The sequence below is a fragment of the Leptopilina heterotoma genome, unplaced genomic scaffold (genome assembly GCF_015476425.1).
Source record: "Leptopilina heterotoma isolate Lh14 unplaced genomic scaffold, ASM1547642v1 Lhet_369, whole genome shotgun sequence".
In the NCBI taxonomy this organism is placed as follows: domain Eukaryota; kingdom Metazoa; phylum Arthropoda; class Insecta; order Hymenoptera; family Figitidae; genus Leptopilina; species Leptopilina heterotoma.
The window spans coordinates 400,343-688,700 of record NW_025111048.1 but is presented as its reverse complement, the minus strand read 5'-3'; the positions used below and the strand labels follow the sequence as shown (position 1 = coordinate 688,700).

The following is a 288,358-nucleotide window of genomic DNA, read 5'->3' as shown; positions in this document are numbered from 1 at the left end:
AAGGAAAACAAAAATTTATTTTATTCAAATTTATTTAATTTAATCATCTGAAAATTATCAGAGTTCTAGTAGGGACTGAACCCTACACAATCCTGAAGAATAGAGATTTTTATTTCCATTTTTTAGTAGTAGCACCCTCACCCGAACGCCATCAGACAATCATAATTTGATAAAAAGATACACAAAAATTTATTTCTTTCAAATTTATTTAATTTAATCATCTGAAACTTACCAGAGTTCTAGTAGGGACTGAACCCTATACAATCCTGAAGAATAGAGAATTTTATTTCAATTTTTTAGTATTAGCAGGTCCACCCGTACGCCATCAGACAATCATAATTTGATAAAAAGGAAAACAAAAATTTATTTTATTCAAATTTATTTAATCTAATCATCTGAAAATTACTAGAGTTCTAGTAGGGACTGAACCCTACACAATCCTGAAGAATAAAGAATTTTCTTTCCATTTTTCAGTAGTAGCAGGTCCACCCGTACGCCATCAGACAATCATAATTTGGTAAAAACGAAAATAAAAATTTATTTCTTTCAAATTTATTTAATTTAATCATCTGAAACTTACCAGAGTTCTAGTAGGGACTGAACCCTACACAATTCTGAAGAATAGAGATTTTTATTTCCATTTTTTAGTAGTAGCACCCTCACCCGAACGCCATCAGACAATCATAATTTGATAAAAAGATACACAAAAATTTATTTCTTCCAAATTTATTTAATTTAATCATCTGAAAATTACCAGAGTTCTAGTAGGGACTGAACCCTACACAATCCTGAAGAATAGAGAATTTTATTTCCATTTTTTAGTAGTAGCAGGTCCACCCGTACGCCATCAGACAATCAAAATTTGGTAAAAACGAAAATAAAAATTTATTTCTTCCAAATTTATTTAATTTAATCATCTGAAACTTACCAGAGTTCTAGTAGGGACTGAACCCTACACAATCCTGAAGAATAGAGAATTTTATTTCAATTTTTTAGTAGTAGCAGGTCCACCCGTACGCCATCAGACAGTCATAATTTGATAAAAAGGAAAACAAAAATTTATTTTATCCAAACTTATTTAATCTAATCATCTGAAAATTACCAGAGTTCTAGTAGGGACTGAACCCTACAAAATCCTAAAGAATAGAGAATTTTATTTTTATTTTTTAGTAGTAGCAGGTCCACCCGTACGCCATCAGACAATCAAAATTTGGTAAAAACGAAAATAAAAATTTATTTCTTCCAAATTTATTTAATCTAATCATCTGAAAATTACCAGAGTTCTAGTAGGGACTGAACCCTACACAATCCTGAAGAATAGAGATTTTTATTTCCATTTTTTAGTAGTAGCAGGTTTACCCGAACGCCATCAGACAATCAAAATTGGTAAAAAGGAAAATAAAAATTTATTTCTTCCAAATTTAACAAATCTAATCATCTGAAAATTACCAGAGTTCTAGTAGGGACTGAACCCTACACAATCCTGGAGAATAGAGAATTTTATTTCAATTTTTTTGTAGTAGCAGGTCCACCCGTACGCCATCAGACAGTCATAATTTGATAAAAAGGAAAACAAAAATTTATTTTATCCAAACTTATTTAATCTAATCATCTGAAAATTACCAGAGTTCTAGTAGGGACTGAACCCTACACAATCCTGAAGAATAGAGATTTTTATTTCCATTTTTTAGTAGTAGCAGGTCCACCCGTACGCCATCAGACAATCATTATTTGATAAAAAGGAAAACAAAAATTTATTCTATTCAAATTTATTTAATTTAATCATCTGAAAATTACCAGAGTTCTAGTAGGGACTGAACCCTACACAATCCTGAAGAATAGAGAATTTTATTTCAATTTTTTAGTAGTAGCAGGTCCACCCGTACGCCATCAGACAATCATAATTTGATAAAAAGGAAAACAAAAATTTATTTTATTCAAATTTATTTAATCTAATCATCTGAAAATTACTAGAGTTCTAGTAGGGACTGAACCCTACACAATCCTGAAGAATAAAGAATTTTATTTCCATTTTTCAGTAGTAGCAGGTCCACCCGTACGCCATCAGACAATCATAATTTGGTAAAAACGAAAATAAAAATTTATTTCTTTCAAATTTATTTAATTTAATCATCTGAAACTTACCAGAGTTCTAGTAGGGACTGAACCCTACACAATTCTGAAGAATAGAGATTTTTATTTCCATTTTTTAGTAGTAGCACCCTCACCCGAACGCCATCAGACAATCATAATTTGATAAAAAGATACACAAAAATTTATTTCTTCCAAATTTATTTAATTTAATCATCTGAAAATTACTAGAGTTCTAGTAGGGACTGAACCCTACACAAACCTGAAGAATAGAGAATTTTATTTCCATTTTTTAGTAGTAGCACCCTCACCCGAACGCCATCAGACAATCAAAATTGGTAAAAACGAAAATAAAAATTTATTTCTTCCAAATTTATTTAATTTAATCATCTGAAAATTACCAGAGTTCTAGTAGGGACTGAACCCTACACAATCCTGAAGAATAGAGAATTTTATTTCCATTTTTTAGTAGTAGCAGGTCCACCCGTACGCCATCAGACAATCAAAATTTGGTAAAAACGAAAATAAAAATTTATTTCTTCCAAATTTATTTAATTTAATCATCTGAAACTTACCAGAGTTCTAGTAGGGACTAAACCCTACACAATCCTGAAGAATAGAGAATTTTATTTCAATTTTTTAGTAGTAGCAGGTCAACCCGTACGCCATCAGACAGTCATAATTTGATAAAAAGGAAAACAAAAATTTATTTTATCCAAACTTATTTAATCTAATCATCTGAAAATTACCAGAGTTCTAGTAGGGACTGAACCCTACAAAATCCTAAAGAATAGAGAATTTTATTTTTATTTTTTAGTAGTAGCAGGTCCACCCGTACGCCATCAGACAATCAAAATTTGGTAAAAACGAAAATAAAAATTTATTTCTTCCAAATTTATTTAATCTAATCATCTGAAAATTACCAGAGTTCTAGTAGGGACTGAACCCTACACAATCCTGAAGAATAGAGATTTTTATTTCCATTTTTTAGTAGTAGCAGGTTTACCCGAACGCCATCAGACAATCAAAATTGGTAAAAAGGAAAATAAAAATTTATTTCTTCCAAATTTAACAAATCTAATCATCTGAAAATTACCAGAGTTCTAGTAGGGACTGAACCCTACACAATCCTGAAGAATAGAGAATTTTATTTCAATTTTTTAGTAGTAGCAGGTCCACCCGTACGCCATCAGACAATCATAATTTGATAAAAAGGAAAACAAAAATTTATTTTATTCAAATTTATCTAATCTAATCATCTGAAAATTACTAGAGTTCTAGTAGGGACTGAACCCTACACAATCCTGAAGAATAGAGAATTTTATTTCTATTTTTTAGTAGTAGCACCCTCACCCGTACGCCATCAGACAATCAAAATTTGGTAAAAACGAAAATAAAAATTTATTTCTTTCAAATTTATTTAATTTAATCATCTGAAACTTACTAGAGTTCTAGTAGGGACTGAACCCTACACAATCCTGAAGAATAGAGAATTTTATTTCAATTTTTTAGTAGTAGCAGGTCCACCCGTACGCCATCAGACAATCATAATTTGATAAAAAAGAAAACAAAAATTTATTTTATTCAAATTTATCTAATCTAATCATCTGAAAATTACCAGAGTTCTAGTAGGGACTGAACCCTACACAATCCTGAAGAATAGAGATTTTTATTTCCATTTTTTAGTAGTAGCAGGTCCACTCGTACGCCATCAGACAATCAAAATTTGGTAACAACGAAAATAAAAATTTATTTCTTCCAAATTTATTTAATCTAATCATCTGAAAATTACCAGAGTTCTAGTAGGGACTGAACCCTACACAATCCTGAAGAATAAAGAATTTTATTTCCATTTTTTAGTAGTAGCAGGTCCACCGTACGCCATCAGACAATCATAATTTGGTAAAAACGAAAATAAAAATTTATTTCTTTCAAATTTATTTAATTTAATCATCTGAAACTTACCAGAGTTCTAGTAGGGACTGAACCCTACACAATCCTGAAGAATAGAGAATTTTATTTCAATTTTTTAGTAGTAGCAGGTCCACCCGTACGCCATCAGACAATCATAATTTGATAAAAAGGAAAACAAAAATTTATTTTATTCAAATTTATTTAATTTAATCATCTGAAAATTATCAGAGTTCTAGTAGGGACTGAACCCTACACAATCCTGAAGAATAGAGATTTTTATTTCCATTTTTTAGTAGTAGCACCCTCACCCGAACGCCATCAGACAATCATAATTTGATAAAAAGATACACAAAAATTTATTTCTTCCAAATTTATTTAATTTAATCATCTGAAAATTACCAGAGTTCTAGTAGGGACTGAACCCTACACAATCCTGAAGAATAGAGAATTTTATTTCCATTTTTTAGTAGTAGCAGGTCCACCCGTACGCCATCAGACAATCAAAATTTGGTAAAAACGAAAATAAAAATTTATTTCTTCCAAATTTATTTAATTTAATCATCTGAAACTTACCAGAGTTCTAGTAGGGACTGAACCCTACACAATCCTGAAGAATAGAGAATTTTATTTCAATTTTTTAGTAGTAGCAGGTCCACCCGTACGCCATCAGACAGTCATAATTTGATAAAAAGGAAAACAAAAATTTAATTTATCCAAACTTATTTAATCTAATCATCTGAAAATTACCAGAGTTCTAGTAGGGACTGAACCCTACAAAATCCTAAAGAATAGAGAATTTTATTTTTATTTTTTAGTAGTAGCAGGTCCACCCGTACGCCATCAGACAATCAAAATTTGGTAAAAACGAAAATAAAAATTTATTTCTTCCAAATTTATTTAATCTAATCATCTGAAAATTACCAGAGTTCTAGTAGGGACTGAACCCTACACAATCCTGAAGAATAGAGATTTTTATTTCCATTTTTTAGTAGTAGCAGGTTTACCCGAACGCCATCAGACAATCATTATTTGATAAAAAGGAAAACAAAAATTTATTCTATTCAAATTTATTTAATGTAATCATCTGAAAATTACCAGAGTTCTAGTAGGGACTGAACCCTACACAATCCTGAAGAATAGAGAATTTTATTTGAATTTTTTGGTAGTAGCACCCTCACCCGAACGCCATCAGACAATCAAATTTGGTAAAAACGAAAATAAAAATTTATTTCTTCCAAATTTATTTAATCTAATCATCTGAAAATTACCAGAGTTCTAGTAGGGACTGAACCCTACACAATCCTGAAGAATAGAGAATTTTATTTAAATTTTTTAGTAGTAGCAGGTCCACCCGTACGCGATAAGACAATCAAAATTTGGTAAAAACGATAATAAAAATTTATTTCTTCCAAATTTATTTAATCTAATCATCTGAAAATTACCAGAGTTCTAGTAGGGACTGAACCCTACACAATCCTGAAGAATAACGAATTTTATTTTAATTTTTTAGTAGTAGCACCCTCACCCGAACGCCATCAGACAATCAAATTTGGTAAAAACGAAAATAAAAATTTATTTCTTCCAAATTTATTTAATCTAATCATCTGAAAATTACCAGAGTTCTAGTAGGGACTGAACCCTACACAATCCTGAGCAATAGAGAATTTTATTTGAATTTTTTAGTAGTAGCACCCTCACCCGAACGCCATCAGACAATCAAATTTGGTAAAAACGAAAATAAAAATTTATTTCTTCCAAATTTATTTAATCTAATCATCTGAAACTTACCAGAGTTCTAGTAGGGACTGAACCCTACACAATCCTGAAGAATAACGAATTTTATTTTAATTTTTTAGTAGTAGCACCCTCACCCGAACGCCATCAGACAATCAAATTTGGTAAAAACGAAAATAAAAATTTATTTCTTCCAAATTTATTTAATCTAATCATCTGAAAATTACCAGAGTTCTAGTAGGGACTGAACCCTACACAATCCTGAAGAATAGAGAATTTTATTTGAATTTTTTAGTAGTAGCACCCTCACCCGAACGCCATCAGACAATCAAATTTGGTAAAAACGAAAATAAAAATTTATTTCTTCCAAATTTATTTAATCTAATCATCTGAAAATTACCAGAGTTCTAGTAGGGACTGAACCCTACACAATCCTGAAGAATAACGAATTTTATTTTAATTTTTTAGTAGTAGCACCCTCACCCGAACGCCATCAGACAGTCATAATTTGATAAAAAGGAAAACAAAAATTTATTTTATCCAAACTTATTTAATCTAATCATCTGAAAATTACCAGAGTTCTAGTAGGGACTGAACCCTACACAATCGTGAAGAATAACGAATTTTATTTCAATTTTTTAGTAGTAGCAGGTCCACCCGTACGCCATCAGACAATCATAATTTGGTAAAAACAAAAATAAAAATTTATTTCTTCCAAATTTATTTAATTTAATCATCTGAAACTTACCAGAGTTCTAGTAGGGACTGAACCCTACACAATCCTGAAGAATAACGAATTTTATTTTAATTTTTTAGTAGTAGCACCCTCACCCGAACGCCATCAGACAATCAAATTTGGTAAAAACGAAAATAAAAATTTATTTCTTCCAAATTTATTTAATCTAATCATCTGAAAATTACCAGAGTTCTAGTAGGGACTGAACCCTACACAATCCTGAGCAATAGAGAATTTTATTTGAATTTTTTAGTAGTAGCACCCTCACCCGAACGCCATCAGACAATCAAATTTGGTAAAAACGAAAATAAAAATTTATTTCTTCCAAATTTATTTAATCTAATCATCTGAAAATTACCAGAGTTCTAGTAGGGACTGAACCCTACACAATCCTGAAGAATAACGAATTTTATTTTAATTTTTTAGTAGTAGCACCCTCACCCGGACGCCATCAGACAATCATAATTTGGTAAAAACGAAAATAAAAATTTATTTCTTCCAAATTTATTTAATTTAATCATCTGAAACTTACCAGAGTTCTAGTAGGGACTAAACCCTACACAATCCTGAAGAATAGAGAATTTTATTTGAATTTTTTAGTAGTAGCACCCTCACCCGAACGCCATCAGACAATCATAATTTGATAAAAAGATACACAAAAATTTATTTCATCTAAATTTATTTAATGTAATCATCTGAAAATTACCAGAGTTCTAGTAGGGACTGAACCCTACACAATCCTGAAGAATAGAGAATTTTTTTCCATTTTTTAGTAGTAGCACCCTCACCCGAACGCTATCAGACAATCAAAATTGGTAAAAACGAAAATAAAAATTTATTTCTTCCAAATTTAACAAATCTAATCATCTGAAAATTACCAGAGTTCTAGTAGGGACTGAACCCTACACAATCCTGAAGAATAACGAATTTTATTTTAATTTTTTAGTAGTAGCAGGTCCACCCGTACTCCATCAGACAGTCATAATTTGATAAAAAGGAAAACAAAAATTTATTTTATCCAAACTTATTTAATCTAATCATCTGAAAATTACCAGAGTTCTAGTAGGGACTGAACCCTACACAATCGTGAAGAATAACGAATTTTATTTCAATTTTTTAGTAGTAGCAGGTCCACCCGTACGCCATCAGACAATCATAATTTGGTAAAAACAAAAATAAAAATTTATTTCTTCCAAATTTATTTAATTTAATCATCTGAAACTTACCAGAGTTCTAGTAGGGACTGAACCCTACACAATCCTGGAGAATAGAGAATTTTATTTCAATTTTTTAGTAGTAGCAGGTCCACCAGTACGCCATCAGACAATCATAGTTTGGTAAAAACGAAAATAAAAATTTATTTCTTCTAAATTTATTTAATTTAATCATCTGAAACTTACCAGAGTTCTAGTAGGGACTGAACCCTACACAATCCTGAAGAATAGAGAATTTTATTTGAATTTTTTAGTAGTAGCACCCTCACCCGAACGCCATCAGAATATCATAATTTGATAAAAAGATACACAAAAATTTATTTCTTCCAAATTTATTTAATTTAATCATCTGAAAATTACCAGAGTTCTAGTAGGGACTAAACTCTACACAATCCTGAAGAATAACGAATTTTATTTCAATTTTTTAGTAGTAGCAGGTTCACCCGAACGCCATCAGACAATCAAAATTGGTAAAAAGGAAAATAAAAATTTATTTCTTCCAAATTTAACAAATCTAATCATCTGAAACTTACCAGAGTTCTAGTAGGGACTGAACCCTACACAATCCTGGAGAATAGAGAATTTTATTTCAATTTTTTAGTAGTAGCAGGTCCACCAGTACGCCATCAGACAATCATAATTTGGTAAAAACGAAAATAAAAATTTATTTCTTCCAAATTTATTTAATTTAATCATCTGAAACTTACCAGAGTTCTAGTAGGGACTGAACCCTACACAATCCTGAAGAATAGAGAATTTTATTTGAATTTTTTAGTAGTAGCACCCTCACCCGAACGCCATCAGACAATCATAATTTGATAAAAAGATACACAAAAATTTATTTCTTCCAAATTAATTTAATTTAATCATCTGAAAATTACCAGAGTTCTAGTAGGGACTGAACCCTACACAATCCAGAAGAATAACTAATTTTATTTCAATTTTTTAGTAGTAGCAGGTCCACCCGTACGCCATCAGACAGTCATAATTTGATAAAAAGGAAAACAAAAATTTATTTTATCCAAACTTATTTAATCTAATCATCTGAAAATTACCAGAGTTCTAGTAGGGACTGAACCCTACACAATCCTGGAGAATAGAGAATTTTATTTCAATTTTTTAGTAGTAGCAGGTCCACCCGTACGCCATCAGACAATCATAATTTGGTAAAAACGAAAATAAAAATTTCTTTCTTTCAAATTTATTTAATTTAATCATCTGAAACTTACCAGAGTTCTAGTAGGGACTGAACCCTACACAATCCTGAAGAATAGAGATTTTTATTTCCATTTTTTAGTAGTAGCACCCTCACCCGAACGCCATCAGACAATCATAATTTGATAAAAAGATACACAAAAATTTATTTCTTCCAAATTTATTTAATTTAATCATCTGAAAATTACCAGAGTTCTAGTAGGGACTGAACCCTACACAATCCTGAAGAATAACGAATTTTATTTGAATTTTTTAGTAGTAGCACCCTCACCCGAACGCCATCAGACAATCATTATTTGATAAAAAGATACACAAATATTTATTTTTTCCAAATTTATTTAATTTAATCATCTGAAAATTACCAGAGTTCTAGTAGGGACTGAACCCTACACAATCCTGAAGAATAGAGAATTTTATTTCCATTTTTTAGTAGTAGCAGGTCCACCCGTACGCCATCAGACAATCAAAATTTGGTAAAAACGAAAATAAAAATTTATTTCTTCCAAATTTATTTAATTTAATCATCTAAAACTTACCAGAGTTCTAGTAGGGACTGAACCCAAAACAATCCTGAAGAATAGAGAATTTTATTTCAATTTTTTAGTAGTAGCAGGTTCACCCGAACGCCATCAGACAATCAAAATTGGTAAAAAGGAAAATAAAAATTTATTTCTTCCAAATTTAACAAATCTAATCATCTGAAAATTACCAGAGTTCTAGTAGGGACTGAACCCTACACAATCCTGGAGAATAGAGAATTTTATTTCAATTTTTTAGTAGTAGCAGGTCCACCAGTACGCCATCAGACAATCATAATTTGGAAAAAACGAAAATAAAAATTTATTTCTTCCAATTTTATTTAATTTAATTATCTGAAACTTACTAGAGTTCTAGTAGGGACTAAACCCTACACAATCCTGAAGAATAGAGAATTTTATTTCAATTTTTTAGTAGTAGCAGGTCCACCCGGACGCCATCAGACAATCATAATTTGGTAAAAACGAAAATAAAAATTTATTTCTTCCAAATTTATTTAATTTAATCATCTGAAACTTACCAGAGTTCTAGTAGGGACTAAACCCTACACAATCCTGAAGAATAGAGAATTTTATTTGAATTTTTTAGTAGTAGCACCCTCACCCGAACGCCATCAGACAATCATAATTTGATAAAAAGATACACAAAAATTTATTTCATCTAAATTTATTTAATGTAATCATCTGAAAATTACCAGAGTTCTAGTAGGGACTAAACCCTACACAATCCTGAAGAATAGAGAATTTTTTTCCATTTTTTAGTAGTAGCACCCTCACCCGAACGCTATCAGACAATCAAAATTGGTAAAAACGAAAATAAAAATTTATTTCTTCCAAATTTAACAAATCTAATCATCTAAAAATTACCAGAGTTCTAGGAGGGACTGAACCCTACACAATCCTAAAGAATAGAGAATTTTATTTCAATTTTTTAGTAGTAGCAGGTCCACCCGTACGCCATCAGACAATCAAAATTTGGTAAAAATGATAATAAAAATTTATTTCTTCCAAATTTATTTAATTTAATCAACTGAAAATTACCAAAGTTCTAGTCGGGACTGAACCCTACACAATCCTGAAGAATAGAGCATTTTATTTCAATTTTTTAGTAGTAGCAGGTTCACCCGTACGCCATCAGACAATCAAAATTTGGTAAAAACGAAAATAAAAATTTATTTCTTCCAAATTTATTTAATTTAATCATCTGAAACTTACCAGAGTTCTAGTAGGGACTGAACCCTACACAATCCTGAAGAATAGAGAATTTTATTTCAATTTTTTAGTAGTAGCAGGTCCACCCGTACGCCATCAGACAATCATAATTTGATAAAAAGGAAAACAAAAATTTATTTTATTCAAATTTATTTAATCTAATCATCTGAAAATTACTAGAGTTCTAGTAGGGACTGAACCCTACACAATCCTGAAGAATAGAGAATTTTATTTAAATTTTTTAGTAGTAGCAGGTCCACCCGTACGCCATCAGACAATCAAAATTTGGTAAAAATGATAATAAAAATTTATTTCTTCCAAATTTATTTAATTTAATCAACTGAAAATTACCAAAGTTCTAGTCGGGACTGAACCCTACACAATCCTGAAGAATAGAGCATTTTATTTCAATTTTTTAGTAGTAGCAGGTTCACCCGTACGCCATCAGACAATCAAAATTTGGTAAAAACGAAAATAAAAATTTATTTCTTCCAAATTTATTTAATTTAATCATCTGAAACTTACCAGAGTTCTAGTAGGGACTGAACCCTACACAATCCTGAAGAATAGAGATTTTTATTTCCATTTTTTAGTAGTAGCACCCTCACCCGAACGCCATCAGACAATCATAATTTGATAAAAAGATACACAAAAATTTATTTCTTTTAAATTTATTTAATTTAATCATCTGAAACTTACCAGAGTTCTAGTAGGGACTGAACCCTATACAATCCTGAAGAATAGAGAATTTTATTTCAATTTTTTAGTAGTAGCAGGTCCACCCGTACGCCATCAGACAATCATAATTTGATAAAAAGGAAAACAAAAATTTATTTTATTCAAATTTATTTAATCTAATCATCTGAAAATTACTAGAGTTCTAGTAGGGACTGAACCCTACACAATCCTGAAGAATAGAGATTTTTATTTCCATTTTTTAGTAGTAGCACCCTCACCCGAACGCCATCAGACAATCATAATTTGATAAAAAGATACACAAAAATTTATTTCTTTTAAATTTATTTAATTTAATCATCTGAAACTTACCAGAGTTCTAGTAGGGACTGAACCCTACACAATCCTGAAGAATAGAGATTTTTATTTCCATTTTTTAGTAGTAGCACCCTCACCCGAACGCCATCAGACAATCATAATTTGATAAAAAGATACACAAAAATTTATTTCTTCCAAATTTATTTAATTTAATCATCTGAAAATTACCAGAGTTCTAGTAGGGACTGAACCCTACACAATCCTGAAGAATAACCAATTTTATTTCAATTTTTTAGTAGTAGCAGGTCCACCCGTACGCCATCAGACAGTCATAATTTGATAAAAAGGAAAACAAAAATTTATTTTATCTAAACTTATTTAATCTAATCATCTGAAAATTACTAGAGTTTTAGTAGAGACTGAACCCTACACAATCCTGAAGAATAGAGATTTTTATTTCCATTTTTTAGTAGTAGCACCCTCACCCGAACGCCTTCAGACAATCATAATTTGATAAAAAGATACACAAAAATTTATTTCATCTAAATTTATTTAATGTAATCATCTGAAAATTACCAGAGTTCTAGTAGGGACTGAACCCTACACAATCCTGAAGAATAGAGAATTTTTTTCCATTTTTTAGTAGTAGCACCCTCACCCGAACGCTATCAGACAATCAAAATTGGTAAAAACGAAAATAAAAATTTATTTCTTCCAAATTTATTTAATCTAATCATCTGAAAATTACTAGAGTTCTAGTAGGGACTGAACCCTACACAATCAAGAAGAATAGAGAATTTTATTTCCATTTTTTAGTAGTAGCACCCTCACCCGAACGCTATCAGACAATCAAAATTGGTAAAAACGAAAATAAAAATTTATTTCTTCCAAATTTATTTAATTTAATCATCTGAAAATTATTAGAGTTCTAGTAGGGACTGAACCCTACACAATCTTGAAGAATAGAGAATTTTATTTCCATTTTTTAGTAGTAGCAGGTCCACCCGTACGCCATCAGACAATCAAAATTTGGTAAAAACGATAATAAAAATTTATTTCATCCAAATTTATTTAATGTAATCATCTGAAAATTACCAGAGTTCTAGTAAAGATTGAATACTACACAATCCTGAAGAATAGAAAATTTTATTTGAATTTTTTAGTAGTAGCACCCTCACCCGAACGCCATCAGACAATCAAAATTGGTAAAAACGAAAATAAAAATTCATTTCTTCCAAATTTATTTAATTTAATCATCTGAAACTTACCAGAGTTCTAGTAGGGACTGAACCCTACACAATCCTTAAGAATAGAGAATTTTATTTCCATTTTTTAGTTGTAGCACCCTCACCCGAACGTCATCAGACAATCATAATTTGATAAAAAGATACACAAAAATTTATTTTATCCAAATTTATTTAATCTAATCATCTGAAAATTACCAGAGTTCTAGTAGGGACTGAATCCTACACAATCCTGAAGAATAGAGAATTTTATTTTAATTTTTTAGTAGTAGCAGGTTCACCCGTACGCCATCAGACAATCAAAATTTGGTAAAAACGAAAATTAAAATTTATATCATCCAAATTTATTCAATCTAATCATCTGAAAATTACCAGAGTTCTAGTAGGGACTGAACCCGACTGAACACTAGCATGTGTATCTTAACACTTGTAAATAATTATTCTAAAATAAAAAAGTATACAATAGGTATATATTGTATTGAGGAAGCTAAATGATCATGAAATGATCAACTTGTTAATAATTGTTGTACTATTATTGGCTACTAAGGATAAATAATGTATTTTATTATTATTACAATGAACTTTTCATTTGTTTAAACAATTTATTATTGCTAATTTATAACAATTCCAAAAACAAAGTAGAGAAAAGGAAATTTCTATAAATTTGTCAGCTGATATTGATATTATTTAATGATAAATTAATAAATTAAATGAAATATTAAATTTAATTTGCTATAGTTATTATTTAACATTGTTTAAACAATTAATTGTTGTTATTTATTAACTATTTTTCAATGACACCTAGAAAGATGCAGTTTTTTTCTAATTTTGCAATTTTCGCAGCTACTTATAATATAACCGATAAATGTTAAATGTCAAATCGCTATTTTAGAAATTGTTTAAATAACTAATTGTTGTTATTTATTAACTTTTTTCCTATTGCCCCCAAAAAAATGCAGTTTTTTTCTAATTTTGCAATTTTTGGACCTTTGTATAAAAACCGATAAATGTTAAGTGTCAAATTATTTCGATATTTTAGAAATTGTTTAAACAAATAATTGTTGTTATTTTATTTTTATAAAAGGAAAATTTTAATTAAACATTTTTACGATCTATTATTTTTAAAATTATTGATAATTTCATTTACAAAAGTCAGTGAGAGGTTAGCCGCGCGCGAATTGTTGCTAGCTATATTATTAAATTTTATCACTTTCTTGATGGATAAAAATTTCAATAAATTGTCACAATTAGTAAAATTTACATTTTAGAGCAAAAGCTGCTGGGTCCATACAATGTGAACACAATACGCACGTGCTTAACTTGTACTCTATTTTTGTAACCAAGAGAATCAGACGTGTCGGCGTTGGCGAATTTTAAAAACACTCAGTAGCTCGTTATAGTAACACAGTGAAACCTAAACAAATTTGCTTTATTTATTTATTTACCAAAATTTACGCCAGAATATTGATTATTTCGAAATTTTCGTTTATAATTTTCTTTATTCTCATTAAATTCAAAAGTGGAGGATAAAAAAATTTTATTCAAATTCCCTCATCATCAATTGACGAGTGATTGATATCAACAAACAAGTGTCTCTTTATAATCAAACTCAACAAATTTTTTATCCTCAACATTTGGTAAGTTTCAGTAAATTTTTTTTTTTTTTTTTGGGAAATTCTATTTATCACTGATGAAAACTATTTTAGTACGTGTCAAGGTCGTGTAAATCTGAACCTGGTTTATTTTCGGGTGTGAAAATAATTTCTACTTGGACAATAGAAAAAAATCGTGTTCGAAACTATTCTTTTTTCTTTATTGCAAAATTTCTCAGTAACATTTTGTCTATAATTAATTCTTCGGTTGACTTGCATAATATTGGCCTAAAATATACATATACATTTTTAAAAGTGGAAAAAATTAATCTTTCTGCAAAAGTAATATCAAAAATTTATTTATTTATTTATTTGATGGGGGAAAAAATTCACAACTTTTATAGAAATTAAAAATTTTTTTTTCCAGCCAATAGAAGAATATTTTAATAACAAATATGGCAGTACCAACAGTGGGTATAAGAATGGCAGATATGCTAACAACACCAGTGACATCAATTCTTCTACCAAATATCTCCTATACACCGAGTGCAGAATTTTTTGAAACTGAAGTCTGCATTTCAAATGGTTTTGATTTATTGAATTTTTTGGATATTCAAGGTTCAAATAATTTATCATCGAATAATCAAGAGCATGGGAAAAAATTTGGTTTAACTGATTCAGAAAAAGAGGAAATAATACGTGTATTATGGAAAATAGAATCATCATTCACTGGATCATCGTCAATTGAAGATAGAGATATGTTTATGGTGGCAATTAATAATGCCGTGGCAATGACAAAGAAATATTTTTCAAAAATGACACCAAACGATAGAGAAGAGATATTCGATAAAATAACAGGCATTAAAAATATTTGCTCACATCGAATGAAACTGAGAATTGCTCAAACTGAAGCTCAAATTATTTCAATAAGAAATGAAATTGAATCGAAATCAACGCGCTTTGCAAATATTTGCTCGAGATCGTTGAAAATTTGTCAAATGGTAAAATTATATTTCAACTTTATTATTATTATTTAAATAATTAATATTAATTTATTCAATTAGTTAATTAAAATTATAAATTATATTTTTAATAATATTGTTGATAATGTGGATCATGAAAAATATTTTTAATTTAAATATTATTTAATTTTAATATTATTAGTGGAAGGTTTTTAATGTTGAGCGCTGTGCGGCTTTGTGCGACGAGTGGGGGCAACGAGAGCGAGAGAGACATTTTCATACTTCTCTCTCGCTCTCATTGCCCCCACTCCGTTGCGTAAAGACGCGCGCCTCTCACTCGCCTCTTCTTTAACTCCCCAACATTGTCGATGATAATTTTGATTTAATTTTCAGATTTTTAGCATTTTTGGTTTCTTTTTCCTCAAGCTCTCAACTGAGCCTTCAGATTATGAAACTACAACTTTTTACAATATAACCAGTATGCTTGGATTTGCTCTATCCGCATGTTTCTTAATGATTTCAATACCGAGCAATATTAATGAACTTGATCCCACTGTCTGCTCAATTGTAAGTTATGCAAAAATTAATTGTTAATTAATTTTTGATAATTTAAAAATTTTTTCTTTTTTTTTTATCTAAAATTATAATGAATGATGAAATATATTCCTTATATTTCATTCATTATTTTCAAAAATATGTAAAAGAAGGGTTGACATTAAATTTTTCTTTTCAATTTTAGGATACCATTTTTTGTATATTATGGACAATTTTAACATGCATCTCCACTTCTTTATTACTATGGCACATGGAAGTGAAAAAAAATGGCCCCTCTATTGCTGTGGTAATTTATAATTTTCAGAAAAAAATATAACAAGAATATTTTGAAAAGAAATTTAATATTAAAAATTCAATTTTTTCATTTAATAGAAAATTTTTCATTTCAATTAAAAAAAAAATCTAAAAAACATTAAAATTTCCTTTCTTTAATTTCAGATTTTTGGATTTATTGCAATGGGATGTTATGTAGGAAATGCGCTTGTTTTAATTCGAACGTGTTATAAGAGATGATAAATAAAAAAAAAATGAAAAAACTTTTTTTTTTTAAATTTCAAATAAATAAAAATTTCTAACATAAAATAGTTTCTTAATCGTTAAAATACCTATATTCAAAATCCATTTTTCTTTTTTTTTATAAGAAAAAAATTATTTACAGGAAAAAGTAAAAAATAAATTATTAATACATTTTTAATAATATTCCATATGTATATATATAACAAAAAGTAAAATAAGTTTAAAAATAATTCAGTTGCTTTGAATACATATAGATATTTAGTTTCATAATCAAAATCCCCCCACTCATAACGCAAAAGACATTGAGAGAAGTTTATGCGTATTTTTAGAGAAGTAAAAAAACCTTGTAGTTTTAGTTATGAACCGTTGTTGATACTTTCGAGAAGAAAAAATTTTTTAATACAATAAAAAAGAGGAATTAAATGACAAAGGTAGATTTTTTTAATTCTAAAGAAAATTGGTTCCATTTTCACTAATTATTTATACAAACATCAGCAATCATTAAACAATATGTCGAACTTTTAATTTGTTTACTAACAAAACATTTTTTTTATTTGTAATTTTAAATTCATTTTTTTTTTATTCATTTTTTATTTTTTTTATTCATTTTTTTTTTATTTTTTATTTTTATTTTTTTTTTTTAATTTTCTTTCACAAAAAGAATAATTATTTTTCACGATTTTATATATTTAATTAATAATTAATATAATGGTATTTTTTATTATTTTTAGTGAAAATGAATAATTCACGAAGGAAATGAAATAGAGAAGAAAAATTTTTTTAATTAAACTTAAAGACTTATTTTTTTTAAAAAAAATCTCATTTTCATTAATTTTTTGAATTGCAATGGATAATTCATTAGTACTGCCTTATAATGAAGAGCAACAATCATCAGTCGCAATCTTTAAGAATAAAAAACAAGAACAAAAAAATTTGTCACTCTTCAATGACAATGAATTATCGGAAATAATTATTATTATTGACAATAATTTAGAAAATAATAAATTTGCTACCGACATTTCTCCGCACGCTGACGAATCAAAAATTAAATTTCATTTCTTAAAAAAAATATTATTGAATAAAATTATTCAGTCGATAAAAATTTTCAATAGTACATTAAAAAAGGTAAAATTAATGATTGTTATTATGAAAATTAATGAAAATATGACAAATGAAATAATGAACATTAAAGCAATCTGTTGGAAAAAAAACATTGAGGGAAATAATTTTCCGGTACAATCGGAAAATAATAAAGAGAGTGAAAAAATTTCTTTTCACGAAAACAATGTTGTTAATTTTCAAAGTAATACCATTTGGAGTAAGACGATCATCAAATTTTCAGAAATGGTAAGATTCATAATAAATAATTTATGATAAATTATAGTCACAATAATTTTAATGTTTAATTTTAATGTTTAATTGTTTAACAATAATTATTTAAACAAAATAATAAAAATTTATCAATTCTTAAAAACTGTTAACGCCAATCGATTTTGAGTGAAAACTAACGTGCAAAATCGGAAGAAAAACAATAACTTGTTTTGTAAATAAATATTTAATTATTAATATTTTTCCACAGAAATGAAGATTTTCGAAAATTTTAAATTGAAACATTTTTTAAATTAAAAAAAAAATTTAATTATTTTAAAAAATCCTATTTAAATCCTTTGTTACAATTCAATTATTTTTACAAGTAGTAAAATTTCTCAAAAGAATTGAATTATTTAAAGAAAATATAACAAAATTCGTTGCAAGAATCTCAATATTTTAATAAATAATAAATCAATTATTCGGAAATTCATTTTTAAATAAATTTTTATTAGAAAATTTTACGAGAATTCAATTATTTAAATTCAAAAATAAATACTTAGATTTTTATTAAAATTAAATTCTCATAAAGAATTTCATCAACAAATAAAAAAAATAATTGAATTCGTTTGACGAATATTAATAACATTTTTAAAAATAATCACATTTTTCACGAAATTCGATTAAAATTGTATAAAAAATAATTAAAATTCTGCAATGAGTTTTATTATTTATGAAAATAAAATTAAATTTCAGCGAAAATTTTTGCTATATTTATATAAAGATAATTGAAATTATGACGAGAATTTTTTTTTTAATTTTTGAAAATAATTAAATTTCTTGAATAGAATTTTCTAAATTTTGAAAATAATTTTATTCTCGTGATTAATATTGTTATTTATGAAAATAGTTGAATTTTGCAAAGAATTTTATTAAAACTCTTGAAAACAATTGAATTTCTGGGAACAATTTTGATATTTATCTATAATAATAATAATTGATTTATATTTATTTATAATTATAATAATTGATAAATAATTGATTTCTTTCTAAGAATTGAGTTAAAATTTTGGAAATAATATTAAATACAATATTAGAAAATTCAACTAATTTTAACAGAATTGAAATGAAAATTGTATTAAAAATAATTATTGAAATTCTGCGATGAGTTTAATTATTTATGAAAATAATTGAATCCATGTAAAAAAATTTATTTGTGAAAATAATTGAATTATTGAGAAGAAATTTATAAAAAATTGTAAATATAATTGAATTAGTGTGAAATTTTAATTATTTATGTACCTAAATAATAAAAAGATTTGCTTAACATTTTTTTTAGATTTTTTTTAAATAATTGAATTCATTTGGAAAATTTTATTAAAATAGTAGATATTTTAAATCATTGAATTGAGGAAAATTTTTTTGAAAATAATTGAATTTTGGAGAAGAATTTTATTATTTATAAAGAATACTTGAAATTTTGACAAGAATTTTTAATAATTTTCTAACATAATAAAATTTCTGTGAAGAATTTTATTACTTTTGAAAATAATTATTGAATTTCTGCAATTATATTTGTAACTTCTTCAAAATTCATTTTTTTTAAAGTGTTTTTAACTAAAATTCTTTTATAAATTCATAATTTTTAATAATTAATTAAATAGTTATTAAAAATTAATTTTGTTTTTTTGTTTTTAATTTTCACTTGTTTAACAATAATTGTTTAAACAAATTCATAAAAATGTAGAAAATCGTTTATATAATTTATTATATAATTTGTTTATAACAATTTTATAAACAAATTACGACTTGGAGAAAAGTGACCCATACAAAAATTGCTTAATATTCCACACAGAATCGATTGCCGTTAACAACTTTTAAGGAATGCTAAATTTTTATTAATTTGTTTAAATAATTATTGTTAAACAATTGAAAATTAAAAACAAAAAAACGTATATTTTTTTCTTTAATTTGCCTATGAATCCAATTGTTAATTTTACTTAAAATTAGATTGTTTATGCTTGGGATGAAACACTCTTTATCGAGCATAATTTGTTTATAACAATTTTATAAACAAATTATAAAGAATTCTTGGAGAATAATATGACCTATACAAAACATTTTTATTTTTTCGCATAGAATTGATTAGCCTTAATAGTTTTTGAAAATTGTTAAATTTTTATTAATTTGTTTAAATAATTATTGTTAAACAATTGGAAATTAAAAAAAAAAAAAAAAGGTATATATTTTTTAATTTGCCTATGAATACAATTATAATTTTTTTTAAATATAATTAATTAATTAATTAATTAATTTTTGTATCCAAATGATTGCAATATTAAATTTTTTTATTGTTCATTTCAGTTTCTTAGTGCAATGTTCATATTTGTTTTGGAACTACAACCAACAAGAATGTCTTACATTTTTGATTTCTATTCCCGTTTTATATGCATTTTTGGTTTCTGTGGAACATTAATTTTATTAGGCAATTATATTAATGTGACAAATAATAGTGAATCAAATAGGAAACTATTTAATTGGGTGAGTTATATTCAAATAAAAATAATTATATAACTAAAAAAGGACTAATTATACTTTTCATTTTTTTTAGGATATAATATTTTGCATATTTATGTTGCTCTCATATTGTTGGCTCACTTTTGCAATTATTTTCATGTATCAATTTTATATTACGTTCCCTCTTTCATCATTAATGGTGAGTATATTTGTTTTTAAAAAGAAAACAATTTTCCAACTCTTTTGACATATTTTCAATAATATAAAGTTTTTCGAAGTTTGTTTCATTATAGAAAATAAATTGTAGAGAATCGAGTCGCTTTGCGCATTGGAGTGGGGGTAATGGGAGTGAGAAAGAAGACTGGAAATATCTCTCTCGCTCCCATTGCCCCCACTCCTATATTTCCATGAAGCGTACAGAAAATAAAAATCAGTGATTTATAATTTAAAATCATTTTTTTTAATCATTTTTTAATTTCTTATTAAAAATTATATTAAATTTCAGGTGTTCGGCTTTCTAATGCAATTCATCTTCTACTTAGATATAAAACTTAATTTGATCTGCAAAAGAAATTGTAATTAAAGTAAGTGATTTTATAAATATTTTTCTTTTATTATATAAAAAATTACCTTTTCCTTATTCAAAAAAAAAAAAAAATTGTTTGATTTCTTTCTTAAAATTTACTGCTATTTCCAAATATTTTTCTTTTAAAGAAAATGATGAAAAGAAAATGATGAAAATGAAAAGTGGGGACAAATACCATAAATAGTTGAAGTTCCTTTTGTTTAGTATCATTTGGAAATAAGGACTTATTGAAATTAATAACAGTGTTTGTGTACATATTATTTGAAAAGTGTTAAAATGTTGTCGTCCAAAACTTGTCAAGTTAATTTATTTTCCCAACAAATTACAGTTCCAAGAAAACCTTATTGGTACTTGATGACAATTTCTGGACAGTTAAAATTCACTGAATACGTAAGTTTGTTATAAAATAAAATTATTTCTGGAAAATTAATAAAAAAATATAATAAATAATTTTTTTTTTAGATAACTGCTTTGCTTGCTTTAGTTGCATATTATAATTTTTATTATACAACCTATGATCATGTTATTAGTGGCACTCGAAAAGATTATAAAATTGATGAAACAAAAAGAATTTTAATAACTGGATTTTATTGCTATAAATTTTCGACTTTTGCTATTGTTTTTTTTACAAATATAGCAACTGTATTTGACGTATTTGAATTAAGGGAGAAGATTAATAAATTTTTTTACTATATTGTAAGTAATAATTTATTTTAATGTGGAAATTTATAATTATTTCATCTCCTTTTTATTTTAAGTATACCTACAAAATTGCGAAATTAACTAAAAAAAAATTCATTCCAGGAATGTTGTTTTTACACAATTTCATGTTTTTTAAGTATATTTTGTGGCTATTTAGCAGTATACACTCTTATATTACTTGATCAATATAAAATTATCATAGACTCCACTTTACTTATAGCATTGGTAAGTTTTATTTCAATTTAAATATTTTTACTTTTTTTTTTTTTTGGTATTTTATGAAAATGGAAAATTATGAAAAAATTGCATTTACACAGAAATTTTTATTTATACAAAAAAAATATCAATGAAATTAATTTGTTAATTATTTTTTTCAGGTGTGTTCATTTGTAGGAGCTGCCTTATTTTTTTGTGATTTCTGCCGAGTTTTTTCAAAGGAAATAAAAAGAAATGAACTACTAAATTAATTGAAAGCAGAATATAAAAAGAAATTTGCATTTTATCTTTTTGGACCGATTTAAAATTAATATTATTATAAAAAAAGTATTTTTGACGTATAAATTTTTGCTGTAATGTATAAGAATTAACATTGGAGAATTTTTTTTTAAATTATTGAATATAAAAATGTTATTCATTGACACAATTTTTTTACATATGTATTCTTGTAATAAATATTTTACAATGTAATTACACACCATAATATTTATTATTACTCTTGTAGTTTAATATTATTATTATTGTTAATTTTTATTATTCTTATATTTTTATTATTATTATTATTATTTTTTATTATTATTTAGTAATTAATTAATTAACTAATTATTACTATAACTAATTATTTATTTTTCCTACATTATTAACTCATTTTTATTTGATATCGTGAATGTAATGTCTCCTTGAAATTTTATTTATATTTTTCAATTTAACTTTAATTAAACGGAAAATTTTTAGACACACCTTCCAGAATCTGTAATTAAATTAAAATTAAATTTTTTCTACTTTATATTATTGTAACAAAAAAATTTTTAAAAACTAAATTCAAATACTAAAATTATTCGTTTAAATACAATTGGCTTTAAATAAAAATTATTTAATTCAAGTAAATATTTATTTAACATTTATTTTATTATATTTATTTGATGAAATAAATGTTTTTCCAATGTAATAAATAAATTAATAAATAAATTTTATGTAAAAATGAAGTTACTCAAAAATTAGAATTTTACGAAAATGATAAGAAAATCTCACATTGTATACATCGTCGACTGCAACAATCCAAATTAAATACACAGGGTTTTGTTCTGCCTTGACATTGTTCACTGACTTGAATTCTGAAGGCAATTAAGCAGAAAAGTGTAAAAATTATTTTTTTGAGATACATTTTTCTTTTCTTTGCTCTTACATGTATATTGAAAATTTAACAATGTTTATATATTAAAACCCCCAGAAATTTTATTTCTTTCTCTTTTGAATAAATTGATGAAAATATATAAAAATAGAATTTTCCCTGTTCATATCGTTTACACATAAAAAAATAATAATAACATTATACAAATTGCATTATCGTGTTTTATTTTTCATGTAGAAGGAAATATTTTTTATTCTCCTTTTTTTTGTCTACATTGACAATTGAGGGTAAAATAAAATCATGTAATATAAATGTCATTTGACATTAAATTTATTTGACATAAATTTCATTTGACGCAAAATTTATTTAACTTAAAATTAATTAACATCATATTAATTAGAAAAAATATTATGACATAAAATTTATTTGTCATAAATTACATATTTGACATAAATTTCAATTGGCAAAAATAAATTGACTTAAAAATTAAATAAAATAAATTTCATTTGACATAAATTTCAATACGCAAAATTAATTTAACCTAAAAATTAATTGTAATAAATTTCAGTTATCATAAAATACATTTGACACAAATTTCATTTAACATTAATTGCATTTGACATAATATTTATTTGACGTAAAATTCAGTTGACATAAATTTTATTTAACATGATTGTATTAAGACAAAAATAAATTGGCATAAAATTTACATTTTATAAATAATATTTGACCTTAAAATTTCCTTTGACATAAATTTCATTTGTCATAATATTCATTGGTCGTAAAATTCATTTGACATAGATTTCATTTGACATGAAATTCATTTGACGTAAAATTCAGTTGACATAAAGTTTATTTAACATGTTAGTGATTAGACAAAAATAATTTATGACAAAAAATCTAGTTGTCGTAATTAATATTTGACCTTGAAATTTCCTTTGACATAAATTTCATTTGTCATAAAATGCATTGGTCGTAAAATTCATTTGACATAAATTTATTTTGTCATAAAATTCATTTGACGTAAAAATCACATGACAAATGACATTTGACATAAATTTCAATACGCAAAAATAATTTGACACAATCATTAATTGTAATAAATTTCAATGAACATAAAATTCATTAGACGTTAAATTCATTTGACATAAATTTCATTTAACATATAAAATACATTTGACATAAAATTCATTCGCAGTGACATAAAATTCATTTGACATAAATTTCATTGGTCAAAACTAACTTGACACAAAAATTAATAAAAGTTAATTTCATTTAGCATAAAATTTATTGGTCGTAAAAATCATTTGACATAAATTTCATTTGACATAAATACATTTGACGTAAAATTCAGTTTTTACATAAAGTTTAATTAACACGATACTGATTAGACAAAAATAAATTGATATAAATTTCATTTGTCATAAAATTTATTGGTCGTAAAATTCATTTGACATAAATTTCATTTGACATAAAATACATTTGACGTAAAATTCAGTTGACATAAATTTCATTTCACATAAAATTCATTTGACGTATAAATCACATGACATTTGACATAAAATTCATTCGCGGTAACATTTATTTAACATGAAAATTATTAGATAAAAATAACTTGACATCAAATTCACTTGTCATTAATAATATTTGACTTATAATATTCATTTGACATAAATTTCATTTGACGTAAAAATCAGTTGACATAAAGTTTATTTAACATGATAGTGATTACACAAAAATAAATTGACATAAAATTTACTTGTCATAAATAATATTTGACCTTAAAAATTTTCTTTGACATAAATTTCATTTGTCATAAAATTCATTTGACGTATAATTCATTTGACATAAAATTTATTTAACATGAAATTCTTCAGACATAAATAACTTAAAATAATATTGTATTTATCATAAATTTTAATATTTTACATAATATTTTCCGTACGTTTTCTCTCCTCAATATGATGCGATAATTTTTGGTACTTTCTACTGAAACTTTATTCATTGAAGTATTATTAGATAAATTACCGACTATGCCGACTGTAGATTACAATAGGGAAACTAATACCTGACTGCAACTGGCTACAACAGCAAGACCAGAGATGACAACACAAGTTCAGACTTGCCTAAACAAGCTGAATACATTCTCTATACTATACCTGGATTTAATGATTTTTTACATAGAAAATTTTTCAGTATAATATGCATCTACAGTATAACTCAGAAATGAAATTTTCATAGAAGAAAACTAGATTTATAAACAAATTTCTTTCTAATTATTATTTTCAATTAAAGTAACAATTTCTTCATTTCTTCTTCTTCTTCTTCTTCTTGCAAATAATATAAAAAATCTAATTTGAAAGAAATGAAATTATTCCATATTTCTTAAAAATTAATATAAAGTAACATAAATATAGATTTATGGCAATTTTTTAATTTAACGAACATAAATTTTTATCAAATGCAGTTAGTAATTATTGATAATTTTTAATAGAGAGAATATATTTTGGAAGGTTAGGTTGTATCTTTATACGGTAGTATATACATGTTTTAGCTCGTTGTGGTTTTAAGATTCAGGTCAAAGTTGGTATTGAATTGAGGTGCTTTAAAGTTAATACCTTTATTACATATCAGAATAAAAAAAGAAGAAGAAGAAGAAGAAAAAAAAATTATGGATTGGGAATCAGTTTCATTATCAAATTTACAACTTACAGAAACTGAGCACAGATATTATGGTGATATTTTCATCTATTGTTGTGAAAATTCTGACACCGATACTACTGTGCCGATGGTCAAGGTCGCTGATTTGCTTCGATCTGCCAATTTACCTCGTAATATTACACTAAAGGTATATATAATCTTATAACATTACTTATTTTCCTTCTGACAACGATTTTCTTTTTTGCGCCGTATGCGTCATTTAATTAGATAAAGCTGTAGATTAAAATTAATTTCTCCTATAAGCTGATATGAAGAACATCATTTTTTTTTCTCACTAATTTTCAAATAAATCGATTTTCAAATTCATCGGATTTTACTGCAATATTTATAATTATTATTCTATCTCGTTCGTACAATTGTCACCTTTTTTGTATTTTAAAATAAAGAACCAATCCTTAGAATTACTTTAAAGGTTATGTTGCTTTATACTTTACTTGAGAGAAATCTATCAAATTTTTGATTGTCCTAACGAAGAATTGAATTTTTTATTAGTGGAAAAATTTATAGTTTTTATTATTTGGATGAGTTTTATTGTTGTATGAAGAAATGTTAGGATAATGAAAGGTTGATTATGAAAGGTTTTAGGATTACTAAGGTAATCAAAGGTAGCTGAAAATATCTGAAAATTATGATACTATTAGGATAATCTTGTATTCTTTAACAACCTTTAATTTTCCTAACGAGGACATAGTTTGTCTTTAGGATCCTAAATATCCTGAAAAAGCTTCTTTCGGATATTTTTTAAACAGAAATATTCTATGGATTCTAATTCTAAGGATGTCCTGAATATAACCCATGATCCTTAGTCTACTGATAGGTAAAAGAAAAATAATCAAAAATTCATCTGATAAGTTCTTTTAATTGTAGATATTCGAAATTTGTGGAGGTTCAAAAAACAGTAATCTTGGCCGGAAGCAATTTTATGCAATACTGAAATTAGTGGCTGCTCATCAGGCAGGACTTGAGATAAATATTGATTCAGTAACGTCAGTTCTCGACGAAATAGCACTTCCAAGATTTACATGGTCCAATGAGGAAGAAGAAAAGCGAACAACAATGAAAAATAAATCGGCAAATCGTGTGCCAGAAAGTACAACTGAAAGTGAGAGTGAACAAGAATCACCACGTGAAACAGGCGGTAGTACAGATTCGCCAACACCAACAAATAGCGTCACTCAAGAACGAAATGAAAATATTCTTGGTAGTGAGGCAATTCACAATACTGTCACAAGTGGTTGGCAAGGTCTTTTAGTTTCTGAGGAGCAACGTCAACTTTTAGGTACCGAAGAGGAATCCTCCGAACGTCACAGTAGTGATGATGGTGATGCTGATAATTTCCCACCTGAAGAAGTTTGGACAATTAATGACGAGCAAAGAGATTATTATGCCACTCAATTCACACTATTACAACCAGATCCTGAAGGTCTTCTTGCTGGACCCGTGGCTCGGACATTTTTCGAGAAATCACGTCTTCCAGTTGCGGAATTAAGACGTATTTGGCAATTGGCGGACGTGACCCGTGATGGAGCATTAAGCCTACAGGAATTTTATGTTGCAATGCATTTAGTTGTTTTGAGAAGAAATCACATTCCCCTGCCGGATGTATTGCCCACAACATTGTCCTCTTCTTTAATTCAAAAAACAAATAAAGTTCCTTTAGTTGCAACAAATTCAGGCAATAGTAGTAGTAGTAAAGAAAAAAGTAAAGAGTGGACGAAATTTGTTGACTCGCCAACGGGAACTGGATCATTAACAAGTCCAGGACCAAAACCAGTGAATTTTGATTTTCAAAAAGCAGCTGTTGAAAGGGATCCGAAAATTCTTCATCCCGTACCATTGAGACTGACGCCAGATGCGGCGATTTTAGCGTCCAGTGCAAATGGCAGTAATGGCACTGGATCGAATTTAGGAGATGAAGAATTACAAATTCCCTCTACAACATTAGTGCAAAGACCCCTTGCTAAGAAACCACCACCACCTCCTGAAGAGAGTGTCATTGCGACGCCAAAAAAGGAGCCACCACCACCACCACCTCCTAGACCGTACAGAACGCACACCAGAAGTTCTAGTCTTGATCTTAATAAATTAGGTAAGTTACACTACCAGGAAATTATTGTATAAAAACATTCATCTAACTGTTAAGAATTACTTGCCCTATACAGCATCTAAAATTGCAGCAAAAATATTGGTAAAAATTTATTCAGATTGTTTTAATTCTCTTATTTTAAAAAATTTAAAGTAGTGTATAGCGAACTTTTATTTTAAAAATGTAAATCTTATTTTTATCTTAAAAATCAAAATAAGTAAAAACTAACTTATTAACTTGAATTGTTGATAAATTAAAAAATTCACTTTTAATTCACTTTTAGGAAAAAATGGCCAGAGCTTCTTGGGTGCTCCTCCTCTTGTACCACCAAGAGTATCACCTGGAATTGTAAGTTTTCAATTTTTTACAAAAGTTTTATAGTTTAATTTATCATTTGTGATGAAAGGGACCTAACGCTTCAATAACATTAGACCTAATGTTTCTGTCGCGTTAGGTTCCTTTCACCCTGAAACTTTTACATTTTAATTTTGATCAATGATTTGATCTTCCTTAAAAAATCATCATTTCCCTTGATGTGTTATCTAAAACTAGGGAGTATTGCCAACAATGAACACAGAAAATGTTTCAAGTTATAAATTCATTTTTAAAATCAGATAAATTCTTTATAAATATTAAGTAAACGAATAAATTTTTCAAATGCAAAATATGATAAAAGCATAAACACTACGAAAAATTAACTAAAACAAACTAAAATCCAAAGGAGGAGGGTCTCTAAGGAGGATCACATGGGATTTTAATTTAAATAATTGAAATGTACAATTTTACAAATAAGAATTATATTTTTGTCAATTTTAGGCGAAACGAGGGGGTTTTGGTCATATTAACCCGTTCAAACTAAGGGTTTTTTTCAAAAAAAGAGAGTAGAAAAGGCACAAAAAAAAATTTCTTAAATTGTAATGCAATTGACTTCAAACTTGTTACTCGGGGTTTTTTGGGGTCACTGATTACGAACCTAAAGTCAGATTTTAAAAATTCAAAATGGCGGATCCAATATGGCGGACGAATTTGGTAAAACTCATTGAAATCAGTTGAAACTCGTTACTCGGGAGTTTTTGGGAACGCTGATTACGAATCTGAAGTCGGATTTCAAAAATTCAAAATGGCGAAATCCGAGTAACGAGTTTAAACTGAATTCCATGAGTTTTTTACAAAACTCGTCAGCCATATTGGATCCGCCATCTTGAATTTTTGAAATCCGACTTAAAATTCGTAATCAACAACCTCAAAAAAAACCCAAGTAACAAGGAAGTCAATTGCATTAAAATTAAAATTTTTTTTGTGCCTTTTTTACTCCCTTTTTTTGAAAAAAAAACCCTTAGTATGAAAGGGTTATTATGATCAAAACACTCTCGCTTCGCCTAAAATCGACAAAAATATAATTCTTATTTGTAAAAATATAAATTTCAATCATTTAAATAAAAATCCCAAAAATAGAAATTAAATTTGTTTAAACAATTCATAAATTTGGTCTATTCGTAAAATTTGCATGATAAAATTTGTCACTGAAATAACACTTGTTGTTAATTAAGTGAAAATTATTACTTACCTATCAGCAAAGATAGGCATAATTCTAATTTTTTTTATAAAATTGTTTTAAAAAATACCAATTGTTGTTAAAAAGTATTTCAATTCTATTCAAATATAATTATTTTCTTATGTTCTTTTATAAACAAAAGTAAAATATTTTATTATTAATCCTTTCGTGCCTCCGGGACATAAATGTCCCAATTAGAAAATTTTATTTTATTCTTATAAAAGTCAAACAATTAATTTGCGTTAAATTTGTTCATCAAATTCGTAATTATCAACCCTGAAAACTTCACATAGCAATTTTCAAGCAAATTGAAGCAATTTTTTAAATATAGTCAGCCATATTGGTTCCGCCATTTTGGATTTTGAAAATTTTTGTTTATAATTTAATTTGAATTATATAATTTAAGCAATTTTTAAAACTGACATCGGATTCGTAATCAGCTACCCTAAAAAGCCCCAAGTACTAATTTTAAAGCAAATCGAAGCAATTTTTGAAAATTTTGTCCGCCATATTGAATCCGACATTTTGAATTTTCAAAGTTTTAAAAATCTAACATCTGATTCGTAATTAGCGATTCCAAAAACTATCGAGTACAAATTTTCAACAAAATCCAACCGCTGGATTGCCCAGGGGCACGAAAGGGTCAAAAATAATAAAAATACTTCTAATGTTCAATTTATTTGTTTATAACATTTAAAAAAAAATTTGTTATTAAACTGTAGGTTTATTATATATAATTTCTTCACGATTATTTCTGCATTCAAAATGGCAATATTTAATCAATCAATCAAACAAATCAGTGAAGAATAAAAAAAAAGTTTTACACTTCTTATTGTTTATTTATAATTATTGTTAATATATGTACGCTGACTATAAAACACACTAAGAGTATTGTTTTTTGTATAATGTGAAAAAATGTTGGAATCATGGATGTACTTCACTATTATTTATGGTTAATAAGGATAAATAATGTATTTTACTATTATTACAATGAACTTTTCATTTGTTTAAACAATATATTATTGCTAATTTATAACAATTCCAAAAACAAAATAGAGAAAAGCAAATTTCTATAAATTTGGCAGCTGATATTGGTATTATTTAATGCTAAGTTAATAAATTAAATGAAATATTAAATTAAATTTGCTACAGTTATTATTTAACATTGTTTAAACAATTAATTGTTGTTATTTATTAACTATTTTTCTATGACACCTAGAAAGATGCAGTTTTTTTCTAATTTTGCAATTTTCGAAGCTACTTATGTATAATAACCGATTAATGTTAAATGTCAAATCGCTATTTTAGAAATTGTTTAAATAACTAATTATTGTTATTTATTAACTTTTTTCCTATTGCACCTAGAAAGATGCAGCTTTTTTCTAATTTTGCAATTTTTGGACCTACTTATAAAAACCGATGAATGTTAAACATTAAATTGTTTCGATATTTTAGAAATTGTTTAAACAATTAATTTTTGTTATTTACTAACTTTTTTTCTATTGCACCTAGAAAGATGCAGTTTTTTTACTACTTATGCAATTCTTGAACCCACTTATAACAGATAAATATAAAATGTCAAATCGATATTTTAGCAATTGTTTAAACAAAGAATTGTTGTTATTTATTAACTTATTTTCTATTACACCATAGAAAGATGCAAAAAATTTTATTTTTATTTTTTTAATTAAATATTAAATACTTGTTCTAATTTTTTAAAAAATTTCTTTTTTAATTGTAAATAATTAAACGTACTGGTATGCTTGTTTATTAGATCACTTTTGATAAATTGCAAAATTAGAACAAAAATTGCGTCTTTTTAGGTGTAATAGAAAAAACGTTAATAAATAAAAACAAATAATTTGTTTAAACAATTGCTTATATATTGATTTGACATTTTATATTTATCTGTTATAAGTGGGTGCAAAAATTGCAAAATTGGAAAAAAAACTGCATCTTTCTAGGTGCAATAGAAAAAAATGAGTAAATAACAACAATTAATTGTTTAAATATTGTTAAATAATAACTATAGTAAATTTAATTTAATATTTTATTGAATTTATTAATTTAGCATTAAATAATACCAATATAAGCTGAAAAATTTATAGAAATTTCCTTTTCTCTATTTTGTTTTTGGAATTGTTATAAATTAACAATAATAAATTGTTTAAACAAATGAAAAATTTATCGTAACATTAATAAATTAGATTACTAGACAATATCGATGAGAAATTTTACTACCTTTAATTTAAATAAACTTTAAAATATTTTTTTTCCCATGAAACAAAAATTCGTGAATAATTATTATTAATATAATTTTTTTTTTTTTTTTGAAAAAAAAATTTAATAGACTTCACCACGAAAATTGGTTGGTCAAAGAAGTGAGGGCGAAACACAACAACGTACTTCAAGTGAATGTCAAGGATTCGTCGCTGATTTCTCGCAATTCACATCAACAAGGCCAGAAATTGTTGATTCTCAAACAATTGAAAATATTGCTTCACAGCAATTCACCGGTGTTTGTGGTGCGTTTCATATCTACAGAAAACCTAGTCCAAGTAAGTCCAATCGATGAAAAAGAAAAATTAAAATTAATCGTTTGAATTGATTTCAATTTAGGTTTGGTCGTTTCAGAGCGTGAGGCCGGTCAGCATGATGCGGCAATTGAAGATCCTGAAGATAGTAAAAATTTAACTTTACAGGAATTACGAGAGAGAAATGCCGAATTGAGGCAAGTTTGTGAAGAATTAACAAAAGAATTAGCTGGTGCTCTTCAAGAACGAATTAATTTGCGTGCGAAACTCTTATTATTGACATGATCCCTTCGTCAATCTTCCCTTTATTTTTAAGTTAAACATTAGACTTTAATTTATTTTGAACTAAGTTTTTTTTTTTTTGCCCTCATATAATTGGTAATTTTATACCTTTTTTTTGCATTTACATGAAAAAAAAAGAAACATGATTTTTTAAATTATTTATCAAGACTTAATTTCCGCTTTTTTAATTGTTTTTCCAAATATTAGATTTTAATATATGTAGGTCTTAATTTTTTTTTTTTAACAACTATGACCAGCACCTAATTCTCAATATTTGTATACAATTGCCGCACGTTAATCGATGTTAATTTCTTGATTAAGTTTTACAATATTGTTATAAATTAATTTTACGAGATTTTTTAAAGATTCTGAGACTAATAGGACACAATTTTGTTTATCCGAAGTTTCATTGGTATTTGAATTGTTATTTTTTCGTTTTCACATTTAATTTCTACACATCACAATTTTCTTTTTTTCAATTATTATTATTATTTTTCTTATTATTATTAAAAACAAATTTAATGATTAAAATAACTATTGAAATTTCGGAAATTATATAGATAATTTTATAGAAATATTATAATTTTTTCTCATTGAAAATCAAAGTTCTAACGAATATAAAAAAGTTAATTATGAACAACGGGAAATAAAAAAATCTACAAAATCTTAGCGACTAAAACTAAAAAAAAATTCTCTGTAATTAGATTCAATTTTCATAGATTAAATTAATTTTCAATATCCATCAAACTTTTTTCAAAGGCACTAAAAGATTTTGTAAATCGGTTAATTTATAGTAAAAGATAATTTGAATTTATGATATAGGACATTTTAATAATAAATGAAAATGTACAGAATTGTAAATTATTAAATGGCAGATTTATAAAAGAAATTATGAATTTTAAAATATGTAAATTTTTATCAATTTTAATAATTAAATTTTCTTGATTATTGACAAGCAGATTGTTCGTTATATATATAAATATTATACAAATATTTTTATTTAATAATATAAAAAGAAATTTTCATTTTTAGTGCGTTTAAATAATTATTAAACGTTTCTGTGCCATATATAATGCGATGTGATATTTTGTTAAAATGTATAATCTTCGACATCGCTTATTTTTTTATTTTTTGACACACGAATTTTGTGTCCTTAAAAAAATTTTTGCATATATATATATTTAATCCCAGGATCATTAAAATATAATACTTAAAAATACGCTCACAATTTAATTATTAAATAGGGTTTCAAAATTACGTGTACTATAATTTTTTGTAATTTTTACCCTATAGCATTGCATAAAAAACATTTACATTATGTAATTACGTGTAAAATATATATATATATAAATTATCAATGGTTTCTAATCTAATGAAAGGTAAAAAACTAAGAAAAATAGACATTAATGTTAAATGATATTAAATTGGACTTATTTTTTTTAACAATATAAATTATTTATAATTTAAAAACCTTTTAGTTTAAATTATGACAAAACAACATTTTCAATACTGTAAATTTATTTAATATGAATTTTTTTTTCTTCATCGGGTTCTAAAAATAAATAACACAACTTTTTTGCACTATTAAAAAATATTTTTTTTTTTAAATAAAAATAATTTCTGTTTTTCTTTTATGGAAACACAATTTTTGTTTAAAATTCTTAAAATTTCTTTTCATTTTTTGTTCAAGAGATAGTTTTTTTTAAATTTATTTATTTTTTACATTTTTCTTTGTAGAATTTTATTTTTTCTAATTAGTTAAAATTAAAAAAATGGAGAATATATTTAATATAGAAGTTTATAAATTAAATTCGTTTTAGAATTTTATTTCCAGCCACTGAGCCTGGTCGGCTTTGAAACATTTCTCCAGACAACATTCCACACCAATCGCCGGTTATGACGTGGCTGAGAGTAGAGGGGACTTTAGAGAACTTTAACAAATTGAAACCTGAAACTTCAGTCTATCTGGAAACTAAATTCGAATTGGAGAGAATCCTGACGTTTTTAAATAAGAAAAATAAATTTCAATATTCTACCGGATTTTTAAGGTGATTTTTGAAGAATTCTAAAAACTTTATTTATATTTTAAATATATTGCGATAATATTTATTCATTTAAATGTTAAGAAGTATTTAGTAATTTAAATTAAATGTAGAAATTTTAATACAAAGTAAATGAAAGATTAAAAAGAAACAAAAATTTAAAAATTATATTAAAATTAAAATTTTCAGTAAAATTTAAATTCTGAATTTAAATTATTTTATTAATGTACAAAAAAAATATTTTATTGGATTTGTAAAATATTTTTAAAATAAATTAAAATTTTCTTTTTCCACAAAGCATACTAAACATCAAGAATATTTTTCCACATTCATTTAATTTAATTCAAGGTCAAAGTGTAGTGAATAAATCAAAGCTTTTTATAATTTTAATGAATAAGATATTTAAAATAAAAGAAAAATGTTTTAAATTTGTTGCTAAACATTTTCAAAGTTCCCAAAATATTTATAATTTAAAATAGTTTTTTTTATTTATTTATTTAAATTTCGAAAAGTTAACATTGTAGACCGAACAGTGCAAAAATAATTAACTATTAATCAATTTGCAAAAAAAAAATTTTTTGTCTACTAATTTTCAATTTTTTTTTCCTAAAAATATTTATACAAAAAAATATATTTACTATATAATTTGATTCAAAAATTATATCTAGGGCTCCTAAAAGATTTTCGCCGAAAGAATAAAAAAAAAATTGATAAAAATTACATGATTATGATAAGATTGTAGATAAATGATAAAATTAATCTTTAAAACAAATATTTATTATTTAAATTCTTTTATCAAAAAATAATTTAATCGAATTTTACATTTTTTGAAGTAAAAAAAAATTCTTTTATTTCATATATAAATAAATTTAATATTTCTTGTAGGATCATCATGTCTGTAGAAATAAAAAGTGTCCTCGTAAGTGATCCTGTGGACGAATCATGTATTAAACTTTTAACTAGTCATGGAATTCAAGTGACTGCAAAATATAAATTACCAAAGGACGAATTAATTAAAGAATTACAGGTAATTTATTTGTAAAAATATTTTTAGCGATTTTCTCTTTATTTACCTAATTTTTCACATATCAGATAAATTTGCAAAATCTTCCAAGCGAATCCATTTGATACTTAAATTTTTTTTCGACGCCATATTGGATCCACCATTTTGAAATTTAAAAATTTGATATCAGGTTACTAATCAGCAATCTAATCAAAACTTTAGTTCAACTATTAGTGACCAACTTTAAAAATTAAAAATTAAAATTATAAAAAATACCTTTAAAAACTTTTTTTGGAATAATGTTTTCCTAGAAAATTGAATTATTTAATATTTTTAATTAATTAAATTGTTTATTGTTTTTTTTATTCATAAATTATTTATTTTAATAATGAAAAAATTTTTAATAATTATAATTTATTAATTTTCTGATAAAGAGTAAATGATAAAAAAGTATTAAGATAATTTATTAAAAACTTTTAATTTTAAAAAAGTAGCGAAACTTAGCTTAAAGACAAAAAAAAAAGTGGTAAAAAAGTATCCATCGAAAAATTAAATAATTTATTGAATAATTGAATATTTTCTGAATTTGAATTTTTATAAAAAACTTTATTAACATTTTTTCCAATAATTAAATTTTTACGAAGAATTGCAATACAATTTTTGATAATAATTAAATTCATTCAAGAAATGTAATTAAAAATTAATCGAAAATAATTATTACACTTTAAGAAACAAATTATATCAAATTTTTTTTTAATAATTGAGTTTCATCGAAAAATTTTAATCAAATTTTTAAGAATAATTGCGTTTTTAGGGAAATTAATTAAAAATTATATTAAAAATAATTAAAATCCTACGATGAGTTTTATTATTTATGAAAATTATATTGAATTTTCGTCACCGAACTTCAATAAAGTTTTTAAAATAATTGAATTCTTGAGAAGAATTTCAAAAAAATCTTTTTAAAGAAATGATTTTTTTCAATAAAACATTTTATGAAAATTGTTTTTTAAATAAAATTGCAATCAGTTTTAATATTTTTAAAAATATAATTTAATTCTTAAAACGATTATTATTAAAATTTTAAAAAATAAATGAATTCCTGAGAAGAATTTTATTAAAATTTTTAAAAATAATTGAAATCCTGTGATGAGTTTTATTATTTATGAAAATTATATTGAATTATCGTCACCGAACTTCAATAAAGTTTTTAAAATAATTGAATTCTTGAGAAGAATTTCAAAAAAATCTTTTTAAAGAAATGATTTTTTTCAATAAAACATTTTATGAAAATTGTTTTTTAAATAAAATTGCAATCAGTTTTAATATTTTTAAAAATATAATTTAATTCTTAAAACGATTATTATTAAAATTTTAAAAAATAAATGAATTCCTGAGAAGAATTTTATTAAAATTTTTAAAAATAATTGAAATCCTGCGATGAGTTTTATTATTTATGAAAATTATTTAATTTTTTGTTACCGAACTTAAATAAAGTTTTGAAAATAATTAAATTCTTGAGAAGAATTTAAAAAAAATCTTTTTAAAGAAATGATTTTTTTAAACTTTATGAAAATTGTTTTTTTAAATAAAACTGCGATCAGTTTTAATATTTATAAAAGTAATTGAATTCTTGATACGATTATTATTAAAATTTAAAAAAATAATTGAATTCCTGAGAATAATTTTATTAAAATTTTTAAAAATAATTGAATTGATGAAAATATTTTTATTATTTATGAAAATACTTGAATTGATGAAAATATTTTTATTATTTATGAAAATAAATGAATTTTTGTCACCGAACTTCAATAAAGTTTTTAAAATAATTAAATTCTTGAGAAGAATTTCAAAAAAATCTTTCTAAAGAAATGTTTTTTAAATAAAACTGCGATCAATTTTAATATTTATAAAAGTAATTAAATTCTCGCAACAATTATTATTAAAATTTTTAAAAATAATTGAATTCATGAAAATATTTTTATTATATTTATAAAAGTAATTGAATTCTTGGGATGAATTTTCTAAAAATCTATTTAAATAATTTAATTTTTTTTTTAATAATATTGGGAAAATTCTATTTTAAATAATTGAATTCTTAAAAATTTCATTATTTATGAAAATAATTGAATGTTTGCTAAGAATTGTATAAACATTTTTTTTATACTTAATTCAATTTTTTTGGGAAATTATTTTTTTAAATAGTAGATATTAAAAATCATAGAATTAAGTAAAATTTGTGAAAATAATTAGTAGATGAGTGCGAGGCCTGCAATTGTGGAAATTTTTTTGAAAATGTACGAAGGGGTGGGTGGGGGGTTTGAAAATTTTAATTCAGTTTGATCAGTAGATTTTTCAAAAAATCATATCTATTACATAATAATGTGAAAAAATTTTATCCTATATGCTTTCGGTAGATTTTTTTTCTGTTCTTTTAAATGTGGAAAAAAATTTTTGAAAAAATTCTAAAATTTGACCCTTTTTTTGAAAAATAAAAAGTTTTTCGGAAATGGACCCTTTTTTATTTTTTTAGCTTTAAAATATAGAATTCATATTCTTTTAAAAATTGAAATGAAATAAGACTTTTTTTTCGTTTTCAAGATATTAATTATTTGATTTAAATTGTATTTAATAATTAAGTTAATTACTTCGTTTATTAATTATACGTTTTAAGATTTATTTTAAGACTGGAAAAAACGGTTCTTTTAAAAAAAGGTCAAAATTATTTTTGATTTTTAAAAAAAGGGTCTAATTGAACCCCTTGATGCAAGAACCAGACATAGACCATAGAAATTAAATGGGCTACGTCTGGTTCTTGCATCAAGGGGTTCAATTTTGAATTAATTCAAAAAATTCCTACACTATTGAAAAGAGTGAAAAAAAGCCTTTCGGAAATATAGAGATCAAAAAATTTGTTTCAAGCTGTTGTATAATAGAAACTGTCAAAAATCTACTGTTCCGACAACCTCTTGAGATTGCGTTACACTTGAGAAATTTCTCCTCATATACATTAGCAGTAAAATTATTAAGTTGAATTTTCATTTACTTTTAGAATCATCAAGCTTTGATTGTAAGATCAGAGACAAAAGTTACGGCCGATGTTCTAGATGCTGTATCAAATTTAAAAGTTGTTGGTAGAGCCGGAACGGGAGTTGATAATATTGATGTTCCAGCCGCAACGAAAAATGGAGTTATTGTTTTAAAGTATAAATACATTTTTCTTTACTAAACATTTTTGTTTCTTTTGTAAATTTTTGTTTCTTCAAATAAGAAAATTTCTTCTTTTAACAGTACACCAGCTGCTAATAGTATCAGTGCTTGTGAATTGACATGTGCATTAATATCATCATTGGCACGAAATGTCGTTCAAGCAAGTCAATCCTTAAAGGAAGGGCGATGGGATCGTAAATTATATTCCGGTTTTGAATTGTATGGAAAAACTCTTGGTGTTGTTGGAATGGGTCGTATTGGTCGTGAGGTAGCAATTCGTATGAAATCATTTGGAATGAAAATTATTGCCTTCGATCCATTACTTAAGGATCAAGATGCTGAGGAATTAAAAATTCAAAAGGCTGAATTAGATGAAATCTGGCCTGTAGCTGATTATATCACTGTACATACGCCTCTTATTCCTCAAACAAAAAGTAAATTTTAAAAAGTTTACATTTTTTTTTTTTTTTATTAAAAACTTTATGAGCCTTTGGGAACAAAAATTTTATTTAATTTCAGATTTAGTTAACGCGACAACATTGGCAAAATGTAAGCAAGGCGTTTATGTAATTAATGTTGCAAGAGGTGGAATAATTAATGAGGAAGATTTATTAAATTCAATAAAAAGTGGTCATTGCGGAGGAGCTGCTTTAGATGTTTATATTGAGGAGCCACCAAAGAATCCAATTACTTTGGAACTTATTAAACATCCAAAAGTTGTTGCCACTCCTCATCTTGGTAATTAAATAATATAAAAGATTCTTCTTTTTTTTATGGATTAATTTTTAAAATTAATAAAAAATATTTTTTTATTCTAGGTGCGAGTACAGCAGAGGCACAACAAAGAGTTGCTCTTGAAGTAGCTGAACAATTTTTAGCATTATCGGAAAAATCGAAGGAATACAGTGTCACTGGTGTTGTGAATCCACAGGTTCTAAAATCTGCCTAATTTTTGTTTTACATTTTTTTATATGCTCCTAGTCTATATGTATTTTCTAATTAAGGTCCATTTTTCATGTAAAAGAAATATAGAACATTAGAAAAATTTCTTGTTGATTGTTGTATTATTTATACTTTTGAATGATCTCATAGTTTTAACTCTCTCAGAACTAATGGAAGATTTAACAGAAGCATTAATTATCAATTCATGGACCATATAATAATTCTTCCGCAGATGCTGCTGTAGACATGGCTCAAAATTTTTGAAGCGTGCAACTAATTTTTCGATAGAGATATTTTTATATTGCATATCAATAATTTTATATTATTTTTCTACCAAAATATGACTTCAAAGTGGATTTTGCAAAATTTTAATTTTCTTAAGAGTTATTGTTTAAACAATTTTTATGCATTACATTATTGAAAAATTTTTTCCTACCGTTCTAAATTTCTAATTGATGAATTTTAGTAAAATTTGGTATGAGTAATATGCAATAGTCATACTTTCAAATAAAAATATTCAGAAATTTTTAGCCAGGTCTATAAATTTTCTTTTTTCTTTTGGTATTATTATTGAATATTTTCGGTATAGAAGAAATTAAAATTTTAGAACTAGGTACTGTTAAAAACCGTAGTAAGTAAATGTATTTATTTTTATTGTTAAATTAATTTTTGCTTTGCATAAATTTTATGAGATCAAGCATTCGTACCGAGTAACCATACTCGTTATCATACCAGGCTACAAGTTTGACGAATTTTTCATTCAATGCAATACTGGCTTTGGCATCAAAAACACTGGAATAGGAGCTGGTCATAAAATCAGATGAAACAACATCCTCATTAGTGTAACTGAGAATTCCATGAAGCGGACTTCCGGCACATGTTGATTCCATAATTTTATTTTTAATCTCATCAAGATTTGTTGCCTTGCAGAGTCGCACCGTTAAGTCAATCACCGAAATATTTGCCACTGGAACACGAAATGCCATTCCCGTCAATTTTCCATTTAATGATGGAATTATTTTTCCCACAGCTTTTGCCGCTCCAGTTGAGGCTGGAATTATATTTTGCAAAGCACCGCGTCCTGATCGCCAGTCCTAAAATTTCTTCAAATTAATATATCCATATAAAAAAATATAGTTTTGAAGAAACAATAATTTAGGGATAAAGTATACTTTGCCCGAGAGTGTGTCTACAGTTTTTTGTGTCGAAGTAACTGCGTGAATAGTTGTCATCAGTCCTTCGGCAATTTGAAAATTATCATCTATTACTTTAGCTAGGGGAGCAAGACAATTGGTTGTGCATGAAGCATTGGAAACGATATTTAGGCTAGGATCATAGGAATTATGATTGACGCCAACAACAAACATTGGCGCATCTTCGGATGGTGCTGAAATTATCACCTTTCTCGCTCCTCCTGTCAAATGATCCTATAAATGTAAACAAAATTATTTCTTCTACAATGTTTTAAAAATTTTGGAAATATACAATGAATATATCATTTACCGAAGCTTTTTTAATGCTAGTAAATCCACCTGATGATTCAATTACATATTCCGCTTGAGCATTTTTCCAGGGAATATTTTTCGGTTCTGTCTCTTTAAAGATATGAATTTTATTACCATTTATGAAAAGACAATTATTTTCGGTTTTAATTTCACCATTAAATTTATTGTGCGAAGAATCGTATTTAAATAAATAGGCCATGTAATCCACATTTGCAAATGGATCATTAATTGCAACTATCTGTTAATAAAGAGAATTAATCAAAACAATACAGAATTTGATTACTTAAAAAGAAATTTAGAAAAGTACTTAAAAGAAATGTTACTTTAACATTTTTATCAAACGAAGCTCTAAGAACCATTCGACTAATTCGACCAAAACCATTGAGACCAACATTGCACATTTTTGAAGAATAATTTTAATTAGCAATGAAAGAAATGTTGTATTTTTTTGGTTAAGCGTACAATATTTAATAAAGTGAAGTTGGTATTTTTTGTCTAGCATAAAAACTTAAGGAAGGTATAAAGAAGACAATTTTGACGTTGTAATTAACGTTTATTGAAGTCAATGATCAAATGAAAAAAAAAAAGATTTAATCTTACTGGCAACACATAAATGATACATTAAACATTACAAAATGAAGAAACAAGAAATTGTCGCAGAACATTTCACAGCATGACAAATCAGAAAAAATACATCAAGGATTATATCACTAATCGGTTCAAACAGCAAAAAATTCTAGATTTTACATTTTAAAGATTATTTTTATCGTGATGATAAGAATTTTTAAATCGTCCTTGCAGATTACCTAATATTTTATTGTTTTTTTCAAAATTGAAAGAACAAACTTTTGTTATTGATTTTGACAAAAAAAAAAGTTCATCAAAGAAACACTGTTTATTGATCTTTGGTTTGCATAAATTTGATGAGATCAATAACACGACTGGAATAGCCAAATTCATTGTCATACCATGAAATAAGTTTGACAAATTGATTATTCAATGGAATTCCAGCTTTCGCGTCAAAAATACTGGAATGAGTGTCGCCAATAAAATCAGATGAAACAACTTCGTCATCAGTGTAGCCAAGAATTCCATGAAGTGGACCACCAACGGCAGCTGCCTCCTTTACTTTAGCCTTAATTTCATCATATGTCGCTGGTTTTGCAAGACGTACGGTCAAATCAACAACCGATACATTAGCAACTGGAACACGGAATGCCATTCCCGTTAATTTTCCATTTAAAGCTGGAATTACTTTGCCAACGGCTTTTGCTGCGCCAGTTGCGGCTGGAATGATGTTTTGTGCGGCACCACGTCCATCGCGCCACAACTGAATGAAATTAATTTTATCATTGATAAAGAATAAAGAAGAAATAGAGAAATATTTTTTCGAAGCAAAAAAAAAAAAAAACAACGAACCTTTCCAGATGGTCCATCAACGGTCTTTTGGGTGGCAGTTGTTGCGTGAACGGTGGTCATGAGTCCCTCGACAATTTCAAAATTATCGTTAATCACTTTGGCAAGAGGAGCCAAACAATTGGTTGTGCATGAAGCGTTAGAAACGACTTTAGCACTTGGATCATAGGCATCAAGATTAACACCGACAACGTACATTGGTGCATCGGCTGATGGAGCTGAGATGATCACCTTCTTTGCTCCTCCTTCCAAATGAGCCTAAAATTATCCAAAATAGACGAAGAAAAATTATTAGTAATTTCAAATTAATCTTCAATTCTGAAAAGTGAAAGTTTGCCTAAAGATTAATTGTTTTTCAATTTGCTGCAAAAAATAAAAAAATTCATTCTTACTAACCGAAGCTTTATCAATTGTGGTGAAGACACCAGTGGATTCCACTACATATTCAGCACCAGCTGATGCCCAGGGAATTGTTTTTGGGTCACGTTCACTGAATACCTTAATTTTATTACCGTTCACAACCAAACAACCGTCCTCGTGTTTAATGTCTCCCTTAAATTTGCCATGAGTGGAATCGTACTTGAAAAGATAGACCATATAGTCAACTGTAATGAATGGATCATTGACGGCAACAACCTGTGAAGAGAATTTTTTTTTTATTAATAATTAATGAATTCATTAAATTAAAGTAAAATTTCTAAATAGAAACAAAGAAAAAAATGAAAACATAAAGAATAAATATTTAGCTTCATAAAAATTATAATAATTACCTGTGCGCCTTTTTCAATGGAAGCTCTTAACACCAAACGACCAATACGGCCGAATCCGTTGATTCCGATTTTGCTCATTTTGTTATTGGGAAAACTGTAATAAAATTTTATTTTTTATTTTCTTTAAATAATAATTAATAAATAATTGTGACACGTTTCTTACAAATGATATACTTATGAATAGCAAAATTAACATTATGTTCGTGTTATTTTTTCCATAATTAAAACTTTCTTATTTCGCAAGACTAAAATAAGTTTTTATTAATTATTTCAAGTGCAATAAACATTGACAATATATTCAGACTTGATTCACTTTGAATTATTATTCCTAAAATTTGAAATACAACTTTTCTTCTTTAGATACCTTTCTTCTGTGTCACAATTGCATTAAGAATTCTAAATTCCAATTTTAATTATTAACAAACAAAAATGCTCGCAAAAATGTTTAACTGTTACTAATTGACAAATATATTTAATTATTAAAAACAAACAAATGTTTAATAATTAAAAATTAAAAAATTAAAAAAAATGTTTTACTATAAATTTTCATTATAAGTTTCATAATAATAATAAATATTAAAAAAAAAAATTAATAACTGTTCGAGTATTTATAATTAATAAATAAAATAATTAATTAATAAAAAAATAATATTAAAAAAATTATAGAAATAAAATCAAAAATATAATTGGTTTTGTCCAAAAATTCCGTTAATTTTAAAGGTCACTCAAGGTTACAGTTGTTAGATCCCTCCCTCACTTTGACCTTGAAATTTAGTTGCCCTTAATATCGATCTATTCTTCCTTAAAAAAAATTTCTTTTCGGTTTATTAATATTGTTAATATTAGTGCTAATTTTATTTTTTATGATATAATTAGCCTAAGATATACAAGTGTCAAATAATTCAACGAAGCGAAAAATTACATCATCTGAAGTACAGAAAATTTTCAAAATACATCATTAAATTTAAATAATTTTTATTTTCATAAACAAATTAAATTTTTAATAAACAATTTATTTCAGCTTCTAATTACTAACAACTATTATATAAGCTGAAAACATTTTTTTTCTACATTTTACAAAAATTACTGCATACAGAAGATTATTTTTAAAAATTATTTTTATACAAAAAATTGTTTATTAAAAGCAATTACTAAAGTAAAATAAAAATAATTTCTATATTGGTATATGAGAAGAAATATTTCAGGCCACCATTTTCAATTTTCCCTAAAGACCTTCAATAATTATTATAATTGGTCTCTAAAAATAAAACAATTTACAAATTTTTTCTTTTTATATTTAATTTTACTTAATTTATTATTGTATAAAATTTATAATGTTGAAATCTTTTGCCGGTAGTTTTTATATGTTATAAAAAAAACTCCATGGTCGAATACGGTTAAAATCGTCTGCTAGATGATAGAAAATGTCGTCATTACGTCAAAGAAGTTAAGTGAAATTTTTTTTTCCAAAAGATATATATATTAAATTAAAAATAATTTTTTTTCTTACAAATTATTATTCATTATTAATATTATGAAAGGAAATAGTTTATTATGAACGAATTTAAAAATCGATAATTCAAAAATGGAAACTTTTATAAGGAGCACGTAACACTGACAAATAATTTTAACGCAGTCCAGGGGGTCATATTCTTGATTTAAAAAAAGAAATATTTTTTTCAGATTCAAAAAATTTAAGAAATCTAATTTAATTATCATGAGATGAGTCATAAACAACCGGTTATTTAATAAATCAAGTTAAAGAAAAAATTACGTTATACTTCAGAGAATAAGAAAAACGAATCACGCCCGTATAGATATTCTAAATTGATAGTCATTTTATTAACAGAAATTTCATAATTTTCAGTTATTGAGAAATATTTTTTCTTGAAGATTAAAAAAAAATATCAAATTTAAAGAAAAAAAAATTTTTTTTTCTAAACACTTTTTCGGTAAATTTTTGAAGAATTTAAGGTAAAGAAAATTGTTCCTTTTTACTTACAGAGTTGTACAGAACCACACACTATGATAATCACAGGAACAGTGTCATTTGAAGGGCAGGAAACGTTAATATAACCGATGTGAAATTAGTGCGAATGCGCTGAACGTGTTCTTCTTCATTGGTTCAGAAGAAGTTCACGTGTCAAAAAATTATATTGACCATGTTCAAGCGGTTTATTTGAAAAATTTTATATCAAAAACCTAAAGTTTAAGTTAAAAAAATGGAAAATATAATAAATAAATAAGAATAACAATAAATAGTGTTATTTTTAATTTATTAATAATACATTGTTTACAATAATTATAGTTTTTAAATTATTATTTGTATCTTAATAAAATTATTATTATAATTATCATTATTATTATCATTATTATCATTATAATTATTTATATTATTTTTATTATTCTTATAGTACTTTTTTTAAACGCAATTATTAATTAATATTAATACTATTAATTTATTAATATTAATTTATAGTTAAAAAATTTAATTGTTAATACTTAATTAATAACAATAATTTCGATAATAATTGTAAGCTTGTAATTAATTAATTAATTGTAAATTTTACAAGATTTAAATTAAAGTTAACAAATAGTGATAAATAAATTTTTAGTTCTCAAAAAATTCAATAGTGAGAATGATCCATAAAAAGGAAAGTCTACAATCCAGCAGTCAGTCAGCAATACCTTCAGTTAATGTGGATTCTTCTATACCTGACCAAGTTAACTACTGGGACACAATTTTCTGAAGGAGATTTCTATTATTCAACTTTCTACTACAAAACAATATCCATTCGTTTTTTTTTTTTTTTTTTTTTTTTTTTTTTTTTTTTTTTTTTAATATTAATATTAATTTTGTTACTTCACTCATATCAGACTTCGCACTCGATCATTAATTTTAAAAAAAAGTATCAAAAAGAAGCTTTCAATCTAAAAAAAAGTAGTAAAAAAGAAGTTATGGAAAAATTAAACTTGATAACAAAAAAACTCGTTTTTGAAAAGAATTGAATTCTTACGAAGATTTTGACAAAAATTTTGTTTAAATAATTGAATTCTGATTGGAAATTTTATGAAAATAGTAGATATTGAAAATCATTGAATTGCTAAAAGTCTTTAAAAATAATTAAATTTTATAAAGAAATCTGATAAAATTTTTGACAATAATTAAATGTCTGTGTGATATTTTATTAAATTTTTTTTGAAAATAATTGAATTCCTTAAAAAGCATTTTACTATTTACGAAAATAATTGAGGGCCTGGAACGGATAACTGCCTGCAACGCATGGTTTAAAAGGACTATACCAGTCAGACAGCAGTGAGAGGCCTAGAGACGCTCACTGTTGTCTGACTCGTATAGTCCCTTTCAACCATTCGTTGCAGGCAGTTATCCCTTCCAGGCCCTCAATTGAATTCTTGTGAACTATTTTATTAGAATTTTTTAAAATAATTGAATTTCCAAGAAAAAATTTTTTAATTTTTAAAAATAATTGAATTCTTGTGATGATTATTGTTATTTATGAAAATAATTAAATTTTGCAAAGAATTATATTAAAATGCCTTAAAATAATTGAATTTTCGAGAAAAATTTTGTAATTTATCAACATAATTGAATTCTTTCGAAGAATTATTTATGTAAATAATTGAATTCTTAGAATTCAATTCAGTTCAATTTATTCTTGTTATGCAAATTACAAAATTTTTTATTTGCAAATATTTAAATAATTTCATAATCAAAATTTAAAAAATTCATTTATTAAGTACACAATTAATTATTACCTACAGTTCATATTTTCTAAAATTTTAATAAATCCTTCGAAATAATTATTTTTATAAATAGTAAAATTCTTCGTGAGAATTCAATTAATTTAATTAAAAAGTAAAATTCTTTGGAGGAATTCAATTATTTTCAAAACAAGTTTAATTGAATTCCTCTGATGAATTCAAATATTTTAAAATATTTCCATAAATTTCAATTATTTCCTAAAATTTTAATAAATTCTTCAAAACATTTTAACTATATTTTTGTAATACAAAAAATTCTTTGCAAGAATTAAATTATTTTTAATCAAATTTAAATTAAATTACATGAAAGAATTTAATTATTTTCAAAAATTTCCATAAAATTCAATTTCAACAAGAATTTAAAATTCTCTAAAAATAATTCAATTATTCTTAAAATATTTTTAAAAAATTCTATATAAAAATTAAATTTCTACTTTCAATGCAATTTTTAAATATATTCGTCAAAAAAAAAAAAAAAAAAATTGAAAGAATTCAATTATTTTCAAAAAATAATAAAATTCTTGTGATGAATTCAATTATTTTAAATATACTTAATTTTAATAAAATTCTTTAAAGAAATTCCATTATTTTCGAAACATCTTTATAATTGAATTTCTCGAAAAAATTTCATTATTTTCAAATATTTCTATAAAATTCTTTATAACAATTTAATTATTTCTTAAAATTTTAATAAATTCTTGGAAACATTTTAATTATTTTTATAAATAGTTAAATTTTTCGCAATAATTCAATTATTATTATAAATAGTAAAATCTTTTGAAGAAATTCAATTAGTTTTAAAACATAATTTTAATTGAATTCCTCGGATGAATTCAAATATTTTTAAATATTTCCATAAATTTCAATTATATCCTAAAATTTTAATTAATTCTTCGAAACAATTCAACTATTTTTATAAATAGTAAAATTCTTAGCAAGAATTCAATTATTTTCAATTTACTTTTAATAAAATTATTCTTCATAAAATACAATTGCTTTTAAAATTTTCAATTAATATTATTAAAGAAATTCCATTAGTTTAATAAAAAATTCAAAGAAATTCTTCAAAAGAATTTAATTTTAAAAATATTAATAAAATTCTTTTTCGAGAATTCAGTTCTTTTCCTGAATAATAAAATTCTTTGAAGGAATTCTATTATCATCAAATTTTTTGATAAAATTCTTTGCAACAATTCGATGATATTCAATACATTAATTTTAAAATTGAAAATATTTGAAAAGAAAAATTATAAAAAAGTTAAGAAACAAAAAGCAAACAACAACTAACTTCAAACTGCGAACAGATTACCGAAACATGTATTTTATTATTATCAACTAATAATTAATTAATTAATGTTATAATTATTTTTATTTTATAATTAATTCAAAATTGTAATGACGAATAGAAAAGACTAAAATTTTGTTGAATATTAATTGTTTTGTCAAATTAAAATTAGGCAGTTTTTTGTTCTTTACTTCTAAACAAAATTAGAAAATTGTTAAACAACTGTGATTAAGAAATAGAAAATTTATTTATTTTGGTTTATTTTTGTTTATGAATCACAATTTTTTTAACAAAATTATTATATAAAATAGGACAACATTTTTTTTGACATTATGAAAATATAATTGTAACTTTATCAAAATTATTTTTATCATTTCAATTTAATTATTATTTTCTAGAATTTTTAACTAAAATTCTTCTTTAAATCAATTATTTACAATAATTTAAAAAAAAAATTCTGAGAATTTTCAAATGTATTTGTTTACAATAATTCAATTTTACGAAATTTCATCGATCATTCAGAAATTCTTCAATTACATATATATTTGACAATATATATTTATTTGAAAATAAAAACTATAAATAATTTCAATTAAATTTTTTGAAAAAAATTAATTCTACAGAATTGTTTGTAAAAAATATGAAAAATTCAGATTTTCAATAAGATTTCAATTTGGAACTTTTTCAAAATTCAATTATTTCTAAAAATTCACGCTGTTAGAAAATTCTACGAGAATTTAATTATTTAAATAATACAAAAATTAATAATTATTAAATATTGAATAATTTAATGTTTCTTAAATATTGAATCCTCATAAAGAATTTTATCAACAAAATTTTAAATAATTAAATTCTTTTGACGAATTTTAATAAAATTTTTAGAAATAATTACATTTTTCGAGGTATTTGATTAAAATTGTACGAAAAATAATTGAATTCCTGTAAAATTTTTATTATTTATGAAAATAATTAAACTTCTGCGTAGAATTTTAATAACATTTTTTTTTTTTTAATTGAATTCTTTTGCAAAATATTATTAAAATAGTACCTATATTGAAAATCATTGAATTTAGAACAATTTTTGCAAATAATATTGAAATTCTGCCAAGAATTTTATTAAAATGTTTGAAAATAATTGAATTTTGAAGAAGAATTTTATTATTTATAAAGAGAATTGAAATTTTTGACGAGAATTTCTTTAAATTCTAGAATATAATTTTATTTTTGCAAAAATTTATGTTCTTTAGAATGCACCGAATTCTAAAACTTTGAATCTAGATTTTATAATTACACTTTGAAAAAGATTTCAAAAAAAAGAAAAACTTGTTTATTATTTTTGATTAGAGAAAGGTGGAAAAGGGAACAAATCACGAAAAGTAGGAGAAATAGGTGATAAAATTGAAATAAGGGGACAAAAGTGAACCAACACTGTGATGCCTGCAGTAATATCAATTTTTGAAAAATTGCTTCTTAAATTTAGATTATCCAGAATGATTGTGATTTAATAAACATTAGTTGAATTGAATAAATAACCTGATTATTTATTTATTATTACTGGAAATTAATAAAAATTATTCTGTATTCTATTCCTATAATAAAAATATTTAGAAAATAAAATTTTCATTATAAAACTAACCTTGAATTTGTTGTTTACATTTAATTTTCGGCGCATTTTCATAATAAAGAATTTTGAAGCATATTAATAAAAACATGTATAATTAAAAAATTAATTAACAATTATAAACTAAAAAGAATAGAGCTTAAAGCTTTTTTCACAATTTCCCTGAAATTACAATTCAACCGTCTATTATTTTTCCGTGGATAAAAATTTCTATGAATTTTTTTGTATTTATGACTTTTTATTTATGTTAATATTACTGTCTAGAATTAAAACCCTTTTTTTCACAATTTTATTATATCGCGTGAAAGTAATAGGTCTATGTTTTCCATCCTCGAATCCCCTATTTAAATAATTGATATAGCAATTTAAAAACTAGTAAAACAAGCAACTTTACACTTTTAACTTATTACTAACTGACTGTTAATTTGCAATATTGATGTGCGAAATAAATTCTGCTTTTGCACATGAAATAAAAAGTTTTTTTTTTAAATTTCATACGAAAGTGTGCTATTGTTTCTTTAAGGGGTTTCATGTAAATTTCATTTAAGAATAAGAAGTTTAAGGTTTTAGTTATATAAGTATTTTTTTTTCTGTTGTTAACAACTTTGAAATATTAAAAAAAAATTATATTGTTCTCCAGGAACAATGTTTTCTCAACTAATGCTAAACGATATGTACATTGTAAAATATTACTGTGTGGTCTGTGGTTTTTGGCCTTTTACTAATAAACATATTAGTTTGTTTCAACAATCCGTATATTTTTTTGCTTTACTCTCAATAACTATACCATGTGTACGTGTTTGATTAACACTTAAAGTACACACACACACACACACACATATGAGCGATTTGTACAATGAAAATTTTATACAAAAACTTTGAAACCTTATATCTTTGTCTCAAATTGATAAAATTCAGTCGATTTTTCTTAATTGATATAGGAAATGTTCTAAGGGATATGACGAAAAATCTATTTTTGTTGATATAAAATTAATTTGTTAAAAAATATTTAACAATAAACAATTACATGTTTTTAAAAATGGAACACATTTGACAGAAATACCTGATGGGCGATCTGTACTCAGTGTGTACTTTAAGGGTTAATGAATTAAATTCTTTCTTTTCACTTGTGTATTTTATTATTAATTTTTTGGCATAGTAACTAAAAGTATTTTATATACTTTGCATTCAAATTAAAAAAAAATTAAATTTAGTTTATTCTCTTTTCTGCGTTTCATTTTTCCAATTGTGAATTTATTAACCCTATATAGAAGGAGTACGTTAATTTACTCACCCTCTAAGGAGTAGCTGGGGTGTCCCGACACCCCAAAGATGGATTATCTATAATTTGATAATACATCTGACCTTGAATTTTTAAAACAATAAGGTCCAGGACAGCACGTAATGTTCCAGTAACATTGAGGCAATATTGACAATGTTAAGACAGTGTTTTCAATATCGCTGTAATATTATGTGCTACTGGGGTAGGTGCCAACACTATAATGTTTTCCAACAATGCCCTTCCATTAGATATAACAATATCACGTCATTTAAAAGGTGATATCAATCTGAAAAGAAACTTTTCGTCTGATACAACAATTTAATTGTTAAACACAACTTCACCGGTTGATATAATGCTTATTGAAAAATGAATGCAATTAAGATCATTTTCATTCAATTTTTAGTGCAAGATAATTTTTAGTATATTTTCCATGCAATAAAAGTCTTATTTAAAATTGTGTCCAAAACAACTGTCATTAACAGAACTATAAATGTAACCTAAATGTTCCTTCTAATATTAAATTACAACACCAATCTTTAACTGTCAGAATTTTGTGTTTTTTAGGTAAAATTAACTTAAAAAAATCTAACAGTTTTTTTGTGTCTCCTGTAAAATTTTGAAAAACCGAGTTGAACACTCCAATAAAAAATTGTCTCGCAATAAAGGTTGAATAAGAATGATCTCACGAACTTATTTTTCTATAAGCATTATACAAACGTGAGGCGTCAAGAATTTGAATTGTTATAAACAATGGTCGTCACCAATCTTTAACTGACAGAATTTTATGTTTTTAGGTAAAATTTAACTTTAAAAAATCTATAAGGGGGTAGAAAACTTCAGAATTTGTGCAGAATATTTATAAAATATATCTAATAAAATTCTAAAAGTTAAATAATTGAATTGTTATAAATGTTGGCAAGCACCAATCATTAACTTTTTAAAAAAAATGTTTCTTAAAACTTTTTATTTATTTTATTTATAAACATAAAATATTCTTGATCAACCCCTTTTCTACCCCTTTAGATTTTTTAAAATTAAAGTTCACCTACCTAAAAAAACAAAATTCTGGCTGTTGAAGTTAAATTTTTGTATTTTTGGAAATTGTTTATTGTTTTTCAGACGTAAAGTTTATTTTATATTATGCTATATATTTAATGTCCTCAATTTATTTAGAACTAAAATTCATAAAAAACCACGAAACTATAATATTGTCATAAATACTCATATAGAAAATCACAAAACTCATTAATGTCCTCAATTAGTATACCTTAATAAAAATTCATAATTATTGATCAATAATTAAATATCAAAGGACGTTAGAGATTATTAATATTTATGAAAAATCATGAAATTCAAATCAAAAAAATAACTCATAGTCATAAATAATCATAAAAAAATACTTCAACTTTTAGTGCTGTAAAAACACTATATTACATTTCCACGCTAATTTAAATGGAAATGCTGTCAAAAGCGCAATTTTCATTCAAAGCAGTATGAGCTTACGAGTATTTTCATCTATAATAAGTTGATTTTCATTGGAAAACATTTTGGGCAGAGCTTTGGTCCGTTTGACGTGGAACGTCCCGTATATATATATATATATATATATATATATATATAAGTACTTTTAGTGGTCAAAAAATAAATATGTAATTAAAAAAAACTATTTCTGTTGAATAAGAGTAAAATTAATTAAAGGAATATTAATAATTATTCAACATTCCAGGGAATACATCTATACCGTCATCGATCGGATATAGATAAAGTTTGTGAAAGTCTATCAATGGGATCTCTTCTTCCTTTGTCGATTATATGCTTTAAATCTTTAGTGAGAAGCCGGAAATTTGTAAATTGGATTATTCATTATTTATTTACATAATATTAACCCTTTGAGATACAGTGCTTTTAATTACTTTTATATATTATTGTATGCCTCTGCAATTAACAAATATATATTAAACTCAGAACATGTTTCTTTCAGAAATTTTGCTTAACTTTTTAAAACTTTTGTTATCAAACATATAAGATCTATCATTTTGAATTTAAAAGAACTAGGGCCATCGGAAAAAAAGACATTTAAATGTTAACGAATCTGGCTAAAAATCCTTACTCGGGGGTTTTCGGGGTCGCTGAATCCAAATCCGTTGTCGAAAGTTCAAAATTCAAAATGGCGGCTTCAAAATGGCGCCCAAAAAAATTTTTAAGTTTACGAATCTTTCTGAAAATGCCTTAAAATGCCTACTCGGGGGTTTTCGAGGTCGCTGATTCCAAATCCGTGGTCAAAAATTCAAAATTGCAGCTTTAAAAAGGCGACAAACAAAAATTTTTAAATTAACGAATTCGTTAACTTTTCAATTTTTTTGGTCGATATTTTGAAGCCGCCATTTTGAATTTTGACTTTTCGACCACGGATTTTGAATCAGTGACCTCAAAAACATAAAATATGACAATATCATGATTTTAAAAAAAAAATTTTTTTTGAACACTTATGGCACAAAAACTTTATTTTCACTCGACTGTGAAGGGGTTAATTAATCTTAATTGGTGGCATTAATTTAATAATCATCTTAAATTGCAGTTAAAGAGAATGTTTAATCTCATATCCGAAGATTATACCTTAATTTCAAAAAACAAACATGAGTTAAAAGTTTTTCTAAATATTTCAAGAAGATCAAAACTTTTTATTACAGTATACGTAGGTATGTTTCAACCTCCATAAATAAATTCATATGTAAAAATGACTAATAGTAAAATGAAATATCAAAATATACTTATCTTACACAAATTAAATATTAATATAATCACTAGCGATTATATTAAAAAAAGGACTCAGTTAATTTTTCTTGCAAAATGGTCCTAAAATAGTCTTTTAACATTTCCAAATTAAAAAGTGTGCAGTTTAGTGAAATGACATATTTGGGGAATGATCATGCGACTCGATAATTAAAGAAACAAATGTCTAACGTGTTGAATTCACTTCAAATATCTTATATGGTAATAGTAAAACTCACAGAGAACATTTTAAATCTAAAAATCATGTATTCTTTTTTGTAACTCTTATTGAATCTTTAATTTTCATTCGCCATACTGGATCTGCCACTTTGTAATTTGTACTACTACGCATGCGTAACATTGACAGAACACTACTGCGCATGCATAACTAGAATACTACTGTGCATGCGTAACATTGATAGATCACTACTGCGCATGCGTATATGTACGATGAATAAATGATAAAAGTCAAACGATCAAACGATGAAGTACGGAATTACACGAACGACGGACGACAAAACGACAACGAATATCTTAATATTATAAAAAATAATAAGGAGAAAATTATAGGAGATTATGATCATTATTAATTCTTACCGATGTTTCACTAAAATTTTAGGGTATACAAGTATTACGTGTGTAATCTTTCTGATTGTGTCATTCTTACCACCACTTATATATAAGAGATTGAATATTAATAAGACATATGAAGCAAATTTACCACTCAAAATGGATTATTATTATTTCGACAAAAATGATTATTATGTGTTGACAACTATTCACCAATTTACTGCAGGATTATATGGTGTAGCAACAGTTGTGTGCGTCGATGTACTGCTTTTTACTTTTTGTCTACATGTTTATGGATTGTTTACCGTTTTAAGGTAAAACTATTATTTTTAAACTAGCTAAAAAAACGCGCAAGTGTAGTTTCTCGTTCTGCTTACAATATAGATAATTAATAATGATTATTATAGTTAATAATTTCTTTTCTTTATAAATGCTTTTAAGCTCGATTCACATCAAAATTACACTATATAATTAATATAATTTTCAGATTCAAGTTAAACCACATTATGATCAATGAAGAAACATTAGAATATCTTACTGATACCAAAAAAATGTATAGAAGAGCTAGTGATTGTGTTGTGGCTTATATGAAAATACTTAAGTTTGTATACTATTATTTTATTTTTATTTAATAAAAGGAGTAAGGTTATTAGTTTCTTGTCAAGTCAATTATAGACAAGAAACTATAACCTTACACTTTTAATTAAATATATTCAGCGAATATTCCAAACTACATCTATAACAATTATAATAATATTTATTAGCTATAATTATTATTATGTTGCACGATTTAGCATTCAAAATCATTCATGCATATGTATACTATAGAAGAATTGCGCGCTAAAGCGCGCCTAAATTTTCTAATTTTTTTGTGTTATTTAAATTATTTGGCATCACAGTAAAAAATAATGACTATACTCAAATGCACTGCCATTTGGATTTTAGACTATATCAAAAATATTAATTCATTCTCCATCGTAAAAAGTACAAATCCAATGACCAAAATTATGATAACCACTAAAAAGTATATTTAAATATGCTTTCCATTTATTTGCAAAACAAATAAGTTTTTTATATTAAAAAAATGAAATTTTTTTCAATGATTTCTCTTTTTAGTGGCACCTTATTAACAACATTCCAAGATTTCATTAATTTTCTGAATTTCTGTTTTATATAAGTGCGCATGGTATAATTTGTAACTCTAACGAAAATCGTCAATGAAAGCAATTAATATTATTTAGAGAGTAATAAAGATTTTTTTGAATTAAATAAAAAATGAAAATACAATATAAATAAATTTAAAAATTAAAAGTAGTATAATATTTTCAATCAAAACGTATCAAAAAACAGAAGCATAAACATGACTAACTTCAGGCGTAGACAGACTGGACAGAATGAAAGAATGAATACGACGATTATTGTATAATTAATAACCTAATATTTATTGTAATAACAAGCCTAAATAATAAGTATCACAGCAAATAAAGTTTTGAAAAATAATATTTTTTTTCGTTTTCGATTAATTTTAATTCTTAATAATAATAATTTAATATTTAATTAATTTTAATATAATTTTTAAAGTTAAATTAATAATTGGATTAAAAATTTGAACCGAATTAGTTTTGTTTGCTTTATTAAGTAGACATTCATCTTTCAATCGTCAAAAAAAAAAAAATTGAACGCAGTATTATAAAATTTTGTTTTCTGTTGAATAGATTGATTGAGGAGATCAATAATGTTTTTTCATATTGCTTGTTATTATCAATTGCAATTATTATACTATTAGTCAGTTTCCATGGGACTGTGGTAAGTTTTTTTCATAATATTCATAATAATTATGTTACTTGGTAAATTATAAAATAAACCTTAGGTTCGAAAAACATTATTTTTCACTTTTTTGTGATTTTTCTGATTTTCTATATATTCAACAATCGCTGATCCAATGTAGCGAACAAAATTGGATCCGCCATTTTGAATTTAATTCACAAAAATAATTAATATATTTATTTGGAATAATTTTTAACATAAATTTTTTTCTGCAGATACTCTATAAACTAACAGAAATTAGATTTGTTTGTGAGGAATTACTGCTTGCAGTGGGTCAATTGTTGCACTTATTTTTCAATTGTTTCACAGGACAATTGGTTAACACTCAGAATGCAATTTTACCCTCAGTTATGTGAGTTAAAATCGAGGGGGAATTTACTCAGGAGTCAAGTGTACACTCTCCTGGTAATACTCGGTAATACTTGGTAATACTTGGTAATACTTAATAATACTTGATTATTGGTAACTGGATAATTGTTAATGTAATTATTGTTAATAACAATGGTAATTACTAAAATAAAAATAATTTTTTAGCAAAATAGACATAAATTACTTAAATAAACATTTTGTTTGCAAAAAAAAAAAAAAACAATTGTTTTATGAACAGAGTTACCTATTTGTTAATTAACATTTTCAACAAATTAAATAAATTGCATTATCCATTATTATTTATCTAGTACACATACTAGACTAATTTAAATTAATTTCGATCCTGTGCAATGGAAAAATAAAAAAATAAACATGATTTTTTCTAAAAAATATTGTAAATTGTTAACTTTGAGTAACAAAAAAATATAAACAAATAAAAATTCAAAAATCGGTTTAGAGGAATATCTGTTATAAATTTTATCTCCTTTAATTTAAGTTTCATACTCGGAGACGTTTAAGGAATAAAATACAATTTTAATTTTTTTGTTAGGAAGTGAAGAACATATTTCTTTATTAACATTTTATAAACAAATAATATAAAAAATTATAAAAAATTTTTAAAAAATATTCAAATAGTACAATTTAAAACGAAAAAACACATATTTTGATTTTTAAATCTGTTAACTGGGAACTCGAGAAAAAAATTTTTTAATTTAGCAGTACTAAAAAACTCAATTGTTAATAAGTTTTACAAAAAAAAATTTTTTGTCTTAATATTTTCAGGGATTATTCTTAGCCACATTAAGAGTAAAACAAATATATTTTGGTTCAAAATGAAAATTTTTAAGATTTAGGTGATCCGTTTGGGAAATTCTGACCCTTAAAAGAAAATTCAAACCAATTGAAATGATATTTTTTTATTTACGTTTTAAAAAAGAGAAAATTCTCAATTAAATTATTATTGTCTTTTGTATGTACAAAATATTTAATTATTTATTTCTCTGCGTTTCATTGTAGTTTTTATCTTAAATAAGATTTTTAAATAATTTTGTTGTAAATTTTACGTACACCCAGAGAAATGGTATATTTGTCTCAGAACCAACTAGACTTTTTATTTGTTTGAAATAAACTTTATTTGGTTTAAATAAAATTTTATTTATCTCAAATATATGTTTTATTTGTGTCGAATAAAATTTTTATTTAAAAGAAATAAAAAGTCTAGTTGGTTCTGAGACAAATATACGTTTATTTAACTCAAATAAAATATATTTGGTTTAAATAATATTTTTCTCTGGGTGTATAAGAAAGTGAAATTCAACGTATTATATTTTTGCGAATAAAGCTTAATACTTAATAATATGTATTTAATAAATAATAATTCAGCAAAGATATTAATATTTGAATGCGGGAATATTTTGGAAATAATAGGTAATACTTAGTAATAAGTGGTAATAATTGGTAATACTTGGTAATACTTAGTAATAATGATAATAAGTGGAACAGGGAGTCAAGTGTACACTATTTTTACTAGTAAATTCCCCCTCGGTTAAAATCATTAGAGTAACGATTATAATATTTAATTTCTCATCCTGAATGAAATTATATTATATCCTAAATTAATATATTATTATTTAAACATTAGATACGATGTTGAATGGTACAATGCATCACCAGAAATAAAAACCTTAATACAGATAATATTGTATCAAAGTCAGAAAGAATGTAATATATATGTTGGTAAAACGTTAGTTTTATCTAACGATTTTTTTGCTACAGTAAGCTATTTACTTAATTTTTTCTCTCAAAAAGCACTTAAAATTACAATCTCTTTAGAACTCTGCAATCTTAATAGAAAATTTATATTTTCTAAGAAGTTGCAAACTATGTATAAATAATTTATTTTCAAAAATGTGCATAATTTCGTGTGTTTTTATTGCAGATTATAAAAACAATATTTTCTTACTTAAATCTTCTCAATTCGCAACGTTAAATAAGAATAATTGAGAAAAAAAAATACAATTTTTTGTCTAGTGCATAGAAACCTAATACTTACTTACTTACTTTTATTGTAAAGGTATAATTTTGGCTTCATCTATGTCCCTTCATATCAATGTTTTGAATATTATACGTGAAAATAAAATTATCTATGAAGATGGTCTTTATTATGTATATTATTAAGTATTGTAATATCAAAATTAAAAAACTACAGTTTATTCAACAGTAGAAGCGGAGTTACTATCATTTTTGTTATCAAATTCAATTTGATACATGTAATTCAACAGATCAATGACACGACGAGAGTAGCCATATTCATTGTCATACCTGAAATTTTTTCCTTAATTAAAAAGTTTTCTTCATACTTTGAAAAATGCTGTCCAAAATATAAAAGTAATCTATTAATATGTCTTCAGGGTTGCCATATAAGTTAGGGAATATAAGTCAGGGAAATCAGGAAAAATTCAGGAATTTTTATTATAAGTACTGGAAAAAATTAAATTTTTGAAATTTATAAAAAAATTATAAATTTCTTTAATCAGTTGTTTTTAAAATTTCTTTTTAAATTTATTAAAAATTGATATTGTCAAAATTTTTAAATTAAATATAATGATAGAAAATTGCATTTATTCTTAAATTTTTTTTTTTAAATTCTCACCGAAAGAATTCAATTATTTTTAAAAATTTTGATAAAATTCTTTATAAAAATTCAATTTTAAGAAATATTCATAATTATTGAATAAATTATTTATTTTTGTATGTAAATAATTGAATTCTAGAAAAATTTCCTAATAAAAATTTATTAAAAAATGAATTTTAGGTAAAATTTTAGATAATAATTGAATATTAGAAGAGATTGTGTGAATTTTTATAGAAATAATTGAATTTTTAATAGGGTTCAAATTAAAATCTTTTGAAAATTTAAATTTATTGTTACAATATTCTTATGAAATAAAATAATGACTTTATCACTCTGTCATCTTAAATTTATTATATAAGTTATTGAATTTGAGATTCTTAATTCCTATATAGAAAAATAATAATGATTAAATATTTTTTTTAAAAAGAAGTTATTCAGTGTCAGTGAAAAAGTGAAAATTTTGTCTGGAAATCAGGGAAAAACAAAATTAAAGTTTTATGGTGTAAACATAAAAAAAACAACCCTGGTGCAACCCTGGTGTTCTTAGTAATATTTGAAAGAATGTATATAAATAATTGTAATTACCATGCGACAATTTTCATAAAATTATTTGTTTGTGGAATGCCAGCTTTTGCATCAAATATACAAGAATATGGGGAATTATTGAAATCTGACGAAACACAATCATCTTCAACATAAGCAATAATATTTTTCATTTCACCTTCAGATGCAGTTTTCATACATTTTTTAACATCCTCGTAAGTTGTTTCTTCATTTAATCTATAAAAATTAATTTTTTTGTTATAATATTCAACTTATATTATTATACTATCATTTTTTGTTTCTTACTTGAATGTTATGTCACAAACTGAAACATTGGGAACTGGCACTCTAAATGCCAATGCCGTTATTTTATCTCTCAATTCTGGAATAACTTTTGTCACACATTTAGCTGCTCCTGTTGACGTTGGAATAATATTCTGTAGACATCCACGTCCATCTCTCCATTTCTTTATATTAAAATATTTTGCAGTTTACAAACAAATTATAATTTTGGTTACAATTATTTTGCGCATTAAAAACTTTCAATTTTCAAAATTAAATAAATAAATAAAATAAAATTTAAAACTAATTATTAACTTATAATAATCTGATAAAATTCTGTCTTTTATTCATACTGTCTGCAGTTTGATGTTAGTTTTTGTTAAAAAATTTTGTTAAGAAATTATCTAAAATTTTATTTTATTTATTTAATTAAAGTTTCTAGGGCTAATGAGCCCTTCAAGGAACAGTACAATATAAAATATCTATAAAATTAATGATATGAAATATAAAAATATCTCCATCGAAAAATTAGTGGCACACTTCAGAATTTTTGAGCCAGTTATGTTATAATTTCAATAATTAAAAAATGAAAACTAACTTTTCCACTTGGACCATCGAGTGTTTTTTGTGTAGGTGTAATGGCGTGAATTGTTGTAACCATTGCCTGATCGACTTTAAATTTATCGTTCATCACTTTAATTAGAGGAGCACAACAATTTGTTGTACAGGAAGTTGCTGACACTACTCGTCCTCCTTTCTCTGCTGTATAACATTTATGATTCACTCCGTAAACATACATTGGAGCATCAATGGATGGTGCTGTGATAATTACACGTTTTGCTCCAGCATCCAAGTGACGCTATAATTATTACATTTTAGTTTATTATCATAATGTTTAGAAACTAGAAAATAAATTTTCATTTTTAAGCACAAGTTCTATGAAAACTTAAAATAACCCCCATTAATGATTCTAAAAAATTGAATCAAACTCCCCAACTATATATAAAAAAGGTATAAAAAAAACTTTAAATCTACGTTAATAAAAAAAAAATGAGCATAAAATTAAATTTCAGGTCAATAATAAACTTACCGCGGCTTTTTCTATAGTAGTAAAAATTCCCGTTGCTTCTATCACAAAATTAACATCAACAGTGGACCATTTTAATTTACAAGGATCTTTCTCGCGTGATGTTTTTATTCGCCTCTCTCAGTCAATAAAACAAATTTTAATTAATTTTCTCATTTAATAATAATAAAAATTTTATATAAATAATTATAATAAATAATGTAATTATAAATAATTCTGAAATTATTAAAAATTTTTTTTTTAAAATTACTTCTTTTTATTTCCCACTGTTTTCTATATTAACTTGAAAAATTATATTTTCAAATCTGTTTCAAATTTTTGGACAATTAATCTTCATACAATGCTTTTCAGTAATAATCGAAGAAACATTTCTTTTTTTTAAACAAAAGTTATAAAATTAATTTTTTTTAAAAATAAAATTACCACTTTGTGGAGAAAAGCATCTAAATATAAAATTTTTTTGAAACTTTCTTTTCAATACTTTTCGAATCTTTTTAATTTAAATGTATTAGTCTCTTTAATTCCTTTCTTTATTGTGTATATTTTAAATTTAATAATTTCAAATTTATCATTGAATTAATAAAATAAGTTATTAATTTTTTGAAAAATAAATTAATTTTTAAATAAGAATCGAATAAATAATTACCACCAATAATTATTGTTTCAGAATCAAATTCAATTGGTTCTGTGAAGGTTCCATGAGTTGAATCATATTTAAATAAATATATCATATATTCAGTGTCAATAAACGGATCATTGATATGTTTAACCTGTAAAATTGAATTTTCCTTATAAAATGAAAATAATTTTTCATTAAAAAAAAATTTTTTTTTTAATTTATACCTAAAAATAATAAAAAAATGAAACATTTGACAATTTTATAAAATTGCCATTCCTTTTTACCTCCAAATTTTTTTCTAAACAAATTCTCAAACACATTCTTCCTATTCTTCCAAAACCATTAATTCCTATTTTTGCCATTTTTGGCGATTATTTATAAAATAAAATTTTGTACCTCGTAAAAAAATTTCAATAGAAAAAAAAAAATCGAATTTTTATTGTGTCAAGATAGTATTATTATAACTGAACTTAGATGGAAATAAATAAAATTCATTTGTTTCTATTGTACGAAAAAAAAATATTTTATAAATTAATATATATCTTTAATATCTATATATTAGTAATGATTGTAAAGTTCCCTAACTTTTTAAATAGGTTTTCAAATATTTTCAGTTTTAAAATTAATGTATTAAAAACCATTGTATTCTTGCAAAGAATTTTGTCAAAAAATTTGAGAATAATATTGAATTCCTTATCGCAGAATTTTATTATGATCATAAAAATAAACGATTTTTCGAGAAAAATTTTATTAAAATTTTCAAAAATCCTAATTAAATTCTTTTGCACAATTTCTTTGAACTTTTTTTTAAATAATAGAGTTTCTTTAATAATTTTAATTGAAAATTTTTAAAGTAATTTCATTTAATAATTGAAAATTTATAATTGAAATTTAACGTTTAATTATTGAATTTTATTAAAATTTTTAAAAATTAATTGAATTTAACAAAGAATTATTTCAACTTTTTAAAATAATTTTCAAAATAATTTTTGCGATGAATTTTACTTCGAAAGGATTTCTTAACAAGAATTTATTTCAAATTATTGAAAATAATTGAAATTCACCGAAGAATCTTATTATTAATAAAAATAATTGAAATCTTCTAAAGAATTTTATTATTTATGATAATAATTGAATTCTTGAGAAGAATTTCATTATTTAAGAAAATAATTAAAATCTTCAAAAGAATTTTACTTTTTATGAAGATAATTGAATTATTTAGAAAGAATTTTATTAAAATTTTAGAAAATAATTGAATTCTTTTGAAAAATTCTATGTAAGGGTTTATCAACAAAAATTTATTTCAAATTTTTTAAAATAATTGAAATTCTGTAAAGAATTCAATTATTTTTGAAAAAGAATTGAATTCTTGACAAAAATTTGTTTCAAATTTTTAAAAATAATTGAAAATTATTTATGAAAAAGAATTGAATTCCTGACAAGAATTTGTTTCCAATTTTTGAAAATAATTGAAATTCTATATAAAGAATTCAATTATTTATGAAAAAGAATTTAATTGTTGACAAGAATTTTTGTTTCAATTTTTTGAAAATAATTGAAATCCACCGAAGAATCTTATTATTAATGAAAATAATTGAAATCTTCGAAAGAATTTTATTTTTTATGATGATAATTGAATTATTGCGAAGTATTTTAATATTTAAGAAAATAATTGAAATCTTCAAAAGAATTTTACTCTTTATGGAGATATAATTGAATTTTTAGGAAGAATTTTATTAAAATTTTTGAACATAATTGAAATCCTTTGAAAATTTTTATTATTTATAATGAAAATAATTGAATTCTTTAGAAGAATTATTGTATTCAAATTTTTCAAAATATAAACATTAATATTTAATTATGTACCTACTTAATAAGTTAATTTTTTTGATTTTGAATATTGAATTATTCAAAACTTTATATTTGAAAATAATAAAATTTTATAATTTGCATAATAATAATAAGTTAAATGCGACGTTCCGCGCGCCTAACGTTTGCTAGTTATTATAATAAAATAAAATTATAAAACAAAAAAAAAAGAATTTTATTCCGTTATTAAATTATTTTCTTCAATTTTAATCGAAATAATATTATTTAGGTACAAATTTTCTATTATAAAATAAACACTATAAATAAAAGACAACACAAAATGTAAATAATAAACTATTCTGATTCATACTTTTCTCTATTGATAATAAGGTAAACTCGAAAATTCTAATCATCAGAAAATTTAAAATAATTTGAAAATGTTAGTCAGTCTAAAAGAAATCGTGACAAAGTAATCATGTATAAATCAAAGATAGTGAATACAATCCAAGCGATCATTTCTAATTTTCCGGATGGTCTACAAATCGAAAAATTAGATGGTAATTTTTTTCGTATTAAAAAAAATGTTTTTTAGAATTTTACTATATGTAATAGTAATAATTAAACAAATTTAATTAATTTTCAGATGAATATGAAATGTGGACACAAAAATCAATTCCATATCTCAAAATGGGTTTTCACAGTTTATACGATTTAATAAGGGCATGTCCTGAAATAAAAACCACTAAAAATAAGCAGAACGAGACTGTTTATACTATAGTACCGATTAATAATTCATCATCTAAAGATGAATTTTCTAGATTCGAGAAAAAGGTATTTGAAATGGTGTATTTTTTCAAAATTATTAAAAGTAAAAAAAAAATAATAATCGATTGATAAATATTTGATTTATTTAATATTATAATTAATTATTATTAATATTCAATAATTCATTGTCATAAAGTCTAAAAATATTAATTAATTAAATAATTTTTAGTTCTGTAAAACAATCATAATTTTCTAATTCAAGATACAAGTTTTTTATTAATTTTATTTAAAAAATATCGTTTTCATTTAAAGAATTTAAAAAAAAAATTTTTTTTTAGAATACCAGAAGCGAAAGAAGATTTATGCCTTATAGAAGACCGCGAACATCTGTGCCTCGTAGATCAGGGACTCCAGTGAATTTCGATTCCTCTGCGAAAGGTAAAATTACAATTAAAGCTATTTATTATTATTTTTTATTTTACTTATTATTCTTGACTTTAATAAATAAATGTGGATTCAATTTTAAAACATTTAATTCATTTAAATAAATATTATTTGATATAATTAAATTATTATTTGCTAATAGACAAATAATCGATTTATTTGAGTCAAATAAATTTTTTTTTCGTTGTTTTTTTTTAATATATAATAAAAATTAGTGACAAAATTATAATTAAATTTTGTGATACATCACTGAGAAAAAAATTTTTTTAATCAAAAAATAAGTTCCCAAACAAAAATATGTATGTTTGATATTTTATAATTGAACCAAAATTTTTATTGAATCAAATTTATCATGTTTTTAATCAAAATTATTGTTTAATTCAAAAATAATTTTTATTTGACTGTATAATAAAGATAACAATGTTTGAATCAAATATATCGTTTTCTCAGTGATTGTTTATACTTTATACATTATCATATTTATATTTATTAAAAAGAAAAATTTTTTTTTAGATTCTTCTCGATCGAATTCTTCTTTTCGTCCAAGTTCAGCTTCATCGATACGCACCACGTCATCTTACAAAAGTAAAAATTCGAGAGGTCCTCAAATTACAATTAATCCACAGAAAAAAATGGTAAAATTATAATTATTATTTAAGAAAATTAAAAATTTAGATTAAAAATTATTTTCCTTATTTGTTATATATACATATATACAGAAAAGAAAAGAAAATTTAATCATTTATTTTTAAAAATTAATTTTAAGTTAAATTTTTTTCTAGGACAATGTTAATGAACCAATTTTGAATGGTCAACAATTGATTGGCGACGATTTTTTCCTTCAAATTGCAATCAAAACATTGGATTCAAAACTTTATAGAAAGTCAGGTAAAAGTCTTTTTTTATTTCTATTTACTTATTTTTTAACATATTTATATTTATAATTTTTGTTTAATTTTTCTTAAATTATTTATCTAAGATATGTTAATGGTAATTTTTTTTATTTTCCATAATTAGTTATATATATAGATTATTTTTGTTTTTCTTTCTGATATTCTTTTAATAACTTAATAATTGTTAAAGTTTTTTAATTATTATTAATAACAGGAATATAAATAACCAATAAAATTAAAAAAACCAATAAAATAATAAGGTAATAATAATAAGGTAATAATAATAATAATAATAATAATAATAATAATAATAATAATAATAATAATAATAATAATAATAATAATAATAATAATAATAATAATAATAATAATAATAATAATAATAATAATATAATAATAATAATAATAATAATAATACCTAATAATAAATAGTAAATAAACAGTGTTATCTTTATTTTTCATTAATTGATAGTTTTTAAATTAATTATCTAAGAATTTACTTATTTGTTATTAAATAATTAAATTATTATTACTTTTTTAAATTTATTTATTATTTTATATTTAACAATGCAATTAATTGATTTCTTAGAAGATTTCTAAAGAATATATTTTATGTTTATAAAATAAAATAAAATAAAAAAAAAAGTAAAAAATGTAAATGTAAAAGAATAAATTATAAAATTATAAAATTATTAATAAATTTTTTTTTAGAAAATGCTCCATTATATAGCGGTTTATGCGTCTCTGGACAATCAATTAGAGCTTGTACAAGAAGACTTAAAACCATAGAGACAATTTCGAATAAAGTGACAATAATGTTAGGATCTGTCGATATTTACGAGGTATGTATATTAATTCTTGCTTTCTACTATTTTCTACTTAAATTAAATACAAATTATTTTTATTTTCATTTTACAAGTTACATGAACAAAAAATAGAATGAAAAAAAATTTATTTTTAATATCTATTTATGTTATATTATTTATGAATATTTAAAAAAAATATTATTATTAATAATTAATTATAAAATATTAAAATATTAATAATATAATAATAAAAAATAATAATATACATATAATATAATTATAATAATAATAATATATAATATAATAAAGTATAATAATATATTATTTTGGAATAGCTTGTAATTTATTTATTATTTATTTATTATGTAGGATTTATTATTATTTTTATTTACTTATTGTTTGTTTAATATTATTGTTTGTTAATTAAATATTTATTATTTATAAAATCATTATTATTCATCATTATTAAATTAATATTGTTAAGATCAATTTTTTTTAAAGTTATTTATTGTTGAATTTATTATTATCAAAATTAATAAATTTAATTAATAAATATATTTAATTAATAAATCTAATGAGAGAAATTTAAATTTCATCGGAGAATTAAATTTTTATGTAGACATTTAATTAAATTATTTATAAATTTGTATTTATTTACAATTATGAGAGGAAATGAATTACTAAATTTTAATAATGAAACATGTTTTTGATAAATTTATAAATTTAATTATTTAGTTAATTAATGAAAATTTTTTTTAACGTTACAATTTAGGGAAGAGATTTAAAACAAATGAAAGAGGATTATTTGTTACTTCTCGATACATTGGAGGAGAAGTTTAATCTACCAAAATCGTCAATAACAATTGGAACAATAGCACCATTGGCCAATGTAAATTTTAGGACACAATATGATGAATACAGTACTCTAGTTTGCTTTAATAATTGGTTACGACAATTAGTTGACAATAGATGTGACGAATTAGGACAAAGAAAATTTTACTACAAGATCATTGATTTTCACAAGGAATTATCAACCGACATTGAGGGAGTTAATTATGATTATTTTCAAAAGTACGTTTTTTTCTTAGATTATTTAAAAAAAAAAAAAAAATTACATCAGTTTTGAATAGAAATTTGATAATTTTTTCAGTTATAATTAAAATAAAAAATTTATTACTTCTAACTATTTAAATTTGTTTTCAGTGACGGAAGAAATGTTTCTGGTACGCGACACGCTTACGTTCTGCTAAATCAAGTGGGACGATCGAAAATTGTCAGTCTTTTTTTTATCAAAGCATTAGAAAATAAAAATTATTTTTCAACAAAAAAAAGTAAAATTTATGATGAGTTTTCAGAGGAATTAAACTGGTTGTAATTGACAAAAAACAAATCATATTTTCCTCTTCTTTTTTTTCTTCAAAAATCTTTTAATTTTCTTTTGTATCTTAAATATAGTTAATCCCCTCGTATATTTCAAGATACTAAAAACAAAATTCAAAAGATTTTATGAATTAAAAAAGTGAGAAAATGTATTTGAAATCTGTAATTAGAATTTTAATTCGAAATTCATATATGTATAATTATTTTCTGTGCGTGGATTGTTTTTTTTTTTGTGAAAGCAAATTGAAAAAGTTTTAAACTTTTTTTTCAATAGTTGCAAAACTGTGATATGAATATTTTTAATAGTAGACAATTTTATTTACTTTGTATTTTATATTTATATATTAATATTGTTATTTGACAATAATTGGCATTCGAACACTATTTACAATATGTTGTACTTTGTAGATATATATTTAATATTACAATAAAAGGATATTGAAAAAAAATTTTTTTCTTTTAATAACAATTTCAACAAAGTTTTTAATTGTAACAAGTTTAAAGAAAGGCTATAAAAATAAATGATTTATTTACATTTTGTCTGATAAATGCGCTATCTGAGTTTTATATTAAAATATTTTTAAAAATTGAAAAATATTTTAGTAGATTTGGAACGAATTTTCAAAAAGTTGGGCAAGATCCTCTTCACTCTGTTCTCGAGGTGCTAGTTTTGTGATGCGATGCTGAAATTTAATTCATTATTGTTAATTATAATTATGTTTATATATTAAAAAAAAAAAAAAAATCTACCTGAGGCAAAGTTCCTTGAACAAGATTTGGAATGTCCTCCTTCTTAAAGCCAAGTTCTCCCAATCCGTTTTCAACTTTCATTATTCTCATATAATCCCTAACAGTGTCGGCTAAAATTTTACCAGCGTCCTCACGTTTTGCTTGACTAACATCAGCGCCAAGCAGTTGTGCTGCTTCCAAATGTCTCTCTGGACATGCATTTCCGGTAAAGGAAAATACAGCTGGTGCTGAAATCACAACTGAAAGTCCATGCGGCACAATTGGATGATTATCACTGTAGCCCTATTAGAAGGATTAGAATTAAAGAAATTTTTATTTTTTATCAAATAATTAATTAATTTTTACATATGTCACGCTCTATTATGCTTAAAAATATTGTTGTCTTTGTTATAAACAAATAAATGAACAAAAGCTGTTGTTTTAATATTATTTTTTGTCTCACTGTGTTTTGGAGCGTCACATATATAGTTAAAGAAATTATACTGTAATAATATTATAACTAACATTTATTGTAATATCATTTACAATAAAAAAAATATTCAAAATACCTTTGGCTGAAAATTACGAACATTCCCACTAATGGGATAGGAAAGACCGTGACATAAATGAACACCAGCATTTCCAAAACCTACACCAGCCATTGTACTAGCCAAATGCATATTACTTCTTGCTTCCAGATCATCAGAATTGTAAACTGCTCGTTCAAAGTATCTGCCAATAGAATTAAGACATTTTTTTTTCGTTGGTAAAATTAACTCCTTATTTGTTTAGGGAAAAATAAAATTTGTATATTTAATATTTAGTCCTGAGTTTTTAATTAAAAATTACTGAAATTAAAAGTTAATTGAAAAAAGTATTTCTAAAGATTGAGAGCACATGCGCGCGCAGTATGTAAAGAGTGGAGGGAGTACGTGGGTACCAATCACAGTACACTTCCCACTCCTTCCGCCCGGCGTTCTTAACAAAACCGTCGTCAGAGAAATGACATAGTCATGCAATAGAATTGACATTTGAAACAATTGAAAAGTAACAAAATTAGCATTTAACACAATTGTTATGCAACAAAATTGACATTTAGCATAATTGAAAAGTAACAAAAATTGACATTTAACACAATTGAAAAGAAACGAAATTGACACTTAACACAATTGAAAAGAAACAAAATTCACATTTAACATAATTTGTCACGCAACAAAAGTAACATTTAACACAATTGTCCTGCAAAAAAATTAACATTTAACACAATTTAAAAGTAACAAATTTGACATTTAACACAATTGAAAACAAACAAAATTGTTATGCAACAGAATTGACATTTAACACAATTGTCCTGCAACAGAATTAACATTTAACACAATTGGCATGCAACAAAATTGACATTTAACACAATTATTGAAAAGAAACAAAATTGTCATGCAACAGAATTGACATTTGAAACAATTGAAAAGTAACAAAATTAGCATTTAACACAATTGTTATGCAACAAAATTGACATTTAGCATAATTGAAAAGTAACAAAAATTGACATTTAACACAATTGAAAAGAAACGAAATTGACACTTAACACAATTGAAAAGAAACAAAATTCACATTTAACATAATTTGTCACGCAACAAAAGTAACATTTAACACAATTGTCCTGCAAAAAAATTAACATTTAACACAATTTAAAAGAAACAAATTTGACATTTAACACAATTATTGAAAAGAAACAAAATTGTCATGCAACAGAATTGACATTTAACACAATTGTCGTGCAACAGAATTAATATTTAACACAATTGGCATGCAACAAAATTGACATCTATCACAATTGTCATGCAACAGAATTGACATTTAACATAATTGTCATGCAACAGGATTGACATTTAAGATTTAACATAATTATTTTAGTGCTAATTTAAAAATTAATCATTTTTATTTTTTTTTATTAGTCAATTTAAAAATTCACGCTAATATAATTATGTTAAATGTTAATTCTGTTGCATAACAATTGTGTTAACTGTCAATTCTATTGCATGACAATTGTGTTAACTGTCAATTCTATTGCATGACAATTGTGTTAAATGCTAATTAGTAAATTTGATACTTTTTAATTGTGTTAAATGTCAAGTTTGTTGGATGACAATTATGTTAAATGTCAATTTTGTTGCATGCCAATTGTGTTAAATCTCAATTCTGTTGCATGACAATTGTGATAAATTTCAATTCTGTTGCATGACAATTGTGATAAATTTCAATTCTGTTGCATGACAATTATGTTAAGTGTCAATTTTGTTGCATTACAATTATGTTAAATGTCAATTCTGTTATTGCATGACAATTTTGATAAATTTTAATTCAATTCATTCAAATGTCAATTGAGTTAATTGTCAATTCTTATGCATGAAAATTATGTTAAATGTCAATTTTGTTGCAGGACAATTGTGTTAAATGTCAATTCTGTTGTATGCCAATTGCGTTAAATGTCAATTCTATTGCATGACAATTGTGATAAATTTCAATTCTGTTGCATGTCAATTGAGTTAAATGTCAATTGTATTGCATGACAATTGTGTTAAATGTCAATTCTGTTGCATTACAATTAAGTTAAATGGCAATTTCGTAGAAGGACAATTGTGTTAAATGTCAATTCTGTATTATGAGAATTGAGTTAAATGTCAATTTTGATGCAGGACAATTATTTTAAATATCAAATCTGTTGCATGTCAATTGTGATTAATTTCAATTCTGTTGCATGTCAATAGTGTTAAATGTCAATTCTGTTGCATTACAATTATGTTAAATGTCAATTCTGTTGCATTACAATTATTGTGTTAAACCTCAATTCTGTTACATGACAATTATTTTAAATATCAAATTTGTTGCATGTCAATTTTGATGAATTTCAATTCTGTTGCATGTCAATTGTGATGAATTTCAATTTTGTTGCTTGTCAATTGTGTTGCATTAGAATTATGTTAAATGTCAATTTTGTAGCAGGACAATTGTGTTAAATGTCAATCTTGTTGCAAGTCAATTATGTTATATTCCAATTATTTTAAATATTTTTCTGTTAAATGACTTTTTGGTTGTTTGTCAGTTGTTGAATATTCATGCGTCACTTAAACTATTAGACTTTTGAGAATGGTTCTGTACTAAGGGGTATTGAGATTCGCTCTTTCAAAATCCGGTGTTAAAAAAGCATTCTGATAACAATGAAATCCAATATACTTTTAACACCAGATTCTGAAAGAGTGGATATGCAATACCATTTAAGTAGTACGAAACCATTCTCAAAAGTCTAATCGTTTAGAATAAATATTCTCACCTTGAATTTTAATAAAAAATTTTGGACATTTGATCGTTAATGGGTTAATTAAAATCTAAAATTTTGAATTACTTTCTCATGACTTGAAGTGCAAATCTTGCCCAAACATCACTAACAGGATTGCTTCCTTGATAGGCAGGTCTTAAAATTGGATTCGTTGGGCAAGGTGTTCTCTCGGTGTATGGAATGGCAGTAAAGGATTCAAGAGCATGACAAAGTACATCGAATCCAGAATAGGCACAAACCTTTTCTGGTAGTGTTAATGTATGCTCTGGGTCTATTATTCCTAAGGTTGGTCGCAATGCTCTGAAATATTGAATAATTAATTAAAATAAATATTAATTTTTTTGTAAATAATAGCAGAAGTTAAAATTTAGAACCAAAAGAAAAAAATCGAATTGCAAACATTTTTAAAGCTAACCTATTGGCAATACCAGTTTTTGCCTTCAGTGGTCTGTAGTCAAAAATGGAAACACCAGTTGTTTCTGAGCCAGTACCGGAAGTTGTTGGCACTGCAATCAACGGTTTCAATGCAACTAATATTGGCTTACCCTTTCCAATTGGCGCATTAACGTAATCTAGAAAATCAGCATTTGGATCCGATGCATAGAGATTTGCAGCTTTGCATGTGTCCATAACAGAACCACCTCCCACCTGTTGATAACAAATATTTAATCCATCAAAAACTAGATTATTTTCAATATACGATCGGAATTTTCAGAGTTGATGGGAAGACCTTTTGAAAAATCCAAAAAATGTAGCAGTTCGTTTTTGAAAAATAGTAAAGAACTTACAGCAATGTAAGCGTCGAATTTTCCACTCTTAGCGAATTTAATTGCATCTTGAAGACTCGCTTCCGTTGGTTCAACTCGAACTTTATCGTAAATTTCAACGCTGACTCCGTGCTTTGTCAAACTGTCAAGAGCCTTTTTTACTGGCGATAGATTCACTAAATTTGAATCTGTCATTAGGCAAATTTTCTTCGCCCCTAAGTTTTGAGCGTCCATACCCAATTCCCTAGTTACTCCAATTCCATACCTAACGGTCGAACAAGCCATCTGCAATATACATCAAATTTAGAATATTTAGAAAATCAAAAGATTTCACTACAAAAACAAATTTTTTTCATAAAATGAATTCTAATCTTAAGAATTTTTAAAATAGATGACATCATTACAAATAGTTCGCATTATCTGATTGATTATCTGATTGATTATCTGATTTGATATATGTTTTCTAAAAAAGTTCTAACGAACAAAAAAAATAGGTTATTAAACGAAAAATTTAATTCTTTACCTCGAAAGCATAATCTTTCGTCGGAGCTGTAGTGGCAGCAGTGCTACGCGTTTTTCCATGATTTATTATTCCATTTCCGCCTGGATTTCCATGTGCTGGACATTTACATCTATAAAATTGCATTAATTACCAAAAATTATTTCATTAAATAATATAGAAATAAAATTTCATTTATTCTGTTTACATTCTAAAGAAGATCTAAATAATGGAACAAGCATTAATATAAAAATTATTGAGTTACTAATGGAACCTTGTATAAGCATACTCTGATTGTACTGATTAAAAAATTGACAAACATATTCTTTATAATCAAAGATTTCATCCAAGATTCCATCCAACATTCCATTCACGATTCCATCCAAGATTAAAGTATTTAAAAAAAAAGAATCTTAATCATAAGATTCAAAGAAAATTATTAATTTCTAAAATAATTCAAATAAATTATTTAAATACTTTAAATAATTTTTTATATACGTAAATAAACAAATATTCAAATTATTAAATAAAGGCAATTTTTAACATCTGCTGTTAAATATATACGTATACAATAACTAAATTTATAAAAACCTAAGGAATTAAAAATTAAAGTTCTTATTAAAATCTGTATCTTAAAAAAATTCAGAAACATAACATATGATGCTAGAATTTGTTGACCTCATTAAATTTGTCAATCATTTCATTTAGAAATATTGGAAAAGAATTGACGCAGAAAGAAATAAAAAAATCTTACGATTGTGATGATATTATTTGAAGTAGATCAACGGCACGTCTTCTTGGTAACATGATTGTGAGGGAAAAAGGAAAATTATTTTTTCTTTAAAGAAAATTTTTTGATTAATCGCTATTAAAATAAATTCTCACAGTTATCACTTTTACAAACACTGTGGCGTGGACTTGGGACTAACAAATTGACTTCTCATATAGTCTGTTGAATCTTGAAACCGGTAGTACGCCCCACCATATGAAGATATATATTTCCCTCCTACATTGACTTAAATCTTCTAGACAAACATATGTACATATATATAGGAGTATTAATGCATATTGAGAGTTACGAAAGAAGAACGTCGTTGTTTATTTCATTTTATAATTAAAAAATTAATAACTATGATTTTGAAGAGATTTTTTTGAAAATTTGGTAATAAATTTAATGATGAGCATTAGAAATAGCAGTTTCAATTTTTAGAAATTTTATTTTATGCCACAAATAGTAGATTATTTGAGAAATTTTTGGCTATTATTTAAAATTAAGTATATACCATTTTTGAGGACTATTCTATTTTTTCTTTTCCCGACTTTTTTCTAAATTTCATCAAAAATATTTCCTTCTTTATTATCCTGCTAATAAATTGAATTGACCTGCAACGTATTTTAATATTCATGAAATAATTTAAATATTTATAAAAATAATTTAATTCTAGTGTAGAATTTTATAAAAAATTTTTAATATTTCTTTCGACTAATTTTATGCAAATTCTAATTAAATCCCGAGTCGAACTTTTAGACCTGCTTACCTCCTGGTAAGTATAATTTAACCCTAACCTGCACCTAACAAACCCTTGGTGTTTTTTTCCTCCTGCGTAAGTTCTATTTAACTCTGACAACTCCTTTTTAAGTCCTAATTGAACCTTAAACCCTGTATTGCTTCTACCACATTCTTACGCAATAGGAAATGTTACGCGCGGTACAAGATATTCAACTTATTATTGTTTTGCAAATTACAAAATTTTTTATTTTGAAAATTTCACGAAAGAATTCAATTATTTTCTAAAATTTTAATAAATCCTTCGAAACAATTCAATTATTTTTATAAATAGTAAAATTCTTCCGAAGAATTAAATTAATTTTATAAATAGTAAAATTCTTTGCAGGAATTCAATTATTTTCAAAACAATTTTAATTGAATTCCTTAGATGAATTCAAATATTTAAAAATATTTTCATAAATTGCAATTATTTTCTTAAACTTTAATAAATTCTTCGAAATAATTCAACTATTTTTATAAATACTAAAACTCTTTGCAAGAATTAAATAATTATTAACCCAATTAAAATAAAATTAAACGAAAGAATTTAATTATTTTCAAAAATTCCCATAAAATTTAGTTTCAACAAGAATTTAAAATTTTTGAAAAACAATTTAATTATTCTCAAAATACTTAAAAAAAATTCTATATAAGAATTAAATTACTAGCTCAATACAATTTTTGAATATATTTGTCAAAAGAATTGAAATAATTCTATTATTTTCGAAAAGTAATTAAAATTCTTATGATGAATTCAATTATTTTGAATATAGGTACAAATTTTTTGAAAATAATTGAATTTCTAAAAAGCATTTTATTATTTGTGAAAATAATTGAATTCTTACGAATGATTTAAATAGAATTTTTTTAAATAATTGTAGTTTAGGAAATAATTTTGTTATTTATCGACATAATTGAATTCTTGGGAAGAAATTTATTAAAATCTAAAAGAATAATTTAATTGCAATTTTAAAAAAAATTTAATTAAAATTGTATTGAAATAATTAATTTCTTTCGAACAATTTCATTAAAATATTTAAAACTAATTGAATTCTTGTAAAAAATTATAATATTTTTGTAAATAATTTAATTCTTTCAAAGAATTTAAAAAAACATATTTTTAAATAATTGATTTTTTCGAGGAATTGAAATTTAATTTTTTTAGGAATAATTACATTTCTCGAGCAATTCCTATAAAATTGTATTAAAAATAATTGAAATCCTGTGTTGAATTTTATTATTTATGAAAATAATTAAATAGTTGCTAAGAATTTTATTAAAATTTTCAAAAATAATTGAATTCCTGAGAAGAATTTTATTATTTATGAAAATAATTGAATTATTGAGAAAAATTTTATTAAAATGTTTAAAAAGAATTGAATTTCATTGAAAAATTTTGATATTTTTGTAAATAATTGAATTCTTTATACGAATTTTATAAACAATTGTTTTAAATAATTAATTTTTTCGAAATATAATAAATATTATGAAAATTTTATTTTAAATAATTGAATTTTTGTGCATTATTTGTGAAAATAATTGAATTATTCTATTAATTAATTTAAAATAGTTTAAAAAATAATTTTAATGCTTCGATGAGTTTTATTATTTATGAAAATAATTGAATTCTTGTTTACAATTTTATTAAAATTTTTTTTTAAATAATTGAATTTCCATGAAAAATGTTATTATTAGTGAAAGTAATTGAATTATTATGAAGAATTGTATAAAAATTTTTGATAAATAATTGATTTTTTTGAAATTATTTTGCAAAATGATATTCTAAATAAATTGAATTTCTGTGGAAATTTTATTATTTATAAAAATAATTGAATTTTGCATAAATTCTTTCAAAAGAATTTAAAAAAACATATTTTTAAAATAATTGATTGTTTCCAAGAATTGAAATTAAATTTTTAAGAATAATTACATTATTCTCGAGCAATTCCTGTAAAATTTTTATTAAAAATAATTGAAATTATGTGATGAATTTTGTTATTTTTAAAAATAATTGAATTGTTGCAAAGAATTTTATTATTTATGAAAATAATTGAATTCATGCTAAGATTTTTACAAAAAATTTTTGAAATAATTGTATTCTGTTTGGAAATTTTATGAAAATAGTATGTATATAAATTGAAAATCATTGACATGCGAAAGGTTTTAATAAATAATTAAATTTTACAAAGAATTCTAATAAAATTTTTGAAAATAATTGAATGTCTTTGTGGTATTTTATAAAATTTTGTTGAAAATAATTTAATTCCTAAGAAGTATTTTATTATTTGTGAAAATAATTGAATTCTTGAAAAGGATTTTTTATTAGAATTTTTAAAAATAATTGAATTAGCAAAATTATATTTATTACTTTTAAAAACAATTGTATTCTTGTAATGAATATTGTCATTTATGAAAATAATTGAATTTTGGAAAGAATTTTATTAAAATGACTTAAAATAATTGAATTTCTGAAAATAATTATGTTATTCATCAACATAATTGAATTCTTGGGAAGAATTTTATTAAAATCTAAAAGAATAATTTAATTATTTGAAAAAAATTTGTTTAAAATTGTATTTTTGTAATTGTATTTTGTAAATAATAATAATAATAATAATAATAATAATAATAATAATAATAATAATAATAATAATAATAATAATAATAATAATAATAATAATAATAATAATAATAATAATAATAATAATAATAATAAAATTAAAAAAACATATTTTTAAATAATTCTTTTTTTCGAGGAATTGAAATTAAATTTTTAAGAATAATTACATTTCTCTAGCAATTCGTGTAAAATTATATTAAAAATAATTGTAATTTGTAATCCCGTGGTGAATTTTTTTATTTTTGAAAATAATTGAATTCTTCATAAGAATTTTATAAACATTGTTGTAAATAATGAATTTTTTCGAAATATAATAAATATTATGAAATTTTTATTTTAAATAATTGAATTCTTGTGGATTATTTGTAAAGATAATTGGATTTTTCTATTAGATAATTAATTGAAAATAGTATTAAAAATAATTTAAATGCTTCGATGAGTTTTATTATTTATGAAAATAATTGAATTCTTGCTTACAATTTTATTAAAATTTTTTTTCTAAATAATTGAATTTCCATGAAAAATGTTATTATTAGTGAAAGAAATTGGATTATTGTAAGAATTAAATAATCCACTTCAATAAATGTTTAGCGTGAAACTTTTCTGAACTGATTTAAATTACATTTTCACCTAAATTTTAAATACATTTTTTGAACAAAATTTTTTTCAGGTAAAACGAAAAATAATCTGAATTTAACGTTAATCAATTTTTTGCATTCAAGAAAGTTGAATCCGCACCTGAGTTTACGATGACGTTGGAAAAAAAAAGATAAAAAAAAGAGGACCAAGAAGCTTGACCACTTTTGATGCAGTCATTTTTATTCTTTCAGTATGCAAACTTTTTTGACGCTCACAAGCTTTTCTAAAAGTTGTTGCTTATTCTAATCGTCTTTTTATATCAAGTGAATAAAGACAATGTCTTTTATCATCAATTGTTAAATATTTTAGTATATAGTGATAATAAAAAAATATTTTCAATACTAGAAGAGATCAAATGTTATTGATGATAAGATAAAATTATTTAAAAGAAAATCTGCTACTGAATCTATATTTAAAATTGTAAGTAGAAATATCAGAAGTAACTAACATCTCAAGATTATTCCATTTTTCCACCAAGAATAATGGAATTAACACCAGAAAATTACAGTATTGTGTACTTTGGTGTCGCAACATCAGGATTTTATAAAAAGGACGAAATCCTGCAAATTGGGGCAAAGTGTGATAAAGCATCATTTAGTGTGTATTTAAAACCAACCGTTCGTGTCGATTATCATTCAAATGAATTAAATAATCTTCAAAATATAAATGGAGAATTATTTCTTAATGACAAGAAACTGATGTCACTTGAAGCAAAATTTGCTTTAAAATCATTCGAACAATTTTTGAATAAATTCAAAACACCATGTGTTCTACTTTCTTATAGTCATTTTCATTACAATCGTCTGATAACTCTCATTCACAATAATAATATGATTGATAATTTCAACATTATCGCTGGATTCTATGATGCCACAAATTTATTTAAAAAATGTCCAAATGTAAAGGTTTCTAATTATAAATTAGAAACATTGTCACAAGTTCATCTTAAGAAAGAAAAAAATTTCGAAGCATTGCATGATGTTCGTTTGGTTGAAGAATTGAGTGAAAAATTAATTTCAAAGAATGATTTTTACAAATGTTTGTTGGGTTATAAACATTATAAACAATGCGTTGAAAAGATTGTTTCCAAACCATCAGGAAAATCAAAATTACAAAATGACAACTTATCGAAAATTGATCTAATAATGGAATCATACAAAGGGGACATTGCCAGTGGAGGAATGAAAATAAATTCAAGAAATTCTCTCGTGCAAGGGACAAATAAAAAAGGAAATGGAATGTTAGACTTTTTCAAAGAACATAAAAAATCACAAAGAAATCCTGTCGTGCAAGGGACATATAAAAAAGGAAGTGGAATTTCAGACTATTTCAAAGAACATAAAAAATCACAAATAAATAGAAAAAAAGTAATTCAAATTTTTGAATGATAAAAAAATTTCTATTTTCGAAACTTAATTATTGTTGGTTTATGAAAAATGAAAAATATTTTTAATTTAAAAATGAAATATTATGATTTATTTTTTTCATTGTCTGTTTTAAATATACTCTCATTGTTATTAATATAATCATTTTATTAAAATATTATTTACAGCTTATTGCGTGGCATACACGTTGATAACATATCTCAGCGCTCTAAGCTAACATTTGTTAACAATAATTTTTATTAATAAAAAGGCACTTAACAATTAGAAAAAAAATTTTTTTTTTTTGTAAATCATATAACTAAAATATCCCTTAAAATTTATCCTCACTTTCTTTCCTATCTAAAAGTACATTTTATATAGTCTAAAAGATTTTTTTTTCCGTCTTCTATTATATATAGATATAATAATACGATTATTTAAAAATCTTATCAATAGACATTTTTAATATAAATAGTTTAATAATTTTCAACATTATTCTATTTATAATTTCAACGAATTTTTTTAAGACAAACATTTTTTAAATGAATCTTTAAATTCCTTATTTTTTTGTACTTAGTGATGTAAGAAAAAAAATTGCAAATATATTTTTGAAAAGAAAAGTGAATATTCTTATAATTAGCTTTCATATATTACTATGACTGGGCAATTCTCATTTTGTAAAGCAGTCCAGAACTCTCATTTTTTCTTTGAACATTTTTTTTTTTTGTGAAAAAAATTGATTTTTCGAATTAATACCACCCAGAATTATGACCAAGTCTTAAAAAATTTTTTTGTTTCAATATACTCGCTATCAACTTATAAAGCTATATAAGTTATTATAAGTATTTTATGCCACGAATTTATTATGTATATCTCTTCATGTATACATCATGAATCTTACTGGAAGAAACCACTGGATTTTACCAAAAAAAAACCAATTATTAAAAATTTAATTTTTTCAGATTTCAAATAAATTTTTTTAGTTGTTTTTTTACATTGCAAGGAACTATGAAAGTCGATTAAAAAAAAAAATTGTAAAATTCAAAAAACTTTGGATTGAATATTTATAATAATAAAAAATGTAATATTCATGATCACTTTGTTCGTATAATTAACCAAAACTCTTTTGACAAAGAGAAGGGATTATAATTTTACCGCATGAGAGAATGATTTTCGAGGTAAAAATTAAAAATATCATGCAAGACATTTTTATTATTATAATTTTGATGAAGTTTATTTTTCTCTTTAAATAAAAAATTTCTTTGTTTCTTTAAGAATATCAAAAAAAAAAAAAAATCACAAAAATAGTTTCTCAATATGACATTCTCTCAGGACAGTACGAAAATTTCTAATTCGTAATTCTCAGTCTCAGGAGTCTATATCTTTTTTTTTGCATTCTCTTATACTTACAAACAATAGAAAAATTTAAACACTTTCTGGTACAATTTTGTCATAGTGGAATGTACTGCTTGAATAGAAAGCGCCACGTTTTGGTAAATGTGGTGTTGGTATTTCTTCTTGAAGTGGTTTATAAACAAGACCACAATTTTTATTATCGATCAATCCTTGACGAAGAATCATTGGTGGCCTAATAACTGGACCGCGACCTCTTCGTTTTGCCAAATAGAGAGCAAAATGAACAATTGACATTAAAAGAACAACAGTGACGACAATAACAGTCAATACAGGCCAAAGTGATCGTCGATAAAATGGATGATAACTAACAGTTGCTTCAGGAATATCATCATTATAATCATCATCATCATTTTCCTCGGTAAACATGTCACTGAATTCGTCTAAATTATTCTGACCATGATCGAACTGTAAAAAGAATAAAAGTTTGGTTTTGTTTAGTTTAGTATTAAGGATGTCCTCTTGGACGTCCAGAACCCACTGCGGAATATATAGAAAAAAAATTAGAGAACTTACCGCAATGTCGTCAGATAAGTCATTCTTTAGAATATCCTCGAGTTTTGGTCTTTGTGGCACTGGTCGTGGTGGTGGGCCAAGATCAATGCTGTCACAAACAACTTTAGCTAAATCAGACCATTGTGTTATTCTTTCAGTTTCAATGTAATCGTCAGCAATGCTCATTGATTTTGTATTATCAACAGTCTTCACTCTATGACCCGTCAGCCATTGAATTGCATCATTGAATTCTTGATCGCACTTTAAGGGATTGTGCATTATATCCAAACCAGTGAGTTTTGGAGTTGCTTTTAACTCCTCCAATGTTATTCGCTGAAGACGATTATCATGAACCGCAAGAAATCTACAATTAATTGTAATAGTTAATTTATTTATTCGAAAGAACTTCCTACAATGTTTAGGATGTGTGATCTTCCATATCATCATAGCAGTGCTTTGCAACTGTCTACTTTTGCCTGATAGGTCGTTTGCTAGATTCTGTAAACCTAGATCATTGTCGCCTATTAAATTCATAATCTTTAGACTTCTGTTAATTTGGATAGTATTTTGAGAGCAATTACGGATTACCCCACCACATAGATTAAAAATAATACAAACAAACTATTACACCCATTCAATCATTAAACCTGCAATTCTTTACCAACATAGATAGAAACATAACTAAAAACTTTTTAATTATTGCTAAATTGGAGAATGACATAATTTCTAACCAACGTTCGTTCGAATCAGTATATGCATTACCAGGGAAACAAGACTCATGAACCGAGTACCATGCCGGACAATCTTCTACAATATGGTGCGGACTTTCAAAATCCTCATGACAATAATTACAAAGCCTTTCCGGGTCGAATACATGCTTCTCTGATCCTCTGATTATTCTAGCAAAATTAGACAAACGAAGTTGCGCAAAGATCTGCTTATAGAACAAATTTATCCGTGACAATAGATATCATTGCGTTTCCGGTTTTAATGAAAGAGATGGATAAATTAACAGACTTTTAGACAATATTAAGCGGTCGTAGTCTATCCTTCTCAAAAATGCTTCATATAAATTAAGAATGTTCTTACAATCATAAGCACCAAATTCGAGGGTAAACTCGTCTAGATAAGATTCCAGTAAACTATCAGTAGAAAATATGCGAATTTGGTTAACCCAGTTAAAATGATTAGTTGGATCCTTATGGGACAAAGACTTAAGTCTTTCGAGGCAAAGTTTAGGGAAGCGTGAATTGTCCATTTTGGAGACCTTTGTCAACTACGATAAAATATTTTTTAAAACCATAAACGACAGATGCAAAGATCCAGTTTCAATCCTTAAGGCGTAGCCCAGTGTATTAGAAGGGAGTAGGAGTAATTTCTTGAAAAAAGAGAGTTGTGTTCGTTCAATAAAGTCTAAAAAGTTCAGGGCTCATAACAAGGAACAGTACATCAAAATGTCTTAATGTCTGTTGTGAACTTTAACAATGCTGTACATGTGCTGTGTTTATCACCAAAACCCAGATTGTAGGGGTTCTAGTAAATCATTATTCGTTAAGAAATCAGTCATATTTGCTTGCATACGATCTGCAATTATCTGTCAATTTTAAAAGAGATATTTTCTTTAATTCATCATTACAGAAGTTCCCTTCTAATGTTCAACGTAACTATAATAGATTTAGGAGATTACTCTGATGCTTTTATGCTGTCCTTTGGGTTTGACGGCGTTTTAAAAAGGCGGGACATGTCTATCAAAAATTTTGATTACTTGTTCCGTCAACTAAATTAAATGAAAACTAACAACGGATTCGTAATCAGCGGTCCTGCAAACCTCCAAGTAACAAGTTTCAAGCGAATCCTAATAGTTTTTAAAAATTCTTTGTTGTGGTGTCGGGGCTTTTCACTAAAGGACATCCAAACAGCAAGAACGTAATCAAAGAATTCAGAAATTGTCCCCATGTAAGCAGGTCATTCGGGGCTCACCGATTGTGGAGGTGGTATACCAGTAATCGTAGAAAGAAGTGCTGCAGCAGCAGTTGCAAGAAGTTCTCGAAAAGCAAATAAGTCACAGTCTTAGGACCCAACCAGCGAGGTATGATGTTTGCTGTTATGGTAATCAACTAAAAATAAGTTGATTAGCTGATAAAACAAAGAAACATAAGAATTTGCTTATGTTGTGCTTAATCAGGAAGAGTACCATATAATGGTCAATAGGTGTCATTTATGTCTGGATTATGAATTATGAATTACACTTTATTTTTGGGAATCTAACTCTCATTTCTGATTGTGCTGCCTAACTATCTGTCAAGCAGCCGCTAACTCAACGCCATGGGTAGTCAAGTAATTCTAAAGATTGAAGAGCAGTCTAGTAAAAGATGAGAATGGTTTTTAGTGGGTCGACCAGAACAATAAGAATTACCCCCAAAACCTTGGATTTTAATTTATCTCGATTAAATTTTTTCCCTTTTGACCAAAGGAAAAGAATCAAGAACAAAGGGTCAACAGAAGACAGCATCATTTCCAGACAGTTGCACAAATATCATCATAGGACCAGCCCCTAAAAATGTATAATTATCCATTTATTGTGTATTTACTTACTTAAGATTTTTAAGCGGTACTCTGGCTTCACTCCAAACACGTTCAAGAACATTCCAACTGACATTCAATTTAGAGAGATTTGGCGTCGCAAGGAATGGAGTGACTTGCAGGGAAATTAAAAGATTTCCAGCAAGATTCAATTTTATCAATGATGTGGCGCCTTGGAACATATTATTATCAAGTGTTTTAATTTGATTCTTCGACAAATCAAATTCAATCAATGATGAATGGAATTTGAGTAAATTTCTTGGAAGTCCGGTCAAATGATTTTTGGCAAGTTTCAATGTTGTTAGTGCTGGCATTGCGTCAAATGTTCCTTCCTGAATGGAGTAGAGACCACAATTGGAGCATTCGAATCGATAAACGCTATAGAGGGGGAAAAAAATTAACAATTTTGAATATTTTGCCTAAATTTGAAATTATTAAAAAAGGATTATTAAACATACCTGAATGTGTTGTACTCCTGATCGTTGGTTCGAAAAACGGGAAGTGTTTCTAATCCAGGATTGTCGTTCATCACGATTGTTTGCAATCTGGAATTCGTTCGGAAATGATGATCCGTAAGTGAAGTGAGTTTATTGTCACTGATATCAAGATGGACTAATTCATCATTCTCACTGAATGAATGCTGATGAATTCTTTTGAGACCATTCGATTTAACGTAAAGTTGTTCGAGAATTGGCAATCCAATCAAATCGTCTTTGTGAATAATTTTGATTCTATTACTTGAAACATCTAATATTGTCATTTTTGTCGCAATCACAGTACTTAGGGTTGATAAATTATTACCTAAAAGTGAAAGAAAAAAATTAATAATTAATCAATTTTAAGAATTCAATTTCGAAGTAGTACAGAATTATTTCTTACCAACAGCTCTCAAGATCTGAACATTTTTTGCATTTCCCTCAAAGAGATCGATTGGTATTTCTTGTAATTCATTATAGGAAATATCCAATTCGGTGAGTGATTCCAATGAATTAATGTGAGCTTTGTCGATTGTTTTTAGACGATTCGTTTTTAAATCGATGAATACGAGATTTGGCATTTTCACGAATGCTGAATGTGGTAATCTTGATAGGGAATTATCGGAGAAAACAAGTTCGGATACACTTGGAGCATTGAGAAGATAATTTCTTGTTTTTGCCTTAAAAGCTGTCTGTAAACGTTTCATTGGATTTCCAGAGATTGTTATTAAATTTAATTGACTGTTATTTTGGAATATATCAACTGGAATATCGTCTAAACTATTTCTGGTGAAATTCACAGCGAAAAGATAGGGATTATCCTCGAAGGCTGTTTTATCCAATTCCAAAATTGGAGTATCTATGAAGGTTATCGATTCCAGTTGTTGAAGACCCCGCGATTTGAAAGCCTTTGGACCTAGACGAATTGGATCAGCATTCTCAATCATCAGATGAACAATTCCAGGACCGAAGGTTTGATTCTCATCCAATCTGGTGCATCTGAAATTATTTTTTGGTTTGTTTAATTAGTCATTTAGAAACAAATGGAGAAAAGAAAAATTAAAGGAACAATAAAAATCATCTAAAGTTGTGAGTTTATTTTGATTTTTGTTGTTCTTTTGATTTCGTTAAAAATTACTTGGCAGTTGTAGCAGAAGCAAATTGTCCAACACATTTGCAACTCGAGGGGCACTGGGTCATAATTTCATCTTCATTGAGATGATCAGGATCATCTTCATCATCATCTTCATCATCATCATCATCATCTTCATAATCATCATCATCATCATTCTCATCCTCTTCGTCCTCATCATCATCATCCTCATAGTTCGCATCATCAGATTCAGTGAATTCTTTAGGAGTAGTTTTCACCGTCGTACTTGTAATCGTCTTAACAGTTGGATTTTTCCTCACTAACGGTACTTTAACAATTGGCTTTATTTTCTGAGCCTCCGCTTTAATTACTTTCGCAACTTCCTCTTCTGGAAACTTATCATTATCATTTGAAATTTCTTCATCTAATGTTTGAATTTCCTTCAAAAGCGTTTCCTTTGGATCTAAAAGTTTCTTGTAATCGACATTTTTCATCGAGAACACTTCTTCAGTTGTTGCTTTAATCTCTTTAGCATTTGATGTCGAGGTTGTTTTAATTTTTTCATGTAAATTTTCTTCAGTCGTTGAATAAGCAGAAACCGCTGCTGTTCCGATTAATAAAATCAGCAGCAGAGCTGCTCTTCGCTCCATTTTTTCACTAATCTGCGAACAATATAAAAGGAGAAAAAAATTATTTCAATAAACAAAATTCTTTAAATTTATTTTAAAAACACTTCTTTTATGAATATTAAAGTTTAATTAATTAATTCAATTATTAATTAAATATTAAAACGAGGAAATTTTGGATTAAATTGTAAAAAAAAAATCTTTTTTGAAAATACAAGAAAAAAATAAGAATTTTGACATACGCAATAAATTATAGCACCGAACAATAAAATGATGATAACTACAATAGAGATGATAAAATTACAATCATTTAATATTAATTCGCAGAAGTCTTCAGCTGATAAAAAATTTTTTTTGTTTTCTCAATCAAACACATTATCATGAAAAGTGAGTCTATTTTTCACAGTTCAATAAGCACATTTTAATTAATATGAAAATTAAATTTTTTTACCATATTTTACAAATAATAATTAATAATTTAAAATTTCTTCAAAACCGGAAATTAAAATTTTAATTGATCACAGAATTTCATTTTGATCGTTATGTCGATATTGACAATATAAAACTGAATTACAGGCACGAGATTCTACGCTTCGGAACGCATGTTTACAACTACACCCTTCTAATAACACCCACTTTTTTTATTGAATTATATATATATATATATAAACGCATACACAGATGTCTGATATTATACAAAACGAATAACAGTTGTTGATTGTTTCATTCATTTTCATTTATCTCATTAAACTTTTTTCTCAAATTACTTTTCAATTATAATTATTCTTCATTTTTTAAATAAAAAATTTCTATTTGAAAATTTTGATTTTGTCTTCTTTATCTGAAAAAATATTTTCTAATTTTTTAAACTGATGTTTCGAAAAAATGCATAAATAAAAGTAAATAATAACATAATAATTAATAATAATAATAATAATAACAATAATTAAAAATAATTTTTGAAAAATTTTTTTTTGAAATATATTTATTGTTGAATTGGAAAAAAATGAATTACATAAAAAATATTTTCAATATTCACATTGTATGTGGACGTTTAAAACTTATATGGTATTATAGAGAATAACTATACTATTCTTAACACGGCAAGGAGTTGAGGTTGAAAAAGATACCTTTATATGTTTTTTATCTATACATTCAATGCTTATCTAAAGAATGACTCAGGTTTTTGATGGAGCTAATAATCAATATGACGAAATGCTTGTCGACCCTTCTTGTTTCGAGAAAAAAAGAAAATCACACTAATAATAATAATAAAAAAAAAATTAAATGTTGAATGAAATTTTTTTTCTTTTATTTGCTATGAACTATTTTTGGAAAAAATATTTTTTCAAAAAAAAGAGAGAAAAATTGAGTCGTTTCTATTTTTTGGACTTTTTTTCAACTTTTTCAATTATTTATTTTTAGAAATTAAAAAATATCTGTAAAAGATGTTCACATTTTTTTTTATATCTGTGATAATTTATACGACTGACACGTCAAGCAAGTTTCACGCAGTAGTCACCTGAGCTTTGCTGATAACAATGGAGGATATCTTATACTTTTAGTTTAGGCTTTGCAGTTTTACTAGACAGGAAATTCAAAGATATATTTTTAAACTTATAATCAAATTTTTTTTTGTTAAACTTGCAAATTTTATTTTAATGATTTTTAATTTTTATTTTTAACAATTTACATGTAATTAATAATAGCCGCCAATTTTCTCAACTACACGATTAACATTTTCCTTTGGAAAAATTTTTATTAATTTATTGCAATCAATGGACAATTTCTTTGTGACAATTGGTACTTAATTTTTTTAAACAGTAATTACCGCAATAAATAATATTAATAATAATCGTAAATCTTGAAAAAAAATTAAACGAAAAATGTTTGTAAAAAAAAAAAAATTTATTCAATAACAGATTAATGTTTAAGCGATGTGAGATTTTGTATTGAAATTTTATGGAAGAAGAATTTTTATCAAATTGAAAGGATGAGTGACTAATTATTATGATATATTAATAGAGAATAAAAATTCTTCCAGCCTCAATCATAATAAGATTTCATCATCATAACTTGAACCTTCTACTTCTGAAATAAGAATAGTTTGTTTGCACAAAAGTATTAGCGTATTATTTTGAGCCGAATAACCTTGATGGGATTGGCGGAATAAATTTTTTATACACCTTGAGTCAATTCATTTCAAATCGACATTTGCTTTGTGCCATCAAGAAAAAAAGTGTAGGTATAATTGTGAAAAATTTTTAATTACTTTTTAAAAAAATTTTTGTCAAAATAAAGTAGTGAGTTATGGTACTATTGAATCTATAATGCTCTAAATCTGAAATACATTTTTTCCAGGCTATTAATCTTGATCCTGTGTAACAAAAAAAAAGAACCCTTCCTTAACGCTTCTAAGAGACTTTCTCTCCTAATTGAAAAAATTAGAAAAAAAAATTAAAATATCAGTTTTTTGAAATTTTCAAAAGCAATTGTAGTTTATTCTTTAAATTATTATAATTTTCTTAAAATATTTTAAAAAATGCTTCGATTGAACTATATTTGAACCAATTTTAACAATGAACTGCAAAATTCTAATCAGTTGAAAAAATGAGAAAAAAATTAAAATATCAGTTTTTTGAAATTTTCAAAAGCAATTTCAGTTTACCCTTTAAACTATAATAATTTTTTTTATACAAATTCAAAAATGCAAAAATTGACTTATTTTTTAACCTTTTTTGACAATGTACTGCGAAATTTTAGTGAATTGAAAAAATGAGAAAAAATAAAAATATTAGTTTTTTGAAATTATTTAATGCAATTTCAGTTTATCTTTTAAAATATTTAAATTACATAAAAGTACAATAAAAAACGCATCGATTGATCTATTTGCGCATCTTTTTCAACGATACGTAGAAAAACAATTTAAAAAATTTTAAAAATCAGAAAAAATAAAAATATCAGTTTCTTGAAATTATTAAATCAATTTCAGTTTATCTTTTAAAATATTATAATTTCCTTAAAATACATCGATTGACCTATTTTTGAACATTTTTTGATACTTTTTTGACATTGTACTGCAAAATTCTAATCGATTAAAAAAATGAAAAAAAAAAAAATATCAGTTTCTGGAAATTATCAAAAGCAATTGTAATTTATCATTTAAACTATTATAATATCCTTAAAATGTATTCAAAAATGCTTCGATTGATCTATTTTTAAACTTATTTTGACAAAGTACTGCAAAATTCTAATCAATTGAAAAAATGAGAAAAAAATTAAAATATTAGTTTCTTGGAATTATCAAAAGCAAATGTTGTTTATCTTTTCATTTATTTTAATTTCCTTAAAATATACTAAAAAATGCTTCGATTGATCTATTTTTAAATTTATTTTGACAAAGTACTGCGAAATTCTAGTCAATTGAAAAATTCTGAAAAAATAAAAATATTAGTTTTTTGTAATTATCAAAAGCAATTATACTTTATCTTTTGAACTACTATAATTTGCGTAAAGTACATTTAAAAACGCATCGATTGATCTATTTTTGAACTTACTTTGACAAAGTACTGCGAAATTCTAGTCAATTGTAAAAATAATCAAAAATAAAAATATCAGTTTCTGGAAATTATCAAAAGCAAATGTTGTTTATCTTTTCATTTATTTTAATTTCCTTAAAATATACTAAAAAATGCTTCGATTGATCTATTTTTAAATTTATTTTGACAAAGTACTGCGAAATTCTAGTCAATTGAAAAATTCTGAAAAAATAAAAATATTAGTTTTTTGTAATTATCAAAAGCAATTATACTTTATCTTTTGAACTACTATAATTTGCGTAAAGTACATTTAAAAACGCATCGATTGATCTATTTTTAAACTTACTTCGACAAAGTACTGCGAAATTATAGTCAATTGTAAAAATAATCAAAAATAAAAATATCAGTTTCTGGAAATTATCAAAAGCAAATGTTGTTTATCTTTTCATTTATTTTAATTTCCTTAAAATATACTAAAAAATGCTTCGATTGATCTATTTTTGAACTTATTTTGACAAAGTACTGCGAAATTCTAGTCAATTGAGAAAATGAGAAAAAAATAAAAATATCAGTTTCTGGAAATTATCAAAAGCAAATGTTGTTTATCTTTTCATTTATTATAATTACCTTAAAATATATTCAAAAATGCATCGTTTGATTTATTTTTGAACCTTTTTTGAGAAAGTACCCTGAAATTTCAGTCGATTGAAAAAATGAGAAAAAAATAAAAATATCAGTTTCTTGAAATTATCAAAAGCAATTGTAATTTATCTTTTCATTTATTATAATTTCCTTAAAAAATTTTTGTCGAAAGAAAGTAATATTAATTTTTTAATAGAAGAAATATAGTATAATACTATTGTGAGTTATGGTACTATTGAATCTATAATGCTCTAAATCTGAAATAGATTTTTCCAGGCTATTTATCTTGATCCTGTGTAACAAAAAAAAGAACCCTTCCTTAACTCTCCTAAGCAGACGCTTAGGAGTATTCTTTTGAGAAAGAGGAGGAATTTCGTTACTTCTCGAGTTTCATTTTGCGTTGAAGCGAAAGTTTCCTTCTTGAATTTATGGAAGAAGAGGGGAATCCCATAGTGGAGTGTATTGGGTGTAGAATGGCATTTCTGATTTCGAGTATAGTTCGTCGAGATGTAAGAAAAGTGTGCACCAGATGGGGCACGACTGCAGAGGCACGGCGGTCCGCTTCTTTGTTCACTGTGTTAAACATGGTCCGAACGGTCAGGTAAAGTTACCTGAGCAATACTAAGCAGGTGGTCCCATTCCCATTCGTCTGATCCTGATGGACTCGGGTAAAGAAAGAGCCTCGTTTTACTTACTGGGCTTCACTAAATCTTTTCACTGTCCAATGAATGATTGCGGTTTTAAATTAAGAAAAACGATATTCAGCCTACCTACATATGTGCACAATTTCCTCAAAGTGATTTCACGTAATATTAGGATATCGTGATGTTAAATCGTTATTCAATTCGATGTCAAATACAGTTACTCCAGAACACATGACAAACTATTTTAAAATATGTGAACTCTGAGATTCGAATATTATACAAAAATTATTATCCCAAAATTACCATATAAAAAAACATAACCATGTAACCAAAACCATAAAAAATTTTCAATTTTAAAATTAAGTTAAAAAAATGTAAGTGCAATTATGGAGGGAAATTTTGTCTGTTTTTTTTAAAATAATTACAAATATCTAAAAGAATATTCAAAAACCTATCGATTGACTTATTATTGATCCTTTTCCGAAAAAATATAGCAAAAATATGGTAAATTAAAAGAATCCGAAAAAGTTCAATCATCAGTCTTTATAAATTATTAAGAACCATTATAATTTATTATTTAAACTATAATAATTATTGAAAAGCATAGTCAGAAACCCAGCCATTGACCTATTTTTGATCCATTTATAACAAAATATTGCAAAAATATAGTCGATTGAAAAAATCAGGAAAAAGTTAAATCAGCAGTTTTTATAAATTATTAAGAACAATTATGATTTATTTTTTGAACTATCATAATTATTGAAAAGCATATTCAGAAACCCATCGATTTGCCTATTTTTTAACCTTTTACGACAAAATATAGGAAAATTATTTTATATTTTAAAAAACAGGAAAAAGAAAGAACTTCAGTTTTCTGAAATTTTTTAAAGTTATTTTTGTTAATTATTTTAAAAATCATATTTTTTAGAAAGAATAACTAAAAGCGTATCGACTGGTCTCTTTTTGAACCTTCTTTAACAATTTACTGCCTAATTTTAGTCAATTGAAAAAATGAGAATAAAATAAAAATATCAGTTTCTTGTAATTTTTGAAAGCAATTTTAGTTTATCTTCAAAATTATTATAATTTCCTTAAAATATATTCAAAAATGCATCGATTGACTTATTTTTGAACGTCTTTTGACAATATACTGCGAAATTTTAGTCAATTGAAAAAAGGAGAAAAAATAAAAATATTAGTTTTTTAAAATTTTCAAAAACAATTTTAGTTTATCTTCAAAATTATTATAATTTCCTTAAAATATATTCAAAAATGCATCGATTGACTTATTTTTGAACGTTTTTTGACAATATACTGCGAAATTTTAGTCAATTGAAAAAAGGAGAAAAAATAAAAATATTAGTTTTTGGAAATTTTTAAAAACAATTTTAGTTTATCTTCGAAACTATTATAATTTCCTTAAAATATATTAAAAAATGCATCGATTGATTTATTTTTGAACCTTTTTGGACAAAGTACGCCGAAATTTCAGTCGATTAAAAAAATGAGAAAAAATAAAAATATTAGTTTTTGGAAATTTTTAAAAACAATTTTAGTTTATCTTTTTAACTATTATAATTTACTTAAAATGTATTTAAAAATGCTTCGATTGATTTATTTTTTAACCTTTTTTGACAAAGTACGCCAAATTTCTAAAGAATTGAAAAATCAGAGAAAATAAAAATATCAGTTTATTGAAATTATCAAAAGCAATTGTACTTTATCTTTTGAATTATTATAATTTACTTAAAGTATATTTTAAAGCGCATCGACTGATCTACTTGCAAACTTTTTTCGTCGATGTACTGCAAAATTATAGTGAATGTAAAAAATCAGATATGTAAGAAGTAAAAGCATCAGTTTCTTGGAGTTATTAAAAGAAACTTTTGTCTATATTTTTAACTATCATATTTATTTTATTTTTTATCAACATTTTTAAAGTTAGGAATAGTCTTTTTTTTGCTATTTTATATATTCTTATCTAACTTTTCATTACTTCTCATTATATATTCAACATTTTTTCTTACCTACTTTATTATAAAGTTATTTTGCGTTCATTATTTTACAAAATTATTAAAATTTTATGCCTCTCGTAAATTTTATGTCAAACTGTTTACGTACTTTTTAATTAAAATATGTGAGAATTTATAAATATTTTGTGACGTAATTAAGGATTTCACTGTGAGGAAAATTTTTTTCTTCTTCAGACAAAAAAAAATTTTACAACACATTGTAAATTTTAATGATGAACTTCCTTTGAGCCAAAAAATTTTTTTATTTAAGTACTATTAAAGTTAAAATTAAAAAAAATAAATAAAATAGGCTGTTATCTCTTTATCGTCACAGGAATATTATGACATTTTTCAAGGTCCTAAAACTCGAGTCCTTGAGTAAATTTAGTGTATCGAAAAAGGGTCCTACTAAAAATTTTTTCCACTCATTGAAAAAAAGGTCTAAATGGACCTCTGTAGAAGGACACACACAAAACTTGACAACAAACCTGTAATCGTATTTTTCGCAAGAGCATAACATCTTTTAAAACTTCCTGTCCATTGAAAATATTTTGACTAACTTTACAAGCGTTTGACAAAAAAAAGAGAAAAGAAAATGCCGAACGAAAAGAAATTCTTTGTCAACAATAAATACACAATAAGAGGCAGCAAATTGCTTCAAGAGAGTTCCTTTTTTTCTCCTCAAAACTAAAAATTCTTCGAACTAAAATTATCTAATAGTAATATAACTTGTTTTTCCTAGAATTTGTACACAATTTTTTTCTAATTAAATACACTTATTATTCACTTAATACTTATTCTAATTCATGAATAAGTAAATAATTTATTGACGCAGAAAAATTTCTTATTCCCTTCGAGAATTTTCAACAAAAAATTAAAAATTTCCTCTCGCGTACAAAAGAACTAAATTATTTTTAAAATTCCTCATTTATTAAATTATTATTATAAAATTAAAAACCTCTAAGTGTATTTCGAAAAATTCGTATTTTACAAACTATATAATTTTCCTTTTTCATCAAAAAAAAAAAAAAAAATAAGAAGAAGAATAAAAGACAGACAAAAAAATGTGGTTTTCAGAACACGATATCTGTTGAATGTGCCACATTATTTTTGTGAGAACACACGAAACTCTTTTGCGGCAGGGAAAAGATTCATGCAAACATATCGCGAAACGAAAGAAAAAACGAAGAAGAAGGTAAACTTAAAGAAGAAATCTCTTCCGCGTCCTTTGCCCTATGTATTCATTTACCATTGGCGTAACTACAATAAGCTTCAATAAAAAATATTTCTTTAATTATAAATTTTCCAAAAATTTATTACCATAATTAAAAAAAAAAAAATACAAATGTTAAAAAAAAAAAATTTTTACTTTTAATTTAAAAAAAAAATTCTTTAAAAATATGTCTAAATCAATTTTTTCTTTTTTACATCAAAAGACGTGAGAAAATTGGGATAAATGAGAAAAGAGAAAATTATTGGGGAGATTCTTTAAATTCTTATTTTTTGAGTTTAATCCTAAAATAACAATGGACTTATGTCAAGGAATATACGAATAGTGACTGCCGTCACTCGTTTCGAGATTTTCTTCAAAATTTTTCCAATTATTTATCCTTCTCAAAAAAAAATATTGATTTTTATTTATTCAAGCGTGTGTAAATAATTTCTATATAAAATAAACTAAAGGTGAAGATTTTTTCCCACATATAGAGTTGTTTTCTTTATATAATCTAAGTTTCTCAAAAGAAAAAAGCATAAATTGCTTTATTATTATTTATTAATTTTTTTAATGTTTTAAAGAATTTTTCCTAATTATTATCTATTATTATTACTTTTACAATTGACTAAAATTGCGAAGTACTTTGTCAAAATAAGTGCAAAAATAGGTCAATCGATTCATTTTAAAATATATTTTAAGGCAATTATAATAGTTTCAAAGATAAACTAAAATTGCTTTTGAAAAAATTCCAAAAAACTAATATTTTTATTTTTTCTCATTTTTTCAATTGACTAGAATTTTGCAGTACATTGTCAAAAAAAGGTTCAAAAATAGGCCGAGAGATGCATTTTTAAATATAGTTTAGAGAAATTATAATAGTTTAAAAGATAAACTACAATTACTTTTGAAAATTTCAAGAAACTGGTATTTTAATTTTTTTTCAATTTTTTCAATTGACTAGAATTTCGCAGTACTTTGTCAATATAAGTTCAAAAATAGGTCAAACGATGCATTTTTAAATATATTTTAAGGAATTTATAATAATTTAAAAGATAATCTAAAATTGCTTTTAAAAATTTCAAGAAACTGATATTTTGATTTTTCATTATTTTTACAATTGACTAGAATTACGAAGTACTTTGTCAAAATAAGTTCAAAAATATGTCAAACGATGCATTTTTGAATATATTTTAAGGAAATTATAATAATTTAAAAGATAAACTAAAATTCCTTCTGAAAATTTTAAGAAACTGTTATTTTTATTTTTTCTCATTTTTCCAATTGATTAGAATTTTGTAGTTTATTGTCAAAAAAGGTTTAAAAATAATTAAATTGATGCATATTTCAATTTTTTTTAAGAAAATAATAATAGTTTAAAAGATAAACTACAATTACTTTTGAAAATTTCAAGAAACTGGTATTTTAAATTTTTCCAATTTTTTCAATTGACTAGAATTTTGCAGTACTCTGTCAAAATAAGTTCAAAAATAGGTCAAACGATGCATTTTTGAATATATTTTAAGGAATTTATAATAATTTAAAAGATAATCTAAAATTGCTTTTAAAAATTTCAAGAAACTGATATTTTTATTTTTCATTATTTTTACAATTGACTAGAATTGCGAAGTACTTTGTCAAAATAAGTTCAAAAATATGTCAAACGATGCATTTTTGAATATATTTTAAGGAAATTATAATAATTTAAAAGATAAACTAAAATTCCTTCTGAAAATTTCAAGAAACTGTTATTTTTATTTTTTCTCATTTTTCCAATTGATTAGAATTATGTAGTTTATTGTCAAACAAGGTGTAAAAATAATTAAATTGATGCATATTTAAATTTTTTTTTTAAAAATTATAATTTTTTAAAAGATAAACTACAATTACTTTTGAAAATTTCAAGAAACTGGTATTTTTATTTTTTCCCAATTTTTTCAATTGACTAGAATTTCGCAATACTTTGTCAAAATAAGTTCAAAAATAGGTCACACGGTGTATTTTTGAATGTATTATTTGAATATTATAAAAGTTTAAAAGATAAACTAAAATTGCTTTTGATAATTTAAACAAACTGATGTTTTTACTTTTTTCTGATATTTTCAGTTTACTAGAATTTTTTAGTTTATTGTCGGAAAAGGTTCAAAAATAGGTCATTCAATGCATTTTTAAACATATTTTAAGGAAATTATAATAGTTTAAAAGATAAACTAAAGCTGCTTTTGATAATTTCAAGAAACAGATGTTTTTACTGTTTTCTGATTTTTTCAGTTTACTGGAATTTTTTAGTTTATTGTCGGAAAAGGTTCAAAAATAGGTCATTCGATGCATTTTTAAACATATTTTAAGGAAATTATAATAGTTTAAAAGATAAACTAAAGCTGCTTTTGATAATTTCAAGAAACAGATGTTTTTACTGTTTTCTGATTTTTTCTGTTGACTAGAATATTTCAGTATATTGTCAAAAAAGATTCAAAAATAGGTCATTCGATATTTTTTCGATTATTCTTTTATTATTTTGAACTATTATTATTATTATTATTTTTATTTTATTGATAAATATAAATTTGAACAAAAAATTTTTATGTTTGTTAAGAAACAAATAAATTTTTCTTATAATAAAATGAATAATAGATAATACCTTCGAGCAAAATGGAATTATGTAATAATCGATGCAGTAATAGAGATTTAATTAAAGAGTTTGTAGAAAGAAATAACGTCATCGATAAAATGATATATCATACTAAATTTTTATAAATTCCTTAAGAATTGAATTAAAAATTCTTTAAGATTTTTAAGAGTTCATAATAGACAATTATTTTTTGTATTTTTGATATTTAATTACGTATACTGTAAATAGCACAAATGGCATAAATAATATTTATGAAACCTTAGAAAGTAATAAATATCCACAAGGTAATAATTTCAATTTGCAAAAACCACAATCATAGATAGACAATAATTATTAAAAATAACTATTAAAAATGTTATTCTAACTTGAAAACAGTTTTTGCAAAAAAAAAAAAAATAGGGAAAAAATAATAGCAAAAAAATTGCACAAAATTCGTTGCCAAAAATTTTTTTTAAATTATACATAACTATGTAATTATGGTCGTATTTTTTTTATTATATTTGCGATTTTAATTAATTTGAGTCTTGAAATTTTATTCTAGATACTTAATGATGATGATACTATTAGATCAAGTTGAAATCTTTTTTTATCAAAATAGATAGTGGGGAGTGTTTTATCTTTTTTCGCTTATCAACGTATTTGATATCCTTGATATTCTCATACACATTTCGAGCCTTTATTTGTTTGTGTCTTAAATACCTTCATGTTTACTCATGGCAATTTTCGACAAAATTCCTTCTTCTCACTTTATATTGCGAAAAATTCACAATTTTCACAAAACAGGAAAAAAAATTAATTTTGCCTATTCAAGTGTTTGAATTTTATTTAAAATCTATTTTTAATTTTTAATTATAATTTTAAAAAAAAGACATTAAATGTCTTATTGTTCAATAAGAAAAAGTTGAAAAAAAAAATTTTGTAAAATAATTTTTTTTTTCGAGTTATTTATATTTAGTGAAAGATATGTGACAAACGCACAAATCGAATCGACTCGGCAGATTCGAGGTCGAAGATCGGTGGTATGGCACCAGGCAATGCTCGTTTAACGTCGACGACCTTTTGAGACCTCGCTTGGTGTATCATCAAGGGGAAATCGAGAACCTGCATCCGCGTCGTGATCAACTTTTTTCGGTCGAATGTAACTCATACGATTGAAAAAAACGTTTAATCAAAATCATAATAAATCATTGATATTTTTTTCAACAATAAAAAATTTACTTTTCTTCACGAATTTTGTTGATCATTTCCCATTACATTTGATTTTTAGACGGATTTTATTACATAATACCTAAATAAATCAAAGTAGGTATCTACAAAAATTAATTTTTTTTATTAAACTTTAGATACTTATAAGAATAAAAAAATTAGTTAAAAATTTTTTGAGCCAGATTAATGTGAAATAATATGTTTTAGTACTTTTGATAACTTTCTTTAGCGAAGTCATCAAAAATTTAAAAATCTATTTTCACTTTTTAAAGTCTGTTTGAAAGCCTACTTTCCATTATTTGCGAACTTTTTACTATTAAGTGTTAAAGATGTTACGGTGCGAATTTTAAAAATACAAACATTTCCTGATAACTTTCTTGAATTTTCTCTTTAGGAATATTATTCAAAAATTAAAGCTAATATAATCATTCTTATAATTATTATTAATTATATATTTTTATATTATAATCATTGTACATTTAAAAAAATTTAAAATCATTTGCGACAATACTTTGCAAAGTCATGGTCAAATAAAAAAATTTTGAAACTAGAGTTTAATACAATATTTATGAAAACATTTTTGGTTATTTACTCTAATTATCAAATGTAAATATGTATCTAAAAAAAATACTCAAAAATGTATCAATTTACCTATATTTCAACCTTTTACGACAAAATATATGAAAATTATTTTCAATTTTAAAAAACAGGAAAGAGTAAAAATTTCAGTTTCTTGAAATTTTTGAAAGTAATTTTTGTTAATCTTTTTAACTATCATAATTTTTAGAAAGAATATTCGAAAAGGTATCAAATCACCTATTTTTTAATCTTTTTCCACAATATAGTGAAAAATTGTAGTCAACTGAAAAATTCAGAAAAAAGTAAAAACATCTTTTTCTTGAAATTATCAAAAGCAACTTTAGTTTATATTTCAAACTATTATAATTTCCCAAAAATATATTCAATTCTACACCAAGTGACCTATTTTTAAACCTTTTTTTGACAATGTACTGAGAAATTCTGATCAATTGAAAAAATAAGAAATAGTACAAATATTAGTTTTTTGAAATTTTTAAATGCAATTTCAGTTTATCTTCGAAATTATTATAATATCCTTAAAATATATTCAAAAATGCATCGATTGACCTATTTTGGGACATTTTTTGACAACATACTGCAAAATTCTAGTCAATTGAAAAAAGGAGAAAAAATGAAAATATTAGTTTTTTGAAATTTTTAAAAGCAATTTTAGTTTATCTTCGAAACTATTATAATTTCCTTAAAATATATTCTAAAATGCATCGATTGAACTATTTTTGAACCTTTTTTGACAACATACTGCGAAATTCTAGTCAATTGAAAAAAGGAGACAAAATAAAAATATTAGTTTTTTGAAATTTTCAAAAGCAATTTTAGTTTATCTTCAAAACTATTATAATTTCCTTAAAATATATTCTAAAATGCATCGATTGAACTATTTTTGAACCTTTTTTGACAACATACTGCGAAATTCTTGTCAATTGAAAAAATAAGAAAAAGTACAAATATTAGTTTTTTGAAATTTTCAAATGCAATTTTAGTTTATCTTCAAAACTATTATAATTTCCTTAAAATATATTCAAAAATGCATCGATTGACCTATTTTTAAACGTTTTTCGACCACAAAATTCGAAGTTATCGTTATTCTAAAAATCGAACAAAATTTAAGAAGATCAGTTTTTTGAAATTTTCAAATGCAATTTTAGTTTATCTTCGAAACTATTATAATTTCCTTAAAATATATTCAAAAATGCATCGATTGACCTATTTTTGAACATTTTTTGACAACATACTGCAAAATTCTAGTCAATTGAAAAAAGGAGAAAGAATGAAAATATTATTTTTTTGAAATTTTCAAAAGCAATTGAGCCCCCGCGGGCAATAACTCGATTTGCGCTCGGACGCAAGCGCTCGTACCAGTCGGGGAGCAGTGAGCGCCTCTGCGCCACTCACTGCCACCCGACTGGTATTAGAGAGTGCGTCCGAGCGCAGATCGAGTTATTGCCCGCGGGAGCTCAATTTTAGTTTATCTTCAAAACTATTATAATTTCCTTAAAATATATTCAAAAATGCATCGATTGAACTATTTTTGAACCTTTTTTGACAACATACTGCGAAATTCTAGTCAATTGAAAAAAGGAGAAAAAATAAAAATATTAGTTTTTTGAAATTTTCAAAAGCAATTTTAGTTTATCTTCGAAACTATTATAATTTCCTCAAAATATATTCAAAAATTGATCGATTGACCGATTTTTGAACTTTTTTTGACAATAGACTACAAATTTCTAGTCAACTAAAGAAATTAGAAAAATTTAAAGAACCTCTTTTTTGAAATTTTTAGAAACAATTTAATTTTTACTTTTAAATTGTTATTATTTTCTAAAAGAATATTAAAATACGCATCGATGGACTTAATTTTGAACTTTTTTCAACCATATAATTCAAAGTTATCGTTATTCTAAAAAACCATTAAAATTTAAGAAGATCAGTTTTTTGAAATTTTAAGATACAATTTATTTTTTTCTTTTAAATTGTTATTATTTTCTAAAAGAATATTAAAATACGCATCGATGGACTTAATTTTGAACTTTTTTCGACCATATAATTCAAAGTTATCGTTATTCTAAAAAACCACTAAAATTTAAGAAGATCAGTTTTTTGAAATTTTAAGAAACAATTTATTTTTTTCTTTTAAATTGTTATTATTTTCTAAAAGAATATTAAAATACGCATTGATGGACCTAATTTTGAACCTTTTTCGACCTTATAATTCAAAGATATCTTTATTCTAAAAAACCAACAAAATTTAAGAAGATCAGTTTTTTGAAATTTTAAGAAACAATTTATTTTTTTTATTTAAATTTTTATTATTTTCTAAAAGAATATTAAAATACGCATCTATAGACCTATTTTTGAACCTTTTTCGACCACAAAATTCGAAGTTATCGTTATTCTAAAAATCCAACAAAATTTAAGAAGATCAGTTTTTTGAAATTTTTAGGGACAATTTTTTTGCAACTTTTATAATTATCTGGAAGAATATTGAAAAACACATATATCGTGTCAATTAGAAAAAAAATGTAGTCTTTTAATGATGTTTTAATGGATTTTGTAATTAAAAAGAATATGTCATAGGCGAAAATGATTTTTCCTTTATATACTTATCAACTTGAATGGATTATTATCCTTTTAGTTTGAAGATTATAGTTACTGTAAAAATAATAAATGACAAGTTGATCTTTTAGCCTCATTGAATAAAAATAAAAACGAATGGAATATATGTAAATAAGTCCTTTCTTTCGTGCGAGGATAGCCCTTGGAATAACGCGGTGATGGGTGCGACTGTTTCTGAGCATTTGAAACCTTTTGCTGCTTGAACGATTGGAATGCAAACCGCATTTGCGAAGCAATGCGACTGGCAACTATTTACCATTGCTTACGTCACTCAATAGTAACTCAAACAAACGATTTTATATTTATTTTTTCCCTACCATTAAATATATACAATTTTCACTTGTCATCTGTGTATTACTATATATAGAATATTCCCACAAGAAACAATCATGTACAGAGTGTGACAAATTTTCCATTTTTTTTTTTCATAATTATTTTATTACCAAACATTTATTTATGTCAGCATTCATTTAAGAAATTGATGGGTCAACGTATTTAATGTATACCTGCTACGTGAGCAAATTCCACGAAGAAATTTAATTCTAAATGAAATTGTTTTCTTTTCATTTTAATTTCTTTTTATATTTTTTTCTTTACACGTTTTGAATATATTATTTGTTCTTCAAAGAAAAATTTTTATTTCATGAACTTAGTTTGAAAAAAATTTTTATTAATTTTTAAGTTTTTTGAACAAATAGTTGTTTTATTTGCTTAAAGAATAAAATTATTCTTCTTAATGAAAGCTGTACAAGAATAGAACGCCTTCAATTCTCATTTTACATATTGAATAAGAAAAAAAAAACTCGAGTGCTTTATAGAATCATTTTCAAAATGTTCATTCCAAAGCAGAACGTCTATGACTCAACTAAAAATTATTCAATTTTTTCCCCCTCGTTTATAATTTCACGTGACTCTTGAAGAACGTGTCATTAATAATTTAATATTTTGACAATTTTTTTTTTACAAGAACATTATTATTATTATTTGAAGAGACTTTGGAAAAAATAATTCTTTATTTTACTTTAACGATATAGTCAAGACTATATATAGTATTGAGAGCAACGACGTTTAATTGAAGGTCAACTTTTGTTCCATAAAACAAAGTGTGTAGTAAAATTATATTTTTTTCGCATATTAAAAATTAATTTACGAAACAATTTAACCATAAAAATTTTTTTTCTTCTCTTCAGGTTTGTGCAATTTTTATTTAACAGAATTGATTTTTCAAATACAACAGTTTTCAAGTTGTTGAAAATTTTATTTTAAAACACTACTTCTTTTCATAATAATTAGCATTCGCGCACAGTGGCTACGAATACAAAATCAACTGTGTGGAGTTGGAAACCAGAGAAAACTTGATTTTCGAAGGTCAAATTGTTTAGACTGAAATTTGTGGAAAAAACAATTTTCGCTTGTTTTTTAATAATTGGAATATCGATGGTTTTATATATTTTTTTAAATTATTGATAATAGAATAATTTATTTACTGGTATGCAAAAATGAAGGATTTAAGTAAAAAAAAAGTTGTGGTTCTGATTTAAAAATTGTTTTTCGACTTATTTGACTGGACTAAGAGAAAGAAAAGCAGAACGCTACGCTTAGAGTGAGAAGGAAAGTCCAATTTTTCTCTTTCTCTCCCATTATCCCCACTCCATCGCTCTACGTTCCGCTGGAGCGGGGAGACACGGAGAGTAAGAAAGAAAGTTCGATTTTTCTCTTTCTCTCCCATTATCCCCACTCCGTCACTTCATTTCGCTTCTTTAAAAACGATTCTTCTATTATACTCCCTTAAATATTCCTTCTTTCAAAAAAAAAAAAAAAAAAAAAAAACCTTTTTATTAAAGAGGAAAAACCTTAAGACAAAAATTTGTAAAACAATATCGAGTGTAAGAAATATTTTTCTCTTTAGAATTAAAAATTCTAATTTTTGATATTAAATGTTTAATCGTTGTGAATTTTACTTGCTGAAGGATCTGAACATTGAATAGAGAGATATTGACAGTAATCAATTGATTGTTGACTACTTAAAAATTCACGTATTGATAAAGAGATATTATTATGATATCACATGTGTCACACATGTTCATTGAAAATTTTGCTAATTATTTTTTTAAATTGTTTCGAAAATATCATGAATTAATGACAAATTAATCGTAAATAATAATTAATCTTTCTTAAAAATTAAAAATAAATTTATTTATTATGAATAAATTAGTAATACGAATATTAATAATAATAATAATAATAATAATAATAATAATAATAATAATATTAATAATAACAACAATAATAATTATTAAAATCAAAAAAATAATAATGGTAGCACACTAATTATTGCTAATTATTAATGTTACATTTATTATTAGTGTTATTATCATTCTTTTTTTATTTATTATTTATTATTATTATTATTTTTATTTTTAATATTTTGATTATTTTTGTTATTATTATTATTATTATTATTATTATTATTATTATTATTATTATTTTTGCAACAAAACAAGTTTAGGAAAGGAAAAAATCCTTTTACGCACTTGTTCGTGTGGGACTCGACCACGTCCTGTGGTAATTATTATTATTAATATTATTATTATTGTGATTATTTTTAATATTTGTAATAAATTACATTCGACAATTGAAATTTTCTTAATAAATTTTTTTTTTAAATTAATTTTTAAACAAATTTCGTAAGATGAAATAAATTTCGTGCCTTTAAATGAAAAGTTTATTTTTACGTATGATTATTATTACATAATGTCAATGTCATTTATCTTTGTGTTTATAAATTATTATTTTTTTTATGAATTGAACGATAGTGGTGAAAATAAAATATTATTATTTTTAATTGTACCTTATGCAATAAATATTTATTTCTTTAAATAAACATAATAAAAGAAACGATATTCTAAATTTAAGAATATCATTAAATATTTTAAATTCAAGAATTTCGTTCAATATTATTTAAAAATATTAGAATATTGTTAAATATTAATATTTTTCGTTTATTATTATTTTTTTTTATCCTAAATTCAGAGAAATTTTTTAATCAATTAAAAATCACTTCTAAAATAATTTTTTTTTTTAATAGCACTAAGAGTGCGGAAATTGAAAAAATAGCAAGTTTACACACTAAAGATTAATTTTGTTATATTTTTAGAAAATATGATTCGTCAGGTAGAGAGAGAGACAGAGAGAATTTTTACTTAAATCTGTTTTCATTTAATGATAAGTTATCTCAATAAAAATTGTCGCATTGCGAAATTGCACAATTTAATTTAATGTTACAATTTACCTATTAATTGTATAAAATTGTTTTAAAAAAAAAAATTACTCTATATTTCTATAATATTTTTCCGTACCTTTTACTTTTTATGATATAGAGGAAAAAATGATTAAAAGAAAATAAAAAGTTGAAATAAGGCCCCTATATTTCTACAGTTCTGTTCTTTCCTTTTTTTTTATAAAAACTACTTGTTTGTTCTATTTTTTCGCACGTCAATAAAGTTTGCTTCTAAAAATATTAACTTCCTGAAAAAAAATAATTTTTTGTTTCAAAATTTCAAGGTAATTTCCTGATTATTGAAATTTAAAAAGTATTGTATTGAACATTTGGAAATGTTTTTATTTGCTACAAAAAAAAAAGAAAAAAAAAAGAAAATAGGTGGGTAAAAAAAATTAAACGTGATAAAATAAAATTAACATTTTTAGGTGGTATATATTGTTTCTTTAAGGACGTCATGATTCTTTATAAAAACTGTCTACGTAAAGTTGTTGATATAAAATTGATTTTTTATCCTTGAATAAATAATGTAAATCCCCGTATTCAAATAACAAGCACCACTCAAATTCTTAAATAAGTAGATTTCACTTTTTTTCAAAAACAATAAAGTGAAGGAATTTTTTTTTTTTTGAAAATCTAGGATGCATCAATAATTACACTTTCTATGTCGCATATTTTATAATAAAAAATTGGAAGTAACTCTAGTGTATCTCCTATCTCGTGATCTTTTACAATCTCTTGGCATTATCCCATCCGGATATTTTTTTTACCCAAGAGAGAGAGAGAGAGAAAGAGAGAAAGATGAGAATTATGTTAACAATTTTTTTTTCCTACAAGTTTCACATAAAAGTTGTTTTCCTTGTTTCGTGTGGTTAATCGTGAAAGGTGAAATTTCATTGGTCAATAAAGACGCGCTGCGGATTTATATATTGAATCCAAAAGGGAATAACTCCTACGGGTTTGGTAGCCATTTCAATGGGGCTTTATAGGCATCACACGATTTTATTTACCGCGATTAACGGTTCACAATCACTTTTTGAAATGTTGAAAAATCAATTGGCCCAATGGTAATATGTGTGGTATCAAAAAAATTTAACTTTTCACGCACACTCACCTATTTTTTATTGTGCTTTGTATTTAGAAAGTATATTCCTTTTTTTTTTATTCCTTTAGAGTATTCCTTTTGAAGAATTTATAAATCCTTGAAATTGTCTAAAAACTTGCTGAAGAATCGATGAGTTTTTTCTTTTTTTCTTACTTTTAAATCACATACATATACACTGAGTCGACTTTCGTGGTATTTTTCAAACTACGTTTCTACGTTGTCGACTAAAACTTTGAAGCTGATAGAAGGTTGAAGGAGTGGGGATTAGTGGGCCCCCAAGCCCAACATTCTCAGGTGGTGGGGATTGAAGATTATTCCAGGTGAATAACTATAGCCTATACTGATAATATGGTCAGTCTGCTGACATCTGTTGGATACTCAGAGAGATGAATTTTTTTTTTGTTAAACCTTTAAAAAATAATCACATAAAAAATTTATATTGAAAATTTACATTAAAAAAAAAAAAAAAAAAAAATTATGTGGCAATATTTAAAATAAAAAATTTCCACTTTATTTTCTTTTCAATCTGAATATTCTTACAAAAAATAAGAATCAATGATTATCGTTTATTTCTTCAAAAATGATATAGTTTCGCGAAGAGACAAAAGATGGAATATTAAAATTCAAAATGGCCGATTCAATATGGCAGATAGGGACAATGTAAATTTTTTGCTACTAAAAGATTCATAAATCACCAATTTATTAGGTTTAAATTTTAACTTTTTAATTTTTCTTTTTTAGAAGTAAATCAAAAATTAATATTTTATTTTTATTATAAAAGAAATTTTACTATAAAGAAAATTAGTATCTTACAGTTGTTCTCATCTTAATATCATAGCTTTAAAAAAATATTTCATTATAAAAATTTCCCTTTAATGATTTTTAATGTAAGAAAAACCATGATTAGTTAAATTTTTTCATTATTAATTAAATATATTTTTCTTTAGAATTCTAAAGAAAATTTTTTTTTTTTTTTAGAATTCTAAAGAAAAAAATTTAATTAATAATGCAAAAAATTTTTTTTAATTTATAAAATTTAGAACTCTAAAGAAAAATAGGTAATTATAATAATGCAAAAAAATTTTCATTAATTTAAAAAATTTATAACTCTAAAGAAAAAAATTTAATAAATAGTGCAAAAAATTTTCTTTAATTTTTAAAAACAATTGAAAATTTTCACTAATAAAAAATAAAAAAATTAATGCAAATTTAAAACCAGTGAATAATAATTATTTAGTTAACTTCTGCTGATACTGTAGAAGTGAATCATTTTATTTTTTACTCGAAACATTTGCAGATAAGACAGAAATCTTGTGGTAAATTTCTGTAAATAAATTTCTACAATTTACCATAATTTTCACGATGATAACTATTATTTTTTGTTAGCTTTATATTATTAAAATTGTAATTAATTAAACTTATTATTATTATTATTATTATTATTATTATTATTATTATTATTATTATTATTATTATTATTATTATTGTTGTTGTTGTTGTTGTTGTTGTTGTTGTTGTTGTTGTTGTTGTTGTTGTTGTTGTTGTTGTTGTTGTTGTTGTTGTTGTTGTTGTTGTTGTTGTTGTTGTTGTTGTTGTGGTAAGGTAAAATTATTCTTTTTATGGTTTTGTTATATCATTGTTAAAATTATTCCTTTTATTATTATTATTATTACACAGAAAAAAATTATTTGATTTAAATAACCGAAAAAGTAATAACGATTACTTTTCTATAATAAAATAAATATTTACTTCAATCCAATGATTTTATTTAAATCAATCATATAATTAGAAAACTTAAATTTGTTCAAATACAATTTATTTGATTTCAATAAAAATTATTTGATTTATGTAAATATTTATTTGATTCAAGTAAATATTTATTTGCTTTAAGTAAATTTTTATTTGATTCAAGCTCTCTAAATTTGAATTAGTAAAAATGTTCACTAATTTGAATTAGTGATAGACTTTTTGTGTTTGAATTAGTAAATTTTACTAATTTAAAAGAAAAATGCCAGTTATTAATTGAAATTAGTAAATCTTTTTACTTATTCAAATTTAAAAGAGAGTAATTATTTATTTGGTTCAAATGAATATTTATAATTGATTTAGGTAAATATTTTATTTGGTTTAAGTAAATATTTATTTGATTCAAGTAAGTAATTTTTTTATTTTGCAAGCAAAATAAAAAAGACAATTTTGTTTAAAATTACAAACGATCTGAATAAACAATTGATTTGTTATTTAAATCTTTGTTTTTAATTTTCTGTAGTTGTATATAATATGTAGGCAAACTAAATATTTAGAAATTGTTAATCTTTTTACTTGCTATTCTTTTCTAAATATTATACTGTATAATATATTCTAAATATTAAATAAAAAATGAAATACAGTTTAGTCCAAAGTTCAATATTTTACACATAGTTTAAAAAAAAAATTAATTTACATTTTTGTTTTGCTGGCGTTTAGATAAATAGTTAAATATTGTTGAGTCTACGAAGAATATATACTATATGAAAATATTATTAAACATGTGATGTGTGAATCAAGCGACATTCAATCTGCAAAAGAAAAAATTAAATGAAAACAAAGTATACTTTATTTTAAAAAAATATTAATTAAAGCAATTAATGATTTTAATTAAATTAAAAGAAAATAAAATTTTGCGGAAGGAAAAACATTATACATACATATATTTCCGTTTTTTAATATTTCTGTATTTTATTTAATATTATATTATTTATAATTATTAATATTTATTAATAAATATTTAATATTTATTAATATTAATATATTAATAATTATTTATATTTATTTATTTATTATTATTATTTATAATTATTATATTATTTTATTTATTTTATTTTATTTTTTTATTTTTATTTTTTTTTTTTTTGTATTTTATTTTAAGTTATTTAAAAATGAGGGAAAAAATGTTTATAAATTCTATTTGTCAATTGCAAATTTTAATTGTTAATGAAATTGGAAATTTAAAAATTTTTAGAAAATAAAGGAAAAAAGTTTATTTAAAAAAATGTTCTCTTACATTTATTTACGAATTTCTTTAATTATAAAATTATTCGAGAACATCAATAACTTCTTTTTTTTAAAATTATTTTCATCATTTCAATTCAATTATTATTTTCTATAATTTTTAACTAAATTTCTTTTCTAAATCAACTATTTTTAATCATTTTTGAAAAAGTTCTTTGAGAATTTAAATTTTCTTTGAGAAAATATAAACATTTGTTTAAAATTCAATTTTACGAAATTTGGATTATTCAGAAATTCTTCAATTAAATATTTATATTAGAAAATAAAAACTTCAAATTAAAAAAAAAAAATTTAAATTAAACTTTTTAAAAAAAAATTAATTCTTCAGAATTACCAGGTAAAAGTATAGAAAATTCAGAATTTCAAATATTTTAATTTGAAACTTTTTCAAAATTATTCAATTACTTAAATACGATAGTAAATAATTTATTGAATAATTGAATGTTTTTAAAATTTAATTCTTATAAAGAATTTTATCAACAAATTTCTAATTAATTAAACTTTTGCCGAATTTTATCAATTTTTAAATTTTATAAAATTTCACACACTCCCCTAATAATATTTTTTTCTAATTAATGAAAAAAAAATGTTTTTTGAAAACAAAAAAAAAGATTAAAAATTTCGTATATACAATTCCTATAGGTTACTATAATATTATGACCCAAATAGGGAAATTTTTAAATCTTGTCACTGCATGCTCGAATAATTGATGATAAGCGAAACGATGGTATGTCTGGACAGGTGACTCAGTTCCCAGCGAGAGTTGTACCTGGTAGTACATAGTTACTACTGTTTATATCCCATAGAAAAGTAATCCTACTTTATTATCGCTGGCATGAAATGAATTTTCCTCATGTTAGTTAAATTCCCTGAATTTATTCTTTCCTAAACTTTTAAATTTACCATCCTTTTAAAAAAAAAATGTTGTAATTTATTAGAAAATTTAAAACTAACACCTACTTTTGCAATTGTATTTAATTTAATAAATAATAATATAAAATCAAATCGTTTGTTTGAAAAGAAAAATAATATTGTTTCTCACAAAAAGTGTAAAAAGTATAATTTTTATCCCAATTACGAGAATTATCATTTTAACGATGTATTTATTTATAACTCAAGAACATGCGAAATTTAGGGAAAGAAATATAAACTTTTATTTTTTTTTGTGTTGATTTCTTAACAAGGAGCAAGGAAAATAACTTTTATCGACTTATTTAGAAGTCTGTTGTCAAGGAACTGCATTTCGATTTTGTCGCATGGCCAGATTCAATTTATATTTTATTTATTGTACCAATGGTTTTGAAAAGAAAAAGGATAACGCACGTAAACTGAAATCTTTAATAAAAAAAAAAAATAATTTACAGATTAATCAAACAAGTTTACGACCAAAATAATATTAATTCTTTGTAGAATTAATAAAACAGTTTGTCAAGATGAACAATAACATTAATATTCTAATAATAAATTTTATCTCTCACAATATTTATTCTAAGATCAATAAAAGTGACAAATAATACAACAATTGATAAAATGCAAATTTGATAATTTTTTATTTATTATTTTAAGCAATAAATTTAACAAAAATGTAGTGGAAAATTAATATTCAGATCTTATTCATGAAGGGGAGAGAAAATATTTTTGTTTTTTTATTCCTTCGATTTCGGAAAATTATCAGTCATTTATTTTCTTTAATAATCTTGAAAATATTAACTCCTTTCTTGTGGACAAACAAATAAAAAATAGGAAAAAATTTATTAACACAAAAGTTGAGAATAGATTTCGATTTCAATTTGGTTTAAAAAAATAGAAAATAATCAAAAGATGTGAAATAAGAGTTACCTCTTTTCTTTTGCGAAGAAAGCTCGTTTGAATATATAAAACGCGTTCATCTTTCGAATACGACCTCTGTCTGTCAAAGTCCATCAGTCCATGTAACCCCAGGTCAATTTTCCATATCATCTATATAACAATTATTGTTTACAGTTTCTCGCTTTCATGTGCAATCTTTACTGCATACAAACGTGAAGGAAAAAATTCTCCTTCCCCTTCTCTTAAATCGTTATTATTCACTTCACGCACAAACTGATTAAAAAAATTTCATCTTTCATCAAGAAGTTTAAAATTAAAAATTATAGTTTATTTAGTTTTTAAAATTAAAAAAAAATAAAAAAAAAAATAAAAGAAAGAATGAAGGAAAAGTAAGAAAAAAAGAAATGAAGAAGGAAATGAAAAAAGAAAGAAGAAGAAAAGAAATAAATGGAAAAAAAGAAGAAAGAAAAGAAAAAGAAGAAAGAAAAAAAAGGGAAATGAAAAAAGAATCCTTGTGATTATGGACTGTGATTGAAATAAATAAATAAAAAAGAAAGAAAGGAAAAAGGAAAGAAAGAAAAAAAAGAAGAAAGAAAATAAAGAACAAATAAAGGAAAAAAGAAAAGTAAAGAAAAGAGACTAGAAAAGAAAGAATAGAAAAAAAAGAAAAAAAGAAAGGAAAGAAGAGAAGGGAGAAAAATGAAAAAAGAAAAGAAAGACAATGAAAGGAAAAAAGAAAGGGAAAGAAAAGAGTAGGAAAAAAAGAAGAAAAATGTGAAAATAAAATAGGGAAGAGAAAAGAAAAAAAGAAAGAAAAAGAAAAGAGGATAAAAAAAATGAAAGGAAAAAAGAGAGAAAAAGAAAAGGGGTGAAAAAAAGAAAAGAAAAAAAATGTAAAGAAAAAGAAATAAAATTAAAGAAAGAAATGAGAAATGAAAAGAATGAATTGAAAAAAATGAAAAAAGAAAGAAAAAGAAAAGAAGGGAGCAAAAAGAAAAAAATGTGGAAATAAAATAGGGAAGAGAAAATAAAAAAAGAAAGAAAAAGAAAACAGGATAAATAAAGAAAATGAAAGGAAAAAAGAGAGGAAAAGAAAAGGAGAAAAAATAAAAGGAAAAAGAAATAAAATAATAAAGGAAAGAGAAGAGAGAAGAGAAAAAGGAGATAAATAAGAAAGAAAACAGAAAAGAAGGAAGAAAATGAAGGAAAAAGAAGAAATGAAAAAAGAAAAGAAAGACAATGAAAGGAAAAAAAGAAGGGAAAGAAAGGAAAAGAAATGAGAAAAGAAAGAATAAAAAAAATGATAAAAAGAAAGGAAAAGAAAGGAAGGGAGAAAAAAGAAAAAAAGTGAAAATAAAAATGGGAAGAGAAAAAAAAAAAAAAAAAAGAAAATAGAAGGAAAAAGAGAGGAAAAGAAAAGGGGTTAAAAAAAGAAAAGAAAAGAGAATAGAAAAAATAAGAAAAAAGTAAAGAAGAGAAGGGAGAAAAACGAAAAAAGACTGAAAAAAGAAAAGAAAGACAATGAAAGGAAAAAAGAAATGGAAAGAAAAGAGGAGGAAAAAAAGAAAAAAATGTGAAAATAAAATATGGAAGAGAAAAGAAAAAAAGAAAGAAAAAGAAAAAAGGATAAAAAAAGAAAATGAATGGAAAAAAGAGAGGAAAAGAAAAGGGGTGAAAAAAAGAAAAGAAAAAAAATGTAAAGAAAGAAATGAGAAATAAAAAGAATGAATTGGAAAAAAATGAAAAAACGAAAGGAAAAGAAAAGAAGGGAGAAAAAAGAAAAAAATTTGAAAATAAAATAGGAAAGAGCAAAGAAAAAAAGAAAAGAGGATAAAAAAAGAAAATGAAAGGAAAAAAGAGAGGAAAAGAAAGGGAGAAAAAAGAAAAGGAAAAAATAATAATAAAGGAAAGAGAAGATAAAAAGGAGATAAATAAGAAAGAAAAAAGAAAAGAAGGAAGAAAATGAAGGAAAAAGAAGAAATGAAAAAAGAAAAGAAAGACAATGAAAGGAAAAAAAGAAGGGAAAGAAAGGAAAAGAAATGAGAAAAGAAAGAATAAAAAAAATGAAAAAAAGAAAGGAAAAGAAAAGAAGGGAGAAAAAAGAAAAAAAGTGAAAATGAAAATGGGAAGAGAAAGGAAAATAAAAAAAAAGAAAAGTGGATAAAAAAAGAAAATAGAAAAAAAAGAGAGGAAAAGAAAAGGGGTGAAAAAAAAGAAAAGATAAAAAATAAAAGGGAAAAGAAATAAAATAAAAAAGGAAAGACAAAAAAGAAGAAGAGAAAAAGGAGATAAATACGAAAGAAAAGAAGGAAGAAATAAAAAAAAGAACAGAAATGAAGAAAGTAAATTAAAAAGAAAGAAGGAAAAAAAATAAAGAGAAAATGAAAGAAAGAAAATAAAGAAAAGAAGAATTCTAAAAATGAAATAAAAAATTTCATATTAATATTAAGAATTGAAAATTACAAGAAAAGTAATTGTTGCATTTTTAAAAAAAAAAATGGAACAAAAATTCGCAAGGACGAAGAAAATTTTTCAAAAAATGTATACAAATTTATTTTTTTTTTCAAGCTAATAATTTATTAATAATGATCCCTTTAATCATCACAGCAACCAATCGTAAAATTGGTTTATATATTCACATTATATAAATAAATTTTATATATCATGTCAAGTTTGTCTTACACAAATAATCTTCGTATTTATATAATTTAATACAAGCTTTTCACAGAAAGCTCAATTTTTCATTTGCCCTTTTCACTATGAAAACGTGAGCATTTAAGAAAATTAGATATAATTAAAAATATTGATGAGAAACTATATTACTTTTTAAAGTGAGAAATTCAGCGAAAAAAAAAAATTTGATGTATGGAAGAAAAAAAAACTTATCAATGCCGAACTTTTTTTTAAATACAATTTTTTTTTCTATGTTTAAAATGATATTTACAAGGTTTCTTAAAAATAATTTGAAAATTGTTATATTTCAAAAATGATTTTATACACACCAAGATAGCATATGTAACCTTGCAGCGAGCTTGTCGTGGAAGTTTGCTTTTGCAATATTTGCTGCAAAGTTTAAAATTGTCATGTAAACATGCAGAAATATTGAATTTTGAGTTTGTGGCAAGCTTTTCAAGATTATATGCTAACTGGGCACGTCTCTAGTTTTTTTTTTTTTTTTTTTGAAAAACAAAAATATTTCTAGTGACATGGAGACATTAAGTTTTTGTCCATAAAAAATATTCCAGTTACTGGGTGAATTAATGAAAATTTGTTAAAATGTCTGATGAATTTTAAAGTGCACAACAATTTTTATTGTTCTCAAAGAACTTTGGGGAAAAAAAAAAATTATCGCACAACCGCGAGTGGTGGATTATGTTTACCAGGTTGGGCTCTGATGACACCGGCAACGCGTCTAAATGGCAATTGAAGATAATAATATGCGCAATAGGGCAAAGGATCCCAATAAACAAAAAGTGCTTGTCTTTTATCGAGAACATTGCCCAATAATTGGGATGAAGTACTTTCAGCTGATGAATTCTTTAATGCAGTGGCAAGAGCCTCTGGATTTGGAGCAGCAGCAGCAGCAGCCCTCTCACCAATAACAAGTGGTCCTGAATTATGTCTCGAAAAATGTTTACAGGGCCTCCAAACTAAACGTGGATGTACACTGGTGTGACAAATATATGGCAAACCAATGCCCACTCGACATCCAATTGAAACAAGTTCTCCAGATTCACGGGAAATTGCCAATCGAAAACTCAAATGACCATTGATACGAGTTCCAAAAGTTCTTGTGAAAAATCTCTCTAACCATTGATTGACATCAATTCTCTCCTCGGGAATAAGACCCTTTGCTTCGTCCACACGACAAGTGATGTTGGCAATGACTTTTGAATCTTTAATTGTTGTACAAGTGATAAAGTGACTGCCACCTGGATCACGAATCACCATCCAAGGTCTTCTTTCACTAATCTCATGCTCCCGATGACGAAATTCACGAACAGTGGGCGGAAGTGTGATTTTCGTTCTGTCCCTCATGCCAGCGGGTCCAGCCGCTAGCATCACATGCCTTCCTGTCCTTAAACTTCCTGTCTCATATAAACAAGTCACATCGTTTTCATTACGAAGGAGAAAATTCGTTGGTGTCGATAGACCCAATGATCGACAACGTCTCATCAATTCCAATGGATCATCTAAAACAGTCACCTCAGCAGCTCCCGGTACAAAGCACTCGCAACCCATTATCTCCAAATATTGTTTCGCAAGTGCATCATAATAAGCCGCATTCGTCGCACAAACTGGAATATAATATGCCGCTCTCTCCTTCTGGACAATATCCTTCAATGACTTGACATATTCCGCAGCACTACCAGGTCCCGGCCTAGGCACCGTATAATATTTCGAACATGCCGTCGAATATTTAGCCAATGCAAAAAGACCCTCTAAATCGAACACAACAACACGAGCACCTGCCTTGTAGAAATTTTGCGCCAAACGAACAGCTTGAACAGTACTTCCACCACTGATTAAAACACATCTTTTATTACGCGAACGCTCCGATGCCGGTGTATGTAAAATTGTAATAAACCATTTTAATATTGTCAATGGCAATTGGAGCATTATCCAAAAGAGACAAACCCAGGCCGATGCCCATAAACCCGGTGCCCATATACCAAAACTCATGGCATTGAAAATTCCCTGAAAAATACTGGTTATTAGTCCCAAATACCAGGAGAAAATTTTTGATAAAATTCTCGGTAGAATTGCCTTTGCCTCTTGATTATTCTTCACCTTGTTCAATTGTTGTTGTCTAATCATCGAATTATTTAATCTTCCAAAATTTTCACTATTCGAAGAATTTGATTCTTTAACGCTAGGAATCGAGGGTAAATGCTCCAAACTTGAAGGCGGTGATTTTGATAACGGCGAACTTGGCAATGATGGTGACGCACTGCAACTCCTTGACGGAGGTGGACTCCAAAATCGAGGATAATTTTCACTCGAACAAGCCGGCATCTTGGGATGATAATAATTCGAATCCGTAAATTCTATTCCATTTAGCGCACTTTTCAATTTGTCTTTTGAAAAAAAAGTCTACAAATAAATAAGACTGCAGGTAGTAATCAAAAATCAATTCTGATTATATTAAATAAGGTATGCAAGTTGATAAAATGATTATTATTATTTTTTTTTTTTATCGTTGACAAGGTTGTGAGTCCAAATTCTCTCGCGGGTACATTATTGATTGCACACGTGTTTTTAAAATAAATTCACGAGCAAATAAAATTTTAATGAGCAAACAAACAACAACAAAAAAATCCTTCTTACACTTTTTGGGAATAATCCATAAGAATAGAGATTTGACGGTACGTGTGATATTTAACTGACTCGGATTCTGTGAAATCTCGGTCTCTTATGTGGACTGCATCTCGATCGCACTATGAACCTAGAGTCTTATCTAATCGAAACACTTTAGAGACATCGTCGCAAAAACTGTGAAAAAGAATGAAAAAAACGAATAAGAAGGAATTTATTTTATAAAGAGATCGACGATAAACTTGTTAAAGAAGCAACATTCAGAATTGACTGATCAAGTTGCAACGAATGATCATCATCCCTTTTGAGAAAATGAGTCTCTCTCTCTCTCTTTCTCTCTCTCTCTTTTTCTGATATCAACGATTCTGATAAGAATTCTCAATTTGTTTCAAATTGCGATAAATTCTTCATATCGTTTATTTATGTTTGCGCGAGCCGAAACTGTTGATGGCGTATTCTCTTAAACAAAATGAAAAATAAAAAAAAAAAAAAAAAAAAAAATAAAAGTATAAACGAAAATGCAAAAAAAGTAATACTAAAAAAAGTCAGATTACAAATTTATAAAAAGATAATAATTCTCTCTTAATTGGTAAAATTTTTATATTCAATTAGATCATTTATCGAAGAAATAAAGTAAATAAATTTTACATTACGATTAAATAATAATCAAAGAATTCATAAATAAAATTTTCTCAAAATTATACTTAAAAAAAAAATCTTTATTATTAAAAAATTAATAATAATGAAGTACATTTTCCGGTAATCTGTTCGCAGTTTGAAGTTAATTGTTGTTTGCTTTTTCGTTTCTTAACTTTTTTTATAATTTTTCTTTTCAAATATGTATTTTCAATTTTTAAAATTAATGTATTGAACATCATCGAATTGTTGCAAAGAATTTTATCAAAAAAATTTGATGATAATAGAATTCCTTCAAAGAATTTTATTATTTAGGAAAATAATTGAATTCTTGAAAAAGAATTTTATTAAAATTTTAAAAAATCCCAATTAAATTCTCCTGAAGAATTTCTTAAATTATTTTTTAAACTAATGAAGTTTCTTTAATAATATTAATTTAGAAATAATTAAATTTTGAAAAAGTTTCAAATTGAAATCTTTGAAAATCTGAATTTTTCATATTTTTAACAAACAATTCTATAGAATTAATTTTTATCAAAAAGTTTAATAATTAAAATTATTCATATATTCATTCAAGAATTTCTGAATGATCGATGAAATTTCGTAAAATTGAATTGTAAACAAATACATTTGAAAATTCTCAGAATTTTTTTTTTTAAATTATTGTAAATAATTGATTTAAAGAAGAATTTTAGTTAAAAATTCTAGAAAATTATAATTAAATTAAAATAACGAAATAATTTTGAAGTTACAATTATTATTTTCATAAATGTCAAAAAAATTCTTGTCCTAAGTTTCAATTATTTTCAAAAAATTTTCTAATTTCAATGATTTTCAATATCTAATATTTTAATAAAATTTCCCAAAAAGAATTCAATTATTTAAAAAAATTTTTAATAAAATTGTACGCAAACATTTAATTATTTTCATAAATAATTAATTCTTTTTAAGGAATTCAATTGTTATTTTCATAAAAAATAATTTTAAATTCTAGAAAATAATAATTGAATTAATGTGATGAAAATAATTTTGATAAAGTTACAGTAACAATATTCTTATAATATAAAATAATGATTTTATCTCTCGGTTATCTTTAATTTATTAGAAAACATGAAGAAAGGTTTGAATTTAAAATTTTTGAATGTCTTAATTCCTGTGGAAAATCCTGTTCCAAAAATAAGATTAAAAATAGAAATTGTGCAAATATTTTTCTTCTTTTTCTAAAACAAAATAAATAATTTTGTTAAAAAAAAAAATTGTGATTCATAAACAAAAATAATGCAAAATAAATAAATTTTCTATTTCTTAATCACAGTTGTTTAACAATTTTCTAATTTTGCTTAAAAGTAAAGAACAAAAATCTGCTTAATTTCAATTTGACAAAACATAATATTTAACAAAATTTTAATCTTTTAATGAAAAGAATGATGATGATTTCTACTGGTCATTACAATTTTGAATTAATTATAAAATAAAAATAATTATAACATTAATTAATTAATTATTATTAATTAATTAATAATAATAAAGTACATGTTTCGGTAATCTGTTCGCAGTTTGAAGTTAGTTGTTGTTTGCTTTTTCGTTTCTTAACTATTTTTATAATTTTTCTTTTTAAATATTTTCAATTTTAAAATTAATGTATTAAAAATCATCGAATTGTTGCAAAAAATTTTACTAAAATTTAAAAAAATTCTAATTAAAGTCTTTTGAAGAATTTCTTTGAATTTTTTTTAAACTAATGGAGTTTCTTTAATAATTTCAATTGAAAATTTTAAAAGCAATTAAATTTCATGTTTAATACAATTGAATTAAAAATAATTAAATTCTTGCGAAAAATTTATTAAAATTTTAGAAATTAAATGTATTTTATGTTAATATTTGAAAATTTAAATTCTTTCGAGGAATTCTATTAAAATATTGTTTTGAAAAGAATTGAATTTTCCGCCAAGGATTTTACTATTTATAAAAATAATTGCGAAGAATTTTACTATATTTATAAAAATAATTGAAATGTTTCGAAGAATTTATTAAAATTTTAAGAAATAATTAAATTGTTATGAAGAATTTTATAGAAATATTTGAAAATAATGAAATTTTTTCGAGAAATTCAATTAAAGTTGTTTCGAAAATAATTGAATTTCTGTAAAGAATTTTATTAAAATTAAGTATATATATACAAAATAATTGAATTCATCACAAGAATTTTATTATTTTTTTTGAACATAATTGAATTCTTACAATTTTTTTGACAAGTATATATGAAAATTGCATTGAAAGTAATTTAATTTTTATATAGAATTTTTCAAAAATATTTTGAGAATTTATTGAATTATTTTTAAAGAATTTTAAATTCTTGTTAAAATTGAATTTTATAGAAATTTTTCAAAATAATTAAATTCTTTCGTGTAATTTTATTTAAATTGGATGAAAAATTATTTAATTCCTGCAAAGAATTTTAGTATTTATAAAAATAGTTGAATATTGTTTTAAAGAATTTATTAAAATTTTAGGAAATAATTGAAATTTGTGGAAATATTTAATTCTTGTTAAGAATTTTACTATTTATAAAAATAATTTAATTTTTTCGAAGAATTTATTAAAATTTTAGAAAAAAAATTGATTTTTTTTTAAATTTGTTACAATTTTTTTTTTAAAATTGAATTCTTCCGAGAAATTGAATTCAAATTATTTTGAAAATAATTGATTTCTTCATGTTTTTTAATAATTAAAGATGACCAAGTAATAAAATCGAGTAAATTATTTTATATTGTAAGAATATTGTTACTTAACTTTATCAAAATTATTTTCTGTATTTTAATTCAATTATTATTTTCTAGAATTTTAAATTATTTTTTATAAATATTTCTAGTAAATACTTAAGGAATTCTTGCTACAAAAGATTATTTTGAGAGTTTAAAGGGGTTTGTAGCCAATGTAAATAGATGGTAGTTCAATTCCTATTAAATTGCAAATCGACTTCCTTACACGAATGTGAATTAACACCCTCCCCCCCCCCCGTCTACTAAACAAAGTTTTAATAGCAAATTCAAGGAAATTTGAGTAGGTGTATTGAGCAAGGAATCATGTCATTGATTAATGATGGTTTAGCTCTAATAATCTATTGAAATACACAAGTGAAAATTTAAAAAATTTCAAAAGAAACCTTTACCCGACACTCGATGCAACAAGAAATTGTCCTTCAGTTCCACTTTGCACTCACGAGCAGTCTCTTCAAATTTTTAAAAAGTATCATAATTTCTCTATTTTCTCTAAGTTCTAATTGAAATTATTATTAGTTAATAATTGAAAAATAATCAAATAAATTTATTAATTCAAAAATTATTAACTTAATTCATTTTTTGTATATTACAATAAAAAAATTTAAAAATTAAAAGAAAAAATATAAAAAAAGATAAATCTTTAATATTATACGTATAATATTTATGAATTAAAATAGTAAAATGTGACTTCCGCATTTAAAAACAATCAATTCGAATAGCGTGACACGAAAGAAATATTGTTTAAAAAAGAAGATAAAGATTTTGTGTTGCGTGCATGACGACACTCTTCCAGGTACGAAATGTATCTTCGTGACGATAAAATATTGTCTTTTGGAAAACTTTTCATTTAAGTGGTATTAACAATGTTTCTTTTTTTTTTTTAAAAAAACACTGCGGGAAAAAATAAACTAAGTATTAAAAGTCTCAATATTATTTACTAAAAGAATGTAATTATTTTTTTCAAATTTTTTTTCTTCTGACATTTTAGAAAGTTGATGGAAAAAATTGGTGAATTAATAACGCCTGCTGATTTTTTCATTGCTGTTTTCCTTCCTCCCGGCTCTAGAACATCTGTTTACAGTCGAAATGAAAGAGAAATTTTACTCACAATTGATGGTCTTCAAAAAATTTATAATTGCACTTATCGGTGAGATAACTTATATTTAGATGCGTCTAGTAAGTAAAAAAATTTTAAACAGAAATCATGTAGTTACAAATATTTAGTACTTTTCAAATAATAATATCTCAAAAAATAATATTTAATAATCTACAGAGTTCATTGTGAAATTCAATTATTTTCATAAATAACAATATTCATCACAAGAATTCAATTATTTTTAAAATTAATAAAATTCTTCGCAGAAATTCAAATATTTTCAAAAAATCTAAAAAAAATTCTCGTCAATATTTCAATTTATCATTATAAATAAATAGCAAAATTCCTTGACAAAATTCAATTATTTTGATAAATAATAGTATTCAGCACAAGAATTCAATTATTTTCAAAAATTCAATTTAAAAAAATAAAAATTTCACAGGAATTTAATAAGTTAAAATAGAATTTGCGTAAATTTTTTCAAAAAAATTAAATGTTTTAAAATTTGGCATTAAATTCTTCCCAGTAATTTAATTATTTGCATAAATTTAAAAATTCTTTTCAAGGACTTCATTATTTTCATAAATAATAAAATCATTCGGTGGAAGTCAATTTATTATTTTCATAAATAACAATATTCATCACAAGAATTCAATTATTTTCAAAAGTAATACAATTATTTAATTATTTTCAAAAATTTTAATATGGCAAAATTTCAATTATTTTCAAAATTTTTTTTTTAATTTAATAATTTGTATATCTATTATTTTAACAAAATTTCCAAAAGAATTCAACTATTTAAAAACAATTTTGACAAAGTTTTTCACGAATATTCAATTATTTTCTAAAATAATGAAAATTTTACTGTAATTCAATTATTAAAAATAGAATTTGCATAAAAAAATCAATTGTTTGAAACTTTTCTTTATCAAATTCCTCGAAGAAATTCAATTATGTTGATAAAATTCTTTATGATAATTCAGTTTGGAGAAACATTCATTTATTCAGTAAATTATGTATTTATTTTTGAATTTAAATAATTGAATTCTCGTTGAATTTTCCTATAAATGAATTTTTAAAAAAAATTGATAATTGAATTCTTTCCAAGAATTTTAATGAAATTTTTGAAAATAATTACATTTTTCAAAGAATTTACTTAAAATTGTAATAAAAATAATTGAAAACCTATGAAGAATTTTATTAATTTATGAAAGTAATTCTTGGGACAAATTTTTAATATAATTGCATTGTTTCCAAGAATTTAATTTAAATTTTTTTAATTAGTTTCAATTTAAAAAATTTTAACGCAATTTTTTGAAAGAATTCAACTATCTTAATAAATATCAAAAACTTTTTTCACAAATTCAATTATTTTAAAAAATGAAAAAAAAATTATCGTTAACATTTTAATTATCTTTATAAATAGCAAAATTCTTTAACAAAATTCAATTATTCTCAGGAATTTTTATAAAAGATTCATTGTGAAATTCAATTATTTTCATAAATAACAATATTTATCACAAGAATTCAATTATTTTTAAAATCAATAAAATTCTTTGCAGAAATTAAATTATTTTCAAGAAATCTAAAAAAAAATTCTCGTCGATATTTCAATTTATCATTATAAATAAATAGCAAAATTCTTTGACAAAATTCAGTTATTTTCAGGAACTTTAATAAAATTCAATTATTTTCAAAGATTCAATTTAAAAAGATAAAAATTTCACAGGAATAGAATTATTTAAAATAGAATTTGCATAAATTTTTTCGAAAAAATTAAATGTTTTAAAATTTGGCATTAAATTCTTCTCAGTAATTCAATTATTTGCATAAATTTAAAAATTCTTTTCAAGGACTTAATTACAAATTCTCGTCAATATTTCAATTCATCTTTATAAATGGCAAAATTCTTTGCCAAAACTCAATTATTTTGATAAATAATAGTATTTAACACAAGAATTAAATTATTTTCAAAAGTAGTAAAATTCAATTATTTTCAAAGATTCAATTTAAAAAAATAGAAATTTCACAGGAATTTAATTATTTATAATAGAATTTGCATAAATTTTTTTGAAAAAATTAAATGTTTAAAATTTGTTTTTAAATTCTTTCCAGTAATTCAATTAAATTGTTTTGAGAAGTTTTATTAAAATATTAAATTTCGAAAATTTTTGAATTTCAGCGAAGAATTTCATTGTTTGTGAAAGTAATTTATTTCTTGCAAAAAAATTTTTCAAGATAATTTCATTTTTCGAGAAATTTATTTAAAATTTTATTAAAAATAATTGAAAACCTGTGAAAAATTTTATTATTTATGAAAATAATTGAATTCTTGCAATGAATTTTATTATAATTTTTGTAAATTATTATTTAATTTTAATTTAATTTTTTTGAAAAATTTTATGGAAATGTAAATTTTTATAAAACATGAAGATATGAATTACTCTGAGCAGTCGAAGACTCGAAGTGATTTATATCTTCATGTTTTACAATAATATTCTTATAAATTGTTAAATTTAAAAAATTTTTGAATTTAAATGTTCTGAAGAATTTTAATTCCTATGGAAAAATAATAATTAAATACTTATTTAAAAATGAAGTTATTGATGTTTGCGAATAATTTTACAATTAAAGAAATTCGTAAGTAAATTTAATTGAATGTTTTTTTTTGTTTTTGAGTATCTAATAATTTTGAACTAATGTTCTTTTGGAATAATATTTCATTATCGTAGTCTTGTAATTGCAATAATTTTGCATATTCTCAACTTCTGAATTTTCTTAACTGCAAGATGGCTGTTTTGAATGACCTTTGGTTATTAGAATTTGTATTTTAAAATTCTATGTATAATTTATCAATTAATTAATATTTCTGTATTTTTATTATTGTTCTTTAGTTTTTGATTTTTGACAGAGAATTTTACTCCTATGGGTGTTTCCTCATTAGATTAGAAAATGACGAGTACAATATCCGGCGAATCCATCAACCGGAAGAAGAACGATGTCGACGACGTCGGCACGAAGAAGTGCCACTTTCAACTAGAACGCCAACTTCTGATGAAGGAATATGGATGAAAAAATTATTATATAACTTGTCACGCGATCGCAATCATCAACATCATCATAATCCTCATAATGATGATCATCAGCATCATTCAACGAATCCGCAGGACGAACAGGACGACGACGGCGCCGTATGGATCGCCGTCATGAAAACCACCTCCACTACATTGTTCAGTAAAAATCCGTCGGCCGTTACGAACACACCCCAACGTTCGCTCGACGAAGTTGGATCATTTCGAAAAGCCCTGAGAATCGTTTCGCCGCCTGCCCTCCCTTACGATTGTTGCATCTTCAACATCCACCACCACCACCACCACCATTGTCATCATAATTATTTTTTTCATCAAACGCGGGACCAGAAATTCACAATAATGCCGCGGGTGAGTTTCATTGATTTTATTTAATTAGAGAAAAAATTTATTTTTCTATTATAAACTTGTTTTCTTTTTCATCATTTTTATTAACTGACCTATAGCACAAATAACGCGCGCGTGAAGTTTCTTATTTCACTTTTAACATATAACAAATAACGTAATTTTTTTATTATACATGTTACATGAAAATAAGTCATTTTGTAATTGAATTCTTGTGATGAATAATGTTACTTATGAAAGTTTTATTTTTTTAAATTTAATCTTTAAAAATAATTGAATTTTACTACTTTTGAAAATAATTGAAATCTTGTGATGAATACTATTATTTATCAAAATAATTGAATTTTGTCAAAGAATTTTTCTATTCATTTATAAAGATGAATTGAAATATTGACGAGAATTTTTAATTAAGTCCATGAAAAGAATTTTTAAATTTGATTTTTTTTTTAAATTTTTTTTTTTTTTTTTTATGCAAATAATTCAATAACTGGGAAGAATTTAATGCCAAATTTTAAAACATTTAATTTTTTCGAAAAAATTTATGCAAATTCTATTTTAAATAATTCAATTCCTGTGAAATTTTTATTTTTTTAAATTGAATCTTTGAAAATAATTGAATTTTATTAATTTTAAAAACAATTGAATTCTTGTGATAAATATTGTTATTTATGAAAATAATTGAATTTTACAATGAATCTTTTATAAAAATTCCTGAGAATAATTGAATTTTGTTAGAGAATTTTGCTATTTATAAAGATAATTAAAATGTTAACGATAATTTTTTTTTAATTTTTTAAAATAATTGAATTTGTAAAAAAAGTTTTTGATAATTATTAAGATAGTTGAATTTTTTCAAAAAATTGCGTTAAAATTTTTTAAATTGAAACTAATTAAAAAAATTTAAATTAAATTCTTGGAAACAATGCAATTATATTAAAAATTTGTCCCAAGAATTACTTTCATAAATTAATAAAATTCTTCATAGGTTTTCAATTATTTTTAATACAATTTTAAGTAAATTCTTCGAAAAATGTAATTATTTTCAAAAATTTCATTAAAATTCTTCAAAAGAATTCAATTATCAATTTTTTTTTTAAATTCATTTATTGGAAAATTCAACGAGAATTCAATTATTTAAATACAAAAATAAATACATAATTTACTGAATAAATAAATGTTTCTCTAAACTGAATTACCATAAAGAATTTTATCAACATAATTGAATTTCTTCGAGGAATTTGATAAAGAAAAGTTTCAAACAATTGATTTTTTTATGCAAATTCTATTTTTAATAATTGAATTCAAAGTAAAATTTTCATTATTTTAGAAAATAATTGAATATTCGTGTAAAACTTTGTCAAAATTGTTTTTAAATAGTTGAATTCTTTTGGAAATTTTGTTAAAATAATAGATATACAAATTATTGAATTAAAAAAAAAATTTTGAAAATAATTGAAATTTTGCAATATTAAAAGTTTTGAAAATTATTAAATAAATGTATTACTTTTGAAAATAATTGAATTCTTGTGATGAATATTGTTATTTATGAAAATAATAAATTGACTTCCACCGAATGATTTTATTATTTATGAAAATAATGAAGTCCTTGAAAAGAATTTTTAAATTTATGCAAATAATTAAATTACTGAGAAGAATATAATGCCAAATTTTAAAATATTTAATTTTTTCGAAAAAATTTTCGCAAATTCTATTTTAACTAATTAAATTCCTGTGAAATTTTTATTTTTTTAAATTGAATTTTTGAAAATAATTGAATTCTTGTGCTGAATACACTATTATTTATCAAAATAATTGAATTTTGTCAAGGAATTTTGCTATTTATTTATAATGATAAATTGAAATATTGACGAGAATTTTTTTTAGATTTTTTGAAAATATTTGAATTTCTGCGAAGAATTTTATTAATTTTCAAAATAATTGAATTCTTGTGATGAATATTGTTATTTATGAAAATAATTGAATTTTACAATGAATCTTATTAAAATTCCTGAAAATAATTGAATTTTGTTAAAGAATTTTGATATTTATAAAGATTATTAAAATTTTAACGATAATTTTTTTTTAATTTTTTAAAATAATTAAATTCTTTCGATGAATTTAAAAAAAAATTTTAAGAATAATTACATTTTTTGAGGAATTCGAATTAAAAATTTATCAAAAATTAAAATTATGAAACTAATTGTTTTCCTCCGAATGATTTTATTATTTATGAAAATAATTAAGTCCTTTTAAAGGTATGAAAATAATTGAATATTCCAATGAATTTTATTAAAATTCCTGAAAGTAATTGAATTGAATTCGAATTGAAAATTAATCAAAAATAATTAAAATTCTGTAATAAGTTTAATTATTTATGAAAATAATTGAATTATTGCGAAGAATTTTATAAAAAAAATTTCCAAATAATTGATTTAAAAAAAAATTATACAAATTCTATTTTTAATAATTAAATTCCTGTGAAATTGTCATTTAAAAAAATAATTGAATATTCGTGTAGAACTTTGTTATAATTGTTTTTAAATAATTGAATTCTTTTGGAAATTTTATTAAAATAATAGATATACAAATTATTGAATTTAGAAAATTTTTTGAAAATAATTGAAATTTTGCAATATTAAATTTTTTGAAAATAATTGAATTCTTGTGATGAATATTGTTATTTATGAAAATAATTGACTTTTTCCGAATGATTTTATTCATTATAAAAATCCCTGAAAGTAATTGAATTTCATCGAAGAATTTTGCTATTTATAAAGATAATTTAAATATTACCTAACGATAATTTTTTTTTAATTTTTTAAAATAATTGAATTTTCAAATAATTGATTTTTTTCGACGAATTTTAATAAAATTTTTAAGAATAATAATATTGTTTTTCGAGGAATTCAAATTAAAAATTTATCAAAAATAATTGAAATTCTGTAATGAGTTTTATTTCTTATGAAAATAATTGAATTATTGCGAATAGTATTATAGAAAAAAGTTTCAAACAATTAATTCTTTTTCAAAAAATTTATGCGAATTCTATTTTTTATAATTGAATTTTCTGTGAAATTTTCATTATTTTAGAAAATAATTGAATATTCGTGTAAAACTTTGTCAAAATTGTTTTTATTTAATTGAATTCTTTTGGAAATTTTATTAAAATAATTCTACACAAAATCACTATTTTTCTAAATTTATTCAGGGATGTCAGGAATATGCCAGGGAATTTTGTCAAAAGTACTGAAATAATATTCAAATTTGAAGAATTCATAAGAAAATTCTGAATGTTATTCTTCAACATTGAAAAGATTTTATTTATTTCAAACTCGTCCTATTTTTAACAAATTATTATTCTTCTGTGAATAATGTAAATAAAAAAATTTTTATTTTTAATTTTGATAATGAAAAAAAAAATAAAACTCAATTTATTTTTATTATTATTTTTACTATTATTTTTATTATTAATATTATTATTTTAATTATTTTTAATATATATTTGTTCTTATTACAAGTATCATCTTAAAAAATCATGTTAAAAATATTTTTTCAACTATTAAAATATTTCTTGTCCTTTTTCAAAAGGGAAGGGGGGGGGATTAAAATAATTAAATTACCACTGGTCACTTTCTCATGAGGGTTTTTTTGTGACGCACTTGTATGTCCAGGTAAATTTATCCAAAAGGGGAAAGAAAGTTAGGTATATTTAGTCACGTGTACATTGCATTCTTTTCATTCACCCCTCGTGATTGTAACATGTGACCGCTGTCCACTATTATAAAAGTAAAATATTGACTATTTTTCTTTCAATTTTTTTTCCTTTCAAAACTGATATAAATTTTTTCATTTTGTTTTTATCAATTGTAATTAGATTTAAATTCACTTTTTTCATATTTAATATCTAATTATTATGTAATAAATCATTAATATAGGAAAATAGAGTAAAATAAAGAGAAACAAATTTTTTTTTATTGATTCTGTTTCTCCCCACTCTTATCTTTTTCTGTAGAGAGAAAGAGAGAGAGGGTGATATAATATAATATGTTTTCTTTTTTCTTTAAATTTCTTCTAATCGTTTCACGAGAATTAGAAATAAAACAAAAAAAAAAAATTTTTTTTAATCTTCTTAAAAAAAGAAAATTTTATCTAACTATTGAGGAAAAAAAGCAAAAGTTTATCGTGTATTGAGAAAATGTTTAAGTAATCATTTTTGCTATTTAAAATTATAATGAGAATTTAATTATATACATTAAATAATTATTGATACGAATTTATGTTCATTCTATTTTCTTTAAATAATTGCAAAAGTAATATAATTAAATTACAAAATTTTAAGTAGAAAAGAAGTTGTATTGGCAGTTGAGGAACTTAAATACGGAGAAGAGGAGTGGGGACAATGAGAGTGATAGAGAGAAACGAAGACTTCCTTCTCACTCTCATTGACCCCACTCAGACTCTTACGTTCCCCTACTCCTTAGACACACGTACCTTACGTTTCAGTTAACTCTACATAAATAATCTCATACCATTAAAAATCATTATTTAATAAATTATTTATTAAATAGTAAATTAACGTACAAAATCGCAAAAATAAATTATTTTTACTTACTTATAATTATTATTATCAAAAAAATATTCTCAAAAATTATAATCAAATTCTTTAAAACGATTCAATTATTTTCAATATCTACTATTTTCATCAAATTTCGTCAAAAAATTCAATTATTTAAAAAGGAATTTATAAAATTCATCTAAAATTCAATTATTTTCCTAAATAATAAAATTTCTACAAGAATTCAATTTTTTTTTGAAATAATTCAATTGTTCTTTTAGATTTTACAGGAATTTCTCAAGAAATGTAATTATTCTAAAAAATTAATTTTTTACTCGAAGATAAATAAATAAATAATGACTCGAAGAAGTCAATTATTTAAAAAAAATTAGTTTTCAATTCTTTACAATAATTCAATTACTTTCACTAATAATAACTTATTTCATGGAATTTCAATTTTAAAAAAAAATGTTTGATAAAATTCTAAGCAAAAATTCAATTAGTTTTATAAATAATAAAATCCTTTTAAGGAATTCAATTATTTTAAATACAATTTTACAAGCATTGCTCGAAGAATGTAATTATTCCTAAAAATTTAATTTCAATTCTTCGAAAAAATCAATAATTAAATTCACAGGAATTTAATTATTTTCAAGTACTTTAATAAAATTCTTCTTTAAAATTTAATTATTTATATAAATAATTCTTCGAAAAAATTCAATTATGTCGATAAATAACAAAACTATTCCCGGAAATTAAATTATTTGACGCATTTTAATATAATTCTTTGCAAAATTCAATTATTTTCAAAAATAATAAAATTCCTCTCAGAAATTCAATTCTTTTTAAACATCTTAATTATAACAAACTTCAACAACGGAAGAAAAAAATCATCTATACATTTTAATTAAGTTTTTTGCAATAATTCAATTATATTTATAAATAATAAAATTCTTCCCAGCAATTCAATTATTTTCATAATCAATAAAATTCATCGCAAGATTTCAATTATATTTAATACGATTTTACAGGAATTGCTTATAAAATAAAATTTTTCTTAAAAATTTAATTTCAATTCCTCGAAAAAATCAATTACTTAAAAAAATGTTTTTTTAAATTCTTTCGAATAATTCAATTACTTACATAAATATTAGAATTTGTCACAGGAATTAAATTATTTTTAAATATTTTAATACAATTTTAATTAAATGTTTTTGAAATAATTCAATTATTCTTTTAGATTTTAATAAAATTCTTTCCACGAATTCAATGATTTACCTGAATAATTCTTCAAAAGAATTCAATTATTAAAGATAAATAACAAAATTATTCCTGAAAATTCAATAATTTTATGGTATTTTAATAAAATTCTTTGCAACATTCAATTTCTTTTCATAAATAACAATATTTATCAGAAGAATTAAATTATTTTTAAAAGAAATAAATATCTTCTTGGAAATTCGATTATTTTTATAAATAATAAAATGCTTTTTAGAAATTCAATTATTTTCAAAAAAATTTAATAAAATGCCACACAGACATTCAATTATTGTTAAAAATTTTAATAAAATTCTTAGCAAGACTTAAATTATTTTTAAAAATATTTAAATTCTTTCATGAATAATAAAATTTGTTGTTGGAATTCAATTTATTATCAGAATAAGAAAAAAGTAAATATTTTTTAATGAAAATTAGGAAAATGTCAGAAACATAAAAATATAGAATGGGATTTTTGTCATTTTGTAAAGTGTCTAAAACGAGTTTTTTTGGTCGTCAAGTTTAATTTTTCGATAGCTACTTTTTTACTACTTTTTTCATTTTGAAAGCTACTTTTTGCAATTTTTTTAAAATTAATTATCGAGTGCAAAATCTGTTATTGCTATTAATATTATTAATTATTTATTATTAGGTACTACTAATTACTATATTTATTATAATATTACTATTAATATTATTATTTATCGAAACTTTAATGTCGCAGTAGTTCAATAATAAGGAAAATTAAAACAAAGACGTTCTGATTATTATTATTATTATTATTATTATTATTATTATTATTATTATAGAATTATTTATTATTATTAATTTTTATTATTTATAAATATTGCCATAAATAATAACAATAATGGAACCGACAATATAACTTTTACTGTATTAAACAGTAACAGAAATAAAAATTTCTAATATTAAAAAAATTATTATTATTGTTTATTTATAAATACAAATAAATTTGAACAATAAATAAATTTTTTTTTACTAATTAATAAAAAATGAATTTAATAATGATTTGTAGTGTAATTATAAGTGATTATTATAGTTAATAATTAAGGAAAATTTTTTTTTAATTTCTTAATTTATAAAAATTAATTGATATTCTATTTGTGGCAGACAAAAGATATATTAATGCGATAATAAAATTTAACCCGTCTACTTCGATTAGACATCAACATTACGTTCATTACGTCACGTAGTAAAATGTACAATAATTGAGAAGAGAACTTTGATGAACATTGACCGCGGTAGTTTCCGCGGATGTGAAACATTGACTTCGTCTGGTCTTTTAGACTTTGTACACCATCATTTTCAGCACAGTGAACTCTTTCTCTCTCTCTCCTTTTTCATCTCGTCAATATATTATTATTTGTATTTTTTTTTAATAATTATAAAATATTGTCACAAAGCAAATATATATTTAAAAAATTTTATTGATTTTTACAATTTATAGTAAAAAGTTTTTAATTTCTTTGATTGTTCAAAATTTTGTTTGTTTGCTTAGAAAAAAAAGAAATAATTTTTCTAAAGTAATGATATAAGAATAATGTTATTCAAAGTGAAAAAAATAGTGAAAGAATAGAAAAATAATTCTTTTGAATAGAAAGGAAATTTTATTTATTTTTTTTTAAAAGTTTTTTTGAATGCAATAAATTATTATATTGATAGAAAATTCTTTTTTTTTGGCGCAGAGAAATATTGTGCAGACTGACAATGAACATTGGTACGAATAACGCAATCTGCAATCGAAACAAATATTATTCTGATATCAAAATGATATCTTGTGACACAATTAGTATTTATGAATGGAAAAAAATTAAATAACTTATTAACGTAACGAATGAATTAATTGAAAACTTGAAATAAAGTTAATTAAAAAAGTTTACTATTACAGCAGGTAAAGAATATATTTTCTAATAGCATTGAATTTGTTTTTTCAAACTTTGAACTTATTTCCTTTTTTTCCAAATAAACAAATTGAGAAAAAAAAATTATTGACAATTTTGTAAAACAATTAAATCATTTGTTCAGAGAATTATAATTCTATTCAATAAATATTATTTAGGAAAATTATATGAATAATTGTATTTGTCAGCATTTAAAAAAAAAAATTATAAAACGATTCGAACTCTATTCATGAAAACAATGTCGCGTCTGTTGATTTATGGAAACATCTATTGTTCATTAATTTGAGTTAGATTGAACTTTAAAACGTCATAATTTACATAATTTATATCGAGACTAATTTGTCAATGTTTCGTTTAAAAAAAAATTGACTAGCGTCCCTGGAATCTGAGCTGTCAACCTAGCAACACACGATGAACTGGATCAAACTGTTCAAAAGATATCTAAATTACTTTTTATAGACTCATCCCAACTTGTTTTGATAATAAAATGCCAATTTTTTGCTTCTCTTTCTATTAAACGTTTTAAAGATAATAACCCATCGTTGAAACTTGTTAGTTTTTTTTCATTGTACACATTACATTGAATTTTCTATATCATTTATTAATATGTGTGATAGGCATTGATTTAATTATCATTTGAATAATTTCAATAAAATTTATATTATTGCATTTTCCATTTAGATTCCCTAATCAACGATTTCTAATTTATCATTTATCAATTCTGTTATTTAATAATCTGAAATTGTAAATTAATCACATTATTTAGAAGTTGATTAAAAAAGGAGAGAAACAATTTATCCTAGACGCAGAGAAATGTTTTATTTAAACCAAAATTTCAATTATGTACTTTTTGCATACATTTAAAGTAGTTGTAATTTTTTGACGAAAAAAGTATTAAAATATAGACTAGTTAAAATTAATTACTGATCTTGGTGTTTTTGTATAATATTTTTAATAAATTATCACCGCTAGAAATTTTGGGAAAAGTTATCAAAAAAAAGTTTACACATAGTCCTTATAGGAATTGCAATAAAGTTCAGTGAACGGAAATAGGAAACGGTAGCTAGCAAGCTATTTGATTTTTATAGTGTATTCGTGACAAAGTAAGTGACTTCGATAGGAAATTTAAGAAAAGAAGTTACTGCCTCAAAGCACTCTAATTTAACTGGTTCGATTTTCGATCTCTATATTCTGGTAATTTAACACCAGTAGCAAAACTTGCTCATTGAACCTACTTCTTCAGTGAGAACATGCTCACGAAGAGTAGAATCAAATTCAGAATACCAGATCACATTACATTCAGATAAGAAATTCCTGTGTGTTGTTATTTTAAAGGGGTGTGCGAGAAGACATATATAGGAAGGCTCAGGCCTACCAGTGAATTGGGATTGGGCAAAGGAAATATACAGGTATAGTATCGATTGGTACCGTTCAGTGCCAGGTGTTGGCTTGTGTGCCTTTCTCAACCCTCTTGGTTTGTTCACAAATCACCTGACTCTTTATAGGAGTTTCCAGCAGGAGATATTCGACACCCTTAAGTTTGTACGCTCTCTTCATTTCTCTTCCAACCTTTCCATTCTCTGTTTCATCATAAAACAGTTGTGCTAACACCCTCAAATGTCAAATATGTATATTTCAGTAAAAAAAAAGTTTGTGGTAATGTTTCAACAGTTTTTAATAATCGTCATTTTTCCTGAAAACAGGATGCAGTCAGATTATACATATATTCTAGAAGTGTTTTTGCTTTACGGATTTAAAAAATTTGTTTTGTTAATAGAACAAGTGACTTGTTGCTTTTTAAAGGAGATACAGCCTACGAATATCATCAAAACAATATTTTCTGACAATGTTCCCAAAAAGACTTACCCTAAATATATTATCAAAAAGACTTATCCAACAAATGTCACCAAAACAATATACATTGGCCAGTGTCATCAAAAAGACCTACCCTAAACATATCACCAAAGCAATATATTCTAAAAATATTATATCAAAAAGAGTTACCCTAAGATTGTCATCATTCCCATATACCCCAACAATGACACCAAAAATACTTACCCTAAATATATTATCAAAAAGACTTACCCTAAGAATGTCATCAAAACAATATACCTTAGCCAATACCATCGAAAACACTTACCCTAAAAATATCATCAAAAAGACTTACACTAAAAATATCTTCCAAGCAATATATTTTGGCAATACCATATTAATAAGAGTTACCTTATGATTATTATCAATTCTGTATACCCCGACAATGTCACTAAACAGAATTAGACCAAAGATATTATCAAAAAGGCTTACCCTACAAACGTCACAAAAACAATATACCTTGGGCAATATCATCAAAAAGACTTACCGTAAAAATATCATCAAAACAATATATTCTGGCAATAACATTGTAAACAGATTTACCCTAAGATTATCATCAGTCCCATGTACCCACATTTATTATGAATTTAAATACTTAATAGTTTTGATACAACGTATCAGTATTTTTTTATGGCGTAACTATTATAAAAAAAGATATCTTTAACTTATCTGGTGAGCTGACCTATCATAACACCTACCACTTACTAAAGAGTTGCATCATTTCATATAATTTGTTTAATAAGGAAATACTTGGAAAGTGAAACGTTTTTATATTTCTATTCTAAGACTGCCTGGTGATAAAGAAGCAGATTAGATATTTAATATTATAATGGTGGCGTACATTTTTCTATTTATTTTATTAAGAAAGTGGAAAATTTGTCATTTTACCGTAAAAATATTATCAAAGCAATATATTCTGACAATAACATAGTAAACAGATTTACCCTAAGATTATCTTTGATTGCATACAGCCCGATAATGTCACCAAAAAGACTTATGCCAAAGATGTCATCAAAACAACTTACCTTAAACATACCATGAAAACAACATACCTTAGCTAATATCATCAAAAAGACTTACTCTAAAAATATCATCAAAACAATATATTCTGACAATACCATATTAGAAAGAGCTACCCTAAAAATATCATCAAAGCAATATATTCTGACAATACCATATTAGAAAGAGCTACCCTAAGATTATCATCAATCCCATGTACCCCAACAATGTCACCAAAAAAAGACTTCTCCCAAAGATTTCATGAAGAAGATATACCCTAAATATATTATCAAAAAGACGAACTCGAAGAATGTCATTAAAGAGACATTCCCTACAAATGTCATCAAAACAATATGTCTTAGTCAATATTATTAAATAGACTTAGATTAAAAATATCTTCCAAGCAATATATTTTGACAATACCATATTAATAAGAGTTACCCTAAGATTATCATCAATTCTATATACCCCGACAATGTCACTTAACAGAATTAGACCAAAGATATTATCGAAAAGGCTTACCCTACAAACGTCACAAATATAATATACCTTGGGCAATAACATCAAAAAGACTTACTATAAAAATATCATCAAAGCAATATATTCTGACAATAACATAGTAAACAGAGTTACCCTAAGATTATCATCATTCCCACATACCACGATAATATCACTAAAAAAACTTACCCTAAATATATTGTTAAAAAGACTTACCCTAAAAATGTCATTAAAGCAATATATTCTGACAATACCATATTAGAAAGAGTTACCCTAAGATTATCATCAATTCCATATAACCCAATAATGTCACTATAAATACTTACCCTAAATATATTATGAAAAAAATTTACCCTAAAAATGTCATCAAAACAATATACCTTCGCCAATATCATAGAAAAGACTTACCCTAAAAATATCATCAAAGACGTTATCAAAAATATCATCAAAAGACGTTATCAAAAAGACTTACCCTATTCATGTTATCAAAACATTATATTCTGACAATGCCATATTAGAAACAGTTACTCTAAGATTTTCATCAATACCAAATACCTCTACAATGTCAACAAAAAGACTAACCCTATTATCAAAAAACTTAACTTAAAAATACTATCAATAGAATAAACTTCAGCCATAAATTCCACTAGGTGTCAGCTATTAAACACGTGTTTGTTTTTTATTTTTTGGTTGTTGCTTAAATAATTATTTGTGTGAGAAAATGTCGTCTAGTTTTGAAAATTGTGCAAAGTGTGGTAATATCATTACACGTGCTATTCCTACACAGTGTAGGAAGTGTAATCTTACTTATCATTCTAGCTCTGTATTACAGCTTTCTACTTTGTTTGATGGGTGGTTTGCTAGATGCTGTAAACCTAGGTCATTGTCGCTTTGAACTAATTCACAATCTTCATAGAATTCTGTTAATTTGGATATTATTATGAGAGCAATTATGGATTTATCCGCAACAGTGTCTAACAATTTTTGTACCATGACTGAAAATATGTCAGACATCAATAACTGTTGTCGAAGCGAGACTTGATAAATCCAAGAAGACAAGCTCAATCACGAAAGGTTGATTCTAATTTAGTAATTAATGTTTATATTAATGAACTTGCTGATCGAATTGAAAGAAAGAACAACCTTGTTTTATTCAATCTCCCTGAAAATGAGACTTTGTCAAATGATGGTAGTTTTTTGAAATCAGTAGTTACGACAACCAGATTGGAAAAATTCATTCAGATGGACGATCTTGATAATATACGCACTTTTAGAATTGATTCTAATGCGCAAAATTCTCGTTAGTCTCTCCCTGTTAGGATTGTATGTGCGACGGAGGAGAGAAAGCAAACCTAAAAAAAAATTCGTAAAAGGTAAAGAGAGACTCAGCTCGAAATTATCTGGCATATTTAATGGAGATTTTTTCTTTAATTTACCATTACAGTAGTACTGGTACTTTTTTATCGTACGCATTAATCAATAAAATCAAAACTCTTGATTCTAATTTCAAGTCACGCGAAACAAACTTGTTTCGTTCATTCACTTTAAACAATCAGACCACTGTGTAATTGCGGTTCACAATTTCTGATGGAATTACCAAGGAAACTTGATTCGTCTTTGTAGAAATTAGACTCATTAGAAAGGTCTTACAATTACTTGTTGTAATCGTAAAATTGTACAATATAATAATTAAAATTATCTACTTCTGTAATTAAATATTTAGAATTAAGTCACTTAATAGTAATTTATAAAAATTGGTCTATAAAATTTCTTCTCTGATAATATTTTTGTTTACTTTCTATAGTGTATTATAAAAATTCACTACTTTACTTGAATGATCGGCGCGTGATGTGAATTACGAATTTAAATACTTAATAGTTTTGATACAACGTATCAGTATTTTTTTATGGCGTAACTATTATAAAAAAAGATATCTTTAACTTGTCTGGTGAGCTGACCTAACATAACACCTACACTTACTAAAGAGTTGCATCATTTCATATAATTTGTTTAATAAGGAAATACTTGGAAAGTGAAACGTTTTTATATTTCTATTCCAAGACTGCCTGGTGATAAAGAAGCAGATTAGATATTTAATATTATAATGGTGGCGTACATTTTTCTATTTATTTTTTTAAGAGAATGGAAAATTTGTCATCAGATATCAAGAAGTCCGTTTTGCTGATTCCAATGCTTCTTAACAACAATTTTCAGTACCTGCTGGACTTCTTTTTACTGAGTAAGACAATCTTAATCGCGGTTATCAAGTGGTATCTAAATTTGTAACCATTTGGAAATGATTGCTATCTATAAAAAGTTGTTATGTTACAGATATTTTTTTTGTTACAGACACCGACTATTAAAGGATCTTCTAACTTGACACTACGTGGACAGATGGACAGGCGGCGGCCACCGTTTCTCAGGGGCACTTCAAAAGTTAAAGAGGTAATAAATTTACTTCTAAATAAGACATTCTTTTAAGTTACACAAATTTTCTTTTATTACCAGCTGCTTACTAATCGAAGATTTAAATACACACATATACAGTAGATGTAAAGTCAGCATAAAACATTTTTGTATAAATTAGAATGATCTAAGTTGCGTATTTATAAAGAAATTATAGTCACAGAAGTTAGTAAGGTGGTAACCAAGAACCGCACATGGGAAAATTTGGTGGAATTGGAGGAAGATGTCTAGGACCTCCAACATGGAGAATCATATTCATTCCTTCAACCATATGCCAATCGATATGACAATGAAAGAGCCACCAACCTATTTAAAGAATTATATTCAGTAAATAACTTTCACTATTGTAATTATGTAAAATTTTTATATTACCTGGATTATTGGCAATAAAACGCAATATAACGTATCCTGTTGTAGGAACAATTATAGTATCTTTCATGGATAAATAAGGATTGTAGCCAGAAGTATGTAGAACTCTTTGATGTTCCCTCAAAATTGAATTAACATCCTGAAGAGATATATTTTGAGTCCTTTCGGGTCCGATTTTCAAAACAGTAAATTTATATCCATGTAAGTGAAATGGATGGAAAACAGGGTCTACTCCAGCTGAATTAATTATATACTCAAGTTAAAAATAAAAATTTCATTAAAACCGGTTAAGCAGTTTAGAATATTTGCTTTAGAGAGAGAAATAATTACTTACCCTTGTCGTATAAAATAATTTCTACTACCGAACCTAAGTCAATATCCAAAACGTGGGTACAGTAACAAGGATTTGGACATTGATTTGTAGAAACGTATCGTCTATTACACATATCCTCGGAACCAAAATTACTTGTAATTAATAGTTCCGAAGGAGGGACGTAAACTATACCATCCGTTGTTGCAGTAGCAGTAAAAGGATACGTGGGATCTAAAAGCAAAAAAAATTCCATACTTTGTATCACTTCGGTAATTAATTTTTCCTTTCAACATAGCATGACATTTTGGAGTAAATTTTCTACGGAGTAGATAAATGTATAGAAAATGTTTCCTTATTTGCCTAACATTCCTTTTGATGTCAGTTAGTCACTATTTGAATTCCGGAGCTAATGACCCAGATAACATTGCGTGCACGCATATTTTGTACCTATTTATGCGCGCATAAATGCTTGCAAAAATGATTACTATAGATAAAGCTGCTTTGATCAAGCATTTAGTGCTTTCCATTAGCACACACATTCAAGCGCATCACAAAAAATGCGCGCCAGATGTACCTCCATGGAGGACACATATGTGTCGTCATATGAGCGCAGATATGACGCACGATGTCTGCCTTATGTTTACCTACTGCACGCATTTTGTTATCTAGGGAAAGCTTCCTTTCCAGAAAGATAAAGTCGTTTCATCTTCCTGGTGATGATTTCGGTATTCCTGGTTTTCATAATTAATTTCCTAGCCAAGTTTTGCAAATTTACTGCCTTATGTCGTGCTGTAATGTTTATTATTACTTACATGGCGATAGTTTATGAAAATTATTGGTACTGTAGAAAGGATTTTTCTCCCCAAACTCAAAAGCATGTACATCAAGTGGAAGAATAAATCTCACATCAGGTTCGCCCACAATCAGTCTCTCATTTAAAAGTTCTGTACCTTTAAGCTGATTACTACAAATAGCATTTGGACTAGACTGGTCACATTTACCGTTCCTAGGATTATACACCTGAAAGAATGTAAAACGAAATCTTATTAAAAATCCTTTTCTATTTTAATAAGTTTGTCTAGTCAAATTTTAGTACTTTTCCTTCAGGAAGAAATTTTCTGTATGTAGGCATTGATGACATAGGTGTTTTAGAAGCACCACGATAGGAAAGAATTGCCAATTGTTGATTTTCTTTCTGTGCACAATCATTAAATCCTCGTACTTGAATCCAATAGGATCCTGGTTTTTGATTCGCTGTTATGACAAAGTCGACTCTTTCACCTAGTAAGGTAAATTAAGTATTTTTATACAAAAATTTATGACAGTTGTATTTCAATTTAAAGTGTAATATTTTACCTCCTCCGGTATTTAAGGATGTTACAGTTTCTGGATTAGCTGAAGAAGCATCTTGTGCAATGATGGTTAATTCGTGATTTTCGATTGTAAACATTGAGGTGCATCTTAAACTGAATGCATTTATCAATCGGAATCTATATCTTTTTCCTGGTTCAACGTAAAACGTTTCTAAAGTCGCGTTAGTTACTTTTCCATCTGGGTCCTAAAATTAAATAATCTTGTTGTAATTTTTTATTTAGTACCTCTACCGCTCTTAAAGCACGCAACTGATCTGTCTACAGCCTTACAAACTCTTTCTATGTTGTCATATTCTAGGCATCGATTACACATTACATACCCTTTGGTCTGCGGTCTAAATCTGTTAAGCGTCATTTCACGAACTTTACAGTTTGGGCTAATCTTACAGACTTCGATCTTAAGATCAGTTTTACCGCACTTAAAGCACACAGTCGATCTGTTCACCGCCTTATAAATTCTTTCAATAAGATCATAATCTAGGAATTGATGATATCTAGTTACCTAGTCTTAATTTCTCCAGCTTTTCCTCTTCTTCTGGGTAGGTTCCTACAAAAGCTAACTTCAAACGACCAATTGGCAGAATAATTCTTGCTAGGTGACGGACATTTTTAAAGTAAATGAAATGCATGGTATTACTTACTAGTACCATACCACTAACCAAATACATCAAAAAGACTAGAAACTACAGATTCAAGAGAAGCAGTTTAGTTGCAATAAAAATAACGTCAAATACTGAATCCACTTGCCTGAAATCGACCTCTCCCATTTATCAAAATATTATCTGGTGGTTTTATAACTTGTGTATAGATGCCTGGTTGCTGTTCACTTGATAGATAATGAAACCAATCATGCATCATTATTATATGAGTGGGAAGGTCTTCATCATATAGATGCCAATTGGGATCTCGATTAGGACTTTGGCGTACAATTAAACTACCAAATTCACCGTCCATCCTGTGTGTTGCCACATGAGCATGATAGAAGAACGTACCAGCATTGTTGACACGAAATTGATACCTGCAAAATGTAATTCAAATGAAACCTATTAAATCTACTAGATAAATAAAACAATTTACCTAAAAGTACTTCCGGCCATTATTGGACATTGGGTTACCATTGGAACACCATCATAGTATTGATAACCTTCCTGAAATAGTCCATGCCAATGTAAACTCACTTCAAGTCCTTCTGCTTTATTCTCCACGTCTATTATTAACGTATCAAACTCGCATATCTGAAAAATTTAATTTAATTTATTTTCTTAATTATGAAAAGTTTATGAAGAAAAAATCTCTTTAGAGTTATTAGATACCTGAATGCTTGGACCAGGAAGTAGTCTGTTAATTGATAAAATTGTTCTCTTCTTACCATCAGCTTCAATGCATTGACAATTTGGTTTATTCAATAATTGATCCGTACCATTTTGTCGACAAGAAAAGCAAGGACTGTTAATTGATTAATTGCAGAATTATTTTTATTATGCCTCAGTTTATCAAGCTTTTGGCAATTTTTTCCATACTTACGTCCCCATAGTGTGAAAATACTCGATAGCCAAATGATAATAGCAACGTCGAGGTGGTTCATAGTTCGTACAGGGTCGTCTGCATTCTTCAAGAGTTGATAATCTCGAAGGATACGCATATTCATCTTCGTCTAATTTTACAGTACTTATCATACATAGAAACTGTTTTGTCAATCAAAAGAATCAATCAAAAGAAGCAATCAAAAGAATCAAATTCTGAAAAATATTTAAATACTTACAATAAATAAATAAATAAATACGTAAAGACCCATTTTTACTTGCTGATCGCTTAAAACTGCTTTCTATAATACAAGGAAAAATAAAAATTTATAATTTTCATGTCTTATCAACGGTTTTGTGCTTATACTTCACCTTGAATTATTACATACAATAAATTTTTAGGAAAAACAATTTATTTACATTAGGTTGGATAATTGTTTAACATATAATGTGTACATATAGAAACAATACATAAGGTACATTGTTGTAGTAGTTTTCAAATGATTATAAGACCTGTTCGAAATGAAACTTTATAAGTAAAAAATTTTTAATTTGAGTATTAAATAATACTACGTCAATAATACTACTGCGTCAAAACAAGGAACCTTTTTAAATATATCAATTTCTCGTTTTAAATGAGTTTCAGGAATGAATCTAATCTTGGATGACGATAAGTCAATGAGCGAAACTTTCCTAAAAATTTATTAAATATTTACTTGCAATATTCGGCATATTTAACTGAAAAGTTTAGTGAAAATTGTGTAAAGATTTAAATGTCCGATTAAATACAGTGGAACCTCGATTATCCGAACTAACCTAGGTAAGGCCAGGTTCGGATAATCGAAAGTTCGGATAATAGAGGTTTTAATGATTTTCATAATTAAAGTAAAAAAATTGGACAGTTGAACTATATATATTTAATTTAATACATTTTTTAAAGATATATAAGTATATTGTATGTGTAAATATATATTAATTTATAATAATAAATTAATAAAACAGAGATTCATGATTTTTTAAGATTTTTTTGACATAAATTTCGTTATTTTGCTTTGAAAGATGCTAAAAAAGTCCCGCGACAAAAGGAATGATAAAAAAAATAGAGAAAATAAATGTTAAGATTCGGAAGGTAAAGAAAAAGTCCGGATAACAGAAGTTCGGATAAAATGATTTTTGGTTCGGATAATAGAGGGTTCGGATAACAGAGGTTCGGATAATCGAGGTTCCACTGTAAATGTTTAGTGTGAAAATGTCCTGAACATTTAAATTACATTTTCGCTTAGTTATAATATTATAATTAGGCGAAAATGTAATTTAAATGTTCAGGAAAGTTTCGCGCTAAACATTTATTTAATCGGGACATTTAAATCTTTACACAACTTTCAATAAACATTGCAATTACATATTCCGAACATTGCAAGTAAATATTTAATAAATTTTTAGGAAATTTTCGGTGCTGTGGGGGTTACAAGACTATTAGACGTATTAAAAAAATTGACTAATTGCATGTAATCCCTATTGAAAATAATCACGTGGATTTGCACGTGTCGATTTAGATATGTAAATACATTTGTTATACACGTAATACATCACATTACTAGGAAAAATAATTACATATGAGGAAAAATTAGTCGCTCGAATATCAGTCAAGAATCACCGAGCGCCTCTGAGCCATTCACTTGACTGATACCAAAGCGTTTATCATATCGTTTTGCATACAACTCCTTATTTGTTATCAAAAAAATTAAATTGTAAATTATAAAAAACTTTCAATATAAAATAATTAGTTAGAATAAAATTCATTCTATGAAATTAAAAACAAAAATTTTTCTTCCTGCATCTATCGATTATATTTTCGTTGTTTTGAACGAACTCTGTGGAACTCGGCTTGAAATCACCTTTCACTTCTGATTATATTGTTTTCTTCGGTACTCATTGTGACCTCTATTGGAGACGTTCGAAAGCACGCTGGTAAACAAAAACAGATAACACGACAGCTGTAGACGCGGAACAGTAGTAACCACAACAAACATATGTCACAAAAATAATGCATTTACTATTCAATATAGTATTTCATATTTGTAATTTATCCTGTCTAATAAATGAAAGATACTAATTTAAAAATGAAAAATGAATCTAAATTGTGACTTGATTCAGAAAAATGGATTTACTTTCCTTAAAACCCATTTTTTTTAAAAAAAATTTGGCACCGTTAAAAATGAAGCTAAATGAAAACACATATAGATGACAATGTACTTTAAAAGAAAGGTACTGTAAAATCTTAAATTAGAATTATCTACTTTATGTAGTATTATTAATTATTAATTTATTTATATATACTTTTGAATACTTTATTTATAAATTTGTTTATAAATAGTTTAAAAAAATTAGTTTATAAATTTGCAATATTACCCCAAGGTGGATATATTTAATATTGTGGTAATATTTTTGGAATAGTTTTAAGAAATGTTGCCTTAATATTGTCCCAATATTTTCCATTAGCAACATTCGAGGAATGTATTTTTAATTATAAATTTCAGCCAAGCAAAGGTCGAAGTGAAAAAATGGAAACGAGACCAATTGGAATTGTTGGAAACAATGATGGTGAACGAGTTAGTGATGATGATCCAACACCTGACGGATTATTGAGACAAAATTATGAATTACGACATAGACTTGAGGAAGAAACTGCGAGTTATAAAAGACGTCTTGATACCTATCGACAAGCTCAACAGCATCAGGCAGCTTTAGTTTCTCGTTTGCAAGCCAAAGTAATTTTTTAATAAATTTTTTTTTAATACAAAAAGAAGCTATTTCTCTATACCTAATTTTTATATTTACCGCAGTTTCATTATTGGATTTTTCTCTTTTTTATTAAAGGTTCTTCAGTATAAACAAAGATGTTCCGAATTAGAAAATCAAATGGTTGAATCACTTCCAGCAGAAATAGTAAGAGTCCCATCATCTTCAGCAAGAGGTAATTCAGCATTGGATGCTGCACAGCAAACATTGCGTGAATTACGAGAAGAGCAGATACATGATTTAGAAACAGCTTTAAAAAAATTATCTGAAGAAAGAAGAAGGTATTGAGGATTTAAAAAATGGAACATTAGATTTTGTTAAAAGAAAATTAAAATTAAAAATCTATTTTTTGTTTTAGATGCGACAAACTTTTGCAATTAAACACATCATTGAAGGATCAACTGGAAGAATCACATCAAACAAATGAAACACTAACTAATGATCTTCAAAAATTAAGTAACGAATGGGATTCAATGAGAGAGGAATTATTAATCAAGGAGGATGAATGGAAAGAGGAGGAACTTGCATTCAATGAATATTACACATCAGAACACAATAGATTATTAAATTTATGGAGGAATGTAGTTTCAGTGAAACGTTTATTTTCCGATGTTAAATCATCAACCGAAAGGGATCTCTCTAAATTACGAAATGAAATCAGTATTGCCTCTAATTTCATGGTTTCTGCATGCACCAGCACAAAGTTTGCTGTTAAAATGCAAATGGCAGCAGCTCAACCAATTGTTAGTATATTAATTACACAGGCACACAAAAAAAAAAAGTGTCGTGGCCGAGACACTACAGTAGTATATTCCCATGTATTTTTGGCCGCTGAATCCGAATCTGAAGTCCGAATGCTCAAATTGGTTCTTTTTTTTGAGTTATACTCAAAAAACGACTCAAAACACGAATTTGAACCAAAAAAATTAAAAATTTTTTTTGTGACATGACAATAGCATATTTCCATGTATTTTTTCCCGCTGAATCCGGATTCGAAGTCAGAATTGACAGATGTGCTCAAAATTATGAGCTAATCTCAAAAACCGACTCAAAAAATCGATTTAAAATGACGAAAATGAAAAATTTTTTCTGTGACATTGCAAAAGTATATTCCTATGTATTTTTTCATGCTGAATCCGAATTCGAAGTCAAAATTGACAGATTTGCTCAAAATTTTGAGATAAGCTCAAAGAACTGATAAAAAAAACGATTTAAAATAAAGAAATGGAAATTTTTTGCTATGACACTACATTACAGTATTTCCATATCGGATCTCGCATTTAAAGTCAGAATTGACAGATTTATGACTGATTTGCTCAAAATTTTGAGATATACTCAAAAAACTGATAAAAATGTAATTTAATATGAATAAAGGAAATTTTTTGCTATGACACTACACTAGTGTATTCCCATGTATTTTTTCACTGTGATTCCAAAGTCAGAATTTTCAAAGTGGCTCAAAATTTTGGATTTCATTAAAAGTGCTCAAAAACATGCATGCTTGTACCTGTAACCAGGGTTTGAGTTCTAAAAAATTTTATGTCATTCTGATAATTCTAACTTCGAATTTGTATTCAGCGTATATAAAATTCATGAGAATACACTACCGAATACCAAAAAAATGAACTCTTTTGCATTATATTAAATTTTGAACATTTTTGGATTTAACTTAAAATTTTGAGCCAATTTAATAATTTTAAATTTGAATTTAGAAGCAGATGTAAAAACATGAGAATATACTAATGTAGTGTACTAGCAAGAAAAGTAGAGTTTCTTGACTTTAATTTTTGTAACTTAACAGATTATCTTGTGTGTCTCAAAATTTTGAGCCATTAGAATAATTCTGACTTCAAATGCGAGATCCGAGTGTAAAAATATATGGAAATACTGTAATGTAGTGTCATAGCAAAAAATTGCCATTTCTTTATTTTAAATCGCTTTTTTATCAGTTCTTTGAGCTTATCTCAAAATTTTGAGCAAATCTGTCAATTTTAACTTCGAATTCGGATTCAGCATGAAAAAATACATAGGAATATACTTTTGCAAGGTCCCAGAAAAAATTTTTCATTTTCGTCATTTTAATTCGGTTTTTTGAGTCGTTTTTTGAGTTTAGCTCAAAATTTTGAGCACATCTGTCAATTCTGACTTCGAATCCGGATTTAGCGGGAAAAAATACATGGAAATATGCTATTGTCATGTCTCACAAAAAAAATTTTTAATTTTTTTGGTTCAAATTCGTGTTTTGAGTCGTTTTTTGAGTATAACTCAAAAAAAGAGCCAATTTGAGCATTCGGACTTCAGATTCGGATTCAGCGGGCAAAAATACATGGGAATATACTACTGTAGTGTCTCGGCCACGAAACTTTTTTTTTTGTGTGCCTGTGTTATTATCTCTTCTCGTTCCATTTTCGAAAGTAATTTAATTATCCTTCTTTTCATTGTTTAATTAGACGCCCCAGTCGTTTCAACAAATTCAAAGTGCATCCGACTTAAAAGCAGAAATTGCTTCAATGAAACAACAATTTGATTTGGCACAAGGCGAAATTCGAATGAAGGATGAAAGAATTCAACAATTGTTGAAGGAGCTTCAATCTCTGGTGAGATAATTTTTACCCCAATTAACAAAATTTAATAATTGTTCCCAACCAGAAACATGATTTTTAATTTAAATTTCATATTAGGAGGAGAGATGCGGAGAGGCTGAGTCGGGTGTTACTCAAGCAATAAGAATGCAGGAGGACATTGAAATTTTACAAACTGCATTAAAAGATATTGCTCACGCTGTAATTCAGGATGCAGAATCTCGCAATGCTGAAAATAATCAACCACCACCTCATATTCATTTATCACCTTCGATACCAATTCCTCCAAAATCACCGAAACGTGGAACCAGAAGTGCCACCACTCCTGCCTTTGCCGAAAGTACAATCAGCGCTGTTCAAGCTGCTCTTCACAAATACCAATTATCAATTCACGAACTTCAGGTATTTCTTCTAATAAAGCAAAAATATCATCAAAAAGTTAATAACACTAATTATTTTTAGGTAAAATTGCAAACAAATAAAGAACAATTGTCACTAACTCGCAAGCAATGTGAAAGCGCAGAGGATGCGACTCTACAATTAGAAGGTAAAATTACAGAAATTATGTCACAATTAGATGCAAGTAGATCACAATGCTTGCAATTAAATCAAGAAAAGGATATTCTGCAAAAAAATTTGGATTCAATTCGATCCGAGAAAAATGCTCTTGATCGAAATAGACTCGAAATTACAAACATGGTGAGCTTTTTTATAATAGTTCGATACAATAATAGTGTAATAAAATTTTTCTTTATTACTTTCTTTTCACATTTCAGATGGAAACGTTGAATTCGGATTACGATAAATTACAAAAATCTAACAATAAATTACAAAAATTGTGTGAGAATCTTGATGATGAGAAAATGTATCTTCAAGATGAACTTGGAAGAATTCTTAAAGAAGCTGAACTCAGGTATAATTAATTATTCTATTCTTTCACTGCTTTAACTCTCATAATTTTTTTTCCTAATCTGATTTTCAATTAGGGAACAAACACTGCGATTAGAAGAGGAACGCAGCAGTAAAATGAGAGAAGAAATTCTGACACTTAGAGAAGAGTTAAGTAGAACATCACTCGACAGGGATATGTTGGAACAACAGAAATTAGAAACAGATAGTTTGATATCACAAATCGAAAAGAGTAAAGGTAAGAAAAACAATATAGTTTATTATCAACCACTGACATTTATAAATAATGTAATAATTCATATCAATTTAGGTGATGTTGAATTGGAGTTGGAGCAAATTCTACTCGAAAAATCAGACATTCAGGAAATGTTATCAAAAATGGAATCGATTTGTGTAAATCATGAAGAGGATAAAGCAAGACTTCAAGATGAAATAAAAAAGGTTTTGATATTATTTTTTTATGAATAATTCTGTTTTTAATATATGAGTGATGTCTGATATTTTTTTTTCAATAGTTGAATGAGGAGAAAGAGAAAGTAGCAAGCCAATGTACCGATCAGCAAGGAGATTTATCATCATTGAAGAAGGAACTTTTACAAGCTGAGCAAAATCGATTGGATTTGGAATCGGAAAAAGTTTCTCTACATGAAAAGATCAAAGTTTTAGAAATTGAGAAAGAAAAAGTTGAAATTGAATTAGGTCAAGTGTCACGAGAACGTAGTGATTTGAGCAATCAATTATCAATTTTGGCGAGAAAGAAAGAAACTCTAAATGAGGAGTTGATGAGATTGAGGCAACGACTCGAGCAAGCAAATGAAATGAATGCTAGGATAAATAGAAATCTCGAAGATCTTGTTAAAGACAATGAGGAAAAACAGGTACTTAAGGTTCATTAGTGCATTAGCCGCATCTTAATCCTCAACCTTGTGGAGTCTTAATACTTTAGATTTACCCAATAAGCCTCCTCCAATTATTAAACCAAGCTTTATACAGTACATTATGATCCAAATATTATGACCATTCAATTTCTCTACTGTATTTACAGGTAATTTTAGAAGCAAGTGAAAAGGAACTTCAAAGACTACAAGAGCAATTAGCATCAGTTCGCAGTGAAAAAGAAACTTTAGAAGGTGTTCTATTTGATACACAGAGCAATCTTGAAACGACACACGTTAAAAAAACTCAATTAGAGAAAGATCAGCAGGATCTATTAATAAAACAAGAAAGTCTAAAAGGACAGATTTCTCGTTTGACGAAAGAATTAGAAAATAGTGAAAAACGTGCCCAGGATATGAAGTACACTCTAACTCAGCAGAGTGAAAATCAGGAAGCTGAGTTTCAACAAATCATTTTAAATCTCAAAAAGCAGAGTGAAGACAGTATTAGAAAATTGAATGAAGAAAAGGTATTAAAAACATGTTTAATTTTAGATTTAGATTTTATTTTCATATTTCTTATTTTTACATTACAGGAACAGATTAGAGTTTCATTGGAAAAACGTCTGCAACAGAATGTATCACAATTAAATAGCGAGAAGGATGGTGAAATAGCGCAATTGGAAAAAAATGTACAAGAAATGCAAATGCATGTTGAAACTGTTTGCCAGCAACATGAAGAAGTACTCCTTCGTGCTGAAAATGATAAACAGCAGGCATTGCTCATTGGTAAAATTTTTAAGATCAAAATACTTCTCTTTTATGCTTCATTGTGAATCTAAAGAATAATCTATATTAACACGTAGAATTCAATTTTGTATAGACTTCTACGCAGGATTTAATGTCTACATAGGATTAGGATCCTATTATAAAATATGTCAATGTACTTTTACAGCTCATCACGATCAACAAGCATTAGTTGAAAAACTTGAGGGTGTTTACAGAGAATTAGAAGAAGAAAAAGGAAGTTTAGATCGTCTTCGAAGGGAAGCAGCTACACGCGCTGATCAGGATCGCATAAATTTGAATCAATTGCGTGACGAATTTAATAGACTAAAAACGCGATCAGAGGAAATGAAATTAAAAGGCGATGAAGAAAAGATTAAATTGGAACTAAAGATGGAGGAAGTCATAAAAGAAAAAGACTCTGCTCAAAGAGAAGTTGAAGAATTACAAGTTCAACTTCATATGACAGAGGACAAAGTCGATAGTCTACAGAATCTACTTCATGAAAATGACCGAAAACTCAAAGAAGGTATATTTTAGGATTTATTTTTAGATCTAAGATATGTATCATCAAATATTAATTTTCCTTCTGTTTTCTAACACAGCTGAAAATACAATCGAATCATGTCGCAAAGAATTAGTAGACATTCGTCGTCAATTAACGGATTCGAATTTCGAAAAAGATAAATACAGCAGTACTAATAAGGAATTAAGAGAATATGTAAAGAGGATCGAGAGCGAGAAAAGAGAACAGAATAGAGCACTAGAGGAAGGTCATCAAAAAGTTGCAGGTATATAAAGTAATAATATACCAATCATTTTGTATTAAATAAGAAGAATGGGTTCTAAATTTTATTGACGTATTTTAGCTTTAGAAGACATGAAGACTACACTTGACGCAGAAAGAACTCGCCTGCAAGCTAATATTCGAGATATGGAACGAGAAATTACACAATTACAACAGCAACTTCGTTTCACGCAGGATGAATTGCAAAAATCGCATTCAATGAATTCGACCGCGCAGAATGAAGAGAAAGAACTGCAAGGACGTCTTGCTAATGAAATTGAAGAGAGGGAGCGACTACAACTTCAGCTCCACCAAGTTAAAAAACAGGTAAACATAATTTATATATATTTGGAAGATGTTTTTTGCAAAGGAACTTTTGGAAAATATGTCTGCTCACAGGTACTTTTGATTCCTCAATCCAAAGTTATGGAGTTTGGTATAGGAAAATAAAAATTAATAAAACGTTTTAACTTAACTAGCTAGGAACCTACCAATACTCAATAAATCCCGAAACCCTTCTTTTAGGATTCATTTCGTCCACACCCGAAACTATCATAAGCTACAATCTCTTCCTATGTGCCCTTAATCAAGGCATCTATGACACCTAGTAACCATCACTTTCTTCCTAATGGGGCACGACATTAAGCCAAACTTTATACGTCCCAATTTCTGCAGCCTTTCCGCCTCCTCTGAGTCAGTGACTACAACCGCGAGCTTCACCCCTCGACGGTATGGTCCAAGGACCATCACCTTCCTGCTTCCTTCATACAACTGCCAACAGTGAAGGCCTTTTTATTGGAGTCGCCGCCGATCTTAATCAGGAGGTCTCCCTTTCTTGTAACCCTTGCAGCTACGACTCATGTGTGGCTGACGTCCGGGTTAACCTCCTTGCGAAGCTTACCCCAAACGTCAGCATACGTCTTACCCTGAGCTAAGCGGATGACCATTGTCGATCCCCTCCTTGCCTTTTTCAGTTTTTCTAATCTAATCTAATCTAACAACCGAGATCGACCTGGACTTTCCTAAAAAGAGGAAAGTAAGAACCTAGATTAGAAAACCCATTGTACCAGACTCCAGCTCGCTCGTTTATTGCAACCCCTTTAGAGTCCTGTTCTTCTCCAGAAATCCAGTATCTCTTCAATCGATAGGTTGCTTACCTGCTTAGGGTCAATGATTGTCTGACCCCAACTAGACAACTTGATCCTAGCTAACGCTGGGCATTCAGATAATATGTGAGTCGAAGTTTCGTTACTCTCCTCACACAGTCTGCACATAGGTGAAACTTGTCTACCTATTTTATGCTGATGGTAATTCAATAGTCCATGACCAGTAAGTAGACGAACTACGGTTCTAACTTTGGTCTTATCGAGTTTTAGGATATCGCTTGCTCGCCTCTTATTGTGTGCAAGCCACAACAAAGTCTTCGCTTGCCTTCCCACCTCAAAGTCCGCCCAATACTTCTCATGTTCCCTTTGACCCCATCTTTCTATGGCTCCCTTAACCAAGCACGGCATTATTGCCAATGTCGGTTCCGGACCTATAAATGCCGTCTTGTACCCGGTTTTCGCCAAGACGTCTACTCTTTCATTACCCTTAATCCCCGAGTGTTCCGGTACCCAGATCAATGAAAGTTTATTTACCGAACCCAACTCATCTAGTACGCTACGGCATTCCCAGACAAATTTTGATTATATTGTGGGATTTTTCAGAGCCCCTAAGGCCGCCTGACTATCTACACAAATACTTATCCTCTTGCCCTTTATTCCTTTTTTAATGGACAATTGGGCGTAAGTTAAAATCGCAGACCTCGGCCTGCCAGACCGTGGAATATTGTCCCAATGACTCAGCCATTTTAATGCAGCCAGTTTTTCGATATATTTCGAAACCTGCACCGCAGTCCATTTTGGAGCCGTCTGTATATCAGACTTCGTCCCCAAGTGGAAAATCTTTCTTCCAGTCCACTCTGGAAGGTGTAATGACCTTAAATCGGGGTTTAAAATTCACCCTCTTGATCATTCTATCCTGCACCATACTTAGTTCTGGAATTGATTACGTGGAAGTTTGGTGTGTTTACCTCCAAACTTCCACCTTCCACCCTCTAGTAAGAGCCGCCTTTTTCACCGCAGCAATATGCAGGGGTACCTCGGCTAGTATGAATCCCAACGAAGCTGTTGGCGTGGTCCTCATAGCCCCCGTGACACCCCTAAAAACCATTGTTTGTAATTGGTCCAGTTTCTCTCTAACCGTTATCAGTTGAGTCCTAGACCACCAAACCACCACTGCATGAAGAAACCTGTGTTTTAAAATCATCTGATAGAGCCAATTGACCATATTAGGCCTTAGTCCCCACGATGACCCTATCGCCCTTCTACACGCCCAAAAAGCAGTAAAGAACCTTCCATACTGATATTCGAAATGTTCCTTCCAACTCAGCTTTTTATCTAGGATCACTCCCAGGTATTTCGCCGATTCGGAAAAGGAAATCTCTTTACCTCCTTGCCTTTTTTCCAACTTTGAATATTCTAGCTTTGGCGTTTCCGTCGCTCTCATGTCCATCTTCTTTGGGAGTGTTTCCTCCGCTTAAAGTGGCGCTCTCTTTCCTCCTCCCGGTCATTGTGGTTACATTCCGCACCGCTGAGAACGCATGCCAAATCGAAGGCTGGTATTGTAAAGATTATATCTGCTTGGATACCCGGTCACAGTTGATTCATTAGTAAAGATATAGCTGCTATGGACATAAGCAAGTGTAAACATAAATAAATAATTGTATTTCAGGTTGTAGACTTAGACAATAGTCTAGAAAATACAAGACAAGAATTTGCCAAATTACGAGCCCGAGCTGATGAAGAGGATGAAAGATGGCGTGGAAGAGAACAAGAATTATTAATAAGACTCGAAGACAGCAGATGTCGAGAAAGAAAACTTGAGGATCAGAAACACAATTTAGAAGTTTGCCTTGCCGATGCATCTCAACAAATTCAAGAACTTAAGGTTTTTAATTTAATTAAAAATATCTTTCAATATTTAAAAATATTTACCCTGGCACAAAGTAGTCTTTTAATTTGATGTTTTATTATTAATTCCAGGCTCGTCTAGGTGGTTCAGAAGGAAGAGTACGAGCATTAGATGCCCAGTTAGGTCAATTAGAAGTTTTAAAAAAAGAAGTAGAACAAAAATTAAGTAGCGTTGGCACAACTCTACGTCGTATTGCTGGAATTCAATTGGATGGAAGTGTCAATATGCCATTTAAAATTACAAGTCCTTCACGAAGATGGAGTCCAGTTCGCAGTAGGTTCATTCATTAATTATCCTGGATAAGGAATAATAATTAAAAACAATTAATTAATTTTTAGTGCAAGATCATGGAAATGCTGGTCGTGATATTGTACTCGACGTTGATCCAGAAGTTGTAAGAAAGGGAGTCAGATCGTTAATGCAACAAGTCGCCCAAATTGAAAGAGAAAGAGTAAATATGATGATATTTAATACAATAATAAAAAATAATTAATTCTCTTCAATATTTACAATTCTGAACAAAATTCTATTTCGATTTTTAATCTAGGATGACTATTTTACTGAAATAGAGAATATGAAGAAGCAACTAATGGAAGCTGGTGATAACTCAAATAAAACAGATATGAAACTTAATAATTTACTCATCAATATTAGGACTATGCAAGAGGAGAAAAATGTTCTCGAATCAAAACTCTCTCAAAAAGATGCTGTTTGCCAAGCGCAGGTATTACAGAATATTTAAAAATATATTTAGTCGCCTAAAGTGTTTACATTATTTTGCAAAGTGTTTTGACAATTATTTCAGATGGAGGCTTTACATCATAAAACGTCCGAAGTCGAACACTTGAGAGAGAGAGTAACCACTTTGGAGTTAACAGTTAGCAGTGAAACTGAAGAGAAATCGCAATATGAAGTAAATTTTTATCACTATTTGTAAAAAGTATTATTTATTATGAAAAATAGAACTATTTAAAATCTAATATTGTGTTCAGGATAAATTGGAGAAGCTAAAGCAGTTTACGAGTAAATTAGAATTTGAAAAGCGAAGTTTACAAGACGAACTTGGCAAAACTGAGGCTAGGGCAACAAAATTGGAACTGCAACGAATGTCTCTCGAAGGAGATCTTCAACGATTACAGATGATCCTCCAAGAAAAGGAGGCTCATATTCAGGTAAAATTGTACAAATAATATTTTTTTCCTTTAAAGATTCTCAAAGCATAATTTGTATTTTCTTAATAGAAACTTCATGAACGATCAGAAGCACAGACAAGAACAATGACAACTCTAGAAGAACGTTGCGGTTCCTTAAATTCAACAATTGAGCAATTAAATCAAACACTCCAAAGATCATCAAATACGGAAAGTGATCTAAGAAATGAAATTAATTCTCTTCAGAGGAACCTCATGGAAATTACTGTAGCTTCACAAAGCAATAATGATAAACTCAAACAAGTATGTGCGTTACCATTTAATAATAGAATTTTTTTTAATAAAAATAGAAAATAATTCTTTAATATAAATTACAGTCACAAAAGCAGGTATCAAATTTAGAAAACGAACGTCGAATTTTAACTGAAAGATTAGAATCGGCCCAACAAGCAGTCGGTGAACTAAGGCGCAATAACCAAACCCTTGGAGATCAAAATGTAAGATTACAGAACGAAATATCGAATAATGAAGTTGTCCGTTCAGGTCTAGAGGCTCAATTGCGATTATCGAACTGGCCTCATGAAGAGCGAACGAATAAGGAAGAAGAATTAGTACGACAGGTTCAATCGGCACAGAGAGACAGAAGCGAACTTAAAGGAAAAGTTGATGCTTTGCACGATAAGGTATTTAACAATTGTAACGATAGCATTTAAAGTCTAACGCGAGAAATTGAAAAGAAGCTTTGCTCCTCTACTGGATGGAAAGCATTTAGTGTTGAGTTCGCTTTCTGTCAGCGTAAGGTGCACCTCGAGGCAAGTCGGTAGGCGAACTGATTGAAAAGGTTGAGCGCGCGAGTATAAGAGCGCGATGAGAGCGAGTGGTGGGGGAGAGAGTGCGACGCGAGCTTCATGCGCAGTCGTCAGTCTCTCTCTGACTGCAAGTCCGGCCAGTAAATCCTTTGTCAACAAAAACTATGAACATAACAATTAGTAATAATCACTATCAATTTTTTCAGGTAAAGCATTTGGAGTCCGATAAACGAAATTTAGAACGTCAATTAGCATCCATTCGACCTGGAAGTGTTCGAAGTAAGAGTTACGAGCGACCTGAAAAAGCACACGTCGAATTATTGGGTTCTTGTGCAACCATCGAAAATTTAGAGCAAGAAAATCGAGATCTTCGACTACGAATTCGAAGACTAGAAACACAATTGTCCGAAAAGGAAGCGGAACTCCTGCGGGTCAAGTCAATAAACATACATTCGCATTCTTCATTGGATTTATCGCGAACTCGAAGTAGCGAATTAGAGAGACTTAGAGCGGCACAATTGCAAGCTGAAAAATTACTCGAAGCCAGAGAACAAAGTCATCGACAACAAGTTTTGAGACTTGAGAATCAGGTACAATCCATTGGAGAATTATTCCTAAAATTTATCAATAAACTCTGTTTGTTAATCCAGACAAATGCTATAGTACTCCTAATTTTCTAGTCGTTCTGTTTATTCAACCAAAATTTTTTTAGATTCAGTTGCTACGAGATCAACTAAATCAGGAAATAAAACGTCGTCAATTGTACGTTTACCGCAGTACTCAAGCTGGTCGTGAAATGCAACAATTGCGACAAGCTTTAGGTGATTCTCTGAGGACTGTATCACAAGATCCATCATTAGACGCTGTCTTATTAGAACATGAAGCTCGAAAATTGGATTCAACTCTAACTAGCACTGCCAGTTTACCTCCATCATTAGCCCTTCCTCCACCACCATCATACGATTTAAAATCATCATCTCCATCTCGTTTTAAGTAAATCGATATTTCCCATTCTCTTAGAAAGTGAAAAATCTTTTTAGACAGAATAAATCTAAACGTGGTAATAATTTACAGTCAGTCAGCAAATAAATGATCTCATTTTCAGTAAAATTTTCCCATCGCTGATCTCATCGTATACAGTTTTATATATATACTATTAATATTTTCAATTTCCCCTGAAGAAAAATTTAATATTCCAAAGGGTTTTACTGTAATAGATTTTTTGTATTTATTCAAACTTTTTGATGATCGTTTTTTATCAAACAGATTTTGATAAAAATATTTCTGTCAAAGTTTATCAAAGTTGTATTAATGCTTCCAAAAAAAAAATTTTTTTATTCATCCAAAATTTTTTACAAAAAAACTTTCTAATCGCCTAGACTTCAAGATTAGGAAACAATGATTGGCTGAAGTTTCATGACCAATAAAAATAGTCAATTTTCTGCATTTATCAATCAAAAAAAAAAAAAAAAAATGCAGAGACAGTTATTGAATCTGAAAAAACAAATCATTTTTTAAAAAAGTAAGATTATCTTACGTGAAATCCGTCCATGTTTATTGAAAATATCCAACAAAAAAAAACATCTAGTTATTTTAGATTAAATAAAGATCCGTGTTATTGTGCGACAAGAAAAATAAGAAAAATAAATGAGAATTTAAAATGTATACTAAATCGTCGGTAGTAAAAAAAAAAATGCTTTGTTTCGTCTCATCATTGAGACCAAAATGAAACAATCAAACAAGAGCAGTCTACAAAAAAAGAAATGCTTCTACGATTTTTACTGTAATGTCACCAACAATTAAAAGAAAAATTGACACGTGATGTAAATTTTTAGAGAATTGAGAGAACGATAGAAATTTGTAAAAGTAGATTGACAAAGAAAAAAGTGGATTGTGTCTGTTCTTTATCATTGAGAATATAGACATTCAGTCCAACTGTATTATTCGCACTTTATTCATGATGCCGATAGATCCACGGATCTAAAAATTTGTTTTTAATTTTATAAATCAAATCTGTAGAAGTGAGTAAATCAACGATGAGAAAGCGACCACAAAGAAAGAAAGGGGGGGGGGGTTGGTTAGAAAAGAATGATTGGGGGGTCGCTTCTTCTAGTTCAACTATTCACTTCTACAGGACTTAAAATAATATTTAAATAATTTAAAGATTATTGAGAAAAAAAATTATTAACGTTAATTTATTACAAATATTATCCAATTGTAAATTTTAATATTTTGTTTAATTTCTAAAATTTTTTTTTAATAAAAATTTGTTCTTCAAATAAAGTGATGATGTTAGTGACGCTGATAAGAAAACACTCCAATTATTTATTCTAATTCAGTACATTCAACATACAATTATATTTTCAAATTAATTTTAAAATCATCTTTCAATTAAAATTCTATTCTCTTATAATTCACTTCACTTTTATTTGATTGTAATAATATAATTTGAAATTTAATTTAATATTTATTATAATTTCAACTATAAGAGACTTAAAACTAAAGTTTAATTTTTCTTTTCCTGTGTACTGAATTAAATTATTGAAATAAATAAAAGAGAAATCATGTAATGAAAATAATTTGTTAATGCACCGTAATGCAAAAGTCGCAGTTAGTGCAATAGTTGAAGAAAAAAAATTGTCGCCTTAAAAGCGTTTTAAAATTGTGTGGAGAGCGTAATATAGTATAAACAATTGTATTTTTTAACGCAAAAGTTTTTTTTTATTACATAAACACAGAAATTTACATTATTCATCATACAAAAATTTTTTTTTTCGGTTTAATCGATTGTTTATAAGATAATGTTTTTTGTAACAAAAAGAAAACAAATAAACTGGATATGAGCTTCCGCGCATTTTATTGCTTTTTTATTTAATTGTTTATTCATTTTCGTTACTAACAAACTTCGCACTAGATAATTTTAAAGATTTATTTCGACTAATTTTATGCAAATTTTAATTTAAATAATTGAATTCCTAAGAAATTTCTATTATTCATGAAAAAAATTGAATTCTTACGAAGATTTTTACAAAAATTTTTTTTAATAATTGAATTCTGTTTGGAAATTTTATGAAAATAGTACATAGATATTAAAAATCATTGAATTGCAAAAAGTTTTTAAAAATAATTAAATTTTACAAAGAATTTTAATAAATTTTTTGACAATAATTGAATGTCCGCGTAGCGTATTTTATCAAATTTTTTTGAAAATAATTGAATTCTGCAAAGAATTTTATTAAAATGCCTCAAAATAATTAGATTTTCGAGAATTATTTTGTTATTTATCGTCATAATTAAATTCTTGGGAAGAATTTTATTAAAATCTACAAGAATAATTTAATTACTTCAAAAAAATTTAATTAAAATTTTATTTAAAATAATTGTTTTCTTTCGAATAATTTTATTAAAATATTTAAAAATAATTGAATTCTTGTGAAAAATTGTAACATTTTTGTTAATAATTGAATTCTTCTAAAGAATTTAAAAAACACATTTTTTTTAATAATACATTTTTTCGAGAAATTGAAATTAAATTTTTAAGAATAATTACATTTCTCGAGCAACTACTGCAAAATTTTGTTAAAAATAATTGAAATCCTGTGATAAATTTTATTATTTATAAAAATAATTAAATAGTTGCTAAGAATTTCATTAAAATTTTCAAAAATAATTAAATGCCTGAGAAGAATATTATTATTTATGAAAATAATTGAATTTCTTTGAAAAATTTTGTTATTTTTGACAATAATTGAATTCTTCATGAGAATTTTATAAACATTGTTTTCAATAATTAATTTTTTCGAAATATAATTTATATTATGAAACTTTTATTTTAAATAATTGAAGTCTTGTGGAAACTTTTATTTATGAAAATAATTGAATTTTTCTATTAAATTAAAATTCTATTAATTTAAAATAGTATATTAAATGTAATTGAAATTATCTAATCTAATATCTAATTGTAAATTTATTTGAATATTATTTAGTCGAATAGTTACAAGTAATTAATTATTTAATAATAATCCGATAGAATAATATTAATTTTTAACAATTTGACAGCAAATTTACGAAAAAATGTTTTTTTTCCTATATAAAATACATGTTAAAGTTCATGGCCTTACAGACACTATTAAATATTAATTTAAAAAAAAAATAATTTCATTTTATTCTATTTCGGACATAATGAGGAAGTGAAATAACGAAAATTCGAAAAGTCCACTTTTAACGTCCACCGTAATTTGTAGTATACAATAAAATAATAAAGGTGATTGTGAAGTGTAAGTGTTTCTTTATTCACAAATTGATTATTATATATGAAAAATAACTATTATTTTCAATTGATGACTGTAATATAATAAAACTTACTTTTACATTATTATACACTTTAATATAGCTTTAAAGAAAAATGAACTATTGTTGTAGTAAAACGTATGCAGAAAATAAATGTGTACTCAACATCAGAATATATTTAAGATGATTCAACATTTTATATATATATATATATATATATATATATATATAAAAATGTAGATTATTACTCATACATATGATGCCAGAAAAGAAACTCCACATTTGAGCTATAGTTAAAACATTCAGTGAATTGTGAGCCTCAGAAAGTTTTCTACAGTGATCGGTACAAGTCGTTTATTTTTTTAAATTTAACATAGTTTAATTAAATTATTTTCTCAATGTATTTTATTCTTTTTAAATTAAATTAAAATTATTAGATAATTTTTTCATATTATTAAAATTAAAATTAGAAAAACTAAAGAAAACACGTTGGAAATTTTTCAAAACACGTGGATTAAAAATAATTTTTTAATTATAACAATTGTCCAATTGACGCGGTGAGTGGAAACTTCTTCTTTTTTATTGTAATAAATTATATCTGCTTATAAATAATTTATAATATTACGCTTTTGTTTTTTTTCCAACTAAAAAAATATTTGCTTTATTACGAGAGAAAATTTGTGTAATAACAACACAATAATTTTTGTTTTTTGTATAGTAAAAAATTTAATAGTTTTAGATAATTGGTTTTTTACGTGAAGTAATTATAATTGAAAAATATTTATTTACAGGGAAAAAAATAAAATGAATTCTAATTTAGTAATGCCTATTTGCGATGACTATATTCCACCAAATACAGTTTATGTTCCAACAACAACATATAATTCATCATCTTCTATTGACTTCTCTTTCATAAGTACAAGATACGGTTCACTAAAACTATTACAACAGGTATTATTGTTTTTTGTTTTAATTTTTAGATATAATTAATAAATTAAATGAATTATATTTATCATTATTAAGTTATTGATATTATTTAAATTTTTTCAGTTGTTTATCTGTTTTGGAACAATAACATTTATTTGGGGAGTAACAGATTTACCAAATGTAATAACACCGACAATGTTAATTGGTTTCTTTCTTTATTTATTTTTAATATCCACATTATTACCTGTTGTACACGTTTTAATGTGGTTCTATATACTTCATAAAGTCGAAAAATACAGCAAGTATCCATGGTATGCAATTGTAAGTAAAATAATTACATAAATTAATTAAATAACATAATTATTATAATTTAAGGCATTATATTAAAAATTACTTTTTTGGAGCATTTTAATTTTTTATTTCTAATTTATTGAGCAATATTATACAGATTAGTATTATCTTACTACTAAATAGGAAATTTACTTTAAATAGTTAAAGTAGAACACTAAAATTTTTATAATATAGAATAAATATAATTTTTAAATGATTAATTTTGTTTAATATATATTATATTTTTAAGTTTTTAAAATAATGTTTTAATATTTAAATAGTATAACTAGGTACATAATAATTAGAATAATTATAATAAAAAAATTAACGTATGAAAATATTTACATTAGATTAAGTGATTCAAGTGATTACGTTATTCGCAAGGCACAATTTTTTTCTGAATCGGAAATAAATTCTATAAAGTTCTTAGTACGTCTGTGTTTTAGAAGAAGCTCTTCTTCAATAAAAAAAAAGCTCTAATCTGAAGATAAAAATCATAAATTTATTAAAATTCAAGACACAATTTTCCTCTCAATCCATAATAAATTCTAAAAATGTTTTCGAAAAAGCTCCTCTTTAATGAAAAAAGCTCCAAATTGTCGAAAAAAAAGACCAAATCTTGTTGCGACATCATGTATTTGTACCATTTTAATTTAGCTATTTTCTCTTTTTCTTGAAATAATTGTTGTTAAAAAAAGGTATATAATAGAAATTTTGTCGTTGTTATAATTTTCATGGAGTCTTTGTGGTTTACTCTGTGTCTGTATTCGTCAATCTGTAGCAAGTCATTGTAATATTTAAATAAATTATTAGCATGTTTACATCAAATTGTCCATTGTTTGTTCATATGAAAAAAATTATTAACACAACTGAAAGTAAAAAAAAATTATCAAAATGCTTTATTTTAAATACATTTTATCCTCATATGTATGACGATTGTTCATTGATAAATAAATTCTAATAAGAAACTTAATATTTTGGATTTAATATATGAGCTGCTTCTTTATCCAAATCGTTCAACGCTGTTTGTATTTTCATCAAAGATTCCACTAAGTCATTCATTTCTAAAACAATCTCATTATTTTTATTCAATTCATCAGTTTTTTCTTTCTCCATACCAGAATTCTTTTTCACCAATTTTTCTCTATCGCCATTCTTTGATTGTGTTTCAAAATTATTTTTCATTGTCAAAACATTTTCTACTGTATTTCTCAATATTTCATCGAGACTTGATTGCAGTTCATCATTAGATTTCTTTGTAGATTCAGATGTTTGAGATTTTAAGGGAACAATTACCTCGTCAGTTGATGAATAAAATGAAAATGTTAAATCTGGAGGAATTGATGATTCTCTTGCTTCTGATTCTACTGACGAGTTTGATAGATGAGAATTATTATTCGTTTTTACATTAGAAAAGATTATTGGTGTCTTATGTAAGACTTGTACTGTTCTCTTTTCGAACATGATGTGCTTAAATAATCATTATTCAGTGAGAAGGTATTATTAAATTCTCCAGAATCGAGAAAGTGAGCTGCTTCAATTTCCAGATTTGAAAGTCCTGATTCAAGAAGCTTTAATGAATTGGATAATTCTTTTTCAATTTGTGTAATGTCTGTTGAAACTTTTCTCGATGCAATACAACTGTCTGTTAGAAAATCCTGTTCTATAATCTTTGAAAAAGTAGTAACATGATCCATTTTTAACGAAATCTCAGTTTTCTGAAACTAAAAGTTTAACCATGCTTAAATTATATTACATCCCCACCACTTTTGACAGGGTGTACATACACAATTATTATTTTTATAGTTCATTTAAATCATTTTAATTGTTTTTAGCTTCTAAATATAACTCATTTCAGTGAAATTCAGGAATAAAAATGTTAAAAAATCTTTTGGGTTGACTAAAGAAATTAAAAATTTGATTCCACTAATTTTTTTGGGTAATTGTGGAGTTTTAGTGTTTTTCTAAAGTTCTCAATATTATTGAAAGGGGTAAATATGTTTTAAGAGTAATTATTGTACTCTTAATTTACTTTTAGGGAATGGAAATAAAATAATATTGATACCCGAAATTTAAAGAAACTGGGGATAACTCTAGGGATCTTCACCTGTTTTGTCAGGGTGTTCATACACAACTACAACTAATTGGGCATTTAGAACAGTTTTTTTGTTTTCAGTCACTAAATCTAACACATTTAAGTAAAATCATTAAAGCTAATCATTAAATGTACCATAGATAGATGGTTGTTTCTCACCAGAAAAGTGAATTTAAACTTTTGTTTCTTAGATGTACCTATATGCTGAGACTCTTGATTTTCTTGCTCGAAGTCGAAAAATTTTTTTATTCTTTAATAAATTTTGTTACATTTCTTATTTTTACAAGACCCATTGTTTTTATTCGTCATTCTGTATCAGATCATTGTTATATTTATCTGGATTATTACCAAATTTACATTAAACTGTTCATCGTTCGTTGAAGAAGAGTTGTTTCCCTATACCACTCGCGTATATTATTATTACTATTATTAGAATCATTTATTATGATTATTATTATTAATATCATTATAAAAAAGATATAATCATTTTCTAATATTATAATAATTACAATAATTAGTTTCGCAAAATAATCAAATGTTTTATTTTATTTTAGGAGTTAACAATTTCCGGAATAGGATCTGCAGTTTGCTTATTATGTGCTTTCGCTCCTTTGTTCACACTGGTAAACACGTGGTCAATCTTAATAGCTTTCGCATTAGTAAGTTTATAAATTTTAGAAATGTTCTTATAGTTTAATACAAAAGAATATCAAGGAAACATGTTAGTTTCAAATTGTAATTTAATTTCAAATATTGTTGTATACTATATTAATCCATTAAATCCCATGAAGAAACCAACAATTGTATTAATTTAACAATTGGATTCATAGGCAAACTGAAAAAATATATACCTGTTTTTTTGTTTTTAATTTTCAATTGTTTAACAATAATTGTTTAAACAAATTAATAAAAATTTAGCAATTCTTAAAAACTGTTAACACCAATCTATTCTGTGTGCAATATTAAGAAAGTTTTGTATAAGTCATTTGTTTCCAAGTCGTAATTTGTTTATAAAATTGTTATAAACAAATTATGATGGATAAAGGGTGTTTCATCACAAGAATAGACAAATTAATTTTAAGTAAAATTAACAATTATTAACAATTATTGTTAAACAATTGGAAATTAAAAACAAAAAACAGGTATATCTTTTTTTTCAATTTGTCTATGAATTCCAATTGTTAAATTTACTTAAAATCCATTTGTCTATTCTTGGGATAAAACACCCTTTATCCATCATAATTTGTTTATAACAATTTTATAAAAAAAATAACGACTTGGAAATAAGTGATCCATACAAAACTTTTTTTTTCGCATAGAATTGATTAGCTGTAATAGTTTTTAAAAATTGCTAAATTTTTAATAATTTGCTTAAACAATTATTGTTAAGCAATTAGAAATTAATAACAAAAAAAAAGTTTATCTTTTTTTTCAATTTGCCTATGAATAAAATTGTTACTTTTTTAATACAATGCGGCTGGTTTCTTCATATGGGACTTAATGGGTTTAATAATGTTTTTTAAAAATAATTTTTATATTTGTTTAAATATTTTAAAAACAATTACAGATATTCACATTATTTGCCGTTGTCCTCTTCGGTTATAATTTCTATTTGGTTGATCAGAAAAAGAAGATGAAAATACCACTTCAAGCAACAGAATTTTCAATGTTCACTTCAAATCGAGCGTAAATAATAATGAAAAGATTAATTTCGAAGGTAATTGTATAATATTGCGTGTGGAGAAAAGAGTGAGAGATATTTTAGAGTGATATAATGTACTTAAAATATATTTTTTTTTAAAAAATGCAAATTACTGTATTTTCTATATATATACGATTTTTTGAAGAAATGTTTCTTTTTATTACACCATATATATATAGAAATCTGTGTTACACTGTTATAGAAAATAGTAAAAAGTGTTATTTTTCAAGCAAAAAAATTTGAAATAGTTTTGGTATTTTTTATTTAAATATTTATTTTTTATTACTAATTACCTCTGTCGTTAGTTCACATTATTTTAGTAATTTTTAGCAAATAATTTATGTTTATTAATAATTATACTACTGAATATATTTTTTTAGAATTCATTGTTGTTAACTATTATAATAATAACTATAAATTCTTTCCTAATAATGAAAGTTAATAATTTAAGGAAGTACGGAATTTAAGTATAATTGTAAAAATTTATTAATAGAATATAGGTATAATAATGTAAATAATTTAAAATACGTATGATAATATTGTTGTAAATATATATATATATATATATATATATATATATATATATATATATATATATATATATATATATATATATATATATACAATTGTAATAAAAGATACTGTCTATCATATCAGTATGGTTCCCTTTTAGATTTGCAGTCATTCTCCTTTATATCATTTTCATTTAAAAGCGCATAAATATTTGTTTAAACAATTAATTAAAATTTTTTAATAATATTTTCTTAAAACTGAAAACCAAATTGATAAGAACAACGTTTTAAATCATAAATTATTTAAAAGAATTAGAAATATATAATATCAAATATTTATGTATTTGTCAGTTCAAATGTAAATAGGAAGATAATAAAGGTACAGGGATCTTAAGTTTCTTGGCACGGTTTTGTGTACCCAGTTGAAGAATCCCGCGAATGATAAAATTTTCTGTATTCGTCATTCAGTCATACAAGAGAGAAGATAATACAAGTAGAACATTGTGCTTAAACATAAAAAATTGATTTACAAATGTTTTGTTCTTAGAGGTACGGAAATTTTTTAAATTTTCTTTATGCATAAATATTAATCTACTAAATCTAAATTAGGGAATTTAAAAATTTTTCTTCTTACCAAACATGTTTTCTCAAAATTTAACGATTAAATAGTTTTTTAAATAATCAAAATGATAGTGATAAGTAAATTTCTTAATTAGTAAATTGATTATAAAAACATTCTTTGTTGCGAAACAATAGCTTTCATTAATTGACGATTTTTCGTAGGATGTAACAGAACCTTCATTCACATATAGAAGAAATGAAAACAATGGATATTGTAAAAATAAGAAATGTAACAAAATTTATTAAAGAATAAAAAAATTTTTCGACTTCGAGCAAGAAAATCAAGGGTCTCAGCATATAGGTACATCTAAGAAGCAAAAGTTTAAATTCACTTTTCTGGTGAGTAACAACCATCTATCTATGGTACATTTAATAATTAGCTTTAATGATTTCACTTAAATGTGTTAGATTTAGTGACTGAAAACAAAAAAACTGTTCTAAATGCCCAATTAGTTGTAGTTGTGTATGAACACCCTGACAAAACAGGTGAAGATCCCTAGAGTTATCCCCAGTTTCTTTAAATTTTGGGTATCAATATATTATTTTATTTCCATTCCTTAAAAGTAAATTAAGAGTACAATAATTACTCTCAAAACATATTTACCCCTTTCAATAATATTGAGAACTTTAGAAAAACACTAAAACTCCACAATTACCCAAAAAAATTAGTGGAATCAAATTTTTAATTTCTTTAGTCAACCCAAAAGATTTTTTAACATTTTTATTCCTGAATTTCACTTAAATGAGTTATATTTAGAAGCTAAAAACAATTAAAATGATTTAAATGAACTATAAAAATAATAATTGTGTATGTACACCCTGTCAAAAGTGGTGGGGATGTAATATAATTTAAGCATGGTTAAACTTTTAGTTTCAGAAAACTGAGATTTCGTCAAAAATGGATCATGTTACTACTTTTTCAAAGATTATAGAACAGGATTTTCTAACAGACAGTTGTATTGCATCGAGAAAAGTTTCAACAGACATTACACAAATTGAAAAAGAATTATCCAATTCATTAAAGCTACTTGAATCAGGACTGTCAAATCTGGAAATTGAAGCAGCTCACTTTCTCGATTCTGGAGAATTTAATAATACCTTCTCACTGAATAATGATTATTTAAGCACATCATGTTCGAATTTTGATAAACAGAGAACAGTACAAGTCTTACATAAGACACCAATAATCTTTTCTAATGTGAAAACGAATAATAATTCTCATCTATCAAACTCGTCAGTAGAATCAGAAGCAAGAGAATCATCAATTCCTCCAGATTTAACATTTTCATTTTATTCATCAACTGACGAGGTAATTGTTCCCTTAAAATCTCAAACATCTGAATCTACAAAGAAATCTAATGATGAACTGCAATCAAATCTCGATGAAATATTGAGAAATACAGTAGAAAATGTTTTGACAATGAAAAATAATTTTGAAACACAATCAAAGAATGGCGATAGAGAAAAATTGGTGAAAAAGAATTCTGGTATGGAGAAAGAAAAAACTGATGAATTGAATAAAAATAATGAGATTGTTTTAGAAATGAATGACTTAGTGGAATCTTTGATGAAAATACAAACAGCGTTGAACGATTTAGATAAAGAAGCAGCTCATATATTAAATCCAAAATATTAAATCGTTTCTCATTAGAATTTATTTATCAATGAACAATCGTCATACATATGAGGATAAAATGTATTTAAAATAAAGCATTTTGATAATTTTTTTTACTTTCAGTTGTGTTAATAATTTTTTTCATATGAACAAACAATGGACAATTTGATATAAACATGCTAATAATTTATTTAAATATTACAATGACTTGCTACAGATTGACGAATACAGACACAGAGTAAATCACAAAGACTCCATGAAAATTATAACAACGACAAATTTTCTATCATATACCTTTTTTTAACAACAATTATTTCAAGAAAAAGAGAAAATAGCTAAATTAAAATGGGACAAATACGGGGGTGATGTCAACAAATGGCTGTTGATTATTGCGTGTCAATCCAATATCTCACCATTGATCAAGAAATACGTAGGGAAATGTGTCTAGGTTTTTGACCCATAAATTGTAAATGGGTAAACAAAATTGTAAATAAAATATACAGTTCGAAAAGTAACTTAAATACGCAACTTTTTTTTTAAAGAAAGTATAGTGTTTAGATGGACTCAAAAAAAGTTATAATCAATTTTCCGAGCACATCGGTTTTTTCAAAAAAAAGAAAATATTTCCAGTTGTGAGACACATATTAAAAATTGCTAAAATTTAAAAAGTTTGACATAAAACATTATGTTTAGTAGAAATAATTGAATATATTATTATATACTAAATAATAATTTTTATTCGCCAAAATAATGACTATCAAATAAACACAATTTAATAGCTTCAACAATTAGAGCATTAAAATTGATTTCTTCTGAATCGGTTGATTTTCTTCCACTTGGCATGCCCAAAAATACAAGAAAAAAATCAAAACAACATTTAAATAGCAGTATGCCTGCAAAGATCTCTAATATAAAAATTTTATCACCCACTTTTTTCTTAAAATATTTAATAAATTAACATATTTCGTTGTAAGTAAGTGGGTCAATCTATTATATTTCACATGAAAATTATTGTTAATAATGAATTGTACAGATGTTATAAATCAATAATAATAGAAATATAACATAAAATATGTCACAACGAATGCAGGTGAAATAAATTGGATAGTAAGGGGAAAGTGATAGAATAACATGACATTAAGTACCTAAAATCCACATGCTCTTTATTTGAATAACACTTTCGACCTTATCACAAAATTTGATTATTATTATTATTATTATTATTATTAAGTTGTCAAAGATTTATAAGATAAATTTATTAAATTTTTGTCAATTTCTAAAAAGAGGCGTAAAATAATACACTGTTGACGCGTGTCAATTCAATACTCATATCGCTATTATATTTACATTACTTGTCATGGAAGAGCTTTTGTCTTAAAACAACACAAAACAGTACATCGTGGAGTTTCCTTTTGTAACATACTAAAACAAATCGCAGAGTGTGAATTATTTCTTTGAAGGAAATTTATAAATATGTAAAAAAATGGCCAGTTTTCTATCATAAAAGAAAAATTATATTTATTAAAATAATTATTTTTTAAATATATAAAAATATCAAAAATATTATTTAATAATATTTTCTCTCTCTCTCTCTCTCTCTCTCTCTCTCTCTCTCTCTCTCTCCCTTTGTGAATCGAAAAGGTAAGTATAGGTATTTTTATGCTTATCTATACTGGTGAAAATAATACAAAGTATACTTTTTTTTATTATATACATAAAAGAAAAAGGCTAAGAAATTTTACATTATAGATACGTGGATTATTTAATTTTTGTTTATCTAAATTATCGATGTTAAAAAAATAAGATAAAGATTACATATGATGATAATTTAAAATAGAAAACTTTTTTTTTTACAAGAAGATCTGTTCTGAAATTAATAAAATTTCTTTTCTAATTTGTTAATTTCTTAAAAAAAATTTTTTAGTAATAGAAAAATAAATTTTTTAGAAAAGCAGAATGCAGAATTCAGCATCATCATCAACAAGAAATACTCGCGATCTCAATCGTCAAATAATTCGACTCGATTGTTCATATTTTATGACAACACGTGGATTATTAAAACTTTTCGAGCAGGTAAATATAATAAAATTTATTATTGAAATGCGATTTTGAAATAATTTTAGAGATTAAATTCAATAGAAAAAGAAAGTAAAATAAATTTGTAAATTATTTTTTCAATTTAATTTTTAAATTTACTTTCTTATAAAATTAAATTTTTTTTAGATATTCACTGTAGTGGCTGCTGTTTCATTTTTCTTTTCCTGTACTTTTCATTACCATTGTGATCTTTCGTATAAAGGAATAAATTTGAATCTTCCTAAGGAAATTAAATTGGTTATGTCACTTGGCTATGTTTTTTATAGACTGGCACCTTATGCCTTAGGCTGTAGTGTAAATTTTTTAATGTTATTATATTTATTTCATATTGTTGAGAGATATAACACAATACCTTGGTATACGATTGTAAGTAAAAAGAATTTTAAAAAATTTTATTATTATTATTATTATTATTATTATTATTATTTAGTATTGAATTATTTTTTCTTGTCTTTTGACTTATTCAACACTTTTTTAATTAGAAAATTAGAAAATAAAGACATAAACAAAGTGCGAAGAATAAATTTTTTTTTTATTTAAAATTTCTATTTTCCAGGAATATATTGTGTGTGCAATATGCGCCATCTTAAGTATTGTTTGCGCAACATTGGCAATTTTAGTTTGTTCGGATTTGAATAAATTTAATTATCAAGTGGATGATACATTCATTGTAGCAGCTGTAAGTTAATTTTTCAGTAATATTTTTAATTTAAAAATATTTTTGGAAAAAAATTCGAGGGGAATTGAACCCGGGTTCGACGAACAAAAATCAAATCTTGCCCCTTTTCTACTCATAAAATCAATTTCAAGTATAAAGGACAATATTTTTTTTTTCTCTGATTGTTTAGGTTGTTATTTATTTTTCCAGTGCTTTTCATGTGGAGCTACAATTCTATTTATTTGGGACATTATATTGATATACCTGAGACAAAAGAAAAAAATGTCACCTCAAGAATAAAAAAAAAGTCCTATGAGATAAACATTTTAAGTTTGAGGCAAAGTTGCGAACATTGCATTGTAAGCTTAATGCAATATTTCTGCAAGAAATAACTAACTGCGGTTAGTTTCGAGAATATTCGACTGTCACAAATGAATTGACGCCTAACAATGGTCTTAACATCTATGAGACCGGTTTTATTAAAAGACTGCGGACTACCTGCCTGCGAGAATTAGAGAGGACCCTTCAGTAATTTTAGTACAACTCGAAAACTATTTATTGTATTTACTTAAAATTTTTAGGGAATATTTTCAAGACATATTATTAGAGATAGGTTTCAAATTTTTCAATAGTGAATAATAAATTCCTCATTTTCCGTATTATTCGTCATTATACCGAAAATTCATCATAAAATAAATGTTAACAATACTTTCACTTGACTTCTTTCGACTCATTATAATTTATAAATGTCTCTTTGACTACAATCTTGTAGCATTTGAAATTGTTTACAAATAAATAAATTTTTTCAAGTTTGAGATATATTGTTATTAAAAAAAAAAAAAAAAAAAAAAAAAAAAAAAAAAAAAAAAAAAAAATTCTTTACTTTGCTTTATAAATAAACCAAAAATTAAATAATTGTAGAATTTATCACTCGGTAAAAGATAATATAAAATGTCAAAACTATTAATCCTCCAAGTCAAATAAAAATTTTAAAAAAACATAAAAAGTCGATATGAAAAATCGATTAAAGAAATGAAAAGTGCTACCATCCGTTAAGAATTATTAAAACTTTGTGTTCAAAAGTGATTTTAGTAGAATTCACACTTACCGTCCTAAACCAACAAAGTTGACTTAATAATTCCCAAAGTTCTCACTATGTGGCGAAGGACTTAAAATGTTTTCAATGGTTTTCATTTTCAGTACCGTTACGTATATGGCATACAATTGCCAACGCTCTTAATGCAATTTACAACTATTTGAAAGTATATTCAGTAAAACACACCCAATAACATTTATATTGAACTGTGTAAAATTAAATTGTTTATTTTCACATTATAAATATTTTTAAATATTTAAAATTCTCAACCAAATTTAAAAATTATTATATTTACGTACTATATATGTGAAGTGTTATATTTTCTTCTACAAGTACATATTATACTTGTAGGCATCTGTGTAAATAACAAAAGTTTAAAAAAATTTAATTAATTTACAAATTTTTTTTTTTTTATATTAATAGTTTTACTAATAGAAATTAAAGGAAAAAATTGTACGAAAATATATTTTTCTACTTTCCCGAAAGTAATGTAAGTAAAATATGCGATTATTTTTATTTATTATTTTCTATATGTACTCTGATAATTCTATATAAACTTCAAAAGAGAATGAAAAATTTTGAATTTAAATTAAATAACGTTAGAATTTTTTATGGTGAATATAATTCGATGTTATATTATTGTGTAAAATGTAATCGGAAAATCGATGCAACAGGCTTCATCGTATACACACGGACGCCACATGCAGGAAAAAAAATAATACGTTCTGTCTTCTTTTGAACTTAATTTATTTTTTTAAAATATTTTTTTAAAATTATTACTTAACTATTTTAAAAAAACTCATTTTTTTCACGTAAGCGCTTAATTTTCCAAAAAGGCGGGAATAGAAGAAAGTGACGGGGTAAAACTGAATACGAAAAATGATTGACTTTTAGAAAAATTCACTCGAATACCCAAATTTTAATTTTCAATTTTTCTTTCATGAACTGTTAAGATTAAAAAACAAGCTTTAAAAAAAAATTGTCAACAAACACCACGTTATATATAAAATGCGCAAATAATTCGATTTTACCACAACGGGGCAAAGTAGTCTGTTAAAAATTTCAAAAATATTAGACATTTTTGAATTGGAATTTTTTTTTTATATTTTAAAACATTATGTATAGAAAATTATTCACAAGTAATCAACACGCCTACTGTAAATCTAATCTATTATTTATTATCTTCATAATTAGAGGGTTCTGATGCATATTTTAAAGATGCGTGATTCGAGATTTTTTATTTTTATTTATTTTCAAATCAAAGAATTTTTAATTATAACAAAATTGGTTCAAAAAAATAAAGTAAGGAGCGTTTTTATCCATGAGGAAGTTTTAATAGTTATAAATGAAAATTATTTTTGCTTCCTCGTGATTTTTTTTAACTATTATTTTAGAAAAGATTGTTTTATCATATATAAAAAAGGTAAATTAAATATTTTTCTATGCCTTTATTTTTCTTCTATAATTTAGAGAATTTTCGTTATTTTCTGTTTGCATAATATTTATATAAATAGGTACATCCAGCTTCTAAAGTTACTGCTAGTCAGATAAATCGAACACCCCTGGCGGCCAGTGGGAGTCGTCCCACGGTTCTCTTGTGCGTTATGATTACTAAATCTGAGTCACATAATAAGAATCAAGAACACATACTATGTTTAATATTTTTTTCTGTAAATTTTATGTATTCATTTTTTTTTTTTTTTTTTTTTTTTTTAATTCTATATAAAATTCAATAAAAAAAATAATGTAATCTTTTTTCATGTTAAGAATTTAAAAATGAAAAATAATTTACTTAGTAAAATATAGAGATTAAATTAAAATGTATTGCTTAAATTTAGTTTAATTTAATTTTTTTTAATTTCTATTAAAATTTCTCCATTTTTCAGTATTTGGTAAAAAAAAATGGAGCAAGTATTTCCAGGACAACATACAACAACAACGACAGTGACAACAACGTCATCACCAACGAGTATTAGATTTGATAAATCGTACCTTAGAACATTACCAGGAATGTTGAAAGCCGCTCAGGCGGTGAGTATATATATGAGAAAAAAAATAAAATATTCTGAAAAATAAATATTTTTAAATACTTTTTTTTCAATTTTTAATATTTTTTCTTCTAGAACTTTTATTTTTAAAAATGGTAATAATTTCATTAAAATATAACTAGCAACAATTCGCGCGCTTACGCGCGTGGCTGTCTATTGTCACTCACTTTTTAAAAAAATAAAATTATCAATCTTAAAAATAATAGAAAGTAAAAATTTTTTATTCTTTTTTTTTTTTTAAATAAAATATGAATTGGATTATATAGTTTTAATATTATTATAATTATAATAATCATATATTCTGACATATGGGGAATTTAGGAAAAAGTAAGGAATTTTTATCAAAAAGTACTGAAAAAATTAAATTTTTAGAATTCATATAAGAAAATTCAATTATTTTTATAAATAATAAAAATTTTACAGGAATTCAAATATTTACAAATTTTTTATACAAGTTTCATCTCATAATAATTCAATTACTTTCAGGATGTAATAAAACTCATCGCAGAATTTTAATTATTTTTAATACAATTTTAATCGAATTCTTTGAAAAATGAAACTATTCTAAAAATTTTTATTAAAATTCGTCACAAAAGAATTCTTTATAAGAATTAAATTTTTACAAACATTTAATTATTCAATAAATAATTTACTTTTGCATTTAAATAATTGAATTTTGATATTCGTAAATAAAGTTAAGAGAACATTTTTTTCAATAAAATTTTTTTCTTTAATTTTAATTAGTTTTTAATTTTAATTTTAATTTTCAATTTAGATTTTGGATTTATTGGGATTCATTTGCATTTCGGTGGCAGCCGGAAGTTACAGTAGTCGAGGAAATTATTTTAATACAGTGGCCATGATTGGATTTTGGATTACTTGCACCTTACTGGCCCTTTATGTATTTCATGTGGTGGAAAAATTCAATAGAATTCCCTGGTTAAAAATTGTTAGTATTGTCTTTATTTATTTATTTATTTTTTTTTTTTAGTTTTCGAAATTTTTGATAGAAAATAAATTTAATTTTATTGCAGGAAATGTACTTTTGCGGTGCATTGAGTATTTTTTACTTTGCTGCTGCATGCGTTGCTGCTACTAGCGTTAGTATTGATCCAGGCTATGGAGCTGGTGCGGTAAGAGAAATTTTCATTTTTAATTTAAAATCGACGTTAAATATATTTAATATTTATTATTTTTTTTTTACCTCTTGGAAATTTTTTTCCAGTTTTTCGGCTTCTGCGCAACTGCTGCGTATGTTTACGACGCGTGGATTAAATTCAATGGAGTGAGAAGTGGAGCTTGTGCTCAGGGACAACATCCATCTTCGAAGCCTATTTCAACAGTAACAAGTCCAGCTTACTAATTGTAAAATTTTTCTCCTAAAGAAAATTCTACTTTAAAAGGCACAGAATTTACAGTTTAAGAATTTTTTTTTTTTTTTTTTTTTTCAAAAATAATATAATGCACTTGATAAATTACTTAATTAATAACTTAAGTGTCATGTTTGCGACACATTAAACGCTACGCATAAATTTTTATTTTTATTTTGATTTTCTACCTCTACGTAAGAATTATAACATTCGAATCTCGATCGATAAGACTGTATTAATGGTTTCTCACCAATCGAGCGCGTCAGACGAAGTATTAAATATTGAGCCGGTTGCTCAGTTTAACAAAGTTTCACCAATCAAGATTCAAGTGTAAATATACTATATTCTAATCACATTTAAAAAAAAAATATTTCTGCTGTAAAATAATTTCAATTTTTAATCTATTTATAGATTTTCTTATTCATGTTAGATTTGAACAAGAAAGAATCGGACGACACAATATGGCCTTGTACCAAAAATGCAGTACTAACAGAAAACTTATTTACTTTCACTGCCATCCGATTCTTCAGTGAAAACGAAAAATATAATATTCAATAAAATAAATTATTTTTCAATCATAACAAGTCATACGAAATCTATTAATTTTTTTTTAATAATTTTGTTGTAAATTTTGAATTTCTAAATATTGAAAATCATTAAGAAAAAAGACTGACAACTATATATCGATAATGATGTTCTAGTCTTGATGAAAGAAAAACGAAAAGAAAAAATTACGAAACAAATGAAAGGACCAATAAAAATATTTATTATTTTTCTACAATACCGCATGTATGTATGTTTTTTTTTTTTTTTTTGAAAAAAGAAATTAAAAACAACTGTTTGAAAACCAATGAAAATAAAAGTTTAATATTATCCCCTCACAGCACCGGGATATTCAGGATATCCCAGAGACGTCCTGGGGATATCGATTTGTTTTCGGAAGTTTGGATATCCCTGGATTATCCTCTGGATATCCATGGACGTCCCTAGGATATCCCAGAGATATCCAAACTTCCGAAAACAAATCGATATCCCCAGGACGTCTCTGGGATATCCTGAATATCCCGGTGCTGTGAGGGTCGTCTCAATTATCGCTACATAAAAGGTGAAAAAGAAAAAAACACAAAATTAAGTTTTTTCTTTGTCAGACACTTTATGATTAACAAAATTTTGTAAATATTAGTTATTAAGAATTTTTTTTTTTTAGTTGGTTTTTGCAAAATATTCGAACAATTTAATTCTTTTTACAAATCGAGAAAAAATAAAAAACCATAAAAGAATCTCCAAATTCAAAAATTGAAAAATTAGGTCGATGAATATTGTAAAATTAGGATAGAACAGGATTTCTTTAGTTACTAATTAACAATAATAAATTATTTAAACAATTAAACAGTGCAGCATAACATTAGGATAGGATCCGTTCTAGCGAAAGTTCAATATTCAAAGTCTGAAAAAGCCATATCGCAAATCAACGAAAAATGAAAGATTTCTTCAGCTTATAATGACTACATGTTACAGATTACATTTGCAAAACTCAATCTTATAGTTCAACTAATCTGTCATTTAAGATAATATACTAATTTAAATATTTTATTCAATATATAACTAGTTAGAAATATTTTTGAAAATCTTTAAATTCTACGTACATAAATTACAATAACCTATTTTTTCAATGTATTTTAAGAAATTTATTTTTCTAATTAGTTTTAAATGTTGTGACTCAAATATTATTGTTTCCAAGGACCAAGAGATACAAATCAAAGAAGAGAAAGAAAATAATATATCTAAATAGTAATTTAAAAAAAAAACTATTAACTAAATTCATTTGGATTTCTGTTTCTTTTGAAAAATAATATCTCACATCTCAAATATTAGTCTTTAACAGTTTTCTGTTAAAATAATAAATAAAATATTGAATGTTAATAAGGTTGGAATATTTTCTAGATACAAAAAAATGAAAATAATTTGCGAATTTAGCAAGAAGTTTTCTTTCATAAAATTAATGTTATGGATGTAATATGCTTGTTTGTAAACTTGTAAAATATAACAAATATATATTCACGAATTATATTTACTTTACTTTTTAAAAATCTTAATTAACATTTATAATCCAAAGAAAATAATATATCCTTAAAATATGATGAGAAGTCTTTTTAAATGAAAAAACAACATTTAAGATAAAAACTTTTGCCTTTATTTAAATTCATATTAATACACAATCAATTTTATTCCTTTAATGAGAACGAACAGATTAATTTATTCAAAATATATGTACATACCCTTTAAATGAAATTAATACAATTATTTATAATTTACAATTTTACTTCAGATTAGAGGAAGTTTTGTAATTCTTTAAATTAATTTTTAATGTTATAAAGTAACAGATTCCTTTGGAAACAAAAATATACTTTAACAAATTTCTCCTTAACTTTTTATAATATGAGAAACTATTTTTCATAAATGAAAAACCTAATGTAGTACAAAACGAATAAAAAATAATTTAAAAACTTCCTACAAGGGAAAGTAAATTTTATTTCTCATTATAAGGAAAATGTCAAATCATAATCGATCAAAAAGATTAATTCTATAAACTTTTTTTCTGAAAGTATCAATTAAAATTAACATTTTAGAAATTTCTTCTTCAACAATATTAGAAAAATGGATCATAAGCTGTTTAAAAAACTTTTCTGAATAATCAGTTAATCCTACCTCTGGGAAAATCGACAAAAATTGCACAACTTTTATTCTTCTGAACCATTCACTAGCAATAATCTTTTCATTTAATGTATTTTTAATTTTCTTAAGAGTTTCTATACTTTCGTAAATATTATAGTCATTTATTAGTGAATTAGTTAGTAAAGCTTTAATGTTGTACAAAGAGTTTTTATTGCCAATTACTGTATTTCTATGTTGAAAATCGGTCAAATTATTGAATGAAAATATATATTTTTCGAATATATCAGACAATGATTTTTTTAATTTATAAAAGTCTTTCAATGACGTTAATTTGCTTTTGGTTTGCTGTAGACAAAACAATGAATTATCTGAGATACTTGGAGAAATATTTTGAAGAACGTCTTTCTGTAAGCTACTGGCACTATTAATTGCATCAAAAATATGAAAATCTATTTCAGAAGCAGTGAAATTAATACTCTTTGCTGTTTTGAACAATCCAATACGATTACTATGTTCAATTAAATAATTTGTGAATCGTATTGTAGTATTAAAATATGTTTCATCTAATTTACGAACTCTTTCTTTTAAAGTGTATTCAATCAATTCAATATCAACTGGATAACCATTAACTTCAAGCGGGACTTTTGAGAATATTACTGATATGCTTGGAAAAAAGTCTGTAAGCTTATTACCAAAAAATTTTTCCATATCAAGTAAAAGTCTTGAAAATGGTTTAATACTGTCATGTAGAATGTCGCCAAAATTAATAACTAAAACAAATTTTAAAGATTCGACATTCTTTACCAGATGATAGAGATAAATGGAATTAGCGATGTCTTGCGATGCTCCTCTATTATCTTGAAATCCAGGTGAATCAAAAATGCTTAAACCAGACAATTTGTTTGTTCGCCATTTTGTGGGAATTTTAGTTTTTGATGTTGGTCCGGCACCAATTTCAGGTCCTTTGGAATTGTTTCTTTTAATAATTTTAAATTCACCATATGGCGAATATTTCACACCCTCTAATGGATTGCCTATTATGTAATTAATTAAAGTACTTTTTCCTGCTCTTGCCGTTCCCAGGCAAATTACTGCATTTTCATTCAAAGCTTCCTTTTTCATATCTTTCTCTGCAACATTAAATGTTTCTTCTAATTCTTGCAGTTGAATATCAGTTAATGCACAATTTTCACTACGTATTAGTGAAATTAGTAAAAAGATTATGGCATTTCTTAGCATGATGGATTTTTTTGATAATATTTTTTCAAAGAGAATGCAACAAATGTGTTTTGAATTAATTCCTGATGATATCCTTTGTTCTAAAAGTGTAAAAAAAAAAATTAATAAATAATAGAAATACTGTATAACTGTTGTTTTAAAATTATTAGTCTCATCACACATGATGTTCTGGTTTATATTTTGTGAACTATGATATAAATGAAGGGATTCATCACAACAAAGAATTTGCCAATATGAATATGAAAATTCAAAATCGACTGCATTTGCTTGAAACCAGACACTCGGAGTTTCAAGCGAATTCAGTAGATTTTGAATTTTCATGTTCGCCATATTGGATCCGCCATTTTGAATTTATTAAAACTAATCGCAGATTCGTATTCAACGAGCCCAAAAGCCCCGAGTACCTAGTTTCAAGTAAATTCAGTCAATTTTTAATTTTCATATCCGCCATATTGGATCCGCCATTTTGAATTTATTAAAACTAATCGCAGATTCGTATTCAACGAGCCCAAAAGCCCCGAGTACCTAGTTTCAAGTAAATTGAATAAGAAGAAAAGTGTGTGACTGAAAGGGTTAATAGTATCGTTTAATAGATATAAATGAATATTTAATAGGATGAGATGAAAGAATATAATTGAATTATCATTAAAGTAATAAATACTTACTTTCTTGATGTTTAATTTATTTGCGTTATAAAAAAAAACTGGTGCAATCAGATAAATTTACACATTTAGCATATATTTAAAATTTTATGCAACGTGGCAAAAGATGTACGTGGCTTCTTCAAATATTTAGAAATTATGCAATTTTCTTCATTTTGTGTATCTATTGTTTAATATTTAAAATATCACTAAATTTAATGTTTAGACAACCAATTGTCATGTTACAGGTGTATCGAATGAAAACACAGGAATTTCTTGTGATAGTGAAATAACAAAATTTTTATTGTTACAGAATCGATACATTAATTCTATACTTAATAATTACAATGAAATCAAATCAATATTAAATATTATAATATATTATCATAAAAATAAGAAAATATATTAGGCTTTCATTTTCGATTGAAGGACTACTTTCCTATTTATCCCATACTAGGTTTATTGCTATCATCAAACAAATCTTTAAGCCAATACAAAATTATATGCCATGTATTATTATCTTTTTCTAATTTTTTCGAATATTCCATGATCTTCTTCTTCTCTTGAATTAATGATTGGAAATTTGAAATTTCAGAAATAGATGCTTTAATCTTTTCTCGCATAGACATTATAATCATTTTCATAATCAAATTGAATTCTTCATTTTCATTTAATGTTAATAAATTAGAAGCGAATATATTAAATTCAATTTTTTTTATTGTATCACTTTCCTCAATTTTTTCCATCAGATTAACTTCAACGGTTTGTAAAAGTTCCAAATTTTTAAATATATCATTTTCATCTATTCTAGAACTATTTAGTAGAACATAAATATTAGTTAAGTTCTTTATCATAGTTTCTGTTGTATTCTTATCGCCATTCTTGGTTAAATTGATAAAGATAGTAATTTTTTCCACCAATTTAATCTGCAATGAGGTCCATAATTCATAAAGTTTCTGAAATGATGTATGTCCATTTATGTATTGTAAAAAGCAATATTTCGTTGTATCAGAAATACTTTGACCCACATTCTGAACAGAATTTCCCTGTACGTTTTCAGAGTTTATAATAGATTGAAAAATATTTAAACCAAACTCGTAACCAATATTACTGGTTGTATTTGCTAATCTAAAAATTGCAATACGATCTCTACACCGTAATAAAAAATCAACAAATTTTTTTAAAACATTTGACAATATTTCCCTAATTATTACAACTTTTGCATTCAACATTCTTTGGATCACTGTGATATTAACTTCGTTATTATACAGTTTGAAGGGTACTTTGGAAAAAATTACTGTTATACGTGAAAAAAAATGTTTAAACTTATCACCAAAAAACTGTTCAAGAATATTTAAATCTCTTAAAAGTGGTGTATTACTGTCATGATGAATGTCACCAAAATTGATGATTAAAATAAATTTTGGTAAATTAACATTTTTCATTAAATTATAGAAATACATGGAATTAGTGATTTCCTGTATTATTCCTCTGTTGTCTTCAAATCCGGGAGTATCCCAGATAGTTAAATTGGGCAATTTAATTGATGTCCATTTTGTGGGAATTTTAGTTTTTGATGTTGGTCCAATACCAATTTCCGGTCCACTGGATTCATTGTCTGCTTTGATTATTTTAAATTCACCAAATCGCGAAAATCGTACACTCCTTAATTTATTGCCTATTAAATAATTAATAAATGTACTTTTACCAGCTCTTGAAGTGCCTATGCAAATTAATGATTCTCCATGTATAGCACTCTTTTTCATATAATCCGTCGCTGTATTAAAAGAATTTTCCAATGTTGAAATGTCACTACCATTTAGTAGACATTTTTCACTTTTCATCAATGGAATTAGTAAGAGGATGATTGCAATTCTGATCATGATTACTCAATGATTTATAGACTCTTGAAAAGAATGACGTATTAATGTTTGAGGAACCTAATCCAAACCTAAAAATTACGAATAATTGTGATATAAATAAAATACTCTAAATGCACTAATTGAAATTATATTGATATATGGAATTTTTTAAATAGTAAGTAATTAAGTGATAATTACAGCTTTGGTATCCAATAAACAGAAATAAGAGTCAAAATATTTGCTTGAGACTTTATTCAGCAAATTTAATTTTTAAACTATCACTACGTTTTAAATTTACTTAAACAGTAAAAAACAGGTGCACTAAATTTAGATAAAATGAAAAATATATATATTTTTATTACATTTTCAGTTTTGATAACAAAAATACAAAAATTTATTTTACGTATCTGTTGGAATTTTAATGAATAAAAATTTACTGAAAATATTTTTTTCAAATTATTCAAAATAAGAAAATAATTATATTTGTCGTGTTCCGAAAATTTGTCCAACAAACTTGCTGAATATTTACATTGCAAACTTGTAATAAGAATTGTAACTATATCCCTGGTAAAAATTTCGGACTAATTCCGAATATATATTTTAAGAAATTCTTTGGATTTTTTTTTAGACATTTTCAAGCAGAGATATCGTGTCAACCAATATTTTTCTGAAGTATTACATATACAATAGTTTTACAACTGTAGAAGAACAAAAAAGCGTCATATAAATTATTTAAATATTTCCTACATAAAAATAGTTATTAACATAATTTTTATATTTGGATAAATTTTATTCTAATATTTATATTCATGAATTTTTTTAATAGTATCATATATTATATACAAGAGTTAATAATTATATTTATGAATACTCTTTTAATCAATTATCGGAAGACTAATAAATGAAAATTTTTTTAATTAGTTGTGCAACGTTTCGGTGTCTATAGGTTTGACATCATCATAAGGCCACTTTATTAAACAATGAAATATTTTTTAACAATTATTAATTTTCAAATAAAATTAAATTAAAATTATTAAAAAATCAAAATAACAACAAAATTTTCCTTTAACTTTAACAAAATCAGATAGAAAAATTTTGATAATTCAAAGAAAAATATATATACTTTGCAGTCTTAATTGTAATATCTCTATACAATCATATTCATAAGCAAAACGGAAAGGAGTTGGGAATTTATTTTAAAGAAAGTACATCAGAATACAGATAAGAACATTTATTTATTCATTTCCTTTTTTTCATACAGTTCAAATTTGTGAAAAAATTTTCAGAATGTATGTATTTTGTGTTGTCCTATAATAATGCTAGAAAACTAAAAGAAAATTAAAATAAATTTTATTTATTGATCTACTCATTTAAGACAGGAATCTTAAGTCTTAACTTATGACAATATCAATATTTCGAGTGAAAAGATCTAATTTTTGGAGTAGCTATCTGTTAACTATTGACGAATAAATGGATTTGAGAACAGAAAATACAAGCGTACCAAACAATTCAAACGTCAATATAAATTTGAGTTTTGATTTACTTTGAGTTTTAACTGACTTCATAGAGTCATTAATATTTAGATCGTTAATTAACATTGACGTATGTATAATCTCACCTTCAATTGTTGTTTGTAAAGATTTTATAAGATCTGTAATAGAGTCATTAAAGATTTTAAATATATTTGAATTTAATAACTGAGAAATAAATTTTATTATTTTAATTTGACACAACAATTGTCTTTCCTTAATTATTTCCCTCATTCTGATATCAATTATTTCGATGGTTTCAATATTTTTATATATGTTTTCATTTATCATTCTTTTATTTATCAAAGTTTTAATATCAGTTAAGTTTTTTCGAATGGCATGTAATGCAGTCATATTTTTATTCTTAACCAATTCGCCACAGTTACTTGTTTTATTATAGATTATATTCAATAAATAATTATTTAATTTCAAAATGTTTAAACGTTTTATGAACCGATCTTCGATAGACTGCAGGCAAAGCAATGATTGATCTGAAACACTGGAACCTATATTTTGAAAATTTTTTCTCGGTATGCCTTTGGACTTTTTAATAGCCGAAAAAATGTTCAACTCAATATCGGATGTAATAATCCCAGCTTTATTTGAGGACCTGAATAGTCCAATACGATCGTTATTTGTTACTATGTTTCTTAAAAACTTTATGAAAATTGGGCTGTAATTTAATTTAGTTATAGAAGACAATTTATCATTCAATGTGTAGTTTATGTATTCAATATTGACTGGAACATCATTAATCATGTAAGGTACTTTTGATAAAATAAATGTTATGCTTGGAAAAAAGTCTTCAAATGTGTCATCAAAAAATTTTAGAAGATTATTTAATAGATTTGAAAGTGAAGTTAAACTAGACTTATTAATGTCGTGAAAGTCAGTAACTAAAACAAATCTTATGGATTTGATATTTTTCATTAATTGATACATATAAAAGGAATTAGTGGTTTCCTGTATTGTACCTCTAGTGTCATCAAATCCAGGTGAATCCCATATCTTTAAACCAGGCAATAATGATGAATTCCATTCTGTGGGTATTGTAGTCTTTGAATTTGGTCCAGCACCAATTTCTGGGCCTCTAGTTATATTGTCTGCTTTAATGATTTTATAATCACCGTAATTCGATTTGGATATACTTAATAATGGATTGCCCATTAAGTAATTAATTAATGTACTTTTTCCAGCTCTGGTGGTACCCACGCAAATTATCGCATCCTCATTTAATGATTTCTTTTCCATATCATACACTGCTGATATTAAAGATTCTTCTAATTTTACTACATCAGCGTTAGTAAGAACACAAGTTTCACTATAATTGATCAGTGAAATTAACGCAAAGATAATTACAATTTTCAACATGATTGTCCAATCATTACACATTTTTAATAGAATAGTCTACTTTTCTAGTTGGAGTATCTTCCTGAGAATATTCTATAATCTAAAAACATAAATTTAATAAAAATTTAAAAGATTTTGTACCTAAAAGCAAAAATATATAATACTTTAACTTTTTTAAAAATAAATTTTAGATTCTTTTGTTTTGAAAATATTAAAATTCGGATAGTTCCATTTGTAACTGTCCGGGGTGACAGCAATAAACATCATAGTATATCATAAAACATCAGTGTAATATTATTAATATATCCTAGAGAGCGTTGACTATTTACATTATCATTTAAAATAATATTGTGAAGGGGACCGACAGATTAGCTCGGTTGGATAAATGCCTCGCTCGGCGGACGTTGTAGGACCAAGGGTAATTGGTTCGCGCCCGTTAGACTGAAATTTTTCCGGCACGTGAGATAATCTGAGCGGAATGTTTAACGTCGAGGTATAATGATGTCCACTGTCGATTATTATTGTCCGGTACACACCATTAAAATTTTGACTGTCAATAAACCGGTTGTACTCGGAGAGATTTTCTACAGTTTCCCTCTCTATTGGCGAGAAAACCCATTAGACGGGTGGTCCAGGCAAATGCAAGTACTCCTAATTTTCAAGTCGTTCTGTAGGCGCAAACATTTATTTAGGGAAAGTTTAAAACGTAGGACATTTAGAGGTACAGAGAAGTCTGGGGAATTTCTTAAGATATTCATAAGATGCCCAGAAAAATAACTTAAAGGCATCCGTAGGAAATCATAAGTAATCTTTCACTTATTCATACGATATATTTTAAGCAAAAAAATAAAGTAATTCTAAAAATTAAAATACTGTCATAAATTGAATAATTTAATGAAATATCTCTAGGATATCTAAAATATATTCAGAATATTAGTAAACAAAAAAAATTTGAAATTTTTTTATATTGACCCTGAGTTAATATAATCAATTTATCAACTATCTGCCTTAAATGAAGTTCTTGAGGAGATAGGTACATATTCGAATTTTAATTAATCCCAGATATATCTTTAGGATGTTCAATTTTTTTCGAGGTCCTAGAGATACTCTTAGGACATTCTAGAGATAATCTTAGTATATCTTTAGGATTTTCTGGAGATGTCCTCAATATATTTTGAGACAATACACATTTAAGACAATATATACAGATATCCTGAAAATATCTAAAAAATATCATACAAAACTAATATTAGTAAAACTAATATTAGTTGCAACCTGATATTATATACAAATTTTCCATCAAACAATATGGTAGAAGCGTTTACTCATTTCAAATAGATATACAAATCGAAAGGACGGCATATAAGCACTTACCTGTGTATTCCTATTTTAAATATTTTTCTCGAAAATATCACGAAGGTTGCCAAACAAATACACAAGTTACAGTCGGAAAGAATGAATATAGAGCTTTAAAATATGGTTATTGGGTAAAAATGACTTGTGTAGATTACAAAGTAATTTGCTAAAATTTATTCCATTGTGTAACGTGGCAGAAAACTATCTTCCATTTTAAAATATTGCACTATTTTCTAATCTTTTCTTTTACTAGTATATCATATTGTGCATTTAAGTTATTACATAATTTGTTAATGCTGCTAAACAATAAAAAAAAACTGGTGCACCGAGTATAGATATAGTGAAAAACGTTATTTTTAATAAAAACAAATGTTTTATAGGAACAATCAAAGCTTCTTTTAATGCATAGATAAAGTATTTTCATGGAAAATTCCTACGTCCAAAGGATCTTAGGATTAACACATATTTTGTTTAAAAACCAACCAAGAATGACGCAACGAAAGACGATGAAAAATAGTCCATTAAACCATTTGAAAGTCTTATTAATTTTTATGTATTATGTTCTGACATTATATGTTAAAATAAATTTTGTAATATGAAATGCCAAATCTGATTTTTATTTTCTTTAAAACCCCTGAAATAAATGGAGTCTAAAAATAATTTAATTATTAAACTAAACGAAGCTCAAGCACTTTTAAATGTAGAATAACGATTCCGCAAAATTAAATGAGGTTCTTCAGACCTTGGCAACTTGGTGTCTTCCCAAATTAAAAAATGAGGACCATCTTAAAAATTCCAATCAATTTATTTAAATAATTATTATTGTCTTGTTTGTAACAAGCTGATGGTTAAATTAATTTTTCTGGTTTGTGACAGCGCCGAGTGAATATAAAAATTAAAAAGGTTTTATAAATTTAATAAGTTATTTTCATGATTTTCGTGTTAAAGCAACTTGGAATTTTTTGGTACCAGTTATAAAGAAAGTTATTGTTTATCGATGTTATTGCTATCGATGGAACAGTTAAACTTTTAGTTCGAAAAGCGAGTCTTCAAAGAGAATTATTTATAATAGTTCTAATACATAATCTTTTCATGCATAATGTAATTTTTAAAAATGTTAATGTCAACAAATACTAAATAAATATTAATCATTAATAAATTTTCTCATTTCATATAATAATTTAAATCTATTTATATAAATTAATTAAACGAACATTCGAATTAAGTATAATGCAAGAATAAACACTTGCAAATAAACTTCAATTCGATTAGAAACTTTATCAATATAGCCTCAAATTAAAATTTTATTTTGCTTTATCTAGTCAGATAGAAAATATGTTTATGTCTTAATTCCCGTGATAATTGTGTAAAAATGCAGAAAATGTTGTGTTTGAGAAATAGGATTAAAGAAAATTTTAAAAATTATTTTATTTATATTGAGAACACTTTTAGTTTATTAAATTATAAGAAGAACAGGCTACATACATCTAAATAATGTTTACAAATATTAAATGTTACGAAAGTTCACAATTATTAAATTTATTAGTAGAAAATTGTTTCTCGTCAGGGACAAGAAAGTATCACGCTTAAAACTTTATAAATGTTAAGAAAAATTACAAATAAATGGAAAAATGTATTTAACACTTTTTAATTTCACGTTGCCTGCAATTAAGGGATACTTTCATTTAATATTTATAATTTATAACTTATATTCTTATGTTCAAGAACTATTAGATTCACGCATATACCATGCTATAGATTATTATTAATTATCTTAAATAATTCAATATTTATCGTATTATCAGAAGAGTTCTGTCAAAATTCATATCATTGTAACTTACATTCATTAGTCTCTATAAAACAAATGTCATAAAATATGAGATAAATGTGTTTAACAGTAAAGGAATTATAATTAATTTACAAGAAAAAGTAATATTTAATTGTAAAAATAATATTAATAGAATTATTTTCTCCATAGTTACACAAATTTAGTTGTCAGGTTAGCAAGTTTAATTTCTTATTGTCAACATTAATCTTTTGGTAAATCCATAATCCTTTATAATTCATTTCATTCTTTAAATTAATGACAGTTAATTTAAAACTTAAGAGCAATTATTATAATAATTTTTAATAGATGTTAAAAACATTTGACCATTTTTTTTTATTATTGGAATAAATGTTTAAAAAAACTATCAAATAATTAACACAATCATTATTCTGAAATTACTAATTAACTGTTGCGGACTTTCAGGCCGGCGAAGAAGACTTTTCTTTTCTTCCTTGTCAGGGTCCTGTAAATAGAGTTTTTTTTTATCAGTCAGCAATATTAATATGTTTGTAAAAAAACAATTATTTGAAAAAATACTTGCATTTGTGTATGATGTTGAATGTCTGGAGAGTAGATTGCCTCTTGTTGAATTAATAGCTAATCAATTAGAAAAAAGCATATAATAAGAAATGCTACTAAAGAAAAAACTGGAACAAGAAGATTGGGTTTGAAAACTTCCTTTGTTATTGCTTCTGGTTGAGATTCAGTAGTGTTTTTGAATTTCGAAATGTTTTTCAAAGCCTCAAATTTATTTCTGAAATCCTCCAATTCCGTTTGTTTATCTGCTGTATTTTGTTTCAAATATTGTAATCGAATATTACTTAGTACTGAATCTACCTGCGCTATTAAAGCAGATGATTTAAGATTAACAAGGATTTCTGTATCTTTTTTTTTTGTTACATTCAATAAGTTATCAAGAAAATCTATTAGTTCAACTTTCTTTACCAAATCATAATTCTCAATTCTTGTCTTTATTTTATCATTGATTGATGTGTAAAAATTAAATTGTTCAATTAAATTATTGTTAACTTCTTTAGCTTTTTTGAGTACGCTTTTAATTTCCTTTAATTTATTTTCAATAACATTTAGTTGCTTTGAATCTTTTACTTGCGTGTCATAATCGTTAATTATTTTTATAATCTCATTAGTCACACTTTCTAAATGATCATATAATGGATTTAATAGAATAATATCAAGGGTTTCTGATAGGCAATTTCTTGAAGATTCCGACATACTTGGTTTTACATCCTGAAGTAATTGCTTATTTAAGATTTTGGAAGCGTTAATACTTTCAATAATATTATAACCAATTTCTTTAGAATTAATTAAACCTACTTTTCTTGCTGATTTAAAAAATGCAATACTTTCTTTATGTTGTACTACATATTTTAAAAAGTTTTTTGCATTTTCAGACATGCTCAATTCAGAATCTATATAATTATACTGCAATTTAGATTTTATAAGTTCCATACTTTCTTTATTACTTTTATCGTAAGGTACTTTCGAAAAAACCATACTTGTGCTTGAGAAAATGTGTTTAAAATTATTTCCAAATAGGTTTTCAAGAGAATTTAAAAGTGATGTCATCTGTGAAGAAGTATCTGTTAGAAGGATATTATAGTCAACAACTACTACAATTTTTAGATTTTTAACAGTTTTCAACAACTGATAAATATAAAAGGAATTACTGATGTCTTGTGATTCTCCCCTATTGTCGTGAAATCCAGGAGAATCCCAGACTACAGTATTTCTAAATTTTGGCATACTATATTTTGTAGGCTCTTTAGTTTTTGACGTTGGTCCCTGACCAATTTCCGGCCCTGGAGAATTGTCTGCTTTTGATATTTTTAAAGACTCATACTTTGAAATAGATTCTCCCTTTAATGGATTGCCTATTAAGTAATTAATTAATGTGCTTTTTCCAGCCCTTGCGGAGCCTACGCAAATTATTGCATTTTCATTTATATCAACATTCTTTTTCGCAAAATCCAATGCTAGAGAGAGAGTATTTTCTAATTTTTTTAACTCATCTCTGGAAAGTGTGCAATTTTTACTATTGACAAATGAGAATAGTAAACAGATAACAGCTATTCTTAACATGGTTGAACAATAATATTTCTTTTATAAAAGAATATACAAATTTTCAATTTATCTCAAATGATATTCAATGTCCTGAAAAACACAATAAATTATGAAAGATTTAAATCTTGATTATTACAAATTAGTTATTAAATTTAATGTAAATTACATACTAACTCTAAATCTGAATTTGTTCAAAATTACTGCGGAATATTGGGTTTACGTTTCCGGTACCATGGAATTGTGAACGCGTTTGAAAAGGATCAAAAGGTTTTGGCACAATTTTGTGTAATTCTTGAAGTGTAGTTAGTGCAATGTTTTAGAGAGTAGAGGGAAAAGTGTTGGGAAGCAAATAAAAAGAATGGAATCAAAGAATACAGATTCAGTACCCCATGTAAGCAGGCAGAAAATGGGAAATCTCACTTCCAGTCCCAAGAGATGCTCAAATGTGCAGGTATTACGGGGATGCACAACTTCTTGCAAGACCACATTTAGCGCTATCTACTTTAAAGTATACGATGGGCGATAGGATGACATCAAAATCTTCCAAGTCCTGATAAGTGTGTCGGAGGAGAATTATTTCGCGTCCCTGCGATTTCTTCTGCAACTTCCCAAGATTTCGATTGACTCTGTGGGCACGAAAACGTCTTTGTTCTAAAAACGTTTCTATAACATATTTCGAACGGTTCATGTCTGCTAGATAGCGGGTTAAGAAAGTTTAATGTTCTAAAAACGTTCTTGAGACGTTATGTGGAAGACATGAACCGTTCGAAATACGTTATAGAAACGTTTCAGGAACGTTTTCACAAAGACGTTTTCGTGCCCAGAGGGAAGATTTCCGTCGATTTTTATAGACTAATAAAATTTCTTTAATATTTCCTGACTTACAAAACAAGGAAATCATGATTCGAAGGAGTGACCTTGATGGGGGCTTCCAACGAAATGGTTGGCATCATGGATATGTTCGGTAGACCTTGCCGTGGTGGCGGGACTGTTCACTAAAGGACAACTAAAACAGCACGAATCTTGAAAAGGAGCTGTAAAAAAAGACTACCTGCAGGGTAATGCTACGGCTAAAAATCCCTCTTCTGTTCTTATCGTCAAGCTCATGGCATGGGGGTGATAAGCAGTGGCTCGTGGATGCAGGAGGGCAAAAACGCTTTAAAGATTCCACAGATCATCGTGGAAAGAATCCAAGTAGACAAAAGTGATGGACCGAGAAGAACACACACCAGTTTGGAAAGTGGTGGACTAGGACCCAGAAGAAGTAGGTATTCAAGTGCGGACAGCTGCATTATCGTTTCCAGCAACGCTTCTGCTGATGCTATCGCTATTGACCATCAGGATAGGGACACTTGTATTAAGCTGCGAGAGGAGGCGGCCTGCATTGAAAATATCGAGGAAGACGTACGCAAGATAGTGGAGTCCTACAAGATACAGACAAACGTCAATATGACGATTTAAAACGATCTGAAAAACCTGACAGAAATTGTGCAGGAGGTTAGGAAGAAGCATGAAGCCGCGAAGGAGTAGGTTGCGCGCTTCTACCACGGTATGTCCGTTTCGGAAGAAATACATGAGGATCGGAAGAGGAGACGAGAGCGATTCTAAGCAAAGGTCATTAGAAATGCCGTAATGGAGTGCTCTAGGAAAAGAAAGAAAAGTGAAAGTAATCCAGAGGTGACGAAAGAGGTAAAAAAAGGAAGTAAGCGCCATCTAAGACACCGAAGCCAAAACCAGATCATGGTAGTAGGGCGGGGTCGGCGGCTGGAGGATCAACAATGAGCGTCAGTGTCGCGGAAGGAATAATCACAAATAGTAGCTCCAACATTGCATTGCGTACGCCATCCAGTTAGTTAATAGTGATACTGTCTTCGCCGATTTAAAGGTTTCGGAATTTTTCAAAAAGTTACGAAGTTGCAAGTCCACATGAAGTCTACATGAAGATCACAACGCCGCCCTAGATTTTAGTGGAGTAACTAAAGCATCGCCGTATCTAAGTATTATCTAAGGTCTCTAAAAACAGCTGAATTTGTAGAATACACAAACAGTTTAGTGTGCGTGCCCAAATTTCTTGTGATTACCATCAGCCGAATTGTGTGTGCTACAAATCAGCTTGTGCGAAACACAAGATTTTGTAGCAGACAGCACAATTCTCAAGATTTTAGAGATGTACTTTATAAACCCGGAATTGCTAATTCGATAAATATTCATGTAATAAAGTTTGAATCTCCTTTAAAGCGCCTTTTTTCAAATTTAACATTTTACGATTTTTACAAGCTGGTGATCGTAATTGACGGAAATCGCATTCACCAATTTTAATAAATAATAGCTTGTTTTACTTAGTATTAATCCCTCTTTTATCTAAACTAAAAAGATTTAGAAACCCTATATGCTAAAAATTTCTGAGTTACTAATTTTATCAAAATTCGACAATTTTTATGTTTTGGTACATTAGGGTTTAATTATACAAAAAAATCACTTAATTTTAACCTTTAAAATAGATATCTTTAAGATTTATATATATTTTTCACTTATTTATAGCCCAGAATATAAACCAAAAATATTTTGAAGACTTCACCCTCTCTTTTTTAATTCTACATAGAAATAAAGATGAAAAACACTTTTCTTTTTTTGAAAAAATATGTTTTTTTACAATTAATGGTTCATTATTTTTCTATGTTTCATATAAAAAAAATTGACAGCAGAATATGAAAAAGTGATAAATAATTCTGAAATAGTATGTTTCAAATTTTTTAAATTTTCATTAATTTACAAAAATATCCTTAAAATTATGGTAAAAGTATTAATAAACACTTTTGATGAAAAAAATATTTTTATGTGTACTTTATTACTATAATAAAAAAAATTGCTCACAGTATTGTCGTCAGTTGTTTTTTTTTGTAAAAACAGGAACAATCTGTAAACTTTATTTTTGCTTTGTATGCGCTTAAACTCAAAAGCTATGTGACAGAAACCTAAATCTAGACTTCGGAAAGATTTATAAATTTTTACAAAATTTTACAGTTTGTAATTGAAGATATAATATAGCTGAAGTAATAAATTTTATATGCAGTTAACAAAAAGGTATGCTGAATAGTTAAGATTATTAAGATTATTATTATTATTATTATTATTATTATTATTATTAAAATTATTGAAGAAAAAATAAAAATTCATAGTTAAAAAAATGTAAGACAATATTTGTCGAAATTCAAAATGAAAAATTTTAAAACAACAATAATTTTTTTTATGTCTAAAAGATTAGAAAAATATTTTAACTTTTAAAAATATTAGCTTTTTATAATCTAAAAAGAATAAAAAAAATTATTATTTTAGTAAAATAAGAGAATTTTTTAGAACGTATAAAATTTGAGACATGATTTCGCAAAATATTGTAATATGACACAGCATTTTAAAAGCTTTGAACCAATAAGAAAACGACAGGTTTTTCTAGGATATTAAAAGTAAAAAATTTGTATCCGCCCATTATTTAGAATGTATGTTCCCAAAGCGCATTTTTATAAATAAATTTTATTCTTATTATTTTTCTATGAAACGATGTTTTTTTGAATTAAAAAAAATATAATCTTGATCTTTAATTGATTTAATTTTAGCTTTAATTTGGAAAAGATATCCCATGAATAATCTTTGGATAAGCTAGGAAATAATGTAGATAACCTTTGGACATCCTGAGATATTCTGTGCATTTTTTGGGATATTCTACATTAATTCAGGATATCCTTTTGTTGTTAGGCTGTGTTTAAAGACATCGATGTAACATCAAGTTTTCAATTTTTCTGATCAGGATAATCATAAATCTATTAGTTTTTAATAAATAATTGTTCTTTATAGTCTTTAAACGACCAGAGTTACAACAGAATATCTGCAGACTTTCAGCATACTGTCTGCAGACAGGAGTCTGCTTAAAGTCTGCGGAATGTCTGCAGACTTTCTGCAGATTTTTATACTTGAGTGTCGATTTTCTCCGATTAATTGTCATTAAAAAAATTTCGAACAACGTTCACGTGCCCTTGGATATCATAGACGTCGCATCAATGCTTCGGCAATGTTATAGCGCCTATGTAACAAACGGAGTCGATTCAGGGCCCATCTTGGCCAGATGGTAGTACCCTGTAAGGCCCGATAGTCCTTCTATGCGGGACAATTATCAAGTATGAGCGATTGTAAAAACATGTAAGAGTACATGCGGGGTAATGCTTCGACTATATTCCTCACTGATTTCGATCGTCAAGCGTCTGGATTGAGGACAATAAAAATCGAGACTAAGCGGGAGGAGGAAGAAGCTTACTTTCAAAGAATGGAGAAAGGGTCGAGTAAGATGCTGTGTTCCTGTGAAGTCCAGAAAAACGTCAATATGACGATTAAGGACGGACTGAAAAGCATAAAAACGCTCATACAGAAGAGCACGCAGCTGGAAAAAAGAGGATAAGAGGTTCTACCAACAATTGGTGTGGTCAGAGGAATCAAGACAAGATCGAAGAGTTAGACGCGACCGCCTTAACGCTGTAGTGTTAAAAAATGTCGTCTTGGAAGTTCAGAAGCGGAAGAGGAGCAGTCCTGAGTTGACTAAAAACTCGAAGAAGAAGAAGAAGAATAAAGAACTTCCAAAAAATCCGAAGAACCAAACACAGAATGAAGGAAAGCGACAGAAGAGATCATCAATGATTGTTAAAGTGTCTGAAGGTTCTGGAAAAGATCCGTGAGGAAGTGAACCCAGAAAAAAGCTTTACGATTTGTGTGGGAGCTGCACCCACCAAAAATGGAGACCTCTTTATCAAACTTAGAGGTTGTTCTGATAAGGAGACCTTCACCAATGAAGTGAATAGGGTGATTGATGACCTGGGTAAGGTGCAGATTGTAGACCGGCCAACTACTTTCGAGATCCGCGATCTGGATTGTCTTACAGAGTCAACAGATGTCCAGGATGCCCTGAATAGAGTTTCGGTTATGCCAGCTGGAAGCAGAAAGATAACTGTCCTGGGACCTAATAAGCGAGGTGTTAAGTTCGCTATTGTAGTAACCATACAGCAAGATGCAGTGAAGCTGATACATCTCGGCTACATAAGAGGTTGGATTTTTATCTTGGCCAGTGAGAAATGAGTTATGGTCGCAAAGTGTCATGGGTGCCTTGAATATGGCCATATAGGTAAAGATTATAAATCGGTAGATAGGTCAACTTCGTGCTTCAAGTGCGGAGAAGCCGACCACGAGATAGCAGACTATAGAAAGAGGTCATGCTGCTTCTTATGCGAAAAGAAGTTCGACGTGAAGGAGAAAACTAACCACGTCGAAGGCTCAGAAATCTGCAAGGAATTCAGAACTGCCTTAGAGGAAGCAAAGAAGACTTTTTCTAGGACGCGAAGAAAATAGAGAGAACCATAATAGAAAGACCATGTTTGCGGCAGTTGGCTTTGAAGTCAACGTCGATAACATGGTGTCTACCATGGTTCAATACGTGGACTCCAGGAGGCATATTGAATCCTTCATTATTAAAATAATGGGAAGGACAAGGGGACCACTACTTGCGAAGTTTAAGGCCTGACGGTAGTACTGCAGGTGGATAAAGTGTCCCAAATCAAGACGGGAGTGGTTTTTAGTGGGTCGACCACAACAAGAGCGGTCATCCCCACATAACCTGGGATTCTTTATCCAGGTATCTGAATTGACAGATATTTTACTTCCGACTACAAAAAAACTATTATAATCTTACATCTTACAGGTGATTTCAAATGTCTTCATCTTTTTTCATTACAACAAACTAACTTTAATTTTAACTGTTCAGATAAACTATTTGACCTTGAATGCAGTTCTGTAAAATGTAATACAACCAAGGCAGATTATCCCAATTGATAAATATCTTGCCCTACTTTTTATTGAAGCCAAGTATGAATCTACCCACAAATTTTACTATTCTTCCTTTAAGTCCTTTCATAGTCCATATCCTTATACAACATTAAAAATTAACTTTCGAAAAGCAGATCTACGAGGACTCTACGTTCATTTATGGACAATTGACTGGTCAGACCTTAATCATACTACCGAAGTCGATACAATGTCTAACGCTTTTTTGTCAATAATTAACGGTGCTTTTTGTAAGTTTATTCCACTTTTCAAGCAACCTTCTAATCATAAGCATCGTTTTCCTCTACGGTTTGACCACTTAATAAAATAAAATCCTGTCATCCCTGCTATTATGTACTCTAAAAACATCACATTTGATACTCCGTCGTCTATTGTTAATGCCTTCGCTGACTTATTTTCTAAACATTGTAAAACTACTAAACGGCCTAGTAATAACGTTACACCTAGTAATAATCTTGAATTAACTCACAATCTTTAAGATTTAATCTTAAACTACTTATCAAAATAGGTGACACCAGGTCACGATAGGTAACCTCTCTTCCTACAAATTTTTCCTCTTACGGGCTTCCTACTAGGTTCCTCTCTTGGTTCTCCACTCTTCACCGTCTACGTGAAATATCGACTCCTACATCCTACTTTTCGCAGATGATGTGAAACTTTTTCGTGTAAAAAAATCCCTCGACGATACTACTTCCATTTCCTTTGCTATCTTTTAAAGAACACATCACTAAGACAGTTGCATTAGCCTTGAGATCCCTGGGCTTCCTATTTAGATCTACAAAATTCTTTAATAATCAGTCAACGATAATCATCTTATTTAATTCATTTATAGTCTCACGCATGACATATGCTTTTGCAATTGCTATTCCGTTTTTTAACAAATACAGCGATGAAGTTGAGAAAATTAAAAAACGATTCTTAAAATACCTTTCATTTAACTCCGATGGATGGCGTTTATCCTTAACAGGGCTCTGACTATAAATGTTTGTGTAGAAGGTTTAGCTTAAGGACAATTATTATTAATGAAAAACGTATCTTAAGAGCAACAATATTTTTGTTCAAAACTGCTCTTGTTATCATATTAACCAGTTATATTTACACAGGAAACTTGATTTAGACTTATTTTTCTCTTCCTTATCGAAATTTACTTCTACCATTGAGCACTACTTCAATACTTGCTTTTATAATTGTTAAATGCGGCACAATGACAATATTTCTTTGCTTTTGTTGTAACTTGCAAATATCTTACTTGTAAACTTATTTCGTTACCCATGTATGGTCCAAACGTTAGACTTTTGGTCACTAACGTTAGATTAACTTTAGTCTAACTTTAGTATTATTAGCTAACGTTTACTAACGTAAACTTTTCCACCTGGGTCCTGATAGTAAAATATTCTCTTGTATGATACTTTTGTCAAATAACAATTATGTTTCGTCTCAGAATGTTTTCACGTGTTACAGTAAATGCCAAAAATGTATAAGTTACATTATCTATCAAATTCAAAATATCATCCCAGGAAGTTAGTTATTCCTATCCGTTATCTAACATTACTGATCTTTCATATAAAGTCTCGCGATCGGAAAAATAAAATCAATAGAAAAATAAATATTTATTTTCTAATTTTATATTTTACGTGGCCAAGCCCGGATTTACCTTAAATCTTGCATTAAAACCGAAAATCCACACTTCAAATATATTGTATTACGGCTCACAATCATAAGATGATCTGGGGCGAGAATTCGAAAGGGACCAGTGATGAGAAGCGAGTTGTCGCCACGACCACGAAAGCACGGATAGCACCACCTCACGGTGCTTGCAACGACTGCAGAGACAGCGACGCCAGTTGGCGTGTGAATCGCCAGTATGAGCTTGGCCATAACTAAGTCTTAATCAAGTTTTATGTTTTAGACGATTTTCTAGCTTCAAACAAGTCTTGAGCTTTAAATGAGCCTTGATCCTTCAGCTAACCTTATGTTTAAGTTCAGTCCTAAGTTGTAAACGAGTTTTTAGCTTTAAACAAGACTTGGGCCTTAAGTGAGCCTCATGTCTTAAGTTTTAGAAAAGTTTTTAGCTTTAAACAAAATTTGATTCTTAAGTGAGTCTTAAGCCTAAAGCGAGCCTTATTTCTGACTTCAGTCCTAAGTTTTAGACTAGTTTCTAGCTTCAAACAAGTCTTGAGCTTCAAGTGAGCCTTGATCCTCAAGCTAGCGTTATGTTTAAGTTCAGTCCTAAGTTTTAGACTAGTTTTTAGCTTTAAACAAGACGTGAGCCTTGAGCCTTAATCGAGCCTCATGTTTTAAAAAAGTTTTTAGCTTCAAACAAAACTTGATCCTTAAGTGAGCCTTAAGCCTAAAGCGAGCCTTATTTCTAAGTTCAGTCCTAAGTTTTAGACGACTTTCTAGCTTCAAACAAGTCTTCAGCTTCAAGTGACCTTGAGCCTAAAGCAAGTCTTATTTCTACGTTTAGTCCTAAGTTTTAGACGAGGTTTGAGCTTCAAACAAGTCTTGAGCCTTAAGTAAGCCTTATGTCTAAGTTCAGTCCTAAGTTTTAGACGAGTTTTGAGCTTTAAACAAGTCTTGAGCTTTAAGTGAGCCTTGAGCCTTAAGAGAGCCTTATGTCTAAGTTCTGTCTTAGGTTTTGGACGAGTTTTTAGCTTCAAAGAAGTTTTGAGCCTTAAGTAAGTCTTGAGGTAGCCACCAATTTTTTTATGTGGGCTTCGCTTGACCTGGCGGATAGATGTGGAATTTGTGATGACGGATATTGGACGATAGTTTGTAATTTGGTGAATATTCTCGGATTTAAAAATAGAGAAAACTTTTGTAACCTTCCAAAAATCGGGAAAATGTTCGGCATTTAAGATATAGTTAAATATTTGTAGAAAAATGTTAGAAATGATTGGTAAAAGGTATTTTATTAAGAAAGATTGTAAAAAATCAAACTTCAGAGATGAAAGATAGTTTTAAGGGTTTGATCACGGGACGCATGATTATTCCCCAAATGTCATTTTACCGAACTGCACTTTTGCGAATAGTCATTTTTGTGAGAAGACAATTTTGCGAAATGTCACTTTTGCGAAAAGCTATTTTTGCGAATGGCCATTTTTACGAATTGTCAATTTTCTGAAAAGTCATTTTTGCGAATCGTCATTTTTACGATTTGCCAATTTTTCGAAAACTCATTTTTGCGAATTGTCATTTTTACGAAAAGACATTTTTGTGAAATGTCATTTTTGCGAAAAGCCATTTTTGCGAAAAGTCATTTTTACGAATTGCCATTTTTGCGAATGGTCATTTTAAAGAAATTACATTTTTGCGAATTGTCACTTTTGCGAATCGACATTTTTACGAATTGTCAATTTTCCGAAAAGTCATTTTTGCGAATCGACATTTTTACGAATTGTCAATTTTCCGAAAAGTAATTTTTGCGAATTGTCATTTTTGCGAAAAATACAATAGTGAATTTATAGACCTACAAGTTTTCTATTGTATTTTTCGAAAAAATGACAATTCGCAAGAATGACTTTTCGGAAATTTGACAATTCGTAAAAATGTCGATTCGCAAAAATGACTTTTCGGAAAATTGACAATTCGTAAAAATGGCGATTCGCAAAAATGACAATTCTCAAAAATAACAATTCGTAAAAATAACTTTTCGCAAAAATGACTATTCGCAAAAGTGACAATTCGTAAAAATGGCAATTCGTAAAAATGGCGATTCGCAAAAGTGACAATTCGCAAAAATGACATTTCTCAAAAATGACAATTCGCAAAAATAATTTTTCGCAAAAATGGAAATTCGTAAAAATGGTGATTCGCAAAAGTGACAATTCGCAAAAATGACATTTCTCAAAAATGACAATTCGCAAAAATGACTTTTCGAAAAAATTACAATTCGTAAAAATGGCGATTCGCATAAATAAATTTTCGGAAAATTGACAATTCGTAAAAATGGCGATTCGCAAAAATGACAATTCGCAAAAATAGCTTTTCGAAAAAATGACAATTCGCAAAAGTGGCATTTCGCAAAATTGGCTTTTCGCAAAAATGAGTATTCGCAAAAGTGCAGTTCGGTAAAATGACATTTCGGAAAAATGACATTTGGGGAATAATCATGCACCCCTTGATCACATTATTTATGTTAGTACTCTGTAGTTGAAAGTGGAGAGAAAGTGTGGATTTGTTAGCAGGAGTATTCTGTGGTAATGTAGAAGGTTGTAAACAAAAATCGAAAAAAGCACCATTTATGAAAAAAATAAATGACCTAGAAAAATCGTTGATTCTTTTATTTAGCTACTTTTTATATTGTTACATTAATGTTATAATTTGAATTTTTTTATATAATTTAAAATTCGTTATTATTTAATGAAAAAAATATTACCAAATACTCTATAAACTTTATAATAAATACAATAATTTAAAAAGTGTTACAACCAATCCCTAGCCCAAGTACTTATTTAAAAAAATTTACTCTTATTTCTATACATTATGGAAACATTTTAAAACGTTTTTATTGACTCTCAACAAATTTATATAGAACTTCGCTTTAACTTAATCTTTTAATAAATCAATTTTTTGATTTATTAAATCAAATCTGCAAAAATTGCAGAATGTTATTGAAATTATATTTAATAATTTGCAAAAGGTTTTGAATAAATTTACTCTATTTTTCTAAAAAAAAAACTCCCCAAATTAAATATAATAATTTCAATAATTGGAATAATTTATATAAAATATTTTTAATAAAATTAGTACTTACGATACTGGTGATAATTCTTTTCGTCTTTTTATAAACAAGAAAAATTAGACAAACATCATTTTAGTACACTCGTTGTAAACTCCAACGAAGCAATGCAGAAATCTAACGAATTTTTATCATTTAACAATTTTTAAAAGCACATATAATACATCGACAATAATACTTATTACTTTTATCAACAGAAAAAAACAGGTGCATCGAGTAGAATTATAAGAAAAAAATTTTTTTTTTGCAGAAAAGAAAGAAGAAATATTTTAAAAGCATTAAAAAAATCGTGACGTCTATTAAAACCATGTTCCATGTAGATTACGCTGGCAAGAAAATAAATCCACAAATTCGTTGAAAAAAAAAAAAAAAAAATTCCACGAATTGAGTAAATAATTTTATTTCTAAAAACTAAATTATCTTGAGCATAAAAGGCAAAAACTTTAATGATTTAAAAGGAAAAAAATATATTCATTTCTTTAAACTCATAGGAAAAATAAAAATGTTTCTTATTTTCTTAAAGATAAAAAAAACTTTAACTAAAATTCATTTTTAAATACAAACATAAATTATTTATTGAATAATTGAATGTTTCTTAAAATTTAATTCTTATAAAGGATTTTATTACCAAATGTTTAAATAATCATATTCTTTTGACGAATTTTAATAAAATTTTTAAGAATAGTTACATTTTTCAAGAAATTCAAATTCAAATTGTATTAAAAATAATTGCAATTCGCTGATGAGTTTTATTATTTATGAAGATAATTGAATTATTATTAAGAAGAAACTTATAAAAAATTATTGTAAATAATTGAATTCCTGCGAAATTTTTATTATTTATGAAAATAATTAAATGTTTGCGTACAATTTTATTAATCCGGCGATCGTAAGGTTGAATTTTGTAACACTGAGCGTAAGGTAGGGTATTTTTTACCCTGTAATGATTTTTTATTTGTATATTTAAAAAGAACCTTGCAATCATGGAAATTTTTTCCTATAATTCTTTTATGTTGCCTAGTAATTTAATTTATAAATGTTACGATAAATTTTTCATTTATTTAAACAATTTATTATTGCTAATTTATAACAATTCCAAAAAAAAAAAAAAATAGAAAAAAGAAAATTTCTATAAATTTAGCAGCTTATAATGGTATTATTTAATGCTAAATTAATAAAGTATTTAAAATATTAAATTAAATTTGCTATTGTTAGAATTAAACATTGTTTAAACAATTAATTATTGTTATTTACTAACTTTTTTTTCTATTGCACCTAGAAAGATGAAGTGTTTTTTTCTAATTTTGCAATTTTTGAACCCACTTATAATAAATAAATATAAAATATCAAATCGCTATGTAAGCAATTGTTTAAACAAATTATTTGTTTTTATTTCTTAACGTTTTTATTTTTCTATTACACCTAGAAAGACGCAATTTTTTTCTAATTTTGAAATTTATCAAAAGTAGGTAATCTAATAAACAAGAATACCACTATGCGTTTAATTATTATTTACAATTAAAAAAGAAATTTTTAAAAAAAATTAGAACAAGTATTAACAAGTTAATAAATAACAACAATTCTTTATTTAAACAATTGCTAAAATTATATTTTAAAATAAAATTGCTTACGTTCGTGGAATCAAATGTACTTTTATATTTCTCAAACGCACAAATTAGCAAATTACAATAGATTGTCTTTGCTCAGAATCCTATATGCAACTTTGAAAAAAGAATGGATTTGTAATTTATAAAATATTTTACAAATTCTTAAGTTATCAAACCCCTCGTTTTTATGTCCTGTTATTCAATAGAAAAACAATAGGTATACCAAGGTTAAAAAAAATTTTTAAAAGCATAAAATTTATTGATTCATATACATTTTAAATATTTAGTAGATTATAAAAAATAAAAATTTCCATTTGATAACAACTTTAGGAAAAAATGTATTTCTTAAAATTTATCGAATTTACTTTTATTAGAATTTATATAAAGATTACTATAGAAAGCCTTTGAAAATCACCAATGTTAAACCCTTAAGAAAATATTTGAAATAGAATAAAATTTTAAACTTACAAAAGCCAATATTTAACTTGTTATTCAGTGTTACCTGTCCTTAAAGTTATATATGTGCGAACTACTAAGATATAATATGTCACCACTAATAAAGAATTATTTAGTTGTTTAATTGAACCTAAAAGAAAAATTTAATAAGTTATTTTTGAAAAAGAGAATGTATTTATTTTTTTAAAGCTCGATCCCAACTAGAACTCAGGTACAGTTACAGATGACAGAAATTAGAAAAATTTGAAAAAATTAATTTTTTAAGCGACGTACCCAAAATTTTGATTATCTAATACCATATACGGGTTGGTGTGCTACTACTTAAAAGTTGAATTTAAATTTTCTATTCTTCAAAATTTTGTAATGCTCGATCCTCACTAGAACTCAGGTAATTTCCAATTTGCAAAAATTAGAAAAAATTGAAAACATTTTATTCAGACAAAAGTCTGATTTTATATATAAAACATAGAAATTTAATTTAACATAAATTCCACTATCACTGAAAGTAGAGATTCTCACCTTAGTACTGGTTTGAATAATAAACAGAACGAAGTCGGATCCATATAAAAATAAGATTTATATTTAAATAAATTTCTAATTTCGTTTTTATTACAACCTTATTAACTCAAAAAATAGAGAAAAGAAATAAGGATTTAAATTAAATATCTTGAAAGAGTTATAATAATTTTATTTAAGTATGAAGTACATAGTAGATAAAGGTACAATTTTTGTGTAAGCTGTATAGTTTATGAAAAATGAAAAGTTTAATATATAAAGGCTATAAGATAAGGCTACATTACTAGAATAATTTATTATCTCTTATATAGATAATATTTATATATTTTTAAATATATAATATTATATATATTTATTTATTTCTTTATTTATTTATTTATACGTAAATTGTAATGTTTGATATACATATTGTAAGTACGTAATAATAATGATTGATATTAACGAATTAGCTTAAGAATATAATCAAGCTAATCAGCATTAATTATTTAAATTACATCCGAAGTAATTTTTTTTTTATTTTCTTATAAAATATCGATGCTAAAAAAAGGGACTCGCGTGCTATCCGCACCTATTATTCGCACTTATTTCTATAACAATAAGCGCTGGAAATTCGTATCCCTTTGAAAATTTGTGCCTAAAAGTTATTTTTTTTTTTAATAATAACTCTCTCTTTTTTTTTAATTACTCTCTACTAATTTGACTAGAATGAACTCGATTTACTGTTTATTCTGAAGAGTGACAGTGAGATAGATTACAATGAAAGTGAGAAACGATTGTTGAAAAATTTTATCGCCTTTCCAAACCGATAGATTGTTTTTTTTTACTATAGAAACTGAAATCTTTATTTTCAGAGACTATAAATATATAATTTTTTATAACTTAGTCTAAAGTTTTCTAATTGTTAAAATTTAATTTTTGCTTTACTTTTCTATTTAATTATTCAAATTATGTTGCATTCGATTTTAAGATTTGCGAATTTTTTTTATTGCACAATCGCAAGGTTTGGATTTATTTTTAAAGCGAATAAGAGATTTATTAAAGTCGCTGTTAGATGTAAAGCTTTTAAGTCTCTTATCAAACAGTTGACTGGAATAATATAGATATATATCGAAATTCGGAATGCAATTCGAAAAATTTATTTAAATATTAATCGATTTCGATGTGATCGTTACTGAAAAAACAGTAGTAAAGAGAAAGTTTCATACAAACGCGAATTGTGCGACTGTAACTTTTATAGTATACAATCTGTATAATATATAATATATAACATATAATAAATAATATAGTATATAATATATAATATACATGTAAAGAACTAGAATTCTCAAATAGAAGATTGTGTTAATGCTAGTCTTTAGTTAAATTTTCTTTTTATTCACATATTTATCTTTCAAGTGATATATATGTATATCTCTTATATGTACACTTTGTTGTACTGATTAAATTCTGTCAATTTATCATCCAAATGGAGGCTCATTATTATTATTTGTTTTATTAATATTATTATTTCCTTGTTTTTCATTTCAGAAATTCATTTTTCCTCATTTTTAATATTGTTGGTTTGATAGAATTTTTCCAATATTTTTACGATTTCAAAACCTCCTATCAAAAAAAAAAAGAAATTAAGTTACAAAAAAATGTACACAATTTCGATAAAATTTAAATTAAATAAATTTTATTCTTTTGATAAGAAAAAGTCAATATTAAATTGTATTTTTTCCAAATCTGTATTCTGACAATGTTTTTTTTTTGAATTTACAATTTTTTTTTTTTTAATAATTAAAAATACTTTTGTGACAATTGTCCAAATACTTCCCCATAATTGGAGCAATCGTCACTTTTTTTTAAATTTTTTACTAACAAAAAAAGTTGATTTTTGTGTAACAGTAAAAAAAATAAAAAATTATTAAATTATTAAATGATTGTGAAATCATCGCTTGTGGTTTTTTATTTCTTCAGATTTGTGTATTTTAGATTAACAAATTTATTTTTCAAGTATTTATTATTATTGCTTTTTCTTTGTTTAAATTTTTTTCACTGATAGTAAAATTTTAGTTCGGATTTATTTTTGTCAGGAAATAAAATGATAAATTTTTCAATGAGAAATAATTTAAAAAGAAAAGAAATTAATATAAAATTTACGTGTTTGGAAAAATATCTTTCTTCTTAATTTCTTTATAGTTTTTAAAGGAAAAACAGTTTTTTTCTGTCGATGTAATTAAATGAAATTAAGAGGCGAAATCATTGTGTCTAGTAAAATTAAAAATACTGAAAAAATAATTTTCTATTAAATTTTGTTTTTTTTCTCTATTGAAAAAATTTACTGAATTTCATGAACAGAGAAAAATAGCGAATATCAACAAAATTAAAAAAAAAATAAATTATTAATTAAATAATTATTATTATTATAATCGAAATATTTTCTCCTATAAAATTATCCATATGGTCAAAATTTAGTTGAAAAATTGGAAAAATTGAGTCCACAATCCAGTTGACATATATACATAGGTATATGTTTTTTTTCATAAAATCAATTTAAGATTTCATGTTATTAAAAGTTGATGGAAAATATTTTATAAGAAATTCAATTATATAAATTAAAGATAAATTTTCAATCTAATCCTGAAATAGAAACCTTCCCCTAATTTCCTTTCAGAATTAGATAATTACATTTGGCTTCGAATAACTAAAAGACTGGAAAAATCAATTTAATAATTTTTTTTAAATATCATTTTGAATTTTTTGTTTGAAAAAATATTTTTAATTTAAATTAAAAAATTTTCTATTAAATCGAAAATTTATTTTTAATTAAAAACTTTTTCCATTACTTACTTAGCAAAAATAGCTGAAGTTTTTTTATTAATTTTAATTTTTCCGAGACAAAAAATAATTATAATAATAATATCACTGTTATTGCTAATAATAATAATAATAATATTTTTATTATTTTTATTAGTAAACTCATAAGAATATTATTACTATTAATATGACAAGAATATTATTAATATTAATATAATAAATAATAATATTATTAATAATAATTATTGAAATATTATAATAACTTTTTTTTACTGACATTAGAGTCAAATAACAAAAATTTTTTTTAATAATAATTAATATCATAAAATGTAATTAAATTTTCCAGTCCTTAACTTAGATATTGTTTTCAGTTAAAAATACTATTTAATAAATTTTAGTATTGGCGAGAAAGAGAATGTATTACGAAATTTAATTATGATTTTAATTATTTATTAACCTACAGGACTGAATATGATTTGATATATCAAGGCGTTAATAAAGGTGCGGAATGAGAGTTCGTACAATATTTACCTAAACAGCGGAATAAAATTTTTAATTTAAAGAATTCTAATATTTGGAACTTTTATTCATAAATTTTTTTCGAATTGTTACATATTTAATAATTTGAATTTCCCAATATATTTCATACATAAAAAAATTATTCATAATATGTAGTAATATTAACATTAATAATAATTATAAAAATAATAATAATAATAATAATAATAATAATAATAATAATAATAATAATAATAATAATAATAATAATAATAGAAAAAATGGTAGTAATAATAATAAATATTATTACAATAATCAAAATAATAAATATTTCTATTATCACTGTTTATTTATTTATTGTTGTAAACGGTATGATAATTAAAATGATGTAAATTATCAATTCTATTATTAATTATAATTATTATAATGATAAATTACTAAATATTACTAAATAAATATATAAATAAAATTATAATTTATTAAAATTATTTTAAATAAATAATAATGTGCCATTAATTATTAAATGACTCAATAGTGAAATAAATTATAATTACTTTGTTGTGAATAATTTATGAATAAAATTTACAAATGTCATAACATTAGAAATATAAATGATAATTAAAAATATTAATGTATAATTATAAAAAATTAAAATTCAATAATAAATTAGAATAGTATACCTAGGACGATAAGAATAACTTTGATAATATTCTGCAGATAGTGTCAAGCCTCCTTTTCTTTTATTTTTTTTTTCGAAATATAATTATATCTCATATATTATGCACGCTAATGCCATATGTCTCGTATTTATTTTTAGAGTAATGCTTGACAGCGTGTAGGCACCGAATTGCAAAGACGTATATATATAATTATTACAGGACTAAGTGCACGTCATTATAATTATAATATCGCTCTTTATATAATTTTATTTCTTTTATAATTATTTAATTGGTATTTATTATAACGATTATAAATTAACAATATATAATCATACTCTCGTATTTACAATGATAGATTATTATAGAATAAAATATAAAAATTCCGACAATTGTAGATATATTGTTTTTTTTTCTTTAAATTATTATAAGTAATTATATTATTATGAAATTATATTATTATGTTAATTATAAATTTTACAACGACGCGTTTCTTTTATACATAATCGAAGATTAAAGCGAAAAGTAAAATCTAGAGTGGGAAGTGGGTAGTGAGTGAGAGTGAGACACTTGTCGACGTTTCTCTTTCACTCTCATTACTACTCCCACTCCTTGTATTTACTTCTGCGCAAAGCTGCGATTTATTTCTTGATTGGCAAAAATGTTACGGCGACGCGTGTATTATTAAAAGTATATAATTAATATTAATTTCCATAAAAATATGGAGTGAGAAAATAATGAAAATTCTTCTGATAATTGTTAATTATTTATTATACCGAAAATAATATAGTGTTTAGAGAAAAAAAATAATATAAAGTAAATTAATACACATTTTATTTGTAAATTATTAATTATCGTTTATCGACGATTCTACAATTATACTGAGAATTTGAATTTATTTCATTTATTTGTACTACTTTGGTTATATTTTCTTTTACAACTATAGTCTAGATCTACAGATTTTCATTGATTTCAGTTTCTAAATTGTCTCTATAAAAAATCAGAATTTAAATATATCTTCAGATTTGATATGATACTTTTAACATTTATTATTTTATTAGTTATTAAAATTTTTCATTTTACAAGAAAATATTACGAGAGGAACTTTTGTCTTTTTTCTTTAATAATTAAAAAATATTTCGTCTATATAAATATTTTATTTAAAAAAGTAAATAGAAATCAAAAAATAAATACTTTGAAATAAATTTAAAAAATATTAACTATTGAAAATTGCATTAAAATTATATTCCATGTGGTTAAGCAACGTTAATTATTGCTATAAATCAGATTGGTGGCCGTATTATTTCCTTAAATTGATTTTTACAGCGAATATTTTTTTTTGAAAAACTTTTTCTTTTCCCGAAAATTCAAAATCGAAGTTCTCGAAAATAAAAGTGAGCATTGCTTTTATATATTTTAATTCTTCACACTTTATTATCGTTTTTCTTTTGTTAATTTCTATTAATTACGTGCATTATTAGATATTATGAAACTAGTTTTCTCTGTCAATTTTAATTATTTATTAAATAATGAAACATTTAATTTTATTATCATTATTATTGATTGAAAATTGATTGAAATTTTAAATTCAAAAATTGAGTGAAAAAAAAATTACATCAATCGTAACATGTAAGTTACAAAAATTGATTAAAATTTCTTATAATTACTAATTAGACAAATAAATTGCTGAATCTTTAATTGTTAAGAACAATTTCACTAGAATTGTTTATAGAAGCAAAAAAATTATTGATTGAAATCTTTCAAATATTATTCAACTAACACTATTTTATATTTCTTTTAAAACTGTGAATAGTATAATTAGAATAAAATATTTACTAAATCAGACGAAATTAGAGGGGGTATTTTTAATTCCGATTTAGTAAATAAATTATTTAAATTTTTAAATATTTGGATATATTGTAAAGTAGTAAAGAATATTTTTCTGTATATACCTATGTGTATATTTATAAAAGCCATAATTAGCAATTATCAATTATTAATTAATTAATTATTATTAATTATCAATATAATCGTAATTATTCTAATATAATCACGATACACGCATACAAAATTCATTTTTGCCTGAGTTTTCATACAGAGAATATTGAAACCTATCCGAAATTGTTAATTCTTGAAATATTTTTATAGAAACAAAAAAGAAAATACGAAGCTAAATTTTTATTATTAAAATTACTTAAGAATCTAATAATAATAATTTTTCCTTTTCAAGGAAATACGAAAATTTTCGAAATATATTTTTTATCTACATTTTATACTCGCATAAATATATTTTTTAAACAATTTTGAAAATTTTTGTATTACTCTGATATTTGGTATTATTTTATGATTAGTAATTATTTATTATTATCGTATATTATTTTATACTATTTTAATTTATATTATGCTATTTTAAATTATTTTATTACATTCGATATTATAATCATATTACGAAATTTTATAATATATTATCATGTAAATATGTATATTATATGAATTATAGTTTTTTTCTTTTAAATATTTACGAACTTTTTTTAAGGATTTTCCTTTTTAATTATTAAGAAAAACAATAGAAATCAAAGAACCGTTTCTGATTATTTGTTGATTAATTTTTAAATTGGGCTCATTTATAATGATAAAAACAATTTTCAGAAACGTTTCCAGGATTTTATTGTAATTTTCTTTTTATGTTCTAATATTATAATATTAAATGTGGCAAGGATATTTTTTTCTCATCTTCTTAGAAGTTCGGTGAATATGTTCTATTAATTTTATTATTCACAATTGGGAATTAAATAAAAAATTTTCGTTATATTCGAAAATTTTTTTAATACATAAGCTTATTTGTTAATATTTAATATGTGCTAAGTTCAAAATATTCTTTAAATCATTCATTTTTTTTGGAAATTTGCTTTCTTCGATTTTGAAAATTTGAAAAAATAGTCACAATTTTTTTAATAAATTTCTAAGAATTTTACTAATTGTTAATTAAAAAAGAAAGGGGTGTCAAAAGAGAGGTTTTTTAGACTCAATATATATTTTCGATGATCTTGTTTTTTATTCAAGATAAGAAAATATTTTTGCTGTAAATTTCTTTTTAAGAAATGTCAACACTTTTTTTGTAATTACCAGAGAGAAAAAATTGTATAAACAGTAATTTTCTTTTTGCAATTATTTGTTATAAACTAATTAAACTATTTAAAAATTTATTTATTTTCAATTCTGAAAAATTTGCAATAACAAATTCGTTTAATATTTTCACGTAAAACGTAAAAATTTAATAAACGAATCGTGTCTCAAAAACAAAATTTCATTTGCTTTTCATGAAAATACTGATAAAATTCTTTAAAATTAAAATTAGAATAAAATAAAAATATTTTTTTTTACAATTATATTCTCATAGAAGAATGAAGATTGAAATATTAAAAAAAAATTTTTTAAGATATATTAACAAATGAAAAAGTTTTATCAATTATCTGAAGATATATAAAAAAAGTAGATTTTTTTATATATTAGTTTCTAAAAAGTTGCTTCATTAGGCTTATCACAAAGCTTAAGATCTAGACTTTATTATAGTAAGAGGTACAATCTAAATTTCAAGTTGAGTTTTCAGGATTTAAATGGGACAGAAGAAAAAATTGGTGTATAAATTACTTCCAAAATTTTCACTTTCATCTGGTCCCTTCGTGTGGCTCTTGAGATTTTTTTTTTATTTTTTTTTGTTTGCTTTTTAAATACACGTGTTCCCAGATTATGATTGATGGAATGCAATATTGATAAAATATTTTCAAATCATTCTCACATTTTTTTTCATTTTTCACTTCTGATAAAATTAATTTTTCCAAATATAATTTAAAAACCCAGTTACTTAAAAAAAAATCCATTATTCATTTTCAACAAAATTTGTAAATTAAAAAAAAAATTCATCTTTCACACGATAAAATTATTTTTTGTTAAATGTCAATGAAAGTAGAATTTAATCAAACTTTACAATTTCATATCCGCGGTGAAAATTTTTCGTACTTTAAATTAATTATTTTAATTGGTCACCAGAAAGAATCATCGTGTTCAGTACATTTTTGGTGAAAATTGAAAAAAAAAAAAAATTTTCAGAGAAATAAAGTGGTAGAAAAATCTAATACTAATAGAAACTAATTCTGAAATTCTAAATATATTCTAATTAGCAATAATTTTATTATTGACAGAAGAGACGAATAAATTTGCACGGGAGCTTAATAATGAGGCTCCAAAGTAAATTTTTCTACTCAATTACTTTCGCTAATGAGTTTCTTTTTTTTTTTTTTTTGAAAATTTTTGCTAAATTCTTTAAATTCGGGATTTATATATCAGATATAATACCCACAATTGTCAATTTTTGCTTTAAAAGAAATAAAAGAAACAAAAATCGTTATTTTTTTTTCTAATAGAGTGAGATTCTTTGAAAGCTTTTTATTTGAGATTAAATTCATTTAGGAGCGTTTCAATTCGAAGCTGTTGGGTTATGAATGGATTTTAATTGAGTTTAAATTACGCTTATAGGAGGAGTCAATGTGAGTTAAAGTGGGGGGGGGAGATGAGAGAGAGAAAGAGGTAACGCTTCTCTTTCTCCTTCTTATCCCCATCCCCTCCACCTATTTTTTGTTCTCAAGGTCAAACTTTCTCTTTTTATATAAATACGCACCTCAAACTCAATGTAAATTCATTTAAATTCTCATCTACATAAAATGCGATTTTTTTTTTGTTGTAATATATTTATATAATTAATTAAATGTATAGAAGACGGGCTCGCGAAATATTTGTTTTATGCCTTGGCCTCGAGAATCTTGATTGAGACGTCCTCCATTGCTGGATCAGCTGGTGTATTATTATTGGGTGGCGATTTATTGGATTTATTGGAAACTGCCGATGCGTTCCCACTGCTTCCACGGCTCCCACGACGTGATCCTGCACGAGACCCTGGCAACGAAGGCTTTGTTATTCGAGTATCTTGTACCACGTCTGTGAAAATAACGATTTTTCTACGATATAGAAGCGATGAGAAAGCACAGCTAGCAAAAAAAAAAAAAAAAAAAAAATTAATTCCCCAAATGGCATTATTTTATTGATATTTCTTTATTCATCAAAATATATTCCAAAGAAAATTTATTTTTGTTTTGATTTTCTAATCGAAAAAATAAATTTATTTTTTATGGAACATTAAAAAAAAATTGTAAAAAATGTTATCGTAAATTATAGTAAAAATCGTGACAGAAACGATTTACTTACAAAGTACAATAAATAATCAGTTTTCATCATTTTTCTTTTACTTTTTTTACTGCCATTTGAAAAATTTTGTTAAAATAAACAAACATAATAAATTAAATATAATAAATTATAAAGAAGCACGAAAGCAAAAAATTTTAATTTATTTTTCCGGAGGGGAAAATTTATATTTTTGAAAAATTAATTTCTTAGTATTCATTGTTTTTAATTTAGAGTATTATTTCATTTACTGGGAGCTCAGTGCGATACGACCGCTTCGAAAGAATCGGAGAGAATCCCTATAGACTTGTGCTGCGTGACTGCCTTATATAGTCGAGAGTTAGGAAAAGAGGGGGGGAGGCGTGGACGCATGAGAACGCGGCGAATAGAAAGTTAGCTAAGGGCTGTATAACAGTGTAGTGGCGCCCCTATCTTAGTTCAGACCGTAAAAAATCAATTTTTTTTACTTAAAGTTCAAGGCACAGTTCTTAAGTCACTTTTCCCTTAAACTGCATCTATTTAGCTTTCAAAATTTACTGGGATTTTTTAAATTGCTCAATTTTTTTTTGAAAAACTATAATTTCCCTTCATAGAAATGTCAATTTTGAGAACATAGAAAATTCAGAAACTTTAAATATGATAATTATGGTAAAAATTTTGCGAGGAAAATAAAAATGATCCTTTTTCTTTAATTAACTTTTTTTTCATTTTACATTAAATTTTACAAGTCTCTTGCACCGCGAGGGTTTAATTAAGAAGTAGGTAGCAAATTTCAAAGCAGATTGTAGGGTAATTGAGATGCCAAGAAGGTCACTAAATAGATTAAATTAGTATAATTTACATTTATAGAACTTGCTTAATTTTTCTCCTTTAACTTTCGTCTTTATTGCCATTCACCACTGTCAATTATTTAAACAATATAATTCTCAAGAGCTACCATAAATGAGCAGATTCTTACGGTCATTTAATTCTAACAGCTGTTTAACTCCGCTTGTAAAGTTATTATCGTCATAAAAAACTATTCATATTTTAATAATAATTGGATAGCAAATTTAAATTTATCCACAAAAAAATTTGTCAAATTGAATACCAAATAATCAGTAAAATAAATTAAATTTAAAAATTATTACGCGCCTTTTTGAATATTTAAAAACAAAAAATAAAATTAATAAATTAGGTCTTTTTTTTCTAAAATTGTTCCAAAAGAAGACAGTCGTCAGAAAGCAATTTTAATAAATACAGTCTTTTATTTTTAAATAATACAAAATAATAAAAATAAAGTCAAAAATTCATTTAGTCAAACATATTTAAATAAAAGTTCGCTTTAGAAAAGTTTGTTTAATTGAAAATTAGGTTGAAAATAATTCAATAGAATATAAACTGTGTCAAAAAGAAATTAGGACAAATGAAAGTTTTAATTAAAAAATGTTTACAATATCTAATAGTCGTTTTGTCAATGGAACAATTATTGAAATAGAACGTACTATATTTTATAGTATAAAAATACCCTAGTAGAAATTTGTCATAGTATCTTTAAGGGCACTGGACAGTTCCACTGGAAAATTTCGAGGCACTTTACAGTTAAACTGGCTAAAAACTATAAAGTGATGTCACGCTAATTTCTTCAAGTTATTGTCCAGTCAAATTTTACAGTTTCTGATCATCAGTCCTGTAGAAAAACTATACAAAATAATTCACTTGGAAATGTCAAAACTTTCTTTATATTGACGTTACGTATTAAACACGTACAAATTTGAAAATATAACGTTAAATTTTTTTGTCAACAAATTAAATAAATTAAAATTTTACGAAACTATATTTTTACTGTTGGTGTATCTATTGTTCCGTATAATAAATGATTTATAATAAATTATCTGTAAAATTATTTTTAAATAACTACATAATTAAAAAAAAATATAAAAATTACTGATTCTTGAACACATGTCATTTTTTTACATTAAACAACATTCACTTTTTCCTTTAATTAAGCACAACACTGAAATAAATATTATTATTTTATCACACTACAAACTTATAAGTAAACCCTAATATGAAGAATTAATTCAGTTCAAACGAAAAATATCTAGCGGTTTCGGGGAGCGAACTCGGGTCACACTGGGACGAAATACCTAAACGCACGCTTTACGCATCACGGCCGTTCTAGTCGATGGACGATTCCGGAAAAATAAGAACCATACTCTACCGGCAGGTAAAGCAGTTCCCTTTTTCATCTTTTCTAGCTCAACTGGCGAATTACTGGACAGCTACTGCATAACACTCTAAAGTTGAACTTATTGATTATTACTGTATAGAAGTTCTGTCTGTCCAGTTATTCTCATGGTACTGTCTAGGCGTTCCGTGAAATTATGTTTCAAAGTTTGTCGTGGCGTTAGCGCTACCGTCAGTCCAGCAACTGAACAGTGTTGTGTAGACATTTTCCATAAATACATCAGAGTATACACTGAAAGAAATAATTCGCGGGTGTAACTAGAATTATGTCTATTTTTTCCGTAAGGAATTAGTAATAAATTGTTACTGTCTACTGTCATTAATTATAGACAGTTCTGTTATTCAGATCGGAGAGCTATACATATGTCAACGTCAATTCATCAATGTAAAACATAACCTCACTTTATTGGACCAATTCTAACTTTTTGTATGTAACAGGTTTGTTAAATTAATATTTATACATATAATAAGAGTATATAATCTTGAAAAGAAATTGTCTTCTGAATTTAAAAAATTAGTTATTTTAATTAACTCAATTAATTGAAGCGAATTTTAAAAAAATTTTTTTTTTCTAAAGGAATTTTCATTAAAAATAAATTTTGATTGAAAAGAAATTTTTATTATTAAATCAAAATTTTAATATTAAATAATTTAAAAAATTTGTTATTTAGTTGTCAACAGTAAAATAAAAGAACAAAATTAAAATTATAAAAACTATAAACTGTAAAACCAAAAGATTTATTTTATAGAAAATATTTCGAAAATGTCAATACACAACTGTTTAGTTACTGAAACTGGCGGTAGCGCTAACGCCACGACAAACTTTGGAACATCATTTCTCGGAACGCCTCGACAGTGCCATGAAAATAACTGTACAGGACTTCTATGCAGTAATAATCAAGTTCAACTTTATATTTTCTTTAACAGTGTTATGCAGTAGCTGTCTAGTAATTCGCCAGTTAAGCTAGATTAAACTTCCATGACTAAAACTGTACAGTAACTTGAATAAATCTAGTCATGCCACGACAAATTTCTACTAGGGTAGTTTTGGATATTGAGAATATTTAAAACATATTTAGGGTAAACGCACCGGTGGACGGACAACGATTGTATGTTCGGACAATTGATTAGTTGAAATTGATACTAATCTTTATTTTCTGTGCTGCGATTTTTTTTTTTATTAAATAATGAAGAAAAATATCGTTTTTCTTAAATTTTCGTCCGACCACTGATACGCGTCCGGAAACCAGTGAACTTACCCTATTTTCTCCTGTTGCGTTATGCTTTTCCTAGTCAAAAATTTTTTTCAAATTAGACATTAAATACGAAGATTTAAAAGTTAAAAAATGATTTGATATACATATATTTGCTGGCAAGCATAATGCGATTGTAATTTTTTGCAAACTCATAAAGATTTCATGCGCCTTAATGGAAATAATGCTAAAAATACAGATGAATAATTTATTAAAAAAAAAGACTATAGATACATTAGTGAAAAATTATTAAAGTGTTGGAAATGAATTTGAAAAAGTTGATAGTTGGAAAATAAATAGAAAACAAAGGGAATGAGTTCTGAGCAGATATTCATTCATTAAATTTTATAATTAATGTTAGTGATGCAATTCGAGTGAGTATTGTCTCGAAAAAATTGAAAATCGCGATAAAAACAATGAAAACTGTTGAATGTTTTTGCGAAGAAGGTTATGATATCACCAGTAAAGCATTCACTTGCTGAAGGGTTTCGTCTAAAAATTAATTAAAAATTCTATGGGACTAATTACAATTGCAAATGATTCGGTGTGTGTTTAAAATTTTAAGTGAACTTGAAAACAATATTTTTTAGAAAAAATGAGTTTTCTATTTTGATTAAACACATCATCTAAATAATAAAAAACGATTTTCAAAACAGTGAAATGTGTGCTAGTAATGAAGAAAATTTTAGTAATGAAGAAAAGTTATGTTAATAAATTTATTATAAAAATTTAATAGAAAACATGCTATAGAAATAGTATGTACATGCAATTTAAATTAATGAGAATTTTAAAAATGAGACAAATCTAGTATTTTTCAAGAATATTAATTTAGAAACTGAGGATTAATTTATTTTCGAATATTTTCGGTAATCAAATCTAAAATACTGGATCTTGTTTTAATATTCTCATAAATTTGAAGCAGTCGAGTTGTTCTAGAGGTAGAAATCTTCTCTACTCATAAGTGCCGACACGAAGAATTAATTTTATTTTGAAAACATTTATTTAAATAAGTAGGGAAGTAATTATGAAGGATCATATACGATCATCATTGTTTAAACATCGAGGTTAAAATTTTTCGCAAACAGCAATAAAGTGACCCACTTAAGTGATTAAGTGACCTACTTAATTTGTTCTTGGCAACATTAACCGAAATCGCAAATTGGCTTAAAGTTATTTTCTTTCAAAATGTTTTGCAGTTCCACAGGTAATCGTGAAAAGGCGAGATAAGAGTAATTTGAAGAAAAGAAGAAGAATATTTATTGCCTGCTTATCGAAAATTGTGGGAAAAGTTTGTGTAGTCTTGTACCAACAGAGTTAGATGACGAGGCTATAATGGAAGACCGTCAATTGTGTTTTAATATGAGAAAGCAAATTTTTTGCAAATTATAGAAGAGGACCCCAGTGGGCATAAAAACGTCTTTGTTCCGGAAACGTTTCTAAAAGGTGTTTAATACTTTTCATGTCCGCTACATAACGGCTCCAGAACGTCCTATATTCTAAAAACGTTTTTAGATCATAAAACACTGAACACTGGATAATTTTCTGAAGAAATCAGAAAACTCGAAAGTGACGGTCTTAGAACTCATCAATCGGAGTATAAAGTTTGCATTTATAGTCATCGAGCAAGAATAAGCGGACAAACTGGAAAAGCTGAGACGCATAATAATAAATTTTATGTTGTGCTTCATCAGAAAGGGACATATGGTAATTAGGTATTATCTATGCCTCGATTAAAACTGCATAAGACTGCTATTAGACCTGTTGCACACTTTAAGTTAGACGAAGCTGATCATTATGAACGAAAACCACTTAGCCGGTTACAGTGCATGTGGAGTTTTCAGATCAACCCTTAAGGTTGCCAGGGTCAACAATAAATAAGTTAGAAAGATCCCTATGCACCTATTACATTATTAATAAGAAGATTCTAATATAACTCTTCTTTAGATCCCTTAACAATTTTTTAATAATTTAATAATTATAACGTCGACTTTTGACGCTGTTGGTCGGCACTTATGGCGCTACAGAAAGAGTACCTACATATTTGATAGAAGTCACTTTCTCTATTAACGAGGGCGGATAAACTCGCTTGCTTAATAAGTGAATGAATAAAAACCCGTACGGCTCACTCGCTGAGAGTGTTTCGCACCTTGCGAGGCGTTTGGCGAATGCGCGCGCAAGGATGCCATTGATGGTTGTCGTGATGGTCCTCTGACACTGGCGCGTGATCCGCGCCTTTCTTGTCCATGAAGAAGTTTGTTGTCCTTCAATAATGAGACGTTCATCAGACGAGCATTTGGTGTATTAAAGATGGTGCGATTTTCCCTCCATCGTGCTCTAAAAATAAAAAAAATTTTATATAAAAATTCTCATAGTTTACAAATATTAATAGTTTTTCAAACTGATAGTTTTTTGAATTCAGTAACTAATAATTAAAGGACTTCTGAAATGGACACCATCATACTGTCTGACAATTTATCATATTTTTTTCTGAATATACTTACTTGCTAAAAAGTCTAAGAACGACACAAATAATGATGAACATCAAAGCCATTCCAACGAGGACTCCAATCATTGCTGGATCGACAGTTCGTAAATTTGGAGGTTCCCTGATTTCGGCTACAAAAATGAATAATAATTAGTCTAAACACAAAACAGAGCAAGAGGATGGTAAATATATCTTCGAAGAATTGGTTTAGTCAGAAGAAGCCTCGAGATCGGTCGACAGCGAACTGAGGAAATTGTTAGTGCAGGCAAGGTATATAGGATCACTTAAAAAGCTGCCGTCGCTTTAAGAACAGTGTGTAACATTTAAAAAAGTTAATGCATTTACCAATACAAACTGTAGTTCCATCATCTTGAAGTACAGGAATCTTCTCAAATATGCAAATGCATCGGCCATCACGACACTCGGTTTGTGGTACCTTCATTTCGCATTGCTCGTTGAAGTCACATGATTCATTCACGTTCGAAGCTGAAAAATATTGTTAATCATATAATATCAGGCATCTAATAATTATTTAAAAAAAGGGGTTCCCTAATGTTGGTAAGTAGACATATTTTCAGTTTATCCAAAATCATAAGGTTTATAATTTAAAAATTAAATTAATCGACATTTATGCAGCCTGAGTTTAGAGAAACTTTCAAGCAGTAGAAAGTAATCCGTTACAGGATATACAACTATATTAACTTATTTAATTGCCCATTTTTTTTGGTTTACGATACATTAGTTACATCTTCTAAAAAGTTAAATTTAGTACGTAATATTTCTTTTTAAACTTTCTCTCCGTTCCATACTCTCTGGTGCATAAAAAATGTCAAATGTATTTTATGGATTATTTAAACTCTATAAAAGTTTATCTCAAGTTTATATTTTGCTTCTATAATTAAAAGCATTTTTTTAAAGCTCAATAAATTAGAGATGTTAAATAGGTAATAGGTGAAACATTTATACCAATTTGCTTATCAAATACGGAAAGTATACACTTAGGTTAATACCCATTGCACTAAACTCCAGTTCGTTATCCCTTCTATCGATAATTTCTCCACCTGCACATTATTAATAAATTGCTTGTTCCCAGCTAGAATATATGATCCTAGCCAACATTTGGCATTCAGATAATATGTGAGCCGCTGTTTCATTGCACGTCTTACACAATCTGCACATAGGTGTTACTTGTCTACCTATTTTATGCTGATGACAATTCAAAAGACCATGAGCCGTAAGTAGACGAATTGCCTTTATAACTCTGATCTTATCGAGTTTCAGGTGATCGCTCCCCTACTGTTGAATATTAGTCCCAACGGAGACTTCGCTTGCCTTACTACCCCAACTCCTGACCAATAAGTTTTATGTTTCTGAACTTAGGTATAAAAGACGAACAGGGCATTAAATTAAGGGAATTAAATTCGAAATGACAGTAATACAAGGGAAATTCCACCGTCGATGGTTGTCCACTGCTGAACATAATAGATGTCATCGATATGTTGGGTAGTGCTTGTCCACTGTCAAACGTGACTGACATCATGGATATGTACGGTAGACCTTGTCGTGGTGGCGGGGTTTTTCACTAAAGGACAACCAAACAGCAAGAATGGAATCAAAGAATTAACATTTAGTACCCCATGTGAGCAGGCCGAAAACGGAAAATCTCATCTCCACTCTTACGACTAATACTCAAGTGCGCAAAGATTGTGAGGGTGCACAATTTCTTGCAATTCCACGGGTAATCGTGAAGAGATTGGATTCACAGAACATCGTGAAAGGAGAAAGACTGAGAAGAGAAAGCGCGTCGAGTCTTCTGAGTGTGATGAGCTGCAGTAGCGGAAGGACAGCACATATCGCTAGACGATGAGGCGATAAATAAGACTCGCTAAGGGTAAGACGTATGCTGACGTTTTGGGTAAGCTTCGCAAGGAGATTAACCCGCACGTCAGCCACACAAGAGTCATAGCTGCAAGGGCTGCAAAGAAGGGAGACCTCCTGATTCAAATCAGAGGCGACTCCAATAAAGAAGCCTTCGCTGCGGAGGTTACCAAAGCGCTGGAAGACATGGGTAAGGTGCAATCTGTGGATTGAAGGGTAACGTTGGAGATCCGCGATTTGGATTGTCTTACCCAATTAGAAGAGGTCCAACAAGTGTTGGCTGATGCCTTGAAGAAGCCAGGAAGCAGGAACCATAAATAGCCGGCAGTGGAGTTTGCGGAGTCAGAAGGGTTACGAGTTTTAGAGGGTCAGGGCTGGCAGTAGGTTGCCAGCTATGTAAATTAAGTTTGTTTATTTATGTTTCTTTTATACCCCACATAATCTTGGATTGCGGAATGCAAGTTATCTGTAGACTGATTTCCCAAAAGTCTCTATGCACAAAAAAGAGAACTCAATAGATGCAAAAAGGAAATTAGGAGAGGATACTGTAACAATTCCTGTTGTATTAATATTTATATAATTTTTATATTTAAATAATAAAAGGAGTATTACCTAGGAAAAGGATGAGTGGGTACCTGAAATATGCATCATGTGAAATGTGAATAACCCCCACAAAATTAAAATGATTTTTGAGATTAATGGAAGTGTAGTAAGAAATTTACATACCTGAGTATACACAAAATACAACATAAGCATATAATCTAGGCTAGTAAAATAAAAATAGCAATGAGTAATTGGATAGAAAAAACTAGTTATTACGGCATAAAACTACTTTAAGCTTTTACAGCAGTACACTTCGTTAACCTATCGAAACATAAACTTCTTGACTGTAGACTCAGTATTATTATATTTTTGGGTTCTGTAATTGCTAGAACTTGTAACTCTTAAGACTAACATTTCTCAGACCATCATTAATGTACGAGCATTAATGTAAGTCTGATCACCACTTAAGTACCAAAGGTATTTTGAAGTACTTAAATTCAATCACGATGATGGTATGTAAGTGATGTCAAATGCTATAAAAGAATTAAATAGTTTTATTCCATAGTAACTAGTTTTTTCTCTTTGCAAATAAAAATGTAAGCAGCAAAAATAAAAGATACTTTTTACAATTGCACTTTTTAGACAAAGACAACTCTAACTAGAATATTAATTAAAAGATATTTGACTTAATTGTGCAGTAAGCATGATCTTAACTTTTATGCAACTCTATAATACTTAGCTTTATTCCATTGGATAATTCAGTAAATTTTATTAGACAATACCCATAATTATATTGCGAATGGGATAAGATATTTTTTTAAATGATTTGTCTCAGATAAATAAAGAAATAATTTATAAGAATTCATTGAGATTGGATAACATTATTTTACTTATCGACTATAAAATTTTTGTTTATTCAACATTTAACGTTATTGGTAAAGTTTTCCAAAGAGTTTTGCAAATAAGTTACCATAAATACCAAAGGCTTCACTTTCCTCTCAAATTGCGTAAAGTGCTCTTTGCTATGAAAATGTGATATTCAACTTTTATTTACACTGAAGAGTACTTTCAACTGTTTAAATGTCTATATTCTGGTTCTCACAAACAAAGTGCATTTTCAATTAAACTTAAATAATTGAATAGAAACTATAAATTGAACGAAGCAAATAAGATATAATAATAGACAAACAAATGAGACCAGAAGGAAAATTATAATAATGCAACTTATTAATTGTCAAATTATAATTTACATCAAACTTTTCTTTTAATGGAAAATAAATTATGTTTTCTGTTGGTGAAAAAGTTGAATGAAATGTGGGATGATTAAAACTTTGATTAAATGAGTTTTTAATATTAATAATAAATATTTTTAAACAGTAAATATTGAGTGGAATTTAATTACAAAGGGTATGATAGATTATTAGAAATTTGCAAAATGGAATAATTATAAAACTATTTTGTCATTATTTGTTTAAAATTCTTTTATTAAATTAATAAGGACGTTAAAAAAATTAAGTATCATCGTAATTGTAATTTGACATACACATTATATTTCTAAAAAATATTACAACACATCCACTGACTACAATTCCTATCAAATAGAAAACTCACGATTTCCACATTTATCAATTTGATTCGAAGTGAGGAATTCGTTTCTGCAGAAACATTTTTTATGATCACTACTACAGTGAGCTCCAAAAAATCCACATTCACTGTCAGTCTTACAGTTGTCGCCAATCTTCTTAATTTCTCTCGGTGGTAAATCTATAAAAATGTAATTTTTCATAAAAATATATCTTTTAAATAATCGTTTGATTTTTTGTCATTACTCTAAATCAATTTTATCGAGTGAGAAATTTATCGAACATCAATTTTATTAACAGGTGGCACATTTCGAAGCATTGAATCCTCCCGAAAATGTAATTTGTATTTTATTAAATTTGCTTTCGAGATTAGAGATATTTGGTTAATCGAACATTCATTGCAATTCCAAATTGATAAAATTAATTTGGAGAAATGTATGGGAGCAACTGACCAACTGACTTTTAGTTTATATTACAAAAAAATTGATTCTTAGTTAATAATTAAAGATATATTTAAAATAGTTGATATAACAATTAAAAGACAGAGAACGTTCTATCTACAGATCCCTGCACCGACTATTACCGACACTTTTTAGCCAAGACTCAAACCATTTATATTAAGCTTAAACTATAAGAAAAAAGGTAGGATCCATTTCTCACATCTTCTAAAAAGTTGACTATAGGTAAGGAATTATATTATTTATGATATTTTTAATAACTTTTAAAATAACAATAACTAATTGGCCTTAAATTAAAAAAAAATATTTTCAAATATTACCGATGCACTCTATAGTATTGTCATCATTCAACCTAGGAATTTTATCAAAGACGCAAGAACAAAGTCCATCTCGACATTCAGTTTGTGGAACTTTTCCTTGACACTGTTCATGGAAGTAGCACGATTCGTCAATATTGGCAGCTGTAAATTTTAGGAAAATTTTTTTAGAAAATTATAACTTTAGTTTAGAATGTCTACTTCTATATATCCTACTTGGCACTTTTTCAAATTCATATCATCATATCATTAAGCCGTTATGTAGTGGACTATGCAACTAGAATTTTCAAAAAATAAATTTCTTTTTAGATGGAAAATATTTTCTAACGTCTATATAAGAAAGGTTTTCTTTTACTCACTCACCTCTAAGAAACTAGGTGGAAAGTTGATTTTCTGTGTGATAAGGTGAGGTAATAATTGGTTTCATAACAAACACTTTAGACTTGTTGCACATTATTGATTAGCATTCTGGGTACTATATGATTGATCGTAACACCACTGAACATTTTTTTAAAGAGGTCGAAGCAACAATAAAAATTTTAAAGAAATTAAAAATATTTTATGGTCTTGTGAGACAAAAAAAAATTACGACTTAAAGTTCAAAAGTGTTAGACAAAAATTTTCTTTTCTAATAAAGTATTTACTCTTCTTATTTTAGTTATGTATTTAATGCATTAAACTAAAACCATTACGATATAAAATGAAAACAATAACCTGTGAACTTTCAATTAGTAGGCGTATTATTTGGAATATTTAAAAATTTGTAGTAAAAAAGAAAAAAGTTTTAACAAAATACTCACGCATTCCACATTTGTCAATGTGATTTGTAACAGTGAATTCCTTTCGGCAGTAACATTTCTTTTGCTCAGGATTGCATTCTGACCCATCAAATCCACAGTCTGTGTCATCTTTACAACTGTCTCCAAACTTCTGTTCACCATGGCTTTTTAGTTCTGGAACAAAAAAAATTTTCATTCTATATCAAAATTTATTTTTGACGAATTACTTAGAATAAATTAGAGGTACACAAAGAAAAGACAGATAGAAAAAAAACGAAAGGCCTGCGCTTCTTAATACGAGTATCTGGGTTATAAAATTTCACAAGTGACTTATTGTTGTCCAGCAGTTCTAAAACTGTAATTGTCTATTGATTTTTAAAAATATCTATATTTAAATTACAAACTTAAACACAGAATAATTTTAATAAAATCCTTTAAAGATTTAATTTAAAAAATGTAAAACGCAATCGAAAGAAAATATTTATGGCTCTTTTTGTTCCTATAAATAGAAAGAGAGTTTATTCTTCCCTCGCTTGTAAATTCTGCTTGATTGCAGTATTGAGGTTTCTACACTTGAAATACAATATATAGAATCGAGGGTAAAATCCTACTGAGGCTACATATATGTTTTTTTGTTAAAAGAGTAAAGAGAGAAGAATTTATTTTTAAAATATTTTTGCTTGATAAATTATTTACTTAAATAAAATTATTTAAAAGTAACAAAAAGTGTAAATAGTTGAGTTTTAAATATTAATTTTGATAGAATTTTTAATCAACAAAGTGCAATTAAAAGTTCCATTATTATGGATAGAGTGTAATGAGTCGAACATTTCTCGCTATAAATATATATATATATCTGCGCAAAAGTACTATATACTGATTTTGAGCTATTAAAATAATGATGAGATCATTTACAGAAATTAGCTATTCAATTCCATATTTACGTGGTGTGCTACTTAACTGCAATTCGCTTTTTAACAATTTATTTTATATAAGCATATATTTTAAGATTGTATCGTAATATACTTTTTTTAAATTAGTACCTATATTTTTAGCATTAAATATTCATTTAATTGGTAGAAATTTAATGAACTATAAAAATTTGCCATTAATTATAATTAATGGTAAATTTTTATAGTTTATTGAATTTCTATTCCACTTTAATATTTATCGGCCATTTGGATTAATAATAATAAATTTTATGATTTGTTAATTAAGTAGTTACTGTAAGGGATAATATTATTCTTTACCAAATAGTAATATTTTAAACATAACAAAATTCATTGTTACTTAAGAGGCATTAAGCGTAAAGTGAACATAATTTAGAATTATGAGTATAACAGTCGTTATTATAGAACTGTAACAATCCCGAGTAAAATCCCCAAAACCCTTGATAGCCATACTTCATTCTATGTTTATTCAATCTACTTTATTATTAATGAACAACATGGTTGTATGCAAAGTAGATAAGTTAACAGAATTTATTTGTACACCTCTCACAACAAGTTGTAAAGAATTATCTTATTAATTTAAAGAGAATTCTACACGATTTGGTTGACAGTAATACACATTATGTAAATCGTAAATTTATTTAATTATCAACCGACCAAAAATGTTCAACAACAATTGAGATTACTTGGCACAACTGTTAATCGGAGACAATTACCTGTCATAGATATTGGGCCTGTGATCATGCTGCAGGGGCGAACTAATGTGCGCATGACCTATATATGGAACGGAAGCAGGATGTCAATTAACCTAATTTCACCAGTTCGTGTCTGGCTGCCGAGAAAGAAATCCGGTATCACCGCGATTGTCCAAAGTAAAATAAAATGGAGTATCGAGCTTTACTCATCAAGCATAAAAGTTAGTGCCCAGAACGCCTCTTCCTTGATATCATAGTAATATCACCGGTAGACGGTGTGGATTTCTCATTAAGTGATTGTAGCACCTATCTTCCTATTACGATTCATATAAAAAACCCTTGACCAAAACTGTCTCTAGCTATCCGTCTAGGGATCATTAGGACTATTTGAACGTCTAAGATGAATAGGGATGCTACTTGGAAGGTCAGAAGCGGAAGAGGATCAAGTCCTGAGTTGACTAAAAACTCAAAGAAGAAGAATGAAGGACCATCTAAAAAAGCCGAAGGACAAAACACAGAAAGAAGGAAGGCTACAGAAGAGGTCATCAATGATTGTTAAAGTAACTGAAGGTTCGATGTTCGCAGCAGTTCTCAAAAAGATCCGTGAAGAAGTGAACCTAGAAAAAAGCCATACGATTTGTATGGAAGCTGTACCCACCAAGAAGGGAGATCTCTTTATCAAACTTAGGGGTTCTTCTGATAAGGAGACTTTTACCAATGAGGTGACTAGGGTGATTGGTGACCTGGGTAAGGTGCAGATTGTAGACCGGCCAACTACTTTCGAGATCCGCGATCTGGATTGTCTTACAGAGCCAACAGATGTCCAGGAGGCCCTGGATAGAGTTTCCGCAATGCCAGTAGGAAGCAGAAAGGTAACTGTCCTGGGACCTAATAAGCGAGGTGTTAAGCTTGCTATTGTAGTAACCACACAGCAAGATGCAGTGAAGCTGGTGCCTCTCGGCTACATAAGAGGTTGGCTTTTTATCTGGGCCAGTGCCGAAAAGAGTTATGGTAGCAAGATGTCATAGGTGTCTTGACTATGGCCATATAGACAAAGATTGTAAATCGGTAGATGGGTCACGCTGCGTGCTGACGAGAAGAAGAAGACTAACCACGTCCCAGGGGAGCTTTAGCCAAAAATGTTTAAACTTTTTATTGTTCATGGACATCATGAAAACATTTATATTCCTCTAGCTTTTTTCCTTCCAATAGACAATTATTTCTTATGTAGACTTTTAAGAAATCAATTTATAATTACACTCTTGCACTTCGTTGTCAATACTGAAAATAAACCGTTTCCATCATGTGAATCTAAATGCTTGTGCTTTTTACAAATGTCTATTGTTTCATTGTGAATGATATTTGCAAACATTTGCAGATGTTTATTACTTTGATTGATGAATTTGATTTATATGTAGTCGTTCAGAGCGGTTTTCAATCTTGCTATTATGATTCATTCGCAATTCCGCTTTGATACGGATTTACAACCATCCGTTATCGAAATATCCATGATTTATTTTATCAAATATCTCGTAAAAGCCAGATACATTTGATAGATTCTCATTTTCATTATTTCAGGTCAATTTATTAAAGTTTTCATTATTTTATCAGCTTTCAAATTGCTCTCTTCATTTTCCAATGGATAGTTTATATATTGACAAAAATAAATAGTGTTATTTTTATTATGAAACAAAAAAATTGGAAAAATATAAAAATATACTTCAAAATTGTTAAAAATTATCATCTTTGAAAATATTGAAATACGAGAAAAAAAATATTTAGAAATACAAGAATTTTTGTGTTGAAATTTGAATGTTCAAAAAATTTTGAATAAAGAGGCAAAGTGAAAGTGAGCATTTCATTATGTTTACATGAGATTTCGAGATCGAGGCTGGCCTACTTCTTTACCTTTTGACTTAAAACAACAGGCCGCAAAACCACCCTTGACTCCTTTGCTGCAACTCAATGATTGAAGGTGTTCTCATTTTGGCAAAGTGAATCTTGACCTCGAAACAATTAACCAGCTTTTGCTCGTTTCAAACTTTAATTTTCATCTTTGCCTTCTTCTTACCTCATTAGGCAACAATGAATAAAGTAAGTAATTTGGCATAAGTCCTATAACTCTTACAAGTATTTTTTACTTTTGAAATTTTTTTTATTCTTATTCGTCACAATGTATGTGTCACCTAACTTTAGCTAATAATTCTATTTTATTTTATCTTTTATAATATTTTTTAATTAAACATATCGACAAATATATTTAAATTATGCTAACAATTATATAAAAAAATTAATGAAAAAAATAGTAATTCTTTTGTCTAGAAAAATAATGTAATAACTTGTCTATCGATTTTCTTATAATCTCACTTTAAGAGAACTTCCATCATTTTCTGAAAAATAAGGATTTGCAAGTATAATGCTATTACTACGATAAAAAATTGGCATCTGAGTTTCATCAAAGCAGGAAGATGTTTACATTTCAGTTGCATATGAAAACATGATTTTATATTCTACTTCTTTAGCAGATGGTGCAAATCAATACAAAAAGATTCTGCAAATAAGAGTAAATCTATTTTTAGTATAGGTTTCTGTTTACTATTTATATAATCACTATTGTGTTAAAGGGAAAAACAGTTTTTTTATTATACCTATAAAAAAAAGAACTGAAACCTAATGCTGAAAAAGCAGTACACCAACTTTCTGACTATAACTTCGTCATTTATTCGTATGTCGACTTGAAACTTTCACCAGACATTCATGAAATGTCAGGTTTCGAAACAATATAAGAATTAAATCGACACCTTTGATGAATTAATGGAGGAGTATAAATTGATATTTACATATGTAATGATTGGGTTTTTATTTGCTGGGAATTCGCTCGCCGGATGGAGTCCGGGTTCCCTTAAATATTAATTAAATAAATAATTATCCATAGTTATTGGCGTAAAGCGCCATCTATTGAGCTTAATTTGATTTCTGTGATTCTGAGTAAAAGTGTAGTCAATAACGAGGCGAGAATTAAACCTTCGAAAGAAAAGTATATTAATAAAATAATATACAAAAAATAATAAATAATTAGAAATTAGAATTAACCATAATAAAATAGAAAATAATAATAATAATTCAAGTACGACGAAAATATAATAATGGTCGAGAATCTAATCGAGAAATATTAATAACAATATAATTTCGAGACGCGAGTAAATTAACATTTACTAATCAAACAATTATTAACAATAAAAATAACTAAGAATGCGAGTAATAAAATATTCGAAACTAGTTTACATAGGTTTTCCTTTTGTCTGAAACTTTCGCATACTATCGAGTTTATAATTCACGAAACTAGTCTAGAATTCGTTCCATAATCTATCGTGACCGACGCGACCAAGACGTGCACTCTGAGGAAACTGAATCTGCTCTTCGTTAAGGCAGAAACAATATTCTAATACCGGAAACGCTGCCGATATTCTTGTCCGACGCGAAAGATTTGTGAATTAAGAACTCAACGGTCGATTCCTTATACAGGGTGCTCCCTGAGGGAAGGAATCGTCTCCGTAGCTTAGCCTCAGGTGTAATAAGAGCTCCTATATAGACCTGGGGGGCAGAGTATAGGAAAAGGAAATCTTTACCACGAGGTCCTCTCGTGAGAGCTCCCGCAGGGAGGTCCAAGTGGTAAAAGGGCTAGGGTGTGAGTTCGTAACCATCCTTCCCAAGGAGCTCCTTGAAGCATGTCAGGCTACGAACTGAGGAGTTTGAATCGTGTCGCTTGATATAAGAGTTTCGCTCTGTCGCGGTACGAAGAGAGCGAGTGGTGGGGGGAGCGACTGCCGGCGGCGCGAATTACGTGCGCGTTCGCTACTCTCTCCTTGCAATCACGCAGAATACAACGACCATGGCTGTACTGTACAATGCATGCTATTTGCTATATTATAGCCCATCGTTACACATAAAATGGTACATTGAGTTCTTGCGCCAGAGGAAACTGTAACGTCGTGAAAATTCACCATTGGTTTGTAGTTGTTTAATATCTGAACACATATTATACATACAACAGCCTAAAGGTCAGCAGCATATAGAAAGTATGATACCAAAAGATCTTCTATCTTATATACTGGTTGTAGTAATGATATTTATTTACTCCACGGATGGTAATCAACTGACAGGCATAATGGATGTCCTGAAAATATTGGTTCATGGTTCTCCACTGACAAATATTATGCACATTATGGATATGTTGATTAGACTGTGAAGTGATGATGGAGCTTTTCACTAAAGAACAACCAAACAGCAAGAATAAATGGATTCTACAAATTTAGAGAAAGTATCTTAAGTGAGCAGGCCGGAAACGGGAAATCTCAGCTTCAGTCCCAGGACTAAAGCTTAAGTGCGCATGGATTGTGGGGGCGCAAAATTTATTGCAGTGCCACGGGTCATTGTAAAAAGATTATATACACAAATTATCATGAAAGCAGGCAGCAGCAGGTTAGTCATACGAGAGTGGTTGTACTGAAAACTACAAATAAGGGGGACCTCTCATTAAAATCGAAGGAGGCTTTTAGTGCAGAGGTTACCAAAGCGGTTGGAAGCATGGGAAAGGTGCAGTCGATAGATCGAAGACTTTCGCTCGAGATCCCTTACTCAAGATCGACTTATTTTACTCAAAAGGCAAAGGTTTGTGTTGATGAAAACGCTCAGAAAGCCAGGAAGAAGCAGGAGTACGGTCTTAGTGCCCAAAAGTAGAGTATTAAAGCTCGCGATTAAAGTCACCAACCCAAAAGAAGAAAAACGAATAGAGAAATTGGAACACGTAAAAATTGGTTTTATGTATTGCCCAATTAAGAAAAGGGTAATGGTCGTCCAGTGTCATCGATGCCTGAGATACAAACATATTAGAATAAATTTCGAAAGGAACTTTAAGTGCGGTTAAGACGTTTCAAGTTCTCCGATTGTAAGAAGATCCTGAGCTGCTTCTTATGTAAGAAGAAGTATGACGATAATATAAATACCAACCATATTTCCGGTAATGGAATTTGGAGTCTTTGGAACAGCCCTTGATTGCGGAATCCAAGGTATCTGTAAGCATATTTCCCAAAAGTCCCTATGCTCAAAAAAATAATATCATTTGAGAGCATTAGGTTTCATTATAACGTTACCAATTTCTTTATCCTTTTTTCAGTCTTCAGAATATTGTGTCAATAATAGTATTTCATCGCGATATTCGGTTTTAATATCATTTTTATGATCGCTTGTGTCAGGTGTGTCATCGGACTTCTTATGGCATTTTTCTATATGAGGTGATGCGTGTTATTCTACTTTTATTAAAGTCATTTCAATGCCTTGTAAACTATCTGCTGAAGTTTCTTTTTTACTATCCACGTTCTGTATCAGAAACACGATTTCCATTCATTTTATTCCGCTCAATTATAATTTTGTTCTGCTTTATTTAATATTCTTGAAGTATAGCAATATGGATATTCAAAGTTTGATTTCTATTTGTACATCAGGGTCACCCGTTGTCGAAACAAAAATCTTTTACTTAAATCTGTATATTTGAATGTTGATGATTGTCCCAGCAAATGTTTGAATAGTTTAAAACTTGTATTACTAACTTGTTCATTTAAAAATTGTTCCGTTAGCAATGAATGTTGTTAAGTATTTCGTAATATTCGCCAAATGGTTAATAAGTTTTCTCTAAAATACCACAAAAAATAAGTGTACTTCTATCACAATTTTTGGTTCGTTGAAATTTTAAACTGCTTGTATATTTAAAGAATTTGGTTTTACTCCTTCTTCCGTGATGATGTGTCATAAATATTCTAATTCTGCGCGAAGGTATTCACACTTATTCGGTTGTGGTTTGAATCCCAAGACTAAAAGTCTCTCTACAATATTAATTAAAGTTTTATTACGTTCCTCCAATGTAGGTCTAGAAGATAATATCATCTAAGTACACAAAACATACTCTATCAATTAATCCTGGAAATCCTCGATCCATGATTCTTTGAAAGGTGGCTGAAGTGATTTTAAAACAAAATTGTATTCTAGTAAATTGATGATGTCATCCACTTGTGCTAACCCCTGTATATTTTTGACTTACATTTTCCATGGAAATTTGATGGAATCCTGATGACAGATCAAATGCTAAAATCAATTTGACTCTTTTCAATTGGGAAAGTATATCATCAATCACAGGTGGTGGATAAACATCTTCATCTAATTTTTTCTTTCCACTTTTCTGATTATTTTTTCCGTCGTTGAATGATGATCCTGAATGTTCAAATGGCTACACAGTTAACAAGAATCTTTTGATGTTGTGGACACTGTAGCAGAAGACCAAAATTCATTCGCATTGGCTTTATGATGCAATATTGGACAAGCAGACAATCTATATTACCGATAACTGCAGATAAATTATCGACAACAGATAGCTTACATTTTTGAGGACTAAACAACCCACTGACAACAAAGAAGCTATTAAAGTGACGATGATTATGATCTCAAACTGTCAAAAATAATTTTCGAAAGAAATTTTTATATTAAAGTTTAATTAAATCTTTATGTTAAATTCAAATAAAAAATAAAATCTATTAACTTTGGAAAAATTAAAGAAAATAGTTTAAATTTTTATTAGCGTGAATATAAATTTTTTCATTTAAAAAAAAATTAAAAAATAAATTTTCTTTTTTTCAGTAATCAATATCAAAAGTAATTGAATACAATAATATCTTTTTTTTACTGTATACATTTTTAGAAGTATTTTTTTTATTGAAAGTCTGTTCTCAATTTGTCATTAAAATGCAGCATGTTTAGCGTCCGCAAGTAGGTATAATAATGGCGTCGACAGCGCGTCGCGACGCTTCGGGTCAATCTACGCGTTAAAAGTAGGTCATTCGAATGGCACAGTGCCAATGCCTTCACCTGCGATATGTCCCACGGCCCGCACCTCCAACTGCGTCGGCTCCCCTACAATTCACCCTGATAGAAAGCTTTTCTCTGTCCTTATATATTTAGCGTTAATATTTTTTACTCAAAATTTCGATTAGAACGCATTCTCCAATTTTTTATCATCTATATCTATACGTATATGTCATAAATCAAGCACTATTCATCATTGGAAAACACACTTTATCATTCTATTCGTTTTTTATTTTCCATTCGTTAAAAAATCTACAATGATAAACGTACCAGTACACAACTAAAGCGTACTGTGGTTTAAAAACGAAAATTCACATTCAGAGAGAGTGTGAAGATTTATTTGCAGGCAAAGTATAAAAATTTGTTTTAAAATTTGAAAAATTAGGAAGAATTGATTTAATTTTCTATTTAAACGAAAATCATAATTTTATTGATAAAAAATCTTTAAACAAAAAAAAAATACTTTTTGTGCGTGACTTTGTTTTACTTAATAACTTTCAGATAGGTGAACAATTCTTCATAAAGTGTGTTCAACGTTAAGCTTGTATAATATCCATAAAGACCTACGTTACATGTGCTTATGTGCATATAATTACTCTGCACCGGCAATCGATACGCAAAGTATAATTTACATTTATTTAAATGGTGACTACTAAAACTTTCTTTCCAAGATTTGTTCACAATTTTTATTTAAAATTTCTGTTTTTAACAATTTATGTAAAAAATAAATTCTACTAAATAGAATTTACAATATTAAATACGTAATTTTAATACATGATTGAAGAAATGGAAGGTTGTGTTTAGTGACCTGAGAACTTATTTAAAATAAAAGAAATCAATCAAATAATTTTTTCCGCCTTTCTTAACATCCATAGAATATCGATTAATCGTTTTTTCAATAACAAGCAACCATATAATTTAAAAAAAAAGAATGCTCTACACATAAACTACATACAGAGAGGTAGAGAATTTTTCATTTTTACCGAATTCTTTAGAAAACTATTCAAGTTATGAAATATTCAGTACGTGAGAGGAAATTCAGTATATATTTGTCTATTTCAATTTATTTGTACATCTCAATTTACTATTAATATAAAGAATTTTTAATTTTATCATGAAAAAATTTTATTGAAAATTTTTCTAGACAAGAATAATGCGCAATATAATTATTTAGAAATATGGAGAATATAAGAAAATTTTTCTAATACAGGATATACAAGGAGAAATTCTTGTAATTGTATATTAAATAATGGTAAAGTTAACATAATTGCAGTCTAAAATTTGAAAAACGCTACAATTCAACATGTTACGGAAAATATTTGCATGTTAGTTGAGATATCGTTCTATAGTTATGCATTAAACGTTGCACGCGACAGTTGGAATTCCCGGGAGACCTTTTGCATGCCCAGTGTCAAATTCTGCCACCCTACTTGCCTATTATATCAATTTTCTCTCGCTGAGGGTAACTAATACAAATTGTCCCTTTGTAATCGATCTATTTGGGACTATTATTGTAGCTACTAAGAATTAAAGTCACAAACAACTTTTATTTTAACGAGTTTCTAATTAATTTAATATCATGATTTATGATTTTAAAAAAAATTTAACTGTAGGTTAAATTTATTTACCCATTATATTTGATCTCATTCAAATGGTTCATTCTAAAATTTCAGATAGCGTTATCTGGTCATCAAAACAATATTTATTTGATGGACTATTTAATACTATGATTTAGAGTAAAGGTGTAGTCATTAATAAGCCATTAATTAAACCTTCTTGCTTTACAGTAGGTAGCCCCCCATAGAGGGATCCATGCAATAAGTGAGAATTAAAATCAAAGATTTACTTTAATTCTCTAACTTTACATTTGTTGTCGGCAGCACAAATACTGTCCTCGACATATGCACGAACATTGAACTTTGTCTTATGTCAACAATACTTTCTAAAAGTAAGGCTTATAATTATGTTATTATTGTTACTCACTTCTAGTAACTATGAAATAGAACAATACAATTAATTTATAATTTCATGTAATAGTTTATATATGCAACATGTATTGTAGTTAAAGTTTGTCTTTAGTTAAAGGTCATGATATGCATACGTATAATACTTTAAAATACAAAAGTACACTTTGAACATCATGTCATACTGTACCAAGTGTTCAATTTATTATAAACTCAAAGCGTGAAAAAATTGAACACAAATGATGATTTCAATTAATCTTCCTAATTCAAAACATTAATTTATGCTACAAACGTAACTTTCTCAAGGTTTAGAATATCTAGCAATTAGACAAATAAACATTTGCAAAATAAAATTTGTTTAATTATGCATTATAATATAGTTTATTTTATCAAACAGCTGAATAGATCTAATTAATGTCGTGATACAGTTGAATGCATCAAATCCTCAAGGCACTATAATTCCATATAAATGGATTAATACAGACGAGTAGTCGTACACCCTCGAGGAACGGTAATTGGTTGATTGAAATCGATCTTACAGCATCCAGTCCATCAGTGGACATGTATTAGATATGTAAAAGAAGTAACAACAACTTTTTCCATTCCGATTATTTTTCGCTTATAAAAAGTATGCCAAACTCAGCAAGGAGACAAAGACAAAGACAGCATCCACAGAAAAGTTGGACGGGTAAACTCAACAAGAAAGAAAAACCCACTAAGAAGAGTTGAACAGGTTGGAAAAGTTAGATCACATAGAGCTCAAGTTGCTTTCGAAGGGATATACCAGTGAGACACTTTTAAAAAAAAAAGAAGATTTGGTTTTCCTAATGGTAAGTACTATCATGAATATTATACAAAAACGTAAATGTCAAAATCTTCTAAAGACTGTTGATTTATGAAAAATAGACGACTTTCAGAATGTAAGAAGACTGGTGGTTAATGAAATGGATATATAATGTTCCAGTTGTATTGGCCCCGATAATATTCATTACGAATCTCATTACAGAAAGGGAAGATTGTAAGGTCTTCATGTCAACCGTTCAAGGTAACAAAATCTTCAAAAAGGAAAAGAAAAAAAATGTAATAACCTTGAATACTGGTTCATCGATTTTTTTTTACTTTTGTAACAAATTTTATAAATATCTTGCTGGTTACAATAAACTTCAATCGTGTATCGAAAAAAAACGAGAAGATTGCTTTGAAGAATTCAGTAAAGGCTTTCGGCAAGAAAATTGCTTTACACTGTGTGAAATTTCCCTCGAGGGAGTTCGTAAATTCTTATTCATATTCACAAAGCTGCTCGAGAGTAACATGACTCAAGAGCATGAAAAATCCATCAAGGCATGAGTATCTGTAACTTTTTCAAATATTCACAATTTTATGCGGCTTTTCTCATATGTAGTATAAATCTTCGAAACCTAGAATTTTCAATTCAACTTTAATTTCTATCACAAATCGATTAAACGTATTGCTTATAAGGAGATGCTTTCTCTGACATTCAAGAAAATCTATTTGTAACCTAATTTAATAAATGCAACTCAAAATCAACATCTTAATAATTATTGAGTTATATCCTCATCCCAACTTAGATTTCTTATTTAAAACGAGGAACTAAAATGTTAAGAAAGTAGGTTACATTATGACAACAATAAATATAGCACTAATTTTTCCTAAATTATATATTTATTAAAGTCACGAGATAGAATAATGAGACGCCATATTGAAAATGCAAGAGTACATTGATTTTAATTTTTCATTATGAAAAACGGTTGGATAAGAAAATCAATGTGGATTTTAGATGCATTAAATCATTTTAGCATGAGGTGCACTGAAGTAGAAACAGCGCTATTAACAAATCGGTGAATTATTCATTTTCTTTAAAGTCGTGGAAGAATGGCATGAGTTCACAAACAAACATTGCATACATACATGTGTATTTACATTTGTGAGAAAACCTGCTGACCACGCGAGGCACTGATAATGTCGTGAGTAAGCTTTACAAATACATGTAACAAGCTATAAAGCGGACAGGTTCATATAAATAACTAATTATTAAAGTACTCTAGAGACAAACTTTCATGTCGACTACTTTAAGCTCCTATTTATCCATGCACCAAAAGCACCTGCATCAAATCTCTTCCAAACATTAGTTGCAAAATAACATTTTATTTCTATATTGTGATTTTAACAGAAAATAAATATATTTTTCGTTGCAATTGAATACAAAAAATTTACTCAACTGATCAATTTTATTCTTTTCAATAAACATTTTATTTAAAATCCCAGTCAGGTCCTAGTGCAGTGATAAATGAAATACAAAGTTGGAACCTAGGCTAAAAATGTCGAAAATCGATTGAAAGTTAGGGATAGGGAAAATTTTCAAAAGATCGAAACAAACTCCGCAAGAATCACTGATGACCGTAAGGGTAACAGATGGAGCAGATTCGTAAGGATGCAAACCTAGAGGCCAGCTGTGCCAAGGTTGTGGGAGCAGATCCCTCTAAAATAGGAGAACTCCTTATTAAAATTAAAGAATCTTTAGACAAGGTCTTTTTACCACCTCGTTTAATCTTATGCCAGGAGAAGTTCGACGAAAAAGAAAACACTAACATAGTCACAGGTTCAGAAGTCAAGAACAAGGAGAAAATCATGCTAGAACAAAAGTGTCCCGCCCAACAAGTATTTCAATCCAAAACTTATCTACCCTGGAAATTCCCTTACTCGATTAATTTTAGATGATTCATCCAAAACAAAAATTTGTGATGGTCATCAAGAAACACAAATTCACGTGTAATCTATTTAAAAAATAAATAGAATCTTTGCCGCAAAATTTTAGGAAATGAACTCGATTTAATGCATAAGAAGATTGCTTAATACGTTTTATGAAAAAACTAACCTTCTATCAAGAAAATTATTTAAAATTTTCATTTCTTTCATGTCGCTGACTGTCTCTAACCCCTTAAGTAATTTTTTTTATTTTTTTTAGAGGAGAAAAATGTAAATATCTTTGGCTCCTAAAAGAGCTTTTAAGTAAGGTAGAGGGCGCATAGGATCAAGGTCAGTTTATCTTTGATGAGCATAAAGAGTGTGAGAGGCAGTTTTCTTTATCTGGTGCAATAGAGGTTCGAGACGTAGCGTACTTTTATAACGTTTATGTGCAAAGAGAGGAAAGATAGGGAGATGAGAGGTATGTGTGTATGCATATCTGTGTGTGAATATATATATAGAGGTCAGAAGGGTGCCAGGCACAGAGACGCTCAATATCTACAGAGACTATCATGCTGATTTTTTGAGAAAAAAGACTTTACTTGCCAACTCAGTTATTTGTCTTTACTTCTTGAAAACCTTTCTATCATTTACGTATAAATTATGTACTTTGACCGATTATTTTGTCTACCAAAATTATTATATTAATTTAAAAAAAAAAAATGCCTGTTTGCGTCTGTAGTCCTTTAAACGATCTTTTTTGTCTGTTTCTTCAAACAAACTTTTCAGTAATGTAACAATAAGAAATAAGACCAAAAATTCAATCCTTTTCACAAGTTTATTGTTTTTGCAATTATTATATTTATTGTTTTTAATCCAGATGTTATATTAATTGATAAATAATCCTCTAAACTTCCTTCCATTATCCTCTAATATAGTTTTTGGAATTACCTCACGTTGCGTTTTGTTATGTAATTACATAACAAAACGCAACGTGAGGTAATTCCAAAAATTGTCCGTATCTCGATGACATCTAGTTTGTATGGCGATTGAAATGGGCCACCGGCAAAAAAGCTTCGTTTCGACCTCGAGTTCATGACATTTGATAATTTTTGTGTATATTAATAGACTTCGTTGCTAATTTGTGAAAGACTTTAAAGTCGAAATAAATGATTTAAAAGAACAAAGGTTCATATATCCGCAGTGCAGACTGCAGTATACTTTGCCTCTCTATATATGTTTCCTTATTCTTTTTAAATTTTCTATATTTATTAACAAAGAAAAATAAGAGAATTAAGAATAACTATCATATTATGATAATTCTGACCCTGAATTAATCCATTAATTCTACAAACTTACAATAGAGGTTTACATATATCTATTTAAATTTTTGTTTTGTATTTTAAAAGTATAAAAAAGTTTATTTTTTAAATGACTATTTAGAAATACAATTTCTATTTTTCTTCATTATCGCTTTGTACCAATATTGAAGATTAAATCATTTCAACTTTGCTTCATAAAGTTTTAGAAACTTGAAGAAGTTGTGAGTCATAAAAAGTTTAATTCCAAACTGCACCATTACCATTCCATAAATGTAAAATGTGCTCCCGAATCATGACAATAAACACTAAAGTGTGTTAATAGCAGCGAATGAATATTCATTTTTACGATCGTGTCTTTTCATCTGTGTCTACACAGATGAAATAAAGTAACACTTTTACGAAAATCTATAGTATAAAGTTTCATTTTTACAATTCCTGAAAAAGTTTACAAAAGAGATGTACTATATTGACTATTCAAAAAGGGAGCCAATTTTTTTTAATTTAAAAAGAATGTGTAAAGTTTAATGCGAAAAATGGATTTCAATTAATGTATTTATCTTTTTTGAAAATAAACTCTGAATCATTTTTAAGTAATTTTTATTACATTTTAAAAACTAGATGGAAATATGCATATTTTTTAATACCGTTGAATAGTAGATGAAAAATTGTCAATATTATATTGCATAAAAGCCGATAGGGTATTGCGTCATGCCACTTTGATCTTTAGGTACATTATCCTAATGGATATTGCAGGAATAATGGTTTTGAATTTTCATTGCGCAAATTTCTTATAAAACGAATTCTATTTCTGTATATTGCGAGCAATGTGTCTACTAACAATAGATTTCCTATAGTCCGCTTTACTGTTTGATATTGTTATGTATTGTAAATTGATCTGGGTATTGGTTAGAAATATTGCAATTAGCTCCAGTCGTCGCTTGATGCATCTAGACTTCCGAATCGTCAAATTAGGTTCTAACTGCAGTTTGCTAACTCATTTCTTTAAAACAATATTGAGGTAATGTTGTCTATAATGCTGTAAGTTTAGATGCTGTGGGGGACAGAATGGAGCCATATTTTAATTTAGAGATCACAAGTGCGAAAGACAAAGATTTTACAGCTGTGTCACGTACTTTTACTTTGAAAAGTTAAAATCTGAATCCACCTTTTCTTGTAACCCAAACAACGTCGATCCAATTTTCTGACACCTGGACAGCAGATACCATATATGGTCATTAACTATTGTCACCCTTCTATAGGGTCACTCACCTGCCTAATACAGGGACCAAGCACATGCGCTTAAATTAATCAATAGATAAAAACTGACCCAGAAGTAATAAAAGTGTGTGGCATTATCATTTTTTCAATTAGGGGCAACCTATCAAAGGTGCCACCCTTGCCGAATTCATCAGTCCAGAAGTCGCCGCCAAAACAACTACATGTCTTCTTCGTGTGAGTCTAGAAATCACCTTCTAATCAGATACTTGCGTTCTTCGTGTCAGTCCAGCAACCGCGACCAAGTTAACTAGTTGTGTATTGTCATCAAGTTTATTCTTCGACTTCAGTACCAAAAATCTCTTCAAGTACCAAGTGCATTCTTCAAGTCTCGTTTTAGTCAAGTTAATTCAAGGAGATAATCTCTACTGCGAGGCACATTTCTATTTTTCTACACTGAAAAAAAAAAAGTATTGAACCAAGAAAATTTTTCTTGGTTGAAGTAAATCGTGGGATTGAATACGGCCAAGACTATTAAAGTATTGATTCAAGAAAACGATTTTCTTGACATAGGATATTTGGGAGAAGAACATATATTCTTGATCCAAGAAAATATGGAATTCGACCAAGAAGTTAGTCTTCTTATACGAAATATAAAATGTATTAAATGAATAAAATATTTTCTTGTTCTAAGAATATATATAGATGATTGAATTATTTTATTCGATTCATTCAATGTTTTGTAACGTTCGTTCAAGTAATTCAAGATTAAATGAAGAAAACATTTATTTTGTGAGAAGAACAGATATTCTTGATCCAAGAAAATATGGAATTCTACCAAGAAATTAAGTAGCATGTAAGAAATGCAGAATATATTAATTCAAAATCATTTATGTATCAAATCAAGAAAGTATGTTCTCTGTCCGAGAAAATATTTTCTTAATTTGAGAAAATTTATAGTTTTCAATCAAAAAAATACTTTCTCAATACAAGTAAATTATTTACTTAAATTACCCCCCCCCCCTTACCCCCATCCCATCTTTTCTAATACTTAGGTCAAACATTTTTATTATTTAATTAATTAACATTTATATTTTTTATTTAAATAATTAAATAATTATTATTTTACATATATATTTACATTTAATTAATACTTAACACAAATACAACAAATATACCTTGAAAGAAAATTTTCCACGGTCGGAGGAATTGAACTCGGGTTGCACGCACCAGAAGCCGTCACGCTACCACTATGCCATCCTAGCCTCAATGGACAGTTTTCAAAAACTGATATTTAAGTTGCATATACATTTGAAGAAAAATATTTTCTTGGATCAAGAACACCGGCATTGTGTTAAGTAAAAAAAAGTTTCAAAGCAAATAAATAAAATGATTCGATTCAAGAAACATGAATTCTCCAGACAATACTTTATTATTTCGCTTAAGAACATATATTCTAGATTCAATACTTTTTGGTACTTTGGAAAAGTAAAATATTTGGTTGAAATAATTACATATTTAGTTCCGCCAAATACTACATTCTTAATTCAAGAATTCTGTTCAATGCTAATAATTACTTGACACAAGAAAATGAATTTCTTTCTTCAAATAAATATGGGATTAATAGAATATAATTTTTAATCGACTTGAAACAAATATTTACTTATATTAAGATCTTACACTTAATTGAATTGAATAAATAAAATATTTCATTCCAGAAAATATAACATTCTCGCAAGAAATTAATGATTTTGAAACATGAGAATATAGAAATGCTTCAAGTAAAAGAAATGCTTAGATTAATTAATATTTCTTTGAAACAAAATAATTTTTAATTGAGTTGAAACAATTATTAACTTGCATTAATCTTCCCATTTTCTTGGCTCAAGACTATGGGTGTTGGATGAAATAAATAGTTGCTTTAAAGGAAATAAAAAAATTATTTGACTCAAGATACCAAATGACTCAAGGTAAATTACTTGACGTGAGAACATGATATTCTTGATTCAATACTTTTTCGAGACTTGGCGCATGTAAAACAGTTCGTTTGAAACAGTAAGATATTTACTTATGTCAAACCCATATTTTCTTATTCCAATAACTTTGATCAATGCTCAAAATTACTTGACACAAGAAAATAAATTTCTTCCAATAAGAAAATATGGGTTTGTTTCAAGTAAATCAGGTCAAGAAAATGCATTTACTTGATTCAATGAACTTTTTTTTTCAGTGTAAGGACTGCATTACATCGACATGAATATCAAATAAATAATTCGGTCACTCCTAGGCTGAGGGGTGTTTCATCTAATTTGCATCGACATCTGGACTCCGAACCTTTCACTTTGGCTGTCTCGAAAACAATTTGAAGGAAATCTACTGCATTCTCTGCTTCCGCTAGACAAAGTCATTTCTTCGACATTACACTGAAGGAGTTTTGTTTCAGTGTCCCTGAAGACATCTGAATCTACTCTTTCTCTCTGATTCTAATTGTTAAAGATTCAAATAAAAACTTATATAATTTTAATTTTAATTTAAGTTCCTTTTTCTTGAAACCTGTCCATTAATATCAGAGCTTTCCGCTCTGTAAATAAATCAGGTTTGAATCACCGATGCCGGCCAATTAAAATAAATATAATTTGGGTTATGTTAAGTTTCGTTCTGAGACATAACGGTTGCTACATTATTAAATTACAAGTCAAGAGTTTTTTATAAGGCTCGAAATTGAAGGATGCCTTTCTCATTCTTCTTTGCAAAAATGTCAATTTGGAAGTACCGAAATCCCAATTTAATAAATGCAACTTAAATTCAAATTCTTTAAGGTGATTTATTAGTCTAATGGAAACTGATCCTCTCTCACGGCTTCTCAATATTATCTCCGACATTCAAGAAAATATAATTGCAACCTATTTTAATAAATGCAAATTAAATTCAACATCTTAATATTTATTGACTCTTATCCTCATACCGAATAAGATGTCTTAGGAATTTCATACTTAAAACGAGGAACTAAAATGTTAAAAAGGTAGGTTACGATTCGACGTAACATGAGCACATAATAATTTATTTGGTAAATTTATTTATTTATCTGGTAATGTCAAAGAATTTTACAGTGACCAATATATCCAAATTTGTGGAAATTTTAATAACGTTAGTATCATTTTATTATTAAGAGAATTATTAAATTTCAAGAAAGCAACATATTTCGCTTTTAGCATGAATAGAAATATTTCTATTTACCCAAAACAAAGAATCACCTACTAATACAGAAATATGGCGGAAGAAAGCAATCACGATTATATTTCAAAAAAAAAAGTTGACTGCCTTAGGGTGTGTCCTAATTACACTGCAGAGCTTAGTTAAAAGAGTAGATACACAGTTCGTATAATTCTAGGAAGGCGACGTCGTCCGTAATTAAGAGGGGTGATCTCTTTTTTTACACTATACTTCTTAGCATAAAAGTGGAAAGTTTCTTTTTCTAAATGTTATTATCTCCCATTCCTCTTAATCCCTCACTCATTTAACCACTATATATAACTAAATAATTATTACACATTTAAATAGGAGTAGAATAATAAAAATACTGCTAAACATAGTTTTTAGTGGAAATTAAAAAGAATGTAGTAAAAAAAGAGGCTTTATGTTGATTATGAGCAAGACATACTTTTAAAAGGATAGAAAAGTAACTTAAGCATAAAGAGTCATTTCTTTAATTGTAGAAAAAAATGTAAAAAGATAGTGGTGTAGGAAGTATCCTTGGCAAACTATTTCCGATGTAGAGGAAGAGAACCAACTTTCATTTCCCATAGGATTTATAAAAAAGTTGAAGAAGTACCGGGAGTTAAAAAGTAGCATCCGTTAGTTTTATATACAGATATGTATTCTAATGTTAAGTCATCGTAACATATTTTCAATAAACAATAATAATATGTATAATTAGTAAAAATAATAATAATAATGAGAATGGCAACAATAACAATTAAAACTAATAACAATGTCAATAATAATAATAACTATAAATAATTAAATAATAAATAATTAAATCAGAAAAAGTTCAATAACTTATTGCTGCAACCCAGTGTGCACGTTCTGCAACTGTTCTGTAACAGTTAATGGAAATAAAGAACATTTACAGAAAGGTTCCGGAATTGTTCCGGAATTGTTCCGGAACGTGCACACTGGGAAGGTTGTTAACCCTTATTATTAATATAAAAGAATAATAATGATTGCCAAATAATGAAGCAACAATTATTATAAGTAATTTTGTTTGTCTTTGGCAATCATGGATTAATATACTATTGACTTGCTTAATTCAAAAGAAAGCAAAGTCAGAAAAAGCGATCCAAAGGGGTACTCCTTCGAAATAAAGAAATAATAAATTATTTCAACATGGGACAACGATCCCTGAGGAATGTCATAGTTGCAGAATTTCCTTCCAACAGAAATATAGTTTCTGGTATAAAAATTGACATCACAGTTCATTCAGGGCAGTATTAATCGGTCATTCATAATAAGAAGACGTGTTCTTAACTGTCCCTTAATTAGTTTCCTACACTAATTAAGACAAGTTTTAACAACTCGGTTAATCGATAGTGGTGAAAAAGAATCAACACATCAAAGGTAGAATTAACGCGAGTAAAATCACGGTCGTAAGAATTGTGTTTAAAATAATCGACATCTCAAGGGATCAAGCGAAGAATTATTGAAAACTACAATCGAGGTGATCAAGACAAAACAATTAAACAAGGCCCATCTTTACGAAGTGGAGGTGGTAGGATAAGTTTAGCGGTAGGCGAAAATATAATTATTGTAATGTTTACGCTTAAATTTTGAAAAGAAAAGGGAAAATAAATTTAAACTTATAAGGGAAATAAATGTTTATTAATTAAAAACATCCCATTCCGCAACCATTTTTAGTTACTCTTTTCTAAATTCTAAATTTTTAGTAAATTAAACGGGGAAAACACGAATCTCGCACTTTAAACAATCAAGGATAAACCCTTGATTGGTTGTTGCGATTCGAAGAGGAAAACGTTAAAGAAACATAAAATAAAAGTAATAATTATTATTTTATTAAATTTTTTTTAAAACAAATGTGCAACACAACCACTTAAGGAGTCATTTGCTAAGAACTACAACCCGCTGTTCCAATGTCCAAGATCACCAGACTCAGATATTAGAAAGTTCGTGCATCATTTCCATCTTTTCAAAATTGCGTTCACTTGAAGTATACAATTTATTCAGATAGAATTATTTCTTATGATTATTTACCAAACCCCGTCCCAATTTTGATTATTATTAATTAAAATTAAATCGGAAAAACGCTTGTAAACGCCCAGAACATTGCGTAGCGTCGGTTCTTCGATCCGAGCCCTCAATTAGTTTAATTGCAATAATTTAGAGCAACGTAAATTAAATTACACTTTTCATTTAATTGCAATTTCTTATCCTACAATTTTGTGACATTATCTCGTTATTCGTTGTAGGTTGCGATTTCAATTTCAGAAGCGCTGCTGAAAACTGACTTGACACTAAAATATAAATAATCGCAACAAAAGTATAAAAAAAAAGAAGTTGACTTTTCTTACCAAAAACAAAGAACGAGTCAAATACTATTTAAAAAAACGAATATTATGGTAGATTAAAACTAAAAAGAAGTTAATAATTACATAGAGTAAACACTGATATGGTTTGAGGTATAAATTATTAACAAGCCAAGCAATTTGAAAGAGGCAGTGTGTATGAACTACTAATTAGCTGTTCCAGGGATGAAGGAGTCTTCAACTCCAATCGATAATGTGTACCTATTGTATTAATGAAGAAAGCTGCGGAAGCTACGGGCCAGACAAAGGCTGTTGATAAGGAAAACAAATCTAGTGGGTGTTGAGATTTTCTCATAGGGTATGAGGTGTTCCAGCAATATGCTCTGAAAGTGGGCAACCTCTCAATGGAATTGACCCTTATGTTTATAAACAGAGCTTTGTAAAAATAACCCCTGGCACTAATGGGACGTGGATGGACTAGATTAAAAGTAATAGTAAATAAGATCGAGTCTCTGAGGTAATCCTCTTTGCGAGGAAATATATTACTTTAGTCGGCTATAACTTCCTCCGTAGAGGATCATCCTCATCTTTAATGGGAAATGTTTAAATTATTGCCAATAGCAAGTGGAATATTTTTATCTGATTATAAAAAAAGGATTTTTATTAAAAATAAAGATATGCGCATTAATGAACGTAAAAAACGAAAGACATAATACCTTTTAATAGTTTATTAATAATAATTGAGGTAACAAGAAACTTTACACAAATAACTGAGCATCAAATTATGTTAAAACTAAATCTGGACGAAAACTGCCATTCGGTGAATTGTCAAACTTCCATTAATCACATCTCTTAGAAACTGTAAAATAAAATTAAAAATGTTATCTTCCTTCTTATGACAATTAATATATATTTACTCTCCTTGGTAAATAATCGTTTCCATTGGAAATATTTATACTAAAACACTAATACAAATATTATCATCAGGAATATTTATATTTTTTTCTATAACAGGGTTGCCACGCAACTTGGAAAACCTATGGAAAAGTCAGGGAATTTAAAAAGAACAAAAATGTGACAACCCTGTATAAAATCATAACTATTACGTACACAGAATTTTGGTTTTTCAACAGAACTATTAAGTAATTCGAATAATTGTTTAGATAAAAAATAAGTGCTACAGAAACTTAAAGAGTAATCATTATCTTTGAAAATTTTGAATTTATTTATCTTTAAATGGAAAAATCACCTACTTAAAAAAGTTGTCAACTATTTTTTAAAAATGGAAAAAAGTTTCAATATAAACTTACGTTTTCCACAACGTTTACTGCAACATTGAGAATTTTTACGACATTTGCCATTTCTCTGAACGCACGCGTAGACTTCTCCTGTGAGAAGTGACATACACAAGAGCACAAAAATTGCTATTATTGAAAGATACATTTTTTGTAAATGTCTTTATGTTAATTATTACATTTTGATCACGTCTTATATATACTCGATCTTGTGTTTTTTCAGTTAAAAAAAGTAGAGGAAAACTCAACTAAAAGGAAAATAAAATTTCCTTCTAGATGTTTATAAAATTTTTTGAAGATTCTAAAAACAATATTATTTGAAGAAATATTTTTTATTATTGATTCTAAATATTTTTTTTTTTATTATTGCGCTTAATTTATTCGTAAAGGAAGCGAATATATATTTAAATAAGTAGAGAGGGATAATCTTTTGCGATTTATGTCGAAGGGAGAAAGAAACAGATATATCTTAGATTTTACGAAGATATTCTTGAGGGCTTTTTCACTTTTAGACGAAGAGAGCGTAAGATTTTTAACACAATATGTTTTTTTGACACTTTTCTTCACATAGAGGTAGACAAAAAATTATAATTTAATCTGTGACAAATTTTAACGAGTGTTCTACTGTCTATTCTCAGGTATAAAATTTAAAAGAAACCTTTAATTTTATTATTTTCAAATAAAAAAGACTATATTCGTAAAACATCATTTTACCAGTTAGAAGCATATAAAATTTCATTGTATACATTCCATTCGAGAAAGTTAATACTGGTTGCAATATGGCTTCAAGTGTCAATTACTATTGCCAGTTATGATACATAAATAGTAAAGTTCTTAAATATATATGATAAATTCTAATTGTCAGTAATTGAGTCATCTTAATACTGATTAATTAGTTTTGTCCTCATTTTCTCGGTTTTTTTTTCATCAAATTTAAATTTATTTGATTACGAACATAATTAAATTCTTTCGACGAGTTTCCTTAATTTTTTTTAAAATAATGTTTTTTTAATAGTTTTAATTAAAAATTTGAAAAATAATTTGATTTATTCAGTTTTATTAAAATGTATTGATACTAAATGAATTTCTGCGAAGGATTTTACTATTTATAAAAGTAATTGAATCCTTCAAAAGAATGTTATTATTTATGAAAAATAATTCAATGTTTGAGTGGAATTTTATGAAAAATTTTGCAAATAATTGAATTGTTTTTTTTTAGAATTTTACGGAAATTTATGAAAATAATTGAATTCTAGAGAAGAATTTTTTTTAAAAATAATATTCAAAAGAATTTAGTAAATCTGAAGAATTTTGTTATTTATGAAAATAATTAAATTCTTGAGAAGAATTTTATTACAGTTTCATGAAATAATTGAATTCTTTTAACGAATTTTCATAAAATTTTTAAAGAATAATTACATTTTTCGAGGAATTTGATTAAAATTGTATTGATAATAATAGAAATTCTACAATGAGTTTTACTATTTATGAAAATAATTGAATATATTGCGAAGAAATTAAAAATAAAATTATAATTACGATTACTAACTTTCCTTGATTATTTTTGAAAAATTGTAATAAAACTCTTTAAAAGAATTTAATTATTTTTAATAGAATGTAAAGAAATTTCAATTATTTCAAAAATTTCTAAATATTTGTTTATAAAAATTCAATTATCTTGAAACAATAGAATTCGAAAATTTCAAAAATTCTATTTTTCAGAATTTTCAAAAAAACTTTGCGAAAATTCAATTTTTTAAAAAAATTTTAAGTGTGTATGTTTTTTTTTAATTATAACCAATAAAAATTTTAATTATTCATCTTCGTACTAAGAAACATGAATACATTAAAATGTGATTCTTTTTAAAATTCAATTATTTATGAATTATTAAATTAAAATACTTTGAAAATTAGGTTTGTTAAAAAGTTTTTAATTAAATTCTTTAATAAATTCAATTATTTTTAGTTGAATTTCACAAAATTTCTATTAATTCGATAATGTTTTTTAATTTATTTATTTATTTGAATCAGTGATTGATTTTTTACTATTAAATTAATTATTATTAGTAATTCAAATTTAGAGAACAGTATAGATATCTATAAAAATTAAAATAAAAAGCGATTTTTTAAAAACAATTTAAGACAATAAATCTTTTTTTAATTTTGTGAAAAATTGGCATAAAATTCCTGGCTTATTCCAATATTAATGGCTGTCCAATATTAATACATTTTTAACAAACAATAAACCAGAGCATTTTTTCCTTATAATTCCGTGAGTAAATCATTAGATACTGTAAATTTGTTTATATTCAACAAAAAAAAAAGGTTTCATTGAAAAAAACGATTTTTTAATTTATTGACACAAGTGAAACAATCTGCAGTAAGAATGCGGATAACTTTCTTAATATCGTCTTCTTTATTTATTTAATATAAAATTATTCTAAATTTAACATTTGAAAATAAACAATTTTATTATGAATTTTAACAATATGACGTTCAATTAGACATAACATAAGGCAAAATTTAAAGTCGCACTTAAAATGAAATTATTTAGAGAAAAAAAATTTTTATTAGACTAAAAGATAATTTATATTTCTAAGAAATTCGAAAATAATGATATTTTATCTGATTTATGGTAAGTTATTAATGTAATTACTTCAATCTTTATGAATATATAATAATCTTACATTATTATGCAGATTGTAATCAAATTTTTCTTTTTACAAGACGTCTCATGTTATATACAAAAAGAAAAAGTAACGAATCTAATTTTAACCTTAATGTTTATGTGACATTTAATTATCTGATGATTTATAAAAGTTTATTATAGAAATAAAATTGAAATGTTGAGAAATCTAAATAGATGAGGGAAGTTGAAAAATATGTAAATTTTAATAATTTAACGAAAAGAGTGTTCAAAAATTCTGTAATAATAATTAATTTTAGAATTTCAGTTAATTAATTTTAGAATAAAAGAAAAGTTCTTATTAGCTTTCTCAATTAAAAAAAAAGAGAATAATAAGAAAAGTAGATGCTGCTAACTGTGTTTTAACAATTGTCGATACAATCTACAGGAATTAAGTTGGCAAGTAGCCACAGTTAAGGTCACGTTTTTAAAGGTGTATTGTTATAAAAATAATGTGATCACAAAAACTGTTGGTTCGTAATTTCTTGTGGCTTTTTTCACAAGATATATATATACTGTATGATGGTCAATGTCTGCAAAAGATGGGTGCCAAATGAAATGGAGAAGCAATTAGTTACATTTGTTCTGACTTGATAACATCCCAATAGAAGTGAAGTAAATTAATAAAGGTTTCTTATTTTTTTAATAATTATTAATTTTGTAATAATAACATTAAATGTAATCAATTACTAGTTTAACATTTTTTAATTTAAAAAAAAATTTCTAGTTATTTAATTCTTCGCCAACTTTTTTTTGTGACTATTTTATATAAAATTAACAATTTTAAAAATAATTGAATTTAAAAATTTATAATTCAAAATTTGTTTATAAAATCAAAATATGGATTGCAATTTAATTTTATTATTATAAATTATTTGATGAATAATTTTACTTAAATATTTCAAAATTAATTCAATTTTAAAAGAGTTGTATTTACAATTTTCATAAATAGATTAACTTCAAAAGGTTTTAAAATTTGAAATTTTATAAAATTTCAATTTTCAATTAATTTAATTAGAAATTTTATAAAACTTAGATTTTTGCAAAATGTTAATAATTCAAATTCTTCATGAAATTTATAGAATTTGTCAATATTTACTTAATTAATTATTAAAAATTATAAATTTATAGAAAAATTTTAGTTAAAAATATTTTTAAAAATTGAATTTTTGAGAAATTACAAATACTTGCAGAAATTCAATTATTTTGCTAAATAATCAATTTGTTTCAGGAATTAAATTATTTTCATAAATAATAAAGCGCATCGCAGAATTTAAATTATTTTTAGTACAATTATTTCAATTAAATTTCTCGTAAAATGTAATTATTCTTAAAAATTTTATTAAAATTCGTCAAAAGAATTTAATTATTTAAAAATTTGTCAATAAAATTATTTAAATAAGAAATAAAATTTAAAAAACATTCAATTATTCTATAAATTGTTTACTTTAGTATTGAAATAATTGAATAATTTTGAAAAGTTTTTCAATTAAGATATTTGAAAAATTGAATTTTCTTTACTTTTAACTGGCAATTCTGAAAAATTAATTTTTCTAAAAAAGTTTAATTAATTTATTTTTTTAAATAAGTAATTTGAAGTTTTTATTTTCTAATGAATATTTAATTGAAGAATTTTCAAATAATCGAAATTTCATAAAATTGAGTTTTAAACAAAATGTATTTGAAAATTCTCAAAGAACTTTTTCAAAAATTATTAAAAAATAGTTGATTTATAGAGAAGAATTTTAGTTAAAAATTTTTGAAAATAATAATTGAATTAAAATTATGACAATAACTTTGAAGAAAAAACAGTATGAATATTCTGAATATAAAATAATCATAATACTTATATAAGTTGTTTAATTTCAAAAAGGTTTGAATTTGAAATTTTTGAAAATCTTAATTCCTGCGTGAAAAAATAATAATAATGAAATATTTATTAAAAAAAGAAATTATTGATATTTTCGAATAATTTTACAATTAAAGAAATTCGTAAATAAATGTAAGAGAACATTTTTTTGAGTAAAATATTTTCCTTTATTTTCTAAAAATTTTAAAATTTTCAATTTCGTTTTCAATTAAAATTTGCATTTTGACAAAGAGAATTTATAAACATTTGTTTTTCATTATTTTTAAAAAACTTTGAATTTTATTAAAGCAATTGTAATTAAGAAATAGAAATGATGCAATTTATTTCCTTTTGAAAATTGAAAATTTTCTACAAAAATATTAAGAAACCCCGAAAACTGACAAAGTAACATCTTTTAGACCAATTGGATCAATTTTTCATAAATTCGTCCGCCATATTGGATCCGCCATTTTGAATTTTAAAAAACTATGTTCAGATAAGTAATCATCGACTCCAAAAAAACCCTGGAATGAAATATATTAACAAATTTCAAATACATCCAAGGGTTTTGGCCGCAGATTTGACCCTGGAACTGGGGCTTGGAAACAAAAACTTAAGAGAATGCAACATTCTAGTTTGTTAAATTACAAAACCATTCTAAACTTTCGAGCGCAACTGTCGGGTAAATTCTCAAGTTCTCTTCTAGGGGATATGTTCTGTTTTGGTCAGACATTCAAATAGAGACGACTATAAAAAGCAAAGCTTGTTTATGCAGTAGACGTGCACCAGATTTAGTCAGACAAGGATTTCTATAGCATAATTATTTTTGTAAAGTCGTAATGTTATATACTCCACTATATTATATTTCTAAACTACTACGTATTTGAATTGTAAATTTGAATAATTAAACTCAATTCCATGAAATTAAATATATACTCATATAATTTAATTAAAAAATTATCTTCACTTTAATTGTTTCTATAAATTCTCGTTAAAATTTATATATTTCAATATCTGCTAATGATTATCACTTGCGATCCAATTAAAAATATAAATGTCAAACACAAATTAAATTGAAAATAATTATTTTCGAATAAATTGCAATTATGCTTTAAATTAAATTTTATTCATACAATTTTCTACATTTGCAAAATTAACGAGTAGCAGTGCATTAATAAATTAACAAAGAAATGTTTGCTCGAGACTTTCACACTCATGGAAAAGAGGGTGGTAAATATAATTGTGTATGAAAAGTTAAATTTCCCACAGAGAATGGGAAAAAAATCAAAGGAGTTGCAATGCAAATATTTGACTGTAACTTATGTCGATTGTACTTTTTTCTTTTCGTTTTACAAGTAATTTCTTTTTAATTTTATTTGTTATTGAGAAGAGATTTTTTTTATTTACAAACACTGGTTAGTAACAGGGTTGACACAAGTCAGGGAATTCAGGGAAAAATCAGGGAAATTAGAATTGGTCAGGGAAGTCAGGAAAAAGTCAGGGATTTTTATTAAAAGTTCTGGAAAAAATTAAATTTTTAGAATTTATAAGAAAATGCTGAATTTTTGTGTTTTTTTGTTTGTTTGTCTCGTAAACTATGAAGTTGACAAGAATTCTAATACAAACCCTTCAATTTTTTCTGTTTCTGACAATAATTTCTTTTTAAATAAATTAATTCTTGAAGAACAATCATAAAATTATTACTTATAAATTATTTAATGAATAATTTTAATTAAAAAATTCAAAATTAATTGAATTTCAAAAGAGTTGAGTTTACAATCTTTATAAATAGATGAACTTCAAAGGTTTTAATTTGAAATTTTAGAAAATATCAAATTTTAATGAACTTAAATTGAAAATTTAAGAACAACTGATTTTGGAAATTCAATTATTTTCAAAAGTAATAAACTTCTCGCACCAATTCAATAATTTTTAATTTTTTAATGAAGTTTCGCCATAGAATTCAAATATATTTAGAAAATTAAAAAAAAAATAGTTCTGAGAAATTCAATTATTTCGAAAAATTTAAATAAAATTCTTTTAAAAATTCTATTATTTAAAAAAATGTTGACAAAATTCTTTATAATATTTAGTTAATAAACTTGAAATTTTAATAAAATTTTCCTATACAATCCAATTATTTTCAATACAATTCTTTTTAAGAATTCAATTATTTTCACAAATAATATATTTTTTTATGGGAATTCGAATATAAAAAAAAAAATTTGAAAAAAAATTCTTCACTAGAAATCAATTCTTTTTATAAATAATAAAATATTTTCTTAAAAATTCAATTATTTAAAACAATTTTGATAAAATGCTTTAGAAATTTGAAAAATTATAATAAAATTGGTCGTAGAATAAAATTATTTTCGTAAAATATAATATATTCTTCCTAGGAATACAATTACTGGCAAAAATGTTTGTAGAAATCTTCGAAAGAATTCAATTATTTTCGTTACCAATAAAATTCTTCAAGGCAATTCAATTATTTAAAAAAATTTGTATAAAACTTTTGACAAAAAATTAATTAATTTCATAAATAGTAATATTTTTCTTCGGAATTTAATTCTTTTCGCAAATAAAATTCTTCACAGGATTTTAATTCTTTAAAAAAATTTTATAATAAAATTCGTTGCAAGAATTCAATCATACTTTCATAAATAACAAAACTTATCGCAGAATTTCAATTATTTTTTTGTACAATTTTAAATAAAATAATAGAAAATTGCATTTATTCTTAAAATATTTTTTAAAATTCGCCGAAAGAATTCAATTATTATAAAATTTTTTTATAAAATTCTTTATAAAAATTCAATTTTAAGAAATATTCAATTATTAATTAAATTATTTATTTTTGTATTTAAATAATTGAATTCTGGAAAAAGTTTCTAATAAAAATTGATTAAAAAATGAATTTCACTACAAAGTTTTAAATTATAATAAAATTGATCATAGAATAAAATTATTTTTGTACAATATAACGTTCCTCCTAAGAATATAATTATTGTCTAAAATGTTTTTAAAAATTTTAGAAACAATTCAATTATTTTTGTAAAAAATAAAATTTTTCAAAGTAATTCAATTATTTAAATAATTTTAATGAACTTCTTTACAAGAATTTATTTCTTATCAAAAATAAACATTTGCACAGAAATTCAATTATTTAAAAAATATAATGTAATAAAATTCTTCGTCAGATTTGAATTATTTTCAATTATTTAAAAAACAATTTAATAAAGTTCTTCGTCAGATTTCAATTATTTTAGATTTTTTAATGAAATACCTATTTCTCGATAGAATTTAATTATTTTCAAAATTTTTTTTTAAATTCTGAGAACTTCAATTATTTAAAAAAAAAAATTGAATAAAATTCTTCACAAGAAATTAATTATTTTCACGAATAATAATATTTTTCTCCGGAGTTCAATTATTTTCACAAATAAAATTTTTCACAGAAATTCAATTGTTTAAAAAAATTTTTAATAAAATTCGTTGCAAGAATTCAATTGTTTTCATAAATATAACAAAACTTATTGCAGAATTTTCAATTATTTTTTATACAATTTTAAAATATGATGATAGAAAATTGCATTTATTCTTAATTTTTTTTTTTTTTGAAAATTCACCGAAAGAATTCAATTATTTTTAAAAATTTTGATAAAATTCTTCGCTAGAAATTTAATTTTAAGAAATATTTAATTATTGAATAAATTATTTATTTTCGTATGTTAATAATTTAATTCTCTAAAAATTTTCTAATAAAAATTTATTAAAAAATTAATTTCAGGTAAAATTTTACATAATAATTGAATATTAGAAGAGTTATTGTGTGAATTGTTAGAAATAATTGAATTTTGAAAAGAGTTTAAATTAGAATCTTTGAAAATTTGAATTTATAGTTACAATATTTTTGGAGATAAATGGAGATAAATGGGGAGAAGACCTTAATGAGGCCGAAGTCAGTATGGGCAAAAGGAACTGAAAACGGAAACCTTGGCACTGACGGATACGTAGGTAACATAAGATAAGAATTATACCATTGGGTGAAATTGATCATAAAAAGTAGATTAAGAAATTTGATATATTTGGAGTATCGAACCCTATCACATACAAAGGGAGTAAATTGTGTACAAATATATACCCATAAATAAATTATAAATACCTTTTCGTGTAAACACAATGTAAACCTTTGTCAACAACTACCAAATAGCGTCATTGAGCTAGGAAAATATTTTTAAAAAATTATCCACAATTTAATGAATAATTTTCATAACAGCATAAAATTAAATTCCAACTCTCCTAATCGTAAAAGAAAACTTTGAATTTTGACTGCTTTTTGCAGAAGTCAAAAATTTGATTGACTTAAACGTAAAAACGTTTCTCATCCGCATTTCATGACCTTGTACATAAATCAACTTTTATATCAAAAAACACATGAAAAATGTAATAACTCTCCACAAATAAAATTTTTTATTTTTTCTCCCAAAATACTGGAAACAATTTGAAATATTCTAAACTATTCAAAAAAAAAAATTCTTTTCCAATAAATGTGCTTTTTGCAAAACATGTTCAACCATTTCTGAAAAATTTGACCAAAAAAGAAAGGAAAAAAAACTAATAACGAAATATAGACAGATGAAAGAGAGTAAAAGGCAATGAAAATTACTTCCTTTTGAACGTGTTTAATTAAAACCGAAATAGTTTTTATTTTTCAAAAAGCGTCAGAGTGTCTGCAAAAAATTTTTTCTGTTGGCAAGTGAACACACGTCAAACATTGATTATACGCCCACTGAAGCTTTTATAGAGGAAAAAATACATTGAGGCATTAAAAATGGTTCGAATAAAAAAATATAATAACATAAATATTATTATATCGCGGTGTGAAAAGATTAAAACAATAATAAACGAAAAAGTTAAAAAGAATTAAATCTTTTTTATTGATAAACTTTTATTTTATTTATCCTAAATTATGTGTGAAAAATTTTTGTCTTTATTTTAGACTTTTTTAAATTAATTTTTTGTTTTGCAAAAATTCTCCATTTTCTTTCATGAATTTTACATTGTGCAAAAAAGTTTTCAGAGAATAAATTTTCCAAGTCGTCTACTGCATAAAAATTCTTTTGTGATAAATTTTCGTGCTAAAGAGGTTTTTAAAATGGAATTCTTATTACTTTTATGGCGCGATGATCTTTTGTTTAGTTTTTAAATACCTTCATTCAACAGTTTTAATTATTTTCTTTATAATGTCTTGAAAATTGATTTCAGTTTTACGATTTTTTAAATTAAAATCAAAATTAAACATTTCTAAATAAAAAATAGTGACTAAATGATTGAAAATACGAATTAATTTGAGTTTAATGTTTTTTTTTATTAATAATATTAATTAATAATGTCTGATTAAATTATTTATTGAAATATTAAAATGTGATAAATCAAACGCGATGAATTTGAGTAAAATAATATAATGGATTTATAAAGTCCCCTACAAAGCTCGTACATCAATTTATGTCAGCTGGTCTCATGAGATTATGTTTACGTGAATCGTAGTATGGATTAAAATTTACGAGGCAAATTTTAATACTCTTTTTGGAACAGTAAAACTTTTTTGTCAATAATCTTGCGTGACAACTTACTTCTTTTGTCAAACGCGATATTAACTGTCAGTTAAAAAAAAATACAAGTTCCATTTCTACTATGAAAATTAATTAAAATGATGATTAATGTTCAAAAAACTAAATATACTAATTTTTTAAAAAAGTTAAATTATTATTAAAAAATATTCAAAATTCAATTATTTTCAATATCTAGTATTTTCATGAAATTTCGCCGAAGAATTCAATTAATTTAAAATAACGTAGAGTGTTTTCAGGACTTTAATTAATTTAAAATAAAATTTTCGTAATAATTATTATATTTCGAAAAAATTAATTATTTAAATCAATGTTTATGAAGAATTCAATTATTTTCTAAAATAACATAATTTTTCACAGAAATTCAATTATTTTTAAAGATTTAAATAAAATTTTTGGCAATAATTCAATTATTTCCATACATAATAAAATTCTTTTCAGAAATTTAATTATTTTTGAAAATTTTAATAAAATTCTTTGCAACTATTCAATTATTTACAAAAATATTGGAATTTTTCACAGTAATTCAATTATTTTAATAAAATTGTGAAACAAAAAAATCAATAATTTTAAATACAATTTTAATTAAATTTTTTTAAAACAATATAATTATTCTTTTAGATTTTAATAAAATTCTTCACAATAATTCAATTATTAAAGATAAATAATAATATTATTTACGAAAATTAAAATATTTTGAGGCACTTTAATAAAATTCTTTGCAAAATTCAATTATTTTCATAAATAATAATATTCATCACAAAAATGCAATTATTTTTAAAAGTAATAAATTAACTCATGGAAATTTAATTATTTAAAAAAATTCTAATAAAATCATTCGCAAGAATTCAATTATTTTCGTAAATAATAAAATGCTTTACCTACAGAAATTCAATTATTTAAAAAAAAAATTAATAAAATTGATAAAAAGAAATCAATTATTTTACATACAATTTTAATTAAATTTTTTTTAAATAATTCAATTATTATTACTCTTATTAATTATTTTTCCCAAGAATTCAATTTTACATAAATAATTCTGCAAAAGAATTCAATTATGTTAATAAATAACAAAATTAATCCTGAAAATTCAATTATTTTGAAGCATTTTAAACAAATGCTTTGCAAAATTTAATTATTTTCATAAATAACAATATTCATCACAAGTATTCAATTATTTTTAAAAGTAATAAATTAATTAATGGAAATTCAATTATTTAAAAAAATTCTAATATAATCGTTCGCAAGAATTAAATTATTTTCGTAAATAACAAAATGTTTTTTAGGAATTCAATTATTTAAAAAACAATTAATAAAATATCACACAGACATTTATTTATTGTCAATAATTTTAATAGATTTTTTTGTAAAATTTAATTATTTTTAAAAACTTTTTGCAATTCAATGATTTTCAATATCTACTATTTTCATAAAATTTCCAAACATAATTTTTTTGCCTAGTATAAATTTGTTTCAATTTGAGAGGAATAATTACAATCAAAGAAGAAAAATTAAAATTCATCTTTTAGTTATAAAAACTTTTAAATATAAACATTTCTCTTTTTTGTAGATGAATAGAGTAACTGTTCCAGTCATTGGCACTTTATAAGTTGGCACCTTCTTTTTTTTCTTTAAATAACAAAAAATACTAAAGTATATACTTGATTTTTGTAAAAAAAAATGCCCCAAATTTTAATAATCATATGCAAAACATACTAATTTTTTTCATCATCTTAATATTTTATCGACCGAGTGATAGCATCATTATTATATTATATACTAATTTTTTAAAAATTAGTTTAAAATAAAGTATATAAATAAGTAAAAAAAAATAAATAATAAAAATAATAAAAAAAAATAAATAAATAAATAAAATAAATAAAAAATGAATTAATTTAGAATAAATAAATAATAAAATAAATAAATAATAAATAATAATATTTTTATATAAATAAGTATATAAATAACTATAGTTATTTCTTTTTATTCGAAGGGTGCCAACCACTGGAACGCAGTGCTAACGTCAGGAGCAGTTAGTTACCCTTTCGTAATATTGAAAGTAAAATGTAAAATAATTGTTAAGCGGAATTTCCTTCTCACTTTGAGATTTTATTTTTTTCGTTGCAAAAAAAAAAAATATTTTAAATGTTCAGAGTCAACTGGCATGTTTTTCGTCGTTGATCAGAATTGGCATAATCTCCCCCCCCCCAAGCATCCCGGTTAATTTTTCAATAAATTCATGATGGTTTTAAACAAAAAGAATATTTAAAATATGATTTTTAAATGGATGCTATAATAAATGATTGGCAGTATTATGATTGACTGGCAACCAGTAAATTTTTAAAAGAAGAAAGTAAAGAGGATTATATTTTTTTTTACCTAATTTGACGCCGGTATCTGGGGGGCCCGGGGCCCCTAGGGCTGGCTGACTGAAGAAGCAGCATAATGTTAGGAGAGCGCAGAGCACCCAAAGAAGAAGATTGTTAGCGATGTAAGTGCCCCTTGATGATTTTCGTTGCATCTCTTTCCTTCCCGACCCCTCCCGGTCAGGCACCAACTCTTAGGGCGCCTCTTTTCTCTCCCTATCACATTTCTCCCCGTCACTTTTCTTGCAATCGATGACGCGGCACGTACCGCATTATTATCGCACCTGCAGGAAAAACGGTGGCGAATGCCGCACCGATACCTGCCCTATATGACTCAATGGATGATGATGATGATAATGAGAGGTAGTGATTGTTGTTGTTATTGTTGCAGTGCGGTGGTGGACGGGAGGTAATAATGTCTCGACGTCGTCGACCTGACGACGTGAATTGCGGGTACCACGGGATCGACGACACCAACGAAAAACACAAATCCCACTGCTGTCACGCACACAGCCAAGGACCGACTCGTATGCGCTGGCTGCCGGCACTTTTAGGCGCATAAGGTCCAGGCACGAAGAGCACTACGACGCACAACCCCCCTGATTGTGGGTTACCGACGTCGCGACTCCAAAGCGCCGGCGCTCTTCGTTGTACGACCCCTCTTTCGCACGTCGACCTCCCCGACCCAGGCTCGACTTCCCTCTGAGTCATTCTCCGTACAAAACCACCCCAATGCTAAAACTACCGATCTATATACATTCTTTGCCTTAAGGAATACCAAATGATTTTTCCTGGTTAAAAAATTTTTTCCTCCCCGCTTCTGAACCAACACGTCCCTCAAAGCTAAAACAAGATCGTTTAAAATGTCGCTGAACATTTAAAAACATCATCACAAAAGTCATGTTCATTATCTATGTTCCCAACAATCGATTTACGTCTCTAGAGACCAGTTATTCTAATTCTCATTTTGTTAATCCTTATATATGAAAAGAGTATAGATATGCAAATTGGGTAAAGGAAGATGTTACAATCAGCTTCGTAATTTTGAAAATTTGTTTCTTTCTAAAAAAATATGTCCCAGTAACAAAATTCTCTCTTTGAAACTCAAGACATTAGCGATGAATCATTGTCGATGACAGTGTACGAATGTACGCAAATTATTTAATAAATTGGTTAATTACGCGCAATTTTACTTGTCTCAAAATTAATGCCTCTGAGAATAATTTTGTAGCTGCAGAGTGTGGAATGTTTTCCAAATAAATCATCTGTTTATTGATCCTCATAGTTTGACAAAATACAATCTAATTATCTTACTCTTCATAAAACTGAAACTATGAGACTCAATATATAAATATGCACACTAACATAAACATAAATACAAATTTACTGTAACATAAGATTTTTATAATTAAAACTCAAAAACCAATTCAAGACTAACTTTGACGAGTATAGAAATAAAAAAAATCAAATTAAACAAAGAGAATTTTGCCTACTTCTCAATGGTCACTCAACTTCGCAATTTCACACTTGGTGTCATTAACTTTTGTGGCAATCGAATTTCACAATATCCATGAAAGAATTTATGAGTGGTGAATCCAAGTTTAATGAACTAAGATCACACCACGGGTAAAATGCAAAGTATGTAAAAAGCACGGGTCGACGACCAGGTGTTTCAAAGAAAACGATTTCCCCACTTTCGATCTTCGGTGCACGAAATAGATCGAAAAGTGAAAATCGGGCAGTTGGTCTTTGACTTTTCTAAAGGAAAGTTGTGAGTGTTTTCTTGAGTTGGAGATCTGAAATAAATAGGTCGCTTTGGGTTGATTTGATAAGTTAAAAGAAATGGATAAAAGTTCTTAGGCGTAAAAGTTAATTAATAAAAGTGTGGAATTATTAAACGTGAAGTAGAGTTCATTGAGAGGAGTGATTTAGGATACAGAAAGATCACTAAGAATATTTTTAGCGTAAGAAGAAACACAAAAAGTATACAATTACAAAGACAAAGAAGGAAATCAAAGTAAGTTGAATTGGTTTTATTAATACACATGACACATCTCATATTTAAGCTTACACCGGTGTGCCCGAATTGCGTGCGAAAATCCAGGTATGATCCATTTTTGATCGAATTGCGTCCCAGGGGCTACGGGGGGTCGATCGAATGGCGTCCCAAGGGCTGGTAGGTAAACGTTGAATTGCGTCCCAATGATTTCAGGTATAAGTGGAATTGCGTCCCAGGAAAAACCAAAAATTACCCCCCCCCCACATTTTCCTTCGCACTCTATTCAGGCTTAGGACTGGCAGCATTGCTGACGTGTTTAAAAATGTGAGTTGGCATTAACTTTTATATGAGAAATTAATAAATGAATAAAAGCAACAAAGTGTCTTGTCAGTTAAGTTAGAAAAGATAAGCAGCAAAAAGTGCCTTGTCGGTTAAGTTAGAAAAGAAAAGCAGCAAAAAGTGCCTTGTCGGTTAAGTAAGGAATAGATACAATGAGGTACAAAGTACAAACAATGATAACACTTATTTACTGATGGGCAAAAATTTCTTAGATACTTGTTCAACATAATCTAATGGCGTAATTAAATTATTATGCAAAATGCTTAGATTTCGGAAAGAGGAAAATATGGGGGGATCTACTTGTCAGTGGTTCTCAGCTCATAGGCAAATCTCGACCGGCACGCAATTCGATCGACCCCCCGTAGCCCCTGGGACGCAATTCCACTTATACCTGAAATCATTGGGACGCAATTCAACATTTACCTACCAGCCCTTGGGACGCAATTTGACCGTCCGCACGCAATTCGGGTTCAGCCGCTTACACATATAACACTTTTGAAACAAGGTCTAATTGTTTAATGGGAGAAAATTATATTTAATAAAATTTGTAAGAGGCAACTTCAAGTTGACACAAGGATTATAATCATTGTATTGTTTTGAAATAATATAATATATAAACTTATTTTGTTAAAGATTAACTATCAATTCGTAAATTTATTTGAACCTCATTATTTCCTAAAAAGGATAAGAGCAAACTACTTCAAAGATAGGGATTCTCACACCACAGTTTGAAATAACAACCTGTTAAGAGGGGGATCCTTTACCAACTCGGGTTTAAGGGTTTCAGATTTTTATCCGTGTAAAATTCCTTTAAATTCATTTATTGTAAACAATTAAATTTGGGCATTACAAGGCCTTTTACGGTTAAAGATGTTCGTTATTAACGTTTTATTTCAATGCATTCCTACAAGTTTTGACTTTGATTAAGTCCTCATTTGACAATTTTTAGAATAATTTTTTATCTGAAACGAACATAAGCATCTATTAAATAAAATTCAAGAAATTCTAACTAAATTTAATAATACTAATAAAAACTTAAAATTCACTTTAGCATCTTGGAAAAATAATACAATTAATTTTTTAGATTTATCACTTATAGTTGAAAATAATAGCTTAAAGACAAACTGGTACCGAAAAAGTACTTGGTCTGGACGTTATACTAAATTTTGCCTTACAGCATCCCTTATCACAAAAATGGAGTTTTTTGCTCTCTAGTGAACAGTAGTAGCTTGTAAGTGACCTAATGTGTTTCAGTGAAGTTTCAATCGTGGAAAACATTTGATTGTTTTTTATTAAAGGGATTTTTTAGGGGAACTTTATTGAGTTTACTAAGTAATAAATATGTTTATATTGTATTTACAGTAAGATTTATGAGACAAAAACCAAATTCACAAACATTATAAGTGGACTTGACTCATACAAGTATTTTGCGTGGCACACTCTCTTAATCTGAATCAGTAGAATTCACTGGGATCCAGTTATAATTATATCATTTTAACTGGTTTTCCAGTGAATTTTAACTGATTACCAGTAAAAGTGGTATATACTTGTAACTGCATCCCAGGGAATTCCACTGATTCAAATTAAGAGAGCAAGCTTAGTTTTGCTTATGGGAATGTTTAATATTCCATGGAATTGTGATTTTTGCAATATACTATATGTGATGCAGGTGTTCACAAAGCTCCAGGAAGTGATTCAATTCTTGGGATGATCTAAGAATCAAGCTTAGAGGTGGAGGTGATCTTTAATCTTTTTGTCTCTCACTACTATAAAACCCCATGTATATCCATTGTCAGTCGTCAGTTTACTGACAAAGTCAATAATGGTTTCCAAATGCACGAGTTTTTGGAGGTTTTTGATCAAAAATCCACTTTTCTTCCTGGCCCCACCTTCTACTTCAGACTTATTTGACAAAAATATTTTTTTCTTTTCTGATATTACTTATAAAGACATTTTAGATAGTTTAGATCAAGTCAAAACAAATGACATGGGACCTGACTCTATTTCTATTACAATGATTAATATCGCCCTTCCTATTATACTTCATTACACTTCATTCGACCTATTCCCAAGATGAAGACTCTTAGTGATTTCAGACCGATATCTATTATTTGTGCCCTGTCGAAGCCGCTGGAGAAGATAGTTTGTAAACAATTAACGGCCTATTTATCTGAAAACCCAACTTTTGGAACTCTTGCAATCTGGCTTTTGTGCTAAACATAGCACATTTACAGTAACCTTAAAGGTAACCCCTGATATAAAAATTGCTATGGATCAAGAATTTATTACGGTTGCTGTGTTTTTTGATTTTTCAAAAGCCTTTTCCTCGCTGGATCACGACTTACTAATACATAAACTAGAGTCCTTTAATATATCAAATTCCGTGCGTGAATGGTTCGGGTCTTATATGGATTCACGTTTTTAGAAAATTAGTGAAAGGAGTGTTAATTTTTCAAATTGGAAGGGTAGACATACTTAAATGTGGTGTTCCTCAAGGGGCAGCCCTTTCTTCTCTTCTTTTCAGTTTATTCGTTTCTGATCTTGTTGATAACATTAAATATTGTAAATTCCATAAATACGCTAATGACTTTAAAATAAATTTGTCTGGTCCTTTGTCTACTGTTTCTGAAATGCTCCGGAAAGTACAATTTGATATTGACTATGTTGTTGAGTGGGGAAGAAATAATGCACTAACACTGAATTCGGGTAAGATCCATGACATAGTATTTGCATCATCGACTGCTTCTGTTTTGGAATCTTTAATATCCCTTCCTCCTCTTTTTGACAAAAGGGACAGTGTTCATTCAAAAGTTGATCTGCTGACATGAAGGAAAATTTCTGTTCTTGATCGTGGAGTGCTAACAGAAGGAGAATAATAATTTGGTATGTTAATTTCTGCTGCTTGTAATTATGATTGCTCTGAAGAGCTGGGCTTTGGCCCCCTGCTGCTTATAAAAGTTTTCCCTTTTTCTTAAGTTAAGCAACACTGAATCTGTTGAAATAAAGGCAACTAGCTAATACGGCTCTGTTGAATTATGAATTTTAAGTTTCATTTAAAAAATGTTTGTTGTGCCGTTTTTACCTCAGCTATATTTCATTTAAGAAGTCTTTGATTTTCTAATCGATCTTCATTGTTTGATATACAAAATAAATTTACACATTAAATTAAACTTGATTCTTTGATATTTCATTCACCAAAAATGCGTTTTCCATTCCTCTGATTTCGAATTTTCGATTATATAAAAACAGATGCCATGTATATGATGATATCACTGATGAGTTGAATGTTAAGTTGGAACGAGCATTGCATTGAATGCCTGCATCCGATTTATTGTTAATTTCCATAAGACTGAGTATATGATTCAATATAAAATAAAAGCGGGATTTTTAAACGTTGCTTTTAGAAGACAACTTTTTATTGGCAATTTGCTTTATTCCATTATTAACAGTAAAATGCCTTCATACATTTAGAATTTTTTTAATTTCAAAAACACGAATCAAAAGAATTATTCCAGACTTCGTGAAAGGAAAAATTGTTCAATAGTTCCCATTCATCGAACTTGTAAGATACAAAAAGCTTTTATTGTAAGAGGTGCGAAACTTTGGAATAAACTTCCAGACATAATATTAGAGACGCACTTAGCTAGTTGTAGTTCGCTTTCAAAAAAATGATTTTTAACTTTTTATTTTCAAAAATGGTGAGTTTTTTGACACTACTTACTGGTAAAAATATTTTTTTTTCTTGTTTCAGATCAAAATTGAAATGCTAATCATACCCACCATCAAGGAATCTACTGCTGACCTTTTTATTTTTCTTAAACTATTTCATATTTACATAGCTTACAATATGCATTAAGAAACAATAATAATAAAAATATCTTATCTTAAATATTTACGTCAAAAAAAAATTCTTAAAAAACCTTCCAATTTAAATGCGTTCAGGGTGGCGTAACCCCTTCAATAATGTTACCTTTATCAGTTAGCTTTAATCTAAATTATAAATCAATAATATAAAGTCAAAGTCAACAGACGATATTTATCAATTTCTATTTTATACAGAAATATGTTTATTTTTAGTTGAGAAAAAAGTATCGACAATTTTTCAACGGTAACTAACCAGATGGAATAGAATTACATGCCTCGTTATGACACAGTGAAGGTTAAATTTTTTTACAAAACAAAAATAAAAGCATAATGTGTAAAATCTTATTTAAGGGTGTACTATGGCACCAACTATTTTTAACTGTTTTAATTTTTATAATATTTTTATAATTGTAGAGTAAAAAAAACAATAAAATGGAGTTAATCATTTTCTAGAGTAATAGAAATTTAATTTAATTTCTTTTTTGAATAATTCTTGAAATAATAAAATTTTGCTGACTTTCTTTTTATAAATTTTCTCATTTTTTCTTAATAACTATTAACACATCTTTTAGTCCTTGAAGATAGAATCCTTGATTGTTTCCCATAATTCTTCTATCTAAACTTTATCTTTTAAATCGCAACAAGCAAGAATTGTAAACAATAATTAAACGAATGATACTATTCACATCCTTTACATGTTATTACCGATAATTATTACAATACATCTTCATTATGTTTTACATAAATTATGTATTTTTAAAAAATATATATACATATTTAATTTATATTAAGTAATTAGTTTTCCAAGAGTAAATTAATGTATATATATATATATTATATATTAATTTACTCTTGGAAAATTTTAAGAATATTGTTTTTTATAAATTTGTATTATCTATTAATGATACTAGTGAACTAAGCGTGAAAAAAATTTCGAATAAAAAATTCAAATAATAATTTGATTATTTTTAAAGTTCTTATTGTTGCAATAATAATTACTAGGTTTTTCTATTATGTAATTGTAATGAGTCAACAATAGTAAAATTATATACATATATTTAAACACATATTTTCAATACTATTATTCACATTTTGTAAAACAAAATTGATAACACAATTTTCTCATATAATTTGCTTCCTTGATATTTATAACCTTGACCGAAATCTTACGTCCTTTAATAAAATTCTTGAGAATTGCGACGAGACGAGGTTATTGTCCTTCGAGGTAAGCACAACTATCTTCTTCGAGTCGATAACAATTATAATTTAATGATTCCTCTTCTCAAAACTTTCGAAAACTCAAAATGTTGTTGAAACTAAAAAGCCAAAATGTCACAAATAATTATAATACACCAATTCTATTATTAAAACAATGTAGAATGAGAATTTTTTTTAAAATAATAAAAATTATATTTAAATTAAGTTTATATATAAATCTTCATTGGACAGTTTTTAAATATATGTTGAATATGAAAATGGAAATTCAAAATAGAAAAAATTAGTAATTAATAAATTTTTTAAAACTATAGTTATTTAAACTTACACTTGAGGGGAAAATTATTTTCCAACTCGGGATGTAATATCAACCCAGAATGTTGCATAATCTTTCAAGACACTGCCACTGCAAAAGCAAAATTAAGAATTTTAGAAATACATTTTTAAGTAAAAATTATTATTATTATTAGGCTGCCTAACTAAATAGTGTGAAAGGGTAGATCCATTGAACAGAAAAATTATGTCGTGAAGAGCACCGATTTTTATGGTATCCGCAGTTTTAAATTTTGAAAATTTGACTTCAGATTCGTAATCAGCGACCTTAAAACCCTCTAGATACCTACTTTTAGAAAAATTTAACTACTTTCTTAAAATTCGTCCGCCATATTGGATCCGCCATTTTGAATTTTATCAATCTGACTTCATATGCGGGGTTAGTCAGATACCCTAGAAGCGCCTAGATACGCAGTTCTATAAGAATCTAGCTAGTTTTTAAAAATTCGTCCGCCATATTGGATCCGACATTTTGAATTATGAAAATCCGACTTTAGATTCTTAATAATCATCCCACTGTACTAAGGAATAGTCTTCAGAATTAAATATTTTTATTTTCAAATGAATACACTTTTTTTCTGTGCTCATGTTCTATTTAAAACTAATTTCACGTTATTATTGAATGTACAAAAAAAATGAAGAATAAAAAAATAATAATGCAGTAGAAATATAAACTGTAGTAAAAATAGTACTCAATAATTGCGGTTGTATGTTTGAAATCAGAAATATAATTTGATTTTATAATGTATTAGTAAATGCCTTTATATATACATATATATGCAAGGTATCGAATGGCACTAATAGTTATACCTAGGAAAATTGGTTTGACGTCAACAAGGAAAGTTCGTTTTCTGTTAAACGTTAACAGTAGCCCCGGTTTTTGTCGTTAGCCTCGACATTATCCAATCTACAACATGCACTCCTCATCGGTATGCCTGTATATATTCAACTTATAGATATATACACACATATATATTTAAGCATTCATTGCTATTAGCGCCAAGTACCAACCTTCATCTTACCCAATAAATCTCAACAGTTCAAAACTTTTTCCCTTCGAAACTAAATTGAATTCAACGAGGGAGGAAAGGAAAAATATAATATTGCATTGCAAGTAGATGTCATTCTAATTTTTTGTATATAAAAAAATTTTTTCAGGAAAAACAGTAATTTAAAAAAATTTAGTTTAAATATTCATTTATGATTATTTATACTCGTATTTATATAAAATAAAATCATCTCAATAAAATATATATGGAAATAATTGCACAAATGGGAAAAGGAAACAATTTTAGAGTACATTTCCTGAATGAATATATTCTTGAATGGCCATTGTTTCAAGAGGACTAATTAAAATTCTAAAGTCGGACAATTTTATTAACTGGACTTTATTACGTAGTCGGGGTTTTTATAGAAATAGGAAAAACGTTAATTATATTTTAGAACTTCGACAACATTAATCTCAAGATAAAAAACCGTGAACTGCATCTAACTCAAGGACATTTGTAGTAAAAGTTTAGGCTACCATTAAAGTTTACGTGAACCTGTTTTATATATATATATCTCTACGCAGTTACGATTTATCATTTAGAAAATTATAAAATGAAAATTCCATCTTCTTGTTTCATTTATATACAAATGAATTTATAATAAAAAAAATTAATCCTCAAGGTAAATATATATACAATATATAACTTTTTTTATTTTCTTATCTACTATACTCAGTTATTTGATTTCGTTTTCAAGGGAAAATAAAATCTGAGTGCTTCTAGTACAGAATGAAATTTATCGGTTTAACGGATATATAGTGGAGCATTGAGGAAACCAAGTACATATTGATGCGAACGAGAGCAAATTCCTTCTCTGACAAAGGAATGGAGAAAAAAAAAACTTGTGAGTATATATTTACTTAAAGGATGAATAAATTCCCATGAGAAAGAAAGTATTTTGGATTTCAATTTTCACATTGTTCTGTAGTGAAACGAGTAAATATGCAAAAATTAGGTTGAGGAGGGTAGTCTTATATCATGTGTGTAGGAGTACTGTGATTAACATTTAATATTTGAATTTTTAAGAAGGATTATAGTTCTCGTTGAAAGTGTACCTCAAATGTAAAATCAATATTAATTATTTAGTTATTAGAAAATAATTATAATAATTAATTAATAATTAATAATTAATTTTAATTATTTAATAATAATAATTAATTCAACTTACGTGAAGTAGACGTGTCCTCTTGCGTTTAAAGGAGCATTCCAAATGAGGGTAGCTTGATGCTTATCACGTGGATCAGCGTGGGTTATAGCACTGCATTCAGAGTGTGCTACAGTGTTGTCTGTTTTTGACCAAGAACCAATCCATTCGTGTGTATTTACATCACGTGCTTGCAGGAAGAATCCCTTAAAAGAATCTCCAACAATTTTCACTGAAAAATATATAAAAGAATATTGTTTGGTTTTATAATTCTTAATTTCATAGTAAACGGTACAATTGCTCCTTTGGTACATAAAATAATAGGGTTTTTTCTTCCTTCACAGAGAAAAGGGCATAAACAATTATAAATAGGACAATTCCAAATTTTACAATAAAACCATTATAATTGAGGTTCCAGTAAAATCTGATAAATGTAGAAAATAATTCTAATTTACTCAAAGGATTATTTGTGAGATGGCATTTGTGTAGGTCGGGTACAAAAAATGATGATGATGATGATGATGATGATGACAAACCAAAGTCATCGAAACGTCGCTTCTCTTCTTCTTCTAACAACAATAAATACTGTTTCATTCAAGAAACACAATCCTGATAGAAAAATAAAAAACAAGTTTAATTTTAAATTTAAATCTAACTTACAATGTTATCGAAATATTAGGTAATGTAATAACTAACTGTCTACTAACCGGGAAATAGCCGGAAATTTAATTTGACCGAGAAAAACCGGAAATAAGCCAGGAATTTTATGACAAACCGGGAATTTTTTCACCAAATTAAAAAAACTTTAATTATTTTAATTTGTTTTTAAAAAATCGGTTTTTATTTAAATTTTTATAGATATTTATACTAATCTCTAAATTTGAATTAAATTTGAGTTAAAAATAATAAATTTGATAGTAAAAAATCAGTCACTGATTCAAATATAGTATGTAAATAAATTAAAAGAATATTATCGAGGATTATCGAATTAATAGAAATTTTGTGAAATTCAACTAAAAATAATTAAATTTGTTGAAGAATTTCATTAAAAACTTTTTCACAAATCGAATTTTCGAAGTACATATTTTAATTTAATAATTGATAAATAATTGAATTTTCAAGTCACATTCTTATGTATTCATGTTTCTTAATGCAATGATTAGTAATTAAAATTTTTATTAATTAATTTAAAAAAAGATACACACTTAAAATTTTTTAATAAAATTGAATTTTCGTAAAGTTTTTTTTGAAAATGCTGAAAAATTATATTTTTGAAATTTTTCAATTCTATTGTTTCAAGATAATTGAATTTTTATAAACAAATAATTGAAAATTTTTTAAATAATTGAAATTTCTTTACTTTCTATCAAAAATAATTAAATTCTTTTAAAGAATTTTATTTATATTTTTCGAAAATAATCAAGGGAAGTTAGTCACCTTAAATATAATTTTATTTTTAAAAATTTCTCCGCAATATATTCAATTATTTTCATAAATAGTAAAACTCATTGCAGAATTTCAATTATTTTTAATCCAATTTTAATCGAATTCCTCGAAAAATGTAATTATTCTTAAAAATTTTATGAAAATTCGTCGAAAGAATTCAATTATTTCTAGAAACTGTAAAAAAAATTCTTCTCAAGAATTCAATTATTTCCATAAATAGCAAAATTCTTTAGATTTACTAAATTCTTTTGAATATTATTTTTAAAAAAAATTCTTCACAAGAATTTAATTATTTTCATAAATTTTCATGAAATTCTAAAAAACAATTCAATTATTTTTAAAAGTAATAAAATTCTTCGCAGAAATTCAATTATGTTTAACAATTTTTTTAAATTGTCCTCAAAATTTCAATTACTTTAATAAATAATTAAATTGTTCTCCACAATAAAATTATTTTTAAAAATTTTAATAAAATTCTACGCAAACATTTAATTATTTTTTATAAATAATAAAATTCTTTTGAAAAATTTAATTACTTTTATAAATAGTAAAATTCTTTGCACAAATTCAATTAATATTAATAAATTTTAATAAAAATGAATTAATCAAATTTTCAATTGTAATTATGAACAGATAAGATTATTTTAAAAAATTGACAAAATTCTTTGTTTAATTCAATTATTTTCCAATGTTTTAATTAAAATTATTTAAAAAAAACATTATTTTAAAAAAATTTAAAGAAAATCGTCAAAAGAAATTTTATTATTCATTTATTATTCAAAGCCATTTGTAGATTTATTTATGTTTGAAATCAAATGAATTTAAATTTAATGAGAAAAAAAAACCGGAAAAAATTAGGACAAAGCCGGAAAATAACCGGGAATTTTTTTGAACGAAAAGAGTAGACACCCTGAGTAAGTACCTAATATTATATTTCTCTAAATAAAGAAGATGTCTATTGACATTTGAAAATCGCTTTTCTTAATATTTCTTTATTAAAGTATTAATATTTTAATATTATCGTTATTACTGTTTTAAAAAATCAATCTGGGAATATTTTATTTTTAAATATGCAATTTAAAAAAATAGGTTATACTATATTAATGTTAGCTGTCAGTTATGGAAAAGTCGAGAAGTTCGGTCGATGCAGGTCGATGACAATTAAAAAATTAGACTATACGATTTTTGCCAATTAACAAAAGAATAAACGAAATAATCGAAAAACAAAGACGATAACGAACAAAATCGCTTGAAAAAAATGAAATTCTCGGATCGAAATGAAACACTATAGATGACATATAAAACAATTATATTATTTTTTCAAAGGATCGAATCTTCCACTTATTTCAAATAGTACTTTTTACTAATTAGTTTTTTACTTTTTACTTTCGTTTAAGGGATTAAAATCAATCATTTCAATCACACTTCTTTTTAAACTTATATAATTTAGTTGAATTGAAATAGAACAAGATTGAGTTAAGATATAAAAAAAAGGTTTCAAATAATAATTCTATAATTAATACAAGAAAATGAGGTACACTTTGATAATAATTATAAGCAATGTATGTATTTTCGCGTGACCAGAATCGAGTAAATTATATATATGTATGTATGTATGTGTGTATAATATACGCGTTCATGTAAAATGAGGTCTGCAAAGCGATGCGTGTAATTCTCACAGTAGTGAAGAATGACTGTGATCAGCCAATCAGTTTGAAAGTGTAATGTTACAACATCCACTTGAATAGTGATTCTAAAGCTGAGAGACAGAGAGAGAGAGAGAGCAATGCACTTTGATCATAGTAGACCTTCAGATAGTCATCTATCCGTTATCCCTTACCTCCTATTCTCAATTCCAATTTTAATTATATTGATTTCCTAGTACTAATCTCTATATAATATACGCGGATTTCAAATGCACATCTATTATGCCATGTACGTCTGACCACAGAATTCTCTTTCTACTGAGCACACAGTTCAATTTATAGGTATTGAAAATTATGCTTTGGAAATAATGAGTTTATTGAAGATGCAATATTGTAGAATGCATTGTTATATACAATTGTACATTTCAACATTAATGCAGTGACAATGGAATTTGTCAATCATTCAATGCGCTTTATATGAACTTGAAATTTATAAAATAATTTTCGTATTGATAGAGATTGAGAAATTTATAAATTGGAAAATGAACCTTAAGGGGTTATGACACTCTAGGATTTTCAAAAAATCGATTTTTTTTTTGCTTTAAATGGTCCCTTGGAGTCTCAAATGTAACATATTGAAAGATTATGGACGTAAGAAATTCAAAAATAGCTTATTTTCAAAGTTTCGTGCAGGGCTTTACAGCGCGCGGTGAGCCCTGTACTGCGCGGGGGAGGGATACTTGAAGGGTCTACGAAGGTATACAGCAGATGTATTTAAAATTGTTAGTGACTAGAGTGTATTCAAGTAAGATAAGAGTAAGATAAGGACCTTAATCAGGAAGGACAATTATATGGTGCAGGCATTGCAGATTTAAGGTATTTAAAAATTATGTATGCTTTTTTACAATTTCAAACTTTAAACGCGATTATCTCAAAACTAAATTTTTCAAACTGGCCGCACCAATAATTTTTACAATTTTCAACCGATTAAGTTCAAATTTTGCACACATCTTTAATAATATATTGTCTAAAGGAAAGCGTAGGATTTTTTTTATTGCATAGATCATTTGCTATTAACAATTTACTGACCAATTTTTTGGCAAATTTTCATAACTAAAATTTAGAAGTATACGCCAATCGGCCAAAAATCAATATATCCAAAAAAATCCTACGCTTTCCTTTAGCTACTGTAATAAGGAATAAGAAACGATTTTGATAATTATGCTATTTCAAAATTTACAGGAACGGATGGTGTGGCCGCGGACCCTTCACGCCAAAAACCAGATTAGAAAAATCAGCGTCAGCGCCACAAATTTCAATAAAATTTTATAATATTTATATTTTTTACACTTTAATCAGAAATTATTATGTCCTCAGAACATAATTGTCAAACTTACATCAAACTGTTCTCGCTTCAGTATTAAATTATCTTCTATTTGAACTAAAATAGTTGGACAAAAGTATTATTTAAACTATTTTTTTTAAACCTTAAAGTGAATTTTTTTTTTAAAGTGCACTTTTTTTCAATCTTCGAAAAAATTTGGAATTTTTTAATTTCTTTGGTATTTTTTTAGTTCAAATAGAAAAGACAGTTATAAAAAGTAAAAAAAAATTGGTTTGACTGTTTCAGATGCATCGTACGACCTCCATCACCGGCACCGATTTAAAAATACAGACTGCAGAGCTCCACAAAAATCGTTGTTACTAAGAAGAATTTAAATATTTTTTTAAAATAAAAGTTGGTTTTTGAAGCTCAAATACAGAAGAATATCAGCCAAAAATTTCGTTTACCGCAATCATTTCCTTCCCTTTCAAAAAAATTCCTGAAAAAACATTTTTTTTTCGCCTTCTAAAGGAGACTACGTCCTTAATTCGTAATTAGAACAATGATGAATCACAATTTCTTTTTCTATTTCTACAGAGTAAGGAAATTTAAAATAATAGCAAATATTACTGAGCAGGATATAACGATAGAATTTCATATATTTGTCAGTCCTAGTTTTTGTTTAAGTTAAAAAGTGAAGACAAGGTCGTCATTGTGAAAGAGTCGAGTAAAAATAAAAGTTTCAGTTTAAACTGTCGCGTGCTAAAGTTGATCATCACTATACTCTAACTCATTACCGACATACAATTTATCTTCCACGCTTCTTTCTCTCCGTTTATGTGAACCAAATGCTATCATGTACAATGCATTTGTACATGCAGCAGACAAATTTTCTATATTTATGTTCATTTGCGTGATGTACAAAATCGATACTCGAACTGCTCCCACCATCAGCTTTTTGCACATTTAAACTATATAAAATCAGAGTTGCCACAAAAATCTAATTTTTTTTTCCTGATTTCCAAAAAAAAAATTTTGATCTTTTCCCTCACACTGAAGAATATTCAGATTCACTCCAAAAATTATTAGATACTCAAAAAAAATTAAAATTGTATAAACAATAATTGAAATTCTGCGATAAGTTTTGTTATTTTTGAAAGTATAATTGAATTCTTGCAACGAATTTTATTAAAAGCTTTTTTAAAGAATTAAAATACTGTAAAGAATTTTATTTGTGAAAATAATTGAATTTAGGAGAAAAAAAAAAAATAATAATAATATAATTATCATATTATTTGGTATTTATAAAAATAATAAATTTCTTGTGAAAAGTTTTATTCAAATTTTTTTAAATCATTGAATTTCTCAGAATTTTTAAAAACTTTTTGAAAATAATTAAATTCTATCAAGAAATATTTCATTAAACAAGTTGTTCATTTTATGACCATTAAGCTTCCTCAATATATAAAAATTGCGGTTTTGCAAACTTTTGAAAAATTATGTACAAAAGGGTTCGTCCAGAAGATTGGTTAAAAATAAAATTATATAAATCATTTATAAGTTGTTGTATAAATATTTGGTGAAATTTACACTTTCATTTGCCAATTGCTTCTATTTTATGATAGAATAATCATTTCAAAATATTAATATTAATATTAAATTAATTATGAAAAAAATACCAAATTTGAATTTTTTGTGAAAAAGAAAAATATTTATTAATTTTATAAATTTTGATAAAATATATACTTTGTATACATCAATCGATTCGTTTTCTTGACAGGAATGTAATTTTGAGAATAATTAATAAAAATATTAACAAATAAAAAAATTATTTCAGAAAATACAAAAAAAAATTTTCTGAATTTTAAAAAAATTGTATAAAAAAAAATTTTGTACATATTTTTGAAAATCCTTGTGTCAGATTTCAGGTATTAATGACTGCAATAAACCTGCAAAATTTCAGGACAATCCATCAAAATTTGTCTGAGATAATTTGTACACAATTTTTGTGACATACACACACACACACACACATACACACACACACACACACATACACACATACATACACACACATACATCTGGACATTTGCTCATAATTGAATATACATATGTTCTAGATGAAAATGAGTCCATATAACCTTGTTTTGAAAAATTGAAAATCGTCACCAATGCAAAGCTTCCTCATGAGGAAGCAAAAATTAAAAATAATTGAAATCTGACGAAGAATTTTATTAAATTATTTTTTAAATAATTGAAAATAATTGAAATCTAAGAAAGAATTTTATTAAATTGTTTTTTAAATAATTATATTCCTGTGAAAATGTTTATTTTTGAAAATAATTGAATTCTTGGGAAAAATTTTATTAAAATTTCTTAAATAATTTAATTGCTTCGAAGAATTTTATTTTTTACAAAAATAATTGAATTGTTTCTAAGATTTTTAGAAACATTTTTTGACAACAATTATATTCCTAGGAAGAATGTTATATTTTAAGAAAATACTTTTATTCTATGATCAATTTTATTATAATTTAAAATTTTGAAGTGAAATTCATTTTTTCATCAATTTTTATTAGAAATTTTTTCGAGAATTCAATTATTTAAATACAAAAATAAATAATTTATTAAATAATTGAATATTTCTTAAAATTGAATTTTTATAAAGAATTTTATAAAAAATTTTTTAAATAATTGAATTTTTTCGGCGAATTTAAAAAAAATTTAAGAATAAATGCAATTTTCTAATAATTGAAAATAATAATAATAACACTGTGTTACAAAAAATGAAAAAATAAAATTACTTTGAATCGGACCTAATACAACTTGTTCGTCTTGAAAAACTGAAGAAAATGGTATATAATAAATTGCTGAAACACCCCCAAAATTTCATTTTAGAGCAAAAAAACCAATTTTTTGTAGTTCAAGTATAAAATATCTTATAACTTTGTAATTTTTGGTCCGATTTCAACGATTTTTATATGATTTTAAAGCTGAATAACAGGGCTTTCCAATCATTATCGGTATTTTTTGTTATAGTTAAATATGAATTTAGAAAATTAAGAAAAAGATCGAAAATAGTACTTTTTTAAATAATTTTTCAACTTTAGTACTAATTTTCTGCCCCAAATTTTATTTGAAGTAGTTTCTTTCAATTACACGTTTAAAGAGTATTTAATCCTGCGTCGAATGCAATATTTTTTAAGAGAATTCGTTAAAAATTGACTGAGTTATTCCATTTTTTAGTTTTGCAGTCATATTATTGAATTTATGCTTAAGAGAGTATTTTCTTTTTTTCTTACCTATATTTGTTGCTTTTTCTTTGTTATTGATTTCGTACAACATTTTCTTAAATTTAACAATGCAGTAAATTATGTTCTTAATATAAATATTAAGTATTAATGATAGAACACAAAAAGATAAATTTTAAAATTCAAATATACTCATTAACGATTAATTTTTTTTCAGTTTTGTTGAAACAACTTTTTTCCTAAAATTATATTACACATAGTTTCTTTTAAAACAATTTATTGTTTTATTAACGATTTCCACAAGTTGTCTATTAGATATGTAATATTGAAACAAATGCAAACGACATTTATGACAGATTGTTCTTTCCTTGGTTACTGGTTATTTTGTGTACGTATCGAGTTAGAGTTTGAATTTATTCGATTTCATTTAAATTGTTTTATTGTACGTATAGTTCGTTCATAAAATTTGGTATTCCTTGTTGATGTGCAGAAGATAAAATGTGCGATAAACGTAATAGTTTTTGTTATATATGTGGCTATTTTGTGGACAATCGCCATCGGTACAAATTTGAAAGCAACAAAGTTGCCATTGAAGAATATAATAAATTATTTAATACTTCTTATGACGGTAGTTCTTGGTATGAGCCGGAGTACATATGTTTACTTTGTTTAACAATACTTAAAATAGGAAAATCCAAAAATAACGAAAAGCACACTTCCTTGCCCTTCTCGGTTCCAATGACATGGCATTATCAAGTTTATCATAAATCGGATGATTGTTACTTTTGTCAAACAAATATTGTAGGTCATCAATATAAAACGCGTAAGTTAATAAAATATGCCGATGTTTTGACTATCACAAAACCAGTACTTCTTGAGTCTTCTAAGACTGAAAAAGCGGAAAAAGAGGAATTGCCTGATTATTTTGATCAAAAGATGAATGATCTAAAGATTTCTGAAGATACAGATTATGTTCCACCCTCATCGTGTTCAAAGGAACCACATTTTGTTTCAAATCTGGATTTTATCGATCTTTTACGCGATCTAAAATTATCTGGAAGACAGTCTGAAGTCCTTGGTTCTAGATTAAAACAGTGGAATTTGGTCGAAAGAGATTTTAAAGTAACTTCCTGCAGAAATAATGATAAAAATTTGTTTAAAGAAATTTTTAAAACTGCCAATGACTGTAGCAATCTCGTGTATTGTTCGAACATTCCAGAGTTATTTTCAATTTTAAATCACGATTACATACCAGAGGACTGGCGACTATTTATTGATGGATCATGCAAAAGTAAGAATTTTTTCAACAAAATAAGGTGAAAATAAATTGTTTTTATAATTTAGCTAGAATGTACATACTTCTTTTTCTTTAGGTTTGAAGGCTGTATTGTTGCATAATGAGAATAAACTCCCATCAGTTCCTTTAGCGTATGCAACTGATTTGAAGGAAACATATGGGACATTGGCAAAAATTCTTGAATCCATCAATTATGCTGCCCATGAATGGAAAATTGTCAGTGATTTAAAGGTTTTAACAATTTTGTTAGGGATGCAAGGTGGTTATACGAAATATCCTTGTTATTTCTGTGAATGGGATAGTCGCGCACCAAACAAGTATGATCGAAAAGAATGGCCAGCACGTAAAATGTTTCAGCTTGGAAAGAAAAATGTTTTAAACATTCCTCTAGTGCAACCAGAAAATATTATATTACCACCCTTACATTTGAAACTTGGCTACATGAAGCAATTTGTTAAAGCTTTAAATTCGAATAGCGAAGCATTTCTACATCTTCAGAAAGTGTTTCCTAAATTAAGTGACGCTAAAATTAAAGCAGGTACGGCAGATTAGGTTGTAAAATATTTTTTTAGGCCTCAATTTTGCTGAAATAAATTACATTAATCACGATATTAACTGAATTCGTGGTCTTCGTTGACTTAATACTAAGTAAGCATACATATTAATATTTAAAACTAATTTTCTCATACTTTGTAGGTGTATTTGTTGGACCTCAAATAAGAAAGATTATGCGAGACAAAGAGTTTGCTGATAAATTAAATGATGTAGAAAGAAGAGCCTGGGATAGTTTTATTTCATTGTGCATTAATTTTCTTGGAAACCATAGGAGTGACAACTATGTTGATGTTGTCCAAGAATTTTTGACAGCATATGCTGAAATGGGATGCAATATGTCAATTAAGGTCCATTATTTACACTCCCATTTGGATTTTTTTCCTGACAACCTTGGTCAGTTCAGTGATGAACAAGGGGAGAGATTCCATCAGGAAATTCAGCATATTGAAAAACGCTTTCAAGGGAAAAGTTCTGTAAACATGATTTCAGAATATTGTTGGTCTCTGAAACGAGACACTGATGATTCTTTGTTCAAAAGAAGTACAAAAAATAAGCATTTTTAATTCAGATTGTACTTTGTTTCTTATGATTAAAATATTCAGTTCACAATTAATGAAATTGTTAAAATTTACAAACGATTTCAAGATACTTAATATTTATGTTAAGAACATAATTTACTACATTGTAAAATTTGAAAAAATGTTGTCAGAAATCAATAACAAAGAATAAGCAACAAATATAGGTAAGAAAAAAAGAAAATACTCTCTTAAGCATAAATTCAATAATATGACTGCAAAACTAAAAAATGGAATAACTCAGTCAATTTTTAACGAATTCTTTTATACAATATTGCATTCGACGCAGGATTAAATACTCTTTAAACATGTGATTGAAAAAAACTACTTCAAATAAAATTTGAGGCAAAAAATTAGTACTAAAGTTGAAAAATTATTTAAAAAATTACTATTTTCGATCTTTTTCTTAATTTTTTGAATTCATTTTTAACTATAACAAAAAATACCGATAATGATTGGAAAGCCCTGTTATTCTGCTTTAAAATGATATACAAATCGTTGAAATCGGACCAAAAATTACAAAGTTATAAGATATTTTATACTTGAACTGCAAAAAATTGGTTTTTTTGCTCTAAAATGAAATTTTGGGGGTGTTTCAGCAATTTATTATATACCATTTTCTTCAGTTTTTCAAGACGAACAAGTTGTATTAGGTCCGATACAAAGTAATTTTTCACTGTTGCACAGTGTAATAATTGAAATTTTAACGACAATTTTTTTTTTGCTGAAGTTCTGGGTAAACTTCGTAAAATTATCTATTTATCAAATAATAAACCTTCGAAAATTAATTACTCAAAAAATATCGAATTTAATTCTCAAAGTACATATAAATAAAAATTTAAGCTAATAGTGCGTAGATTGACGTCATTAATTAGAAAATAGTTTAGACTGAAACAAATAAGTATCAATAAAAAAGTTTTCTTAGAAAAAAATACAAATTAATTACATTGTGTAGACAATAAAATTAATGCCTCGTATGTTTCTAGGTCAAGTTTGTTCACTCAGTTCGCAGTGAATAAGTAATTATATTATTAAATATAATTTCGTTTGCTTTATATAAAGTTTTATTTTGATTGTCAATTTGCATTCTCGTGATGGAAAAAAATTAGACGTTTCAATATAACCTTCCATCAGTATAAAAGTTAATTATATGAAATCATTTGAAATTTTTTTTTAATGTGGACATAAAAGTTCTTCTATTAGTTGATTAATTGTTTACAATTTATTACTTTTGGGAAATGACTTTCGTGACTTTTTGTATTTCTCCTATTTACTAAATTTTATTAATAAATTTACCAAACTTTTGACAATATTAAATTAAATTATAAATAATAATAGTAACTTATTATTTTTTAATAAAAGTGGATGGATTAATAATAACAGATTATATCTTTATAATTTTTTTTTCTGTTAAAATGTTTTCCATGGAAAACTAAAAAAATAATATTATCGATAGGGTAACTGTACCAATTGTCGAGGGTTTTAGGCAACATGTGACTTTGACATTTTTTTTCTCGGAAGTAAATGCACTTTAAAATTTGATTTTTGTATATTTGGACGAAGGATCTAATAATGTTTAATATTCATATTTATTTTTTTAATATAAACTAAATTGTTAAGCAAAAAATATATTTAAAAGTCAATCGAGCAAAAGCACCATTTTTCGATGGTCTTGTGCTAATTTCTCGAGGGTCTGTTCCAATTGTCGAGGGTATGACATTTTTAAACATATAACCCAATATAACCTAACAATTAACCTGTACAGATATTAGAAAATCGAGTAGATATTTATTTTTTTGATAAAAATATTATAGAACATTACCAGAAAACAAATATATTTATTTAACTATAATTGAATAATTTATAATATCGATATAAAACATTTTTATAGTAGATGATACAGGACAGAAAATTATTTAACTGTTTTTTAAACTTTTATAAATATAAGTTAATTAAATTTAATCAATTTTGTTAATCAGACATTAATTGAAAAAATAAATTAATTTAAGTCACATTAAATTTGTAAACGAATAAAATAAACTTTAATTACAAACTGTAAATATAATGGTTAATTATAATTAAACTATAGTACAAAATTTTTTAGTTTTGAATTTTGCATTTTTTTATTAATTTTTTTTCGGTCTTCCTCGTTTTTTTGGTTGATTATTTTCTGTTGGTTGTAAATTTTTGGAGCATTTTTTTTCTTTTTCTCTGTACCTATAAATGTTTGGCATTTATGTTTGACGTTTAGTAAATAAACACTTAACCATCGATAAATGGTGCATCAGCGAAAAAAGTGACTACACCAATTTTCGAGTCATTACCTCGAAAAATGGAACTCTCAAAAAAAAGGAACCAAATACCGATGATTTGCTTTTAAAAAATATTAAATATTTTTTTTTAACAAAAAAACATGCATACAAAATTAATTTAGTTCGTGTACAAAATTATAATAATAATTTTGTACACAAAAAGTCATTATAAATACGTTTAATTTGCATTTCTAAAAATCTGTTTTAATCAACCTGAAGTATTAAGAAAATGGAGATTCGTGTAAATTTCACAGCAGTGAATTATAATATTAATTAAATAATTATTTTAGTAGAATCGCTACGAAATTTGTATATATAAATATACAGTTGAAAATACAAAGATTATTTAGAAATTTTTTTTGTTCTTAAATATTATATATTATACTATTTATCTAAAAAAGAAAATTATTATCCTCGACAATTGGAGCACCCTCGGCAATTGGTGCAGTTACCCTAGGCTATATTGACATGACAGTTTTGAAAGTTTCATTAATAATATTGATCCTAATTTTCAAAAAATTTATTATTCACCATTGGAAATAATTAATTCACTGACTATGTTTTTAAAGAAATATAAATATTTCAAAGTGAATAAGAATATCAATCAGGTTTAATATAAATATAATCAACTTTTTAATTTGAAAATTAAATTTTAGAAATATATCAAATTATCCTTTCGAATTGAAAGAAATATTTATAATTTGGAGATAGAATAGTTATTTTCGATTAAATTAGGAAATAGAAGAAACTCGGAAAATAATTTTTGTGCATTTTCAATATAGGAATTATTTTCAAATCTAAATAAATTAAATAAATCAAATTTAAATAAATAAATAAGTCTAAATAATTTTCAAGTTGTTTCATTCATCGAACTCGTTTTTTTTCAAGTTTATTACATCAAAAAGAATTATGTAACTTATTACCATTAAATATTGAAATCAATTTCGTTGATCGACAGAGATTTGTGAATATATACGAATATATAAATTGATGAATAAATTTCATATGTAAATTTACTGCTGGGCGTCAGAAAAAAAAAATTTTTTTTTTGTACACAATTACAAAAAAATCAGTGCAGAAAAAATTGAATTTCATAATTCTTTTTTTTTTGCGATAGTAACATAAAGTTTAGTTTGCATTCAAAAATTAATTGCGTGGGTCATATTGTTATGAGAAATAATTCTAAATTAATAAAACAATTGGAACAATGCAATATTGCATCACAAAATATATAAGGAAAATACTAAAAGAAAATGCATTACATTTACCTTTTTCAATTAATTAACTAGGAAAAAAAGTACTTTGCATTTATTGAAAAAACGCTTTTATTAGTTGATTATCACAGTTGGTATTTAACAAAAACAAATATATAAAAACAAGTACATATTCTTAAATTAAGAATATTTTTCTTTCGGTGCATGGAGGTGTCTCACAACTGGACACACTCTATATTTAAAATTAAAGGTCCTAAAGAACAAAAAATTTTTTTGTAAAAAGCAAAAATGCAAAACGAAAATTAATGGTAAGTGTTTTTGTAAATATTCAATTTTATTAGTGTCGCGTGGGTACATACCCGTTATTTGTGCACCGGGCTGAAATTGTTCGGCAGAGGCAATAACAGCATAAGGGTTGGTTGCCAAAGGTTGTGGTTTAGCTTGACCGTGATAAGGCTGATTGGGTCGTGGCTTCACACAAGCGTCTACTGGTGCTCCATCCGGAAATCCCTCAGCAAACGTTAACGAGGCGACAATAGTCGACAGCAAAATTGCTAACTGTTTTCCACTACCCATCTCTCTCAATTTAACCCTTTGCCTTTTCTCTGTAAAGCCAATTTTCATTAAATTTTCTTCCCAAACCTAACACTGAAACTTTACTAGAATTAAAAAACAAAATTTAACACAATGTTACAGAAATATTAAAAAAAAAAGAAACTTTATTAACTATAAATATGACTGAATTTTTATTTAAATTATTCTACATCAAGGAATAATTTTATTCAATACAAAAATTTAATTAACGAATAGAAATAATTTGAAACAAAGCTTCTTTCTAAAACAAAGTATTAAAATATACTTTTGATATTTAATAAAAAAAATTTTCTACAGTTCATTGCGTGATCATATGAGAGAGAAAATTATTTGTTACCCTCAACTGAAAATTCTGTGAACGTGTTCGTAACAGAACAACTTGAAAGAAACTGCAATGACTGTTTTACTGCTTTGAGTCAAAAGTGGTTGGAATCCCACCTTTGAATCGTAAATGTGTAATTGTTACTTTCACTTGGATTATTTCGCAGTTGTAATAACCGGATCGCGTAAACCTTACCTTATATTTTTCTTCGTCTTTATTTTTTATTTATTTCCTACCTTTTTTTTGTAAAACAACCAAATTACTTAATTTTGTGGAAAAAGGAATTTAATTTTTTGGGTATCCAATTTTTTTATTGATGACATATTACTTCCGCGTTGAAGAAAAAATTTTTTCAATAATATCAAATTTGAAAGAGATCTATTTATGAAATTTAAAGATAAACAATGTAGTTGTAATTCACTTACGTTTGGTTCTTTATTTATTAACAATACCATTCAATGTTTGTGCACCTTGCTATGAAGAACAATTTAAAAGAATTGAAAAAATTTAAAATAGATTTTTATGATTTGCTGCTGGGAAAATTATTATAAGCTGAACACACTTGTGGGGATTTAGATTATTTTTTTATGCCTGTAGAGATTTTCTCGGGAGTGGAAATGACGTGAATAGGAAATGTCTTTTTAACTGTGAGCGTAAAACACGAAATTCACGTCGAAAATATTGGACAAGAGCTGCAAAACGTTCTAGCAATTCTGTCTTATTTCTTACCTTATTGTATTATTACTTATGATAATAAATTGTCACTAACCTGCGATCTTCTGAACACCATATATACCTCGATACAATAATTTAAAACATGCAATTTTTTCTAAAATGCTTAATGATTCAAAATTGTTTCTTTAAAATCATGATGGTATTGTATATCAAATGATATACAACAATTACTCAACACTTAAATATTTCATTAGATGACTTACTTGAATCTTGTCAATTACTTTTTGAAAAAACTTTCTTTTAATTTAAGCCCCAGTAGCACGTAATATTACAGCGACAATGGGAATATTGCCTTAACATTACCAATATTGCCTCAATGTTGTGGCATATTGCTAGAATGATCCCAATATTACGTGCTACTTGGGAGGGGTTATGACACTCTAGAGGTCGAAAAAATAGGTGTTTTTTAAAAATTTTTTTAAAGCAAACTACGAAGGCAATCACAATTATGATCTGCAGACTTTATTGTACATTTATTAAAGTGTAAAAAATATAAATATTATAAAATTTTATTGAAATTTGTGGCGCTGACGCTGATTTTTCTAATCTGGTTTTTGGCGTGAAGGGTCCGCGGCCACACCATCCGTTCCTGTAAATTTTGAAATAGCATAATTATCAAAATCGTTTCTTATTCCTTATTACAGTAGCTAAAGGAAAGCGTTGGATTTTTTGGATATATTAATTTTTGGCCGATTGGCGTATACTTCTAAATTTTAGTTATGAAAATTTGCCAAAAAATTGGTCAGTAAATTGTTAATAGCAAATGATGTATGCAATAAAAAAAATCCTACGCTTTCCTTTAGACAATATATTATTAAAGATGTGTGCAAAATTTGAACTTAATCGGTTGAAAATTGTAAAAATTATTGGTGCGGCCAGTTTGAAAAATTTAGTTTTGAGATAATCGCGTTTAAAGTTTGAAATTGTAAAAAAGCATACATAATTTTTAAATACCTTAAATCTGCAATGCCTGCACCATATAATTGTCCTTCCTGATTAAGGTCCTTATCTTACTCTTATCTTACTTGAATACACTCTAGTCACTAACAATTTTAAATACATCTGCTGTATACCTTCGTAGACCCTTCAAGTATCCCTCCCCCGCGCAGTACAGGGCTCACCGCGCGCTGTAAAGCCCTGCACGAAACTTTGAAAATAAGCTATTTTGGAATTTCTTACGTCCATAATCTTTCAATATGTTACATTTGAGACTCCAAGGGACCATTTAAAGCAAAAAAAATCGATTTTTTGAAAATCCTAGAGTGTCATAACCCTTTTAATAACAAGTTCTATAAACAAATATACGGCACCTATACAGAAATTAATGGGTTCACCAATTTCTGGACTATTCGCAGATAACATAATTAATTAGTGTTTCATTTCAATCCGAAAATTTCATTGTTTTCGAGCAATTTCGTTCGTTATCGTCTTTGTTTTTCGAACGATCATCTCGAATATTTGAAACCACAGCCCAATGAATATTTTTAAGTCTACCTTTCTTATGTTCGTACAGAAATTTACACTATATTTTAAGAAAAATATTTTAGACAAGAACATGAAAATGATGATCAACTCAATGGTCTATTGCAGCAACTTTACCAATGTTGTGTGATTCTGCAATATTACTGCAGCATTAGAATACGGAGGCAATGTTGTTGTGAATTTATGTTCTGTTTGTAAATCAAAAAATTGTTAACTAAGTAAGTAATAGATATGACACAACTCAACGAATAGTTGACAATTGTTTTATTCAGCATTCTGCTAAATCCAAACATCAAAATAATAAGTGTTGAGAAATTTATCCATCCAATGATTCTGTTGTCCTTACAACCTAAAATTCATCGAGTGTTTCCGACCACTAGGGATTATTTACTCCAATTACCTCTAATTTGACTTGGACTGCTTATATTTTTGTTAGTAATCAAATGTAAAATTTAATTAAACAATAATATAAAGTTGAAAAATATTATTTCACGAATTTAAATTCTATCTAATTAAAAATTACTAAAATTTAGTAGAATTCATTTAGAAATTCTATAGAATCATTGTAGTGAAATTCTGTAGAATATTCACTACAATTCATATAGAATGATACTAGTAAAATTCTAAAGAACTTTTTCAGCTGGGGACTTAATTAAAGAATATTCATTATTTTTTTGGAAAATTCATTTAGAAAATATTTTTGGAAATTCATAAAGTTGAATATAGACAATGTCATTCTTTGCCAGACATAATGTATTTAAAAAATGAAAGTAGTAAATCTTCTGTCGAAATTGCTAATCTTTTTGCAAAATATTTCCAATCAGTTTATAATACTTCTATACCTTGCAACCTAATAATGTTACATTTGATGAACATAGCGAGGTGAATCTTCATTCTATTCAGATATCGAGAAATGACATTTTTGTTAAAATAAGAGATTTGGATGCAAAATAAAGGAGCAGGTCCAGATAAAATCCCTCCATCATTAATTCGTTCATGTGGTTTCGCGTTTGTTGAACCACTGTTTATCTTGTTTATTAAATCATTAGAGTCAAATAAATTTCCTAATGAATGGAAAAAGGGATTTATATCTCCGATATTTAGAGATGGCAATAAAAACCATATTGAAAACTACAGGCCAATAACTTTACTTAATTCAATATCAAAAATATTTGAAGGTCTTATTTGTGAGTCATTGTATCTTGCGGTTTCTAATATTATAATTGATGAGCAACATGGCTTTGTTCGTGGTCGCTCTAAGATTACTAACCTAAGTATTTTCACAAATTTTCTGGAAACAAATTAAGAAAATGGACATCAGGTGAATCCAATATACGCTGATTTTACAAAGGCCTTGGATAAAGTTAATCATATTATTCTTATTAAGAAATTCCGTAGAATGGGATTATCTTCAAATATAATTTTATTTTTGGAAAGTTATTTATCAGGAAGATTTCAAATGGTTAAGTTTATAAATGAGTACTCAGAAGCATTTTTAGCAGTTTCTGGTGTTCCACAAGGCTCGAATCTTAGACCGCTCTTGTTTGTTCTTTATATCAATGACATTAAAATTATTTTTAAAAATTCTGATTTTTTACTTTACGCTGACGATCTTAAACTTTATAATGTTGTTGGTTCAAGTCCACAAAATATTCAAGCTGATTTTGACCGAGTTATTCAATGGTGTGACAGTAATCAAATGTCTATAAATGTAAAAAAAAGTTACGTCATTTTCATTTTCAAAAAAAGTACTTTGATTTATTGTTACACTGTTGGTCAAGAAGAATTGACAAGGGTTACTTGTATTCGGGACTTGGGATTGCTTTTTTGCAGTGACCTTTCATTTAATAGACATACATCTGAAGTAATTTTAAAAGCCTTAAAAGCTCTTGGTTCCATAATTAGAAATGCATCAATGTTTCATAATATTAATACACTAAGAATTCTTTACTTCTCTTTGGTAAGATCGCTGCTGGATTATGCTTCTGTAATATGGGTGCCGTTTTATGATTTTAACACAATTAGAATTGAAAGAATTCAAAATAGATTTCTTTGTTTTGTAGCGAGACAATTTAATGTACAATTTGACAGATACTCCCATGACTACAGTACATTGAGATTATCATTTAATACTCCACTAATTGCATCCAGATTTCTTCTTAATGACTTGACTTTTTTTTATAAGATTATAAATGGTATAAATAATTGTTCAAATTTATTATAATTATTTAATATGTCTGTCCCTATAAAGGCAACTAGAAATTATACACTGCTTTTTGTAGTCCTTTCATCGAACAAACTACGGATATCACTCTTTTGTAACAAGATTAAGTAGAGAGGCTAATTCGATGTCAAATATTATTGACTTTTTTAATTGTAACTTCTTAAGATTCACCTCTTCATTGCGTAGGTTTATTTTAGACTTTTGAGTTAAAACTACCTAGCGTAGATTACACAGTTAATATTGTATAACATAAGTTGCGGTTGCAACTTTTAGATTGCAAGAGTACTATGTACGAAAGGGCTTGTCCCGTATACTTGTTAAATAAATAAATAAATTATTACGTTTTTTTAAATACAGATTTTAATTTCTTTTTTATATATGTTTTTGGTTTTAAAAAATGTTACAAATGCAAAATTAATAGAAAAAATGAATTTTATTCGTTCTTTCATCTTTCATATTCATTACAGAAAATCAAACATTCATAATTATTCGTTATAGAGAAAAAACTATCTATATTCATTAGTGCATAAATAATAACGAAAAAAAAGAATGGAAAATAATTGACAGATATGTTACTTTTTTATGCTTCAAATTGATCTTTACATTCATCTCATTAGTTTGTCCAAATTATTTATTATCTTAATGAAATTGCACATTTAAAGCCGCTGATTAATTATTGGTATCTAGTGCTGCTTACAAAAGTTCTGATCCATTTTTTTTTATATTTATGTAATAATAATTTTATTGTAGTGTATAATAATCATGCCATTAATTATATATAAAATTCTAAATCAGTGAAAATATTTTGTACTTTTTCATGTTATTTGCATACAAAGTAAATTATAAAGTAACATGATGTACAATATAATAACTGTAAGTAATAAACTTATATTTAATAAAAAGATAATTTTTTGATTTTATTCGAAAGAAAATTATTTAATTTTGTATTTGTATTTATTTCTTTAGTCGAAATTTAATATTAACATTGTAGATAAATAAAAATTTACTTCAATACGGAAAATCAATTTTCTAGTAATTTTATTTTTTAAATTTCATTCTATTTTAAATTTTTTCATAAATTTTATGAATACGTATAAAATAAATAATTTTTATTCTTTTTTCTAATGTAGAAAATTATTTCACGCTTGAATATTTTTATTTAACAATTTCGACAATTGCCATTGTTATTAATTATTCATTCAGTTTCCTCACAACAAAAGAATATCCTCAGGATATCCTAAATAAATGCAGGATATACTCAAAACGTTCACAGAATATCCTAGGATATTTAAGATAAAGAAATTAATAATTCATGTTTAACATTCATAATACATTTATAATACTTTCTCATCTCACGCGAGAACCGATTTATTTTTCTGAGTATTTAAATTTTCCGGGAAGAATTTTTTTTTCTTATTGACAAATAAACACGAATCATTATATTTTACTAAACGATTCTAGCACTATATTATTGTATTAACAATGAGATTCTAAATACTATTTTTTTTAGGAGGTATATAATGTTTAAGGGCCATAAATTACATTATTACTCTGAATAGTTCACAATGATTTAATTACTTCCAATAAATGTTTCATTCCATTTGTTAGAAAAAGTATAATATATTTTTAAAAAACATTTTTCATCATTGTTTATGTAACAAAAACAGAGAAATTTTTTTAGATTACAAAAAACGGGTTTTTGAATTAAAAAAATAAAATTAATTTTAATCCATTGAGATCTACTAGTATTTAATAATATCAGTCGAAATATATATATATATATATATATATATATATATATATATATATCTATATACTTATATGAAAACTTGAATTCGTTTCTTAACTAATTAAAATATTGAGCATATATATTGTGAAATAGGTTTTATTATAATAATATAACTAACAGTAAAACTTTGAATAAAATTTGTTAAAATTGTGTTTTTAACTTTGAATCATAAAAAAATTAAACTTCAATTAAA

General features: G+C 26.2%; 24 protein-coding genes and 3 long non-coding RNA genes across 39 annotated transcripts; 12 read left to right on the top strand and 15 right to left on the bottom strand.

The window, feature by feature from the left end:
• The first annotated feature begins 14,235 nt into the window (after positions 1 to 14,235).
• LOC122505776 lies at positions 14,236 to 16,580 on the top strand. The gene is made up of 5 exons (XM_043617596.1): positions 14,236 to 14,526; positions 14,909 to 15,482; positions 15,837 to 16,010; positions 16,183 to 16,284; positions 16,437 to 16,580. Exons 2-5 carry the CDS (start codon positions 14,937 to 14,939, stop codon positions 16,509 to 16,511), a joined length of 897 nt encoding a protein of 298 aa, XP_043473531.1. The 5' UTR covers positions 14,236 to 14,526; positions 14,909 to 14,936; the 3' UTR covers positions 16,512 to 16,580.
• Positions 16,581 to 21,118: 4,538 nt separating this feature from the next.
• Positions 21,119 to 22,314, top strand: LOC122505756. The gene is made up of 4 exons (XM_043617571.1): positions 21,119 to 21,315; positions 21,388 to 21,621; positions 21,730 to 21,852; positions 22,005 to 22,314. Exons 1-4 carry the CDS (start codon positions 21,202 to 21,204, stop codon positions 22,092 to 22,094), a joined length of 561 nt encoding a protein of 186 aa, XP_043473506.1. The 5' UTR covers positions 21,119 to 21,201; the 3' UTR covers positions 22,095 to 22,314.
• Positions 22,315 to 22,449: 135 nt separating this feature from the next.
• On the bottom strand, positions 22,450 to 23,049 carry LOC122505806. Its single transcript, XR_006301946.1, has 2 exons — positions 22,876 to 23,049; positions 22,450 to 22,594 (listed from the first exon to the last, which is right to left on the bottom strand). It is a non-coding gene; the product is annotated as an uncharacterized LOC122505806 (long non-coding RNA).
• A 2,399-nt stretch (positions 23,050 to 25,448) lies between these two features.
• Positions 25,449 to 33,511, top strand: LOC122505778 (ralBP1-associated Eps domain-containing protein 1). 2 transcript variants are annotated; one of them, XM_043617599.1, is made up of 5 exons: positions 25,449 to 25,823; positions 26,564 to 27,785; positions 28,066 to 28,130; positions 31,688 to 31,895; positions 31,972 to 33,511. In XM_043617599.1, exons 1-5 carry the CDS (start codon positions 25,647 to 25,649, stop codon positions 32,154 to 32,156), a joined length of 1,857 nt encoding a protein of 618 aa, XP_043473534.1. In that variant the 5' UTR covers positions 25,449 to 25,646; the 3' UTR covers positions 32,157 to 33,511. The 2 variants fall into 2 exon arrangements, with proteins under 2 accessions (XP_043473534.1, XP_043473535.1); XM_043617600.1 differs by having other exon boundaries at positions 25,450 to 25,823; positions 31,688 to 31,862; positions 31,957 to 33,511.
• Positions 33,512 to 34,044: 533 nt separating this feature from the next.
• Positions 34,045 to 39,456, top strand: LOC122505777 (D-3-phosphoglycerate dehydrogenase-like). Its single transcript, XM_043617597.1, has 6 exons — positions 34,045 to 34,201; positions 35,081 to 35,222; positions 38,251 to 38,402; positions 38,490 to 38,842; positions 38,928 to 39,146; positions 39,227 to 39,456. Exons 1-6 carry the CDS (start codon positions 34,050 to 34,052, stop codon positions 39,355 to 39,357), a joined length of 1,149 nt encoding a protein of 382 aa, XP_043473532.1. The 5' UTR covers positions 34,045 to 34,049; the 3' UTR covers positions 39,358 to 39,456.
• A 430-nt stretch (positions 39,457 to 39,886) lies between these two features.
• LOC122505804 (glyceraldehyde-3-phosphate dehydrogenase 2-like) lies at positions 39,887 to 41,316 on the bottom strand. Its single transcript, XM_043617646.1, has 4 exons — positions 41,179 to 41,316; positions 40,854 to 41,093; positions 40,523 to 40,777; positions 39,887 to 40,444 (listed from the first exon to the last, which is right to left on the bottom strand). The coding sequence occupies exons 1-4, from the start codon at positions 41,254 to 41,256 to the stop codon at positions 40,013 to 40,015; spliced, it is 1,005 nt and encodes a 334-aa protein (XP_043473581.1). The 5' UTR covers positions 41,257 to 41,316; the 3' UTR covers positions 39,887 to 40,012.
• A 71-nt stretch (positions 41,317 to 41,387) lies between these two features.
• Positions 41,388 to 45,179, bottom strand: LOC122505803 (glyceraldehyde-3-phosphate dehydrogenase 1). Its single transcript, XM_043617645.1, has 5 exons — positions 45,044 to 45,179; positions 43,042 to 43,135; positions 42,668 to 42,907; positions 42,275 to 42,529; positions 41,388 to 42,185 (listed from the first exon to the last, which is right to left on the bottom strand). Exons 2-5 carry the CDS (start codon positions 43,117 to 43,119, stop codon positions 41,751 to 41,753), a joined length of 1,008 nt encoding a protein of 335 aa, XP_043473580.1. The 5' UTR covers positions 43,120 to 43,135; positions 45,044 to 45,179; the 3' UTR covers positions 41,388 to 41,750.
• Positions 45,180 to 50,377: 5,198 nt separating this feature from the next.
• LOC122505802 (odorant receptor 82a-like) lies at positions 50,378 to 58,592 on the top strand. Its single transcript, XM_043617643.1, has 9 exons — positions 50,378 to 50,522; positions 52,739 to 52,858; positions 53,591 to 53,711; positions 54,404 to 54,668; positions 54,842 to 54,955; positions 56,070 to 56,160; positions 56,397 to 56,533; positions 58,193 to 58,325; positions 58,490 to 58,592. The coding sequence occupies exons 1-9, from the start codon at positions 50,391 to 50,393 to the stop codon at positions 58,538 to 58,540; spliced, it is 1,164 nt and encodes a 387-aa protein (XP_043473578.1). The 5' UTR covers positions 50,378 to 50,390; the 3' UTR covers positions 58,541 to 58,592.
• A 156-nt stretch (positions 58,593 to 58,748) lies between these two features.
• Positions 58,749 to 62,078, bottom strand: LOC122505753 (glyceraldehyde-3-phosphate dehydrogenase-like). Its single transcript, XM_043617566.1, has 7 exons — positions 62,001 to 62,078; positions 61,744 to 61,867; positions 61,101 to 61,216; positions 60,609 to 60,869; positions 60,035 to 60,195; positions 59,771 to 59,965; positions 58,749 to 58,872 (listed from the first exon to the last, which is right to left on the bottom strand). Exons 1-7 carry the CDS (start codon positions 62,076 to 62,078, stop codon positions 58,761 to 58,763), a joined length of 1,047 nt encoding a protein of 348 aa, XP_043473501.1. The 3' UTR covers positions 58,749 to 58,760.
• A 1,843-nt stretch (positions 62,079 to 63,921) lies between these two features.
• On the top strand, positions 63,922 to 67,887 carry LOC122505790. The gene is made up of 8 exons (XM_043617627.1): positions 63,922 to 64,082; positions 64,169 to 64,356; positions 64,629 to 64,728; positions 65,248 to 65,369; positions 65,517 to 65,622; positions 66,339 to 66,469; positions 67,206 to 67,504; positions 67,637 to 67,887. Exons 1-8 carry the CDS (start codon positions 64,001 to 64,003, stop codon positions 67,806 to 67,808), a joined length of 1,200 nt encoding a protein of 399 aa, XP_043473562.1. The 5' UTR covers positions 63,922 to 64,000; the 3' UTR covers positions 67,809 to 67,887.
• A 244-nt stretch (positions 67,888 to 68,131) lies between these two features.
• LOC122505789 (probable hydroxyacid-oxoacid transhydrogenase, mitochondrial) lies at positions 68,132 to 74,105 on the bottom strand. Its single transcript, XM_043617626.1, has 8 exons — positions 73,900 to 74,105; positions 73,170 to 73,278; positions 72,668 to 72,931; positions 72,295 to 72,527; positions 71,946 to 72,179; positions 69,112 to 69,274; positions 68,564 to 68,845; positions 68,132 to 68,496 (listed from the first exon to the last, which is right to left on the bottom strand). Exons 1-8 carry the CDS (start codon positions 73,950 to 73,952, stop codon positions 68,413 to 68,415), a joined length of 1,422 nt encoding a protein of 473 aa, XP_043473561.1. The 5' UTR covers positions 73,953 to 74,105; the 3' UTR covers positions 68,132 to 68,412.
• Positions 74,106 to 80,046: 5,941 nt separating this feature from the next.
• On the bottom strand, positions 80,047 to 105,725 carry LOC122505746. The gene is made up of 7 exons (XM_043617555.1): positions 105,499 to 105,725; positions 85,423 to 86,039; positions 84,688 to 85,283; positions 84,267 to 84,609; positions 83,821 to 84,186; positions 81,247 to 81,589; positions 80,047 to 81,138 (listed from the first exon to the last, which is right to left on the bottom strand). The coding sequence occupies exons 2-7, from the start codon at positions 86,025 to 86,027 to the stop codon at positions 80,743 to 80,745; spliced, it is 2,649 nt and encodes an 882-aa protein (XP_043473490.1). The 5' UTR covers positions 86,028 to 86,039; positions 105,499 to 105,725; the 3' UTR covers positions 80,047 to 80,742.
• Positions 87,422 to 88,587, top strand: LOC122505747. The gene is made up of 3 exons (XR_006301942.1): positions 87,422 to 87,806; positions 88,048 to 88,244; positions 88,365 to 88,587. It is a non-coding gene; the product is annotated as an uncharacterized LOC122505747 (long non-coding RNA).
• A 7,178-nt stretch (positions 105,726 to 112,903) lies between the features above and the next one.
• LOC122505745 lies at positions 112,904 to 115,941 on the bottom strand. The gene has a single exon (XM_043617554.1). The coding sequence runs from the start codon at positions 115,363 to 115,365 to the stop codon at positions 113,695 to 113,697; it is 1,671 nt and encodes a 556-aa protein (XP_043473489.1). The 5' UTR covers positions 115,366 to 115,941; the 3' UTR covers positions 112,904 to 113,694.
• A 7,165-nt stretch (positions 115,942 to 123,106) lies between these two features.
• On the top strand, positions 123,107 to 156,906 carry LOC122505770 (rootletin). Of its 3 annotated transcripts, none has more exons than XM_043617589.1 (27): positions 123,107 to 123,620; positions 137,067 to 137,162; positions 143,302 to 143,532; positions 143,642 to 143,844; positions 143,922 to 144,306; positions 146,014 to 146,160; positions 146,245 to 146,547; positions 146,608 to 146,844; positions 146,922 to 147,058; positions 147,132 to 147,292; positions 147,365 to 147,495; positions 147,570 to 147,932; positions 148,100 to 148,459; positions 148,526 to 148,718; positions 148,885 to 149,244; positions 149,321 to 149,506; positions 149,585 to 149,829; positions 152,278 to 152,493; positions 152,589 to 152,790; positions 152,856 to 152,968; positions 153,065 to 153,241; positions 153,323 to 153,430; positions 153,510 to 153,689; positions 153,759 to 153,971; positions 154,046 to 154,351; positions 154,684 to 155,067; positions 155,190 to 156,906. In XM_043617589.1, the coding sequence occupies exons 1-27, from the start codon at positions 123,249 to 123,251 to the stop codon at positions 155,472 to 155,474; spliced, it is 6,294 nt and encodes a 2,097-aa protein (XP_043473524.1). In that variant the 5' UTR covers positions 123,107 to 123,248; the 3' UTR covers positions 155,475 to 156,906. The 3 variants fall into 3 exon arrangements, with proteins under 3 accessions (XP_043473524.1, XP_043473525.1, XP_043473527.1); XM_043617590.1 differs by lacking the exon at positions 123,107 to 123,620 and adding an exon at positions 136,931 to 136,956; XM_043617592.1 differs by lacking the exons at positions 123,107 to 123,620; positions 137,067 to 137,162 and adding an exon at positions 142,781 to 143,029.
• LOC122505772 (laccase-like) lies at positions 137,199 to 141,169 on the bottom strand. Its single transcript, XM_043617593.1, has 12 exons — positions 141,151 to 141,169; positions 141,001 to 141,063; positions 140,763 to 140,923; positions 140,552 to 140,684; positions 140,316 to 140,473; positions 139,986 to 140,256; positions 139,222 to 139,423; positions 138,962 to 139,146; positions 138,678 to 138,885; positions 137,887 to 138,096; positions 137,556 to 137,789; positions 137,199 to 137,489 (listed from the first exon to the last, which is right to left on the bottom strand). The coding sequence occupies exons 2-12, from the start codon at positions 141,031 to 141,033 to the stop codon at positions 137,350 to 137,352; spliced, it is 1,935 nt and encodes a 644-aa protein (XP_043473528.1). The 5' UTR covers positions 141,034 to 141,063; positions 141,151 to 141,169; the 3' UTR covers positions 137,199 to 137,349.
• Positions 156,907 to 159,270: 2,364 nt separating the features above from the next.
• On the top strand, positions 159,271 to 170,043 carry LOC122505791. Its single transcript, XM_043617628.1, has 7 exons — positions 159,271 to 159,324; positions 159,559 to 159,718; positions 159,818 to 160,015; positions 168,517 to 168,642; positions 168,793 to 169,032; positions 169,223 to 169,345; positions 169,535 to 170,043. Exons 2-7 carry the CDS (start codon positions 159,572 to 159,574, stop codon positions 169,622 to 169,624), a joined length of 924 nt encoding a protein of 307 aa, XP_043473563.1. The 5' UTR covers positions 159,271 to 159,324; positions 159,559 to 159,571; the 3' UTR covers positions 169,625 to 170,043.
• Positions 160,335 to 162,405, bottom strand: LOC122505793. The gene is made up of 2 exons (XM_043617631.1): positions 162,279 to 162,405; positions 160,335 to 161,748 (listed from the first exon to the last, which is right to left on the bottom strand). Exon 2 carries the CDS (start codon positions 161,486 to 161,488, stop codon positions 160,994 to 160,996), a length of 495 nt encoding a protein of 164 aa, XP_043473566.1. The 5' UTR covers positions 161,489 to 161,748; positions 162,279 to 162,405; the 3' UTR covers positions 160,335 to 160,993.
• Positions 164,680 to 166,685, top strand: LOC122505792. Its single transcript, XM_043617630.1, has 3 exons — positions 164,680 to 164,882; positions 165,117 to 165,293; positions 165,826 to 166,685. Exon 3 carries the CDS (start codon positions 165,853 to 165,855, stop codon positions 166,588 to 166,590), a length of 738 nt encoding a protein of 245 aa, XP_043473565.1. The 5' UTR covers positions 164,680 to 164,882; positions 165,117 to 165,293; positions 165,826 to 165,852; the 3' UTR covers positions 166,591 to 166,685.
• Positions 170,044 to 170,517: 474 nt separating the features above from the next.
• LOC122505748 (CKLF-like MARVEL transmembrane domain-containing protein 8) lies at positions 170,518 to 173,913 on the top strand. The gene is made up of 5 exons (XM_043617557.1): positions 170,518 to 170,910; positions 172,307 to 172,451; positions 173,244 to 173,417; positions 173,503 to 173,601; positions 173,694 to 173,913. Exons 2-5 carry the CDS (start codon positions 172,323 to 172,325, stop codon positions 173,829 to 173,831), a joined length of 540 nt encoding a protein of 179 aa, XP_043473492.1. The 5' UTR covers positions 170,518 to 170,910; positions 172,307 to 172,322; the 3' UTR covers positions 173,832 to 173,913.
• Positions 173,914 to 178,418: 4,505 nt separating this feature from the next.
• Positions 178,419 to 180,591, bottom strand: LOC122505769. Its single transcript, XM_043617588.1, has 2 exons — positions 180,455 to 180,591; positions 178,419 to 180,345 (listed from the first exon to the last, which is right to left on the bottom strand). Exon 2 carries the CDS (start codon positions 180,275 to 180,277, stop codon positions 178,838 to 178,840), a length of 1,440 nt encoding a protein of 479 aa, XP_043473523.1. The 5' UTR covers positions 180,278 to 180,345; positions 180,455 to 180,591; the 3' UTR covers positions 178,419 to 178,837.
• An 883-nt stretch (positions 180,592 to 181,474) lies between these two features.
• On the bottom strand, positions 181,475 to 185,017 carry LOC122505768. The gene is made up of 2 exons (XM_043617587.1): positions 184,510 to 185,017; positions 181,475 to 183,235 (listed from the first exon to the last, which is right to left on the bottom strand). Exon 2 carries the CDS (start codon positions 183,175 to 183,177, stop codon positions 181,702 to 181,704), a length of 1,476 nt encoding a protein of 491 aa, XP_043473522.1. The 5' UTR covers positions 183,178 to 183,235; positions 184,510 to 185,017; the 3' UTR covers positions 181,475 to 181,701.
• Positions 185,018 to 186,345: 1,328 nt separating this feature from the next.
• Positions 186,346 to 200,675, bottom strand: LOC122505767. 3 transcript variants are annotated; one of them, XM_043617585.1, is made up of 4 exons: positions 200,657 to 200,675; positions 199,041 to 199,142; positions 186,861 to 188,491; positions 186,346 to 186,782 (listed from the first exon to the last, which is right to left on the bottom strand). In XM_043617585.1, the coding sequence occupies exon 3, from the start codon at positions 188,417 to 188,419 to the stop codon at positions 186,917 to 186,919; it is 1,503 nt and encodes a 500-aa protein (XP_043473520.1). In that variant the 5' UTR covers positions 188,420 to 188,491; positions 199,041 to 199,142; positions 200,657 to 200,675; the 3' UTR covers positions 186,346 to 186,782; positions 186,861 to 186,916. The 3 variants fall into 3 exon arrangements, with proteins under 3 accessions (XP_043473520.1, XP_043473519.1, XP_043473521.1); XM_043617584.1 differs by lacking the exon at positions 200,657 to 200,675 and having other exon boundaries at positions 199,041 to 199,212; XM_043617586.1 differs by lacking the exons at positions 199,041 to 199,142; positions 200,657 to 200,675 and adding an exon at positions 191,276 to 191,420.
• Positions 200,676 to 209,039: 8,364 nt separating this feature from the next.
• LOC122505785 lies at positions 209,040 to 257,629 on the bottom strand. 8 transcript variants are annotated; one of them, XM_043617614.1, is made up of 9 exons: positions 257,470 to 257,629; positions 222,342 to 222,494; positions 221,545 to 221,685; positions 220,795 to 220,947; positions 217,108 to 217,248; positions 216,779 to 216,893; positions 216,397 to 216,611; positions 214,284 to 214,313; positions 210,392 to 210,510 (listed from the first exon to the last, which is right to left on the bottom strand). In XM_043617614.1, exons 1-8 carry the CDS (start codon positions 257,609 to 257,611, stop codon positions 214,303 to 214,305), a joined length of 1,071 nt encoding a protein of 356 aa, XP_043473549.1. In that variant the 5' UTR covers positions 257,612 to 257,629; the 3' UTR covers positions 210,392 to 210,510; positions 214,284 to 214,302. The 8 variants fall into 8 exon arrangements, with proteins under 8 accessions (XP_043473543.1, XP_043473545.1, XP_043473544.1 ...); XM_043617616.1 differs by having other exon boundaries at positions 216,424 to 216,611; XM_043617613.1 differs by having other exon boundaries at positions 210,415 to 210,552.
• Positions 244,341 to 245,225, bottom strand: LOC122505786. The gene is made up of 2 exons (XR_006301945.1): positions 244,938 to 245,225; positions 244,341 to 244,486 (listed from the first exon to the last, which is right to left on the bottom strand). It is a non-coding gene; the product is annotated as an uncharacterized LOC122505786 (long non-coding RNA).
• A 7,068-nt stretch (positions 257,630 to 264,697) lies between the features above and the next one.
• On the bottom strand, positions 264,698 to 282,040 carry LOC122505797 (putative defense protein 3). The gene is made up of 5 exons (XM_043617637.1): positions 281,951 to 282,040; positions 281,379 to 281,624; positions 267,424 to 267,631; positions 265,202 to 265,279; positions 264,698 to 264,974 (listed from the first exon to the last, which is right to left on the bottom strand). The coding sequence occupies exons 2-4, from the start codon at positions 281,593 to 281,595 to the stop codon at positions 265,216 to 265,218; spliced, it is 489 nt and encodes a 162-aa protein (XP_043473572.1). The 5' UTR covers positions 281,596 to 281,624; positions 281,951 to 282,040; the 3' UTR covers positions 264,698 to 264,974; positions 265,202 to 265,215.
• Positions 275,286 to 277,822, top strand: LOC122505796. Its single transcript, XM_043617636.1, has 2 exons — positions 275,286 to 276,357; positions 276,440 to 277,822. The coding sequence occupies exons 1-2, from the start codon at positions 275,565 to 275,567 to the stop codon at positions 276,913 to 276,915; spliced, it is 1,269 nt and encodes a 422-aa protein (XP_043473571.1). The 5' UTR covers positions 275,286 to 275,564; the 3' UTR covers positions 276,916 to 277,822.
• Positions 282,041 to 288,358: the final 6,318 nt, after the last annotated feature.

What these genes read in the sequence shown, in the direction of transcription:
- LOC122505776 (XM_043617596.1), top strand. Translation starts at nt 14,937, where the DNA reads ATGGCAGTACCAACAGTGGGTATAAGAATGGCAGATATGCTAACAACA. An exon ending in CGTTGAAAATTTGTCAAATG is followed by an intron (nt 15,483 to 15,836) that starts GTAAAATTATAT and finishes TTTAATTTTCAG; the next exon opens with ATTTTTAGCATTTTTGGTTT. An exon ending in ATCCCACTGTCTGCTCAATT is followed by an intron (nt 16,011 to 16,182) that starts GTAAGTTATGCA and finishes TTTCAATTTTAG; the next exon opens with GATACCATTTTTTGTATATT.
- LOC122505756 (XM_043617571.1), top strand. Translation starts at nt 21,202, where the DNA reads ATGTTGTCGTCCAAAACTTGTCAAGTTAATTTATTTTCCCAACAAATT. An exon ending in ATAAATTTTTTTACTATATT is followed by an intron (nt 21,622 to 21,729) that starts GTAAGTAATAAT and finishes AATTCATTCCAG; the next exon opens with GAATGTTGTTTTTACACAAT. An exon ending in CCACTTTACTTATAGCATTG is followed by an intron (nt 21,853 to 22,004) that starts GTAAGTTTTATT and finishes TATTTTTTTCAG; the next exon opens with GTGTGTTCATTTGTAGGAGC.
- LOC122505778 (XM_043617599.1), top strand. Translation starts at nt 25,647, where the DNA reads ATGGATTGGGAATCAGTTTCATTATCAAATTTACAACTTACAGAAACT. An exon ending in CAAGAGTATCACCTGGAATT is followed by an intron (nt 28,131 to 31,687) that starts GTAAGTTTTCAA and finishes AAAATTTAATAG; the next exon opens with ACTTCACCACGAAAATTGGT. An exon ending in CTACAGAAAACCTAGTCCAA is followed by an intron (nt 31,896 to 31,971) that starts GTAAGTCCAATC and finishes TGGTCGTTTCAG; the next exon opens with AGCGTGAGGCCGGTCAGCAT.
- LOC122505777 (XM_043617597.1), top strand. Translation starts at nt 34,050, where the DNA reads ATGACGTGGCTGAGAGTAGAGGGGACTTTAGAGAACTTTAACAAATTG. An exon ending in TATTCTACCGGATTTTTAAG is followed by an intron (nt 34,202 to 35,080) that starts GTGATTTTTGAA and finishes TATTTCTTGTAG; the next exon opens with GATCATCATGTCTGTAGAAA. An exon ending in AATTAATTAAAGAATTACAG is followed by an intron (nt 35,223 to 38,250) that starts GTAATTTATTTG and finishes ATTTACTTTTAG; the next exon opens with AATCATCAAGCTTTGATTGT.
- LOC122505804 (XM_043617646.1), bottom strand. Translation starts at nt 41,256, where the DNA reads ATGTGCAATGTTGGTCTCAATGGTTTTGGTCGAATTAGTCGAATGGTT. An exon ending in CGTTTGATAAAAATGTTAAA is followed by an intron (nt 41,094 to 41,178) that starts GTAACATTTCTT and finishes CTTTATTAACAG; the next exon opens with ATAGTTGCAATTAATGATCC. An exon ending in CTAGCATTAAAAAAGCTTCG is followed by an intron (nt 40,778 to 40,853) that starts GTAAATGATATA and finishes TTACATTTATAG; the next exon opens with GATCATTTGACAGGAGGAGC.
- LOC122505803 (XM_043617645.1), bottom strand. Translation starts at nt 43,119, where the DNA reads ATGAGCAAAATCGGAATCAACGGATTCGGCCGTATTGGTCGTTTGGTG. An exon ending in CCACAATTGATAAAGCTTCG is followed by an intron (nt 42,530 to 42,667) that starts GTTAGTAAGAAT and finishes GGATAATTTTAG; the next exon opens with GCTCATTTGGAAGGAGGAGC. An exon ending in TTGATGGACCATCTGGAAAG is followed by an intron (nt 42,186 to 42,274) that starts GTTCGTTGTTTT and finishes AATTTCATTCAG; the next exon opens with TTGTGGCGCGATGGACGTGG.
- LOC122505802 (XM_043617643.1), top strand. Translation starts at nt 50,391, where the DNA reads ATGCTAAACGATATGTACATTGTAAAATATTACTGTGTGGTCTGTGGT. An exon ending in TAGTGAGAAGCCGGAAATTT is followed by an intron (nt 52,859 to 53,590) that starts GTAAATTGGATT and finishes CTTAAATTGCAG; the next exon opens with TTAAAGAGAATGTTTAATCT. An exon ending in GCAATTTTACCCTCAGTTAT is followed by an intron (nt 56,534 to 58,192) that starts GTGAGTTAAAAT and finishes TTTAAACATTAG; the next exon opens with ATACGATGTTGAATGGTACA.
- LOC122505753 (XM_043617566.1), bottom strand. Translation starts at nt 62,078, where the DNA reads ATGGCAAAAATAGGAATTAATGGTTTTGGAAGAATAGGAAGAATGTGT. An exon ending in GTTTGTGACATAACATTCAA is followed by an intron (nt 59,966 to 60,034) that starts GTAAGAAACAAA and finishes TAATTTTTATAG; the next exon opens with ATTAAATGAAGAAACAACTT. An exon ending in TTTATGAAAATTGTCGCATG is followed by an intron (nt 58,873 to 59,770) that starts GTAATTACAATT and finishes AAAAAATTTCAG; the next exon opens with GTATGACAATGAATATGGCT.
- LOC122505790 (XM_043617627.1), top strand. Translation starts at nt 64,001, where the DNA reads ATGTATAAATCAAAGATAGTGAATACAATCCAAGCGATCATTTCTAAT. An exon ending in TTTCTAGATTCGAGAAAAAG is followed by an intron (nt 64,357 to 64,628) that starts GTATTTGAAATG and finishes ATTTTTTTTTAG; the next exon opens with AATACCAGAAGCGAAAGAAG. An exon ending in AAAACTTTATAGAAAGTCAG is followed by an intron (nt 65,623 to 66,338) that starts GTAAAAGTCTTT and finishes ATTTTTTTTTAG; the next exon opens with AAAATGCTCCATTATATAGC.
- LOC122505789 (XM_043617626.1), bottom strand. Translation starts at nt 73,952, where the DNA reads ATGTTACCAAGAAGACGTGCCGTTGATCTACTTCAAATAATATCATCA. An exon ending in CAAATAATATCATCACAATC is followed by an intron (nt 73,279 to 73,899) that starts GTAAGATTTTTT and finishes GCAATTTTATAG; the next exon opens with ATGTAAATGTCCAGCACATG. An exon ending in AAAACTGGTATTGCCAATAG is followed by an intron (nt 72,180 to 72,294) that starts GTTAGCTTTAAA and finishes TCAATATTTCAG; the next exon opens with AGCATTGCGACCAACCTTAG.
- LOC122505746 (XM_043617555.1), bottom strand. Translation starts at nt 86,027, where the DNA reads ATGGAGCGAAGAGCAGCTCTGCTGCTGATTTTATTAATCGGAACAGCA. An exon ending in TCAGATCTTGAGAGCTGTTG is followed by an intron (nt 84,610 to 84,687) that starts GTAAGAAATAAT and finishes TTTCACTTTTAG; the next exon opens with GTAATAATTTATCAACCCTA. An exon ending in CAGGAGTACAACACATTCAG is followed by an intron (nt 84,187 to 84,266) that starts GTATGTTTAATA and finishes CCCCCTCTATAG; the next exon opens with CGTTTATCGATTCGAATGCT.
- LOC122505745 (XM_043617554.1), bottom strand. Translation starts at nt 115,365, where the DNA reads ATGCCGGCTTGTTCGAGTGAAAATTATCCTCGATTTTGGAGTCCACCT.
- LOC122505770 (XM_043617589.1), top strand. Translation starts at nt 123,249, where the DNA reads ATGAAAAAATTATTATATAACTTGTCACGCGATCGCAATCATCAACAT. An exon ending in ACAAATCGAAAAGAGTAAAG is followed by an intron (nt 147,293 to 147,364) that starts GTAAGAAAAACA and finishes ATATCAATTTAG; the next exon opens with GTGATGTTGAATTGGAGTTG. An exon ending in GAAAATTGAATGAAGAAAAG is followed by an intron (nt 148,460 to 148,525) that starts GTATTAAAAACA and finishes TTTACATTACAG; the next exon opens with GAACAGATTAGAGTTTCATT.
- LOC122505772 (XM_043617593.1), bottom strand. Translation starts at nt 141,033, where the DNA reads ATGGGTCTTTACGTATTTATTTATTTATTTATT. An exon ending in ATGGCCGGAAGTACTTTTAG is followed by an intron (nt 140,257 to 140,315) that starts GTAAATTGTTTT and finishes TACATTTTGCAG; the next exon opens with GTATCAATTTCGTGTCAACA. An exon ending in AATTATTTTATACGACAAGG is followed by an intron (nt 137,790 to 137,886) that starts GTAAGTAATTAT and finishes TAATTAATTCAG; the next exon opens with CTGGAGTAGACCCTGTTTTC.
- LOC122505791 (XM_043617628.1), top strand. Translation starts at nt 159,572, where the DNA reads ATGAATTCTAATTTAGTAATGCCTATTTGCGATGACTATATTCCACCA. An exon ending in AGTATCCATGGTATGCAATT is followed by an intron (nt 160,016 to 168,516) that starts GTAAGTAAAATA and finishes TAAATTTTTTAG; the next exon opens with AAAAGCAGAATGCAGAATTC. An exon ending in ATACATTCATTGTAGCAGCT is followed by an intron (nt 169,346 to 169,534) that starts GTAAGTTAATTT and finishes TTATTTTTCCAG; the next exon opens with TGCTTTTCATGTGGAGCTAC.
- LOC122505793 (XM_043617631.1), bottom strand. Translation starts at nt 161,488, where the DNA reads ATGTTCGAAAAGAGAACAGTACAAGTCTTACATAAGACACCAATAATC.
- LOC122505792 (XM_043617630.1), top strand. Translation starts at nt 165,853, where the DNA reads ATGGATCATGTTACTACTTTTTCAAAGATTATAGAACAGGATTTTCTA.
- LOC122505748 (XM_043617557.1), top strand. Translation starts at nt 172,323, where the DNA reads ATGGAGCAAGTATTTCCAGGACAACATACAACAACAACGACAGTGACA. An exon ending in TGTTGAAAGCCGCTCAGGCG is followed by an intron (nt 172,452 to 173,243) that starts GTGAGTATATAT and finishes TTTTCAATTTAG; the next exon opens with ATTTTGGATTTATTGGGATT. An exon ending in CAGGCTATGGAGCTGGTGCG is followed by an intron (nt 173,602 to 173,693) that starts GTAAGAGAAATT and finishes ATTTTTTTCCAG; the next exon opens with TTTTTCGGCTTCTGCGCAAC.
- LOC122505769 (XM_043617588.1), bottom strand. Translation starts at nt 180,277, where the DNA reads ATGATCAGAATTGCAATCATCCTCTTACTAATTCCATTGATGAAAAGT.
- LOC122505768 (XM_043617587.1), bottom strand. Translation starts at nt 183,177, where the DNA reads ATGTGTAATGATTGGACAATCATGTTGAAAATTGTAATTATCTTTGCG.
- LOC122505767 (XM_043617585.1), bottom strand. Translation starts at nt 188,419, where the DNA reads ATGTTAAGAATAGCTGTTATCTGTTTACTATTCTCATTTGTCAATAGT.
- LOC122505785 (XM_043617608.1), bottom strand. Translation starts at nt 257,611, where the DNA reads ATGCAACGAAAATCATCAAGGGGCACTTACATCGCTAACAATCTTCTT. An exon ending in CATTGACAAATGTGGAATGC is followed by an intron (nt 221,686 to 222,341) that starts GTGAGTATTTTG and finishes TAAAATTTACAG; the next exon opens with CTGCCAATATTGACGAATCG. An exon ending in ACACTCTCAGCGAGTGAGCC is followed by an intron (nt 210,553 to 216,396) that starts GTACGGGTTTTT and finishes TTATTTTCACAG; the next exon opens with ACGTGGTACAAGATACTCGA.
- LOC122505796 (XM_043617636.1), top strand. Translation starts at nt 275,565, where the DNA reads ATGTGCGATAAACGTAATAGTTTTTGTTATATATGTGGCTATTTTGTG. An exon ending in TATTGATGGATCATGCAAAA is followed by an intron (nt 276,358 to 276,439) that starts GTAAGAATTTTT and finishes CTTTTTCTTTAG; the next exon opens with GTTTGAAGGCTGTATTGTTG.
- LOC122505797 (XM_043617637.1), bottom strand. Translation starts at nt 281,595, where the DNA reads ATGGGTAGTGGAAAACAGTTAGCAATTTTGCTGTCGACTATTGTCGCC. An exon ending in GCCCGGTGCACAAATAACGG is followed by an intron (nt 267,632 to 281,378) that starts GTATGTACCCAC and finishes TATATTTTTCAG; the next exon opens with TGAAAATTGTTGGAGATTCT. An exon ending in AGAGGACACGTCTACTTCAC is followed by an intron (nt 265,280 to 267,423) that starts GTAAGTTGAATT and finishes TTGCTTTTGCAG; the next exon opens with TGGCAGTGTCTTGAAAGATT.